Source organism: Carettochelys insculpta, chromosome 6 (genome assembly GCF_033958435.1).
Source record: "Carettochelys insculpta isolate YL-2023 chromosome 6, ASM3395843v1, whole genome shotgun sequence".
NCBI classification, from domain to species: domain Eukaryota; kingdom Metazoa; phylum Chordata; order Testudines; family Carettochelyidae; genus Carettochelys; species Carettochelys insculpta.
The window spans coordinates 111,933,420-112,171,211 of NC_134142.1; the positions used below are offsets into that span (position 1 = coordinate 111,933,420).

Here is a 237,792-nt window from a genome sequence, read left to right on the forward strand (position 1 = left end):
ATGTCTGATCGTTCCTCATGGGGTTAGGGCATTCATTTTTCATGCCCTGGTCCTGACACTGCTGAAGGGATGGTGGAGGCTCCTGCTGGGTCCCTGCGCTGCTGCGGGGCAGTGGAGACTCCTGCCCCAGCCCCCATGCTGCTGCAGAACTGGTGCTTCTCCCAGGGTCAGTGGGGAATCCTGCCCTGGCCCCCACGCTGTTGCAGGACTGGCAGGGGCTCCTGACCCAGTCCCCGTGCTGCTGCGGGACCAGAGGTGCAAATTTTTTTGGTATTCTAACAGAAAAAAGGTGACGGAACTCCGTTCCAGTGCATTCTGCTAGAAAAACGTCAAGGTTGTAAATATGCTTGTCTTCTGTATTATCCTGTTATTTTAAAAGATAACATCAGGCCGGTGACTGATTGCAGAAGCAGTACCTTGTAGAATGAAGTCCTCCCATACATTGTAAGAGGTGAATCATAGTCACAGCATATCTTGCCCCTGGAATGCTCCACAGTGCTCTACTTTACCAAAAGCTGGGAGTTCCAGTTGCTGGTCCCACTTCAAACAGTTTGGAATGCTAGCACCAATGTCCATGGTGGGCTTTGTGTTCTAGACACTTGGCAACAGGAACTGTAGTCAGAACGATAAATCATTTCCATTCTAACAAAGCAGATATTTTTCAGTACAGCATTTAGATGCTCTCACAATCAATTGTCCCCAACACCACAACACTGGAGACAATTTTGTCATGGTGCAATTCTAAGAATTATTTTCCCAGTTGTACTATTACCTTCCTTTTTATGAATGGTAGAGCCTGATATAAAGCCAACTGCAGGGCTTTATTTTTTCATGGGCTTTATATCAAAGCTAAGGAAACTATCTGTGAATTTTCTTATGTAATTGGATTGGATCTGCAGAGCAGAAAAGACCCACAATTCGAGAGACACAGAGAGAGAGAGAGAGAGAGAGAGAGAGAGAGAGAAGCAATTTTTCCATGCATTCATGATCAAACCATAGTCTGATCAAACCTGTATTCTTGTAGAGTTGGTGTCAGTGGATACAAAATCTGCTGATTTTTCCCCCAGGAAGGGAGTATCATTGAGAAGCAGTTTAAACGAATGGGAAAATAAGCGTGTAGTGGGTAAACCTAGAGAGTTCCAATTCAGAATTAAGCCAAAAAGAAATGTTCAGATTCTTTTGGAGTAGACACTAGAAAGAGTTTCTCAGCAGACACTTTTATCTTAGGATCTCTGTAAAAGTTACTGAATGTCCTGTAAAGGATGCCTTGGGACTATTTGTCAGAGATGATAACACTGAAATCCTCAGATGGCAAATTCCATGTAAATACAAAGTACTTTCTGCACATTAATGAATTAGCTGTCCAATAGTCTGTTGAGATGGCTAACTATGCTTATCCTCATTTTACATATGGAAAAAAGTGAAGTCCAAATAATTTAAGTGGTTTGAATAAATCACATAGGAAATGTGTGAAACAGTTGGACAAAGATCCCAGATCTTCTAACTCCTAATTCTGTGCCTTAACCACATGATGCTCATTACTGATATGTTGGCCAGTTTCTTTACTAGTTTAATGCCACTAAAGTCACTTTACTATTTAATATTAAAATAAAATATTTCATGTTTACATTGCAACTTTCTCATTCTAATTGTTAAGCCAATGTTTAAACCGTGCTGAGCCAAAATGGGTGCAGTGTTCTTTTAAACAATTCCTTCTGTATTTACTGGATATTTACAGTCTGCAGCCTTTGTTTGTGGTTCAAGATTATAGATATCAGAACAGATTTATATCAAAACAGCACACTGTAGATAATACTAGAAGTCCCAGAAGCTGATTCTTCAGTAGGCTGACCTACTCAGTGGAAAGCTGTGTAACACAATAGAACCTCTCCCCAGATTTAAAAAAAAATAGATTCAGGGAACTATGTTAATGCAACATTAAGCTAAGATTTTACTGCCACAAAAGATGGGGAAGTTGGCAGTAAGGTTGTCATGGTGATTTCTCTGCAGTGTGCGTAAGTATTCTGATAATGTCTATTAAGACGTGACCACATGTTGCATCATGTTGTTTTCTTGAGCAAATATTTATTTTACTTTTATGGGTTAACCAAAGGGCAGTACTTCCTGGAGTGTCAGCTCAAGGCTCTCTTGTCGGTGGGATCACTTTTAAGATACACAAAGAAAGACTTCTCAATTAAACTAGCTTAGCACAGTTTGCACTAACTTGGATGAAAGGTGCTGAACCTTCAGTGACTTTAGGGAAGCTGACACTTACGGATGCTGAGTGCCCTGATACATCGGATGTATGCAAAATCAGCCTCTGGCATAACTCCACTGGCCTCCAGGGCATGACACCATGGACACTTTTCAGTCACAGTGACTAGTCAGTCATAGTATGGGACAAAGTGGGAGAGTCTGTGAATGTAAAACAGAACAGCCCACACTGTGCGTACATAAGAGTTGGGGATATGTGTGCAGAAGCTGAAAAGTGGCCATGCAGTAGCTAGGTCTCCCAGGAAGATCCTGCCTTCAGGAAGTTAAGAGATCAAGTACAGGAGCTATTTCCAGTCCCTTTCCTAATCTCACCTCACACTGCTCTCATTGTTTTCCTCCCCAGCCACTGTGGTGAACTACCAGTGTTACAAGAGGGGCCCAGCCAGAGCCATTACCACCCCACCCTTAGACCTATACCTGTGCAGAAGAGAATATCTATTTCTCTGAGGACACGAGAACCCGGAAGCTGTTTCCTCTCCCTCCAGCCTACATGTGGCTTGGGAGAGGTAGGGGATATAGCAAGAAGGTGCCAGTGAGAATCTTAAGCAGTGGGAGCACCTGAGGAAGCAACTAAAGCAGAGATTTTCAGACACATTGAGAATGCATCATTAAAGACCTACAACCCATCCTTAATCAGGATGCCACACTCCAGAAGGCCTTAGGTGACAGACCTGTTCTCTCCTACAGACAACCCCCACAACCTTATGCAGATTCTCACCAGCAACCACAGGCTATACCACAATAATACCAATCCTGGAACTTTTCCTTTCAACAAGCCCCGTTGCCAGCTTTGCCCACATATCTATTCTGGAAATACCATCACTGGACCTAACCAGTAACAAAGAGGAAGCTGTGACCTAACCAGGTTATTCACAGAATCATGGGCACATTCTCGTGTTCCTCTGCTAACATCATATATGCCATCATGTGCCAACAATGCCCACATACTTTGTATATAGGACAAATGGTAAACATGCTTGGACAAAGAATGAATGGACACAAAACAGACATCAAAAACCTCTTAACTCACAAGCCTGTCAGCCAGCACTTTAGTGGAGTGGGCCATTCTGTTAATGACCTGAAAGTCTGTGTTTTACTGAAAAGGAACTTTAAGAATCAACTGCAAAGAGAGAGTGTGGAGCTCTCTTTTACACTCAAATTCAACACATTAACACATGGCTTGAATCGGGATGCCAATTACCTGGGTCATTATATGGACTCTTTTACTTACTTAGTTTTATCTGACTCTTGACTTTCTCCCTTCCTACAGCCCCTCTTCTCTTCTCATTTGCCCACCTTGATTACAATTTTTCTGATTTGTCAACCTTGATAACTATGTTTGGCTCTCTGTGCCTTAACTAGTGAGCATGTTCTGGTATGGCTATGGTCTGAAGAAGTGTGTCTATCCCACAAAAGCTCACCACCTAACAAATTACTTTGTTAGTCTTTAAAGTGCGTCTGGACTGCTTTTTGGTTTTCAGAATGTCCTACAATTTTGACCACACTTCCTCTGCCCTGTGCTGATTGGCTGCTTGCTCTGACCTTCTCTCACCTCCCAACTGCTTCACGCATGTTCATAATACAGCTGCAACTCTTAACCTCTTCTCCTCTGTGCCTACCCTATGCCTCTTCCCTTCAGCATTTATATTCTCCTACATTTTCTTTCCACTTAGCTTATCTTCTCCTAATTAAATCTTCCCCCCAAATTATTGTGTACCTTATATAACATTCTCCTCACTCCCTGCCTCTCGCAAAAAAATGCTTTTAGTTTCCCCAACTCCCTATAGGGGTCACAGCTAAGAATCACCAGCAGAGTTAGACATCTTCCTGTAGCTCAGGCCTCAGTGCCTATCTCCGTGAGAGGGGGAGGTCTCAGTACTCACCCCTTTTGTCAGCATCTCCCATTTGCTAGTCCAGCTGACTCCCTGCCTGTGAATTGCTGTCTAGTAGGGCTATTCATTGTATAGAGTCCGGTTGCCTAAACTCAGGCTTTGTGACTTGCAGTGTGTTGCTGTGATTGTCTAGGAAACTGAAAGTCAAATGTATGGGATGATGAGCACCTTAGTGAATCTAGATTTTTCCCCATGCTGTTGCTCCGTATGCTTTTTTAAATAGTAATCATAACCTCCTACTTTAGCCTTCTTTTCTTCTGACAAAATACAACTATTTGTCATAACCTTTGCTCGTGATATTTTGGATGACCGGATCAATTCAAATGGCAGGCAGGCATTTGTCACATTACTTGCATCTGAGTTGATTTTCCCTGCATTTTCCCTGGTCTTGTAACAAGTGTTTTACTCCAGTGCAACTGAACATTTAACCAAATATGCAATTGAAGGCACTACTGAGCTACCGGATATGTTACTTTATGGGAAATTGTGCTGTAAAGTGGTAGTTTAATATGACATTTTGAACCTGGATTGGTTAAATAAAAATATCATACCTACCTGCAGGGGTTTGAAGTCACACGAGACATTCAGAAGGACAACACCTTGCAAACTGGAATTTGCCAGCTCTCCATCTTTAAGCAAAAATCATTTTGTCCAGCTCAAAACCTCTGTACATGCTCAAAATGAATGAAAAAATATATCTTTAAGTAAAAATGTCATTATAAAAATGTTGCATTGTGTGTAAAAGAAACAATGAACCCAGTTTTAAGAGCATGCCTTGTGAGATTAGTGGCTGTTTTTCCCCCTAACACAATGCTGGGATGGTGAGAGTTTTTTTTTACTAATGCCCTTGTCAAGCTCTCCAAATGGGAATGATTGATTTCGAGAGTTCATGTGCATGTGTCTCTGACTGCCAGCAAAATCTATTTGTCCTGCTCAAGTCAAAAATATAGTTCAGTGAAGGATTCCTTGCCAAAGGGAGATAGGCAAATGAAACCAGTCAAAACCAAAAGGGATTGTGAAGAACTACAAAAAGATCTCAGCAAACTGAGTGATTGGGCAGCAAAATGGCAAATGAAATTTAATGTGGGTAAGTATAAGGTAAAGCACATTGGAAAAAATAACCCAAATTACACGTACAACATGATGGGGTCAAATTTAGCTACGACAGATCAGGAAAGGGATCTTGGAGTTATAGTGGATAGTTCTCTGAAGACATCCACACAGTGTGCAGCGGCAGTTAATAAAGCAAATAGGATGTTAGGAATTATTAAAAAAGGGATAGATAATAAGACAAAAGATATCATACTTCCCCTATATAAAACTATGGTACGCCCACATCTGGAGTACTGTGTGCAGATGTGGTCTCCTCACCTCAAAAAAGATATATTGGCATTAGAAAAGGTTCAGAAAAGGGTGACTAAGATGATTTGGGGTTTGGAAAGGGTCCCATATGGGGAGAGGCTAGAGAGACTGGGACTTTTCAGCCTGGAAAAGAGGTGATTGAGGGGCGATATGATAGAGGTATATAAAATCATGAATGGTGTGGAGAAAGTGAAGATAGAAAAATTATTTACCTTTTCCCATAATACAAGAACTAGGGGACACCAAATGAAATTGATGGGTAGTAGGTTCAAAACTAATAAAAGGAAATTTTTCTTCACACAGCGCACAGTCAACCTGTGGAACTCCTTGCCGGCGGAGGCTGTGAAGGCCAGGACTCTATTAGGGTTTAAAAACGAGCTCGATAAATTTTTGCAGGTTAGGTCCATAAATGGCTATTAGCCAGGGGTAAAGTATGGTGCCCTAGCGTTCAGTACAAGGGCAGGAGATGGATGGCAGGAGATAAATCACTGGATCATTGTCTTCTGTTCTCCTTCTCTGGGGCATCTGGCATTGGCCACTGTCGGCAGACGGGATACTGGGCTGGATGGACCTTTGGTCTGACCCAGTATGGCCATTCTTATATTCTTATATTCTTATATTAAACGGGGACTTTTATTGCAAAAAGTTCATGTTATTTGACCAGTACCAGGAGGAACACTTTCTTTGACAATATGAAATTTGCAGAAAAGCTTCATTAATGCAAAATTAGTACCTGCCCTTCATGTGGGTCAAACTTACTGTTACACAAAGAAAGGTATTCTGTATATTTTTTCTTCTTGCGCTTCACACTAATTTTTTAAATCAGTAATGTACCAAACATCATTCTCAACCTGGCTACCAGGTTTATTCAGCCCAAGTGGTTACAGGTGAGTTTTTTTTTTTAATTATAAACTGTGATGGATGAATATAATAAAATGAGAGAATGGTCAGTTCCACCGCTGGGGTAAATTGCCATTGATCCTATTTCGCAGCCCTCACATGTGCCAGTGCATGAAAGCAGCAATCAAATGTGTGATGAATGACTGATGTGTGGAACATCTGTATGTGGTTGCATGCCCTGCAGAGTTCACAGGATATAATGATTTTGACTAGAAAAAAAACATTTTAAATAATGTTTAATTAAATAAAACACTTTTGAAAAAGAAGGTTGAGCTAACAAATTCTATCTCATGCATGCCTAACAATCCTCTCATGAGTCAAGAGCAGGATTTAAATTCCAACCATTGTATCCTCAGTTGACAGACTGTGATTAACTGTGTTAAATAAATGACAGCTCATCTCTCCATGAACCAGTCATTAGAAGAGATTTGAGATATGTGTTGTATGGCACATGTGGAGCTCGACTGTTTGCTATGGTGCAGTAAAACAACAGAGATCAGGAACCCTGGCTGTTATCCGTGAAGTGCGGTATAGTGATTAGAGGAAGGATGGGCAAACTTTTTTGACCTGATGGACACATTGTCACATGAAAATTGTATGGAGGGCCATGAATGCTCGCAATATTGGTGGTTGGGGTGCAAGAGGGCGGGAGGGCTCCAGGTGGGGTGAGGACTCTGGGGTGGGGCCAGAAATGAGCAGTTCAGGAGGAGGGATTGTGTTCTGGGCTGAGACTAAGAGGTTTGAAGGGTGGGAGAGGGCTCTCGACTGGGCCTGGGGATTGGGGGACACAGGGTGGGAAAAGGTACAGCTGGGGACTGCAGGGTCTGAGGTGGGGGCGGGGATGAGGGGCTTGGGGTGTAGGAGGGGCTCCAGGCTCTGATGTAGGGTTTCAGGAGACGGGAGGGAGATCAAGGGTGGGGCAGGGCATTGTGGGGAGCTCAGAAGTGCAGGATTTGGGCATCATTTACCTGAAGTTGCTGCTGGAAGCACCAGCCCATGCCCCTTCTGACTCCCCTCCTGAAGGTGGGGCCATGCCTTTCTGTGTGCTGCTCTGAATCTATATGGGCACTGCCCCAATAGCTCCCTTTGGCCATGTTTCCCGGCCAACGGGAGCTGCAGAACTGGCACTTGGGGTGGGGATAGCATGAGAAGCCCCACGGCTGCCCATGGTGCTGGGAGCCACACACAGCTGCTGCACATGTGTAGTAGGGCAAGGCCACAACCCTGCTGACTGGCTGGAGTACCAGAGCAGGGCAAGCTCCCAACCTGCTCTCCACTGGGATTTTGAAAGCTGATTAAAAGGTCTGTTGTGCCAGATACGGCCCGTGGGCCATACTTTGTCCACCTTTGGGTTAGAGAAATGGGAACCAAAGCACATAGAAAGTCTGAAAGGATGAAACTTGGGTCTGCCATGTGAGAAACCTGGTAGCTATTCCCAACTCTCTCTAGAATGACTTTGAACAAACACACATTACATAATTTATGCAGCACGAAGCTGATACAAGGTGGCCTTTTAGGGCTGGGATAAGAGGCCTTGATCAGTAATGAGAGCTCACAGGTACATAGAAACATAAACACTAGAGATGAGATTGGTGCTCAAGATCTGTTGGCTAACAGCTCAGTATGCTTTTCCCAAAGGCACTTGAAGGGGACTCTCTTCCAGGTGTGTTTGTAATGTCTTTGCGGTGTAGCAAGACAGACAGCCTGATTCGGTCAGAATGTGGGCCAACCTGCATAATCTGCCACCCTTACACCTGTTGTTGCTTTTAATAGGCATACCTTAACGTATACCAGCTCACGTTCTGGTAGGGTTAGCATATCTGACCTTTCAAAAGAGAGGGCACCTATGAGATGGAGTGTATCTGTATTAGTATCTACCAACCCACTCTTTTTTTTTAAGGTTTTATAGTCTACACAGTACATTAATACAACACAAGTTGGCAGATACACTAAGCTCTTTTATACCCCACATTCAGTCATCTGGAACTCTCAGATAACTGGCATTTTAACCATAAGTTAATTTTACTGACGTTTTCCATAAGTACAGTATAGCGAAAGTACATACAAATAAATACAGCAAATATAGTTTAAGTTTACAGTGTACAGTACTACTGTTGTTGGTAAATAAAGCACTCTGCATACATTTTGTTGGTTTCTTTATATCTAATCTTGTTTTTCTTTAATGCTATGTATTGTTAGGTGTACCTCTCCATTATCCAGAATTTGAACATCCGGCAACCTCCTGGTCCTGGGGCTGCCAGATGTGAAAGACTTTACTACACTGATACAGATACACTCCTTCTCAGGTGTGTCCCCTTTTTTGAAAGTTTATATGTGGTAACCCTTGTTCTGGCAAATAGACAATGCAAAGAGTTTCTTCAGCTTTCTTCAGTAACTTCACAAGCTACATAAAGTTTTACAAGCCACATAAAACGTTTTACGAGCTACATAAAAAGCATTAGTAAAACCAATATAAAATAAAATTTCATACATACCAGGACTTTTTTATGCTGCCCTATATACTGTACACTGACATTTAACTATAACATTAATTTTCTATTTATGTGGCAAGCATGAGAAAGAAAGCATTTTTTCAATACAAGTGTGCTGTGATACTTTTGTATTTTCATGTCTGATTTTGTAACAAGTAGTTTTTAAGGGAGGTGAAACTTGGGGGTATGCAAAACAAATTAAACTCCTGAAAGGAGTGCAGTAGTCTATAAAGATTTAGCATCACAGATGTATCTAACTCCAAATTGTTCATTGAATTTGTTCTTTGTGTCACTCAGATACATGACAAACCACTGTATTACTTGGTTGCTGGCTAGTTCCATGTAGAGAAACACATCATTCCAGCCCTTATTGGCAATGTAATCAGAGAGGCCAACGGTTGGCTGGGCATGAGCACCAAATTACCATTACACTCCATGCATAGCAGATGTGGCTCCTCCACAATAGGATGAGATGGGATATAGGTAGAGTTTTACTGGGAAGCTTGCCATAAGGATTGGGCCAGAGAGGAGATTAAGTAGTTCACAATCTCCAAGACCTGTGAGAAAACTGTAGCAGCAAACTCCATGATGTACCATAAGAGTGTACTGAGCTGCTTGGCTTGCATACTTCACATATGTAACAGTGGTGACATCTAGTGGTCAACTTTTGACCAGGGTCAACATAGTTTCATGAACAGCAAGAATTCCTGTGGCACCTTACAGACTAAGAGATATTTTGGAGCATAAGCTTTCATGGGCAAAGATCCACTTCATCAGATGAGAGGGGTCTTTGCCCACGAAAGCTTATGCTTCAAAATATCTGCTAGTCTATAAGGTGCCGCAGTACTTCTTCTTGTTTTCGAAGATACTAACACGGCTACCTTTCTGATACTTGTCACCATAGTTTCATGATTACTCTGCCCCGTGGGAGATTCTAGAATAATAGTGGATTGTTTATACCATAGCTAGTAAGCCCTGAAGAACAGCATGTAATGAACAATTTTTGTGTTGATTTTAGTCTCTCACTGGATACAGATGAAGCCAGTCTGTCAATGCCACTATCCTTTTTGGTGTGTCTGTGTAACTAACAAGCCAGACTAACACAAGGGGGTACAAATAAGATGTGTTTTTAAGGTCTGCATTGGGAACCCCCTATTGTAAATGCTCAGTGTGCAGTAGAGCTGTGGTTTTCAACCAGTGTACCATGGCACACTGACCAAGTGTGCAGTGAAATTTCATCAGTTTCCCCTCTTTGTGGCTCTTTGCAGAGCTGCTGGGAAGGTGGGGAATTGATGTCTCCACACCAGCTGGGGCTCAAGCATCAAGGCTGCCAGAGCTGAGTCCCAGCTAGTATAGGGGTCATCAATTTTCTCTCTCTCACCTCCCCACAGGTGGCTTTTCACAGAGCCACCCTGGAGGGAAATGCAGACCCCGCAGGCCCCATTTGCACTGGGAGGCTGCAGAAATTCTGCTTCCCAGCTGAATGAGCTGGAGGAAAGCTTGTCCCCATTCTCTGCTGTGGCAAGGGGGAGGGAGAGTGGAAGTCTGTTGGAGCTGGGATGTGGTTTAAATGTTGTGTCCTGGTTCCAACAGGCTAGTGGGAAAGGGAGCCGGCTTTCAGTGGTTACTCATTTATTCAACACCCCTAGCATGGCATTGAGCAGATTTTGAAAATGTGTCTGTGTTCTCTGTCTAAGATGGTGTATTCTGTAGTGGATTTCAAACATGAGTGCATTTGATCCTTGTTTAGCTTGTTACATGCACTACTGTATTGCGAACCTCTCTAGTAAGACCATAACCATAATAAATATAAGTAAATGTGATGTTTATGAGACATTGATTCAGCTGAAAAAAATGTGTGTGCCGTAGAATTGTTTGTCTCATTGAAATGTTCTGTGTTATTGAACAGGTTGGGAAGCACTGAAGTAGAAAATGACACCTCACTTCATATCTTTTTGATACAGATCCTTGGCCAAATAGTACATGGCACAGGAGGACAGGCAGAGATGGCTTTAAGCCATTGTGTGCTCCCGATTTAACCCTGTACTAGGTTTGTCTGAACATGTAAGTTAGGGCAGTTGTTAGGTTGAGCTACATCACACCAGCTGCTAATGGTTCGAAGAGTCAGTCACTAACTGCCATGTTGTAGAGAAACTTCATCCATACCCCTTTCTCCCTGGCCATGTCATCTATACTGGTTCCAGGGAGAAGAATGATCTTGGTGCTGTTATACTAGCTTTATGATACACAGAATTCCACTAGGGATGCCTACAACAAAGCAATCTGGACACAGTAACCTGGATGCTAAAGCCAGCTGTGCTGGTGATTTGACAGTTGGCATTCTTCCCTGCAATTTGTCGTGAATGGATCATCATAGGAAAATGATAGGGGATTCTTGGTGCTGCAGTGATTCAGCTCTTGACCACTCATAGCACTAAGAGCTCTCCTTGTAGTTATTCACCATAGCAGAGGTTTCACCATGTTGCAGGCCAGATTACAACCTGTCAATCAACCTGAATTCCTCCTTACTGCTTAAGTTGGTTACAGCATTCATTTCTGCTTTTTTCAGCTGAATGAGTGCAGTGAAAAAGCAACTGTGTTTTCTGGCAAAGGTTAATCAAGTGATCCATTTGCAGAAGGGGTACCTGGATAATTCTGTCAGGCAAGGATGAAGTCTTGTGTTTGCAAAGCACCATTTATCTTAGGAATTCCATATAAAACTCATATAAAGTAATATGAAATGAAAGATTTTAGTGTATACTTCAGATGATCATATAAATGGAACAGCAGAATGTAACAGCTTTGACAGGAAGTTTAGTCTACATTTACAGCATCATCCTTTAGTTAATTTCCACAGTTGCACAGATTGCTGGGAGAAAAAGCAAAGGAGGGGAGAAACCATATGCAAAGGTCTGTGAACACTCACAGCTGTTCTAAACTATTCACAGGTGAAGAATTAAAAATAGATGTTTCTACAGCCCTTTGTTGTTATAGCTTTCTCTTTGGGCATTTTATGTCCACAGTCACACTCATCAACATGAACATAAGTGTATTTGATTCTCTTTCTCTTAGCACAAGCAAGTTCCATGTTCACCATATGGCTCTTTGTTTCATGGCAGCAAGTGCATTTGTGTTACATTTTATTGTCATAGAATGCATACCTGGGGGAACAAAACTAAAAGATCAATCCATTGTTTTATTGGTTGATCCATCAATCTATTGTTTCCCTGTTCTTCTTTATGGAGATACACACATCTCACAGAGCTGGAAGAGACTTCAGGAGGTCATCAGACACAATTTCCTGCCCTCTTGACAGGACCAAGCAGCGCCCCCATTTTTTTAATCTATTTGTCCCAGATCCCTAAATGCCCCCTCAAGGATTGAACTCACAGCTGTGGGTTTAGCAGGCTAATGCTCAGCTTCCCCAGTAACTGTGAGAGAGGAAAGAGAGCTTTAGCATTTCTTCTACCTGTAAACCACTGGGGGGAACAATATCAGTAATAAACTATTCTCTGGACATTAATAGTCCTGAAGCTCTGATGCAAAGACCTTTGAAGTCAATGACGAAACTCTCTCTTGAGCTAAGTGGGAGTTTTACCACAGACTTAAATGAACTGTGGATCAGGCCCAAAGTGACCATACAGAAATGAAGACCCAGCCTGATTCAGCTGAAATGACAAATAAAAAAAATAGCATATTTAAAAATGTGTAAGCTAAAATATGTTAATTTACCTGTTAAACGTGGCCTATTTACCAAGCCTACATAACGCAATTTTACTTAAGTGTTAAGCAAGACACTGCAGCTCTGCTCATACAGCTTCCTTTTCAGAAGCTCAGGGATAAGTTTAATAGAGCTAGTACCTGTGATCCTGCAGCAAACAAGAACATGTGAAGACAAGACATCACATAAGCATGGAGAAGCAGCATCTTAACTTACACAGAGTATGTACTGCAAGACCCTTCACACGAAGGCACTAGGACTGGAGCTACTAATTTGCAGTTCTTGTGAGTGACATACTCTTTTCTCCGCTTCAGTTTGCAGACATGTGACAATGGGATACCTAGGAGTGAAGGGTCCTGTCAGCCTTACTCAAATGAGAGTTCAAGCACTGAGAGATACTCATTAAGCAAACAAGTTTTGTCCCTGTGTCATTAAGAACAATTAGAGTTCAAATGTCCATGGGGAGTTTAAAGACCCCAGTTCACTAAAGCATTTTAATAAGTATTTTGCTGATTAAAGATGGCCTGAAACATGGAGTTGAAAGCACATACTTAACTGCTGTGCTGGATCAGGTCCTAATGCAAACACAGTTGGATTCTTTTTATATAGACTACATTTCTGTAACGACAATTGTTAGCTAATTGTAACTTTTAAGGCTTCATAGTGGTCAGTACAGTTTAGTCTAGGTCCTACAGCAACAGAAACCTGCTTTCTATGCAGTTCCTAGATGCCAGAATCTAGAACACGTTCTCTACCAAGTTACATCATTCTTTTATCAGAAACTTATTCTAAACTACAAATATCTTCCTCCTTTATAAAACTGAGGAAAAGAGAACATGATTTATTCCAGTGGTGTCATTGGAAGAGCTAGTCTGGTTTTGAGACTCGCAAAATGAAGGACTGAGCATCTCCTGGGAAGTGCTAACTGCCCTTCCATGCCACTAATGGTGGGAGTTGAAGATATTCACTGCCTTGTAGGATCAGGGCCATAATGAAAGAAGAGCCTCACAATGTTTGATGAATGAATCACTGGGCTGACCATACTCACATGTCTTACAACATCCATCGGAATTCGTTGCAACAGTTCCCTATAGTGAAAGCAAGCAGAACCAGAATGATTCAGATTCTAATCATAGAGGTTCATGTTGCAGACTGAACAGCAGCAATAAGAGATTTCTAATAATGAGACAACCAACCCAATGATCCACTATTACCAAGCTGTTTGTACCATACACGTACAAAGTTTTCAGATAAATCCGACAAGAAAAGGTGTGTATTTTCACATAAAACAGAGCATTTTTCCCACAATACATTTAAGATGGAAGAGACCTCACTCAGTCTGCTTAGCTCCATGACATATTTAGCATTAAAAACCCTTTTAACATTTTATTAAAGATAGAGAAAAGAATGGCAGTGGGGAGGAATTGAAGCACTTGAAGTGTTGTTGTTAAAGTCCAGTCTTAGAGGAAAAGTCCTTTAGTTGCCATGCTCTTAAATGGTATCAAATATGGCAATAATCATCTCAGGCTGTGTTAGGGACTCAGCTGGAGCCAATAGGGATGGTGATGTCATCTCAGTCACTCTCTCTCTAGCCTAGTCTGGTCAGGATATCTCTGAGAATCAGTATGATGAAGGGCAAGAGTCCCAAGAAAAGGTGGGGGCAGTAGCCACCATGGTGAAGCTTGCACCAGGAGCCTTTTAAAGCACATAGAAGAGATCCATGAAAATTATTTACTTTGATTAAAGGGTAGCCAACCTGAGAAGGTTGTGAAACACACAATAGAACATTCGGAACAGCAAAGACAGGCTCTCAGAACAGTACAAAGGTGAACTAAGAGGATTCCACCTATAAAGTACTCACAGGGACACAGTTTGGTGGATCAAACTCTGCGCAGGATACAGTTGTGCTAGTCAAGACAAACTGGCCTGATGCCTGAGTGCAATTGTACAGAGCACAGTTATCTTCCAGAGCTTTGTAGGTCTTCCCAACCTGAATAAAGAAAGAAAAAAAATAAAATTATCCAGAGACAATATATGATCTAGCATACGGAAGAGATTTTACTTCTAGCTTGAAAGGTATTAGCAACTCCCAGAATCTCATCTAACTCCCTTTGGCCGCTTTGACAATCCCATCTGGGTTGAAATAATCAAAAGCTCACTACAGCAGGGATATTAACAGACATACCAAGGCCCACAGTTATGCACTGACATGTGTATTACTATTTATGGAAGATAAGCAGGATGGAAACTCCTTTTCTTCCTCTAGATTTTCTCCAATTTTCTTTTTTCAACAGGTAGGGGGAAGGAAACAGCAAAAGGAAGAGAAAAAGGAGACCAGCTTTTATAACAATGATCAAAAGATTAATAAAAAAACAAAACATAGCTACCTTTGGACAAAATTAGCTTTTTGGAGTTGTTGAAAGCAATATACAAAATCTGTGACTGGGGAATACAAACAATGAGATGAGTTAGCATCTGATTCCTTGACTCACTCTTCAGGGTTTTCACCTGTTCCAAACAGATGCACTTTGCAAAGCAGCAGAGAGAAACATGCTATTTTAGCTAGAGCGCTAGTCTAAGACTCAGACTTCATGAGGCCTCCGCCAGCGAGGTCTGCAAGTTTCTGTTCCAGCTGCCCATCTGTAAAATGGGAATACTACTTCCTTACCTCACCCCTTGGCAGGCCTGCCAATGGGGGCTAAGGGGAAAGAAGGCAACTGCTCTGGGGCCCAGTGATACAAAGGGGCCTGTAGCTCTTGGCCACAGTTGTTACTACTGTGGTACTAGTGGTGGCTGGAGCCCCGCACCCCTTTGAATTGCTGCTGGAATGCCATGCTGGGTGCTCTGCACAGTTCTGAAGCCTCAGAGGGGACATGACATGCCATGGGCCAGGTGGTGCCAAGGGCTGGCTGTCTCCTGACCTTCCCATTCTGTCCAAAGTCCTGTCTCATCCATGGGTGCAGAGCTGACCCTTCTCACACACACACACACACACACACCTTGCTCCATGGGTTTTCATTTGGGCACAAATTTTTCACACAAACACCTTCCATTCTTTAATTAACATATCATCAATATCACAAAATTAACACGGTACTGTTCTAGAATAACATTGTAACAGAATCCAATATGCAAAACATAACTATTACTTCAACCTCTCACAACTTTCCTATTCCATTTTCTTTTGACCACTTAGATATTGTTAAAATGTCTAATGATACTTAAAATTTGTATTCTAGTATTACAGTCAGCTCCGTTTCTAACTTCTTGGTGCTGATATACAGGTGGATGTTTCTTTCATGAGAGAAACTCTTACAACAGCAATCACTATTCAGTAATTTTTCCAGAAACAAAACATCCCAAAATCCTATGTAGCACTTTTCCATTAGTAACTCTCAAAGCACTTTACAAGGGTGATCCATGTTATTATTATTATCTTCATTATTTATGTCATATTACAGTAGCACTTTGGAATCCCAATCACAGGCCAAGTACCTGTTGTGCTACATAACACTAGAACAAAGGAAACTGAAGCCCAGAATTGTGATGTGACTTGCGCAAGGTCACTCAGTGGGCCAGTAAGAAAGCCAGCACTAGAATGCAGAGTTTCTGAATCCCAGTCCACCACTCACTAGGACACAATGGCTACGTCCACACGTGAAGCCAACATCGAAATAGGCTATTTTGATGAATAACGTCTACACGTCCTCCAGGGCCGGCAACGTCGATGTTCAACTTCGACGTTGCTCAGCCCAACTTCGAAATAGGCGCAGCGAGGGAACGTCTACATGCCCAAGTAGCACACATCGAAATAGGGATGCCAGGCACAGCTGCACACAGGGTCAACGGGCGGACTAGCGCTTCTGGGGCAACAGCTAGCCGCTCCCTTAAAGGGCCCCTCCCACATACACTCAGCCTGCACAGCACGCGGTCTGAGGAGCCATAGGCACACAGACCCCGGGCGCCGCAGTCATGGACCCCCAGCAGCAGCAGCAGCAGCAGCTAGAGGTCCACCCAGCCCTCCCGGCAGGAGCAGGGCTTGCCCTGGCCCATGCCATGTGGGAGGCAGCTGAGTACCTTCTTGCCCCAGGGGAGGAGATGCCCCCAGGGCAGCAGGGCTCAACCCCTACCCCTGCAGCATCCCGCTCCACCCCCCACCTCACACGCCGGCGGCTGTGGAGCTACCCCACCAGCACCGACTGGTGGGAGCGGCTGGTGCTTGGGGAGTGGGACGACGACCACTGGCTCAGGAACTTCAGGATGAGCCGGCAGACATTCCTGGAGCTGTGCCAGTGGCTCACCCCCGCACTCAGGCACCGGGACACTGCCATGCGGCGTGCCCTCCCTGTGGAGAAACGGGTCGGCATCGCTGTCTGGAAGCTGGCCACTCCGGACAGCTACCGATCCGTGGGGCAGCAGTTTGGTGTCGGAAAGGCCACCGTCGGGGCTGTCTTCATGGAGGTAAGAGAACCCACAGGGGGAAGCCAGGGCAGGGCAGGGGGGCCAGGGCAGGGCAGGGCAGAGCAGGGGGGCCAGGGCAGAGCAGGGGGGCCAGGGCAGGGCAGGGCAGGGCCACGCACACCTTGCTCACCCCTCATTGGGGCTGTCCCATGTGCTTTCTCTGCAGGTCGTGCGTGCCATCAACGCCATGCTCCTGCACAGGCTCGTGAGGCTGGGGGACCCACATGCCACTGTCGCCGCCTTTGCCACCCTGGGCTTCCCCAACTGCTTCGGGGCTCTGGATGGGACTCACATCCCCATCCGCGCCCCGCACCACAGTGGAGGACGATACCTCAATCGGAAGGGCTACCATTCAGTCGTCCTGCAGGCCTTGGTGGACAGCCGGGGACGTTTCCAGGACATTTACGTGAGCTGGCCTGGCAGCACCCACGACGCCCGGGTTTTTCGGAACTCGGGCCTGTGCTGCCGGCTGGAGGCGGGGACCTACATCCCCCAGTGGGAGATCCCTCTGGGGGACACCACCATGCCCTTCTGCGTCATCGCAGATGCGGCCTACCCCCTCCGGCCGTGGCTCATGCACCCCTACACGGGCCATCTCTCCGCTAGCCAGGAGCGCTTCAACGAGCGCCTGAACCGTGCGCGCCAGGTGGTGGAGCGCTCATTTGGCCGCCTCAAGGGACGCTGGCGATGTCTCCTGACCCGCCTGGATGCGGGCCCCAACAACATCCCCCAGATTGTGGGTGCCTGCTGCGCCCTGCACAACCTCGTGGAGAGCAAGGGGGAGACCTTTCTGCAGGGCTGGGCCGCGGAGGCCGGCAGGGCACACGTGCAGCCACCTGCTGCCCCCAGTCAGCAGGTGGACCCCGAGGGGACCTGGGTCCGGGAGGCCCTGCGGACCCACTTCGACCAACAGGCCGCGGGGTGAACTCTGCCCAGGCCCCCTACTGCCCGCCCCTTCCTCCCCCACACTCCTGCCCCAACGCCCACACCATGGAGCACCCCACCGCCCACCCCCACTTGTCCTGGACAAATGACAGCACGAACTTGTGGCTGAACGTAAACTTTTTTTTTGTCTTTCAGAAACTTTTTTTTTTTTTTCAATAAATATGTCAAACACAAACCAAAAAGTAGGGACAAATGTTCAACAAAAGCAAGATGTGCACAAATAAAACAATACAACAACAAAGCAAACAAGTGTGCACCATCAACCAAAAAGAAATCCAGGGAGGAGAACAGGGAGAACTATTTACATGGGGGGGGACGGGGCAAACGGGGGCACCAAAAAAAAACAGTCCAACTATATACACAACAACAAGGGGGGGGCCACGTCCCGGGCCCCTCGCCCCTAGAGCCCAGCACTGGGCGTGCCCGGCCGGGAGCCCCGCCGTGCCTGCAGTCTGGTCTGCGGCTGGGTGGGAGCGGGCTGGACCGGAAGGTATCGGTGCCGGCGAGTCTCAGGTGGCTCCAGGGGTCCCTCGGCGCTGTGGCCCTCGCGGGTGGGTGGTGGGGCGATGGCGGACGGCCCGGCGACGGCCGGAGCAGCTGGTGGTGGGGCTGCAGGAGCGGGCAGGGCGGGCAATGGCTGGGCCGGCGCGGCATGGGGGGCCAGGTATTCAACCAGGCAGTTAAATGTCTGGATATAGGCCCCCCATGCCTCCTGGCATCAGGCCAGGGCCCGCTCCTGCAGCTGGAAGTGCTGCTCCGACACCTCCAGCTGCCGGCGGAGGATGGCCAGCAGCTGGGGGTCCGTCGCCGTCGCCGGTAGTAAGCGCGGGGTCCGCCGTCTTGCCCTCCGCGGGGCCGGTGGTTCCTCGGCCGAGGGGCTGCCCTGGAGCGATGGTCCCGGAGGGCTCTCCGGGACAACTGAGGCCTCGCCGGCACTCTCTTCCGGTCCTTCAGATGGTGCAGGTGCAGGTGCAGGACACAGGAGAGGAGGGGGGAAAGAAGAATGGAGACAGGCGTTAGTGTGGTCCCCGAGCCGTGGCCTCTGTCCCCCCCGCCCTGTGCTGCAGGTTCCCCATCCCCATCCCCGGGAGATGCTGCTGTGATGGACGGGGTTCAGGGGTCCCCCAGCCCTGCACCCCGTCCCCTGGTGGGAGCGACTCTCACTTCAGCCCGCAGGGTCTGAGAGCAGGAGAGGTTTCTTAGGCCACAGATGGCCAGTTTCTGGCAGGAGTGACAGCACCAGCTGTAGGGAGAGACAGTCCTTCCAACCCGTCGTGGGGAGAAGACCCCAATGGGGGCCCCTCAGGGATGCAGCTTTCCCCCTCCTCTGGCTGGCTGCCTACCAGCTCTCCCTTCCCCTAGCCTCTACCTGTGGCCCCCGCCCTCGCCCCCCAATTCCAAGCCAGCTCGGCTCCTCCCTCCTGCTTGTTCAGGGCAGAGGTGTCACCTGCCAGCTGTAGCGCCAGGATCCTCCTTTGGCCCTGGGAGCTCTTCGGCTCTTGTGGCTCATATGTAGCCTGAGTCTCCCTTTGGCACTCCCCCCACTCCATCACATGCTGCTGCTGTGGGGTGTCCCACCCCCTCCGCCCGGGGGCCCCTCGAGTTTCCGCTCCCCTCTGGCCCGGGGATGGGGCATGGCACTGTCATGCAGGGTGGGGGGGGGCAGGGGCTGATGGCTGCAGTGCTGTGAGGGCCATGGCCCTGGTCTCCTTGGGGCCATGGCGGCCATGTGAGAGTGTGGGGGGCCCTAGACACATCTCTGTTACCCCCCCCCAAGCCCAGGGGTGTCCACCAGAGAGGGGTACCTACCTGTGGGTCCGCTCCACCGGTCCGGAGATTCCCGGGGGTCGGAGGCCCTGCTGCTGCTCCGGGATGGCAGGAGGAGGATCTGCACACTGGATTCTGCGGAGGAGGAGCCCCCCTCCTCCTCCTCCTCCTCCTCCTCCTTCTGCCGCGATGTCCCGGGGATGGCCTCCGGGGGGGGCCCCCGGGGTGCGGGGCTTGCCTCCGGGGCGGACTCTGGCTTCAGGGCCTGCTGGGCCTCGTCAGCCGAGGTGTCAAGGGTGGCCGGAGGGGAGGAGGTGTGCCGGGAGCCCAGGATGTCCCTGAGCTCCCTGTAAAAGGGGCAAGTGACGGGGGCGGCCCCAGATCGGCTGGCCGCATCCCGGGCCCGGGCGTAACCCTGCCGCAGCTCCTTCACTTTACTCCGGACATGGTCCGGAGTGCGGGCAGGGTGACCCCGGTCAGCCAGGCCCTCGGCCAGCTAAGCGAACGCATCCGCGTTCCGCCTCTTGCTCCCCATTACCTGGAGCACCTCCTCCTCGCTCCAGAGCCCCAGCAGGTCCCGCAGCTCGGCCTCCATCCAGGAGGGGCCCCGCTGCCGCTTCCCAGACTGCCTGGCCCTCTGGCTGGGCTGGCTGCCCTGGCTCCCCTTGGGGGGGGTCCCCTGGGGGCACTGGGGAGGGCTGCTGTGTGGTGGGCTGAGGGCTGTGCAGGCTGCCCACGTGTGCAGGCTGCAGCCTGCACGTTGCCTCAGCTTCCTGCAGAGTCTGGGCGGGGGAGGGGACCTTTAAGGGGCCGCTCCACGCGGCCACCAGTGAGCTGAGGGGCTGGAGAGAGCGTCTCTCAACCCCCCAGCTGATGGCCGCCAGGGAGGACCCGGCAATTTCGACGTTGCGGGATGCGGATCGTCTACACTGTCCCTACTTCGACGTTGAACGTCGAAGTAGGGCGCTATTCCTATCCCCTCATGGGGTTAGCGACTTCGACGTCTCGCCGCCTAACGTCGAAGTTAACTTCGAAATACCGCCCGACGCGTGTAGCCGCGACGGGCGCTATTTCGAAGTTAGTGCCGCTACTTCGAAGTAGCGTGCACGTGTAGACACAGCTAATAAGAAGCAATGGATCCATGGGCTTCATGTTCATTCAAATGAAGTGAAATCTTGAAGCGAATTTTGTTAGCTAGAGGTTAATAATATCTTTAAGTCATGCCATGACAGCACACTGAAAGAAGTCTCACCTTAAATTCAATTCCTTCAGAAACACACACCTTATGTGGTACTGTAAGAAAGGTGGAACAAAAAGGATGCTCTAAGAATGATGTAGCCAAGATGTATTAGTTTTCATTTCTAAATTGTCCATTATACGAGCTGTAGAAAACAATTATCAAAACCTAGTAGCCCTAATACCAACATAGGAAGTGCAGAATGGCTCGGACGTGTTGCTAATTTCCATCCCCATGCCCTTGTTTAGTATATGTGGGGTAATTTCACCAACCAAACTTTCCCATCTTCCAAATATTGTTATTCTGCCTATGTTTTTAAACACCTCTGAAAGGAACAGTGACATGCTTTGTTTGTGACCAACTCAGTTCTGTGACTAAAACCTAGCAGATGGAGTACATTTTAGGACCAAACTGCTAGATGAAGTCCTCTTCAAAATAATGAAAGCCAGTGTATAGTAGGGAAAGTATACTTACTACAGGAAAAATAGGGCAACATCCATCCTCAGAAATAGCTAATACTGGCTGGAAACTGAAATTGCATTGTCTTGGGATGAGAGAACAGGACTTTACATCAAATTCTGTAAATAGAAGATGTAGAATAGCTGAGTCAAAGCCCCTGTGATGGGCTGTATCACCCCTGCTCTGGGCAAGAAGGGATTAACTCTATATTGTGAACAGAAGAAGTCATGCCCCTTCACCACTGTTGGGCGTGCTCCAGCTGGAGCTTCAGTATAAATGGGAGCAGACAGCTCAGCCAGGGCTGACCATTGAAGAGGGAGAATGCATACTGGAGCACTAGATCAGAGAGGTCAGGATGCTTGGCTGCCCTCAGAAGCCTGATAGTGGATGTCATTTCTGGAAGCTTAGCAAGATGACAACCCCAGAGACCCAGTTTCATCGGCCTCTTTGTGGCTATCCCACCAAGAATGGGGATCCTTGCTGTAGACAAGTCAATGTCACTGATCTCTGACCGCCTACTGTCTCTGGGCAGCATGGATCATCTGAATGGGGTTGTGTTTTAGGAAAAAATTCTTCTTTAGTGCAGTTGACTGGCAGAGTATTTGCACAAGAGCGAGGTGAACAAGAGATATTCATCACTGCCTTATCAGGTGCAGTACTGACAGTCATGTTCCTATGTCTCTCCCAGCTATGCAAATAAAACACATGAAAGTTCATTGAATGGAACATAGTAGTAGTAGTAGGCATCCTTCGATCCCGAGGGATCATGGGTTTGCGCCCCAGTTGGACTGATTCAAGCAGCGTCTTCTGTGGCTGTGCAATCCAGTCCAGGAGTGGCAGTCCTTTCCGCACTGTGAGCAGCTGTAAGCAGATGTCGCTGTGGTATCACGGGCACGGATATTCCTGAGGGCTCTCCTGTCTTCCACTTCCTTCACCAAGGTAGTTTCATACATAGCAAGACCTTCCTTCACTCCTTGTTTCCAGGCATGCCTGTCTGAGGTGAGCGAATGCCAGGTGTTCACACTGATAGAGAGAGCGCTGAGGTCATGCTTGCACATGTCCTTGTAGCGCAATTTTGGTCGCCCTTTCGGCCTCTTTCCAGATGCCAGTTCGCCGAAGAGGAGGTCCTTCGGTATTCGGCCATCCGTCATGCGTGAGACATGGCCCAGCCAGCGCATACGCCTCTGTTTCAGAAGGGTGAACATGCAGGTGGTGCCTGCCCTCTCAAGCACTGCGCTATTGGGGACCTTGTCCTGCCATGAGATACCGAGTATGCGCCTATGGCAGCGCATGTGGAATGTGTTGAGCTGCTGCTCTTGTTTTGAGTGCAAAGTCCATGTTTCACTGGCGTACAGCAGTGTGCTCAAAACACAGGCTGTGTAGACCTGCACCTTGGTGTGTACAGTGAGCTTATTGTTAGCCCATACTCTCTCTGTCAGCCTGGAGAACGTTGTGGCGGCTTTTCCAGTGCGCTTGTTGATCTCGCTATCAAGTGACAAGTTGTCCGAGATCGTCGAGCCTAGGTACACGAACTCATGGACGACTTCCAGTTTGTAGTCTAGCATGCTGATAGATGGCTCATTACCCACGTTTTGGCCCATCACCTGGGTCTTCTTTAAGCTGATTGTGAGGCCAAATTCCATGCATGCATCCGGAATGAATGGAACATAGAAATAATAAATTAATGACAAATGTGGGTCTGCTACAAACTTTTATTCTAAAGTCTGGTGTGCCATTTATATGAAACCCTAGGGAGTTCTTAATTCCAAATATCTGCCTGGTAAAACATGCTGTACCCTCTTCTTTTTTCTTTGCAGGCATGCATGTTGGGAGGGACACTTGAAGGGTCTACCAGAAAACAGTGATTTTCACAGGTTGGCAATTTTGTGTCACTATCTCATCTGAGGATTGGAATTAGAGCCAAAGTCAGGAGGTTCATTCCCATCTCTACTGCACATTGTCACTAAGCTTACCAGAAAAAGAATGAAAAATTATTGCAATATTTGATATAGGTGAAGTCATCTGGCTATTGTATAAAATGTTATTCAAAGAGCACATCTTCTTAGGGTATTTTCCTAACCTGTTTCACCAATCCATCAGGTCCAATACAGTCTGAAAAATAGAACAACTGTAGAATTATAAGGGTCACATCAAGAATATAATAGCTCTGGAGAGAACACCAGAGCCAGAGAGGCAGAAAGTCATACATCAGAAACAGGACATGGGTGGCTATGAAAAGGAGACTTGAAAGGAATGAGCCGTGGCTGAAAAGCACAAGTCATCCAGCAAACAAATCTTGAAGATATTTTGCTTATTACCTTCTGACTCAGGGGATTGTCTTTCTGTATAACAAGAGTAGGGCAACTTACCAGAATCATGTCTGAGCTGGCCAGAAGAGGCCTAACCAAAGGCTATGTTAATCACTTCCTTACTTTTCCACAGGGCTAAGCATTGTGTTTCTACAGTATACTCAACCCTTAGAGTCCCTGGGTACAAAAGACCAGTCTGGTGCATTGCATTACAAACCTTAAAGTTGCAGTTTTGAGCTGGTGTTTCATATTGTCCTATATTTTATATTTTTTTACCACAGACAGCAACACAAATGCCATCAAGATTATTCAGCAGGATCTTTTCATCAGGGCACTGGCACCCTTCAATAATCACCAAGCCCTTATCTTGCAAAGGGATGACATAACTGGTGGTGGTGTTCCTCTGTGTACACAGGAAAGGATGAGTGACTGGAGCTATTTTCATCTGCTTTTTAGCACTGATGTAAAACAGAATTTTGAGCAGAATGTTGGTGTAGGGGAGCTGGTTACCCAAATCTCATTGGAATCCTGACTCCTTTCAGCATTTTTTTTTTTTTAAATATCAGTCTTTGCCTTTGATACTTAATAAATAACCAACCTGCTAAAGCAAGTGTTTCTTTCTCTTCCCCCACATGGCTTGTAGATCTGGTCCTGAGAACATTTAGCTTCTGTGGAACATTTACAATGGTCTCATTAGAACACCAGCTCTGTCTAACACTCTTGGATACACTTTATAATGTATTAGATAAAAAATCCCACTCAGATGAAAATGTAAAGAAGGTTGTTTCCTCTGAAGGGTTTTGTTGTTTTTGCAGTCACATAAACTAATTAATTCTAGTAATCTGGACTAAACAGTCTGAAAAAGAGAGGCAAAACAAGCAGAGGGAAACCAAATATCTTAAGCAATATTGCCATCTAGTGATGAAATTGTAATTAATATTTTATTAAGCTAAAACCATTAATCAAACACTGAAATAAATTTCTGATCTCCCCTCACTTCCCCCCACGATACACCACTGAAGAAAACCATTATGGTAGTGCCTAAACCAGAATGTTGTGAATAATGGGGCTGAAGTATTAAATCAAATTCTTCTCTTTTACACTGGCATAAATTGAGATTAACCCCACTTAAATCAGTGGGGTTACTTTTTAATTACATATATGTCACAAATACAGAACCTGGCTTACAGGCTCTTTCAATGCAATGCATTGTCTAGCTCCCTGAAGCTGCTCTGGTAACTGAAAAGAGAGTGAGCGATGTGGCTGACGTGACTGGGGTGATTGCTGAATAGGTCTGCTCAATATTTTTCTGTTGAAATTTTGACAGATTTTTTTTTTCTTTTTAACCAAAGGGGAAAAAAATCACAGGAAGAATCTACTTTCCTCAAGCATATTAAATGTTGTCTGTCAGAAATCCAAATACCTGGAAATAAAAACAAAAATCTGGTTATGGCAGTTTTCAAGCTTTTGACAAAAAGTTTAAATTGTCGGGAGAACAAACATTTTTAAACCTACCCTAGAATCATAGAACAATAGAGCTGGAAGAGACCTAAAAAAGACATCAAGTCCAGCCCCTTGCCCTAGGCAGGACCAAACCCATCAGATCAGCCCAACCAGGGCTTTGTCGAGGCGAGACTTAAACACTTCCAGGGATGAAGACTCCACTACTTCCCTGCGTAGACCATTCCAATGCTTCACCACCTTCCTAGTGAAAGAGTCTTTCCTAATGTTCAACCTGGACCTTCCCAACCACAACTTGAGACCATTGTTCTGTGTTCTGCCACCCGTGACCACTGTGAACAGCCTCTCTCCAGCCTCTTTGCATTCTCCCTTCAGTAAGTTGAAGGCTGTTATCAAATCCCCCTCAGTCTTCTCTTCTGCAGACTAAGCAGTCCCAATTCCCTCAACCTTTCTTCGTAGGTCATAGCTCCAGCCCCCTAAATATTTTGGTCACTCTCCACTGGACCCTCTCCAGTGTGTCCACAACCTTCCTATAACTGGGAGCCCAGAACTGGACACAGTACTCCAGATGCAGCCCCACCAAAGCCGAATAAAGAGGAATAACCACTTCTCTGGACCTACTGGCAATACTCCTCTTGATGCAACCTAATATGCCATTAGCCTCCTTGGCTACAATGGCACTCTCTTGACTTATGTCCAGTTTCTCGCCCACTACAACTCCCAGGTCCTTTTCTGCAAAACTACTACTTAGCCAGTCAGATCCCAGCCTGTGCCAATGCTTGGGATTCTTCTGGCCCAAGTGCAGGACTCTCATCAGATTTCTTGTGGCCGAGTCTTACAATTTGTCTAAGTCACTCTGGACCCTATCCCTACCCTCCAGCTTATCTATCTCTCACCCTAGCTTAGTGTCATCCACAAACTTGCTGAGGGTGCAATCCAACCCCTCATCCGGGTCACTGATAAATATGTTGAACAGAACAGGACCCAGAACTGAACCTTGGGGCACTCCACTAGAACCCGACCGCCATCCTGACATTGAGGTGTTGATCACCACCCGCTGGGCCCGACCTTCTAGCCAGCTTTCTATCCATCTTACCATCCATTTATCCAATCCACATTCCTTTAACTTGCTGACAAGAATATTGTGGGAGACCGTATCAAAAGCTTTGCTAAAGTCAAGATAAATCACATCCATTGATTTTCCCCTATCCACAGAGCCAGTTATATCATCATGGAAACTAATCAGATTGGTCAGCCATGACTTGCTCTTCATGAATCCATGCTGACTATTTCTGATCACTTTCCCTTTCTCCAAGTGCCTCAAAATGACTTCCTGGAGGAGCCTCTCCATGATTTTTCCAGGGACTTATGTAAGACTGACCAGCTTATAGTTCCCTGGATCATCCTTCTTCCCTTTTTTAAAGATGGGCACTACATTTGGCTTTTTCCAGTCATCCGGGATCTCTCCTGATCTCCACGACTTTTCAAAGATAATAGCCAAGGGCTCATCAATGACATATGCCAACTCTCTCAGAACCCTTGGATGAATTAGGTCCGGGCCCATGGATTTATGTACGTTTAGCTTTTTTAGATAGCTCCTAACTTGTTCTTTCTCCAGCAAAGGCTGTCCACCTTCATCCCACAGTGCATCACTTATTGCATTAATCTGGGAGCTGTCCTTGTCCATGAAGACAGAGGCAAAGAAAGCATTAAGTACTTCAGCTTTCCCTACATCACCTGTCATTGGATTACCTCCCTCATCCACTAGGGGCCCCATGCCCTCTCTGATCACCTTCTTCTTGCTAACATGCCTGTAGAAATTTTTCTTTTTATCCTTCACATTCCTCGCAAGTCACGATTCCAGTTGAGCTTTTGCCTTCCTGATAACTGCCCTACATTCTTGAGTTATATATTTATATCACCCCCAGACACCTTTCCAAGGTTCCACTTTTTGTAAACTCCCTTTTTGTGCTTAAGTTTTCCAAGGATTTCCCCAGTAAGCTAGTCTGGTCTCCTACCATATTTACTTCTCTTGCTGCACATTGGGACAGTTTCTTTCTGTGCCTTCAATAGGGCTTCCTTAAAATACTACCAGTTTTCCTCGACTCTTTTTCCCTTCATGGTAGCATCCCAGGGGATTCTGCCCATCAGGATCCTGAAGGAGTCAAAGTCTGCTTTTCTGAAGTCCAAGGTGTGTAATTTACTGCTCTCTTTCCTTCCTTTGGTCAAGATCCTGAAGTCTACCATCTCATGATCACTGCTTCCCAGATTGTCACCCACCTCTACCTTCCCTATTAGTTCTCCACTGTTTGTAAGCAGCAGGTTGAGCTGTGCACGATCTCTGGTCAGCTGCTTCAGCACTTGTACCAAAAAGTGATCCCCAACATTCTCCGGAAACTTCCTGGACTGCTTGTGTACCGCCATATTGGTCTCCCAACAGACATCAGGGTAATTAAAGTCCCTCATGATAACGAGAGCCTGTGATCTGGAAACTTCTCTCAGTTGTCCAAAAAAAAGCCTCATCTACCTCATCATCCTGATTTGGTGGCCTGTAGCAGATACCAGCCACCACATCTCCAGTGCTGCCTACACCACTAAGCTTGACCCATAGATTTTCAACAGGGTTTTCTCCCTCTGTGTACTGGAGTTCCAAGCAATCACAGTGCTCTGTCTTAAGAAGCTTTCTTACATACAGTGCAACTCCTCCTCCTTTTCTCCCTTGCCTGTTTTTCCTGAACAGTTTATACCCTTTCATGACAGCACTCCAGTCATGCGAGTCATCCCACCAAGTCTCTGTTATCCCAATCAAGTCATAGTTCTTGGACCGGGCTAGGGCTTCTAATTCCTCTTGCTTGCTTTCCAGGCTTCCAGCATTGGTGTGCAGCTTCTGGCACTGGTGTACCCTGATGCTGAAAAGTTCAGAACATGGGATGAAGGGCTAGCTCAGTGGTTAAGTATTGGCCTATTTAACCCCCAGGGTTATAAGTTCAGTTTTTAAGGTGGGCCTGGGACAAATAAATGAAAAAAAAATTGTCAGAGATGGTGCTTGATCCTTCCAAGAGGGCAGGGAAGTGGATTTAATGATCTCCTCACGTCCCTTACAGCTCTATGAGATGTGTATCTCTATTTAAGACACTACAGGCCCTCCTTTTCATTAATTCTGCATTAGCATTACTCCACAGATTTCACTGTTGCTAGACCTGATTTGGTGCAGTGTATGTGAAAGAAGATGCCAGCTCTGTGTATGTTCTAGAATGGGAATATACACATTTAAACAGAAAGAATAGAATAAAACAGCTTCCACTCTAGCAAAGTCTTCCCTCAGCTCACCACACTGTCCATTAGTTTGGCTCCTCCATTGAACACAGATCCCACGCAATCCAAACAAGGCAGCATACATCTGAAGGCTTTGGCACTCAGTCTTCTGGCCCAGTGCTGAGCATCCATCCACAACACAAGCCTTATAGTAAGGTTGAGGGGGAGCAGCATTGTGACAGCCTGTCAAATTCCTTATTAAAGAAGGACAAGAGATGTGTTTTTCACCGTGCATGTTGGCAGTTTCATAGCAAGAATTCTACTCAGAAACAAACACCCATCAAGAGGAACAGTCAAGCTGCAGAATCCACTTTAAATTGTTCTGCGCTCAGGTGGCCTAGCCCCAACCATTCCTGAAGCCACAGGGCCCACATTACAATGTTACACTAGCTTAAGCAAAGGCAGTGTGAAACTCACCAGGCCTAGACAGCTCACTCCGAGTGACAGTGAGAAGATACCCCCAGTGAGCTATCTGATACTAACTAAACTGAAAGGAAACATCAAGGTTCCTTGGCAGCCACAGTATTGTAATTCTAAGTACAAATCTTTTTTCATGGGTGTATTGTTTCATTTTGGTTATCTTGTTTTTAATAACAAGATTATTTTTAAAAATAAACTATTTGAACATGCTTTACAGTGCCCATTTATAATCCACAAGTTTCAGCCAAATAATTAAGATATCCAAAAATGCTGGCGTTAAGTTTTCCAGAGACGAGTACTTATGTCCAATGCCAAAGTTTAGAAACCTTAAATCCCTTCCTCAGAAATCAGCTGTGGAGTATCCAGGCTCTGAAAATCAGAGTCCCTAACTAGCCACTGTTTAAAATATTGTCCCTTGATACCTGGCTAAATTTATCATTCACTAATTTCCTTTCAAGACAGTTCACCCAATCCCCTTGAAAAGTGCAGAGCTTCCTTCTTGTAGAATGAAGTATGTACAAAACACACACACGGGAGTGTGTCTTACCAGATGAGTTTACAAAGAGCACTGGAAACACAAGTTTCTAATTTGGATAATGCAATCCCTGTCTGAGCTGGCACCAGGGTACTTAATTCACTATGTTTGTTGGTAGAGTCTGGCACTCTCCAGTCTAAAGCCATCTCCCACAGGGAATCTGCAATCTCTCCATTCTGCTTCATAGTATCATCAGACTTTCGGTTGGTGTATGTACCTGGTAGCAAAGGCAAGTTATGTAATGGCTAAAAAGCACAAAGTGCTCTGATAAGAGAGGGAATGGGGTATCCACACAAAAGGAACAGGGAAAGTTTTAACTTCAGTTAGAAGTATTTTCATAGGAAAAAAGTGCCTAGAAGAGGAGAAGGCTAATACAGCTAGCTTGGTGTTTACTGGTGACAAGTACATTTAAAGTGTCATCTAATGAATTCTTCCAGGTGTCTTAAGCGATTGTGATAGTTCTGTTCAACTCAGTGCTCCCAAGCTATCCTAAAATGGATTTCAGAAACATCCTTGAGCAGATATGATCAGGAGATGCAAGTGAAAGAGTGAAGGAACATATACAAACATGCACATTCTACCGCAACCCCCTCCAGTCTCCACCAAGTGGGAAATAGGTAAAAGGACATGATTTGAGACTCTCTTACCATCCTAATCCCTCAGAATAGGGAGAAATACATTAAACTGTTGTGCCAAATAATGTGATCCTGAGGTTACAGAACTTTTATATAAATAAGGAAGAAAGAGATGGTATATCCATTAAAACTGAATGTAACACTTACGACATTGCCCCAGGGTATTGTTATAAAAGATTCTGAAAGGGAGTTTTATGTAAAACACAAGTCGTCCATAGGAGACATACAGTTCTAGTTCAGGTATTTCAACCACAACTTAGATGCCAGAACTGGTTATCCTGATGCCATTCTTGGAAATATTTGGCACAACCTTCTTATGGTTAAACTGGACCTAAAAAAGCAGCCAAAATCCCTCTCTGAATGTCCTTATTATGCTGCTGATAGTGTATGCATTTTATATTTCTGGAATACATGGGGTGAATTCTGCAGCTCCTCCAGGGTGAGACTACTGGTTGTTTGTTGCCTTTCAAGCATTAATACTTCTGTTATTCACTTCAGGGAAAATATTAGCAGCAAAAACGACAACAAAAACATGGTGGTGATTTGCAATGAGTGTGATTAATTTTCATCAGAGTTTTCTCTGGATCATTCACTGTTTTATTCATAGTCATTTCCTTCGCAACCAGAAATCAAATAGATAATATAAAAATGCATAAGTGAATTACAGTATATGCCGTATGTCATCAAGGGGCTCTTGCTTTCTGGCTGAAGTGCCACTGAAAAGAATCCCACTGACATCAGGGCCTTTGGATCAGTCAAAGCCTAAATGGTATTATTTATTACTGAGGATCAAATATACACACCAAACACAGATATTCACTAATGTATTGAGTAATATCAGGTACTTTTAATAGGCCGGACATTCAGCACTTCACACTGATACCCTGCTGTAAACCACAAAGCAGGTGAAGGCCTGCAGTGCAAACTTCCCTACGTTCCTGTGTCTGCAGACCTTACCTCTAACCTAGAAGGAATATCTCCAGCTGTAAAAGAATAATGTGACTTCCAGCTAGCTTCAAACAGCTCTTCCATTGAAACTTCCAGCTATAAGAAACTGGGTAACCAGGCTGAAGTTTTAATAGGACTTATTTATATTTTGTGATAGGAGAATAGGATCCCACAAAGCTAGGTATTACCAACGTTTTCTGATGTAAGTGCTTCTGACTGGGACCTAGATGGAGAACACCAAACAAGTCAGACAAGGGCCAATGAGCAGCCAGAGAATAGCAAACAATCAAAGGGGAGTAAATTTTAATTAATTTCCCCCCACACACACGTCTCCCATTTGACAGCCTTTCTCTACAGTTGAAATTTTATAATCTGCAATATTTCACATAACTGTTTGTGAACTCTTCCCTTACATGCTCTCCTGCACAATTTTGATCATCTGTGCCCTTCATCCTGATTGGCCCCCTAAGGAGTAGGTTAATAATAATAATAATAATAATAATAATAATAAATATCTAGATAGATATTATAAATACATTACAAAGTTGGTTTCTTTCCCATGGTCTACTGCTTGTGTCAGAATAACCATAGAATTCTTACAAAAAATTATAAAGGACTTCGAGCAAACTGCTCCCTCAATGGTACCACAATAATAGTTGTCCATGTCAGTCCAGAAGCTCTGAGAACCAAGCTGGATTGGCTTCACCAGGAGATAGGTACAATTCCCCTGGAAATTATAATATGTTCCATCGAAAGTCATGTAATGTTCATTTCCCCACCCACTGCAAACACCTAGAAAGTAGAGATGAGCTTAAAGTTTGGTTTACATTTGGCTTTTTGAATGTATGAATGGGTATCCTGTCAGTGACATATCAGCTCTGTGACATCTGAGAGAATTGCATCTTTTCACACACTGTTTCTTTGGCCAGTCTCGTATGACTTTTTCTTTTGACATTTCATGTCCACTGGTGCACTCATTTTAGAGGTCTGGCATCATAGTTCTACCAGGTTGCCCACGTCCTAATAAAGACGGTGTCTCCTGACGGATGGCCACAAGAAAAGTTGTGTAATAAGATATAACATGTTTCAGTCTCGTACACATCCCTGACCTGATACCGATGCTTCCTACATCCTCTTTCTTCCATATTACCTCCCTCAACCCTTCTACTTTCTATTGTCACTTCTCTATTGTGTCATATAGCCCATTGCTATTCCTTTCACACACCATCCTCACTCCCATACACCTTCTCTTTCAATCTCCATACACAAACAGTCCAACACTGCGCCTTGGCAAACCCTGCTCACCTTCAGGCATTTCCCTATCTGCATATCCCCCACCTATTGCACACAAACCTATCTTCTCTTCATCTCATCCTACATCTCTGCTCCCTTATTCTTTTCCATCTCCCTACCTATTGCTTTTACTCCCTAAAATCCTTCCTAATGTTAATTTTATAAATCTACCTAATAATAAAAATGACTAGTTTAAGTACTCAATTTAGTTTGCTTCTGCCACAGTGATGCATAGGTATAGAGCAACCCCATCAAATGGAGTAAAATGCAGAGCACAAACTGAGCAAGTGGATATACATCACTTGAGATGCAATTCAAACACCTTGTGAACTTCAGAATCTCACTGTAATATTACTTACACTGACACTCAAATACTTCGCAGCTGCCACTTTCATGATAGTGTTTTCTGAGTGGGAAACCATTGGCACAGAGGCTTAATCGTTGAGGAAGACAATTCCCATTGGACAGTTTAATATCACTTCCACCTCCCAAGCAAGTGGCAATTTGACAGTTTCCAAAGTTCCATGATTCATTAAACTGTTGACATTTCAAAAGAAAGAGGGGGGGAGAGATATGCATAAGAAATTAGTGTAATTTTTGGAGCTTTGATACATACATGTAAGGTACAGTCAGTTAAGCAAGTAGCATGCCAAATTTATTATTCATTGTATCTTTAACTAAGAGGCTCTTAAAACGCACTAAATACAAAAATCAATGAATATTTTATGCTTATTTCTATGCTATACAATATTTTGAGTAAGAGCCAGTATTGAGATTGTGATTATTTTTGATCTTCAAAGACCAGTTTGAAAGAGTAGCTTCCTAGCTTAGTTTACAGCTGTTGCAAGGAGGGCGCATTGTTGTGATATATCACTAGCTTGGCATGTCATTTTTGTTCACTTACCTTTCCAGGAGGAGTGAGATATGGACAATCTCTCACAAGATTTACATGGGCAGCGGATGCATTTGTTGCATTTGCAGGAGTGTTTTCACAAGGTCCATTCTGTGAAACTGAATCACAGTAGTAGCTGGGTTGTTCGGGGCCTGTGCTCATTTGTGGAGAGGTTGCACATTCTCCCTGGATTAATTCACTCTGGCATGAGGCATTACATATGGAATAAAAACACTGACTCAAACCATCAGTTGTCTGAGACATGATGCTGCCTGTGAGAACAGAAGGGTAATGACTAGAATTAAGCTGCCCATGAGGTTAAAATACTTTTCCAGTAATGTCATGAACTAGATGTCTCTATGGCTTTGTCCATACTAGCCCCAGAACATCAAAAGGGGCATGATAATGAACCTAATCAAAATATGCTAATGTGGCACTGTCATGAATATGCAGTGCCTCATTAGCATAATGGCAGGCGTGGCACTTCAAAAGTGCTGCTTCCAATCGTGCACAGTTCATCTACATGGGGTCCTTTTCGAAAGGATCCCACACATTTCAAAATCCCCTTATTCCTGTAACGAAATAGGAAAAAGGGGATTTCAAAGTTGTGCGGTCCTTTCAAAAAGGACACTGTGTAGATGAGCTGCACATGATTGAAAGCAGCACTTTCGAAGTGCTGCAGCCACCATTATGCTACTGAGGTGCTGCATATTCATGGCAGTGCCTCATTACCATCTTTCAGTTAGGTTCATTATCACGCCCCTTTCGAAGTTCTGGGGCTAGTGTAGACATAGCCTTTGTAGCACAGTAAATTTTATTAGCTTGGGGTGCCTATTCACAGTACATCTGATGGCCATAACCACTTATGCTATTCAGCCTACAGTTCTCAAAAATCCACCATAGCTGGCCACATCCCAATGGCAGAAACTGGGAGAGCCTCTCGTTCATTCAGTATGCAACTCCTTTGCCCATAGTTAAGTACATTAGTCACAGTTGGACATGTATACCAAAAAGAAGCATTTAGCCCTAATACATAATGTTTGTATTCCTACTGTGTGCAGTGTTCACAAAACAAAGGGGATGGATGCCTCAGGATCCTGGCAACAGAAAAACCAGGTCTTTCAGTAAACATCCACGGGAGAAAGTTCATATTCCATTGTGGATTTTGAGCCTTTTGGATCCAGGGTTTATAATGCAATGAAGACTGGATCTGGATGAATGCATCAAATCTGGGTACGGCGCAGTAGACAATGCAAGTGTATAACGTGACAGTGTTTTTGAGAATTACCAGTTTACCGACATTTTAGCCAGTTCAGAGGTGTGACTCATGGAAGACCAACAATTGTTTTATAATTAGAGAACTGACAACTCCTGCAGCAGAAATTTGTATTTACTCAAGAACAGGTATTTTACTGAACAGTCACCCACACAAAAGCACCACCAATAAAATTAGATTGCTACTTACCCTGAGATATCAGCTGCCCATTTACATTGCAGTAGCTTGGTGATGTTCTTGCTCTTGCTGGCATTGATGTTGTGGAAGGTCCTTCTATAAGGGTCCGTACTCCTACAATAAATAAAAGCAGGTGACATTTTAATGCTGTATCATGGACCAGAAAGCGATAACTTTAATTCTCCCTCCCCCACATCATCTATACATTCTGGCTGTGTCCACATTTGCACTCCTCTTTCAAAAGAGGCATGCAAATGAGAGAAATTGAAAATACAAATGAGATGCAGATTTACATATCTGGTGCTGTATTTGCAGATTCTTCTTTTGAAAGAAGAAAAGCAGTGTAGACACAGCTCCTTTGAAAGTAAACCCCATCTTCAAAAGAACCCTTCTTCCCCTTTTTTATGGGAATTCTGAGGAAGAAGGGGCTTCCTTTCAGAAGATCCCTGTGCGCTGCACTTCTGCACATGTATTTTGAAGTCCAAAAGAGCTTCTTCCTGACTCCAAATCACATACCCATATGCTCATGAGGCACAGGAAATTTACATCCACACCTCATTAGCATCTTCCAGACAGCTCATTACCATGCTGCTGCCGGGAGACCCAGCCGTCGTGTTTAACCAGCTCTCTTCATTTTGCCTTTGATTTCTCTTCTTTTATTTATTTATTTATAAATATGGAGGAGCTGCGCTCTGTGTGAGGGATCAGTATGGCTTCTCAGAGGTCCAGTATAGGGAGGGAGAAAAGCCAGTTGAGTGTATTTGGGTTAAGCTTAGAGATGGAAGCAATAGAAGTGATGTTGTAGCTGGTGTCTGCTATAGACCGCCAAATCAGGTAGATGAGGCATTCTTCAGACATCTAAGAGAAGATTCCAACTCACAGGCCCTGATTCTCATGGCAGACTTTAATTATTTAGGGCCTTGTCTACACTAGCCAAAAACTTTGAAATGGCCATGCAAATGGCCATTTCGAAGTTTACTAATGAAACACTGAAATACATATTGAGTGCTTCATTAGCATGCAGGCGGCTGCGGCACTTCGAAATTGACACGGCTCGCCACTGTGCGGCTCGCCCAGACGGGGCGCCTTTTCGAAAGGACCCCGGCTACTTCAAAGTCCCCTTATTCCTATGAGCAGATGGATGAAAGGCTGGATATGAGCAAACACTGTGCCCTTGTATCCAAGAAGGCCAATAGCATATTGACATGCATTAGGAGGAGCATTTCGAGCAGATCTGCTGAAGTTGCTGTTCCCCTCTATTCGGCACTGGTGAGGACACATCTGTAGTATTGCATCCAGTTTTGGGCCACCCAGTATATAAAGAATATGGATATGCTGCAGCAGGTTCAGCGGAGGGCAAAGAAAATGATTAAGGGGCTGGAGCACATGACCTATAAGGAGAGGATGAGGGATTTGGGCTTATTTAGTTTGCAGAAGAGAAGATTGAGGGACCATTTAATAGCAGCCTTCAGCTTCCTGAAGCGGTACTCTAAAGAGGATGGAGAGAAACTGTTCTCAGTGGTGACAGAGAGCAGAACAAGGAGCAATGGTCTGAAGTTACAGAAGGGTAGGAGTAGGTTGGAGAAAAACTATTTCACTAGGAGGGTGGTGAAGCACTGGAATGTATTGCCTAGGGAGGTGGTTTTCACTGGCTTCTCCTACCTTCTTCAATAATAACTATATCATCAGCGAACCTCAAGTTCTTGATTCTCTTGCAAAGCACTCACCCAAGCCTGATGCTCAATTGGTGCAGTGGACCTTGTTTATCCAGGCAACATCCAAGCTGGCATCTTTAATCAGTTAGTCATACTGGTATCTGATTTCATTCATATTGTTTCACGATCAATGCGTTGACATTCATCTGACCAACCCTCCTCCTTTATCCAGGCTTGGGACTGGCATGGAACTTCTAGAGGCTTCATGGTGGAGTTATTATCTGCTTCCCACCCCGCAGCTTAGTTCCATTAGACTGTTTGAGTTTAACTTACATCTCAGATTTGCTCATTTCTACCTTCATGTTCACATTTCCATTAGTCTCCATGCCATGACCACCAAAGTCCTCATTAACCTTATTAAAACTGAGGAAAAATATTTGTTTAGGTAGTCATGCCTAGATTATTTTTAATATCCACTCTCCTCAGTGGTTAATTGTCCTGCTTCTTCTTTCTTTGTTTTATTTTTATTTGTATATCTGTGGAACCTCACAGTATTAATTTTAATCTCTTTTTGCCAGGCCCAGTGCTGCTTGGTTTTTGGAAGCTGTCACATCCCATCCCCTATGGTTTTTGACCTGCAAGAGGTAGCTTTCCTTGCTGATCCATCTTCCATTCCTTGTATGTATTCTGCCTTCCCTGCTTGAGATGCTTGCTCACCCAGCAGGGTCTTCAACACTTCCCTATGATTTTTGCCACTTGCTTTGGAATTCAGGCTTCAGATAGTTCCTGCGACTTTGGTTTAAAGTAATTCAAAGCCTCCTCCACATTCAGATCCTTGAGTTCTTCAATTCAGTTCAGCACCCTGACTACTTCATTTAACTTTTTATGTGGCTGGACCCTGGTAGAAGGATTGGTAAGGACAAGAGCCAACAATAGGCTCACCACTGAATACCTGTGAAATGAGCAGCAACAGTCTCACTTTGAATCAGATAGGGATTTTCATGTTTCATGCTTCGAAAAGGTATATGCATGACCCTTTAACAGAAGAGGTCAAAAGTAATTTAAAGCGAGGGATGATACCAGATTTGTTTTGTATCTATAGGCAGTTCACTTCAGCTCTTTGCATCTGTTTCTCCATGGTACTTAACTATTTAAGCAGGGTCTTGGGATGCTAAATTAATTAGTGTTTAAAAAATACATTGAACTCCTTCTGTAAAGGTGGAGTGGAGTATGTAAGTGTACATTATTATAATTCAGCAATTCCCTGTTATTTGATGCAAGATATTGAGCTGGTTGAAAAATGACAGTTCTTTTTCTTGGAAAAAGAAGATCCTTTCATTGTTTTGTTTTTTGTAAACATCTTAATTATTCAGTGCTGAACATTTTTGTTCTCAAAGACCAATTTTGGCTCCAAAGTATGTTGTTTTTGAAAAGGTAAAAATGTTCCAATTTTCTATTTTTCATATGACTTTTTCAGTGAAAATAAAATTTCTGCACACAGATTTGTAATGCTGAAAAAGTTATTTTCCATCAAATTACATTTTGAAAAAAGAATAAAAATTCAAGCCACCCTAACGCTGCTGGAGTAGGATGGTTGAAGCCAGAACATTCATAAAGTTACCATTCCATCACACATTTGCTTCTACCCATACTATTCTTCTTTCTTTTTCTGCTCGTCATTATTCCTTCCCCACTTGCCATTGTTCTCCTACCTCTCTGTTAATATCACTTCGATGTCACCAATCCTGTAATCTCCTCCCTCTTGACTTCTGATCAGCTCTCCATTTCTTCTCCCTTTCTATGTATTCCACAGCTGCCCACTGTGGCCAATCTCTCCCCTTCCTCCTATCAATTATTGTGGCACTCACTTCCCATGTTATAGCAGTCTCTTCTTCACTTTTAGGGCAGTTGGAACTTATCACCTGACCTGGTATTGTCAAAAAGAAAATTTCATCACTCCTTGGCAGGATATGAATTTGTTCAGAGATTATTACTCACGAGGACTGCAGTAAGTGTTGAAGATGGCAATCCATCTTTCATAAAATTTTCAGTTGACCTGAAACAACTTACCACATGAATTTACCCTCTTGGAACGATTTCCCAGCTTGAACCATCTTGTCCTTGTAGTAACATGTACGGTCTCCTGCAGACACACATTCATCAGCATTTAGGTAAGTCTCCTCAGGACTACCACAGCCCTCTACAGGACTGCTTGGGATACTACACAACAGGTCAAGCTCATTCAAGGAGCGACGGGAGTGGTTACAGACTTCACATCATAGCTGAATACCATTGTTTCTGGACAGTCTTCAGAGACACCTTTGCAAAACAAATAAAGGCTGAAATGATTTCGTGACCTGTGGGTTAAATTACCATCTCTGCTCTGGATGTAGGGGTTAACTACATATACTTTTGCCCCTCACAATGAAGTTTCTTCTGCAAAGGAAAGCGTTGGAACCCTCCTTAACTACAGTATTTAGAATTAATTAATAACAAAACACTATAGGGAAAAATCCATAACAGGGAGGGGATAAATTAGATGATTGAATATAATTGTCATCTCGATTATCTACAATGTTATCACACACCACACCCCAATTATTACATAGTTTGCACATGTACTTGTGTTTAAAAATAAACCTGTGATTTGCATTGCTAATGAGTGTCATAGCTTAGGGTAACTGCATCTGTATTTCCCTTCTGTGGTTCAGCAAGAGCATGCATTCTAGACCCCAGGCAGCTTAGACATTGTCTCTCTGGGGCAAAGACTCACATCTCTCCCTCTCCTGACGAGGGATTTTCCAGGCTGCACAGTTTCCTGTGTTATTCCCCAGAAGGTCAGACTGCCTAAACAGACTTGTTTTGCTTTCTCTCTGGATGTTAGAAACAGCACAATTACCCACAGTTAAGTGACTGCACTTCTCATCCCAATTAAGAATATTTAATCTTTAAGTAAAAGCATTACCAAAAACATTAAAAATAATAGCCGAACCTATACTTGCTAATAAGAGATTGCCCTCCTCTGCCCCACAGCAACGAAGGCTCTTGTACAAGTCAGTCTCTCAAAGCCCAGACAGAGGCTTCTCTGTGGTTACAAGTTCATAACTTCTTTCACTTAGAACAAGAACCCTTGTGAGTAGGTCAAGCCCTTCCCAGGAAAGACTGGGGCCTCCCTTGGAGAGATAGTCCAGTCAGTTTGCTGGATCAGCAAGCAGGCCTTGAGTCAATGTAAACTCAACATTTATCGCAGTCATTTCTTTGTCTGTTGGTAGCGATAGAGTCCAGTTTGAACAAGTATATGCACACCTCTGCAGGTGGTGGCAGCTCTTTGGAGGTGTAACAAGCTGACAGGATTTGTCTAATTATCCCTTCCCTACCCCCCACTGTTCTTTGCTCCCATGAAATTACATGCAGTCCCTGGCCTACAATGATACATAAATTTAGTACAATAAGATCAACCAAAGATATAATGAGACTCCAGTTAAGAGGAATTTGAAAAAAAAAAGAATTAATACTATTATTGTAAGTTCAATGGGTGGCTGCCAGAGAACTCTGCTGTTGACGTTATGTTGCCAAGGAAACCATGTGTAAATTCTAGAAGCTCTTTGGAAAAGAATGGAAGAAGCAGACTCATGCTTGAAGCATCTCTGGAAAACAAAGAGAAGCAAAATCTTTGGGTTTCTCTGAATGGACTGAAAGGCTAAATATCAAGTCTAACATGGCTCATTTATCCCTCTGAGCAAGTGGAAGGCTGAACAACTGCACAGGCTACTGTGGAGTGGCATCTTCAAATCTCTACACTAAGTGTGTGGTAAAATAATCAGGGGTTACACTCAGAGGAGGGTCAATGCCTTGTCTTCTGTGGCTACTGAACAGTCCAACGGCCTCTAAAAGGGAGTGAGATTTGATAGCAGAAGGCAATGCAGGTCAAAATAAGATGGAGGGCTGAGCCAAATTTTGGGGCCATCAGAGGAAAAACTCTGCTCTATCATCCAGCCTTTGCTGTATAGGTAACTAATTCAGACTCTGGATCTCTATTAGTTGTGTATTTGGGGTTTTATGAGATGAGGATGTTTGATTATACTGTTCACTGTTAAAGATGTGCAACCTTTGAGATCCAAACTGTCCCATCTTATTTTAATATCTCTGCAACGTCTGAAGGACCTGTGGAAATCAAAGCAGTGTGAAAGACCAGTGAAATGGAGAACAAGCTGGCCTATTTACTCATTCTTTCATGAATAATGCTGAACAACAGACTATATTCTTAGACCACTTCTGTTCCCCAAAGGGTACTTATTCTTCTTTAAAGTCTGAAGGTGAAGCAGTATTGTAGTGGTTGAACAATCAGTATTTTTCCCAGAGTTAGAGGGTAATTTGGATATTGTTTGAAGGTGATATTACCAACTTCAGCATGAGTGAACAGTCTTTTGTTTTTTAAAACAGAGCTGCAGCCTGCTCCTTTTCATAATGTTGTTCTTAACTTTTGGCACACTCTACAGTGCATCTTGTTCCTCAATTCTTCACCTGTCAGGCAAGCTTTCCATTGACAGACATTCAATATAATACCTAAAGCTGTATGTTTCTACTCTAATCAGCTATCAAATACACTGTGGGCCTGTTGAATTACTGTACCAAATTTTGTTAAATTGCTTGTACTGTAACTTTAAATTCTTTCTACAAGGCTCTAATTACATTGTTTACTTCATCTGGAAACTTCAAGTAGCCTCAAGAGCAAGTAATTAACAAATATATAGACAAACGGAAGTATATCCAAAGGGCAGGTAAGTTGCATTCAGATTGGTTTTTAGTCAAAAAATCATGCGTAGGAGAGGGGAGAGATCTTCCAAAAATGCTGTCAATTGTTACAGAGCTATTCTCATACTAATTACTGGGGAAATAATACAAATCCCCACCCCTTATGATAGCAAGAATTAACCACATATCTGCTGGTCCTCAGTGGGAACAATGGCAACACAGAAATAAAAATAAAGGTCATAGAGTAAACTTAGTCCAAGAGTGCTGATTCCAATCCAGCACTCAGAGTGTTCAGTGGAAGGTGTAGCCAGACATAGTCTCCCCCTTACAAGCCAGCTTGCTCGCTGCCCTCCCCCCCTCCCACTGAGGAGCACACAGGGCACGGAAACGGCTACTGACAGCACAGTCTTTGATGCCCTCATTGAGGCCCAGATGTGCTAGCTTATCATGACCCTGAGATGCAGAAAGTACAGATAGAAGGCTAACAGGCCAAACTGTCAACAAGAGGGGGGGTGACCCTCAAGAAATCACCCCAGCTGGCATTGATGGATATGATGCACACACACAGCCATCCCCGAAGAGGAAATCCCCGCCCACACAAAAAGAATGTCCTGTACTCCTAAATTGCTTATCTCCTGTCTTACAAGTGCAAATTAAGTAAGAATTGCCCTTGTAACAAACTGGCGTCACAAAGACAGACCAGTATGATCTGGCACCATAGATAAGAAAGAGAATACGTAATCTAAAAAGGGGTATAAAAGATGGGTCCAGCAGAACTCTAACTTTGAGTGCATTCCACCAACTTCCTGCTGGTCGGATCAGGTGATTGCCTCCCGAGGTCCACAACTGGGGACACCCAACCTCGTATTCGTCTTTCCGCGGAATTGAGTGACCGATTCGGCTTGGCTACGCTGGTATCGAGAGACGCAGAGAGGGTAAGATATACCCATGCTAGGTCTCCGTTTTTTTTTGTGCACAGCTAAAGAATTAGAGCTCTGTAACTAGACGTTGTTGTATCAAGATATCATTGTGTTAGATGGTAACAGATATCTTTGTATTGGATTGTAACGTAACTTGTTAACACCTGTACTTTGCTAGCATATAAGAAGTAGACAATAGCCTTTTGTAACCACACGCTTATAACTGTAGCTTAATAAACTTGTAACTAGTTAAGATCTAAGCCTGACTGCTGTTAACCCTTTTGTCACTACAACACAGCCAGCACAACAAAAGAACTGTAACCGTTTGGTTACTACAGCCTGGCCGTAGGTGAGAGTGCTAGCAGCTCCCTGTTCTAACAGTAAAAAACTGGGTTGCTTAGGACCCAGGGGAATCCGTCAGCCTGTCTTGGCTGCTTGCAGCGATGAGCTCCCTGCTCTTGCAGTTTTAAACTCGGATGATAACAAGGGCATAGTTGGTACCTTACCGCACATTACCCGGCCACCGGCTAACAGAAGGTTTCCCACTAATTTATCCAGAAGTTGATCAAGCCCTAAAGACAAAACCTATATAGCAAAATGTAGTCTGCGATGCACTGTATACCCAATTATAAGTGTGTTTAGCCATAGATACACAAAAGCCTATGGAAACTGTCTACAGGGGGTACAGAACTCTAGCAAAGATCAGAACACTGAAAACTATAAGCAACCCATTTGCTACTTGGCCTCCGGAGAGTCATTTATTCAACTGTTTTATGTCATGGACTGCCTACCGACACAATGAGGATATTATATTTAAAATAAGGAGAATTTGTGGGCTGAATTTTTTGATACTTATATATTATGTTATAATCCTCAGATATAAATATGCATTATGCAAGAAATCACAATTTTAATGTAACATAAAACACATCAGTTTAGTTAAAATGGTGCAAGTTTGTATACAAGCAAAGTCAGGGTGTGATGGCTGATGTTGTCTGCCAGAAACTGAATCGAAAGGGTTTTTATGGGCATCATCATCATCAATAACTGTGGACTCAGTGCCCGTTGGTGTCTGATGCCTCTCTCACTATTTCCTTCCTTCTTTCCATATCCAGTGCAGAGTGGCTTAGTTTCTGTAGACTAGCTCTGCACCAATCTACTATATCATCTATCCATTCTCTTTGGAGTCTGCCTCTCCTATTCGAAACAACCATTACGCCGAATACTGGAGTCTTGATTTTTCATTTGTCATTCATTCTGCAAATATGTCCAAATAGTTGTAGATTCTGTTTTATAACCTTCTGCAGCAGATTCTTTTTCAGCTGTATCTTCCTGTATAATTCCTCATTGGTGACCTTCTGCATCCATCCTATTCTCAGAATCTTTCTGTAGCAGCTCCTTTCAAATGCCAATATTCTTCTTTCCGAATCTTTCATTATCTCCCATGCCTCACATCCATACAATATGTTGCTGAACACACATGGTTTCAAGATGCCCAGCTTTATTCTTAAGCTAATTCCTTTGCTTTTCCAGATCTTATCCATCGCCTTCAAACTTGCTCTTACTTTCACTATTCTAGTTGATATTTCCTTTTACAGGCTAGATTATATGTTATGTTGCTCGCCAGATAAGTGAACTTCTCTACATTTTCTAGTTCAATACGTTCAACACTGATCTTCCTTCCTAGTTCCTTATCTCCAAATACCATGAAGCCACGGAGAGCTCCATGAAGTCCCAAGCCTGGATGAAGGAGGAGGGTTGGTTAGATGTATGTCGATGACTGTCAAACAACAATACGAATGAAATCTGATCATTGAGAAAAATGAGGAGAAGCTAGCAAAAATGGTGCAGGTGTTAAACGAAGAATGGAAGTGGTATGGACTGATTATGAACATCGATAAAACAAAAACAATGGTTCTTGTGGTAGTCATGACTGAAATATATTGAGAGTCCTTTCCATTCAGAGTTTGCCCAATTCACACCCATACGTTGTGTGGATTTACCTAAGGATATTAATTCCTCATTTTTATAAATGCTGAATTCTAACAGAAAGAAGACAGCAGGTCAGATCCTCATCAGATTCCTCATGGGAATAAGGGGACTCCGAAGTAGGCAGCGTCCTTTCGAAAAGGAGCCCCGTCTGGACGAGACGCACGGCGGCGAGGCGCATCAATTTCGAAGTGCCACAGCCACCCGCATGCTAATGAAGCGCTGAATATGCATTTCAGCGCTTCATTAGTAAACTTCAAAATGGCCATTTGCGCGGCCATTTCGACGTTTGGGGCACGTGTAGACATGGCTAATGACAATCCCATATCAGAAGCAGCGATGAACTTGGCTACACATTCTGATATGTGTCATCCTTGGAATGTTGCTCACACAAGGGCAGAGTCTTTATTAAATCAATACCACATAGGATACCTCCTCCCTATAGCACAGTTTGATATTATCTGGTGTGTGGTGGTGTTAGTAACCTGTGCAGAAGCACTGAAAAATTCAGAGAATTAGAAAAAAATGAGAACCTGAGCCCTACACGATGGTCTTGACAGCTCATATTCACTAGCTTAACTTTGGAGGACAATACTGAACATAAAGCACTTGGAGAAAATTTACATTTTCAGAGAATTGTGCAAACTTCAGGCCTGATTCTATTCCTATTGGAGTCAAAAGGAATTTTCCTATAGGCTGCGGGGGAGAAGGATCTGGCATTTTGAGAATCTTTGGATAATTATGTGTTGTTATGGTAACCGTATTCCACAAGGGAGATTAGTGAGAGTACAGCACAACGTACCAAAGGTTACGTCAGGTCTCAAAGATCTTAATTATCACAAAGGTGTATGTGAGCAGAGCTTCTTTTTATGTATAGGAAAAGAAGGTTTTTTAGTCTAAATTCTCAAAGGAACAAGAAAGCTGATGGAGATAATTTTAGCATTGTGAAAAATGCAAGAGGCAGAATCTCCAAAGTAAGAAAACTAGGGAAAAACAGAGGACTCTGTAGAGCTAATCTGGTAAATACACAGAACAGATCCATAAGTGGTGTAAAGTGGTATAACACCATGAATTTCAACTAGGCCCATTGACAGGGAGTGGGAAAGTGAGGACAGTTGCCCCTGGGCCCAGCATTTCAAAGGGGACCGGAGCTCTCTGGCTGCAGCAGCACTGTTGCACATGACTGGGAGGGTAGGGGATGCCCAGTGCCCTTGGCCAGGCAGCACTGAGGGACGAATGCCCTAGGCCCTGCCTCTTCTGCTCTTGGTCCCGCATTTTCTGGGATGCAGAGCTTGGTCCCCCTCCCACCTTGCCCTGGGGCTCACAGTGCCTCTCATAGCTGCTCACTTCACCCGTTATATTGGTTTATGTGACTAGAGGAGAACTGTCAGATCAAAGGTAATCCCCTTTCCCTGTTCTCTTCAAAACAGGCAAGAAGGAATTATGCAAAATTCATGATACTTTATATCAATTATTGGTGCCCCACCATTGAATATGTGTACAAGAGATTGCCTAGGTTATCTCAGAGGAAGCTCCTGGTAAACATAATTGAAGCAAAAATTACAAATAAATTGAATAGTTTACTAGTGATTTGCTCCTTGAGTAGGCGTGTTTGTAGATGATCAAAAACACGAAGATTAGAGAAAGATAATCTTGTCATCAAGGCATCCAACAGGGACTATGAGATCTATCCTTGGTTCTTGGCTCTGCCACAGTCTTGCTGTGTAGCTTTGGATAACTCAGGCTCTGTGTCCCACACTTATCTATCAAATAGGAATACTAATACATTCCCTCTCCCACCTTTCAACAATCTGACATGTTTAGCTTCCATGATCTCTGGGGGAAAGGCCAGACTCTTATGTGTTTATACAGATCCTTGTACAATGGAACTTGGATCTTATAGGGGACTATTACAAATGTTTAACCAAAAAAGTGTAGGTATGGTGGCAGCCAGATGCTCTTTCCCAGCCCTCACACTTCTTTTTAACCTCAGTCATTACCAGTGACTTACAAGGGCTCTTAATATGACTAAATCATTCTTCAAGCAAGTCATAGTCCTTGATATTCCACACTGAATGATCTCTCCAACAACCACAAACCTGCTGCCAAAGTCCTAAAAAGAAGACAGAAAAACTGGTATATCAACCATCTTCTATCATATAAAAAGAGGAAGCTGTAAGGAAAATAGATCTCTATCGCATTTATAGGCTAATATGAAAGGACCTAGCCATTCCAGCTACAAGTGCAAGATGTTACCTCTCACTCTCACTGGCAAAATCATGCCTTTTATGCTTTTCTTTATGATCCATTCAATCAGAATCTGCTACAGGTTAAACCTGTCTAGTCCGGTACTCTCTCCCCTGGCAACATCTGTAATCCAGTATGATTTTAGTTAGCTGGACAACCACTTATCATATGTGTGACCAAGGTTCCTATGGTCTCACAAAGTTTATTTACAGCCACTAGTCCTGGCTCTCAGTGTTGCTTGCTGTTATTTAGTTCTAATTTACCCCTAAATGTTTTCTAAGAGCCCAGTAATCAGTGGAAGTGTTGACAATGATGATAGAAAATACTGACCTCCCTTGGTCCGGCAAATTCTCTTGTTCAGCATCAGGCAGGTTCCAAGCATGCCAGACTAGAGAGGTTCAACTTGTACTAGTTAATTTTTCAAAGGGCTACTTGGAGGTTGATCTTTCTAGAAGAAAGGGCCAACTCATCCACCTTCCTTGGCAGGACAAGTGAGGGAATCTGTGCTAACAGGTACACTATAAAAGTAAATACATTCTAAAAATGTACCTAAAATCTTGTGGTCTGGTGGAAATGACCCACAGATAAACACAGAGCAGATGAGACACATATGTATGAGACAGCAAATAGGACCACCCATGCTTCGTTGTTAAGCACATGCAGAAGTACTTTGCTAGATTGGGGCCATCTGAACAAAGGAGTTGATAATCTCTAACATAGCTTAAAAAGATATATAAAAGAAGCTGTTTTTCCTACCTTAGCTAGGACAGATGACAATTGCCATGAAAAATGAACTCTTTTTTATCAAAGGTGGTAATGTGGAATCCTCCCTCTACTTTGCAATTTCCAGGAAGGGGTAGAGATACACAAATCCATTGGCCACCAGCGCAAGTACTATAAAAACCAAAAAAGGAGCAGTTATAATAGGAACACAAATGAGAAGACATCATCTGTGTCCAAAATGTAAGATGTTTGCATAAATCTGTCATATCGTCTTCTTGTTAGTGAGGGAGTGGCACAATGTAAGAGGTCCCACTGTAGTGCAGAGGAAGAAAAGAGAGGGGAAAACTGTCAAATGATACTCCAATAGCTACTAACACCTGCCTCTTCTGTGATAAGACCTGCAGTGCCAAAATTGGGCTGATCAGCCATCAACAGACTTGCAAATAGGAGGGAGACATGAAGATACCCTACTTGTTACCGAGTGACCACCAAGAAGAACAAACAGCCAGGTGAAACTCAGAACATAAATTTCATGGGAAATTTTAACATTTTGAAATGTGTTTGCATTCTGAATCGCAAGAAAAACAAATATTTCCTTTTTTTCCCCCCTGCCAAACAGAAATGCCAGAACATTTGGAAAATTTTCATTTTGGAATACTGAAATTTTGCTTTGAACTTTATTATGTTTTTATATTACTTCATGACACGAGCTCTTGCAATTTTGACATGTCATAATGTGACAATATAGTGGTTGAAACATTCTATTATTTTCACTTTATTTCATTTCATTTTTAAAATAATGGCACCTGCTACTTATAAATGACTGATTTATTATAACGCAAATTGGAAACAAATAGTCTGAAAAAAATTCAGAAGTCCCCAGACTAAAACTTTGGAATTCCCCAACCCAAAATTTCAGAAACAACTTTTTAAAAAAATTAGAAATATTATTTTTCCACTGGAATGTCAGCCACTAATGGAACATATTTTAAATATTGTGTCTGTTTCTACTACACTTTCATGTTCAGTTGGAAAAACATTTCAACGCATAATTTTGGACCAGCTTTAGCTTCTAGTTTGTTACTCGGCTACCCATTCAATGCAATTCTTCTCCTACAGCTACAACATTTTGCATCAATACTCCCCGAAATAATAGAAGTTTACTAAAGTTAATGAAAAGAAATTCATCCAAGGGTACTTCTATTTCTAACTGAAGCTATCTTGGAACCGTGCACCATTAGCTTCAAGAGTTCATTGGAGGATGAATGAGGTCCCAGAGGACAGGAAAAGGGCGAAAATAGTATCTTTCTGTATTAAAGTTAGAGCAAAGATGGCCTGGGAAATTAAGGGCTAGACAGCTTAACTTTGACACCTGGAAACATACTGGACTAAATGACAGAACAAATAATTTGTAAGCCCATGAAGGATAATACAGTAAACTCTTCCATAGCCAGCAGCCCTGGGACCAGGAGGTCGCTGGATATTCAAATATTCTGGATAATAGAGAGGTATACCTAGCAATGCATAACTCTAAAGAAAAACAAGATTAGATATTAAGAAACAAACAGAAACATATGCAGAGTACTTGATTTACCAACAACAATAGTATTATACACTGTAAACTTACACTGTATTTGCTGTATTTATTTTCACAATACTGCACTTATGGAAAATGGTAACTAAAATGTACTTATGGTTAAAATGCTGGTTATTTGAGAGTTCCTGATGATACAATGCCAGTTAAGAGAGAGATTACAAAGGCTGTGTCTACACTGAGCCCTAGTGCTGACAGTTTGATGCAAACAAGCAGTCCTGAAAATGCAAAATAGCAGCTTATTTACATATTTGCACAGCCAATGTGCCTATTCATGAAGCTAGCTTGCACATTGCAGCAAAAATCAAGCAGTGTAGACAGGGGGTTTTTGCCAGCTGAACCCCCATCTACGCTGCTTGATTTCAGCTGCAATATGAAAACTAGCCTCAAGAACATGCACATTAGCTGTGTGAATATGCAAACAAGCCACCATTTTGAATTTTTGAGACTGCTTATCTGCATCAAACTGTCAGCACTAGAACACAGTGTAGACACAGCCTGTACATTGAATAAGTACAGCCCACCAAGATTTGTCAAGACCAAAACCTGCCAAACTAATCTAATTTTCCTCTTTGACAGTGTTATTCGGCTAATATATAACAAGGATATGATACCCCTTGCTTTTGACATTCTCTTTCATTACTTCACAAAACAAAAAAGCAGGCCTGCAGCACTTTAAAGACTAACAAAATGATTTATTAGGTGATTAGCTTTTTCAGGACAGACCCACTTCTTCAGATCTGGAAACCCTCATCCCTATCACTACACAACTGCCTGAAAGCCAGCGGCTACCCAGTTTTCCTGTCCTAGTTAGGCCACTGCATGGGACGTAGCATAGCTATCTCTCTGTGACTATTGCTTTATGTCTGTCCTATAAGCAAGCTAAGAAAATACAGCTTCAATGAACCTACTCTATAGCTACCTCTACACCGGGACACTACATCGAAATAGCTTATTTCGACATAGTGAAATTGAAATAAGCTATTTCAACGCGTAGCATCCACACGTGCTTCAGGGCTGGTGCTGTTGACGTTCAATGTTGACGTAGGAAAGCACTAAATCGAAATGGGCCCCCCCAGGGGAGCATCTACACACAAAACTAGTCCCATTCGGAATAAAGGGGCTAGGAAAGCCTGCGGACAGGGTCACAGGGCAGACTAGCCTTTCTGGGGCAACAGCAAGCCACTCCCTTAAAGGGCCCCTCCCAAGCACACTTGGCCTGCACAGCACAGGTCCGCAGAACCGACAACTGCTTGCAGACTCTGTGCACGCAGCATGGACCCCCAGCAGCAGCAGCACCCAGAACTCCACACGGTCACCTACAAGTCAGTGGCCGCCCTGCTTGGCGCTGTCAAGGAGGCCACCCAGCACCTCCTGGAAGATGAGCTGTCCTCCTCGGGGAATGAAGGAACCATCCCAGACCACCATGTATCCCTCCCTTCCTCCCCCCGCTGGGCATGCCACCGGCTATGGAGGTACCCCACCAGCACAGAGTGGTGGGAGTGGCTTGTGCTTGAGGAGTGGGACGACAACTGCTGGCTGCACAATTTCTGGATGTGCCAGCAGAGGTTCCTTGACCTCTGCCAGTGGCTAACCCCTGCCCTGCAGCACCAGGACACCCCCACACGGTGTGTCCTCACCATCGAGAAACTGGTTGTCATCGCTGTCTGGAAGCTGGCCACTCCAGACAGCCACCGATCCATAGGACAGCAGTTCAGTGTGGGCAAGGACAACATTGGGGCTGACATCATGGAGGTAAGGGGACTCTGGAGGGAGGGGAGGAGATGGGGGAGAGGAGGGAATCCTGGGGGGACCCTGGGGGAGGGCCAGGCACACCTTGCATACTCCTCATGGGTGCTCATGTCCTCCCCCCGCAGGTGGTCCACATGCTGAATGCTCTGCTGCTCCACAGGCTTGTGTGGCTCAGGGACCTGCATGCGGCCATCGCAGACTATGCCAGCATGGGGTTCACTAACTTCTTCAGGGCACTGGACAGGACCCATATCCCCATCTGCACCCCGGAGCACAGCATAGGATGCTTTCTGAACAGGAAGGGCTACCACTCGGTGGTCCTCCAGGCCATGGTGGACAGCTGGGACCGCTTCCTGGACATATACGTTGGCTGTCCGGGCAGCACCCATGACACCTGGGTTTTTAGGACCTCGGGCCTGTGCCACCAGCTGGAGGTGGGGACCTACCTCCCCCAGAGTGAGATCCCTCTGGGAGACACCACTGTGCCCCTTTGCCTCATGGTGGATGTGGCCTACCCCCTCCAGCCCTGGTTCATGTGCCCCACACGGGCCACCTCAGCGCCAGACAGAAGCAGTTCAGCTCCTGCCTGAACCACGCCCGCCAGGTGGTGAGCAGACTTTCAGCTACCTCAAAGGCCTCTGGAGGTGTCTCCTCACCTACCTGGATGCAGGGCTCCCCAGCACCCCCCAGGTTGGGGGCGCATGCTGCACACTCCACAACCTGGCGGAGAGCAAGGGGGAGGAATTTGTGCAGGGCTGGGCTGTGGAGGCTGGCATGGCCTATCCCTAGCCAGCTGCCACCCCAAGCCGCCAAGCTGACCACAAGGGGATCCGGGTCTGGGAGGCCCTGAGGACCCATTTCCACCAGGTTGTGGGGTGAGCACCAGCGGAGCCAGACTGGTGGGCCACCCACTGCCCACCCCACCATCCACAACACACTACACTGCCACCACACCCACACAACATGCTCTGAGAGCACACAAGACGTGTTTGCTTTGTTTTAAATAAACCGAACAGTCTTGAAACAACAAAAACGATGAATTTTCTAAACATGAATGGGGAACTATGTACATTGGCGGGGGACAGCTACTAAAAGGGGGTGGGACAAGTCAACTATTTACAAAATGGGGGGACTATGTACAAAAGGGCAGCCTGGATGGCCCAGTCCTTGGTCCTCTTCCCCTCCAGATTCCAGCACCCAGTGTGGGGCGGGGGGCACGACCCATGTCTGGGCCAGAGGCCCCATCAAAGCTTGGTGGGGGCCAGGAGGACTGGAAGGTGTGGCTGGGCTGGCCCCAGAGCCCGATGGTCCTCCTGCTTGGCAGGCTCCAGGGCAGGTGGAGGGCAGCTGGGAGGGACAGTGGCTGCAGCGGCAAGGGGGTGCCCTCTGCTCGGCATTGCACTCAAACGTCCTCATGAAGGACCCCTAAGCCTCCTGGTGCCAGGCCAGCAATCTCTTCTGCAAGTGGAGCTGGCACTCCTCCACTTGCAGGCAGCACTCTGACACCTCCACCTGATGCCGGAGGGTGGCGAGGAGCTGGGGGTTAGCGGCCCCTTGCGGTTGCGTCTGGCAGTGGCAGGCTTGTCCCGGGGCCAGTCCCTGCTCCGCCGCCTGGCTGCCATGGTGCGACATCCCCGCTGGGCTGTCTGGCATGGCAGATGTGATGCCCATGCAGTCGTGGCCCTCAGATGGTGCGGCTGTGGAACAAAGTGGGGAAGAGTGAAGATAGCCATTAGTCTGGGCCTTGACATGTGGCCCACACCTCTCCACTGCTGGGTCGCCATCCTCTGTCTCCCAGGATGATGATGAGTGTGTTGTCCCCCCTGTGGGTGACCCCCTTCAGTGATTCTGCTCCCCCCATCCCCAGGGATGGGGCATGGCACCATCCTGGGGGGCAGGAGCTGATGGCCTCTGAGGGACATGCCACTGCTGTCCCAGGGCCATGGTCTGGCTGGGCCATGGTGGGCCAGGCTCAGCTGGGTGTGTGGAGGACTCTGGTCATGTCCCTTGTCCCCACCCCTTAACCCAGGGGTGTGCACCTCGGGTACATACCTGATGGTCCACTCCCATGGTTGGGGGACACCCAGTGGGTGGACACCCTGCTGGATCTGCGGGAGGGGAGGTCAATCAGGAGCCCCCCCCATCACTGGAGCCCTCCTCCTCCTCCTCTGTCCCGGGGTGGGCTCCTCTGGGGGGCCCTGGGGTGCAGGGCTGGCTTCTGGGCCAAACTCCAGCTCCAGAGCCTGTTGGGGCTCGTCGGCAGAGGTGTCAAGGGTGGCCGGGGAGGAGAAGGTGTACCGGGGGCCCAGGATCTCCCTGAGCTCCCTGTAAAAGGGGCAAGTAGCAGGGGCAGCCCCAGACCGGCTGGCCGTGTCCTGGGTCCAGGCATAACCCTGCTGCAGTTCCTTGACGTTACCCCTGACATGGTCAGGAGCGTGGACAGGGTGACCCCAGGCAGCCAGGCCCTTGGCCAGACAGGTAAACATGTCTGCTTTCTGCTGCTTGCTCCCCATTACCTGGAGCACCTCTTCGTTGCCCTAAAGCCCCAGCAGGTCCCGGATCTTGGTATCCAACCAGGAGGGGCCCCGTTGCCTCTTCCCCCTCTGGCTGGATGTCTGGGAGCCCTGGGTCCCTTTGGGGGGGTGCCCTGGGGGTGCTCAGGGGGCTGGCTGGCTGCCATGGGCGCTGGGTGGGGGATCAGGGCATCTGGAAAGTGTGCAGCCTATGCACACGTCTGTGCTGCTGCCTGCACGCTCTCAGCTTCCTGCCACAGGAAATCAGTGGGTGTGGAGCTTTAAGGGGCTGCTGCACATGGCAACCATAGAGCCCAGTGTCTGGACAGAGTGTCTCTCAACCCCTCAGCTGATGGCTGCCATGGAGGAATCTGCTATTTTGATGTAGCGGGACGCAGATCATCTACACATGCCCTACTTCTGATGGGGATAGCGATTTCGAAGTCTCGTCATCTTACATTGATTTCAACTTCAAAATAGCTCCCGGCACATGTAGACGTGCTGGGCACGATTTCAAAGTTGGGCCGGATATTTCAAAATAGCCAGTTAGTGTAGACGCGGCTTATGAGGTTGATGCAAAATTGTGTGGAAAAACTGTACTCAGAGAATGGTTGTCAATGGTTCCCGGTCAAACTGGAACAAAATATCTCCAGGGTCCTGTTTTCTGTCTGCTTTTATCCAATATTTTCGTAAATGATTTAGGTAGTAACTTAGAGAACACACTTACGATGTTTGCAGACAATAACAATTTGGAATTAATTAACAAAACCATTAACAAGTATTAACAAGTTCATTAACCATTAACAAGTTCATTAACAAGTATAAAGCACTACATTTTTGGGTAAGAAATCAAATGCCCAGACACAAAACGGAAAATAACTCGATAGCTGGCAGTACTGAAGAAAAGGATTCTAGGGATTGCAGTGGCTCACAAACTGAGTATGAGTGAACAATGCAGTGCAGCTGTGGAAAAGGTTAATATTATTCTGGAGTGTCATAGGTAAGACATGGGATGAGGAGCAGAACCACAGCTTCTCCTGAGTGGGCTATCTCTGACCCACTTAGCATCTACACCTACCCTGAATCCACGGGCTGGGACTCCCACCCCCTGCTCTGTGTCCATCAGCTCAGCCACATCTCACACCTGCCAACACTGTATGGTTGTCCTGATCTCCAGCCCAGAGCTAGCCACAGAGAAGGTGTGAAACATGGGGGCAGGTCTGGGAGGGGTCGAGCACTGGGACCAGAGACCAGGGTAGCATTGTGCAGTGCCAGCCGGGGGCGGGGGGGGATGCATCTGGGCTGATGGATGCCAAGTAGGGCTCAGGAGGGATAGTCATGTTCAAGCCCATCTGAGGCCCCACTCTGCCCTATGGTCTTACATTGCAGCTGTGTGCCCCACGTGCCCGATGAGCAGTAAGGTGAGTGTTTGGAGGCAGATCCCTCCCCACCCTCCTGTCCTCCTTTCCAGGGCACTAGATCTCTCCTGCACCCTTCCCTTTGCTGCTCCCCTTTCCAGAGTTCCCCATCCCTTTTGCTCCCTCCCTCATCCCTATCACTACAAATCTACATGAAAGCCGGTGGATACCCCATTTTCCTGTCCTAGTTCGGCCACTTCATGGGGAGCAATTATTCTGCTCTACTTAGTGCTGGTGAGGCCTCCTCTGGAGTATTTTGTCCCATTTTTGGGCACCACACTTTGAGAAAGATGTCGCTACACTGGACACGTTTAATCTTGAGAAAAGAAGCCTGAGGGTGGAACTGATAATAATCTTCAAATATTTTAAGGGCTGTTTTAAAGAGGCCAGTGGTCAATTGTTCTCCAGGGACACTGAACTTAGGAGAAGAAGTAATTGGGTTAATGTGCAGCAAAGTAGATGTAGGTTATATAGTAGGAAAAAACTTTGTAAATGTAAAGATAGTTAAATAGTGGAATAGGTTACCCAGTAGGTTGTGAAATCACTATCATTGGAAGCTTTTAATAAAAGTAGAGACAAACACCTTTCAGGGATGATCTAAATATATATGTCATACCTCTGTGCCCAAGCATGGACTAGAGAACCTCTTGAGGTCTTTTCCAGCCCAACGTTTCTATGCTTGCTTTACTTCAGGGTGTTTTGACTCAAGCTCTTGAAAGGGACAATGGTTAGTGGAGAGATAGATTATAAATGCTAAATGAATAGTTTTCTTTCTCCAGTGTTGCAGAGAATGTAAAAGTCTGTTTAAAGGGCTACACTATTTTGTCCTGCAGATACAACTGTTCTGCAGGCAAGGAGAACTCAAGCTAGCAGGAATGTTCATTCTAGGACCTACGTTGGTTCAGGAATTGCGGGGAGGGTGGGTGTTGCTGCAGAACCTTTTGGCTTGAAGGTGTTTCCTTTGTATACAAGATTTACCATTTGGTTCAGTGGCTCCGAGAACCCCCACTACAAAAATTGTTCCAACATCCAACTGCAGCTGTACACATATAAGGAAAACAACACAACATGGGCAGGCGCTAGGACTTCAGGAGGAGCTAAAAGAGAAATTTACCAAGATGAAAAAGCAAGACCATCAGGAAAAACAAGTAGGTTTGTTGAGCTTCTCTGAGCCGATGCCCAGGTGCCAGCTAAAGGTCTGGTGGGGCAAAGAGGGGTGATGCCACACCAGCAGCTATGCTAAGCAGCCAGGGCAGGCTGGGTTCTTTGGTTTGTTTAGCTCGGGTACAGCAGCAAGAGGAAAATTACACTTAGAGAGACTTTAACAGTTACCTTTTATTTATACAAAGATAGAAACAATTAACTAAGACAAATGATTAAAGTACAAGTTAGTACTTGTGGTTTTTAAAGGGGAAAACACAATTTAACTTAAGAAAAGTTTTAGACAAACTAGCTAGCTTAAGCTAATACAATTAATGTGTACACAAGAAAGGCAAGTTGCAGGTGTGATTTTCACCCCTGCCTCTTAGACTTGGTGGAACCAAAGTCTTTCCCTCAATTCCTATAGGAAAGAAGTGTAATACAGGTGTAATTCTTACCCCTGCCTCCTAGATCCGGTGTGACCCAGAATCTTTCTCTCAGTCCCTCGGGAAGAAGTAGATACGAACCAGGCATCCCCAGTCTCGGGAGTTAATTCCAGACCTGACCAGCAGGTGTAGGTGATTGAAACTCAAAGGGGGGTGGTCTGCCAAGCCCCTTTATACCACTTTTGTCACGTAGGCTTCTTCCTGGTCTTAAGTGGCCAATTGGGAGGAATGTTTTGAACCCCAGGTTTCCCAAGGAAGGTGCAAGGCTCAATTCGCGCCTGTGAATTGTGGACAATTGGGCACCTTTGGAGGTGATGGGTGGGGGTTCCCTGTTCTTCCTGGGGAAGTGATCAAGGCGTGTCAATCACCGAGATCAGCCAGAAGGGCAGCCATTAGCTAGCTCATTCACTGTCTGGTTTTTGTGTATAGTAGAGAGGCTGGGCGAGACAGCACACCTGTGTTCCCAGGACATCAAAGGCTACCTGTCTCCCCTGCTTGTTTCTCTCTCTGTCTCTCCCAGTGGTGGGGAGAGGAAGAAAAGGCCAAGTGGGGGGTTCATGTCTGGCTACATTCCACCCCCTTGACGCACCTTATTATGTCCCAGGAAGCAAGGTGGTGGTGATGCCAGCACCTCTTGCCCTCCTTGGAGGAAGCTAAAATCGCCCTATTGGCAGGGTCTGATTAGGTAATTTTGGATCAAGGGATTGATTAGGATCACTTGCCAATGCCATATACCGGATTTGTGCAGAGGAGACAGCTGTGTACACAAAATGCCTAACAATACATAGAAGTATACAGCAAGCAAGTACAATGAGTAAAATGGTTAATACAGTATTTACAATAGAGTGAAGGAATGGAGTTAATGAAAGTCCTAAGTGTTGGGCTAGCCAATCTAGCCATGAGATTTTCCCATCCTCAGTTACAGCATGTAGTACCTTAATAGCGCCCTTTATAGCGAGTACATCTTGTTTAATTTGTCCTGATTTATTTACATAAAAACAGCAAGACTGGTTAATTACTGCACATACTCCCCCTTGATGGGTTAAAACTGCATCTAAGGCTATTCTGTTTTGCAGGGCATAACGGGCTACTGATTGTATTTGCTCATTAAGCAAGCCTAGGGCATCTGCAGTGCGCTTTAGAGCCTGCTCTATTTGCCCAGATACATTTACTAGTACCTTTTCCAGCTCAGCTACTCCAAGCCAGGGCAGGAATGCACGGGTGAACTGGTGGAAACCTGTAGGGTGTTCTATAAGGGGGTTTGTGGTAAATTTTCTTGGAATTTGGTGCAAGAAACTTCCAAGGTTAGTGACACCTGGAGCCATAATGTGGGGGTGTACAGTAAGTCCCCCAGGGGCAGCGTGCCCTAGTGAGCAGCGCCCTATCCAGTTTAGTGGTAGATACTTGTAGGCTTGCTGCCCACAGATGAAAAACAGTCCTGGCTCTTTCTTTAGGATAGGGGAATAGGGTCCCTTATACCACCCTGTTCCAGTGGGTCCTTTCTTTGGAATATGGTGGGGAGCACAGTGACTATCATTAGCAGTTGTGCAATGCAAGGCAAACAGCAGGTCCTGTAGGACTTGGGCTGCAGCAAAAAGGTCTGCTCTGGCGCACTGGTTTGTCAGTAGGGTATTACTGGTTACCAGTGTGGGGTTGTATATTTGTCCAGTGGTGGGAATTATGAATAGGGAATGATTGTACCAGGCTTTTCCCTCAGGGTATTGACTAAAGTTTAGGGGAATAACAGTGACATCTCTCTGCAATAATGTGCCAGTGTGGGAGATGTTATATCCCCAGCACCTTAAGGGTTTTTGGGGGGTTGTACTGGGATAGATATCCCAGATTTTTAATTTCTTATTAAAACTTACAATGTGGGTGCACTGCTGATTCCTTAACTACCCGAGGTGGGGTCCTGTGCCATTTTTATTCTCAAAGCAGATGGGGTACACTTCCCTGGGGGTTCCTGTTATATATTTCAAAGGTTGACCCCCCACAGTGTAGGTCTCCATTGTTCATGCCACCCCCAAGTTCCCTTCCCAGAGTTATTTAAAAGGTTGTGATCGCTGGGGTTGCTGTCATCAAATCAGGCTGGTCCCCACTGGAAAAAGTTGCTTTTGTTCCACCAGTCATTTAAGTTTAAAGGAACAAATTCAACTCCAAGTCCTGTGGAGGAATTTAGCAGGGTACACATCCAGCAGTTTGTAGCACCGGCAGCAGAGGCAATGGTCTGGATGGCATTTTTGAGGGGGTGCTCAGGTGCAGCTGAGATCACAGTGATCAGGAGGAACATTGCAGCTAATTCAGGCGTCATGCTATTGTGTGCGTTGGGATCGGCTCAGGCTGATAAGTGAAGAGCCCTTAAGGTGTATTTGCAAGTCCTGTGTGGGTTGGTATCTTGTTAACTCCTTTCCTGAAAGAAAGCACAAAGTCAGCAGGTCTTGGATACAATCCAAGCCTCAGAAATGGTTAGTGGCAACTTGTCGGGGTTTGCAATAATCCAAACTCCCTCTCCTTTCTAAGAGTGGAGTATACAAGTGTGTGTGCCCAGGCTGGGGTGTTTAACTACCACGGTATCCCCAGGGGCATATTTGGAGCTTGCTAGTGGTGCTGCTGGAGTCAGAGAGGCTTTTCTTGTAGGGAAGAATCCCTTGCTAATTGGGCTACCTGTGTCTACCAGGAAGGAGACAGTAGTCTTATCATTTACTGTTCCTAGGATCCGGGGGTCATTGCTTTGATTCTCTCTCCCTGCTGGTTTGAGCTCATTTATAGAGAGAGATTTGTTCCCCTGCTAGTCAATTTTCCTGGTCAATTTCAACTAGCGGCTGCAGCTCTTGTATTTGCTGCAGCAGCTGCATGTAAGGGGTATCGGAGCTGGAGGGGTGCACTAGGAGTAATTGCCTCCCTCCCTTGCTTAGCCCCTTTTAAGGCAGCCAGGAGCTTTAGCTTCCCGGTAGCCATTCCGTGTAGCAAATCTCGGGGGTATCCTAGATCTAAACACTGTTTCCACAGTTTAGTTCTTAATTCCTTTTCCTCTGGGGTTATCTCATGCCTAGGCTTAAAGCCTTCTTGCTGTCTTTTATCATTTCCCTTTAAATTTCTTATCTTAACTTTGGCCTGTGGTGCCTCAGTTTCCCCAAACTCTCGGAGGTCTCTTAGCATAAGTTCAAATAGCTCCTGGTAGGAATAGTTATGCTCCTGAGCATGATTTCTGGTGGCTAGCATTACTGCCCTATGAGGTCCAGGAGCCCCTTTAAGCACTGGTCTCAAATCCTCGGTTTTTACCCCCTGTTCCCATGGGCTCTCCTCCTCATCCCCATTCTCTGGACTAGCTCGGTTGAGCAGAGCTGTTATGGACACAGTCTGCAGGGCTCCTTTAAGTTCATCCCCATTTGTCCACAGGGTGACAGTGGGTTCACCTCTATCAGTGCGGTAGATTCCCCTGGCCCATCTACAGGCAAAGGTCCAAATAGACTTTGGACCCTCCTTATTCCTGGGGGTAAGGAATACTCCTGCACCCGGATTTACCCTCCCACATTCCCGGGAGGACAGCTGTGTATGGCCTGCTCCTGTATCCCATATTCTGCCTAGCCATTCTATCACTCCTTCCCCAGGCTTTTTGGCAAACTCATCTTGGATCTTTCTCAATCTGCAGGCTCATAACTGCGGGTAGTGATTCGGGTGGATTGTGGCTCTGCCTTTTTGCTAGACTCATCCTCTCACTGCTCAGTGAGATCTTTTTGGTAGGTGATGATGGGTCTCATGTGGATGGGGGGTTTTCCTAACTCAGGGGAGGAATAGGTGGAATATACCTCATCATCAGAGGAATCCCACATGTCCCCATCCCAATCCTCTGGATCTAGCCAGACAGCAGCCTCTACTTTAGCTTGATTAATTGTTCGGGGCTTGCTCTCTAATCTTGCCTTCTGCTCCACTCCTTCCTTCTTTATTAACGGAGTGAGGTGCTGTTCTAATTGGTGCAAATTATTACTTAGCAGGCGCTGTCGGGAGCCTAGGTTCTGGCAGAGCACCTCTAACTCATCTCTTTCCGTTTTTACTCTCTCTAATTCTGCTTTCAGATTAGCGTGGCTGTTACATGCTGCTTGTAGGGCACTTTTAAATAGCCAGACACAAGCTCCTTTTCCCTTTTTCTGCTTTATTTTACAAGCAGTTCTCCAACTACAGAACTACAACCACAGTTCCTCAGGATTTTCCCATTCCCTTTCTAACATTTCTTTATCCCATTTTGGGTCAGCCCAACCTTCCTGGGCAAAGCTCTTTTTTACCTTGCTGAAATCAGTGACTGGCTTCATGCTGCTGTATTGGAATTAAGAGCACAAACCCTGCTCGCTGCACCAATTCTGTGAGCCGATGCCCAGGTGCCAGCTAAAGGTCTGGTGGGGCAAAGAGGGGTGATGCCACACCAGCAGCTACGCTAAGCAGCCAGGGCAGGCTGGGTTCTTTGGTTTGTGTTTAGCTCGGGTACAGCAGCAAGAGGAAAATTACACTTAGAGAGGCTTTAACAGTTACCTTTTATTTATACAAATATAGAAACAATTTAACTAAGACAAATGATTAAAGTACAAGTTAGTACTCGTGGTTTTTAAAGGGGAAACAACACAATTTAACTTAAGAAAAATTTTAGACAAACTAGCTAGCTTAAACTAATACAATTAATGTGTACACAAGAAAGGCAAGTTGCAGGTGTGATTTTCACCCCTGCCTCTTAGACTTGGTGGAACCAGAGTCTTTCCCTCAATTCCTATAGGAAAGAAGTGCAATACAGGTGTAATTCTTACCCCTGCCTCCTAGATCCGGTGTGACCCAGAATCTTTCTCTCAGTCTCTCGGGAAGAAGTAGATACGAACCAGGAGTCCCCAGTCTCGGGAGTTAATTCCAGACCTGACCAGCAGGTGTAGGTGTTTGAAACTCAAAGCGGGGGTGGTCTGCCAAGCCCCTTTATACCACTTTTGTCATGTAGGCTTCTTCCTGGTCTTAAGTGGCCAATTGGGAGGAATGTTTTGAACCTCAGGTTTCCCAGGGAAGGTGCAAGGCTCAATTCACACCTGTGAATTGTGGACAATTGGGCACCTTTGGAGGTGATGGGTGGGGGTTCCCCATTCTTCCTGGGGAAGTGATCAAGGCATGTCAATCACCGAGATCAGCCAGAAGGGCAGCCATTAGCTAGCCCATTCACTGTCTGGTTTTTGTGTATAGTAGAGAGGCTGGGCGAGACAGCACACTTGTGTTCCCAGGACATCAAAGGCTACCTGTCTCCCCTGCTTGTTTCTCTCTCTGTCTCTCCCAGTGGTGGGGAGAGGAAGAAAAGGCCAAGTGGGGGGTTTATGTCTGGCTACAGCTCCTCAGTGACACTAAAATGAAGAATTAAAAAAAGGTAAAATGGAAGCTGGCAAACAGTGTACATGACAGGTCTAGACAGTGAAAAAACGTATAGGTGAAGAAGATGAGAGATGAACTCAAGCTGCAAAGTTTGGATCCAGATCCACACATTGTCAGCCTGCGGGGTTTGAATTGGACCATTATTTCTATAGGAACTAATTGTGAATGTAACCTAAATACAGTGTTACTATGTATCTCCAATAATGACAAGGCCACATATAGAGTTTTGAGTCAGCTGTCTCCAAGCTCATGGACCTGCTCCTTTATCTCAGACAGGAGAGGCTCATGCTTTCAGTTTCAGAAGTCTCAGGTTCAGTATCTGAAAATGACTCCCAATTAGGTCATAACTACCCAATATTCAGCTGTCACTCTGAAATTCTCTCAAGTGTGCTGACGGTCAGATGCCAGCTTTTGTGTCAGTACCATTTTTAGTTAAGACCAATATTAGGACTTGGGTAGAGCAACTATGACATGTTAATCATCAATTCTTTCTAATAAATGCATCTGCTACATTAATACCCTTAGATTTGCAACCATACCAGTTTTGAGAAGGAGTGAAGTTGGACTTTCCAGTTGCATAAATTTTGCCTTGAAACATGCACAGACAATTGCCACTGGGGATGCATTTGTTGCCATTCACATCATCAAGAACAGTCCCTGTTCAGAAACATTGGCTAATGAATGTTTCTCAAGGGAGGAAAGACATTGTAGAAAGTTCAGAAAAGAAGAAAACACAATACATCACATTTGGACATTTCTGCATGTCTGGCTAGTGGTGAATTATATGTTTCAGAGGACAATCATATGTCTTTTTGCCCATCACTTGCAGCATTCTGAAAGTTCATCTGTTAGCTGATAGGAATTTTCACCATGGCTAATGTCAAGTGCAAATGATTTTAACTGCACTGGGATTTTCTGGTCCAAGGGGCTGTGTATCATTGCACTACTGAAAAGTGACATTATGTGTAGCATTATTGTCAAAGTCCAAATGCAAGATGATGAGCTATTCTCCGTCCATTTCTATGACTGGTTCAGAAATCAGAAAAGAACTTCTGGGTCTCAACTCAGCCTCCTTTTATCTATGTGCAACGCTGCATCTGCACACACATTTTTTGTATTTGACATCAGCAAGAGCAAGTTCCCAGTGATTTGGATACATATTGGCTGTGTCCACACTAGCTCCCAACTTTGAAGGGAGGATGGTAAGTAGGGTATCGGGAGATTATTAATGAAGTGCTGCGGTGCATATGCAGCTGTTCATTAAGCTAATTCTCCCTCACGGCAACTTCGAAGTGTTAAACTTCAGAATGCCAGCTTGCGTGTAGTCATGGCTAACCCATAGGTACTTCGAAGAGCCCAAGCTACTTCGAAGTTTCTTTACTCACTTCGAAATGCCCAAGGGTTAGCCGCAACTACGCACAGGCCAGCACTTTGAAGTTTGACACATCGAAGTTGCCGTGGGGGAGAATTAGCTTAATGAAGTAGTAGTAGTAGTAGTAGTAGGCATCCTTCAGTCTGCATAGACTATGGATCGCGCCCTTTATAGTTTCAACTGAGGACTTCATTTACAGCGTCTACTGTGACTATGAAGACCCACACAAGAGTGACAGTCCTTGCTGCATCTCTTGCAGATGTGGTGGGTGTCTGGCAAGTCCTTAGTGTGCTTTCTGTGCGCTCACTTCTCCTCTGCTAGCTGTCTGATCCTCATCTCACCCTTCTGAAGGCACTTGTGTAACCCCTGCCTCCATCTGCTGCGGTCGTCTGCTAGTTTTTCCCAGTTGTCCAGCTCAATGTCTACCTCTCTGAGGTCTCTCTTACAGACATCTTTGTAGCGCAAGTGGGGGCGTCCGGGAAGTCTTTTGCCAGAGGCTAGCTCACCATACAGGATGTCTTTTGGAATCCTTCCATCATTCATCCTGTGGATGTGGCCAAGCCAGCAGAGCCGACGCTGCCTGAGGAGGGTGTGTATGGTTGGGATTCCAGCTTGCTCGAGGACGGCGGTGTTGGTCACTCTGTCCTTCCATGGTATTCCAAGGATGCGCCTGAGGCAGCGCAAGTGGAAGACGTTCAGCCTCTTTTCCTGGCGGGCATACAGAGTCCAAGTCTCGCTGCCATAAAGGAGGGTGCTGAGGATGCAGGCTCTGTAGACTTGCATTGTGGTGTGAGTGTACAGCTTGTTGAACAGCTTAATGAAGTGCTGCATATGCATTGCAGCACTTCATTGGTAATCTCCCAACACCCAATTTACCATGCTCCTTTCAAAGTTGGGAGCTAGTGTAGAAACAGCCATTGAAACCTTAATTGAAATCATGGCGGTGCCTGGTCACCCATCCAGACTCACATGACATTTCCCAAAATTATACTCTCTCCATCCTGCACCTTCCCCTACCAAACCTGCACCTTTTTTTCTGTTCCTACACCAGTGACCTTCCTGTCTTCTTTTCCATTGTCATAATCCTGACCCTTTAGAGACCTGGCTTCAGACAGGCGAAAGGGATGTGATTAAAACCAGTCCTCTCATAGATCAGTTCTTGTGCTACAAGAAATGGTTAATTGGTCCCTGGTATTGGGTCAATGCTGCTTAATCCATCATCTACACAAACTTGTAAAACATAAACTATCATCTATCTACTTACCAGTTTTCCAAACATTCAAATTCTATCTACAGTTTTATTAAAGTGTATTCACATTTTAATGAACAAGAATGCCATTCACTGAACACTGAGAGGCATCTCCCTGGAAGAGTCTGACCTGTTATGAGAAGGATGCAACTTTACCAGTAGGACAGAAACAACCATCTGTACATGGGGCTTTACAAAGCTTGCTCCTCTCTGGGTTGACGCATGTGTTAGCACAAGTTTCCGCATTCCATATATTCCAGGTTGTTTGGACATTCCTGGACTGCAATCCAAACAAAGTGCTTGTGAAGAATAATGTATTAAATCAATGTTCTAAATGCAGTTTACCAATTCCAAAGGAATCTAATAATCTTGGTTATAAAACATTCTAGCCAGACCATTAGTGTAATTTTATCCAGTGTAGTAACTAAGACATTTTATGGTTAGTTTGATTTTACAACAAACACGTCTCGTCCTCAGAGCAGGAACTGTATAAGCTGGCTGGCATGATATACTACGCTATTTACACTCATGGTTCACCGTTTACTCACTCTCAAACTTAAATCGTCAGTGTTGTACCATGGGCTGTCATGCAGATAATCATCAGACACACTTGGAAGCTCGGATTAAATACCTGCATTATTAATGTTTATTTAACTAATTCCATTCCTGGAGTAATCATTCTAAACAGCAGAGATTATTTTCATAAAAGCACATTACTTCAGAAGCTCTTATAAACCACATTAAAAGGAACACTGCACTTAAACCTTCACTAACAAATACTGATAAGGGTATCTAAATTTCTTCTAGCTGTAAACCAAATTGATTATTGAATTCAAGCTCCATATTCACTTACAGCAAAGCTCTGTGGTTCTCCATTTCCCAGGGATCCTCCCATTCACCACACAGTCTTGAGAATACTGGCTAAGGGAACTGCGTATACTGCTGGACACCAGCACAGAATCAGAAGAATTCTTTGCACAGGCACACATGTCTTCAGTGCAGGTAGCTACATAGTCATCAAAAGCCACCAATTTGGGACAATTCCCAAAATGGGACAGGAATTTCTTGCATTTTGATTTCTGAAACAAAATAAAAAGGAATAATCCACATTTTATTTGGAGCCTGATCCTCAGCCAGTATAAATTGGCATAGCTCCATTGCCTTACAAAGTCTGGGAGTCTGAAGACAGAAGGGACCATCAGACCATCTAGCTTCAGTGAACTTTCTGGAGCTATGCAGAGTTATATCAGATGGGAATCTGTCCCATGATTACTAAGCCTACAGAAAAGCCCTGCCACACATTTGATGTGCTCATTTGCTGCTCTTCTTGGACTGAAGGCTGTAATTCACCCATGAGTATTTTGCTACTATATACCTCTATAACGCTGATAGCAGATTCTTACAACAGGCTTATTTTCAGCTGTGATTCGTGGCTGGATCCCTGAGGAATTCTAATGCTTTGAACATAGTTTATATATTTGTGTCAACATAACCTCTGGAACTGTACTTCATTGTAATTCATGGGAGGTTTATGCTCACTGTGCCACCAGCCACGTATACTTACATATTTGCTACACTTACTTTTTTGTTGATGGGAGTGACCTTGATGGTTTTGGGCATCTCCATCTTCAGCTATATCAGGGAACTTTTGTGTAGGCTCCTCTACTTTGTGAAAGTTTCCAAACTGCCTTGGGAATAGTTTATAACCTGGAAAATTGCCAAGGTCATTCAGAATATCAATCAGATGCAGAGCAAATTGGAGGCTCAGTTTTTGTATTGCAAAGGCATAGTTAACTGCTGTGTTCTAGGGCACTGTGTACTTACCCAAATTATTTAATATAACCACAACCTCTGAAATACAGTGACAAACAGACAAACATACTTCTTACTGAATTAGAATCCTGAAATCTGGAACTCTTTTATTAGGAACGGCTGTTTGACTTTTAACCTTCCTGTCGAAAGGTCATCAGACCTGAATGGGTTTCAACCATTTGAGTGCTATTTGAGCTAGAAGGTAAAGTTGTCAAGAAGATTTAAGTAACTTAGGAACACAAGTACTATTGACTTTCAGTCAGGCTTATGATGAAAATTTCAAAATGCCCCTAAATGACTAAGGCATTTAAGTCCCATTGAAAATTAATGAGATTCAGGTTCTTAAATTGTTTAGATCACATCAAACATTTTTGTCTATAGGATCTTAAGTCAATTCTGAATATAATATTTAGGGACTTTTGAAAGTGTTACCCAGCATCTTCAAGTTTCCTACACTAGCCCCAGAGGGCTATGTAAGAGAGGTCAAGGAGTCAGCTAGTATTCTTTTCATGTGTCCTCGTTGTGTGCAGCTGAAGTTCTCAAACTTCTCACATACCCAAATGCTAGTAGCACAAGTATGTAGCTGATCCAGGCACTGAGCACTGCTGATGTTGACAATGTGCAGTGTGGGCCCAGAATGGATTTCTAATGTAATGTGGACATAACCCTTTTCTTCCTAACTGAAAGTGGTTTGGAGCACAATGCTGTGAAATTAAGCATTTTGTTCATCCACTCTGATTTTTGTGTTTAGACAGCATTCAGTTGCAGCATAGAATTGCCTTTGAATTCCTCCAATGAGGGGCAGAAAGAGTTCTGTTCGCATGGAAGAAGATTGGAGTGTTTTATCTCCAGAACATGCAGATCCCGCAAGAGCCTATGGAGGCACGGTACAACCATAATGAGGCCCCTGGCATCTTCATGGTTGTTCAATCCCATGAGTAGCTTCAAGCCTCTGGAGCTACCTTAGAAGGGGCTTCCACAATCACTGAATGCTCCAGAGCGATGACAAGTTTGAGCTGATGATGCTTCTATTTGCAGTAATGTGTGTAAGTTTTCCCCACAGATATTGGCAGGGAAAAGAATCCTTCTGGCAACTCCACCAGAAACGCCCAAATCTGAGGAACAGCCATGGGAGGAGCATGATACAGTAGGACACTCCTCCTGCTGCTCCCAGCATGGATCCAGGGGTGCAGGTCTCTCACCATCTGCAGAAACAGAGGGAGCATGGGAGCCAGAACTGAGGGTTGCATTGGCCTTTTTCCACCCCAGTGGAATATCTGAAATTGCCAGTACATTGCACTATGTTTTTTATAAACATTATCCTGACTTCACTGAATTTTCAAGAAAGTATGGCTCACTTGTTGATGATTTTTAACAATACGCAAAGGCAAAATCACACTATTTACCTAACTGTAAGAGGTTGAAAATGTGAAGACCTGCCCAGGAGGGAACCCCTACCCACCCCAACTATGAAAGTATAACTATGTTGGAATGTATTACTATAGATGGCAAATACAGCAGTGGTACAATATGGAATCTCTGCATTTAACTTTGGTTCAATGGAATTTTGCAATTTGCAAACACCGGAGGCTCATGAATCAGCCCCAGGTTCTCAAAACTCACCCTAAGTCTGTCAAATTTTGTTTATTAGAGCGCCTTTCAGCAAAATGGATGGAAATAGTTTTGTGTCAAGCTTCATAAAACTCTAAGGAACATATAATAGCCAATTCCTATCATTCAGATGCAAACCATTTTTCTCACCACCATCATAGTTCCCACACAGACCACATGTTTTCCCCTTGTATGTATCTTCCAAGACCAGCTATGGAATTAAAAAAACAATAAAATAAAATCAGGAAATCCAGAGCTTTAAGTGTTTCAGGATGGGACAGGAGAAAGGTCTATAATTTCTTCTGTCACTTGAAATGATACATCTGAATGAAAGGCAACTCTCTAAACAAACATGTGAGGCACATTCCTTTAATGATTGCCTATTTATTTCTTTGGAGGATTGTTATTTAATGTGAACCAATTGCTGCAGTACCTTTAAAGTAAGGCAATTCTGTTTAATATAAAATGCTGATCTCTCCATTATATATTTCTGGTTTTAATAAGTCCTTTCTCATTATGCTCTCTGTAGCCCAAATCCTGAGGTTTTTACTAGAAGGGGTACATTTTGCTCTGAATCACATGGTGTAAATCTGGAGTATAATTGCAATAGATTTGTACTAGGGTCATTGAAAGCAGTATTTGAACCTCAGGGGTTTTTAGAGATATTCCTGCTGATTTCCGTGGAGTGTTGGTTGAGTACAAAGCTGAGTAAGGACTGCAGAATTGACCACATATAATTACAGTTTAATTAGGAAAAAGACTAGACAAATCCCAAGAATTACTGAGCATGAACAATGCTGATGAATGCCTGATGAATGAAGACCTGGAAGGTAGGAAAATAACTGGGAGTACTTTACCAAACCTCCTCCAATTAGAAACTGTTTTGATAAACTCAACTACATCAAAAGAAGGATGGAAAATGATCTAGGTGTGGGGAAGAGAAATCAGATGACCATGTATACATAAAGTTGAAAATACAAATGATCAGATTACACAATTAAATAAATTATATATTTGGCAAATTTGGAACATTACTGTTTGGTTGTAAACCTGCAGTAGAACTTCATGTTAGACAGGCCAATTTCTAAGAGAAAAATAGTTAACAATTGCTATTCCAGCAAAGAAGCCGCTAATTGAAGCATTTTGTGCAGTTAGATCAATGATACAATCATCCTATGGTAAGACATTTTCTTCCCTTCCTTTATAAGGCACCATGCCTTCATTGCAGACATGATGACTCACAGTCTAGACAACAGAACCCTGGTAAGAATGAGCTTCTGTCATGTGGTAGTGACTCCCACTGCCTTAAAAGGAAAACTTCATGGTATTTCTACAATTTGCTGGTTGGGGACAGACCTGCCAATGGTGGGGTGGAAAGGAGAGGAGCAGGCAAAGGGGGCAGTTAACCTGGGGCCTGGTGTTTCAAAGGACCCTGATGCTCTGGCCATTGATCCTTTGGCCGCAGCAGCAGCAGCTGGAGCTCCTGGCCCCTTTGAAGTGACAACAGCGCTGCTCCAACTCTCTGTACCATATGGTGGGGCAGCAATGCTGACTGGCCTAGGCCCCTTCCCCTCTGCCCTTGGCCTTGCCCCTTCCAGGTCTTGGAGCTCAGCTCCCCCTCCCATCTTGCCCTAGAGCCCATGATAGCCATCAGCCCCATTGGTTGTGGCTCATAACAGACTAAATCAGAATTTGAACTACCTTGTGGCTGCGGAACCCTCTGCTATATGGATACCAAGCTGGCCTTCAATCCACATAACCAACTTTCTAGCTTCTCTGTTCTTTTCTTTAATGCTGTGAATTGTGACACAAGGAATAAAAATCTCTGAAGCACCCCTTAAGTGCATGCTTAGAGAACCACAGTCTCCCGTCTCCCATTACCCTGATTAACATTCCCCTTTTGAAGATGGGGGCAGATGTAGACCCAGCCTCAATGTATTTAGCAGTCATTTGTACATGGACCACACTTATCCCATGTGCCACAGAGCACTACCAGTACATTTCAGGTTGCAATACAAGGTGAAATCCCACAGGTATAGTTAAGTTGTACCTCAGAGTTGCCACCGTATTTGTGAAATTTCTAGTTAGAGAAGAGTTTCTGGAAGTTGTAGAAGATTCTGCCAGCTCTTATTTTGATCATCACCTAATTGTGAGTCTGATTAGGGCCACTGCCAGCGTGTGGAAAATAGAGGAGGCAGCTGTCCTGGGGCTCAGTGATTCAAAGGGCTCCCAAATGCCAATGCCGCTACTGCAGCAGTGGTGGTGGCTGGAACCAGCAGCCCTTTAAATTGACACCGGTGCCCCATGTGTCACAATGCTGATCCCCCAGCAGCACACTCCAGACAGCGTGGGAGGGGGCAGCATGATCTGAGAGTCAGTTACCCTGGCTCCACCCCTTCTGCCTGAGGTCCCACCCTTCCTAGAGCACAGAACTAGGCCTCTCCCACCTTGTCCAGGGGCCCAGTGAGGCTGTAGCTTACCAGGGTCTAATCTGGAGTCACCAGACAGTATTAAAATTGGGATGGAGCAGGTCATTAGATCCCTATATAAGGAAAAGCTCTGAATATCAGGACTATCCTTATACCACTGGGACATCTGGTCACCCAAGCCCAATCCTACAATACAGGAATCACTGGATGGAAATGAGTATGCATTATATAGAAAATCAATATGGATCACCCTGTGGGTCCCTTTTGTCTGTATGAACCCTCTGGAACACTGACCTCATCTCGTACCAGTGGCAGTGGTAGCTGCAGTGCTCTTACACTTGCACAGAGGCAGTGGGAGTTCAGTGCTTCAGAGCATCCATCTGTGTTTCATTTTCTGAGCGCTTTCAGTGCTAGAAGAGCTTTAGTGTGCACTAACTAGGGCCAGGTCTACACTAGACATTAAAGTTAATTGTAGCTATGCAATTCCAGCTATGGCAATTGTACATCTAGAATCAATTTTTCTGCAATTGACTTACTTGGCCATCCTCACAGAGGAAGGTCAATGGGAGAAACGCTCCCACACACCACCCTTATTCCTCATGAGACTGAGGAGTACAGGGGTTGACTGCTGTCCCCAGATAGTTCAATTTCACGCATTCCTATGAAGTGCATGAAATCGAACCTTGGAAGATTGACCCTGACCAGTCAATCTTCCATGTAGTGAAGACATACTCTGAGATACAAGCTTCAGTACAAGTACTGTCAAACCTCACCCTTTTTGGCACACTTGGATGCAGTCTGAAACCTCTCTCACTGATCTATAGTAGCACCTGCATAATTTGGGGCATTTTCATTGACACTACCTTTGATGACACTGCCAAGTCTAGAAAGCCCTTTAATGGACTGCTAATATGCAAGGATGTATTTAAAATGGAGAACAAACAGCACAGGTCAAAGAGAATAATAAATGTTCACTCACTCCTTTCCATTCACCGTGATGCCTGACTCTTTCATCTCTAGAAGCACACCAATGGTTGCAGTGAAGCAGGCTGGAAAGCCAATCTTGTTGCTGTGCCTGATCTGGATGTTGAAGTCCTGGTAGGTGTCGTTGCAGTAAGAGGCAAGTTTCACTCATTTGCTGGTACAAAGCTGTAGAATTACTACCACTTCAGCAGCCATCACATGAATTCAAACTCAAGTGTTTTGTGCAATAAATCAACTCAGAGAGCTATGAGACATTCAGAACTCAGAATCAGTAAGTAACAGTGGAGTAGGGGAACAAATTGATTTCTACTAGAGTGGGAGTACTAGGTAATTAGCTCTAGCAGACATATATATGTCAAACAATTAAAAAGGACATTGCCTTTTCTGTATTAGAAATTATATTCAGCAAACCTGTTCATTAAACAACAAATTGTGGAACAGTAGAATGGTTGAGGAATTGCTTTTTAATGCAAAGAGAAACAATGAATTACTCAAACCAGGTTTGTTTGTAGTGTACATACACTGTGCTAAGCTATTTACACCATACACATATATCTCAATCTAACAGAGTACATTTTAATTTGACATTTGTTACTTAATGTCAGTAAATAGCTAAGCCAACAACTTCAAAATGAGATTTTTCTTACCTATCTGCACTGGTGTGTTGCCCTCGCAATAACTTCAAATTAGGCAGAAGAGCCTTCTCCTTTTCTCCCCCATCACACCTATGAAGAGATAACTTGAAAATCCGCCCAGGGAAATGTTTTTTTTTCTTGGTTTATCAGCACAGTTTTATAGTCCAGGAATTTGGTGCGAGAACAAAACATTGATGGCAGGTCCCTGAGAGGTGGAGCTTCACCGATTGTTCCCTCACTGATTCAAACTGGAAAGACTGAGCAGACACATTTCCTTCTGAAATGACAGCCATGTGTTTTTGTGCCATTTAATTTTTTTAAGTGGGGCGGGGAGCAAAGAAGGGATTCCCTGCAACTTTTTCCAGTCCCCTTTTAAGTGGAGTTTCTTTCTTCCATTCCAGTTTTTTCTATACTTTCATAGCAAACATTTTCCTTTTTATTGTGGCTCATGGGACACAAGGAGTTGAGGTCCTGATTCTGTCCATTATGCCTATATTCATACCCTAGTGGAATTGTTGCTGAGGAACAGTTTGTTGGTTATAATTCCATGCTCCTTCTGATAGCTGATGATGACTTCTGAGCACGAGTTAAAACATACTGCAGGTCCAATATAACAAGCAGTTCATTTCAGGAAAATATTACTGTAATCTGATTGGAGGGTTTTAAAAATCAAAAGGGCTCATGAAAGGTGCCAGGTTAACTGAACTGGACATATACATCATGATCAATGTTCCACCAAATAGGTGTAGTGGTAATAAAGATAATGCATACTTTTTCTTATCCCTTCCATATAACTGAGGCTCAACCATGCTTTTCATGGATAAGAAGATGATTTAGTCTTCATTCGCATACAGATGGGATTCACTGACTTGCTGGAGTTAGTTTTCAATGTGGGGATCTGAGATTTCAAACGCCCAATTCACAAAAGTCCACAAAAAAACACAATTAGCATGCAATCGTGAGCTGTTCTATGCATTTTTCTAGGGTGTTTCTTTGAGGGACAGAGATACAACATATCTACATTGCCACTTGCCTTAAATCAAGGCCCATTACTTAGGTTGCAGAGGAGTTTGCTGGATTCAGTAGGACTAGTAATTGAGTAAGGCGCTTCACAATGTGGGTATGAGCATCAGGGTATGGTCCAAAAACATTTAGTCAATGGGAGAGTCATTCTTGTATTTTTGTGAACATCCATGGATAGTGCTATCTCTCGCAGCAGTTCTCCCCACTGTTCCAGCATTACTCATGTCTGAGTCACTTAGCATCAATGAATTCAAGACTGAAGACACTTGACTATATGTACAAATGGAAGTGCCCTTGTGCTAATGAGGATAGCTGAGCAAATTTGTTTGACAGAAACTTTTTTCAACCAAAAATGCAGGTTTAATGACACTCACCTATTTACTGATTGACTGTTAAATTATCTGAATCAAAAATGTCTTGAAAGAAACATGTACCATTTAATTTCAACACTTTTGAAGCAAAAACTTTTAATTTGAAATGATTGTTCATTTTTGAAATCGCCTTTAATTTTATAAATTTTAAAAAAATTAAACCTCGAAACTGAAAAGAAACTACAGATCATACAAAATGTTTTGTTCAGCCTACAAATGCATTTGTCTACTTGTGATTTGCTGAACATTTTGAAAAATTTGGCTTTGGTTTGACCCAAAACAGATTTACTATTTATCAAAATGGCAGCCAATTGAGAAATCCATGATTTGTTCAGCATTGTTACGGAGTCTCACAGACTTTAAGATCAAAAGAGACCATCCTGAAAACACTAGTCTGCTCGCCTTGCACATCTCAGGCTAGGAAACCTCAACCCTCTTCTGCTGTAATAGACACATAACCTCTGGCTGAGTTACTGAAGTCCTCAAACCAAGATTTAATGACTTCAATTTACAGAGAATCCATTTGCTCTAGTTTAAACTGGCAAGTGACCTGTGCCCCTGTTGCAGAATCTTCAGCAAATCCTTTTGGAGCTCAAAATCTGACATTTTCATCCGAAAAATAAATGTGGGTTCAGCGGTTTTAAATTAGATTTTTCCCCCAGCTTTCATTCTGTTTATCTGAATACGGTATATTGAGGAGCCTACCATATTCACATCCATGAAAAACACTGAACAGATTGTGAAATCTGGTCTTGTGTGTGCTTTTACCCTATATTATACAGATTTCCTGGGGAAAACCAGTGTTTCTTAAACTGGGGATCCTGACCCAAAAGGCAGCTGCAGAGGGGTTGCAAGATCATTTTAGGGAGATGATGATTTTGTCACCTTATTTCTATACTGCCTTCAGGGCAGGGCAGCTGGATAGTGTCACTTTTTATCTGGGTGCACAGCTCTGAAGGCAGCAACCTGCTAGCAGTAGTGCAGAAATAAGTGTGGCAGTACCATACCCTGTCTTCCTTATTTCTGCACTGCTGTTGGCAGTGGTTCAGCTTTCAGACCTGGGATCCTGGCCAGCAGCTGCTGCTCTCCTGATGCCCATTTCTGAGGCAGCACCCCAGCAGCAGCTGCACAGAATTGTAGTACCACAACCTCCCTTCAATAACCTTGCAACTCCCACCTCCAACTCCTCTTTTGGATCAAGATCTCTACAAATACGACCCAGTGAAATTTCTGATTTAAATAGCTGAAATCATGCCACTTATTATTTTTAAAACCCTGTGAACGTGAAATTCACCAAAGGCCCCAAATTATCTACATAGCTGGATGAATCATTTATCTTTTGACAATATTTCCACTTTTTCCCTTCACTAATTTTCCATAGAATGCAAATTTCTTATCACACTTACTTGTGCAAGGTCACTTCCAGTCAATAACTCTTGGGCTTCATTTCTTGGTGGCAGGGCTGATTCACCCTGCTCTTCCAGTACAAAATTCCCATGCCGACTGGCTTGCCTGCAAACTGGAGGATGTCCTCAGCCACCGCAATAGCACTTATGTTAGCTGCCCTCCCCGTGGCCTGGATTCCCTTAGAGATGGCTGCTAGAATGTCCTTTTGGCCCTAGGCTGGAGCCAGAATGACATTAGTGGTGGGAGAGGGGAGTTTCAAAGGTAGTTTAAAACTAATTTTGACCTCAAGCTCATTTTATGCCTCTTGGCTGCAGCTCAAGATAAGGGCTTATTGATAACCATGATTAACCTTGCAATGAGCAAGTCCTTACGTACTAAGTTATTGATGCTATTCTTGACTCCTTGCAAAATTTTCTGGCATATACAAAGTTAAGCATCTTAGTTCTGTCTCTTTGATTTCTTATGGCAGTTGCCTTGAGAGGTTTATGGGCAGTCAGTGAGTAATTCATGGACATGCAGGCGCAAGTCTCTGCCAGATGAAGATTTGCAGCTGCTGCTGTTGCTCTTAAGGAAATCCTGCATCAGCAGGTGAGCACATTGTGCGGGACATGACACATGGGTTCATGTTACCCCTTTCTCACTGTCTGTGCCTCATTAACTCCATTGTCTGTCAGTCACAGTTGAACTTGGGCCCTTTGAGGGGGGTAAAATCTGTTTTGACCCTATGCCATTTTGGCTGCTACACAAAGTCAGCCTTAGACTTTATGGCTCCAAGGATGGAGCTACTCGGTTTCTACCCTTTTCCCTTTGAATCAGAGCTCTTTATTCTGCTCTGTTCCCAGAAGCACACTTAGGATGTCAAACAGCAGAATTCCTGATAGGGAACTCAGAGCAACGGATGTTCAGCTGATCCTAGTTCCCCTGTGTTTGGCTGGACACTATTGCAATAATTATCAGGTTAAGACTTTGGTCAGACAATGCACTGACAGAGGCAGTAATTGGTACCCCATACTGGTGAAGGCCATGCAGCTACTACAGGTTGCACCTCTGACAACTGTCAGTCTCTGATCTGGCAACACCCCTTGGCTGGCAGGATTTCAGTTGGCAGGATGCAAACTGGAATCCTTGCGTCAGCAGGGCTGAATCTGAAGGCAGTGTCTCCTGGAAGCCCCATGGAGGCCAGGGCCAGGGCCAGGGTGCCAGTGTCTCCATATAAAGCTGGGGACAAGGTGCCAGCATCTCCACATGCAGCCAGGACTGGGGATCCTGCAGTCACACGTGGAGCCATGGCTGCAGTGCCAGTGTCCCCCAACATCATGGTACAGAGCCAGGGAGCCTGCTACCCTGCTACCAGCAGGGGCAGCCAGGGACCAGGTAAGAATTCACCTTTGCTGGTACAGCAAAATGTCTCACCCAGGACCAATGAGGTCCTGAGGGTGCCAGACTAGGGAGGTGCAACCCGTGGTGGTGATGACATTCAGGAGAGGTGATAAAACCAAGAAGAGACAGTTCAAGAACCAGTGGCTCACACAGACTGGTAATTCAAAGGTATGTTTGGTCATGGGTGAGGAGGGACGTTGAACTCTGCAAAACCCTCCCCAATAAGCCCCAGTGGCAAAGTCCTGGCACTGTGTGCTAGGCAGGTATAGACTCCTGCTTGTGTTTAGCTACACTGCACTGAGGTGAAAGAGGAAGCAGGAGGCCCCAGGGGGACAAACTCTCAGCCCTGCTCCTATCCCTTTAAAATGCTCAGGCAGTGCAATGGTAGCAGCAACCTCCTTCAACACTCCTTGCTGAGGGTACCTCTAATGTGGAGGAGCCCATTGCATATTTAGTGCTTGCAGATCTCATTACTGCACCCTCCTCACTGTCGCCCCCATGCCTGGGGCATTTAGGGGCAAGTCAGAGAGGGCAGGAGTAGATAGCATGACTTGCTCCAGTAATCCCCATTTGATAAATATTGCCAGCTGGAGCAAGTTAAGTAACCTCCACCCTGCTTCTAGGGAACAGGGCTGGGTAGAAAATCAGAGAACCAGGAGCACAGCCAAACACATTCACTGCATTCAGGAAAAAAGTTGGCTTATGTTAGTTAGCATCCTTTCCTGGGAACAGAAGAGAGCCAATTTGGAAGGCTTTTACTCCCCACAGATAAAGGAAGCCCTCCCCTTTTGTATCTCTATCTTGTCCGTTTTCTAATCTGTGCCCCTCTGTCTTCTGGCAGCAACATTTGCTGCCAGTAACTGACCTGAATGAGCCATTTCATTTCCAGCTTTTCTCCAGAGAGGTGCTCCACCACTCACTCAATAATCGTTAGAAGCCTCCACAGACTGAGCAGTGATGCTGAGATGAGAGCGATATTTGCAGTAGAAATATGGGAGGTCGAGAAGCTTGCTGTAAGCCATCACATACCTACAAGTATGTTGAACCCACAGCATTGAACCAATGCCACTGCAGGTTTCCAGCATGTAACATCTGCTTAAGTAACGATCTTAGAAATGAATCACTTTTCCTTTTATTGGGCCCCCAGCCTAAAAGGAAGCTGGTGTAAGATTGTTGCTTTCCACAGATGTGCTAGTAAATGCACAATTCATGTTGGACTTTTTACAGCATATTTCATGGGTCATTTGACATTGAGGACTAATTGTATTTTAGTTGATCCAGTAGCTAAATATTAACTCTGTTTTTATCATGTATAGAGGGAATGCTTTTACAGACCAGGTTCACCCTGCATTCTTGGAGATTCATGGACATCAAATAAAATATGAGTAAAGAAAGAATAAATTACACTCAGACTACCTTTCTCACACCTGATGGAGAGCTCTTTGTAGCCTGAAAGATTGTCTCTCTCAGAAACAGAAGCTCGCCTAATAAAAGATATTACCTCACCCAACCTGTCTCTCTGATATTCTTTTTGTATAATAAATCAAAGCAGGGTGGAGTTACTTCATGTAATGGGTATCTGAATAGAAATAAAGTGGATAATGATATCTTGCCTACATGAAATCCTATCAAGAATGGGATGAAGGTGAATGTACTTATTTATGTTTGCCTAGATAGAAAAAATTGCAAGAAGTCATTTTAAATATTTTAATGCCTACAACCATGGAAGCAACTCACCATTTCTATAGTTTAAATTATATAACCATAGGGTTGGAAGAGACCTCATAAGGTCATGGAGTCCAATCCCTGCTGAAAGCAAGAACAATTTCCAACTAAATCTTCCCAGCCAGGGCTTTGTCAAGCTGGGACTTAAAGACCTCTAGAGAGTGAGAGTCTACCACTGCCACAGGTAACCTACTCCAGCGCTTCACCACCCGCCTACCAAAATAGCTTTTCATAACATCCAACCTAGACCTACACTACCCCAAACTGAGAATATTGCTACTCTTTCTGTCATCTATCACCACTGAGAACAGCCTCTATTCTCTCTGGAATTCCCCTTGAGGCAGTTGAAGGCTGCTATCAAATCCTGCCTCACTCTTCTCTTCTCTTAGCCAGTTGGTTCCCAGCCTGCAGCAGTGCTTGGTATTCCTCCATCCTAAGTGTTTTGTGCTTGTCCTTTTTGAACCTCTTCAGATTTATTTTGGCCCAAGCCTCCAATTTGTCTAGACCTCCCGAGACCCTATCTCTACCCTCCAGTATATCAACCTCGCCCCCTAATTTAGTATCATCTGCAAATTTGCGATCAAAACCAGCACCAGAACCGACCCCATGTTTTGCTTGATAATGGTGGCCAACCAGACAAAGAGCCATAGATCACTACCAGTTGAGTCTCATGATCTAGCCAGCTTGTTATCCTCCTTACAGTTCATTTATTGAAGCCATATTTCTTTAACTTGCTGGCAAGGATACTGTGGGAGACCATATCCAAAGCTTTGTTAAAGTCAAGGTATATTATGTTTCCTGCCTTCTCCATATCCACAGAGCCAGTTACCTTTTCCTAACCTGACAAGCCTCTTTTTTTTTTTTATAATAGCTATCACAGAAATTGCATAGTCTGTTGTAGAGTGGTCAGAGAAAGCAATGTACAAATGGTGTTTTTTGTGGATTTTTTACTCCATATAACACTTTGTTTGGCATGGTATGAAACCCAAAAGGTGGATGAATTTAATGCTCAATGATTGACATGTACCAGTGGCCTGACATAGAGCCCTATCTCTCAGTGAAACTGTTCTGATGATATAAAGCTTCTATCTTGTGTTTCACTTATTATACTATGTACCCTTGGCGATGAATACCTACTTTGTTGACATGTATATGGGCAGGTCAAAAGAGCAGATGAATGGATGCTATATAATAGGATGAAGCTTATGGGAGTTGAAACTTTTCACATACAATCACCATAACTACAGTTTCACTTGTGTGACAGTAACTCTTCTGCCTTATTTGGCATGGATTCTTGTATGTACACTATGCCCATAGCTGGTATATACATTTAGATTTATTCCAAATTGCTCTATTGTCCGCTACAATGAGAGTGCAAATATCTCCACAGATTTCTGTTAGATACACTTTTCGCTCCCTGTGTAGCTACATGATCCAATAGATACCGGAAGTAGGGGAGAGGGGGAAGCTCCCACAACCCCTGTTTTGAAGCATTTTCCATCAGACACAGGGCTTACTGTTTGGTTCTATGATACTTAGCATTCTCACTATAAAATGGGTCAAATGCCCCAGTATGACTCTGAGTTTTTACTTTCAGTGAACAAGTGTAGCTATTTTTGGTTGATCATATAATCAAAGGGTTGGAAGAGACCCAATCAGGGCTTTATGAAGCTGGGATTAAAAACCTGAAGGATGGAGATTACTGCCACCTCTCTATGTAACCTATTCCAGTGCTTCACCACCCTCATGGTTAAACAGTTTTTGCTAATATCCAACTTAGATCTCTCCAAATGCAACTTAAGACTATAGCTCCTCATTCTGTCATATGTCACCTCAGAAAGCGGCCTCCCTCCATCCTCTTTGTCATCTCCCTGCGGGTAGTTGAAGGCTGCTATTAAATCCTGCCACACTCTTCTCTTTGTAGAATAACTAAGCCTAAATCCCTCAGCCTCTCCTCATAAGTAACATGCTCCGACCCCCTAGTCATTTTTGTTGCCCTGCTCTGGACTCTCACAAATGCATCCACATCATATCAGGACGATGAGTGGTCTACTGGATCATTATTACAGAAAGCAGTTCATCATTTCTAATGCTTAGAGAACAAAGTTGAAAACAGAGAGGCCCTGATGACAGCCTACAGTGAATATGTCTTAAAATAGCCCCAAAATGTCTGCTTTTTATTAAATTAAACCTGATCTTTCCATTGTTGTGTTGTTGTAGCAGACACAATGCTGGTACAGAAGAGTCTAACCTTTCTGGTTCCAGAATGGAGATCTCTGTAGATTTTAGCACTATGGCTACGTCTACACGTGCCCCAAACTTCGAAATGGCCATGCAAATGGCCATTTCGAAGTTTACTAATGAAGCGCTGACATGCATATTCAGCGCTTCATTAGCATGCGGGCGGCAGCGGCGCTTCGAAATTGATGAGCCTTGCCGCCGCGCGGCGCGTCCAGACGGGGCTCCTTTTCGAAAGCACGCCACCTACTTCGAAGTCCCCTTATTCCCGTGAGCTCATGGGAATAAGGGGACTTTGAAGAAGGTGGCGTCCTTTCGAAAAGGAGCCCCGTCTGGACGCGCCGCGCGGCGGCAAGGCTCGTCAATTTCGAAGTGCCGCTGCCGCCCGCATGCTAATGAAGCGCTGAATACGCATGTCAGCGCTTCATTAGTAAACTTCGAAATGGCCATTTGCATTGCCATTTCGAAGTTTGGGGCACGTGTAGACACAGCCTTAGAGAGCCAAAAATAGTTATTTAGTGAAGTTCCAGCTATTCTAAGTTAATTGCTTAGGCTTGGGACAGATGTTGTTTCCCTTTCAAACTCTGAAAACTCACATGTGCAAATGAATAAACACAAAGAGCTCTCACTTCTGAAATATGTCTTTAATCATTTAAAGCAAAAGAAACTAATTTAAAACCAATTGAAAGAGACTTTGTGACTAAAAGAAACATTTCTCTTTTTGTACACAAATAAATAGAACGCAGTTAAAAATAATCAGAGAGGACACAGCAGAGGAAGAAGTGGGAAAAAGGCAAAGAACTGAATTATTCTTGGAAGATGAAATTGGTGCATAAAGTCTCCTTGTACTTTTTTCCATGTGCCATTACTTTTCTCCCCCTTCATTTCAATATTCTCTGAATGGCCCGCTTAACACGCTGGATGGCACCATCTTCTTCGCTCTTGGTCTCTTCCGAACTCTTGGAGGTTTCTGTGGAGCTGGGTGCTTGGCACTCAGTGTTGAGACATTCACAGCGGTCCACGTGCAGGTATGTGTACGTCAGAGATTTCCCGTTGGGGCACTGCAGTTGAATTGTCTTCTTTGTAGTTGCTGCATCCCTGCAGCAGGTACACTTGTGCTCCATGGAGTTGGCTTCAGCCGAGTATCTGTTTGATAGCACAGATAAAAGCACTGTTACACTATTCTGTAAGCAGGCATGCAGGATTGGACTCACAATCCTGGGTTTGGCAGGCCATTGCTCAAACCACTGAGCTACCCCTCCCCAACTGTGATGTAACCAGCTGTAGTATAAGCCTCCTGGAACCATCCTGGAACAAAACCAGCCCTGAGCAGCCTGTAAGGATCAGTCTAGCTTATACTGCGAACTCTTTGAGTTGAGGCCATCTTTTCATCATGTTTATATTCATGGGGCCAGATTAAAGCCATTGCCCAAGCTAGAACCAGATGGAGGAGCTTTGTGGATGACCTATGCCTCACTTGGGGTTCACAGGTTTAACTAACTATATACTGTGGCTACCCCAAAGGGACTCTGATATGGGCCAGTTAGCAGTGTACCATGCAAGCTGAGTGCTTGAGCAGCCGCCCAGAAGAGATTTAAATGCTGCCCAGATGATTAGCAAAGCACCTACAGCCAGCAGCATGTGTTTCAATTGGTGGAGTACTTCTGCAGATGTCTTGGTGCACATAACAAAATTTACTCTGCAACATGTATGGGAAAAATAGAGGGAGTACTGCCAGTTGGTACTGCAACAAACCAAATAAATAGCCCCCATGAGGAATGTATGATTTGCTTTCCATGTTGAGAAAAAATGGCTTTTCCTCCAGAGCATTGTTTTCCATGAGAGGCTGCAAATGATCTTTTCACAGGAAAATTAGAGATAGGTTTAATTTGTCAGATGGTGTTCAGCACCTATATTCGTATTTTCACATTTAAGCAGCTGTACCCTCTGGTTTCTTCAAAGTTCTCTGATGATTCCAGGGCAATGATAGCGACTTCATTACCTTGGGCATCACAAACAGCCCTTGAACACACACTTTTTCCAGTTCTTTGCCACACAAGAGTCTCCCTCTGAATCCTTTTTACAAAGTGGATTTAAATAAGGTGCATCTCTCTTTTTCCTCCTCCCTTTATATTTGCACCATTAGAATGTAGTCTCTCTGCTTGTGAAGTTCAGAAGTGGCTACTGCTTGGGTATTTCCTGTAATAGGAACGAACTCAGTGCAGCTTACCCAAGTTGCTCTAATGTCAGTGACAAGCAAGGCAGCTCTTGCTTTGTCAGCACTAAGGAATCAGTGCAACTCTTTGGAACCAAAGATACAGACCCAGGCGTCCCTTTTGTTTTGACTTTATTACTAAGATGAATCAGCCTTCAGCCACTCTCACCAAACCAATTACAAATGTCAGTGCTTGTGAGACTGGGAGGTGAGCCATTTCTAGGTTTTGCACCATTCTTCAGGCTGGCTACTCTCCCTTTTCTAGAAACAGTCTACATGCCAAATAAATTAAGTGTCTCCTGATCTGAGTCACTTTACTTACATTGAGAAGGTTCCGCATGATCCTTCACATTGAGTCTGAATGACCTTATCCACTGAACGGCAGCCCTGGTGGGTGACATAGTCCACGATGTGGGTGACAGAACATGGTGATGGGGTATCCTGAGTTATGCCTGTGAGCAAAATGAATGGCAAAGCCCTTCAATCAGATAACTTCAAAAGCAACATGCTGCTTCATCACAGGCCGTGAATCACTGATGCTTTGAAATAACCTCAGTTCAAAACACAAAGTAGTCAGAAAGGTCCAGCCCTTTAGTGCTCAGCTTTACCATCAGTTTTAGCTTTCTGTTGATGGCCTGGAGAGCAAACTATATACTGGACACATCCCTTACGGGAGTGCTGAATGGCAAAGGAAGTTAAACAAGTGAGGAAGAAAGAGAATGGCTCAGCTGGCATATATTATTTAGCTTTATACAGAATCAAATCGTCTAAGAATGTTTGAGGGGCTGTGGAGGGAAAAGTGAAAGACTTACTACATCAAAACAATTAGTTGCTATCAATGCTACTCCTGTCCAAATCACTGCTAAAGTATCTGTTTTACCGCACTACAAATAGTAGCCAATTATTAGAAACATTTCAAATAAACTGGGGGAGAGAATTTAACATACCCTTCAAACTCAAACTCCAGGCCCAAAAAAAACTCAAAAAACCCTCTTGTTATTTTTATTTATATACTTCTATGGCCTATTTCTTTGTGTTTATGCACAAAGCACAGCAATTCAGAAGGAACTTGCAGAAATATATATATATATATATTTCTGCATTTCTGCAAGTTCCTTCTGAATATATATACAAGTGACATGTCTTTCAATGCCAGAGGCTTAGCTCTTTCACATCTCTAAACGCACTTGTGTGACAAAACACCCACCACAGCAGTGTCGACTGACTAATAAAACCAAACTTTGCTATGTGGCCACATGCTCAGCCAAGGCTTTTTCTGCATTAATATTTACTCCTTGGATTAGAGTGAAAGAAGCTTGAGGCAGAATCAGTGTCTGACTTTATTCTGAGCCTGGTTTACGCACTCCACAAAATAGTATGAATATATCTGCATCTTTTTAAATTAATATATTTTAGCAATATTCTTTAGAGAGGAAAATTCCTCATTTTTTAAAAAAAGTACTTTGTTTTGTGGTCAGTATATGAACACTTGTTAATTATACTCACATGTTTTACAGCAACCATTAGGTAGCAGTGTGATAGTGCCCTGCAAAAAATCAGAAAAAATTTACTATCTGTATTTTGAAATTTTATTATTTGCATGCATAGTGGAGGAAAATAATTTGTTCCACAGCAGAACTCCTGGTTGAAATTGTGTGGCCTGTATTATGCAGGTTGTCACACTGGATGATCGTGATGGTCCTTTCTACCCTTAATATCCATAAATGCACAATGGATTCTGTTATTGTGACATATAATGGTCACCACTTACAAATTACTGTTCAACATGAATTTCACAATGTTGTATCTGACAAAACTGCAATATTTTTTGATACTTTCATTAGGACATAGTAGCCATGTCCACACATGCACACTACTTCGAAGTAGCGGCACTAACTTCGAAATAGCGCCCGTCACGGCTACACGTGTTGGGCGCTATTTCGATGTTAACATCAACGTTAGGCGGTGAGACGTTGAAGCCGCTAACCCCATGAGGGGATGGGAATAGCGCCCTACTTCGAAGTTGAACGTCAAAGTAGGGCACGTGTAGACGATACGCGTCCCGCAACATCGAAATAGCAGGGTCCGCCATGGTGGCCATCAGCCGAGGGGTTGAGAGACGCTCTCTTTCTCCAGCCCCTGCAGGGCTTTATGGTCACCATGTGCAGCAGCCCTTAGCCCAGGGCTTCTGGCTGCTGCTGCTGCAGCTGGGGATCCATGCTGCATGCACAGGGTCTGCAACCAGTTGTCGGCTCTGTGGATCTTGTGTTGTTTAGTGCAACTGTGTCTGAGAGGGGCCCTTTAAGGGAGCGGCTTGCTGTTGAGTCCGCCCTGTGACCCTGTCTGCAGCTGTGCCTGGCACCCTTATTTCGATGTGTGCTACTTTGGCGTGTAGATGTTCCCTCGCAGGGCCTATTTCGATGTGGTGCTGCGCAACGTCGATGTTGAATGTCGACGTTGCCAGCCCTGGAGGACGTGTAGACGTTATTCATCGAAATAGCCTATTTCGATGTCGCTACATCGAAATAAGCTACTTCGATGTAGGCTTCACGTGTAGACGTAGCTAGTGTGATGTAACCCTTTTTTTACTGCAGCTACTGTATCTACAGGACATTCATGAAAATATTCTGGCTCTTACAAAAAGTATCCTGCAGATTACATTGTGTCAGGACATTATAGCTCACTACTAGTCATGGGACACTAATTACCCACTACAAACCTCAGAACCCATGTACAAATATGTCGTGCAGTTGAACGTCTGTGTTCTGGGACAGCAACATCTGTGGTCTGGTAGGACTATGGATATTGCTGGACCAGAATGCCAACAGGGCTGGGAGTCAGGGCTGGCTGAGAATTCAACAAGAGAGGGGCTGGTGGCCAGGACAGCAGCTGGGAGCCAGCAGCCAGCTGTGGGGCTCAGCCAGTCGCCAGGAGCCTGGCCAGAACTGGGAGCACAGCTGTGCTGCGAGCACAGGTGAGCTAGCAAGCCAGTGGCAGGACAGCCAGCAGCTAGGAGACTGGCCAGGGCTGGCAGAGGTGTTGGCAGCTGAGAGGGGAATCTGGCCAAGTGGCTAATGACCCCCCAGGAATGCCCAGAGGCCAGCTGCAGAGGGGCCAGCATTGATGTCCTGTCATCCAGCAAATTCCTTTGTTCAAAGGTGCCAGACCAGAGAAGTCCAACTGGATATGCACCATATGTCCCTTTTGTCAGCTGGAAGAGTGCTGCAAGAAAATTAGTACAAACAAAAAATATCATAACAAGGGCTTAAATTCTTATATTCTATTTCCTAGAGCCCCTCCATGGCCCTCCCCTTTTGGGGATCTGGGGTTCAGCCCCACAGGACACACCAAGGCATGTCCCACAGGTATAAGAATATTTACTAGAGTTCTACTCCAGACATCTCCGGCTGAATTTGAGCCCAAATAATAACCGTCATAGCAAGACCTCTGCCCAGGACCTCTTTTGATAATAAGATAGCTGGACCAAACTAACATGCACTGTGAAAAGGAATGAGGGTGAATGTCCAAAATCTACTTACAGGTTTACAATTATGCTCATTGAAGGCTGGGCAGCTGATCTGTGAGGTAGAGGAGATGAGCTGTCCTTTGATTGACACACAGCTGTAAATGGTGCAGTTGTCGTTTGGATCATTTTCCATTTGATTAGGCTGAATACAGAAAGGAAATGTCACATACACAAAAACATTCAGAAGGGGCTTAGATAGAAGTCCTCCTATTCACTGACAAGGACTCTTCTCACTTCCCAGCATAAATATATTAAACTAGTAACTGCTTTGGTGAGAAGGGTAGTAACTATACTGGGAGGGTCCTCTGGGGGAAGGGTATCTTTTGAATTTCCATGGGAAATAAAACTCCCTCTGTGGGACCAAGTGATCCCAAGTCAAGGACAAATAACTGGGTGACATTTTGATTAGGAATGGGAAAACTGGTAGATATTAAATAGGAACAGCCTTTAACTCAAAAAGAGCAAAATAACTGAATTATGTCCAAGTTTTTTCTGCCACCTTTCCACTTCTTGGTGAGAAAACTTCAAGAAAACTCTTCTCTTGTTTATCAGATACTAGAAAGAACCTTGTGTGAAACCCTGATATCATAAAAGCTCCTGCCTATCAGAACCCCAGATCAGAGAAATTCAAATATTTTCTTTTGAATGAGCAGCTGAATTTTCAAATGCACACTTGAACTTCAGCACCAAAATTTTCCTTTCCCCCATCATTAACTGCCAGGTATTCTCTCCCAGAGAACACTTAGAAGAATACAGTAGGAATGCTACAAGTCTGATACACTGCTAAGAATAGCAGGACACTTACACTCAAGATGAGGATAGCGCTGTGTTCCCTATTGATAATACATTTGGTCTGCACACATTTTGGACAGCATTCTCCTTTCACATCTTTAGGTTCATATCCCTGTGAATTAAAGAAAAGCAGTAGGTTAAAAGTGTCCTTCAGACAAAAATGAAAATGTAGTAATCAGATTGTAATCAAACGTAAACAGATTAAGGCTTTCTGTGAAAACTCAGCTACATAGCAGCACTCCTTATGGTTTTAATGATACTCTAAATCCGTTTCTTTTTGTAGTAGAGGGAGATCACCAGGTGAAGAGAAAAGGTGATAATGAAAGCAGACAATAAATGGAGGCAACAAAGGTATTCTAATAATGACATAGTGCTCAGATATGACTTTCTCTACAAAGCATTTTTAAAGACTCATTAGTTAATCCTCACAATGTAACTGTGATGCTCATAAGTATTTCTATTGTCATTGTTATGATGAAGAAAATGGATTGCCCAAGATGATCCAGTGTCAGAGCTGAACTTAGGACGTACAGATTCATGGCTCCCACTCTTTTGCTTAGAATCTCTCTCTCTCTCAGGGCTACTTTTCAAGAAAATGTGCATGAACAGATTTGTTTAAAAATCTGAGTACTTACTGGAGGGCAATTCGTATTGCATGGAATGCGCTGACATGAGATGGCATTCAGACCAGAACTGTCTGAATTCTTAGTGCATGTACAATTCTGGCACTTTTCACCAAGGACCGGGGAACCAGGCTAGATTTAAAAATAATAGTTCTAGCATTAGCAAGGCATGAAGTGCATGAGAGACATATTACTAATATCCATTACTCCCTCCCCATTCCCCAGCTGACAGCCTAACATCCACTAGGGAAAAATGTCACAGATATCTAGAGGACAAATATTCATCTCATGTATTACTATGCATATGAAGCTGGTGATTTAATACCTGCCTGTATTAAATAAATAAAATAATTACTGGAGCCAATAGAATTAGGGTGTGTAAGTCAGTACTGAACGTGGCCCTGACCCACTCCTTTTCATTTGTGATAGTGAAGCTTCAACACAGTACAGCAAAGTGCTGAGAATAAATGTACATTGACTTTTTAGGGATATGTACATTGGATATCCAAAACAAATCTTTACAGTCACAATGCTGCTGCTTAGGGTGCTTCATTCTCTCTCACATGCAGGAACTTTGTCGGAAAAGTATAAGACATGGTGTAACAACTAAACCCCTGGCTGCAGTTTGGTGAGTGTCTAAAGGTGAATTGTACCAAATACAAAAAGCCTCAAAGCCCTTAGTTGAAGGATGCTCTTGGGACTCACATTTCATTCACAAGCCCTTCTGATGAAGAAACAGAAACTTACCAAGTATTCAGCATTCTGGTGCACACAGACCTTCTTGGGAACTGTGAAATAAGGCAGAAGTGGTGTGGTTATACATGCACAGAAAGTGCCAGATTTTATTATCCCAGTCATACAAATTTCTTTGACAAATAACCACAACACAAATGTTCAAAAGTGTTACCCAGATTCTCTTTTTTGCAATGGAAATTGTGCGATATGCAGACACAAATGTTGCAAAGTACAATCTGCACCCATAAAAGAGCATGCCTATCTGGTCTAAATACCTGTATTCCAGATTTTATAGCCCAGGATGTCCACTGCTCAGTTGCAAACTGTTTCCTGCTGTGTTTATGGGGAATGATCCAGGAATCATCTGCCTTTGCTATCACTAAAGTCCATAGGGATAATTTCTTATGGGAGGACTGGAGTCCTGGTCAACAATTCTATTAGTCTCGCACAGTCATATAACTAGCCATATTTGACCTGACCAGGGTGAGCTTAGACCTCATCCACCTTACACCACCATTTTCTCAGTTACTACCTGGGCTTGCCCATGATAGCATCCTAGAAGCTAAGCCTGGTTTTGTTGTTTTCTCCTTCAAATGAGCAGCCTACCAACTTAAACACTCTAGCATGTAAAATGTAATACTGACTATTCTTATATATTTAAAATTGACTCACCGCATTTATACTCAGGGCAGCACTTGCCAAGAGGAATGTTGGAAATGAGTTCGTAACCCAGTGCACATTTTGGAGGGATGGTTGTGCAAAAGCTCACATTGCACCCTGCAAATGGAAAAAGCCAAGAGAAATGTAAAGTAACTGTTACAGAGAGCAATATGCCACTTAGCAGGGTTCGGCCTAAGCTCTTAGCAAGCCTGGGTTTCCTCAAGTAATCTCAATCAATTCAGCACAAATGAGTAATTCAACTGCTATAGCAAAAGAAAGTTTGAGGGGCGGTGATGTGCTGTAAATGAAGAAAAGGGGGAACTTACTGCAGGAAGTTGTGTTGCAGCAGATGTTGTCAGGACTGACTTCAATAACCTCGTAAAAGCCTTCATCAGAGCAGCTTGGCTTAGTTGTTTGGTTTGAACATTGGAGGGGCTCACATTTAATGCCACTTCCACCCTCCAGGCATATGCAGTTCTTACAATCAAACTCAAAACGTTCCCCAAACTGTCATTAAAGAAAGAGAAGAAAGCAACTGAATGAATAGCGTAAGCAGCTGAACATGTTTGTGTGTTAAGAGGGAGAAGAGTGGAATTATAAATTAACTATTTTGTAGTCTGGAGGCTGATTATCAGGAGCTGTCTAAAGATAAAATCTCCCACTAACGTGTAACTCAAACTAAGATAAATATAAATCAATTGTTTTCAAAATTCCACTCGCCTACCAAATAAGTGTGTGCATGAAAACCTGGAATTCTCTACAAGACAAGGCTGTTTTGGAAGAGACACAAAATATTTACAATAGGACAAAAAAGTATCATACCTCTCTGGGTTTATTATCTGGTCCAACGCACCCTGTAAATCAAGCAAAATAAATCTGTCTTTTATCACTGATACCATCACAGGTAGCCAGATTCAGAACTATATCATATACATGATCTGGCAACAACAAAAAGGAAATGCACATGCATTTCAAGAGGGCAACCCAACCTACCACAGATTTCCACACAGACATCCACACCACCACCATATGGCATTGTTCCATCTGGACAGAAGCAACCTTCCACGTAACTGGTTTGGTTTTGTGCAATTTCACTATAGAAAAAAAAATCAAAGACCACCATCTTCAATTACAGACACGTAGGGGCAGATTGACAAAATATATTTAACCCAAAAAGATATGGGGAAAAGAAATTGCATATTTCCTAATAAAAGGAAATTTTTCTTCACACAGCGCACAGTCAACCTGTGGAACTCCTTGCCCGAGGAGGCTGTGAAGGCCAGGACTCTATTAGGGTTTAAAAAAGAGCTTGATAAATTTTTGCAGGTCAGGTCCATAAATGGCTATTAGCCAGGGATAAAGTATGGTGCCCTAGCCTTCATAACAAGGGCAGGAGATGGATGGCAGGAGATAAATCACTTGTCTTCTGTTCTCCTTCTCTGGGGCACCTGGCATTGGCCACCGTCGGCAGATGGGATGCTGGGCTTGATGGACCTTTGGTCTGACCCAGTATGGCCATTCTTATGTTCTTATGTTCTTATGTGAAATTTACAGATATAAATCATTCTGATTCTAATCTGAGTTTATTTCACTATATAGTGTTTGATTCAACGTATGAGAGGTGCAGTAACAGAACACTAGGCCAGATACAATGGCAATCAGTTAAGCACTGTCTCACAGATTTCTATTTTAAATCAAGATTGTTAAATCTGATGTTCCTTATTTCTCTGTGGATTATATATCACTGGCTAGTTGCACTGGACCTGGCTGCCAGGAAAGTAACTATTTACCTTGACTTGCAGGTCACCTCTTCAGCAGGACCACATGCTTTGTACACTTTGTGTGATGGGCACGTGATATCTTGAATGGAAAAGATACAAAGAAAGAAATATTTCAGCCACATCATAATAAGCAGCTCATTAAGTTTATACCTTTGGCCATCTTCAGACAAACATTGGAAAAAGTACATTTTAAAATGTGCCAGACTCATGCAGTAACATTGAAGATATGACCGAGAACCATAAGTCCCAGGAAACTCAGACTTAAAAGGGAAAAAAACTGTCTTTTGACCCTTTCCCCAAGTACAGAGGCATTGCAGGGTCTCTTCCTTGTAGCTGATTTTACATAAAGTAACATACAAAGCAACATCCCATCCTGTTGTGCAGGTAAGGGCAGGATTTGAACGTCTGAATACAAATACTTCTACTTGCTGGGGTTTCTTAGGGCCAAATGTTCAAAGATGGGAATGTCCCTCACTGCACCAGCAAAAACAAATTTGTATCCCACTAAATAAATAGGTGTACTTGCAGATACAGAGTGTTTCAGGCACTATGAGTACACATGCATTTTTACAGGCTCATCTATTTCCCCCACTTTTGAAGTCCAGCCTGTAAGATTATGTCAATAAAACTTTTCAGGTTTATTACAGTCCTTGGAGTCTTGGAGAGCCAAGTAGCTCACAAACAGAAGGGGAAGTGAAATAGACCTTACAGCTAATTGTTTAAATTAAATGGCAGAAAAATGTTTCTACGTACTGCAGGTACCACGGGTCTGGCCTCTCCAATCAACACAGACACCCTGGTCAGCACAGACAGAAGCATAGCTTTGCAAACTTGCGCACTCCAGTGAAGAGCTGGGAACATAGCAGCTGTCGAAAATGCAGGCTTCATAGTAGTGTCGATAGTCAACAACACTGTGGCACTTCTCAAAGACTCTAGGAGCAAAAACATGTATCATTAATAGTGGCTGGATGATTTGTGCTCAGTTTGTGGAGCTGTGTGCCATATTTTAGCATGATGTTTCACAGGGAGAACTGAATGGGACTCATCAATGATAGATCAACAGTTCACAGGCATACAGCCTTCCAACACAGAGAGACCTTAACCTTTAGACTACTTCTCTCTCCAAAATAGTGTCCCATCTAGTAGCTGGAGGAACATAATTGAATGACACCATGAATTAGAGTTGTTAATAAAAACTTGGCTTGAAATTTCCCCTCTTTGAAGCCACACTGTGAAACACAAGCATGAGATCTTTCCAGGATTGTTAGGGGACCTATGTCTACTCCTGAGAGAGCAGAGTAGAAGAGTGAAGTGAAAAGAACCAGAGAAGGTCAACAGAGCCCAGAAGAGTCCGAGAGGGCCAAAGAACCTTTAAGGAGCCTGAAAGGCTGTGAAGAAGTTGCAAAGAGTAAGGTAGAACAGGAGGGAAGCTAGAGAGAATGGAAGAGAGGGAAGGAGCAGAAGCAGCTACAAGGAATGATGAAGCCACACCAAACTTGCATTTCAGATTGCCACTGAATTCCAGACTTAAAAGTCTGTACAGCTCCTGGTGTATTTACCTTCCTTTAATGAGCTCACAGAGATAAGATGGCTTGCAGTTTGGTGGAGGGACAGTAGGGGGCTTTGCATTAGGCCCAGGTAGAGAGCAGTGTGGCTTGCTGGGGTCATTTATCACCCAATGATCTGCCATGCTTTCACAGTTATCGATGATCTTTCCATCTGGTAACAGGCAGTCATCTGCTGTGGTGTTGGTACAAGTCCCTAAAATTGGCAAGAGGAAGAATTCACACACGAATCTTTACTATCATGTAACTGCATCCATCACAAAGAAACAGCAACAAGTCTCTCTTACTGCCACAGCATTCATGTAACTTTTTGCATTTCATTCTGAAAGTAGAAAAATGGATTCTCACCGCACTGTCCTTGCGTGTTGTTGCCAAACAGCCGGTAGGGCAATCTAATTGAGAAAGCCAACCCATTGTAGGTTACATTTACGTCAAGTCTATTAATTTCCACTATGTGATTTATGCCTGACTTATGGACTTTCACGCCGTATTTTTCATAAGGTGTAGCCACTTCCTGATCGTTTACCGTCACCTAATGAGTAAAGGAAAATGGAAAAGGGACATACATTTTGAATGATGTTTACAAAAACAATCGATTAATCATTAACTTGCATTTGAGATACAGTATAAAGAAAAGAAGAAAAATAATAATGTTTTTATGTCTGTAAGCTTCCTGGCTTACTATTTATGATATGCTGTATTTTTCTAGGCAAGTGACTGAAATGCTGAACTCCCTCTCTAAGGAGCAGCAAACTGGCACTTCAGCTTGGGGCTGCATTTTCAAAATTTTGGAGAAATGACGATGGAACTCTGAATACAGCCCCTGCTAAATGCAACAGGAAATGCATGTCTCATTTCCAGTGCCCCTGAGCTGAAATTCTCTTTCTATCCACAAAATACATCAGAGAAAGTGAATCCTTTGAGCTATATTTACTTTTACCAAGTCATTGCCTAGCTGAGAATATATTTTAGAAACCTATTGGTCTACCACTTCGATTCCCGTCTCTAATTCAAATGTAGTTAAAGTGGTCTGCGTACCACTACGTGGGACCGTTAACCACACATAGGTCTGTGGGTTACATAGTCTCTTGTGCAACCCCTAAAATGATCTCCTGCCATCCCTCAATCACTCATTCAATCCTGCTTTACAAGGGCTTTGGAAACCATGTGGTATACTACAACATTTATTTCTTTAGGCTGTTATCCGCATTAAACTCCTTAAAATTCATACTATAAGATTGCATTTTCTACTGTCAGCTAAGATGGACTGTTCCATAGGCCATGTTTTAGAGGGTCAGGGGATTGTAAAGATCTGAGGGGAAGGTCTCTTTCTATGTGCAGGTGAAGTGCTGTTCTGATAAAACCCCTTTATAGCAACCCACAGGACAATTATTCCATGTAGCTAACATTGCAGCCCAAGTTATCAGGTTTGAATGCCATTGGCTTACACGGACATTAATCTGATTAAGTGAGGGCAAGTATCGCTGCATATTGTTACCATTCTGAGCAAATACATTTGCTTGATTAGTCACTTTCCGATACCTTCACTTGGAGAGGAAGCATTCTCAGCGTCTGTATGCGCACTTCCTGGGTCTCGTGTTTCACAATGAGTGTGCGTGGACAGGACACTCTGTCCCGTGCATCACAGTGATAGTTGTCAATGTAGACCCCAAAGTTGTCAATCTTTTTGTGAATTTCTTCCACCAGGACATATGTACAATTTCCTTGGTAGCTATAGTACTGTCCATCAAATGTCACATAATGTGGGTCTCCCCAGCCAGTGCAATAGCCTGTCAAGAGATTGAGAGTTAGTTTAGCTGCATGTGGTAACTTATATAAGCAGAGCTAGACAATGACTAAGGGTTTTAGTAAATGGAAGATGAATTTACCCTATTAGAATTGTCATAAAATAAAACTGAGAGAACCTGAATGAACTACATGTAAGGCTCACAGAACCAGGAGAAATTGAACCTGCAAGCATAGATGGTAAAGGCCTGTGCTCTACCACATGAGCTAAAGGCTCTCTGCCTCTCAGCCAAGGCTGCAAAGCAGAGACTTCACTCTGCCTAGTACAGGGTCTCAGTGCCTCTGGGATTACATATAGATAAGTAAAGAGAATTAATCTAAAATCTTAATTGGACCCAGACAGAAATTCTTGTCATATTTAGAAGCACTTGTTTCTAAGTTTCTATGTTCCATTTCCTGGCTCTTCAAATTTCAGCTGGGACATCAAACAGAAATACCAAAAATTCTCTGAAAAAGGCTGTTCTTGTGCTATCTATGAGTTAAAACCAAGTAAATGCCATTAGTCTCATAAATAGGCCTGTGCTTGTGAGAGCTCCAGCCAAGTTTCTGGGTCAAAGAGTTCAAGATCATTTCATGCAGCTGCCTCAGAATCCAAATTTAGCAGCTTAGGCCCATCTTTAATGCAATCATATAGGGCCACATTCCATCACTCTTCTTCTGCCATGTGTAGGGTGATCATCCATCCCACATTAGGTGGGACAGTTCAGTATTTGGGATGCCAAAAAGGTCTCTGTACTTATTTTTAAAAAGGGACTAATTGTCCCATATTTGGGCTGTCCTCCTCCCCCACCTCCTGCTGACCTTTTCTACCAGCTGCTGGCGGAAGTCACTTCCCTGAGCCTTGGAGAATCAGGGGGAGCACAGGTGGCTGCTGCTTCCCTGGTACTGTGGGAGAGGGCCAGCAGCTTCCACTTCCCTGGGGCTCCCAGGACAGGATGGCAGCTGCTGCTTCCCCAGGCTCCCAGGGAGCGCCAGCAGCTGCCACCTCCTTCCAAGCTCCTGGGGGCTTGGCAGAGGCAGGAGGAGACACCCCTCTCTCCTGTAATTCCCTGTTCTGTATTTGGGACAGGGAGATATGGTCGCCCTAGCCATGTAGTACTTTACTATGGCCGTGTCTACATAAGTCCAAAACTTCGAAATGGCCATGCAAATGGCCATTTTGAAGTTTACTAATGAAGCGCTGAAATGCATATTCAGTGCCTCACTAGAATGCCGGCAGCCACGGCACCTCGAAATTGATGAGGTTCACCACTGTGCGGCTTGTCCAGATGGGGCTCCTTTGCGAAGGACCCCGGCAACTTCGAAATCCCCTTATTCCTATCTGCTGTTAGGAATAAGGGGATTTCAAAGTTGCTGGGGTCCTTTCAAAAAGGAGCCCTGTCTGGATGAGACGCGCAGCAGCGAGCTGTGTCGATTTTGAGGTGCCGCGGCAGCTGGCATTCTAATGAGGCGCTGAATATGTATGTCAGCACTTCATTAGTAAACTTCGAAATGGCCATTTGCATGTGTATGGCCATTTCGAAGTTTTGGGCTAGTGTAGACGTAGCCTATGAATGACTGCAAAGGGATTACTTGTTCACTGAGCTGCCAGTTGACACAAGTACCTAAGTGGAAGGCCTGTACAGATTGTATCAGGCCTGTATAGATTACATCATACAGAAGAAAAATGCCAGAACCAAACAATTGGAAGAATACACATGAATTCTTTTCATTGTTAACCAAAATTCATTTCAAGGGTTCACTCATACTAACTTATAAGGCTGCATCTATACTACCTCTCCCTTTCAGAAAGGGCATGTAAATACAGCCAAACTAAAATGCAAATAGTCCTAATCTGCATATTCAGTACCTCGTTTGCATAATGTGGCCACTCGCTGTTCCAAAAGAACTGCTTTTGAAATGCAAAATGGACATGTACACGGGGTTCCTTTAAAAGGAAGCCCAGACTTTGAAAGCTCCCTTCTTCCTGAAAAAAAATTAGGAAGAAGCGTGCTTTTGAAAGTGTGGCTTCCTTTTGAAGGAACCCATCTACACATCTGTTTTGCATTTCAAAAGCAACTCTTCTGGAATGGCAAGTGGCCATTACTATGCAAATGAGTTACTGAATATGCAAATTAGCACCTCTTTTGCATTTTCAATTGGCTGCTTTTACATGCCTCTTCCAAAAGGAGGGGGTAAGTGAATAATTCAAATAAATGAATAAAATAAAAGCTAAAATGAAAGATTGAAGAATACAGCATCCTGCAACATACTGTTAAAAGCAAGTTTTGTTACAAAGCTAGGTTGAAACCCATGACTAAGCTAATAAGCGGTGCTACAGTTAAGATTGTATTACATAGTTAGTGATATGAGGGGTTAAACTTGCACAGCACTTGTCCTTATGACAACACTGATGAAGTGGGTCTGTCCCATGAAAGCTCATCACTGTATAAATCATTTTGTTAGTCGTTAAAGCACTACATTTCTGCTGCTTTGTTTTACTGAAGCTCTTGTTACTCTTATTGGTGGAAATAAGAATACCCCTCAAAGTATACACTCACAGTCACACTCCCAGTGCCAACAGCATTCACCCTGCACCAGTACAGGAGCGAGCCCATTGGTACAATTGGGCTTTGGCGGAAGTTCGCATACTGTTGTGACCAACTCCCATCTGTTGTTCGAAACGCATATTAAATGTGTGCAGTTACATGGCCAGTAGCTTTCACCTGGCTGGATTTAAGACAGAAGGAGGGGAAAAAAAAGTCAGGTCTCCAGTGAAGCAATAAAACTAATAAAGCAAATAGTGGATTTCTGGAGATTTTACACAGCTTTACATTGCCAACATCTTTATTCCAAAGAAGTATTTGAAAGTGAAAATAAAGCACTACATTCAGCACTGTCATCAGTCAGGGTCTGTAAAAAGAGATCTTTGTGTTGATAATTATTAACTTTAAAGGATTTATTATAAGCATGATGCCAGTCACCATGGACTTGTTCTGATTTTCGTTCATTGGTCACGGTGTAAAATGGCAGCTGCAGCAGAGCTGTTGATTACTAATAGGCTTTTTGGAAATTTTATTACCATTCAGACAATAGATGGGTCCAAATTTATTTCCTATGACACATTTCCAATGGAAAAAAATAAAGATGCAGGTGAATATGTCAGGCTGGGATAAACTATGTGCACTTTAATAAGTGTTTAGTTCCTTAATTCCAACCCTGTACTGTAAGAAGTAAATGCACCTTTTCAGAGCATTTCAAGAGATGCTGACAAAGTTAGTTTGATTTCAGCTCCGCTTGCTATCCCTGGCTTCAGAAGTCTGCTCATCAGAGAAGTATTCCCCATGCAATCTGACGCATGTAAGGCAGAGCAGAGTACCCAGATCCCTCTTAAGTTCCATAAATGTCCCAAGTTCCTTTCCAGCTGCAACTGGTAGAGCTTACACTAGAAACATCTGTCGACAGACGTTTCTATCAGAAGAGGTTTTCTGACCAAACTTCTGTCAACAGAGTTTGGCCACGCACAAAAGCCAATTGGAAGAGCACTCCAATCTGGCAACAGAGCAGCTGGACTGACGGACGGCTCTGTGAACAAAACAGGCACCCAGAAGCACAGCAGACAGGGTCGCTCTTTGTTTTGGAGGCCCTGTCTGTCGACAAAAGACCTCACAGAGCGTCCTCATGGCTATGTTGTCAAGAAAATCTGTTGACAGCAGCCATATGCTTCATGGAGGAGAGGAAGAATGCTGCTGGTGAAAGTGATGAGTTTTGTCAGTAAACGTTGACAAAATGCATTTTATGTGTGAATGTTCCAGCAGTTTGTTCGAAGAAACCAGAATTTTGTTGGCAAAATCCACTAGTGTAATTGTAGCCAAGGGGAAAAGATTCGGGGGGGGGGGTAAGAAAACCGTTCCCAGAACAAACAGTCAAAATAGACAGGAGATCTGATCATGTAAAATGGAATCACAGTGAGACACAAAATAATTATGGCGCAACATCCTAAGATTTAATTTCCATGCATCATGATGCTTCACTGTCTGTTGCTCTCCCTGCAGACCATTTGGTGATGGTGGGGATCTCCGTCTCTCAAAGGCAGAGCGCCACTGTTTTGTAGTAAGATATTTTCAACTAGTTAGCAGAGAGCAGCCATGTGCTACAAATGGAAAAGTTATTAAGCCAAATCCAGAGAGGAGCTGAGCTATTGACTCCAGAGAGAGTTGCAGCGTTTCAGCACATTATCTATGTTCTTCAGGATAGGTACTATTAATTCTAATCAGGAATGCGGTTCATGACTGATTTGCATTTGCAGATGAGTTAATCCTTTGACACAATAATTCTGGAAAAACACTAGAAAGATCAATAGAAAGGCACAGAAGTTGGAATTTGCTGCTGGTAAGGGACTTGTTTGGTAACATTCTCACAAAACCTCCCTCACAATATGACAAAGTTCTTCACTCTGTGAAATTCCCTTGAAGAAATGCCACTTGTGAGTTTAAGTTCAGAGAATGTTATGAATGACTGAGGTACCATAATAAAGGAAAGGGCCACTGAGTGCCATGACAATTGACAAGAAATTAATATGACATAGAATGAAAAATCTTTATACACCCAGATAACAGAGGACCATTATGTTAAAGAATGAATTAAAACATCATCCAGATAGTGCATATCATAGCACAGCATGGTCTGCCTTAATAGATTTAAAAATATAAAATCAACTTACTTGAATCACAGAGTTATTAGGTAACAAACATCCAGAAGATGTAGTTGTGCTGGGGGTGGTGGTTGTGGTGGTAGGTGTTGGAGTGGTGGTGGTAGTTGTCGTCACCTCTGTGGTAGTTGTTGTTGTCTCTGTAGTAGTCGTTGTCTCTGGGGTGGTTGTCGCTGTCATGGTGATAGTGGTAGGTGTTGTTGTCTCTGGGGTGGGTGTTGGTGTGGTGGTGGTGGGGGAGATGGTAGTAGTAGTTGTCACCTCTGTGGTAGTTGTTTCTGTGGTGGTAGTCATGGTAGAAGGCGTTGTCGTCTCTGTAGTAGTCGTTGTCTCTGGGGTCGGTGTTGGTGTGGTGGTGGCAGTAGTAGTTGTCGTCAGCTCTGTGGTAGTTGTTTCTGTGGTGGTGGTGGGAGACGTTGTTGTCTCTGTAGTAGTCGTTGTCTCTGGCGTGGTTGTTGCTGTGGTGGTCGTACTAGTAGGTGGTGGTGTGGGGGTGGCAGTAGTAGTTGTCGTCAGCTCTGTGGTAGTTGTTTCTGTGGTGGTGGTGGGAGACGTTGTTGTCTCTGTAGTAGTCGTTGTCCCTGGGGTGGTTGTTGCTGTGGTGGTCGTACTAGTAGGTGGTGGTGTGGGGGTGGCAGTAGTAGTTGTCGTCAGCTCTGTGGTAGTTGTTTCTGTGGTGGTGGTGGGAGACGTTGTTGTCTCTGTAGTAGTCGTTGTCTCTGGCGTGGTTGTTGCTGTGGTGGTCGTACTAGTAGGTGGTGGTGTGGGGGTGGCAGTAGTAGTTGTCGTCAGCTCTGTGGTAGTTGTTTCTGTGGTGGTGGTGGGAGACGTTGTTGTCTCTGTAGTAGTCGTTGTCTCTGGCGTGGTTGTTGCTGTGGTGGTCGTACTAGTAGGTGGTGGTGTGGGGGTGGCAGTAGTAGTTGTCGTCAGCTCTGTGGTAGTTGTTTCTGTGGTGGTGGTGGGAGACGTTGTTGTCTCTGTAGTAGTCGTTGTCCCTGGGGTGGTTGTTGCTGTGGTGGTCGTACTAGTAGGTGGTGGTGTGGGGGTGGCAGTAGTAGTTGTCGTCAGCTCTGTGGTAGTTGTTTCTGTGGTGGTGGTGGGAGACGTTGTTGTCTCTGTAGTAGTCGTTGTCTCTGGGGTGGTTGTTGCTGTGGTGGTCGTACTAGTAGGTGGTGGTGTGGGGGTGGCAGTAGTAGTTGTCGTCAGCTCTGTGGAAGTTGTTTCTGTGGTGGTGGTGGGAGACGTTGTTGTCTCTGTAGTAGTCGTTGTCCCTGGGGTGGTTGTTGCTGTGGTGGTCGTACTAGTAGGTGGTGGTGTGGGGGTGGCAGTAGTAGTTGTCGTCAGCTCTGTGGTAGTTGTTTCTGTGGTGGTGGTGGGAGACGTTGTTGTCTCTGTAGTAGTCGTTGTCTCTGGCGTGGTTGTTGCTGTGGTGGTCGTACTAGTAGGTGGTGGTGTGGGGGTGGCAGTAGTAGTTGTCGTCAGCTCTGTGGTAGTTGTTTCTGTGGTGGTGGTGGGAGACGTTGTTGTCTCTGTAGTAGTCGTTGTCCCTGGGGTGGTTGTTGCTGTGGTGGTCGTACTAGTAGGTGGTGGTGTGGGGGTGGCAGTAGTAGTTGTCGTCAGCTCTGTGGTAGTTGTTTCTGTGGTGGTGGTGGGAGACGTTGTTGTCTCTGTAGTAGTCGTTGTCTCTGGGGTGGTTGTTGCTGTGGTGGTCGTACTAGTAGGTGGTGGTGTGGGGGTGGCAGTAGTAGTTGTCGTCAGCTCTGTGGAAGTTGTTTCTGTGGTGGTGGTGGGAGACGTTGTTGTCTCTGTAGTAGTCGTTGTCCCTGGGGTGGTTGTTGCTGTGGTGGTCGTACTAGTAGGTGGTGGTGTGGGGGTGGCAGTAGTAGTTGTCGTCAGCTCTGTGGTAGTTGTTTCTGTGGTGGTGGTGGGAGACGTTGTTGTCTCTGTAGTAGTCGTTGTCTCTGGGGTGGTTGTTGCTGTGGTGGTCGTACTAGTAGGTGGTGGTGTGGGGGTGGCAGTAGTAGTTGTCGTCAGCTCTGTGGTAGTTGTTTCTGTGGTGGTGGTGGGAGACGTTGTTGTCTCTGTAGTAGTCGTTGTCTCTGGGGTGGTTGTTGCTGGGGTGGTCGTACTAGTAGGTGGTGGTGTGGGGGTGGCAGTAGTAGTTGTCGTCAGCTCTGTGGTAGTTGTTTCTGTGGTGGTGGTGGGAGACGTTGTTGTCTCTGTAGTAGTCGTTCTCTCTGGCGTGGTTGTTACTGTGGTGGTCGTACTAGTAGGTGGTGGTGTGGGGATGGCAGTAGTAGTTGTCGTCAGCTCTGTGGTAGTTGTTTCTGTGGTGGTGGTGGGAGACGTTGTTGTCTCTGTAGTAGTCGTTGTCTCTGGGGTGGTTGTTGCTGTGGTGGTCGTACTAGTAGGTGGTGGTGTGGGGGTGGCAGTAGTAGTTGTCGTCAGCTCTGTGGTAGTTGCTTCTGTGGTGGTGGTGGGAGACGTTGTTGTCTCTGTAGTAGTCGTTGTCTCTGGCGTGGTTGTTGCTGTGGTGGTCGTACTAGTAGGTGGTGGTGTGGGGGTGGCAGTAGTAGTTGTCGTCAGCTCTGTCGTAGTTGTTTCTGTGGTGGTGGTCGGAGACGTTGTTGTCTCTGTAGTAGTCGTTGTCTCTGGGGTGGTTGTTGCTGTGGTGGTCGTAGTAGTAGGTGTTGATGTGGGGGTGGCAGTAGTAGTTGTCGTCAGCTCTGTGGTAGTTGTTTCTGTGGTGGTGGTGGGAGACGTTGTTGTCTCTGTAGTAGTCGTTGTCTCTGGGGTGGTCGTGGTAGTGGTAGGTGTTGTTGTCACTGGGGTAGTGGTCTGGGTGGTGGTGGAAGGTGTCGTTGGGGGACAATTTGGGTCGCAGCAGTAAACACGGATCTTATAATTGAGGCACACAGGCATTGGAATCATGCCTCCTGGGACTTGGTCTCTATTATTACAGATTAGCCCATTGGGAAGACTACATTGCACTTTTTGTCCTAACTCTTCAATGGTGAAATCAGGGTATTTCTCAGCTCTGCATTCAATCTCTATTGAATTGTTACATTGTGGTGGGATCTCATAATCACCATCGTCTGGGCCATATTTTGGGTAATGGTCATCAACCCAAGGTGTCCAAAAGCATGGTATGCATGTAGCTGCAAGACAACAATGGAACACAGAATTTAGAAAAAACAGCAACATGCATACTATAGTAATGACATAAAAAATGCTGAGAGTGACACACTGGATGAGCATTGGTCAAAAAAATAATTAGTGCAACCCGTAATGATTTCACAGGAGCACAACATTACGATTTCATCTATACCAGTTCATGTCACAAGTGCTTCAGTTCAAGTTAATGCCTAAAAATACAGCACAAGCTGGATCAGGCTAGAAGTGTGCTAAATAGGTGTTTCTTAGCCATAGAAAAGAGTGTAGTAGCAACAGGCACATGGAAGAAGAAAATGGAAAATGGAGCAAGATCAAATAGGCACTCTGTTCTTTATTTCACACTTTCCTGATAGGGCAAGTGGCTGGAAAAAAGCAGCTATGTCATTTTATTGCTACAATGAACTAACTATAGGATAAAGACCCAAAACTAAGTACTCCCATAAACAGTGTTGTATTCCCCAAAGTAGGCCTGTGGTGACTCATTGGCAAAGAGACTGTATCCTTCAGTAATGTGAAGGACCATGAGGCACAATGAGATATTCCAGTCTCCAGCCTCAGTCTCCAGTTGCTGTTCCAAGCATATACTGCAAATGAAGGCATTAAGTCCTACTTCACAGAGTCAAGTAGTATATATTCAAGCTCTTGTTAATTTATACTTCTTTGTGGTTGCCAGTGATGTAAATGATATGGGGGAGAGAATAGGTGATGTAATCAGAGGTGGAAAAATACCCCCAAAAAGTGACTTGAGTAAAAGTACAGCAGTTTGGGGGGTGCACTTAAGTCAATAATGTCTTTCTGGAAAACTACTTGAGTAAAAGTACACACACGTGCAAGCACACATGCGTGTACACATCACATCTTGTTTGTACTCTAGTACCCAGAAGTGAAAGCAGCTGCACTTCTACTCAAGTAATTTGGGGTACTTTTCACACCTCTGGATGTAATTATTCAATTCATTATAAAACAAATGTAATTGTAGAACCTATGTACACTACCTCCCCCCCACACATTTTCTTCTGTGGCAATAAACTGTCTGAAATGAGTATATAATTCTTTACTGCCTAGCTTTTCTCTTTTTCTTCCTTTTCCTTTGTTTTCTTCCTATTATCATGGAATCACAGAACACTAAAACTGGAAGGGACCTCGAGAGGTCATTGAGTCCAGTCCTCAGTCCTCATGGCAGGACCAAGCACTGTCTATAGCATCTCTTAGACATGTCTTGTCTAACCTACTCAAAATGTCTCCAGTGATGGGAATCTCACAACCCCTACAGGCTATTTATTCACGTGTTTAACCATCCTGACAGGAAGTTTTTTCTTATGTCCAACCTAAACCTGCTTGGCTACGTCTTAAGCCCATTGATTCTCGGCCTATCCTCAGAGTCCAAGGACAGCAATTTTTCTCCCTCTTCCTTGTAACACTCTTTTATGTACTTGAAAACCACTATCATGTGTCCTTTAAGTCTTCTCTTCTCTAAACTAAATAAGCCCAGTTCTTTCAGTCTTCCCCAACAGCTAATGTTCTCTCGACCCTTAATTATTCTTTTTCCCCTCCTCTGGACTCTATCCAATCTCTCCACATGTTTTATAAAATATGGTGTCCAGAATGGGAGACAATACTCTAATTGAGACCTAATCAACACAAAGTAGGGTGGAAGAATTACTTCTTGTGTCTTGCTCACAACACTCCTGGTAATGCATCCCAGAATCACATTTGGGTTTTTTTCTTTTGTTTTGTTTTGTTTTTGCAACAGTGTCACACTGTTGAATCATGTTTAGCTTGTGGTCCACTATGACCCCTAAACCCCTTTCTGCATAATCCTTCCTAGACAGTCACTTCCCATTATAGTCACAATGAGAGGTTTCCTTATTAAGAAACTTACTTGTTGAGCTTGAAGGCGTTGTGGTGAGAACTGCAATGGAAAAATAGTAAGCATCACTATACAGTCATAAGAGTCCCGGAGTATCAGAAAGGTAGCCGAGTTAGTCTGTATCTTCAAAAATAACAACAGGAAGTCTTGTGGCACCTTATGAGACTGACAGATATTTTGGAGCATAAGCTTTCTTGGGCAAAGACCCACTTCATCAGATGCCCCAATCATGCATCTGACAAAGTGCATCTTTGCCCATGAAAGCTTATCCTCCAAAATATCTGTTAGTCTGTAAGGTGCCACAGGACTTCCTGTTGTTTTTGAAGAGTTCCAGAGAAACTTTCTTAGTTCTGCATAATAAAGCCATTCGCAAACATACTTTCAAACAGCTGTGAGGAGTCAAATATCTAGAAATCTATCTGTAAAATTCTTTCCTTTAGGAGAAGAGTATTAGAAGTGCACCCAAATATTATTTATATTCAGGGAGGCAGCAATCACTCTTTTGACACGAATTAATTGTGGGAAGGAGAGCCAACAGCCTCCACAGGCCCTGGATAAGATATGGGTGGTGGGGCCTCAAGCAGAAGGGGTGGAGGTAGACGCTGCAAGCACTCAGTGTCACCCAGACCATGGTGCACCCATCTCCTCCGCCCTCAGAGCCACATGGAGTTTGTGGTACTGTCGTGGTGATTTAAGAGTTTAGGGCTCCAGGCAACACCTCTGCTACAAAAGTAGTGGCTGGGAGCCCCGGGTCTCTTTGTATCACTGGATCCTGAGGCAACTGCCCCCTTTGTCCCCTCCAACACCCTCTATCAGCAGACTTGACTGTGGAAGAGATGCAGTAGGAATGATAGCTACATGGCCAACCTGGGGCAGGAACTCTGGTTGTGTATATATGCCCCTTACTCCCATGCAAATGAGAGTCAGGGTATGCTCCACACAATAATATATGCTTTTATTTTTATTGTCAAATCTAAAAAAAAAAAAACATGTTCAAAGTCAATTGGCATTCAGTATAGTGAATGTAAAGTGAATATAAATAAGGAGGTGGAAGTGTAGCCGAACAAAGTGGATAATGTCTTAGAAAAGAGTGATTTTGTTCAGATATGCCATATTCCACAGAATTTTGTGACAGAAGGCTAAGAAAAGTTGAACTTGATCAATGAATCTCTGCTTTGAAGGAAATTCTATCCATAGCTTACAGTTATTATTAAATTCTTACCTGTTGTGGTAGTTGATGTCGGCACAGTGGTTGGTGTGGTGGTGGTGGTAGGTGTTGTCGTCTCTGTAGTAGTCGTTGTCTCTGGGGTGGTGGTGATAGTGGTAGGACTTGTTGTCTCTGCGGTGGGTGTTGGTGTGGGGGTGGTGGTAGTAGTTGTTGTCACCTCTGTGGTAGTTGTTTCTGTGGTGGTGGTGGTGGGAGACGTTGTTGTCTCTGTAGCAGTTGTTGTCTCTGAGGTGGTCGTTGGTGTGGTAGTGATAGTAGTAGGTGTTGGTGTGGTGGTGGCAGTAGTAGTTGTCGTCACCTCGGTGGTAGTTGTTTCTGTGGTGGTGGTGGGAGACGTTGTTGTCTCTGTAGTAGTTGTTGTCTCTGGGGTGGTCGTTGGTGTGGTAGTGACAGTAGTAGGTGTTGGTGTGGTGGTTGCAGTAGTAGTTGTCGTCAGCTCTGTGGTAGTTGTTTCTGTGGTGGTGGTGGGAGACGTTGTTGTCTCTGTAGTAGTCGTTGTCTCTGGAGTGGTTGTTGCTCTGGTGGTCGTACTAGTAGGTGTTGATGTGGTGGTGGCAGTAGTAGTTGTCGTCAGCTCTGTGGTAGTTGTTTCTGTGGTGGTGGTGGGAGACGTTGTCTCCGTAGTAGTTGTCTCTGGGGTGGTTGTTGCTGTGGTAGTGATAGTAGTAGGTGTTGATGTGGTGGTTGCAGTAGTAGTTGTCGTCACCACTGTGGTAGTTGTTTCTGTGGTGGTGGTTGGAGACGTTGTCGTCTCTCTAGTAGTTGTTGTCTCTGGGGTGGTCGTGGTAGTGGTAGTGGTAGGTGTTGTTGTCACTGGGGTAGTGGTCTGGGTGGTGGTGGAAGGTGTCGTTGGGGGACAATTTGGGTCGCAGCAGTAAACACGGATCTTATAATTGAGGCACATACGCATTGGAATCATGCCTCCTGGGACTTGGTCTCTATTATTACAGATTAGCCCATTGGGAAGACTACATTGCACTTTTTGTCCTAACTCTTCAATGGTGAAATCAGGGTATTTCTCAGCTCTGCATTCAATCTCTATTGAATTGTTACATTGTGGTGGGATCTCATAATCACCATCGTCTGGGCCATATTTTGGGTCATGGTCATCAACCCAAGGTGTCCAAAAGCATGGTATGCATGTAGCTGCAAGACAACAATGGAACACAGAATTTAGAAAAAACAGCAACATGCATACCATAGTAATGACATAAAAAATGCTGAGAGTGACACACTGGATGAGCATTGGTCAAAAAAATAATTAGTGCAACCCGTAATGATTTCACAGGAGCACAACATTACGATTTCATCTATACCAGTTCATGTCACAAGTGCTTCAGTTCAAGTCAATGCCTAAAAATACAGCACGAGCTGGATCAGGCTAGAAGTGTGCTAAATAGGTGTTTCTTAGCCATAGAAAAGAGTGTAGTAGGAATAGGCACATGGAAGAAGAAAATGGAACAAGATCAAATAGGCACTCTGTTCTTTATTTCACACTTCCCTGATAGGCCAAGTGGCTGGAAAAAAGCAGCTGTGTCATTTTATTGCTACAATGAACTAACTATAGGATAAAGACCCAAAACTAAGTATTCCCATAAACAGTGTTGCGTTCCCCAAAGTAGGCCTGTGGTGACTCATTGGCAAAGAGACTGTATCCTTCGCTAATGTGAAGGACCATGAGGCACAAAGAGATATTCCAGTCTCCAGCCTCAGTCTCCAGTTGCTGTTCCAAGCATATACTGCAAATAAAGGCATTAAGTCCTATTTCACAGAGTCCACAAGTATATATTCGAGCTCTTGTTAATTTATACTTCTTTGTGGTTGCCAGTGATGTAAATGATATGGGGGAGAGAATAGGTGATGTAATCAGAGGTGGAAAAAGTACCCCCAAAACGTGACTTGAGTAAAAGTACAGCAGTTTGGGGGATGCACTTAAGTACAAGTCAATTATGTCTTTCTGGAAAACTACTTGAGTAAAAGTACACACACGTGCAAGCACACATACATGTACACATGTCACATCTTGTTTGTACTCCAGTACCCAGAAGTGAAAGCAGCTGCACTTTTACTCAAGTAATTTGGGGTACTTTTCACACCTCTGGATGTAATTATTCAATTCATTATAAAACAAATGTAATTGTAGAACCTATGTACACTACCTCCCCCACACACATTTTCTTCTGTGGCAATAAACTGTCTGAAATGTGTACATAATTCTTTACTGCCTAGCTTTTCTCTTTTTCTTCCTTTTCCTTTGTTTTCTTCCTATTATCATGGAATCACAGAACACTAAAACTGGAAGGGGCCTCGAGAGGTCATTGAGTCCAGTCCTCAATCCTCATGGCAGGCCCAAGCACTGTCTATAGCATCTCTTAGACATGTCTTGTCTAACCTGCTCAAAGTGTCTCCAGTGATGGGAATCTCACAACCCCTACAGGCTATTTATTCACGTGTTTAACCATCCTGACAGGAAGTTTTTTCTTATGTCCAACCTAAACCTGCTTGACTACGTCTTAAGCCCATTGATTCTCGTCCTATCCTCAGAGTCCAAGGACAGCAATTTTTCTCCCTCTTCCTTGTAACACTCTTTTATGTACTTAAAAACCACTATCACGTGTCCTTTAAGTCTTCTCTTCTCTAAACTAAACAAGCCCAGTTCTTTCAGTCTTCCCCAACAGCTAATGTTCTCTCGACCCTTAATTATTCTTTTTCCTCTCCTCTGGACTTTATCCAATCTCTCCACATGTTTTATAAAATATGGTGTCCAGAATGGGAGACAATACTCTAATTGACACCTAATCAACACAAAGTAGGGCGGAAGAATTACTTCTTGTGTCTTGCTCACAACACTCCTGGTAATGCATCCCAGAATCACATTTGGGTTTTTTTCTTTTGTTTTGTTTTGTTTTTGCAACAGTGTCACACTGTTGACTCATATTTAGCTTGTGGTCCACTATGACCCCTAAACCCCTTTCTGCATAATCCTTCCTAGACAGTCACTTCCCATTATAGTCACAATGAGAGGTTTCCTTATTAAGAAACTTACTTGTTGGGCTTGAAGAGGTCACGGTGGAAACTGTAATGGAAAAATAGTAAGCATCACTATACAGTCATAAGCATCCCAGAGTATCAGAAAGGTAGCCGAGTTAGTCTGTATCTTCAAAAATAACAACAAGTCTTGTGGCACCTTATGAGACTGACAGATATTTTGGAGCATAAGCTTTCTTGGGCAAAGACGCACTTCATCAGATGCCCCAATCATGCATCTGATGAAGTGGGTCTTTGCCCATGAAAGCTTATCCTCCAAAATATCTGTTAATATATAAGGTGCCACAGGACTTCCTGTTGTTTTTGAAGTGTTCCAGAGAAACTTTCTTAGTTCAGCATGATAAAGCCATTCGCAAACCTACTTTTAAACAGCTGTGTGGAGCCAAATATCTAGAAATCTATCTATAAAATTCTTTCCTATGAGAAGAGTATTAGAAGTGCATCCAAATATTATTTATATTCAGGGGGGCAGCAATCACCCTTTCGACACGACTTAATTGTGGGAAGGAGAGCCAACAGCCTCCAGAGGACCCTGGATAGTATATGGGTAGGGGTGCCTCAAGCAGAAGGGGTGGAGGTGGAGGCTGCCAGCCCTCAGTGCTACCCAGACCATGGTGCACCCATCTCCTCCGCCCTCAGAGCCACATGGAGTTTGTGGTACTGTTGTGGTGATTTGAGAGTCTACGGCTCCAGGCAACACCTCTGCTACAAAAGTAGTGGCTGGGAGCCCCGGGTCTCTTTGTATCACTGGACCCTGGGGCAACTGCCCCCTTTGTCCCCTCCAACACCCTCTATCAGCAGACTTGACTGTGGAAGAGATGCAGTAGGAATGATAGCTACATGGCCAACCTGGGGCAGGAACTCTGGTTGTGTATATATGCCCCTTACTCCCATGCAAATGACAGTCAAGATTGCTCCAAATAATAATATATGCATCTATTTTTATTGTCAAATCTAAGAAAAACGTGTTCAAAATCAATTGGCATTCAGTATAGTGAATGTAAAGTGAATATAAATAAGGAGGTGGGAGTGTATCGGAACAAAGTGCGTAATGTCTCAGAAAAGAGTGATTTTGTTCAGATATGCCATATTCCATAGAATTTTGTGACAGAAGGCTAAGAAAAGTTGAACATGTTCAATGAATCTCTGCTTTGAAGGAAATTCTGTCCATAGCTTATAGTTATTATTAAATTCTTACCTGTTGTGGTAGTTGATGTCGGCACAGTGGTTGGTGTGGTGGTGGTGGTGCTGGTGGTGGTACTAGTGCTGATGGTGGTGGTTGATGTGGGTGTCGTGGAGCTACATCCTGAAAGAAAGAGCTTCTTTGTGAAATTGTTATTTTAAGAAATGATCAAGGACAACTTCATGCCAAGATATTTGTGAAAGTGTATATGGTATATAAATATTGGCTTAACCTCTCTCATCCAGCATCATTGGGACTTTACTGGTGTTGGGTGAGAAAATTTGCCATACGATGGGAGGTCAATATTTTCTAGCATATTCCAAACACTTCCACAGCTTACTGTGCTCTCAGAAGACTTTTAGGGGTAAATTACCGCTAAATAACAGCACAAAAAAACTGACAGCCAGGACTAGTGGCTGCAAACAAAGTTTATGGGACCGTGGGAAACTTGGCCACTCAAAGCATAAGTGGTCATTCAGCTAACTAAAATCATATCAGATTATGTGATTTGCCAGAGGAGACAGCTCCGAATTAGAGAAGTTCAACCTATATCAGTGCTTGAATGGTTAAGAGGTGCATCTTTAAGATCTGTATCTGTATCTAAACAATGAAAATCTCTTTCACACTTATGTTTAGGCAGAAATTAAGTCATACCTAATGAAGCATTATGTATATGAGCTAGGTGGTCTCATACTACCAACACCAAGCCTGCGTCTGCACTACATTTCTCTTTCAGAGGAGGAAGGGAAGCGAGGGCAATCGAAAATGCAAATGCAGTATTGATTTACATGTCATATGCCTCATTTGTATAATGGAGGCCGCTCACTGTTCTGGAAGTGCTGTTTTCACAAAAATAACAATCAATGTAGACAAGGGTCCTTTGGGGGAAAAAATCCTGTTTTCAAAAGAACTCTTCTTCCTAGTTTGTTTCAGGACGAAGGGTTCTTTCTAAAATGAGGTTTTTTTCTGAAGGAACTCTGGCTACACTGATTGTTTTGTTTTGTTTTTTTGTTTTTTTAATGAAAACAGCTCTTCTGAAACAGCAAGTGGTAGCTCTTATGCAAATGAGGTGTGCAATATGTAAATCAGAACTTCATTTGCATTTTAGATCACCCTTATTTCCATTCCTCCTCTGAAAGAGAATATAGTGTAGATGTAGCCCAAAAGAAAAGGGAAGTTTTTACTTTTATTGTTAAATCACACGGATTCAAATTTTTTCTAATATCCTTTTGTTAGTGATGTGTGTGAGTTCACAAAGTGTTATAGAATTTTGCTTTTGTGTGAACCTGAAGAGAGCCTCCAAGAATCATTGAAAATCATGACTAAATCTCCTGTGGCAACAGACAGAAATGATTGGAAATAATCCTTTTCTTTCCTTTTAAGTTTGCAGAAAGAATAAATGCAGTTTACCTGGGTCAGGTCTACAGTCTATATTTCCTGATGAGATGCAGTAACTGAAAGAAAAAACATAGTAAAAATGAACATTTGGTGAGCCAACAGCAGCTGCTGCAGTAATTTCTCTTGAATCCCTGCAAATTATTTCATAGCACACTATTTGCAAGGACTAAGAGTCTGGAAACTTAAAAACAATTTTTTTCACTCAAACTGCACTTCATGAGACTGGTTAGTCTTTGTGAGTTGTTTGCTCCAATATTGATAATTATTTTTTCTGAACTCAACTACCAGCTCTCCATCTTCTAAATATTCTTCTAGTGATAATTCATTACCCTCCGTCATGAGCTGCAAAAATATAATTTGAATAACAACCACTGCTCCTTTAAACCATTTTGCTCCCTGTCTGTGGCACAGCATCCTTAGATCTGGACAAATTACTGATGAGGGCTATATTGAGGAGGGCAGTAGTTATGCAGGAACATACCCAGAGATATTTGTGCTCCATTGATCCCCCAGCTGATTCCATCTGGCTCAACTCAGAACAGTGTAAGGGCTGCTTTAATTCTAATTTCCAGATATTATATTTTAAAATCAACATTTAATGCCACTATCAAAATATGTATTATTGGGCCATTATCAACGTGAAATATGGCCCATTTCGAACCATTGGTTAAAAATAGTTTCAAACACTGCATCTGTTCTTGAGCATTCCTGTCATTGTTTACAGTTTTACAGCCCCATGTTCTTATTAAAAAAAATATCCTCTGCTGTTCCACAAAAGACACATGAATAAAAGATGCAGCTGATTAGTGAATAATTTAAAATGACTGCACACAGTGTCATGTTAAATTTACAATGTGAATAAACTGAAAAATATAGATATGTTTATTTCTCTAAGCTCTTCCACGTATAGCAATCTTTGGAATTACTTCTAACAATTGTAGTTTAAAGAAATACAAAGAGAGAAATGAGAGTTGAAATGGATCATGTCCCTCTTAAATCCAACTGTACCCTGACCATGGTATTCCCCTACTGTGTAAGGCTATCTTCATCTGGGGTAAATAAGCATTCCACAACTCATTTATAAAAAGAAGGGCCAATTGATACCAAGGTACCTGCCAATAATCTTTAATATCACAGCCTTCATTCAGGAAAACATAAGAACATGGTTTGTATACAAGAGCAATTAAGCATGTACTAAAATCCCATTCAGGTCAAATATGGTCTAAATATGTATTGCTCCAGCTGCATTAAATTTCCACATACCATTTGTGACATCCCATATATAAAGGTACTTCTGAGCCGATTTCATAATGAATGTCTTTATAGTAACAGCCACATTTATCTTCAGTTACACATTTTCTGAGGTCTTCATCAAAAATGGGGTTTTCTTCAGGGCATCTGGGGTAACAGCCTGTTGACCACAAATGGTGCATTGTGGAGTGTTAATAAACGAACTGTTAAATTTAACTTAGTGATAACAGTCCCACTGGGAGCCCAATAGAAGTCTCATTAAGGTATGAAAAGTCTGCTTTTAACTGTAGATCAGACACTGGATGATTAGCACTTTCAGAATTGGTGAGTTATTCATTGTAAATCCTGAATATTTCCATCTGATTCATCCGTTGAAAAGCCAGTATTTACTAGCACTACAACATGTCAGCTAGCCATTATTTCTTTTTTGCAAGGATGCACAAAAACACTGCAGTATCTCAGGCTGCGTCTATATTATGAGATAAATTTGAATGTAAAGCAGTTAGCTCGATTGTACCAAGTGACTGTGTTCACTATAAATACCATTAGTTTGATTTAGCGAGCACTAATATTGATATAACATCAAAATCATAAAATTGTTGGAACCAGGTGGGTGTACTGTCAAGTTCAGATTTAACAATCTGAATGAAGGGTAGTGTGGAAGCATCATGTCTTTAATTCAAATTCATTAGCCTCCAGAGGTGTCCCATATGTGCTCCAAAATGTCGCACAGCGCTCCGCTCTGGCCACTTCCATCTCCACTGCTGTCCAGTTGAGTAGTAATTAGGTAACAGGAAGACCATTTCAACTCGGCACCAGTAATCCCATGGCTGCGGGGTCATGCTTGCATGAGAGTCTGTGAAACTTCTTTCTTTGCTATCCTCGCTGTGAGTGGATCTACCCATTACAATTATCCCCAACAGGGATTTCATGGTTCTGTGTCTACGTCTGCTAGCAGGTTTTTTTTTTTTCCTGCACTTTCTGGTGCCAGACACTGCCCCACAGCAACACATGGCTGCTGGGCTGTGGGTGGTGGTCGTGCTTGTATGAGAGGCCAGTAAACTTCTTTTCAGTCATTTACATTTGGTGGAGACCCCTCCCAGATTTCCCTCCCACAAAGGCGCCACGCAGCCTGGAACTTTCCCATGCCCAGCCGCGTCAAGTGGTTTGCCTCTTAGCCAATAGAAGGATGTTCCTGCTGATCAATGCTGACCATGCTTTCATGCAGCTCGCATGTGGTGTGGGGCTGGCACCTGCCGGGGGAAAGTCTCCCTCAGCGACTAAAATACTAATGGGCTGGCAGCCGCACAGTGTAAGTCTGCCTGGTAACTGAGGGCTAGCTGTCACTAGGTGAAAGTTGGCTTTAGTTGTTAAAGTTTGCACTTTCCTCAACTTTGCCAAAATACTCTTTCAAAACCTGCACTATCTTCTCTCTCTTCATGCTTTACATTGTCTTGCCCACAAAAATCCCTCCCACACAAATCCCGGTGGCTAAGATTTTCAGTGGCTGGAGAACATTTCAACTGGGTCTGCAGCCACAGACTTCAGGCCTAAAATCTTTCCGGGGGGCTTGATGTCCATTGCAGACACCTCCTGCTTTTTGAAAATCTTTGATATTTCATTTATAACATCTTTTTCCTAACCTCTTCTATCCTCTTCCTTCATGCTTTTACCCTTTGGTGGAGGGCCAGTTGAGAATACAGACTGTGTCATTTTCAGGGATCAGATGCAATCAAGAAAGGGAGGACAGTCTGTGAATGGCCAGTTGAGAACACAGACTGTACACACAAGCTGTATGGTGCACAGGGAAGCCAAAATCCTCAACAACCCTTTTTCCAAATCTTTACTATCAACTATTCATGCTTCTCATTGTCCCTGTGTTATTTTCAGGGATGAAATGCAATTGAGGGAGGTGGGACAGTCAGTGGATGGCCAGTTGAGGAGACACACACTTGCTGATTTTTGTAAAATCCTAGATAACTCAGTTACAGAAGAAAGATTACTGTTAACTTTGCCATCTTAGTTGATGCCCTACTTTTCCTTCCTTCTGACTGGAAAAATGGATGTTTGCTTAACACAGGAGTGGAATGAGGGCAACGCAGTGTGGGAAGATCATGTCAAAGACCAGTGAACATACCCAGAATGCTACAGGGATGAGGGAACTGTGGGAAAATGTCCCACACTACACTACTGCAAGTCAATGTTTGCAGATTTGAGTGTGGCAGCAATATGTTGACTTTGTGAGAAACACATGGGGAGGTGAGGAGAGTCAAATTAGAAGTTATGAAATCCAGCATCTTAAAATCGATATTAATAAATTTAAATTTATCTTGTAGTATAGACACAGGCTCAGTTACAGCAATGTACAGCTGACATATCAAAAATAATTAAAAAGTTAAAAAGAAACAATTAAGTAATAAATTCTAGTTTTCTTTACCACACTAAGGATATTCTTCCCCCTTGAGGTAGTCTTAAAATGGTACTAGTCAATGCAGATGGTGGATCAATCTTATACCACAATTCAGGAAAACTACGCAGGCATGTTCATAATTTTATCATGTGACTATCACCCTATGACCCCACTGATTTCAATAAGCAGTAAGTTACACCATACCAACTACTTGTATATAATTATAGACTGGGGGTTGACAGGCAACCATTAGATCTCATTAGTTAATATCTTCAGCTCCATCAAGTATAATTTTAACTACATCTTTATGATATGAAATACAAAAATAATTAGGAGTTTCTTACCCTCCAGATATGGCACTGAGAAATTGCTGTGGAGATTGTTAGTGAGTCTGCAAGTCTTAATTTCACGGCCACAAGGCTCATAGTGCCATTCGCATATATTACGAGGGTTGTAGTAATCACAGAATATCGCTGATAGAAAATAGAAAGTGATCAATAAAATATATGATAGAAGAGAATCCCTCTTCCACCTCTAACAATGTGAGCAAAATGACCCCATGCAGTTTGCTGACAGTCATATTTCCCTTAATACAAGGGACCTGGATTTTTTTTTTTTCTTTTTCTCACTCTGAATACAGTACACACAAAACTCTGGATTTCAGCACTTTCACTTTTAACACCATTGCTGCAGAAAAAATGTTTGAAATCACACAACTACTCAAAATCACTGTGGAATTCAAGGTGATTGTTGAAGTGTTATGATTTATTTATATTTTACCTTCTCTGAACATCTGCAAACTCTTAGGGCTAATGATTCATGTAAGCTAAAGTCAATTTGATCCAGATATATTCCATGGATCAAGTCACATGGCGCTCCTCCATGAAAATCACCTGGACGTGTGCAAACTTACGAAAGCTCACCTAATAAACTATTTTGCTAGTCTTTAAAGTGCTACTTGACTGCTTGTGTATAGGTACAAAATACAATGTGAACAGGGAAAAAGGTAGCTCAATGAAAACCAAATTCCTCAAACTGTAAAGCCTATGTACCAGTATGAAATGCTTCTGATTGGAAAAAATAGCAAACCTATTGCAAACTGAATTTGGAAGAGATCATTGTTGGACTATTTAACATATTGCTACAGAATAAAATTTGCAATATTTCTGAGATGGTAATTGATGTATAGTGTGTACGAACAAGTGAAAAGTTGAGAAGTGTTTCCTATAACTCATTTCATACATTCTTTGCAATGATCACCATTCCTGTTTGACTTTCGGTGTCAGTGCTGTCTAAATAAAGGCATATAGAACAGCCTAAAATAAAGTCAAAGGGATTTTTTTGAATGTGATTTCAATACTATTTGGCCTAATGTACTAATCACAGGCTACTGTGCTATATACATACTGTAAAAAAAAAAATGACTACGGGTTGCACCTCCAAAAACTGGCATTCTCCAGTCTAGCAAAATCCCTTGTCTGGGACTACAGAAGTCCTGAGGGTGCTGGACCAGGGAAGTGCAACCTGTAGTAACAGTTCTGGCTGGGAGATTTTGCCAATTATATAAATATCATTTATGAGTCTGTCCATAGTAACCATTTAAATACACTGAACTCACTAGTACAATAATGAACATCTACTTATACTTAAATGGTAAACCATTTCCAGTGCATGCCACAGCATACAACCCCATGTTAACACATCGTTGCAGTGACTGAAGACTTTCTGATACTGTTCGGGTAGGTTCCATTGCATTCAGTGGGGAATACTGAATGATTACTCACGGCATGTATCAGGAGTTCTCCAGAAGACACAAGCTCCGATCTTTATACACTCTTGGGCATAAGCAGCAACAGCAGAACAGAAGCATTCACAGTCTCCACCACTGTCACAGGAGCAGGCATCATGAACACAATTTTCATAGAATGGTTTTGGATCCACCTATTGGGGAAACACACAGGGCAATTGCTAACACTGAGCTCTGCTTCCAATTTGAAGTCTCTAATGGACTGTCTGTCAGGAAACAGATCTAGGTGAGCTATTTTCTTTACTTTATCTTAAATTCTTGAAACATTTTTTGGGGGAAAAGGTAACCAAAAGAAGTGTCTTATTCATTGGTCATATCCTATGATGTGCATCATTTTAGATGAGTGACAAAATATGTATTATTCCCAACACAGGATCATTGTACCAATGTTCAGGCAAACTTTTATTCTACTCTCCCTCCTACATCATCAACAAAATTATCACCTGAGTTTTGAATCCAGAATCTTTATCAACAAATAGGATGCACACAGTAGAAGGAAACACTTAATGGAATTTACAAAGCTGGTGATTAGAAAAAACTGTGTTTTGATGGGCAATCTGAACTAACTGGATATGGGAGTTGCTGACAGAAAATAAAATTGAGACAAATAGATGTTAATTTTAAACTGCTCCTCTAACTGTGATCAGTCTGAAAATAATTTTGTAAAGCCCCACTGCTAAAAGTACCTGCTATGAGGATGGAACACCTCAGCTTTAAAAAGAATCCCTGCATTTTGTTTCTGCTCATACTGTTGCTTATCTAAAAGAACATTTGATTGAAATCAATGAAATTTTCTCTTCAGTTAGTTAACCAGCTATGCGGTGTAAATATTTTAGAATACCATCCAGTAACAGGGAAGAAGAGGCAGTTCTATACCTGCCTCGTGTTGATGCATCCCTATCATAAATTATCAAAAGCTTTCCTCCCCCCCCGCAACTTTGGCTGACGAGAAGGAGAATGCATATTGGGTTTTATGCAACCACTGAAACAGGCTTAAAAGCATAGGCAAGAACGGCAAGAATTATAACTCTTGGTGATTCTTCCTCTATTTATAATGTGCATGAAGGGCTACGTCTACACTAGCCCCTTCTTTTTGAAAGGGGTATGGGAATGAGTGAGGTTGGAAGATGCTAATGAGGCGCTGCCAAGAATATGCAGTGCCTCATTAGCATAATGGCAGCTGCAGCAATTCAAAAGTGCTGCTTTCGAATCACATGTTGCCCATGTAGATGGGGTCCTTTTGAAAGGACCCCCCAGTCTTCAAAAACCCCTTATTCCTATTTGGTTTTAGGAATAAGAGGCTTTCAAAGACTGGGGAGTTCTTTCAAAAGGACCCCATCTACAGGGGTGGCACACAATTCGAAAGCAGCACTTTTGAACAGCTGCAGAAGCCATTATGCTAATGAGGTGATGCATGTTCATGGAAGTACCTCATTAGCATCTTCTGACCTCGCTCATTACCATGCTCCTTTTGAAAAGAAGGGGCTAGTGTAGACATAAGCAAGCAGTTTGAAATGCTCTGGTAAGTTCAAACTGTTATTATAATTAAATTATTATTATGCTTCAATTGAGAGACAAGGCTTCTATAAAACCATAACATTACATATACCTTGAACCTAGAAAACTCTGTTGTTATTATGATTTGGATCATTTTAACATGAGTTAGGGTGACATAAGCATGTTTAAAGTATGAGCTGATTGATACCAGTTCTCTTACCACAAGAGGAATGCAATGCAACAGATGAAAACATCTCAAGTCTGTCCACAGTCAGCACCACCCTTTGAGATTTGGGAGGGGGTCATCCTTAAAAACCCAGAGATGTACTGGATAGGGACTCCAGCATGCACACGGGAAAATAACTTCAGTTCTCAATAGCTGCGTCTACACGTGCACGCTACTTCGAAGTAGCGGCACCAACTTCGAAATAGCGCCCGTCGCGTCTACACGCGTCGGGCGCTATTTCGAAGTTAACTTCGACGTTAGGCGGCGAGACGTCGAAGTCGCTAACCTCATGAGGAGATAGGAATAGCGCCCTACTTCGACGTTCAACGTCGAAGTAGGGACCGTGTAGACGATCCGCGTCCCGCAACGTCGAAATTGCTGGGTCCTCCATGGCGGCCATCAGCTGGGGGGTTGAGAGATGCTCTCTCTCCAGCCCCTGCGGGGCTCTATGGTCACCGTGGGCAGCAGCCCTTAGCCCAGGGCTTCTGGCTGCTGCTGCTGCAGCTGGGGATCTATGCTGCAGGCACAGGGTCTGCAACCAGTTGTCAGCTCTGTGTATCTTGTGTTGTTTAGTGCAACTGTGTCTGGGAGGGGCCCTTTAAGGGAGCGGCTGGCTGTTGAGTCCGCCCTGTGACCCTGTCTGCAGCTGTGCCTCGCATCCCTATTTCGATGTGTGCTACTTTGACGTGTAGACGTTCCCTCGCTGCGCCTATTTCGATGTTGGGCTGAGCAACGTCGAAGTTGAACATCGACGTTGCCGGCCCTGGAGGACGTGTAGACGTTATTCATCGAAATAGACTATTTTGATGTCGCAACATCGAAATAAGCTATTTCGATGTTGGCTGCACGTGTAGACGTAGCCAATATGAACAGAACATTATTTCTGTGCAATTCACAAACTATTCCATGATAGTTCCATAATTCTCCCAAACTAGAACAAATGGACACTTCAGTTCAATCTATGAAAACATACCACATCCCCAGTTTGAGTATCCCAAAGAATAGCATTCTAAACACCTACCCTTCAAGTATAGTACCTATTTTTAACTGGGGGATGGACCTGATGACCACAAAGTTCTTTTCCAGATCCTAAATTCTGAGGCAACTATGATTAATCATTCACTTTTAACCACAACTTTCTCTACTAACCTTGTTGTGACAACTTTTAAAGACATCACTTTGGATGATGTTGCACTCCTTCTCTGCCCAAGACTTGCGGTGTGGTTTCAGATTGCAGGGCAGGATCTCTTCTTTCACATCAGGGCAGGAGCTGGACAGTTTCCAGGAATTCCCAAACTCCAGAGCATCGGACACCTGCAGCCCACCTCTTGTTGTGAAGTCATTGCTGGATTTGTCATCAAAGTTGCCACACAAACCACAGACTTTGCCCTGAAAAAAACCAAAAGATGCTTGATTTTGGAACATGTCCTCCGATTTTCAGTTTACCCAAAAAGTGAGAACTAGTAGATTTAGAACCAAATCAAAACACACAAAGTGGCAGAACAATTTCTCCCTGTAACTGACTTATTTTCATCCTTACGTCAAAATAATGTGCATAAGAGGAACCTATTTCTCTCTATTTATCTGCCTTATTAGGAAGCTACCAGGTAGGCCATGCAAGGAACTTGTGTTCTCTCTTCTTGCTGTATTCAATACTTAGTAATTTAAAAAAAAAAAAGAAAAAAACAGTCCTGTGGCACCTTTTTGACTAGCAGACTTTTTGGAGCATAATCTTGTGTAGGCAAAAGTGACATGCATCTGACGAAGTGGGCCTTTGCCCATGCCAGCTTCTGATCCAAAAATCTGTTCGTCTATAAGGTGCCACAGGACTCATTGTTTTCGTGGATACAGATTAACATGGCTACCCTGTTACAGAGCTCTGTGGTATGCAATAATGTTACTGCATGATTCCTGTTGCCATTAATAGGAGTCATAACTAAATTCTCCAGTACACAGTGCACTGACATTTTAGTCCTTAGTATCTTTTTCTGCTAAAAGTTAACTTTGAAGAGTTGGGTGCTCATCTTTAAGCAGGTGTCCATCATGTGCAAAGAGTATGATAGAAGGAGGACTAAATAAACAAGCATGAGTAAAACTTCACAGCTAGGATAGGGGCTTCAGTGGATTTTTGTTGGCTGGTGTCCTTCTTTCCAAGAATGGTGCAATAAAAACTAGGAATTCATTTGCCTCACTTTTGCTCCTTCTTCCATTTGTTTATTCCTACTGAAGCGACTTCAAGGTTGCCAGCAAAGTTTCATGGAAACATTTACCTTCTTAGGAAAACAAACTAAGCAGTGTTAAAAATGGGCAGCATGGGGTCATAAAATGTTTGCACAGGCACTAACATAACAAAAGACTGCTCGAGTTTCTTCCTAAACAAGTTAAATATTGTATAAGAGTAGATGTCAGGGTTGGAGGCAGTTCATCAAGAAATAATTTTTACTTTCCTTCTGTACAGGTCTTTCATACAGAGACTGTGAGCTGTTGCCACACTTTGCACTACTTGACCCACAACTGCATCTCCCCCAGAAAAAATATCGTTATAGGAGGACAAGGTTAAGTTGTGGTAATCTTATGATTTTTTTGTTCCATCTTCTATTGGGGGATTACAATATTGTAGCCTTTTCCTTGGTATTAAAGGTCTTACATATATAAAATACACACACACACACACTATACTAGTGTATGCAATGAATACATTGTGATTTAATAGTGAAATGCCTCCAAATACAAGTTGGCCCCCACTAGGGCTGGAGGGATCAAGTCTAGCAATATAGCTCACAATACTTGTAGAGACCATCAGGCAAACATATGTAAAGACTGTCTGACAAGGAGGGATAGCTCAGTGGTTTGAGTATTAGCCTGCTAAACCCAGGGTTGTGAACTCAATCCTTGAGCAGGCTTTTTAGGAATTAGGGCAAATAAATGTCAGGGATGGTGCTTGGCCCTACCAGCGACAGGACTAGATGACCTCCCAAGGCCCTTCCAGTTCTAAGAGATATGTATTTCCAAATACATATGAACAGGGACCCTGTTCCATTTTTAATATAGAGCACCATTTTGTTCTATTATGATGAGAAAATTATGTCTGAGATCCCAAGACTTTAATCTTTTTGGGCCTGATCCTAAAGCCTATTTAAAATAACATGCATATTTTAATGAACTTCAGTGGGCTTTGTATTCAAGCATTCATGTTTACAAGTACAGGAACTGAAAATGGACTGCTCATCCATATAGCATTAATGCATAATGCACCCAACAGTATTGTTGCATGGGACCATGCCATAAGAAGGAACAGACAATGTAATTTACCATCATGGGAAATGCAAGGTATTTATGAATCATCAACATAAACACAATTTAGGGAAACTATTAAGATTAACAATAAAGCATCATCCACATTTATTTGCTTCAATTATTCATAATCACATCAGCAGGTTCCACCTTAGTTTCAAAAAAGGCCTGGAGTTGCTCACCTTATAATCAGGAGTCAGCTTTATGAAAATAGTAGTCTTCTTATCCCAGATGAGCATCACACCATTGCTGGCTTCAATAACCAGATAGAGACCCACAGTACGAGTCCAATACTGTATGTGGTGGACAGGCTCATGCTGAATTTCTTCATACTTCTTGTCCTCCAATTTCAGTTCAGTTTTCTGAAGGACAGGATAAGAAGAGATATAACAGCACAGGCTTTATAGTGAGGCAAGCTATTTGAAAGATTCTGCTGATGGACTTTATTTCAAGGCTAAGATTTCCAACCCACTGCCCATATTGTTAGGAAATGGAAATCACTGTAATGGAGCTATGCCAACTTTCAGTTTCAAGAAACATGGCTACAAGCAAAGGGTGGTTTTGATTAGCTGTATTCTAGGGCTGAACCCATCCAGAACTTCCACTCACCCCTAGAAATATTTTGATCGCCTTTGAGCAGGTGACTCCGGTGGATCCACATGGAACGTTCACTGTGATGATACTAAATGTACCATTGCGATCCTGACAATAATCCTGTTGAGAGTGGTATAAAGAAATATGTCAATGAAAAGAACCATATTATTTATTTTGATTTCAATCTAAAATAAGTTAATTGTTTTTCTTCAAATTCCATCATGTGCATGTACATGCATTATTTAATGTTCACCAAATACTGAGAAATAAGTGGGATGATCAAATTAAACAATACTTTGTGTCCCAAAAGATATGGATATTTGTTTTCCACTTTCAGAATCAACTACTTGTTTTGGATTAGTGTTGATGAGTGGACAATTTTCATTGTCGAGCTAGCCCAGTTGTGTACAATCTGCAAGAACATCAGCAGAAATATTCACCTGAGTGCCATTAATTTCCTTGAACATCTCGGATTTGTTGCAAATACAAAATTTAATTTAGTAGACGCTGCTGTTACCATTGGAACAGTGATCTTAAAGAAAAAGGGTCTAAAAGAGGTGGTCCAAGAACCAAACTGATAGCTATGTTTTTGTAGAACTTGTAATTAATTTCAGAAGATCTATCTGCTTACTGATTCCATCGCACATTACCTGGGCAGCCACATATTCACAGTGGCCATCAAAGTCATAGTGTTTTCCATCAAAGGTCAGATAATGGCCACTTCCATATACAGTACAAGTTTCGTAACACACTTCATCCGTGCAAGACCACATTCCTTCCTGGCAGGTACTAAGGAAAGCATAAGAATTGGGTGAAATCTGAAAAGTCCTATTGCTGAGGTATGCTGCTTTAGGAAGCTGCAGGATAAACCAAATAGCAGGCTGAAAGAATATGGGATAAATCACACACATAATATGCAATATTCTCTTACTGGGTATTGTAAGTCACCATCTCATCAACAGTCCCCACGTGGAATTGGTCCATTGAGACATTTATAGCATGGCTGTTAGCTCTAGACTACTTTATTTTTGATTCCCTTATCCAGCAATAGATTAATTCTTCTGGGGGCTGAGGCCTAGTAGATTTTGTGGGGCCTCAATAAGATGCAGGGTGGAACCAAAATGAGAAATTCAGCATACAGGAGGGGGCTGCTGTGGAGTGGGTGGATGTGCAGGGCTGTACAGCTGGTAGGGTGCACAAGCAGGATGGGGGTATGGGGTCTGGATGAGAGATAGGCTGCAGGGGGCAGCAGGAGATTGGAGTTGCTTACCTGGTGCAGCTCTGGAAGATGGGAGAGGTTTGGGTGGAAGGTGGCTCCATGCATCCATATATTTGCAGGCGGCATCCTCCACTACTCCCATTGGTCACCCTTCTTGGCCAATGAGAGCACTGGGGGTGGAGTCTACATGTGAGCACTTCTAGCAGTGATGCACATGGCTCCAGCTGGAGGCAGAAGGGAACAACAGCATAGAGCCCCTTCCCCACCCCTGGCCAGACAGAGCCACATCACCCAGGGGCATTAGAGACTGCATTCCAGGGCCCCAGGCTTAGGGGTACCACATTAGCCTGGCCCCCTAGACAGCAGCATCTAAAGCCTCTTTCATAATCTGGCTCAAAAGTGACACTGCTACACTATCAGAGGTGCCCCAGCAGAGAGAGGAATTCTGAGCTCAGTTGCAGGAACCACTTTACAGACTTGTCAATTTTGCCTGCAATAAACAGAGATGATTACCTTTATGCTTTTAGTTTTACCTACATTCACCCAAAGGGAGGCATCCCTGATGAAAAAGAAGGCAGAGTGGGCCTGAGAATTGAGGCTTGTACACGCATTTCCTGCTCACCACCATGGTATTTAAACCATTTCATTTACATTCATTCTTTACAAGAAAGATGCTCCAAAAGGAAAGAGGATAACTTCATAGCATCTTACCATTTGTTGCAGCCCACTGTTATGGTGCCTCCAGAGGGATAAAACTCCTTGTTATGAAAACATGGACAGCTCTCCTTCTTCACACAGCCCCCTCTGCCATCATCCATCAGTCCCTCAGGACATATGCAGCCTGAAACACACTCTCTCAGGAACTAAGGAAACAAGAAGAAAAATTATATTATTTTATAAGAAAACACAACTTCTCTGTTATTCCCCTCTTCTACAAACATTGAACCCATATGCTTTTTTCTCTGATTTATAACTAAAACTTTTTATGTCATTCTATCCATCTCATGTCTCTGAGAATTTCCTTCATATTTTACAGGGCTTGTCTACACTACCACCTTCCTTTGAAGGAAGGATGGTAATTAGGGTGTTGGGAGTTGGCAGCACTTCATTAAGCAAATTCCTCCCCCACCCGCGGCAACTCCAAAGGTTTAAACTTCAAAGTACCAGCATGTGTCTAGCTGCGGCTCACCCACCAGCACTTCAATGTGCCGGGGCAACTTCCAAGTCCACTTACTCCTCAAAACTTCATTAGTAAGCTCCCAACACCCTAATTACCATCCTTCCTTCAAAGGAAGGTGGTAGTGTAGACAAGCCTACGGAGACATTAAGTTCACACTATCTTACTTTAGTTCCACACAGAAAACTGCACTCATGTATTATAAACAAAATGTGTAGTCATCTAACTCATGATTTTTGTACTGAGAAAAGGGAAGACAAATCAGTGAAAAGGGAAAGGATGGCTTAAAATAGTGTAAGAGAACTGGAAAAGAACATGATGATAAACAATGATGAACAACAAGACAAAAATGAGAGGAAAGAAGAGAGAGAAGACTAAAAGACCATGCCAGCCAGAGTTGCACTGCTTTGTTCAAGGATTAATGGAAAGAAGAAGCCATGCCATAGTCAGAGATAAGATGAAAACATACAAAGCTGTCATTCGGAGCATGGCAGCTTAGCTGAGGAAGGGCTGGAGAATACTTGACACTGTTGCAATCAAGGAAAATCTTGTGGGGTGGACAACCTGTAAAACAAAGATACCATGTTAAATGGGTGAATTTTGTAGATCAAGGGAGTTTTTAGATACAGAGACAGAAACAGGAGTGTGTACACCTTAAATATAAATGAAAATATATTTTCTAATATAAGGTAAATCCTCGGTCAAAAGGCTATGTCTACATGAGAAGACACTGTCAACAAAAGTCACTGTTGGAAGGGATTTCTCAGCAAAACTTCTGTCGACAGATTGCATCTACACATGAAAGCAGATTGAAAGAGCAATCTGTTTTGTCAACAGAGAGCAGCCAGACTACCCAGCCCTCTCTTGACAGAACGGCTGACCAGAAGCTCTGCAGATAGGGCTGCTGGGTGAACTGGAAGTCCCTTCTGTCAACAAAAGGACCCCAGAATGTCTACACGTCTGTTTTGTTGAAAGAATACTGCTGAGAGAGGTGCTATACCTGAATGGGGAGAGGAATAACATTGCCAGCAAGTGTTCCGGGTTTTATTGACAAACTGTAGACAAAGCACATTTTGGGTGCACAAAAGTCCAGTTTTGCCAGAAAAAGATTTTCATGTAGATGTAAGCAAAGTGTTTTACAGAAAAGAAAAAGAAACAAGTGGAAAATTCAAATGAGAAACTGAGCTGTTTCTTTCTAAAGTATTTAACTTACTCTCTTCTATTTTCACTTGAGTGCAATGGAGAACTGCATCTTGGCAAACACTGAAAAGGACGAGAAGATAGAAATTCATAGGACGTAAGCCTGATGCTTTCAACTGATAAATATCTCAGAACAACTTGCAGAGGCATAAATGAACAATTGAGATGATTACTTCTGCCAGACAATTATTCTTTTGGACTGGCAAATGTTCCCTTTTTCCCTGATATGTTTTCAGGGAACAATGTAATAATAAGTCCAATTGACCTATTAGTCCAATAATACCTAGTAGTGACCGTCATGTAATGTGCATCTTGAGGGAGAAGTCCCACATGACTTCAACAAGGATTTCACAGTCAGTTTGTGGAAAAGGCTGCAGGACTTGCAAATGTTACTTTATAAACAAATCAACAGTAACAGAGAGATAGCCGTGTTAGTCTGTATCCTAACAAAACAAAACAAAAAAACTGTCATGTAGCACTTTAAAGACTAACAAAATAATTTATTAGGTGATGAGCTTTCATGGAGCAGACCCACTTCATCAGATCTGGAGATAGTGGCCTTTCCGGTACAACACTATCTCCAGATCTGAAGAAGTGGGTCTGCTCCATGAAAGCTCATCACCTAATAAATTATTTTGTTAGTCTTTGAAGTGCTATGTGACTTTTTTTTCATTTCGTAAACAATGGTAAACTCATGATTGTCAAACAATGGACACAAATTATCTTTCAAATCCTCAAAATTGTACTTTTAAAGCAATCAAGAGCACATATGATCATACCCATTCGGAGCATGCCCTTAGCCTACAATGAATATATACCAGCATTATCTGCCAATTCCAGTCAAATGCAATAGCCTCATGGGCTTGTACTCTTATCTTCTAGTTCTGTCCTCCTGGAAATGTGAGGAAATGTTTCATCTTTGACAGCAGGAATCACTGGTATTCATGCAAAAGACTGTTGCTGCTGGGAACCTGCATATTCCATTTTAGAGTTCCACAGTCTTGATTAAATGGATATCATTAGTAGCAGTTGCAATGCAAAAGGAGGGGGAATAATCTGTTTTCAGTGATAAATTAATTTACAGCAGAATGGCACTTTGTTCCACGAGGGTGGTGGTGGTGAGTAATACCTTGTTTTACTTTAAAGCACCTAGATATCAGTGCATGTTTATAATAGTTTATAAGCACAGATAAGAAACTGGGCTTTCATCTCTACAATCCACAAATGACAAGCCATAATATAACCTACCAGCGGTCTTCTTGTTTCATGACAACATCCCCAGGTTCCAAGTAAGTTCCTTTGTCGTAGCATGAACATTGGGAGATGCGCACGCAGCTGCCCTTCTCATTCATGTAGGTGTTATCAGGGCAGCCACAGCCATCCACTGGAGCAAAGCCCTTCACGCAGTGATTTGGGCCATCAGCAAGGGATCGACAGCTATGCTGACAGGTGGTCAGATTGTAACGGAACACCTGAGATGCTGGGCAAGAGGACACTTCTTTGTCTGCAGAGGGGGTGTAAAAACAGTGTTTGCTATACTGGCAAATTAGAACTGCCTGGCCTAGCATTACAGAATTTTAAGTTTTCTTTCTGATCACTCTGCCCAGAGTGTATGTAGCAGTAAATAAGAAGGGACTCCCTGTCTTTGTAGTATAAAATAAACTATTGTCATTAATAAATAGTGTTGTCTTAACTTTGTCCCACCTTTTAAATTACAATATAGGAGATAATATTATTCCCGTTCTAAAGGGTATATTCTCCCTTTAATGAACATGCATAATTTCTATTATTATAGAGAGAAGTTGAGCATATAGTGAAAGGAATAGAAAGATCCATTAAACACATATGTATTGTTGTTTCTTTTTTTCCCCTTTAGTTAACTGATCTTTCAATTTTGGAATTTACTTTCTAATAATAAACACTATTATTACTGTAGTATCTTTTTCTCTGTTGCTGCATTGTCCCACCACACTCTAGAAATACAAATTAACAAAGCCCTGATAGTACTGGTATACAACCAAGAAAATAAATAAAGTGGAAGCTCCATGCTGGTTTGTATGACATAGGAAGAAGAGGAGACATGGCAGGGTTTGTGAACTGATAGAGGAGATGACAAAAAGAAACAATTACTTTGCAGCTTGTAAAGTTGTCCTATAAACAAAGGTAAATTAAAGAATAGGGGATTAACTATTCAACAGTCTCAACACTGTCCCCTTAAATCATATTGGGCTTCTCCCTGACCCTGATAAATGCTTAACGCTGAGGTTAATAAAAATGTGTTCAGGTGCACTCTATTCATTCCTATGACTGATATCAGTGGCATCAGGTGTCATCACTTACTGCAGACAGTCTCTCTCCAGCCCCCCAGGATGACCCCTTTGAAGGCACAGGCCCTTGCGTAAGAGGAGAGGGCAGCACACAAGCACTGTTCATTGTTTGAGCAGCTGCAGGTGTCATATTTACATCTCTGAGAAAAATAAGAAGCAAATTGTTAATGAGTCTGCCAGAGGAGAAGTATAAAAGAAAGACTGAAAACTGAGGCTCTGGTTCAGTAACTGTAGAACAGCCACTATAGGTTGAACCTTTCTCATCCCGCACCCTCGGGACCAAACAGGTGCCAAATGAGAGAATTTGCCGGACCACAAAAGGTCAATATTGTCTAGCAGCATTATCAATATTTCCACTAGTTGTTGGGCTCTTAGGAGATATAGGCTATGTCTACACTACAGAGATCTTTCAAAAGAAGATCTTCTGGAAGATCTCTTCTGAAAGAACTTCTTTCGAAAGAGAGCATCCATACGCATAAAGCGGATCAAAAAAGCGATCTGCTCTTTCGAAATACACTGTCCACACAGCCCTCATTTCGAAAGAATGAGCTAGGGATCGAAAATAAGAACTGTTCTTTCAAAAAAAGGGCCCTGTGGAGCATCTACACATGTTCTTTCAAAGGAAGCTTTTGAAAGAGAGCGCTCTTCCTGAAATGGGAAGGGAATAGTGATTTCAAAAGAAGAGCCACTTTCTTTCGATTTACTTTCAAAAGAATGCTTTCTGTGTGTAGATGCTTTATGGGCGCCTTTGAAAGAGCCCCCTTCTTTCGAAAAATCTTTCAAAAGAACTTGCTAGTGTAGATGCAGCCATTTAGGGGTAAATTACAGCTAATAACAGAACAGAGCATTCAGAGCCAGGACTGGTGTCTGTAAACAAAACTTATGGGACCACAGGAAACTTGGCCACACCCATGATAAGTGGTCATCTGGCTAACTAAAATCATGCCAGATTATGAATGTTAACTCATGAGAGAATTCCAGATTAGAGAGGTTCAATCTGTACCTTCTTTCCCTCATGGTTATCACTCATTGGCTATGTCTACACTAGCCCCAAACTTCGAAATGAGCTCATGGGAATAAGGGGACTTCGAAGTAGGTGGGGTCCTTTCGAAAAGGAGCCCCGTCAGGACGAGCCGCGCGGCGGTGAGGCACGTCAATTTCGAAGTGCCGCAGCTGCCCGCATGCTAATGAAGCGCTGAATATGCATTTCAGCGCTTCATTAGTAAACTTCGAAATGGCCATTTGTGTGGCTGTTTCAAAGTTTGGGGCAAGTGTAGACACGGCCATTCTGACAATCAGAGAGTTCACTAGATGAGCAGAGAACTACGAACCCAAAAAATGCTCAGGGGGTACTGGAGGAAGCATGGAAAATTTGGATCGTTCGTCAAACCTTATCTGAATGCCAAACTTTTTGAAACTCCAATGTTTAGCCAACTTCCTAACAGCACTTTTTGAGGAAATTTTGACACATTTAGTTTCTCATCTGTCACAACTCAGAAATGTATAAACCCACAGAAATTAAAAATACCAAAAAAATTGATGAAATGGATAAGATTTTCCCAAAGCTTCAGCTCACATTGAATCATAGAAATGAGCAAAGGCTATGGGGTTTCTTTCTTTTCTCCCCAGGCTGGTTGTTTATCTCTCCTCAGTGGAACTGAAAACAGCTAAATAGACCGGGAATACGACGATACATAAATGGGTTATTGTTTATCTCCTGATCATCTAAACTCAATGTATTGTTTATTAAGAACAAAATAGATGACATTAATATTTAAGGGCTGATTTAACATCAGATCACCATGGCTCAGCTTTCCTGCCTCTCTTGAACTATCATATGAACACACCCAGCCAAAGAGTTTGTGAGGGTCAAGGCAGAATGCTGACAGCAGGGCCCAGCTGGTGGGCAGTGCCCAAGGCAGCATGCTGACAGTGGGGCCCAACCCAGGTGCACCAGATGTTATCTTCATTTAGAGCACAAAGCCCTGAAAGCATGGGGCCCAGAGCAACTGTCTTGTTCACTTTGCCCTCAGGCCAAGCCTATGTACAAAAATGAGAATGTATAGTGCTCTTTCCTTCCCCTGAAGCTCCGCCCCCTCAGAGAACTGCAATGATTTCCATCTTCTAAATGAGCATTCTATGAGAAAACCTATTATAGGAGATCAGGGATGCACTTGATGCCATTGGGCAGGTAATTGTTACAGAATTTGACCTAATTTTTATGGTCAGACTACTATAATGCCATGAAAATATGTATGCAGTTAAAACACCTATTAAACCAATGCCAAAATGTGACAGTATAATATAAAAGACGCACCTTATAGTATTCCAAAGGATCAATGACTGAGTGACATCTGGCAAAAGGAGATTCTGCATTTTTCAGTTGAGAACACCAATACTCAGCATAATTTTCTGCAGCAAAAGAAAATGTATGATCATATTTGCACATTGCAGTATGCAAAATAATATAACCCAAGCAACAGAACACAATGATATAATATAAATTTTTGTAGCATAGAGAGACCACACCAAATCACTATAAATTTGTCACCTAGTTAGTGTTCCCTATAAGCTGTGCACTTGTGTGGCTACTCAGGAGATATTAAAATGCCACCCCCCTCCCCACCAGCTGATTTGCAGAGTGCCACAGCTTCACTTTTTTTCTTTGTACTGGTGGTGCACACTCACACTGCCTCAGTGCACATTATTCTCCACATAAATGAAAAAATCTGCACGAGTGGAAAAGATTAGAGGGAACATTGTCCCCAGTCTCTGAGTCAAATACCTAGGGATCAAACACACAGTGAAAATCACAGCCTACTAACACCGCCTATCTACACAGAATCGTCTTCCTCCAGAGAACTCACAATCAGAGGATCATGACTCCGAGCTGAACACAAAAAGAGGCAATAATGCTAAGGAAGATGCAGCTCTCACTACTCCAGATGTAAATTGTAATATATTGATGACCTTTTTTCTGTGTTTTTCAACACAGTGGCCACTGCAATTTCCCTCTGAACTTTCCATCTCTTTTATAGAATCGAAGATTCAAACACAAGAGGATGCCATTGTGATGATCTAGTTGCCAGTATAACAAAGGCATAGAACATCCACAGAATAATTCCAAGGGCAGATATTTTAGAAAAGCATCCAATATTGTTTTTAAAATGGTCAGTGATACAGACTCTATCATGAGCGTTGGGAAGATGCTCCAATGGTTAATTAGTATCAGCCTTTAAAAATATTCTTATTTCTATCTTCCACTTCCAGACATTGGATCAAAACCTGCTGCCTGAACAGGAAGTGGAAAACTGGACCCTCAAATTAAGAGTCTGATTCATTGTCAAGTACGTTGTCCAGTCTCCAAGAAATGACTAATGGTATGTGAATCAGCTCACTTATTTGTCTGTATTACCATTTGAACCAGACAGATCAGGGGCTTGAACCCAGGCTGTTGACAGCCCAAGGCACAGGGTACCTTAAGCACAGGCCAATCAACAACTCCAAAGAGAAGCAACGGTTGGCTGGTGTGTGCAAGCCTACTGTACTTCCAACAAGCACACACGTTAATTAACCTCTCAGTCTTCTAAATAAAGATCATCATCATTTTGAGATGGCTATTTGACTGATTGTTATGAGATACAGGACCAAAAAGAAAGAGGCCCTATGAAAATTTATACTTGTTACCGTTTTCAAAGCTGAGAGTACAAGGGTCTTCCAGCCTCTCCACTTGGTCATGACAGGTGGGTTGTGCTTTCCACGTGTTAGCAAAGGCAGATCCTGTAGCTTCTACCAGCCCACCGGCTGTTTTGAAATCATCACCTTCAATACCATTAAAATTCCCACAAAGACCTGGTGAGAAAAAATGCATTTTTTAAAAATTATTATCCTTCACCTACAAGAGCAATAAAAGGGGGAAAGTGGTGATTTACTACATACATGTCAAGCTGTGAGAACTTCAAGCAGAGGGCTACTCCATTTTCATACTAAAACTGCAATCATTGGGGGATTTCCCTTTCAAAATCCAAGTTCTGAGCAGGTGTTTTTCATCTGCAGTTCTAAGTTTCAGGGGATTCCCCCTATTATTTTATTTATGATCTTTTGTGGAATAGTTTCTCTAGGCTGGCCACTGAAGTAATTTGAAACTAGACTGAACAAAGCAGTGAGGAATATATATTCCAAGAATCAATCCCATACTAACATGGGAGTGATCACTATTTCATGTATAGTATCAATAATTTATCTGTAAAATGTATGAGCCGTGGGACCATTCTCTCATGAAACTTTGGATTCTGCTCTTATTCTTCCTGTATTCAACTAGCTAAGCAGCTCTAGCTGTAGAGCTGGTGCCTTTAAAAATATGTATCACTACATATGAAAAAGTATTTATTAATTGTGTCTCTATTAATATCTTACAATGATACTCTTCCCTTTGTACCTTAGTTATCATGGAAGAGTTAATTGAAGCAATACCAGTCATGGACACAGGTCACCACCAATGTTAAGAACACACAGCACTTCAGATGTAAATATTTTAGGTTGCATCATTTCTCCTTTAGAACCAGGCGTAAGTGAATGCTTACCCTGCAGTGTTCCTTCAGCAGATTGGCCTATCGTCACAAATAGCTGCATGATTGGAAGCAGTTGGATTTGTAGCTTGAGATCAAAATAGGTATGCACAATGAGATGGTATGAAGATGGCTGGAAAACTGAGAAGCTTGCTAGAAAACAAAAGGAAAGAAAAAATATGCTTACCCTATATTTAATTTGTTTTATTCACCTCTTTCTATCATCAGCCTGAAATGCCACTGCTAAATGAGAGATGTGTCCCACTATGAAAAAGAGTGGCACAGCATGGAAAAGTCTGAGAACTGTCACTGATCATGGCTATGGCTATTTATCCCCAAGAACTGAAATGGGTGAATGCTAGAGGAGTAGTTATTCCTCTTTATTCGGCACTGGTGAGGCCACATCTGGAATATTGTGTCCAGTTTTGGGCCCCCCAGTATAAAAAGGATGTGGCTTTGCTGAGGCAGGTTCAGCAAAGGGCAACAAAAATGATTAAGGGTCTGGAGCAGAAGACCTATGAGGATAGGCTGAGGGATTTGGGCTTGTTTAGTTTACAGAAGAGAAGACTTAGAGGTGATTTAATAGCAGCCTTCAACTTCCTGAAGGGGAGCTCTAAAAAGGAGGGTTAGAAACTGTTCTCAGTGGTGTCAGATGGCAGAACAAGGAGTAATGGTCAGAAGTTGAAGAGAGAAAGGTGTAGGTTAGATATTAGGAAAAACTTCTTCACCAGGTGGGTGGTGAAGCATTGGAATGCATTGCCTAGAGAGGTGGTGGATTCTCCACCCCTTGAGGTTGTTATGTCCCGGCTGGACAAGGTCCTGGCTGGGATGACTTAGTGGAGTTGATCCTGCTTGAAGCAGGGGGCTGAACTAGATGACCTCCTGAGGTCCCTTCCAGCCCTGTGATTCTGTAAACCAGCTCTCAGCATGGACCTCAGCTGTTCATAAAACACTCAAAACAGCTGGGTGATATATTTACGCAAGCAAGAACAATGCTACAAAATAAATAAACAGGAGAAACCAGGCCATCTGATGAGTCTGTGATGGAACCTGGGAGGAGCTTTACGCAAAGGTGAGGCTATTTAATATGTAACTGGTAAATTATATTGCATCTTCTATTGAGTACTTTAATCTGGATCCTTCTCCTTCCACGTGGAGTCTCTCCTCCCTCCCCTCTTTTTATGCAACTGCAAAGTTATGGTAGAGTTGTCAGCAACTGGGAAGTGCTGATCATTGAGCTGGTGTCCCTGCAGCTTGAACATCCACAATAAGCAATGCTAAAAGGATCTCCACATTTCTGGGGAGTTTATTCAGAATTCTCTGTTCTCTGGTTATGGATATCCCACAAGCCTCAGAGAATCTGCCCCTGATAGGCAAACTTCTTTCTCTGGGAAGAAGGCTAGCTGTGGCTGCCTGTAAGCACCATCAGTACTGCTCTGTGCATCATCACAGGGTGTGGTTTGACACAAATATGAGGTAACTGCCCCACTGAAGCTTCATACCCCAAATGTGAGCCAACGCCCCCATTGCGCTTTCTACCTTGTTAGCTCAGACACAAAGAGACATGAAGTATTTAATGGAAAAAAGGTATCAAGAGGAAAAAGATCCTCTTCTTGGAATTTAAGTGATAGATATAAAGGAGGAAACTGTTTTCTCTCTCCTAACCACAGTAAATGGGTAAAAATTATCCCTATGACTTAAATGCAGCATACTTGGTTCCAAGCAGCATACATGGGGCCAGTGAAGTTCACTTCTCTCTATTTATGTGAGGTACATGCAGAGTAAGCCATCTGCCCAACCTCACACAGGAAGTCTGTGCCAATCTGATTATTGAAACACGATCTCCTGGGGCTCAGGCCAATGCCTGAACCACAACATCATCCTTCTCACCTTCCTGATTAGTCTCTGTACACAGAGGCAGCAACTGGTGGTTAGGTCACAAATTCCTCAATGTATTTTCTCATATCTCCTTCAAGTTCTTTACACAGTACCCCAGTCCACTCTAACACAAACATTTAGGAAATGCCTCTCTGCCTTTCCTTCATCAAAGGCTCTAACCCATAAAGAGCTTGTTTTTCCCTTAACATCAGATGTGTATTGGAGAGATAGATACATTCCTCACCTGTCACATGTGGCAAGTGAACTTCCATTTCATTCAGCAGCACTGTGCCATCGGATTTGAAAGCCAAGATCTGTGTGCAGACAAAAAGAGCATGTTTAAATTATCATGACTTCCTTATGCAGAGGGAAATTAGTCTTAAAACAGAGGAGACAAGCAGGGATCACACTATGTTGTGCAGATGAACTTGATGTTCTAGTCACAGCTTTTAAAAGGAGCAAACTAATTAGCCAATGAAGATTATCTCCACCTGACCATCCAGTACATGAACAAAGGTTTGGGCTTGTTAGAGTATTTTTAACAGACACTAAATGGCTACTAAAACAGTTTCTACCAGACAAAACATTTTTCAAGAAAGTCACTTATTCTGCCAATTTGCTGAAAGCATTTTGTGCTTGACACCAGTTATGTGTGGGGATTTTCTATAATCACACACTTTGCCATGAGTTAATTTTTATATAATTGTACAGCATTGATAGAATGATAAGGAAGTGCTTCAGGAAATTCTTGATGCAAACTGTAGTACTGTATGTACTTTTGGGAACAAAACTGGTTTCAGAAATGTTACTGTCAAGAGCCAAGAAGACCAGAAATATACAGCAGGAAAGGACAAGAAAAAGATCACAGAGGTCTAGATACAATGGCAATGGCAGATTTAGAGATAAATTAGAAAGACAGAAGAGAAAAGTTGTGTTAGACAGGAGGGCAGATTGAATACGAGTGACAAGTTCTTTTTCCCCTGACTCCCTATTTATCATTAGTGAAATTCAAACAGTTCAAAAGCTTGACTTGATTACTATTCAACAGGTTTAATCCTAACCAGAACATCTCAGGTCTGCAAAATTGGGATTTAATCTCAATTAAATTAACTACCGAGGCCTTCTTATTACCAATCAGACTGTAATACCACGAGAACAGATTCACAATGCTTCCAACACTGGGCAGAACCAGGAAGAGAGAAAAGAAAAAGAGAAGAAAAAAAAAAAGTCAAGCAAAAATTTGTACCTCTGAACTCATTCAGACTGCACAACATAGGTCTGATTGGGGATTTTTACAAATATATAGAGTGGTTTTTATTTTTCCTGTATTCATCCATCCTTACTCAGGATCCCCAGAGAAAGATTATTAAAATTAACCAGGGAAAGATGAATCTGAGAATACACTGAGAGAACCCACTCACTCAGCCAATCCACACACATCACTTACATTTTTCTTGTGGTCTAGTAGCAGCACAACAGTCTTCAGACAGGTCTGTTTTTCTGTGGCGCCACAGGGAGTCAGTTCTGCCAGAAGGACGTGAGTGTCATTTTCACCCCCCTGCAAGCCAAGTGGAAAAAACTTCAATTAGAACAGTTTGGTGTGTTATATAAACTCCACACTGGCAGAAAAGGGGTTATACAGAGCCTGCGAGTTCTATTACCACCACATTATTACACCTGGAGAATGTGTCAGGCTCAGGGATAAGCAGGAGTTGGATTTAGGGACAGGCTACCCGGGCACCTGCCTGTGGTGCTAGGCTCCGGGCACTGTTTTTGTTGTATACTTTCTAGCATGACAATTTGTTCTCTTATATAACAGAAATAAATCACATATGAAAATTGTGCAAAGTCCCAAAGTGGGCTACAAATGCAATAAAATTAGTATTCAAAAGTTTAATGAATAGAGGGGGGGCACAAAAGACACTCCTTCCCTGTAAAGCCATTTGGTCTAGGGCCCTGTTAAAATGAAAGAGTTCAGTGTAGCTGGAAAAAGGAGAGAGATGGTCTGGATGTCCATCTTTGTGGGCAGGGCTGATGGGATCCAGGCAGAGAGAACCAGCAGAAGGCTAAATATATGCAATTAACTTCAAGGATGGGCCTTGAAAAAGGAGTAAGACTGCAAGGCGACAGCCACGTGGATAACATTTATACAGTAGAGTGGAAAACTAAAAGATTAAAGTCTGTGATGGACAGTAGTTGCTTAGTTTCTGTTTTATCCGCTTTTAGGGTTTTACTGAAGGCTTCCATGGAGATGCCCTGAGACGTTCTGCTCTGGAAGTAGAGGCTAAAGAGCCCTGGTCATGTGGGAAGCATTATATTTGCTACCCCTGTTTTCTCAGGATTTGTTTAGAGCCCTGATAATTCAGAAGAGATGGAACTATAGTGCAACCTATCTACAGGGCTAAGCCACCACCAGACTAGACCCCTGACATTCCAGGGAAGAGAGCAAGGGGGAGTTTCTGGCAAGCTTTTCATGCAACACAGGAGGACTCTATGGGACACTATTAGTCCTTTCATATCTTGTGCTGATTTCCATAACTCTACCACCAGAACTAAAACTTCTTTTCAAAGCTCAAGCGCAACCATTCACGTTTTGGTACATCAGATTCTTATTCTCTGGAAAAATGGAAACTGGGTACGTCAGGGACAAAAGGATGACAAAATTTGCTGTGGTTTCACCCAACCCCAAATTGTCTCTATCACCTGAGCACAGACAAAGGTGTATTATAGATTAAGTTGGACACTTCGAGCTCTCTTTTCAAATCTGTGTGGCAGAGCTGAGTTCTGCAAGTTGCAGGTCCAGCCAACAACATGCTCCTCTGGACTCATGAGTGATACTGGGGCACACACCACATATCCTTTCCATAATCTTTGTGAAATTGAAAACTACTCAGGGAGGCAGAGTGTCATTGATGAGCACAATCTCTCACTGACACATCCATGAACACTGGGGATCATGACTCACTTTGAATTCTCTGGTACAGACTCTAGGGTTCTCCTCCCCAACCTCTAAAAGTATACCAAAACCACAATTTCCAGTCTTTAAATTAGAAGGCAGATATACCTTTGTTTACTATCAGAGAGAAGAGATCTTTAATACATGATACCTTGGACAGCACATAGTAACAGTTTCCGTGGAAGGTGTATTTCTTCTCATCAAAGGTGGTGATGTGAGCACCTCCTTCCACTGAGCATGAGCCTGGACAAGGTAAGTCATTGCACAGCCACCTGCCTGACTCACAGGTGCTATAAATAAAAATAAATAAGGAATCAAACATGGGGTTGGGTGTCAGAGGGACTGAAAGACTGAAAAAGTTCTGTATGCAGAGCATCATAGGAGCAGGATGAAATATCTGTAGTTGTTTCTAAAATAGATCATTGCCTACATACTTAAAACCCTCCTCTTCCACATTTTGCAGATTCAAGATGCCATAAAATAGACTCACCATTGCATTTTGACACTGTGATGCATGTAAAAGACATGTACAAATAGCTAGCAAGTCAACAGACAGACCCAAGCACAGTCTTTCTGAGAGCGGCTCACAGCAAATTGTAACCCTTACCATTCTTCACATTCATTGGTGATTGTATGCCCAGGTGAATACCGGGCTCCATGTCGTTTGCAGTGACATTGGTCCACAGACACACAGCCTTTCCCACTGACGTCATCATATACAGTTCCTACAAAACACAACCATAGGCTCTCACCCTCCATATTAAAATAAGAACCCCAGCCAACTTAGGATGAACTCTTGGAGCAGACACATTCTCTACCAAGCCAACATTACTGGTAATTGAAGGCATCACAGGAAGATTAAGCCACCCAGCTTCCATTATTTTTAATGTTTAATTTAATATTTTAATGGAATCTGTGAGGCTAACTCACTTGTTGCTAAATCTCAGCTTATTCTAAATGTTTGGATTTACAATCTACCAAAACCATTATCATTGTGAAGGTATTTTTCAAGGTTGGCAACAGGGTCTTAAAATTTTACACCTGAGCTCATTGATATTCACACCTCCCCCAGCTTTGCCTGCTGGAGCGTCAACGGCCATGAAGAGGCACATATTACCTGGCCCCGAGTGGTTGCTATGAGAGAAGGCTGGGGTAGTCCTCTCTCCCTGGGGCAGCCTGCAATATGAACCCCTCATCCTCAGCCCCACCCCAGAACAATGATTCGAATAAAGCATGTACATTTTCATCTGACTTTAAAAAATGAATTGAGTTAGGGAACTGAGCAGTACTCGGTAAATCTTCTAGTATTGAATATGTTGGTCCTGATCCCATGCTGGCTTTTTAGTAAAGGCAAATTATAGATGATACAGCCTTTTTCAGCTACATTTTAGAGTATATGAAGAGACTTGAATCCATGCCAATTGTTTCATTTAGGACCAAGAGAGAGACACCCACCTTCAGGGCAAAAGCAGCCATCCATGTGGTGTTCCTCACAAAGGCTGCTGACTTCCAAATGGGAGCAGCTGTTAATGCACGGTGAGCTGCTTTCCTGGTAAATCATGTTTCCAGGGCATGTCATAGCTGAAATAATGAAAGAAAAAGATCAGTGACCTGAATACAAGCTCTTCAGTCCACAGAAACCAATAATATCAGTGGAACTGACTCAGTTGGCTACATAATGTGTTTAAATCCCGTTACTTGCTCAAAGAGCAGGATCAGTCTGTTTTTTGGCTGGAATATAATCTTGACTTCCAGTAAATGTCCTTAATAACAAAAGCAAAGTCTTGAAATTCTATTTCCAGTACAGGTGCTTAATACCAAAGTCAAAGGAAATACACAAAATGAGCAGTTTTCAATATTTTGCCTAGTATGAACTGATAAGTGCCAAGTTTGTGAAGATGCTTACGGCAAAACTCTGCTGTCCTCCAGTTTCCAGGCCGGCCACCAGCATGGGAACATTGGCGAGAGTACTCGGAGATGGTGCTGCAGAGGCAGAAGTTATCCTGATCTTCCTTGCAGGCACACTTATCTTGCATGCAGGCCTCAACATACATTTCCAGATTCACACGGGACACACAGTCAATGAATGCTGAAGATGTCAGCAGGCTCAGACACTCATCTCGCTAAGGAAGTGTGAGGAAAAAAGAAAAGTTTAAAAGGCATCCCTGCACTTGAGTTTCCAGAGAGGTTCCTTTGCTCTAAAATGGCACTTGGCTTTCAGACATCAGTAATGGTTGCAAAAGAGGGATGGGTCCAAGTCTTAGGTTATCTGCATGTCCCTGCAAGGCTACAAAATTATGTACCTTCGTCCACATCCATAGTCACAAAAATGAGCCACAAACAGCCCCATCGTATCCACGGATGTGGATCTCCATGGATATAAAGCAGACATCCACAAATTTGCAGAGTTCTAGATGCAAAATTGTATCTGTGTCTGCATTCATAGCAACAGAAATGAGCCACAGATATCTGCATCCTTATCCATGGATGCAGATACTTGAAGATATAAAGCAAATATCTGCAGTTTGCAGGGCTCTAGTTATTTGTGTCAGAGAAAGCACACATGCAAATAAGATCTTTCATCAGGTCTACAGGTCCTTTGAAAAATCATAACGTAATGTCTTTGGAGTCAGTTAGAGACATCGTATCTGCCATGGAAAGTTCCAGGTTCTTACCCATCTCCACACTCAATGGTCTTCCCACACTGCAGGCATGTTTCTACGTCAGCTAAGTAAAATGGATCACTATGATTACTCACATGTTGCTTGCATATTGTGATAGGCTGTGTTTCATCAGGGTCCTCACATACTGTGTTGGGTTTGTTAACCTTCTGCAGGTTGCCAAATGTGATTGGATTGAAGGTCATCACTGTGAGGAAGATGTAAAAATGCCTTGATAAACAAAGCAAACTTAACACTATACAACCAACTCCGGGCACTCTGGCGATCAAGCAAACTGTTTATTATATAGCAGGCATTGTACTGATTATTTTAATACTATTAAGGAACTCCATTTCATATGGATATGAAAAGCTCACTAGTATTCCCACAAGTGAGAATGCCTACACCAGCAAAGACTCCACAGAGTTAGCTGAATCACTTGGAAGACACTACAACATTAATAACAATCTCTGTACCTCTTTGCATTCGATTGTGAGGCCACATCTACATGGAGCTGTATTCCCAGCAGCTCCATGCTAATGAGCAGTCTTGCAATTGCAGATGGCTGTTCATTAGCATAATCACATGGCTAATTAGCATAGCTGTGAGAGATCTGGTGACAGAGGGGGTTTGAGGTGGCAGAGGCACATCTACATGGCTTGTTTACTGCCAGCAGCAGCCTCTGCCATGTGATTATGCTAATGAGCAGCCATTTGCAATTGCGAGACTGCTCATTAGCATGGAGCTGCCAGGAGTACAGCTCCATGTAGATGTGCCCTTAATGTGCTGTAAATTCTTCTTCTGCTCTCTTTGATGCTTCCACATGCAATATCTATAAGCCTGCCTTCTGAAGTATTCATATATACTCTCAGACCACTTACTATTTGATATAAATTCATTGTAGAGCTGCTGTCCATTGTAATCCCCACAAAGACCACATGTATGGTTGTTATATTTGGCATCCAGCTCCAACTAAAGAAGGAAAACAAAACAAATCCAAAAAGAAACAGAGAGAACATCAGGTGTAGCACTAACCAAAACTTCTTGTGAATAAATTCACTAGGACAGGAAGTTAATAGAGAAGAACTAGTGAATGCTTCTCTACCATAAATTTGGTTCTAGTGCATCTACCATACTATTAACACAGTCCAAGGCAAATAGATACCACAAAAATAACAAAAACATATCATGGAAGAATGTGAGAAGTTACTACACCATGATAGTGCTTCTCATCAACATTATGTCAAAAGTTAGAAGGAAACAATGCTCTAAATAAAGATCTTTAAACCCTCTGAGGGTGAATTTATGCCTTGCTAGGACGCTTAACAGCAGAGCACAACCTTCCAAAGGACAAAAAATAGTTTGCAGATCACAATTTGTTAGAATTTTCATACAAAATATTAGCTGCTTCTCATTCTCTTCTCATCTTCCCCTGAGGGTGAAGAAAACTTCATTTCTACACTCAATCCACTCACCTAATGGACAAAAGAACCCTCTGAACTGAGAATAAGCTATCTCCACTCCCAGTTGGACGAGGCTGGCTAACACAGTGCTTCTGTTCAGCCTAGGTTAAATTTGTTAAAACGGAATAGTAGTGTATGTAAAATTCAATACCATACATACCATCAGTGAATCTTTATGGTTCCACATTAGAATCAGGCCTTCTCTTGAATAGACTTTAGTGTAGACTTCACTGTTCTCAATCAGCAAACCAGAACTATAGTATGGTGTTTGTACACTAAGAAGAAAGTCAGAGATTTCACATTAGATCTACTGTAGAAAGCAGAAAGGAACAGGAAGGACTAAATTGAATGTCTTAGGTGCTGCAACAGAAACATCAGAGTACCTGGAGAAACCAGACTCTGTCAGTTATACTTTCGTGGCCTCCATCTCTGAGTACCACATAGGCTGTTCTCTGTTATATTTTGTTTAGTGATTAATTAAATCCCCTTCCTCTGGGATATTTCCAGAGGGAAGTTGCATTTTTTTACCTGGTTTAAATTGTTATAATCAATATTCATTCCAATGGCTCACAGAAATCCCATTCAGATTCCTTCTATTTCAAGGCAACTGCATGTAAAATTTCAGACTTGACATTTTGGTGTCATCTCTAATTTACCTTAACATGACAAGACAATCTCAGAGCCACAGGCTCCTTAAAGGGATAAATTCTTTATCTCAAGTTAGCAAAGAAGGCAAAAAGCCAATGAAGAAATGTGATTCACACAATAAAAGGAAAAAACAAAGGGTCTGAACTTGTGAAAGAGAGCAGTCACTGCTTACCCAACACTAAGCTTCACTCAGTAAATGGGCACAAGAAACAGAATAGTGTCTTTCATTTTACAAAAACCCTATACTGTTTCAGAACAATGGACATCCCCTTTAAATAACCTTTCTGTTTTTGGAGAGAATGGCCTAATAATCTGGGATGGGCTCTGACAGTCAACAGAAGTTGACGAAAAACATGGAGAGAAAAGAGCTTGTTAAAAACAGCAAAACTCAATAATCTATTTAGAAGAAACAGATCATTAATAGAGTCCGCATAGGGTATTAATTCAACCCAAGTATCTCAGATGGGATTGAGCAAATCTGTGGCTGACTGATAAGAAGCTATTTAAGTGAATATCCACCCGTGTTTTGTGTCTCTGTTACGTTGATTAATACACAAGCCACAACACAGAACTAGATGTAGTGATAAAACTGTTCCCACAAACAGCTGTAGACACCAACTAGAAACTCACAAACTAACATTCCTACCATGAGCAACAGGTCACATTATGAACACATACACAAAACTTATTTTTTAAAGAGAATGGTAAAATGCAAGGCATCTCTTTCAGACCAGGGAATCTACTGGGATAGAGTTTTGAAATTGACAAGGCTGGACAGCTCCCAAGTGGGGGTGCCACGGCTTCTCCCAGTGATTCCAAACTGAGAGAGAGTCCAAAGTGTAGTGTAGGATCAGCCCTTACGGAATCCTTTTTTTCCTGCACTCTACTGATTGATATCTCAGGACCCTTTTGAAGCTGCAGAAGTACTAGCAACAGTGAAGGACTAAGGACCAGATCTATTTCCTCTATGCAGAACATGATGGCCAAATCCTTCAATATTACATTGCAACTTGGAAAAAAGGAATCATCACCAAATGACCATCTGAAGATCTATCCGATTTCCACAATATCCAGAATTAATTTGAGCTTGGTAGTCAATGTCTTGGGTATTCCCAAGGCACTTCTTAAAATTCAACTGTATGATAGCTTTCATTGCATGGCATGCAGTGATATTTTATATGGCCAAGAATCATGTGACAAGGATATGGTTTAAAGAGTATGAAAGTCTATAGAACCATAAATCCTACACTCAGGAAAAACCTGTTCCACAAATCTTCTTTTATGAAAAATACATAGGGAAATAGGTTTAGTACACTGGAAAGCAATCTTTAAAGGACCCGTAAAAAGCTGCTTGTGAATTTCTTTATAAGACTTAGGGGTACAATTAAACAATGTCTCGGTTATGACAGTAATATATGGCAAAAGACTTCATGATATTTCTGGATATATTCTGGCTTGGTGCCCAGAAAACTGAACACTTTTTCTGTTCCTTTAGTGGAGTGGGTCTGTTGAGTTTTAGGAAAACCCGGGTTCTATTTAAAGGTAGCAATGACAACTAAAAGTACACATTCAGTGGATCATGTTAAAATCTGTTAAACCTGATCAAGGTTCTGACAACTTTACTCCAGTGGCAGTATCTTACTTTGTAAAATGTCTCATTCATTTCATTGGGTCTGTTCACAATATTGTGTCCCTTCTTGCTTGGTGAAAGGCTTACAAAAGCTACTTTAATGCTACATATTGTACAGTTCTATTTGTATATGGAAGCATCTTACCATAGATTTCTTTGGAGAATTATAAAACTAGAGTAACTTACATTTGCTCATCCACCACAACTGTACTTTGGGTGAGGTAGATTACTACATCCCTTATGGTGATCAGGATGTATTGCATGTCAGGGTTTCCATTTTTACTGATAGCACGCTGGATGTGGACCGAGAACTCCTTGTAAGCCTCTCGGCAGTCAGAAGCAAAGTTGTAATCACACAGGCCGGGAAACTGGTAGAAGTCTCCATCAAAAGTTTTGAAATGATTGTTCCCCCAGGTGCTGCAGACATAATGGGCATGGTTTTGAGTTCTTCCTGTTAAGAGAGAAAAAAGGGATGAAGAAAGTGAAATAAACTAGTTAGCAACCATTCATGTAATGCAACATTACACAGCAAGATAGCTAAGTAATGATAATTCAGCTATGGCATACAGCTAGGTTTCCAAAATAGTCTGTTATGTATACCAGACAAGATACTTATAAATATATATGCAACAATTTGACAATACACCACATCCTCAGTATTTGTATAATAAACAGATGATATGTGCAACTCTCTGGCTGAGAGTGTTGCATTTTTAAATTCATAGGGGGCCTTTTGAAGGTCCGACTCCATGTGCCATGGTGAGAGCACTTGCCTGTTGAGACTGGGCACAATTGATTGTACAAATAGTTTATTCACTGAAAAAAAATGGTTTCAGTAAACCCAAAACTACTTGTGAATTTGACACAAAGTTGCCAAGCAGTTTTGTCTCAAATAATTTTAGGGGAGCTTTATTCACAAAGGGACCCAGACTCTATTCCCAGAAGATGACATGGTGGCCGGCTCTTTATAGCTTAGAATTCTAAGTGGTCAGGATACTCTCTTGATAGCTAGGAAACTTGAGTTCAGTCTCTCCTCTCTGCCTGATGTAGTGCAGGGACCTGAATTTAGGTATCCCACATTGCCAGAGGCTGCCGTAACCAGGCTACAGAGTCCTTGGCATCTACTCTCTCCATCCCAATGACTAATCAAGTATTTCATATTACGTAGAAGAGCAGTAACAGGAGATACTGAGAGACACCCCTCCCAGATTACCTGAAAGCACACTGGTATAGCATAGCCCTTGTGAGTACTCTAACACCTGAGCTAAAGGAGGCTCCTCCTTTCACCATTGTATGAATCTAACCCCTTAATTGCTCTTGCTCATTATTGTTCAAATGTCCAGAAATGGAACACAATGTTTGGTTCAACTTAAAGGAAAATTGTATTAACTATTTAGAGTCACCATTTTTATTCAGAATTTGCAGTTTGATTTGACCCAGAGCAATTCTGTTATTTATTTATTCATTTTATTTTTCAGAATTGCTAATAACTAAAATAAATCAGTTATTTTCCCATCTCTTTAAAACTCTTATCATATGACACTTCCATACCATTAACAAGCCAGGATGTCAAGAATATTGATTTGGTCTAAAAAATTTTTCATTTCTTCAATTTTTCTGCAAGATACTTTCATTATAGGAATTAATCCTTTCTGTGTCCCAAGTGTGAATTCATTATTTTCATTAGAAATAGTGACCCAGAGTACCATCAATATTCACAAAAACTCAAGATGAAACAGACATCCACCAATCTATGCCAGGAAGATAATGTTTGTAGGTCTCATTCTCACTCCACCACCATTTGTCTGCAACAGTAACTGACACAAACTCGGCACAACCAACAAACTAGTCTCAGAAGTGGAACAGCAATGATTGTTGTAGGTTAGGTTCATTGTCAGAGCTGAGCACGGTAAGGGAAGCTAGCCAAGAAAGCATCAACACCTCTTACACTCATAAACATGAGATTAACTGAGAATTTTTAAACAAACCATAGGTCCCTTAGAAAAATGTATATTTAAAGGGATCAGGACAAGGTCTACTTTGATGCCCATTTTCTCCAGAGATCCATAGACATGGTTGGCTTCAAGAATGTCAGGAATACTTTAGGATCTCCCAACTGCTGTACTTTCTACTCCATCCAAACAGCTCCTTACGTTGCAGCATCCCCTTTTTCATGTAAGGAAGGGTGCACAACAATCCCAACAAAGTCTGTCAAGCCTGACTCCTGCATACACTAGAGAGTGGGATTGGAAAGCAATGCAGTGCATTCCTTTCTTCCCAATTGCTAACATCAGCTGCTCTCATAACCAGAGCATCTTAATGAAGGGACCGATTTCAGTATCCATACCCTTGAAACCGACAGAGGAATGCATCCACTGGGTATCCCAAAATATTTGCTATTTTCAATAATACACATTCATCCTAAAACCTCTAGCAAATTAAGCTGGAAACACATTCTTTTAGAAAGAAAGATTAAAAGAGTGTGAACTAGCATGGCTGAAGTAAAGGGTTTTAAAATCATCTAGTCAAAGGGGGAATAATATATATGTCTTTTGGACAAAAAAGCATATAAATCTGAAGAGCCAAATGCACAGTTGTCCTTATGACACTCATCCCCCTTTCTCCATTGCTATTACTTGGTACTTGCCAAACTCCTGCCAGCCTTCATGCTGGGCAGTTGTTATTTCCTCACATATATTAAGCTGGAGATCAACATAATGGACTCAGCCAGCCACAGAATTCAGAAAGAAAAATATAGAAAAGTATAGAATCCACCTCCGAAAAGAGCAACGTCTATTTCAGTTCATCCATTTTCTCAGAGCATTTGAATGGTTAAAAATGAAGGAAGACTATTTGATGTCATAATATTGCCTGTGATTATTTTGATGCATGTTTAGCTTTTTCCTCATTGCATTAGTTAGATCATTCTAGCAGGAAAGTCCTCATCCTCCCATTTCTAGCGCTTACCTTTTTTAATTTCATTTGCACAGGAAAGTGCCAGCCCCAGTGCAAGAAGGCTGGCAAGTTTTAGCCCCATGGTGGTGAGGCTGGGTGCACTGAGAACACTTTCAGAAAGCCTCTGCTTATATAAGGTCCTTTAGTATAATTAACACCATCACAGGGGAGGACCCGCAAAGTGAGAAAGAGGAGAAGGAGGAAAGCAAATGGGTGCAATGTTTACAGAGATAAGAAAGCAAACAGACATAGTCTTTTTTTATAGTAAAATTAGGACTCTGGCATAAAGGATGCAGTACAATGTTGGTTAAGTTTTCATGCAAGTAGAGTTTTATTGTCTTTTGTTATATTTTACCTCACCTAAACTTAATCTGCAATAATCCTTGGCCACAAAGAGTGAACATTTTGCAGGTCGTCGAACAACAAGGGAACCCCTTGAAAGAAGTTTAATTTGGAATAGCCTCAACTGTCTTCTTTGAAACAAGCAGCTTTGAATTTTGCATTATTACTCAGACGTATTTATGTATAGATTAAATTATGTTTGTAAACCTCCTTGAAGATGAAGTTGGCACTTAGGGTCTAAGTGTTACTATTATATGTTAGTTACGGCAAAATTGCAGTGCAATTATCTTTTGCTATTTCATTTTCCTTGTAAAGTTCTGGGACTCATGGCATCAGCATTATGCTAATGATGGTTCTAGAAATTGCAAATGGAGGTCCATTTGCAAACTCACATGGCTAATTTTCAGGGATAAGGGACTGGCAACAGACAGGGGTTTGGCCAGCAGAGTCACACCCACTCTGTACTGCCAGCAACCCCCTCTGCCAACAGCAAAATCTCACATGGCTATGCTAATCAACCACGCGAGTTTGAAAATGGACCTCTATTTACAATTTCTAGAACTGTCATTAGCATAGTGCTGCCAGCAGCAGCACTGTGCTAAGGGACCATGTAGACATGGCTAATACCGTGCTAAATCCTTACAGGGGATAAATCAATGAAATATACGTACTGAAGATATAGTCCATAAAGCATATTGTACTGAAAAGTATTTAAAATCTGGGGGGATGATCTCACACAACCTCAGGTACTCCAAAACACAGGCAGGGTCCACAAATACCTCTGCAGTATTGCAAAGTCCCGCAAAAGCTAAAGGCAAGTTTCCCAAAGCAAACCCCACCATTTCAGGCTTTAAGTGTAGAAGGAAGAAACGGAGAGCTCCTCTTTGCAGTTTTTTTTTTCTACATAAACCTCTAATTCTTTCCATTGTTCATTTTGCATTGTCTCATTTTGGTTCAAATTACAGGTAATTAGAACTTTCAATCTTTGAAAACAGCCACAGAAACCAGACTGTCTTTAAAAAAGGTGAGTCAACATCCTAAGAAAAGAGAAGGTATAAATGATTAAAGGTTAAAGTAAAGATGATATGGAAGCTTAGGGTAAGTGTTCCATTTCTAGTGTTTCCCCTGGTTACACCAGAACAGGGCAAAATTGTTTGGTTCCTCAGCAATCTAAGCATACCACCATCTTATATAGCCATTAGCCCTATTGACACTAACTGGGTTTCCTTCTTCCCACTTTCATCTAAACTCTCATCTGGTTGATATTTATATACACTAAACAAATTCTTTTCTTTGTCTTCACAACTCTTATGACTCTAGTGATCTTTCGGATGTTTTCATGGCTGAGCTTTTCTTAACAGCAAGTGGGCACCTTCACACATCCAAGCCTTCACTGACTTATCTTTTTCCATTAAGGTGAAAATATTCTCCCTGTTACAAAGTCTGAAATAAAAGGCTTTGCAATGAGAACACTGGAAGTGCTGGAGGGATAAAGTGTTACCCCACAACCCAGACACAGGGTCTCATACGTCTGGGCAACCGGGTTGTGGTCACCGATACAACTGCCTGTTGCTGAGCCATGGGTCAGTGGAGTTGTGTAAGTCATTTTTCCATGGGTCATGTTCTTACAGCTCCACTAGGCAGTTTGCAATCCATTCTTTCTCCAGTGAATCTGTCCAAAGAGACAGCAATGGAAGGCAGAATGCATCTGCACACCTTCTCTATAACCTATGTAATATTACCTCTGCTGGTTTGAGCCTTCATATTTCCATAGGCAAAGGATGTAGATGTTGATCTGCTTAGAAGAATGCTTGTTCTGTTATTACTGAACCCGGGATGCTTGCATTAGAGCAGCAGGAGAGACTTGCAACCACTGAAAAACAAAGTTAGGTGACAATGGTTGGTAGCTCAGGAGCAAGGCAGGCTAGCAGCAAGGGTATCATTTGCTATGGGGAAAAGCAATTTTCTCTGTGCAGCCCATGATTTACCACCTTCTGATTTTTAGAACTCCTCACCAGCGGGCATTGTGATTTCTTCCCTTGGCCTAATGGGCCAGCTGTGGGTCAGTTGCCAGGGGCTTGTGGTTCTGGAAAACACGGCTTTGTAACTGAAGTGGGTCAAAGGAAAAAAGAGTTTACAAATAGAAATATAGTCCACGTGGAACTCTTTATTTTAATGAATGCTTATTTTATTTTATGGAGAGGAGGCAGCTGGGTGCACCATGGCTAAATTTAGAAGTGTCAATGGAAACACATGGCTTGGACACATAGAAAGCCATAGAGGGTATGTTCTTAGGTACATATCCACACCTTTCACATACATTCACACCTTTCAGGAGTGTCTCTACTTGCTTAAGTCATGCCTCATCTCTCCAGTGTGCTAGGGAGCTACACAGTGTGTATACTACTTACCAACAAAGGAACCACGTAGTGTTACCACACCCTAACAGAAGGGAACCAAGAATGATCCAGGATCTGACTGCTAATGGAAGGATCGCATTAAGGAGAAAAATCGCAACCAGTGTCTTCGATGCTTCACTGACTAACTCAGCTCACAGTAGACTGCTGATACTGAAAATACCATAAAGTGGTGGAAGACAGGTGTATTTTATTGGAGGTTGCTTTTTTTTTGTGTGTGCGTGTCACCATGACGTGTTCTATGATAGACTTTAAGCACTTCGAAAAACTTCAGTTTTGGCCTTTATTTTCATATTAATATTAGATTGTCCCAGTGGTTATACTGCCAACCCATCTTATGCTCCTTGCCATGGTTTGATCTAGGTAGCATTTGATCTGCAGGGACACTACATCCCTTTGGAATTTGCCATGATGGTATGTGGTGTGACAGAACCCCTCCCAGGCTTTATGGAAAATGGGTTATGACTATAAATATGCATAACTCAGAGATGCGTTGGTCAAGACGTTGCTTGTAACCTATCATTTTCACTGGTATAATCTGCTGGATCTCTATGTTTTGTGTATGTGTCATTTTTGTAGCTGAAGTTGAAAGTATCTTATACACATTTGTATTCCAAATGTTTGCTTCTGTGAGGACCTCAGTGGGGGTGGTTGGGGTGGCGCTCACTGGGGCCCCTGTCCAAAATACCGCCACAGGGCATCCTGGACGTGGACCCCTTCCTGGTTTGCCTGGCAGCTGGCTGGGGGGTAGCCCATGCCAGCCTCGACCGCCCACCCCTGCACAAAGGCCTCCCCCCTACTCTCCACAATGTTGTGGAGCATGCAGCAGGCATCCACAAGCTGTGGGATGCTCTGGACACCCACATCCAGGCATGCAAGGAGGCAGCACCACCATCCCTTCAGGAGGCCAAAGGTGCACTCAAACACCTGGTGGGAGTGGATGAGCTGTTGTTGAACCGCTCCAGGATGGCGTTGAGGAGCACACGAGCCAGGGCTGGAGTGGGTAGGCTGTACTGGCCATCAGGGATGTAGGTCCCTGCCTCCAGCTGGCAGCACAGGCCCAAGTTGCAGAAAACCCACACATCGTAGATGGAGCCAGGCCAGCCCATATATATGTCCTAGAACTGGCCCCGGCTGTCCACCATGGCCTGCAGGTCCACTGAGCGTTAGCTGTTCCAGTTTATGTACTGTCCCCAGCTGTGCTCTGGAGTACGGATGGGGATGTGGGTACCATCCAGGGCCCCAAAACAATTTGGAAACCCCGGTGTGGCAAAGCCGCCAATGGCTGCATCCAGGTCCCCGGTGCAGATGACCCTCTGCAGGACCAGGGCATTCAGGCTGAGGATCACCTGTGGGGAAGGGACATAGGCACCCGTGAGAGTGTGCAGGGTATGCCTGGCCCACCCAAGCCCCCCTCTCCCAGTCTCCCTCCCCAGTTCCAACCCTCTCTTTCGATGACCCATCCCCGTATTTCAAAAGGGAGCATCCGCATGTATATGAGTGCCCTTTCGAAAGACAGGGGGCAGAGATGCCATGGAGGGGGTCGCATGGCTGCCAAGCTCTTCTGGGGCCTGCAGCCAGCCACCGCCTTAAAGGGCCCCCCCCTCCAGTTCCCTCGCCCTGCACTAGCCGAGGACCACCGAGCTGCCAGCAGTGACGCAGACCCAAGAGCAGCAGCACCATGGCTGATGACACCTTGCTCCTCACATTGGATGCGGACATCGTGGGCACTGTTGCCCACCTCGTCTGCACAGTCCCTGCAGCTGCCCCTCCTAATAGCTAACCTACACCTCTCCCTCTTCAACTTCAGACCATTACTCCTTGTTCTGCCACCTGATACCACTGAGAACAGTTTCTCACCCTCCTATTTAGAGCTTCCCTTCAGTAAGTTGAAGGCTGCTATTAAATCACCCCTCAGTCTTCTCTTCTGTAAACTGAACAAACCCAAGTCTCTTAGCCTAACCTTGTAGGTCTCGTGCTCCAGCCCCTTCATCATTTTTGTTGCCTTCCGCTGAAACTGCTCCAGCACATCCACATCCTTTTTATACTGGGGGCCCAAAACTGGACACAATATTCCAGATGTGGTCTCACCAGTGCTGAATAGAGGGGAACAACTACTTCTCTAGATCTGCTCGAAATCCTCCTCCTAATGCACCCTAGTATGCCATTAGCCTTCTTAGCTACAAGGGCACACTGTTTACTCATATCCAGCCTTTCATCCACCATAACCCCTAGGACCCTTTTCATCGTACTGCTGCTGAGCCAGTCAGTCTCCAGCCTGTAACAATGCTTGGGATTCTTCCGCCCCAGGTTGAGGACTCTACACTTCTCCTTGTTGAACCACATCAGATTTCTTTTGGCCCAGTCCTCCAATTTATCCAGGTCACTCTGGACTCTCTCTACCCTCCAATGTATCTACCTCTTCCACTACCTTTGTGTCATCCGCAAACTTGCTAAGGGTGCAATCCAGTCCCTCATCCAGGTTATTAATAAAGACGTTGAATAACACCAGCCCCAGAACCGAGCCTTGCGGCACTCCGCTTGAAACCAACCACCATCCAGATATTGAGCCATTGACTGTTACCCGTTGGGCCCGACCATCAAGCCAGCTTTCTATCCATCTTATAGTCCAAGGATCCAATCCATACTTCCTTAACTTATGGACAAGAATGTTGTGGGAGACCGTATCAAAAGCCTTGCTGAAGTCAAGGTATATCACATCCACAACTACTCTGTAAGGTAGGAAAAAAATTTTAACCCCATTTTCACAAATAGGGAGTTCCACAAGGCAAAAGCCCGCATTCACTAGAGAAGAAACGGTGCAGTCAAGAGACAAAGCAAGACAAAGAGGTGGAGGAAAGGCCCCTGATTAATACTATTATGACTGCTGCTTTTCCAAGTAACTACTTCTCACTTTTCACTGTTATTACTAGCTTACTTTTGTTTATATTCTATCAAAACAAAAAGCAGTCAAGTAGCACTTTAAAGGCAAGTAAAATAGTTTATTAGGTGACCTTTCGTGGGACAGACCCACTTCTTCAGACCATAGCGGTACCAGAACAGACTCAATATTTAAGGCACAGAGAACCAAAAACAGTAATCAAGGAGGATAAATCAGAAAAAAAATGATCAAGGTGAGAAAATCAGAGAGTGGGGGGGTGCTGGGGGAAGGTCAAGAATTAGATTAAGCCAAGTATGCAGACGAGCCCCGATAGTGACTCAGAAAGTTCCCATCCCAGTTTAAACCATGTGTTAATGTGCTGAATTTGAATATAAAAGCCAGCTGGGCCGTTTCCCTTTCCAGAACGGTGCGAAAGTTTTTTTAAAGTTTAATCTTTAGTCAATATTAAAACAATTCCAGCATATTCTGCTTCATGGTTTCCTATAATTTACTTTATACATTGCTTCTCACGTAAGTAAACAGAGTTACACAACTACATGTGTTCAGTGTGTCACCTAAGTATACAGGACTGCACAAATAGACCCTGGCCTTTTAAAAGTAAGGGTGCATACCAGTGTTACATAAATCTACTTCCTTTACCTGAATAAATAGCTTTTTGCATTCCTGTAAACTGTTTCCTTTTCTCTTGCTCTTGTTTACTATACTCCTTATGGCTGTGGATTGCAAGTGGCTTTCATATAAGAAACCTAAACATTAAAAGGTCAAAGTCAAAATGACATTTGTCTGAAAGATTTCTGCCTCAAATATTTACAGGTAACTTCTAAGATGATGAGAACGGAAATAAGTTACCACAAAAAAAAAGACCAAAATAGTTCCAAGTCTCTTGCTTTTCGTGTATTTGACAATTTTTGTGAGTTCTCAGTTTCATTATTCCCCTTCACAGTTGTCACTGAATTAAGTTCAGATTCAAAACCTATTAAAGTGAATGGAAGTCTTCTACACCTGAAGTTCTAAAACTGTGCATCAAGACCCCAAAGGGGGGTCATGATCCCATTTAAATAGGGTTGGCAAGTCTGACTTAGACTTGCTGGCACTCTGGGCTAAAGCCAAAACCCAAGGTCTTTAGCCCTGAGCAGCAGGGCTCAGGTTACAGGCCCTCTACCTGAAGGTGAACCTCTTGGGCTTTGCTGCTGGTGAGGCTTGAACTTTGGCACCCTGGGCCAGATCTACACTACAGAGTTATTTCAGAATAACTTTGCTAGGGCCTATGCTAAAATTGAAATAGCAGGTATGTTATTTCAAAATTGGTCAGCTTAATTGCAGGAGGAATAATGCCTATTCCAAAATAGGTATTTTGAAACAGGCTCTATTAAGACATGGAATAGCACTATTTCAAAATAAGCCATAATACCATTCCAATGCTGCTATTTCAAAATAGCTGGGTGCCTAAGAGGGAGCCCCCCTCTCACCTTAAGTCTTCACATCTGTGTAGGGGCAAGTTAGCCAAACCTGGAGGGGGTAGGCCACATCAGCAAATATGCATGGGAGCATAGCTGTCTCCCCCACCGGGAGCTCCCATGGAGGGGATGTAGATCCTGTCAGCCAGTCTGTGCCCCAGCCAGAAGTTGTGCACTATGTGGTCATTGTGGACCTGCCCAACCACCCCATGCAAACATCCATGAATCAGCTGCTGGTATCCACAAGGGCCTGGAGGATGCTTGAATGGTATCCTTTGTGGTTGATGTACTGTCCATGGCTGTGTGATAGTGCCTGGATGGTGATATGGCTCCTGTCCAAGGCACAGAAACAGTTGAGGAGCTCCAGCTGCTGGAACCTGGCCAGGGCAGCATCCACATGCCCCACACAGATGAGCCAGCGCAGGAAGGTGCTGTTGACGGCTTTGATGACCTGCATGGAGCGGAGAGTAAAAGTGCCCATGAGCATGTGGCAGGATGCATGGGGACACCCGTCCCCTTCACCAGGGCCCATCCCTGCCCCATCCCAGTCCCCCCCCCGAAGGCCCTTTCCCATCCCCCTCCCTGGGATCCTTCATGGGTACATGACCCCGGCTGACTTACTTCAGAAAGGATGATCCCAGTGGTGGCCTTCCCCACCCCAAATTGGTGGCTGACCGAATGGTTGCTGTCTGTGGTGGCCATCTTCCATATGGCGATAGCCACCCTTTTCTCCAGGGACAGCACAGGCTGCATACACATGTCCTGGTAGCATAATGCCAGTGCCAGCCACTGGCAGAGCTCCATAAAGGGGGCATTGGTCATCTGAAAGTTTCAGAGCCACTGCTCGTTGTCCCACTCCTGCAGCATTATGTGGTCCCACCATTCCATGCTGGTGGGGTACTGCCAGAGGCAACAGTGAACCCAGGGAATGGGGTGCTCCGGTTGCACTCTGGGGGGGGCCTGAAGGAAGCCGGCCACATGGTGGGCCATCTACAGCCTGAGCTGGACTGCCGGAAGGACTGCCATCAGGCTGGCCATGATGTGCAGGATGTCCTCATCCTGGAGGTGCTTCATGTCTATGCCTCATTGTGGTGTTGGGGCTGAGCAAGCCTTCATAGGTGCTGTGCTGGAGGATGCATGCTGCATGTAGCCTGAGACCTCAGCATGTGCATGGGGGAAAGGTGGCTGTGTTTGGGGAGGTCCCCTTAAGGGGGCAGCTGGCCCATGCTCCAGGAAGTGCTTGTTGATCATTCGACCCTTCCCATGGCATTTCCTGCCCCATTGTTTTGGGAGAAGGCCCTGTGCTGGGTAGCCACTCCCTTTCAAAAGGACAGGGGTACCTTTCAACCTTGAGGATTGCAACATTGATCCACACTTCGTGTGTAGTCACTCCGTATCAAAACAACTCACTTTGAAATTACTTATCGGAGTTTCCCCCTCCAAAATTCCTTGCTGGTGTGGCCACAGCCTCTAGGTTATAAAAATTATTTTCCTTACTCTTACATTGTGAATTTACGTATTGCTTTTCCTGAAAACATAATGTTTTACTGTGTTCCTTTAGAACAGTGAAAGCAAAGGTGTTCTGCCATCATAAATCTACTATAACGTAAATAAAGTAATGGGCAAAACTCATACTGAAGAAGAAGAAGAAATAGGGATGACTGGAATGTTGTGTTTTAATTTGCTATTATATTATGTTTTCTTTATGCTACTAAAATTAGAAGTCACAAATAAAGCTAGCGAATGAAATGCCTGGAAGTTGTTAGTGGTAATATCCTTAAGCCTTTAGAGCCAGATTCTCAGTGACTATATATTATCATAGCTCCTCATCCTCTCTCCCCTATCCATTTCCATGTTGTCTATATCCTGCGGTTGATAAGTAATGTAATATTAGTCCAATATCTGGAGAATTCTGGGATTCCAGGAAACTGGGGTCAGGTACTTCAGCAGGCTATAATGCATTTTGATAGACATACCTTTATACGTGTTGTAATCAAAATCGTACAGCTGACAGAAGGAAAAGACTTACTAGGTTATTTAATCTGTTCCTCCTTTCCCCCATCAGGGCCAGACTCTTCTCGATCTGTAGTGTGTTTTCTAATGCTTGCTCGCCACTGTTTAATCCAATATGTATACTACTATTTTCATAGAATGATTATTAAAACAAGAAAAGCTACAGTTCTGTTTTGGTTCAGTGTTTATATGTGATATATTGACTAACGACTGAAGGATTAATGATAAGATTATAATATCCTGGAAAATGTAGTTGTGGCAGCTGCAGGACTCAGATGTAAGATTGGCTAAGTTTTGTCTTTGATGTCCTTCTCCCCACCCATTTGTGCAAGTACTGTAAATTATACATCCGGATATGTACGCAATGGCTGAAAAGATAAACTCTATTTACTGTAAGTTCTGGTAGATAGAGTCCTGCCAAATTCACAGTCCATTTTGGTCAATTCCTTGCTAACAGGATTTTTTAAATGGTCAGTTTTACTATTTAGATATTTGAGCCTGACATTTTCTCCGACTGTAACTGTGGAAGTCCTAACTGGAAAAAAAAGTTGTGCGGGGGGTCACAAGGTTATTGCATGAGGATTGCAGTATTGCTATCCTGCTACACAGCTGCTGGCAGCAGCATGGACTTCACAGTTGGCCAGCTAGAGAGTGGCAGCTGCTGGCCAGGCACTGAGCTCTGAAAGCAGAGTTATCAGCAGAGCAGAGGTAAGAATGGCATGGCATGGCCACCCTTATTTCTGCATTGCTCCCTGCAGAGCTGGGCCCTTAGTCAGCAGCTGCCACTCTCTGGCCACCCAACTCGGAAAGCTGCAGTACCAAAGTAAGGGCAACATGGATACGGTACTACCACCCTTACTTCTGTGGTGCCCTTGGTAGGGTGATGCCTTCAAACCCAGGTACATGGTCAAAACTACGACCACTGTTCTCCAGCTCTGAAGGCAGCACAGAAGTAAGGGTGGCAATACCATGATCCTCCTGAAATAACCATATGATTGCACTGCAACTCCCTTTTGGATCAGGAACTCAATTTGAGAAATACTGGTCACTCCTTTGAAATTGGTATAGTATAACATAAAAGTACACAAGACACATTTTGCTTGGCTTCGAATTTGATAGAGCTCTACAGCTCACACAGTTTAGGGGTAAAAAAGAGAAAAATTGCATGTTTTGCTTCAAAGTGTTATGCATAACTGGGGTTCCATGATCTCTTGCCAGGAGTTCACATAATTCTGCTGACAACTGAGATAGGCATGGCTTGATACACTAAATATTGTTCTGTGTCAATTAAGTAGAACAGTTCTCCATACACAAGAAAAAGGAGCCATAAAAGAAGATTGGCTACATCAAGAATTTACTGAAGTCGGAGTGTAATATATAACAATTTCTGCCTATAGCATAGTTGCACAGGCTAAAAGCTCATATGGGACAAGGGCCTTAAACCTGAGAAAACAAAACTTTCCCAGCCAGAGCCACTCCCTCGGGGTGTGAAGAGAGCTCTTAATATGCAAATCTAGAACTATACACCTGTGGTTGCTGACCCGGAACCTGTGTTAAAAGTAGATATGTAAACTCAGTTGTGGTGGAACTGGACAGGAACAGAAAGAACAGGCAGAAAGCAGTCAAATGCCTATAGCAATTTTCCTCTGACTAGCAGAAGTATTACTCATCCTTCCTGACAATGTACTGATAAATATATTGACAGAAAAATTGCAGAGAAGCAGTAAGGGAGGTCTGTATAACTACGACGTCATGCAGTATAGCTGAGTACTGTCGTGTGGCAGAAAGTTCAGGTGAGAATTGATTACAATATTTGGCAATAAATAAGCTTTCCCTTAACCCACGGAGAATGGGAGGGGCTGTGGGCTGAGGCAGGCTGCTGGCATGCTGGTAGGGTGAGAGCTCTGGCTGGAGTGTGGGCTTGGGTGTGGCAACGGGTCTGGACATGAGGGGTGAGGTGCATGAGGGTGCTATGGGCTGGGACTGAGGGGTTCAGTGGGTGGGAGGGGGATCAGGGCTGAAACAGGGAGTTGCGATATGGGCAAAGGCTATCTGGGATGCAGAGTCTGGGCTGTGCTTACCTCCTCATGCAGCTCCTGGATGCACTGGCATATACCCCTTCTGACCACCTCCCATGTGGATGCATGGGCTAAGCAGATCTGTGTGCTGCCCCCCCACCCATCTTCAGGCATCACCCCAGCATCTCCTATTGGCCACAGTTCCAAGCCAATGAGAGCTGTGGGGGCAATGCTCGGGGTGAGAACAGAATGTGGAACTCCCTGTCTGCCCTTGTATAACAGCCACCCAGAAAGGGGACAGGCTGCTGCTTCGGGGAGCTGCACAGAGCAGGAAAAGCCCCAGACCCCACTTCCAAGCAGGAGCGCCAAGGCAGGATTAAAATGTCTGACGAGCAGGACGTGGCCTGTAGGCCAGAGTTTTTTCTCCCCCTTATCTAGTCTGAACAACATAAGCAACTAATTCCTGTTTCTACAATTAAATGATTTGGTTCAAAAACATCCATTTCTGATTTACAAATTTCTACTGAGAGAGAATATACCAGAACCCTGGGTAAACTATTCCGCAAGTTAACTGTCCTCACTGTTTAAAATGAGTCTTATTTCCAGCCACTGGACACTGTTATACCTTTGAAGTACTCTTGGGCTACGTCTACACGTGCACGCTACATCGAAATAGCTTATTTCGATGTAGCGACATCAAAATAGTCTATTTCGATGAATAACGTCTACACGTCCTCCAGGGCTGGCAACGTCGATGTTCAACTTCGACGTTGGGCAGCACCACATCGAAATAGGTGCTGCGAGGGAACGTCTACATGCCAAAGTAGCACACATCGAAATAAGGGTGCCAGGAACAGCTGCAGACAGGGTCACAGGGCGGACTCAACAGCAAGCCACTCCCTTAAAGGGCCCCTCCCAGACACAGTTGCACTAAACACCACAAGATCCACAGAGCCGACAACTGGTTGCAGACCCTGTGCATGCAGCATGGATCCCCAGCTGCAGCAGCAGCAGCCAGAAGCCCTGGACTAAGGGCTGCTGCACACGGTGACCATAGAGCCCCGCAGGGGCTGGAGAGAGAGCGCGTCTCTCAACCCCTCAGCTGATGGCCACCATGGCAGACCCCACTATTTCGATGTTGCGGGATTTGGATCGTCTACACGTGCCCTACTTCAACGTTCAACTTCGAAGTAGGGTGCTATTCCCATCCCCTCATGGGGTTAGCGACTTCGACGTCTCACCGCCTAACGTCGATTTCAACTTCGAAATAGCACCCAACACGTGTAGCCGTGATGGGCACTATTTTGAAGTTGGTGCTGCTACTTTGAAGTAGTGTGCACGTGTAGATGCGGCCTTGGTTATCAAAAGTTTGCTCCCTAAATGGCTGTTTATAGGCTGAACTACTTACCCCTTAAGCAGGGAGCTTAAATTGAATTTAGGCTGCACATCAGGAAAAACTTCCTAACTGTCAGAGTGGTTAAACATGGGAATACATTGCCTAGGGAGGTTGTAGAATCTCCATCATTGGAGATATTTAAGAGCAGGTTAGATGGACATCTATCAGGGATGGTCTAGAGACAGTACTTGTTGCTGCCATGAGGTCAGGGGACTGGATTCGATGACCTCTCAAGGCCCCTTCCAGTTCTAGTATTCTATGATGCTGTGAGTCTCTGCTAAAATAAATAGATTAAGTTTAATTCTTCCTTTAGGAGATAGGGTTTCCAATCCTTTAATCGGTCACTGAACCCTCTCCAATGTTCAATATTCTTCCTGAATTAGAACTTTGGACTCTAGAACTAGACCCGGTATTCTGGTTGTGGTCACAACAGTGCCAAGTACATGGTCAGATATCAACTTCCTTCCCTTTTGATATTTCCCTTGCTTAGAAATTATAGGCTCATACTAGCCATTTTGACCCCAGTGTCACACGGGGAATTTATGTTCAGCTGACTACAAACTGCGTACTCTGAGTTTAGCAGAGTGAGTGTTTCCCAGAGAAGAGGCTACATTCTTTGTTTTTAGTTGTTCATTTAAACATAGCCAATAAGTGCTAAATTATTTAAATACTTTCCCAAATCACAGGCCTTACTTCTTGACCTGCTCAGCCACATTTCAATGGGTTTCTTCTACCTACATCAAGAATGTAGATAATTTTATTTAAGATAGACTTCACATTCACCCATTTAAACTCCATACATTGAAGACAACTACTCACACTTGCCCAAACAGCTTATGTTCTGATGGCAAAGGGAGGGACTTTTACACTTCAGCATTGCATTCATCTGCAAAAATGAGGCTAACTGGTCAGGCTATGATACAGGATTATCACAAAGGGCTCGAGGTTGGACAATATGAAAAAGGAGAGATTGAATGAGAAAGACGATCACCTGTTGAAGAAAGTGCTTGTCACAACCCCTTATTTCCTACTCCCAGGGCTATTAACAACCTTCAGATTTGGTTATTTTCCTCTTCTGTCACCTGTCATTCTGCTGCCTTATTCCAAAGACACTGTATACAGGGATAGTAAGTGGGTCTGTCCCATGAAAGCTCACCTAATAAACTATTTTGCTAGTCTTTAAAGTGCTACTTGACTGCTTTTTGTTTTGTACACAGGGATGTTTCTGATAAATTCATCAGGTGTTCTGCAGGAAAACTCCGTTATCACAGCGCCACTTACAAAGTCTTACATTCATAGAATCATAGGGCCAGAAGGGACTTCAGGAGGTCATATAGTCCAGCCCCCTGCTTCAAGCAGGATCAACCCCATCTAAGTCATCCCAGCCAGGACCTTGTCAAGCTAGGACTTAAAAACCTCTAGGGATAGAGAATCCACCACCTCTCTAGGCAGCGTATGCCAGTACTTGACCACCCTCCTGGGGAAGTAGATTTTCCTAACGTCCAACCTGATCCGATCATTCTGTAACTTCAGACCATTGCTCCTTGTTCTGGCATCTGTCACCACTGAGAACAATTTATCTCCATTATCTTTAGAGCCCTCCTTCAGGAAGTTGAAGGCTGCTATTAAATCACCCCCTCAGTCTTCTCTTCTGTAAACTAAAGAAGCCCATCTCCTTCAGCTTCTCCTCATGGGTCATGTGCTCCAGTCCCTTAATCATTTTGTTGCCCTCCACTGAACTTGCTCTAGCACATACACATCCTTTTTATACTAGGGGGGGCCCAAAACTGGGCACAATATTCCAGATGTGGCCTCATCAGTGCCAAATAGAGGGGAATAACCACTTCTCCAGATCTGCTCACAATGCTCCACCTAATGCATCCTAATATGCCATTAGCCTTCTTGGCTACAAGGGCACATTGTTTACTCATATCCAGCCTTTCATCCACCATAACCCCTAGGTCCCTTTCCGCTGCGTAGCCAGTCAGACTCCAGCCTATAACAATGCAAACATACAAGCAAATCCATGAATTAACTCAGTTACTCTTTATCCATGTGTGCTCTCTTTACCATCTCAAACACAGGATCTGTTCAGATTTCCTTTTCAGTAGATAATGGGTCTTTTATCCTCCAGATTTAGCCTCAAAACCATAGTCCCAGTCGCTTGTATGTCATTTATGAAAAGGCTACTCTTTGGTGTCTTTAGGACACATTTTGTAACCTTCAGAGAATAAAATCCACCCCTAATCAGCAAACCTGAACTATTCCTTCCACCAGTTCTTGCCCAAATGGTGTTTGAATGAAAGTTTCAGGGTGTCTCCAAACAATCAAATGGACCTTTACACAGGCCTCAGATGTTAAATCACTGTGTCATGTTCAGACATGGGTTCTAATTCCTCCAGACCCATACCTAAAATAACAGTAACTCAGATTTTCTAATGTTTTCCATAACCCTAAATTAAATTTTAGTAAACTGAAAAATGCTAGGAAGCCAAACTAAAGTTACTGTCTACACATTTTCTAAATCATTACGAAGAAGCTCTCTCTCTCTCTTCCTATTCCATAGGTTTGTGGAAATTCAGATGTGCGAATTCACAGATTGGCTGAAAAGACACATCTTCCTCTTAAATACAGGCAGTAAAAGAAAAACTTGAGTTGCTTTTTAATTGCCTAATTTCCACAAATTCCAGAATCTGACAATATATTTTCAACAATATCAGCTGATTTTTTTTTATTCTTATATTTTTAATTTCACAAGAATCTTTTCAGCAAGCTAGAGGCTATTAGGAAACCTTTTCCAAAGTCTATTAAAACCAGTGTGAAAGATCCCAATTCACTTCAGTGGCTGTTAGTTCAGCACTTCTGGCTGACAAACATACATGGGAAGTTTTATGTTAACTTCCTTTCATCTGGAATAATCTTAGACATTAATTGTACACTATGTAGAAATTTTGCTGTGAGTATCATATTCAAGAGGAGTATGATCCAAGAGTTTCCTGGTCACTAACATGCCAGCCATTAAAATTAATCAGAAGAAAAGTAAGGAATATAGCAAATATAAACAAGAGATAAAGAACTGGTTGTTAACTACCCCAACAGGTTACATATCTTTTCACCAGGAAGGGATTTATCAACAGCAGAATGCCCTCTCACTTGTTATAGATGTACCAAACTTAGTTTTAAAAGGGTAATATCAATTTATTTGAGTAATGCTGTGTACTTAGGCGACACCTATTGTGTACTTTCATTTATGCAATAGTGTATGCTTAGGCGACACCCAACACACAAAGTGAAGTTATAAAAATTATAAAAGAGCACCCTAGAATCAATTTTCTCTTGTATTGGCTTATTAATATGATCAATGGAATTATCAAACTTACTAAGGAGAATCATCTCTGTGGCTATATCTACACAGCATCCTGCTGCTGGCAGGGTCATGAAAATAGGGCAATTGACAATGCAAATGAGGCACTCATTTACAAATCACATGCCTCATTTGCATACTCTCATGTGATTGCTGTCCCAGCAGAGGCTTCAGTCATGTAGATGGGGTTCTGTCAAATAAAAACTCCCCGTGTTGACAGTCCTTTATCCCTCATTTTTGTCAGGGATAAGGGGCTGTCAACAAGGGGGGGTTGGTCCACAGAACCCCATCTACACAGCTTGCTCTCTGGCAACTGAAGCCTCTGTAGGGACAGTGATCACACAAAAGTATGCACATGAGGCATGTGATTTGTAAATGAGTGCCTCATTTTCAAGTACCCTCATTTGCATGTCCCTTCTGGTAGCAACATGCTGGGTAGATGTAGCCTGTATAATTATTATTCATGGTGTGACAGTTTCCCCTGTCAGCCCCCTATGGGCCACTGCCTGGAGGTTCCCTGTGGTGGCTCAGAGACTCACGGTGGCCCCATAACTGCCCAGATCTTTCCAGAGGCAGGGGTCTCTGCTCAGCGAGACATTCTCATCAAGTCCAGAATGGGCATAAAGGCGGCCCCCTGGCAGGCCTTTGCCTGCTCCAGAAAGGTAGCTCTCTGGGGAAGGTTCAGGGGAGTCTAGACCCACACTCTACCCTCGACTCCAGTCCAGGGTTCCTAAGAGGACAAAAGGCAGCTGGTGGGGCTCTTGCCCCTGGCCACTTCACTCACCACTTCCCCATGGTACCTTTTCGTGCTGCTGCTGCTCTTGCTCCAGCTCCAGCCCTCTCCCCTGTGCACCTTCCAACTCCTTCCCCCTGCTGCCTGGTGGGGGTCTCTTCATAGGAAGTCCAGGGGCCTCAGCTGGCCAGGGGTGCTGATTAGACTCAGTTGTAGCTGACTCCTAATGAAGCCCCAGGTGCCTGCCCTAATTGAGCTTACCCAGAGAACAGAAAAACATTAGCCCATCATCCAGTATATCTGCCTTCTATCAGGTCCTGGCAGCCTACAGGCAGCAGTCTGCCACAACGGTAAGTAGCTGTTTTCTCTTCAGAGCATACAGGGACAGATTATTTATCTAAAAGTGCTTATTTCCCTAAGATTCAATCATGATATAAGGATGGAAATAGAGAAGAGTAAAATACAAAGTAATGAAAATAAAGACCAAAGACCTATTTTCCAAATTATCTACACAGTCCAAAGTTAATAAAATATTTGTTTCAGGTGCAGAAATAACAATGGGCCCCCAATACATCTGTTCACCAAGTTCATCTCATTAAATTGATATACATCTGAAACTACCTAGAATACAAACAAAATTAAATAAATAATAGCTGTGTAAAACAACGATTATTTATTAGCAACAGTAGCAGCAACAAAAAAGTCTATGTGCAGGCTTGTTAAATGCAACCAAACATACAAGATCTTACTCAAAGCTCACTGAAGTCACTGTGAGTGTTTCCATTGACTTCAGAGGGCTGTGTACCATGCTCATTCAAAGCATGAACTCTACAACCAAGAGTGAAGCAACACTTGCAAAAGCAGGCAGCCTGTCTCTGTCACTGGAAACAGGTTCACAATTAAAGCCAGTTTCAGGGTAACTGTTAAGTACGGGTCCTTCCTTTACTTCTTTCTTTTGCATGATCGCTTGTTAATTCTTCTGTTGAGTTTACCTTGTGCAATTCAGCTTTCACTGGAAAATGACTCTTTCTTCCTTGACCTTGTTCTGACATAGAAATAATGCACTCTGGCTATGTCTACATTACACTGTTACTGTCAGAAGATATCTTCCAACAAAACTTCTGTCAGAAGATTATAGCCAGACAGCAAAAAGGATCAAAAAAGCGATCTGCTGTCTTGACAGAATGGCCAACCAGAAGCACAGCAGCCAGGGCTGTGAGGCCATCCCTCTGTGAGGACAGCCTGATAACTCAGTCTTAGATATATCGATTCCAGCTACATAGTTGTCATAGCTGGAATTGCATATCTAGGATAGACTTTCAGATCTACTGTAGAACTGTGCTATGCTTGCTCTTCAGAGACAGAACTAAAGTGGAGGTGTTTAGAAAATGTTTTATTCATCCCTCATCAGCAATGGAAAATGTTGCTGATAACATACATTTGAACTTTTTAATAAAAATATGAAAATCAAACTTTTCCCTGTTCAGGTTTTTAGTTTCTTGATTAAAAGTCAAAACAGGCATGTAATAAAAAATCAGACAGTGGAAAAACCATTTTGACAGAAAACTTTCAAGCATCACTGCTGTGTAAGGTTCCAAATCTATAACAAAATTCCCTTACAAGATAGGATGCGTTTTTTTTAAAAAAGATAAAAATACTTTCAACAAACATAAATTATTGCCTCATCATTTCACGATTCATTTCTCCCAATTGCTAGTTTAAATTAAATTACAGAAATATGGTCAAAAGTAATTCCCTACATACAGCAAATATATGAGTAAATACAAACAGCAATTAAGAGTTCTTCCCTCTCCTCAAAAGTCAACTTCCTCCTCTTTTACCTCCTGGCAAGCAGCTACTTTAATAGGAGTGTCTGCTCCTTTAAAAAAATCATATTTCCATTACTGGCAGACCTGGCTCAGCTCTCCTAATGGTTGGTCAGCAGCCTGTAATAATTAGACTCAACTAGCCCATGTGTGCACAAGCCAGCAGTGCCAAGGTAGAGTCCAGACACTGTTTCTAGCTCTGGCCTGCAACATATACTGCGAAGGCGGACTTCCTGTCTTGCTCCCTATCTTGTTTTGTGGGATTCAGCAACCTAAGTGCCCTAGTTTCTGAAATCAGTGCTGCAACTCCAAGCATCCCCGGTTGCTTGTGCATTATCCCCTGAGAGTCACTTCCATGACCATGTGGTTTATAAGTTTAAATCTTTGGGGACACATGACAAATAAAATAGGATACAATGGCACGCAGAGAAACTTCTTAAATGCAACTCTTTACCACCAGACAGCACAGGAGAATTACAGATCCAAGGAGAACAACAAATGCCTGAAGAAAATCTACCTGTGAGAGACATTCTTGAGAATGCCTTTGGGTTTGGTCACTGTCAGGGGTCAGTGTCAGTGAATGAAGGCGAACTTCCTCCTGTCCCTACTTCTTCAGCTGTGTCTTCTGCTTCTGGTAATTAACTGCCTTTTGTTTAGAGAGCATGTCACTTTTAAAAGCAGCATCTGACACATTTTTTGATTTTCTGTGTTCCCAACCATCACTAAAATATAATGGCTCTACCAATATCGACACCATCCTCATACCAGGTATTGACCTAATCACACCTAATGCCTTGGTTGTATGCCTAAATTGCTAAGGGTTGTCAGAATAACATATAAAAGAGGTTCTTGATAAGTTTAAAGTGGGAAGACCCCACGGGACAACTCCATGGGAAATCTCAGCAGAACCGTCTTTCTATTAATTATCATCTGTTGAAAGATGCCAAAGCGAACTAATTGGCTACACAAGATAGAATGATTGCATGTTGACTGCCTCTTGATATACCCTTTTCAATTTCTCCAACATAGTCAGTGTCTGCTAACAAAATGGATATTCTAATTCAAACTAAAAATTGCATTCATAAATAATACAGTGCAAAACAGAAAGGAACTCATAAGCTGACAGAGATGTATTTCCCAATGTCACTCTTTCATGACACCCCAGCAAGAATCTATTACCATAATTGCAATGATGTATTCTTCAATGACATATTTCCACCTCATTCTCCCTACCCCAGTCCAGTTTTATCAGTAGTTAGTTTGCATAGCTACTTGTAAACTCTACTCTTGTGACATTTGGACTCAGTAGTCACAGATGGTATCAAGTATTCAGGTATTTATTCAGACTATGATGGCCTCAATTCTGTGAGATGTATTGAACATGTCTGCGAATGTTTTATTTCCTCAAGGAAATTTAAGTCTCCTATCTATCCAACATGTGTTACTAGGATACATTAAAGTTATGGGCAGAGTCACACATCTAACATAATTGCTGTCATTAACATATTGAAAAGTGAGAAGTCAGCTATGCGTAGCTTTGTGAAACCCTGGCCTGTACTTAACTTATTTTAGTATGTAACATGATCTTAAGTGCTAATGAGGGCACTGTGAATGATCTAAAATATAGTTCTGTTCTGAAAGGTGATTCTCATAACATTCTTACCCAACAGGTGTGTTTTAGTGCTAGCTTTGGTATACAAACAAAGGTTTTACTGCTTTTTTTATTTCCATTAGCCACGTAGAACCAAAAACACAAATGTATGTATGACTGCAGAATGAATTCTGTCAACTGACTCAAAAACAGGATTGCCAAGTAAGTCCTTCTCAGTCATACTTGTGCAGTCCTAATAATGAAAATAAGTTTGCACAGGTGCTGGTGAAAGTCTAACTCATTGCTTCTCATGATGGATGCAAAAATTGGTGAAAAAAACATGATTCTCAGAATCCAAAATTAATTTGCATGGCTGAGTTAGAAGCTACATCTATTTGTAAACTAAGCGCATCTGATGCAGAAACTCTGAGTTGGTAATGGCTCCTCTGTTTAGATAAACAGATCCAGATATTTGCCACTGGTAATCTTGTTCAGACATAGAATACCACTGTAGTCATGAAAATTGTGCTTCTTTCTCACTACTCCATGTTACTTTTTTCTTTTAATCTTTTAGTAGTTTCTCCTTGTCCATTCTCTGTCCGTGGTGCTGCAAATAAAACCTTTTCTGATCTCAGGCAGACATTTTCTGATAACCTGGTTCATTTGCATACCAAATACCCACCCCAATTACCTGCTCAGCCCATGGAAATTTGAAGAGCAATCTGTGTAAACATCACTGTGATTAATAGAATGACACCAATTTATAAAAGTCTTTCCGTCTCTTTAAGATCAATGTTACTGGTTTTGAGTCTCTGGTCCAGATTTTCCAAGAAGGACATTCTGACAATAAGAATGGCATTTTGCATATGCAAAATTTCAGGTTATGGGTATAAGAGTTCTTCAAGAAGCTCGTGGTACGTGTACCAGATATTCTCCCTTATTTGAATGCAACCAAGAGCATTGCTTTAGAGACTTTTAAACATACACCATGATATTTAATATTTCATGAGCCAATGGTATGTTAAATAATATTCAAGTACTCCCTTTGCTAAAGCACTGTCCTACATTAGTGAGAATGAACAAAGGTCACATTGCCAATCTGAATGTCATCTTTATATATGGGAGGTTGAAAGCATTGAGTGGGGACATCAGATAAACTTGTCTGGGAGGAAAGTAAACAAGATGACCATTCCTCTCTCTCTCTCTCTCCCTCTCTCTCTCTCTGCAGCTAAGCAACCTTTCCCATAGTCTTCCTTCCCAGGGCACTCTGTATTTGTAAGAGGGGTTTGTCTCAAGGACTTAAGCAGCAGATTTAAGCTCCGTGGAAGGATGGTCAAATATTTTCTGTCCTAAACTGCTTTTTTGAAGGAAAACTGCAGTGAGATTAACTGAAAAAGATGCAAAAAAGTCTGCTTGCCCTGTGAATTTTCTTTTTTTAGCAAAAGAATTAGAGAAAACATCAATTTACCAGGGATTTTTTTATCAGCTCCACTAGAAGTCCAGAGTAGAGAAACAGGGATGCAAACTGGTGACACGTCTGGTGGAGCGGTGGTCCTGCAAGCACACATTCCTAGCATGCTATTAATTTCAGAAGCTCAGCTGGCTGATGGAGCATTTTCAAGAGATGAGTCTTCAATGGTTAATATAAAAATGGATACAAAGCTAACTTTGGGGACAATCTGGGTGTTCCTGGACTCACGGTCACTCCTTGTTAATTTTCTCCCTCCCTCCTATTTCTTCCCACTTCTACACCATATTGTCGATCTCATTCCTTTTCTTGCACACCCCTCCCTGTTGGCTTCCTGTTGTCTGACCCATTGCCTTTCCTTACAAAATTGTCCTCCCTTGCATCCCCTATTTCTCAACTCAAGACATAGCATCAGCCCTTTAAAAATGGATCCAGGTCAGTAGATTTAATATAATGATTCATCCTGCACTGCAGGAAATAGAAACTGCAGGGAAAATCACCAATCCCACTTCAAGTAAATGTATGAGAAGTGGCATTATAGGAGATGGGATAGGCATCCCATGTTCGGCACCCACACTTGAGCATGGCTCTGTAGTTAATCCACCTTTATATAGAAACTGAGTAAAGTAATTTGACAGCATCACAAATGGGACAGCCTCTCTCTTCATGTCAGTTTTGTAGTGAACTGGAATGTATGCAGTTTGTGGGCACTCACCTGATTTCCTTTATACTATTCATTTTCTGATTAAAGGATTTGCCTTTCACCTCCATTTCCTTGCTACTTTAAACATAACCTTTCTCTGAACTCATCTGCCTATGTACACATTATCGTTGTAGATACTAGCAATATTCAGTTCTCAGGTAAAAGTTATTTGAGCTTATAGGTTGAAAGCAAATAAATGTCACCACTGGCATACACCAAGAAATAAGAATAGTTATACATATGATCCCTGGGGGATCCAAGCACTGATTGCGATGAATATAAACAAACAAATGTGATTCAAATAATTAATTTGCAATCACAAAATCAGAAGAAGTCATTTATGCCATTTTTCTATTTCCTCTGCAATTGCAGGATTTCTTCCTACAGCACATTTTCTGCTTTTTCAGGTCTATTTGTAGTGACTGAAGGTCCTTTCCAGTTCTCTGAGAGACGCAAATGATGGGGCTTCCACTGGGTGATTTTTCCACGGAATACTTCCATTAACAGCCATAATTTTCCTTCCTGCAATTTCATTCCATTGCTCCTGGACCCTTAAAATAGTTGATTGTCAAATCCACTTTAGTTGTCATCCATTTAAGCTACATATATGTACCTAGTTTTGATTTTTAAGTAAGCCCTATAGCACCTGAATTATTCTGCTCTTCTCTTAATTTCCTCCATTTCATGGACCTCTTTCCTATCTTGAGGTGCCCAGGAGTGACATCCATAGAGTGGTCTCTATTGCGAAGTGTAACAACACATTCAGTAAGCACACTGTGAGTGCCCTTAAAAAAACAGGTATAATCACTGTCCTGTAATTGTAGCTGTGTGGGGAATGAAATAGTACAGGCCATGTAACTATAGGTGCATTTTCATTTTTAAAATAGACAATCACTGTACCCACCTATTCTGTGTTGTGACAGACTCGAGGCAGCTGGCTAAAATAGCTTGGTCTTATTGAGGAACCAAGAAGTGGGCAGGCTACCATAGTTTGGTGGAGGACAGACCGGGAGCTGGGTGAATAGTTTTCTGTTTTCTGAATAAACTTCTACCATGTAATTAAGGCACCTCAGGATAATTAAGAGCCTGAAGCGTCAGACTTATTATGTACCCACAGCCAATTACATCCTGCTGGGCTACTTTAAAAGATCTCTCCTCAGGTAAGGGGAAGGAGGAGGAGGAAATGTGTTGATGGAGAGTTGAGAGCTAGAAAAGGACAGAGTCATTCGGGTACCATGGGAGTGTTTGGGGGAGTGGCCCAGGGAATAGACATCTGTATTGGGGCAAGGGGAAGAACCCAGAGCTGGAAAAAGCACACGCACACATGCACATCACATCTAGATTGTACTCAAGTATCCAGAAGTGAAAGCAGCTGCACTTTGGGGTGTTTTTTCCACCACTGGAAAAACCCTGTCAGCTGCTACGTAGGGTCCCTGGGCCAGAAACCTGGAGTAGTGGATAGACTTGTGTTTCTCCCCACCACCACTCCCCACACAACAAAGAGGCTGCCCCTGGAAAGGGGGTTTTAGGAGTACAGAGGGATTTCACCCCAGTCCTTTGACTTTGCCAGTGATGAGAAAGGCTCAGTAAGCTGTGACCCTGACCTCCAGAAAAAGTTAAGAGGCAGCATGAAGGGCCACAGCAAGTCTCTGAGACCCACAATAACTGCGTGAGCATAAGATCTTTGCCACAGTATGTGCAAGCAATAGATTATACATTAACTTTGAACGTCATATGTTCTGGATTCTACAATCTAGAGTTTAATGTACTCTACAGAATATAAAAAATTAGACTACCACAACAAGGGTGGGAGTAGAGGGTGCAGTGGAGGAAAAAAAAAGAGGATGTTAAAGCAGCTAAGCCTCCTGCTCTTATACCATCTAAAAGATGGGTGAAAGAATATTAATCCACATGCACACAGCATAGAAAGAGGCTCAGTAAATTTGTTTACCTTTCAAATGATTGCACATAAAAGTAATGAAAGTTTTGCACATAACTGGAGGAAAGGCTAAAAGGAGAGATGGCTCAGAAGGTAGCACATAAGAACTACATGGATTAAATGGATTCCAATGCATTTATACTGGAAAAACTAGATTTCTAAAGGACTATTAATGTGCCCTGGAGACTTTTTTATACCTAGGTTACCAGATCAAACTGAACACAGATCATGACAATGATGAAAAGTCATCACTGTATGCTGATGTTTCAGTGGCCTACAGGACATCTGTGTTTTCTGTACAAACCCTTGTAGACAAGTATCCATTCCTGTAAAATCATAATCATGGATAGCATTAATTGATACCCTGGTATTTGTGTTAGTGATATCTCAGATTGAATGGGTATGGAGATTTCCCCTTTGATTTCTAAAAGTGGTTTCACGAAATCAAGGCTGAGGTACAATGGTGAAGTGGGGAGGAGAAGCTTGAACTGCCACTGCTGGTACTCTACCTGTTCTGTGGATATAGCAGCACTTCAAACATACAGTTCCCATTACGTGCTGTGTTTCAGAAGGCAGTCCTCCAAAGATCTCTGTGCACCTTAACACCAGGAGCATTTTCAGAACAGTGTTACAAATTAGTAGAGAATCACATACTGTATATGCAGCAATCATGTATAGGCAGAGCTCATGATTTCCATTCCTGGGCTTAACTTCTTTATCACCAAACAAAATTTCTATATTAAAACATGATCTTTGAAGTGAAACAATTAAGAGCAATATACACACAACAAACCAGATACATATCCATAAAAGAAAGATATAAAAAGTTGCACCATTTAAAAGTATTTAACTTCAGTTCACCCATTCACAGGCACTTGCCACTATTACAACTTTCATACTACCTAGCCTTCACCCCACAACCTTAATTCTGTCTTCCCCTGGGGATGACAGCTTATAAGAACCACCTTTATTAAAATACTCTCAAACACAATCAAAAAGGTTATTTATCAAATTTACTTAAAATTTTCATCTTTCTGCTAAGAATAATAAGCATGACAAAATTTAAACCTAAGCAGACATCTTTGGAAAGCTAAAAGCAATAACAAATGCTCATACACTGAGCCCTTACTCAAAACATTTTGACAAAATTGCAGGACAGAAGTGAGGGCCCTTTTCTTGATCCCGAAAGCAACTTTGAAATCTGGTGACCTCAGCCAAAGGAGGTGAGGCCTGTTTTGGGAATGGACACAGAAAGGAACAAAAGGTCTTTGAAAAGGAATATTAGAGGAACTATAATTTCACTAAATCTCAAATGGTTCACATAAGCATCCATATTTTCTGATGTATCACTCAGCTGTGATACTGGTTTAGTTTTGTATCTGGTTAGCTTAAATATTGTAAAATCTCTCCATCTCCTCTCAGATCTGGAAAATGGCTGATCTTTGTGTGATAGTGTTAAGTATGCTCATCTTATTTAAAAGAATTTATGACCCACGGTAAACAGGTGAGGTAAGAAATTCCGTGTGTCAGTCTCTCCACCTAGTTTCTTAAAGGAACAAACAATACATGTTTCAGTCTGAGCTGAAGGAATTGACGACAGCTGTTTGTCACAAACTGATAAAACTTAGCTACATTTATGACGTGACAAAGGTGTGTTCTCCACCTAATTTCCCTGGAGCTTTTTTAATTTATGGTGAGTTCCTGTTGTAGACAAAGCAAGGTCCGGTTTGCAAGCCATTTCCTTATTGCAGCTCTATGAACGTAGGGGAACATCACAGAAGGTGACTAATTTTTATTTATTAATTATTCTTAAAATTTAGTGTAAGGTTTTTTTAAGAGAAAGATGTTTAACACTGGTCTAATTCAATCCCACAATGAAATCCATGGGAATTTTCCCAAAACTACAACAGGAACAGAGCTCAGAGACTATAAAACCAGAAGGGATCACTGTGATCACCTAGCCTGACCCTCTGCATAATATGGGCTACAGAACTTCCCTGAGTTAATGCTTATTGGAATTAGAGCATATATTTCAGAAAAAAATGCCCAGTCTTGATTTTAAAATGGTCAGTGATGGAGAATCCACCAAAACAATTTGTTGCAATGGTTATTATCTTTATTGTTAAAAATTTGTACCTTATTTCAGTTTGAATTTGTCTAGCTTCCACATCCAGCAATCAGATTTTGCTACACCTTCATCTGCTAAAACAAAGAGCTTATGATCTAATTCTTCATCTCACCTGCAACTGATGAAGTGGGTCTTTGCCCACGAAAGCTTACACTCATACATTTCTGTTAGTCTATAAGGTACCACAGGACACCTTGTTGCTTTTGCATCTCTTTGTAGGCACTTATAAAGTATGATCATGTCAAATCTGTAAGCTTCTTTTAAATAAGCTAAATAGAATTAGCTATGCGTCTCTCTCACTGTAAGACATAGATTCCAATCCTTTATTCATTCTTGGGACTCTTTCCTGAACCCTCTCCAATTTTAACAGCAACCTTCCCAAATGTTGGACCCAAGAACTGGACAAATTATTGCAGGATCATAGTGACTGTACCATTGCCAAATGCAGCAGCAGTGTAATTTCCATACCCAATTCCCCCTTACCTCTCCAAGGTCCTGTCCAAGGTTTGCATAGCGCCTGGACCTCGTGTTCATCTGATGATGATCCACCATGACACCCAGGCTATGTCTAGACTTCTGAGAACTATTGGTAAAAGATACGCAACTTGTGCAACACATTTGCATATCTCCTGCCAACAGTTCTGTCCGGAGAGGCTTTCCCAACATTTGGACTGGCCCCCTGGGGCCAAATGTCAGTAAAACCCCCTCGGTCGAGACATCCCTTCTTCCTCATTCCAGGAGAAAGAAGAGATGTTGGCAGAGTGCTCCCAAAGTGGCAGACTTCTGTTGGAGATCTCCAGGCTTCCGAGAGAACCCAGCAGTTCAGATATAGCCTCATTGTCATTGCTTTCCAGGATCTAGTCTCCCCCACTTTTCCTCTTCCCTACATTCTTCATTCCTCGATTTATTATGTTACATTTAACCATATTAAAATGTACATTTTTCTTTGTATCTAAATTACCAAGCAATCCAGATCACTCTGTTTCAGCGACCTGTCGTCCTCATTATTTACCATCCCCCTCAATAAAACTTTACTAGTAGTGATTCATATTTTCTTTCAGGTCATTCATAAGAATGTTAAATACCATAGGCCCTACAACTAATCCCCATGGACCCATCAGAAACACACCCACTCAATGATGATTTCAATTTACAGTTTTTAAATCAAAATATTGTGCTTTATGAGTCATTATCATGTTCCACCATTGTCTCCCTATTACCAATCTCCATTCACCCCACTTGCCCTTTTTTAGAATTGGTATAACACTAGCCTTCTTACAGTCTTCTAGAACCACCACAGTGTTCCAAGACATATTGAAAATCAACATCAATAGCTCACCAAATTCTTTGGCTGATTCACCTCACCTCTTAGACACAAGTTAGGTGGACATGCTTCTCAATACCAAGAACTCTTGGAAATCTCTCCCTTCCTAGAAGTCTGTCCACAAATTTGGGGGCCCATTGAGCTAAACATTATATAAACATAATAAGTTGCCATTCATTTCAAAGAATGTATAAACAAATGTTGCAGAAGGAACAGTATACTTAGAGTTGAGATAATATTTTCATTCTGCAGCTCTGATATTTTAATCATATTTATAGTGTCCAATGCCACTGAATAGTACATTTCTATAGATTATCTATATAATCTGTGAATTCCTGATCTGTTATAAGATTTGTCTTCTAGCAAGAATGAGCTTTGTCCTTTTCAAAGATAACCATTACATCTCAGGTATTGATGCCTCAGTTATGTAGCCTGTTCCATAATATATTAGATGTTTTATTTACAAAGCACACACTCTTCTCACCTACACTTCGGTTTCAGTGTTGCTGTTAAGGTACAAGAGAGGTGCCACATCTGAGAAAGACCACAGTGGAGCCCTAGGTTAAATGTGATGGCAGGGCTGAGAAGATAAAAGTTTGGGTCTCAGGAGCCATTGCAAAAAAACAAACAAACAAAATGCCTCCCTATCAGAAACATGGGTTATTAGAGAATCTATGCAGGAAGAGATTTTTCTTTACAACCTTAAAAATATGGAAGAAATATAAAGCAATAATGGTTAATGGCTACAGAAAATCTTTCAGTAAGAACTAGCTTTTATCTCAAAACAACCACGAAACCAATTTTTCTACTATGTAAACCATTTTGCTTGATACCTTGAGCAAATATTTAAATAGATTTCACTCCAATACCATTAAATAAAACAAGGCACAAGAGGGTGAGTTATATTGTAGTACACCTGTAACCTTCTGTGTACTGAATTCCATGAGGTTGAACAGCAACTCTCAATAAGGATCCACAAAGTTCAACTGCAAACACAACTTGAAAGCATTTTATTGTGATTATAAAATGGAGTGGGGTTGCTATGGAAATAGACAAAGTTTAATTTTGTATGCAGTAGTGTTGTAGTATCCATGTTCATCCCTGGCTATTAGATTGTTTTATTATTTCTAAATAAGGTTACAACTTTAGGACAATATAGCACATCCGCTTGTGTCCCTCTTTACTTAATTGCAGTACAGGGAACCCTGCTTAAGCATCTGCTTAAGGTATCAACAAAAATTATTTGCCTGATAGAAGATGTCCACAGAGAAACAGCTAACTACATATTCTGATAGGTTCCATTGGGTAGTTCACCTATGTAATTGCAGTGCCATAAAGTCACAGCTATGAGTCACACCGTTCATAAGTCAAGTCATAATGGACTCCAGTACAGGATGTCCGTGAGGGAGTGTCTACACTTTGAGCTGGAGGTATAAATCTCAGCTCAGGGACATACAATTGCACTATCCCTGGCTTGCTAAAAGTGGGGAGCATAAAATATTAGCCATCCCAAATATGCACCCATCCAGGAAGCTAGACACACACTTGGGGAAGCCCCTCCTGCTGCCAAAGCTACACTCTATTTTTAACACACTTAGGGTGCGTCTACACTAGCCAGCTACTTCAAAATAGCTGGAGCAACATCAAAATAGCATGCGTTGCGCCTACACGTTCCGTGCACTATTTCGACGTTGAAATTGACATTAGGCAGCGAGACATCGAAATTGCTATTCCTATCCGAAGATGGGAATAGTGCCCTATTTTGATGTTGAACATTGAAGCAGGGCATATGTAGACGATCCACATCCCACTACATCGAAATAGCGGGATCCTCCATGGTGGCCATCAGCTGAGGGGTTGAGAGATGCTCTGTCCAGCCCCTGCAAGGCTCTATGGTCACCACCTGCAGCAGCCCTTAGCCCAGGGCTTCTGGCTGCTGCTGCTGCTGGGGGCCCATGCTGTGTGCACAGGGTCTGCAACCGGTTGTTGGCTCTGTGGACCTCGTGCTGTGCAGGCTGAGTGTGTCTGAAAGGGGCCCTTTAAGGGAGCGGCTTGCTTTTGCCCCAGAAGGGCTAGTCCAGCCTATGACCCCATCCACAGGCTTTGCTGGCCCCTTATTTCAACAGAGAGTGCTTGTGTGTGTGGACGCTCTGCATTTCCTTCGGGGGCAGCTCCTTTCGACATTCCCCATTGCTACTTCAACGTTGAACATCGACAGCAGCAGCCCCGGAGGACGTGTAGACGATACGCATCGAAGTAACCTATTTTGATGTTCTTACTTCGAAATAGGCTACTTCGACGTAGTGTGCTAGTGTAGACGTAGCCTTAGAGAGCTAGCACACCTCCTCAAGCTGTGACTTATACCCCAAGTTCCTTAGTGTAGATGTATTCTGAGAGCTGTGGCATGCCAGTTACTTGTATGGTATTTGACAGCATGCTATGTGTAGTACAAACTCAAAGACAAGAACTCTACCCATTCCAAACTACAGGTGCTACATTCCAGTCACACACAAATTTGTAGTGAATAGATGAAGTGTCTTTACTGGATATGGCAGGGACTAAAGACTGCAAATACATTAGGCAAAAGGAATTCTCAGTAGCACTTTGCATCATCAAGTGGCCTAACTCTTATCACAACAAATTAATTAGGGCCCCATTTTCCCATTTGCTCAAGACCATATTCAGTGACTGTGAGATGAGAATATGAAGGTGCTGTAATAAACAGGTTTCTGAAGGTACTGCAGGGTGAATTGCTTAGAGACTGAGCTTCTTACAGCCCAAGAATCAGGGGGTGGGGATCCTCCAATACATGGCACACCAAACCAGCCACAAAGAGCACTTCTGCTCACCACACTTGCTAGTAAGAAACTAGGCAAACAATTTCCTAAGACAGTCCAGTTCTCCTGGGCCACCACCAGTACCAACCCTTATATAGATGAGAAGGCAGAAGGGGCAGGCCAAGGGCAGTGACACTTAGCCTTAGCATTGCCCAGACTGTAGCTCAGGGCCCTGTCTTCCTTACAGCCATGTGGACCAGCATAGCAGTGTTGCCACAGTGCTGCAAAGGGGTCTGGAGCTCCAGCTGCCACCCTTGCTACTTTGGCAGCAGCACAGACCGAGCTCTGAGCCCTTTGAAATGCTGGGCTACAGGGTACCACTGCCCTTTTTGTGTCCCTTTCCCGCCCTCCCACAATCAGCAGGCCTGAAAATAGGCTTGCCAAACTAGCTATTGATGTCTCCCAGAAGCAAACATCTAAAATACAAATAAATAGACAATATACAATTTCAAATACAAAAACTATACATGCATACTAATAGCACAAATATAACCAGGAAATCATCATAAGCTCTTCACAGACCTCTCACTTGGCATAGTTTGTACATGATTTGGTGTGAATACATAATAGTGGATACAACAATGCTCTTTGTCAACCTTACAAGCCAGTAACATCACAGTGGTATAGTTATTATAGCGTATGCTTATCCTGACACAGTCCAGTGTGATGGAGGAATTGCCTCCTGGAAGCAGAAAGTGTGTCCAAATTGGATAGAATGACCCAGAAAAAAAAATGGAGAATGACCTGCAAATTTCTATGGGATTCACAGGGGCTCAAGTAGGAAGTGGCTTGTGGCGCAGAACAAGATAACAGGTGTTCCAGGGGATTCCTCATACCTCTAGTCTCTTCATCCTTTTTCCCCGGTCTCCTCTATTTGACCATCTCAGCCCCTGCCAGCACGGTTTTGAGCAATCCATCTGTGTTCTCCTCCTCTTTTTCATGGCCGTATAGATTGCACCTCTCAAATCCAGTATTCTCTCCCTTGGCAACATCTGCTGTCCATCACAGGTGTTATCAGATGAGAGTAGCAGGCCTGGTGGAGGAGCCCCAGAGGGGCAGGGAGTAGGGGGCAGGTGACAGAGTCCCTGCCTATGCCATGGCAGCAGGGGATCAGAGGCTACCACAGGGCTGGGATTCAGAGTCCCAGGGAGCCTTTGGGATCCTAGGCTGGGACTAAAATCTCAGGGAGAAAGGCTGGGGCTGGAGCAGTCCCAGAGCACCGGGGTGTCTGCATGCAGAAGCCCTACACGTCCCCTCCTCCAGTAAGTTCTCTTTTCAGGCCTCTCAAGTCCCAAGCACACTGAATAAGAGATGTGTTACCTATATCATGATAGACTGATTATCTACAGCTGTGGAGAGCACAGGAAGAGAAAAAAACCCAGTTTTCCTGCTGCTCTCAGTGCTGGTACCACAGCACCCTCCAGGAGCAAGGCAGGCTCACTGTAAGAGAAATTCTGCTGGGTACTGACAGCCCTGCTGGTTGTGAGAGAAAATGAAGGCGGAGCAGGAACAAGGGAATCTGACAGAAAATTAGAGCTCACTAGAAAATGGAACTAACTGAAAAATGGGAATTTCAACGTTTTGACATTGGTTTTCATTCTGAAATGGAATAAAAAACTGACATTTCTAAGTTTGCCAGGACTAGAAATTCTGAAAAAAAAATCAGTTTAGAACCATTGAAACAATGGCAAAATGTTTCATTTCAATGGTATAAAAACATTTTGTTTCAATGTTGAAATACAGATATGCAATATAAAATATTAATAGAACATTAAGATATTATAATATAAAGTCGAAATCAGACATTTTGACATCAAAATCAAAGAAGCTGAAACATTGATCTGAGATTACTGAAACAGTGATAAATTTGAAATGCACTGTTTTAACTTTCATCAAAAACTATCAAAATAACATTTCTGCAAAATTTTTCACTTTTTTGACAATTCCACATTTTCCAGCAGAAAATCGTCACTTCTCTTTATCTTCTGTACATGAAACCCAGGCCAGCCCTTCTTATTTTCAAGAGTTTAAATAGCAAGTATGACAACAGTTAAGGCCCTGTCACTTGAAAAGCTGCAAGAGCACAGCAATATAATATTTCTTCACTCATTCCCCTCCTCACAGACAGTTCAAAGGTTACTTATGATGCTCCTCAGGCCTAGGTTGTGGTGTGCTACACTCCCATGCTGGTTTCAAATGTCCTGTCAATCAGATTTTAATTCTGTTGTCCCATAAGGAACCCCACTGTGGTACTTCCATCTTCCAGCCATAGTCGTTTCCTCCTTCTTGCAAGCTACCCCTGGGTTTCCACCTGCAACTACCTTCCAAGTGGCTTTCCACAACCCACTGCTCACATGCACATTCTCCCATTGCTCTGCCTGTAACTGATTCTATTGCCATCCTCCTCTTATTGGCTACTACAAATTAGCAATTTTTTTCACTGTAGTTCTCAAGCTGTGGGTCAGGACCCCAAAGTAGGTCACGACTCTGTTTTAATGCGATTACCAGAGCTGGTGTGAGACTTGCTGAGACATGGGGCTGAAGCCCTTGGACTTTTACTTTAGCTTTTGTGCACAGGCAGTGGAGCTCAGGCTTCTGCTTTGTAGTCCTCCCACCCAGGCTGGTGGGACTTGGACAGGCTCAGACTTCAATGCCCCCTCTCCAGCAGGTGATGCATAAATTCTTGTTGGAATGGGGGAGGTAGGCACAAACCACAGTCCCACTGCAATGAAGTTTGACAGTCACTAGATGTTTACCAACTAGATATTGAACTGGGTCCTTCTGTTCTTCACAATGGTTTGTGACTCAACCTTTAGAAGAGAAAGTATCACTAATGAACTAGAATAATAAGGAGTCCAGTGGCACCTTATAGACTACCAGACACTTTGGAGCATAAGCTTTCATGGGCAAAGACCAGCTTTGTCAGATGTATGAGTGGAGGGGGGTGGGTTAGAGGACAACTTAAAGAGGGGGGTCTCAGTAAAGGGGAGGGCCAGAGCTGACAAAGTATTTTCAGTCAAGGCGGATGTGGCCCATTATTGGCACTTAATGTAGAGTTGTGAACACCAAGAGAGGATCAATCAAGTCAGTTCAGTCAGGGGGGATATAGTCCATTGTCAGTTGCTAATGTGGAAGTGTGAACATCAAGAGTGGAGAAACTGCTTTTGTAATGGGCCAACCACTCCCACTCTCTGTTCAATCCTTGGTGGATAGAGTCAAATTTGCAAATGAATTGTGGTTCTGAAATTTCTCTTTACATTTTATTTTTGAAATTTTTTTGTTGTAGGACTTCTACTTTTAAACAGTATCTGGGTCCTCCTACTTTTATACAGTCTTACAACAAAAAAAAATGTAAAGAGAAAGTTCAGAGCCACAATTCATTTGCAAATTTGACTCTATCCACCAAGGATTGAACAGAGACTTCTTCTTGTTTTTGAAGATACAGACTAACTCGGCTATCTCTCTGATACTAATAAGCTAGTGCATTAATTTTGAAGTCACTCTGTTTCTCTCCTGCTCCTATGTGTATGCAACAGTTATATTGCCAACTCCCGCTGAAACACAGAGTAAGGTGATTTTTGCCCACACTTCAGGAGTTCTCACATGAAGATCAATGATCATGATTTGAATAAAATGTACCCTGATGGCATGGAGCTTCCCAGCTTACCCTGTTCCCCAGAACTCTAATTGTGTATGTTCCCCAGTCACACTTCAGCTCAGATCCCCCACCCTACATCTTTCCTTGCCCCTCAGTGCACCTTTGCACCTCCCCCAGATTCATGGATTTTTGCAGCAGAATCTCTACTTTTCACCTTCTGAGGCCTCAGAAGGCGGGATAGCTTAAGGGGCTCTTCAAATCTGCCCCCCATCACAGTCTGTTTCAGGCATGGAAAAGGAAAAGGGGGGCAGGGAGCAGACTGACCTATTTGTCACAGACAGAGGTACAGAATGGAGCAGCCCCACGGCTTCTTTCTCAGTCCTTTTCCTCTCCACTGAGAATGGTGGCTCTTCCCTAGCAGGCACCACATCAGCACAGAGCTGAAAACTGTGTGTGATGTTTCTTGAGTTTTGATCCAATTATCTCCAGTGGGGGTGCAGGGGGTGAGGGGAGTGTCAAAATCATGTTACCTGTGATTCAATTGTGAGAGCTGACAACATGAGCTGCATGTGATGAGAAGAGCTTTTTGCCTCTGCCCCGCCACACCATTTCTCCCTAACCCTTGTGCACTTAATTAGAGTTGGCCATAATCTCGCTTCTTAGTTATCACAACCAGCACAAGTTGGTCTCTTTCACCTTGAAAGCCTGTGCCATTTGCAGATACCATTGTCACTCTGAAATACATTTTTGTCACACAAGAGCATTGGTATGAGAACCCTTCTTTTTTCCCTAGCACAACAAAAAGACCATTATCTGCTTACTCCTGTGGCTAGTGTAGATTCTTCCATTCTCTGATGCCTAAAACAACAAAAACAAAGATTCCACCATATAAATGTGTTTCCTGCTTATCACAAAAGAAAACTATATTCACTTACAGATTCCCCGCATCTGATGTCAGGCACGAATCACTTTTTAATCCTCTTAGTTTATCTTACTCTATTTGCTTAACTAGGAGAAAAGGCTTACAACGTTCTACCAACAAACCAAGCAAAGCACTAAATTTAGAGTGGTTGATAATGACATCAGAAACAGTTGCCAGTTTTGAGGAGAGAGATGTAATATTTAGTATTCTGTCTTCTGTTGCCTTTTATGGAACAATATTTACATAGCTTCCAGAGAAGCAGTGTTTTCAACACTCAGCCCTGTATGACCTACATAAAATGTGTAGTATATAAGCAAAATGTAAACAGGAAACATATTCTGAATTTGGCTGCTCAGGACCATCCATTTTCTGAAAAGAGGAAACATAGAACCATTTATCTTATGCTTAAAAATTAACCAAGTCCTGAAGCCAAGTGGGTTTTACAGGGAAAATGCATTTTGACAAATCTAAAACAAAAAAGGAAGTGATGGTTTACATTAATTTAGTTTACATTTGCTGAAAATTTAAATTAATTTTTATGAACATCTCCTTCTGGTATTTTCCCTTAAATTTCAGCTGTGTGTCTCTGAGTGCAATACAATGTATTAACAATATTTCAGATGTGCTCATATAACTGCTGACAGGCAGACTTAAACCTGGAACTTAATGTATGAACCTCAGTCTAAAGTCTGAACTAAAAGCTAGCTGATGCTCAACTAAGGCTGTAGAGGAAACTCATTCTTTCTTGTTGTAAGTGATCTAAGGCTGTCTACAATACGAGATAATCTCGATTTTTAATAAATTTGATTTTTAACCTCGTTCTTATGGATTCAAATTTAAGTGTCCACAAACCTTCTTAAAGTCAACCCATCTATTTTCTGTGTCAAGTTTCCACATCCCAGTGGAAATGACAGTGTGAGCAGTGCATTGTGGGTACCTATCCCACAGTGCCTTAGCCCCGGGTGCTTGTGGGTGTTTCATGTCAGAATCCCAGAATACAAAGCACTGTCCCAGAATTCAGAGCACCCAGTAACAGAATTCAGACCTTCCGCAAACTTGTCTGGGTTCCCTGTATCATGCATCCTCTGCAGATGTGGGAGGAGCAATGGGCAGCTGTGCTATCAGCCCTGTCCACCTGTGCCTGGTTCCATCAGCCGCACGTCCAGACCTTTATATTTGCAGGCCTGGGCACGGCAGAATTCATATTCTAATTCTAATTCAGTCAAAAATTTGCAGGCTTCCTGTGACCTTCTTCCTGCACTTGGATGGAAAGCAGCAGAGAAGGAAGCAGCCATACATGTAGGGTAACCACACAGCTTTGTGGGATACATACAGGACACTTCTGGAGGCTAATAAATTTGAATTAAAGACATGGTGCTTCCACACTAGCCTGTATTAACATTTTACATTCAAAATTGATACTATATCCATCTCATAATATCAACATTTTGTTATCGGTATTAGTGCTCACTAATACAATACGGAGTGGAACATGAACTTCATTTCTCTGTCAGTCTAAAAAGAACTCTATGTATTATCCCGGCAGCTACAGTGTGAGGAAACTAAGAGTGAAAGACACAATGCCTTATTAGCCAATCCCTTCAAGAGCATCATGGTAGAACAAACAGAATCAGAGCAACTAGTATTTCTATAGCTAAAGAGACTACAACACTGATCACAGATCTCATGCTACAGTGACTGAGAGTTCAATTGTGTTCACGCCTTATAGTAGAATATGTTTCATCACTCAACAGAAACCCACCAAACAATTAAAAAGAGACATGCACTGAGATGAGTAGTAATTTTAGCTAAAATGATGAAGGTACCAACTCTACATCTGCAGAGTGAAAATTAAAAGTTAGGAAATTCAGACCTCCACCTGAGGTGAAAAAGACACCCTGTGCCAGAAACAGGAATAGTAACAGATAAAATGTGCTCAGCTATTTCCATAGGAGACATTGTACAAACATTAGACTCGTTGATTAACAAGATGTTAATAATTAATGATTCCCATTATGATTCAATTAAAGGTCTTTATTAAAGCATTAGCACTAGGTATTTGACAAGATGTATATCCATCTATGTCCTTTATTGACTTAAATCTTCATGATCCATGGACAGCACACATACTTAATCACCTCAGTGTGACATTCATGCCTCTGATCAGTGTAGTAAACTTGAATAAAAGCATTTGTAACACCATAGCAGATCATACATTAATTATAAGTCTTTTTATGAGGCCATTTAGTTGCAGCAAAGGTTATCTACTCTGACAGCAGATGGCACCAGGGTTTCTGTTTAGGGAAAGGTAATAAATAGAAAGTCTGTGTAAGCAGTGATATTTATATCCTCTCTCTTTGACTTCTGCAAACCTCTTTCATAAAAGGCTGCAAACCAAACCCTCTGACCGTTTCTACACAGGCCACTTTTTTTGAAATCGGCATGATAATACACGGCCCGAAATATGCTAATGAGGCGTGGATGCAAATTCCCTGTGTCTCATTAGCATATAGTCACATGATTAGGAGTCCGGAAGACCATTCTTCTGGTCTCCAAAACGCCGTTTAGAAGTGTGGCCCACTGGAGGTCTTCCAGAAGGAAGTCCTTCTTCCGGAGGCCCCTCCCTCCGCAATGGAACTGGAGTGTGAGGGGAAGGCTGGTACTCTGAGTTGCATGACTAAGGTGTCTCTGATTTCTGTTTATCAGTTAGGGGATCTAGCCCTGAGGATTTAATGGGGTGGCCTGGCCTGGCTTTGCCTGACATGGCATGGCAGCAGCAGTCAGACTCCCTGCACTCCCTACCAGGCTTCCCCCTGTAATCCCTGAGGCCACATCACTGGGAGATGGGATGCCATGGGGCAGAGAGGGCAGGACTGTGTCAAGAAGGGATGAGACTTGGAGAGCTGGAACAGACAGGTTCTCACCCCCAGCCTGCTGGGACTCCCAGGCCAGATTGCACAGCTGCTCCAGCCAGGGATGTTTGGGACCCCTGGTTCAAAGGGACAAGTGGATTTCAATATTCCTGTGAATATTCCCTAACCAGGATGGACTTTGCAGGACACAAAGGTTTAGGAAAGTTCAGGATCAGAGATATGTTGAGATCACCAGCTAACATTAACCAGGTCTAGTAAGACAAGCACTTGTCTGTGATAACTGGAAGGCTGCTTACTTCAAAGTGGCTAAGGCAGAGTTCTACAGCATACACACAAAATCCCGGCTTGTTACTGCTGCTGTGTGTGTCCCAGACAGGGAGCCATAACTAGCAGGAGAATTTTGGGATGCTCAGGGTTATAAGACAAGCAAAGTCCATAAGGTGCCACAGGACTTCTTATTGTTCTTGAAGACAAGCAATGGCACACCTTCCCACTGATCTGAATTGCAGCCCAGAAAGGGGAACAGTAGGAAACGGGATATAGCTAAGGGAAGATCTGCAATCCAAACTTGCTATTTTTCAAGTTAAGTCATTTCATGCTCTCCAATACTCATTACAGTATAATGGTACAAAGTCATTATGCTGACCCACAGGGTGAGTCCACATTTTTTGCAATGTTGCAAAATCACTAGTAAGACATTTCCTTCTTCTGTCATTGCAAAGAACAGAGGAAATTTAAGAAACAGTTTGCGCAACAGAATAACAACTACATTCCTCCTATAATGGATAATCAGGGAAGTGTAAGAAAATTATTCTATTTTGAAAGGTAATGGCATTTTTATTCAAATTAGACCTATACCAAAACAAATTAATACTTTAAATAGTAATGACTCACCAGGGCTTTTACCAGATATTCACCCAAAGGAAAGCAGCCTCATTTCTAGCTCAGCTATTAGCAATTAAAATTTTGTCTTAGCCCCCTAACCCAGTGTCTGTATTTCCTCATTTAACTTCAAGCAAATATCACCTCTGCTGAACTTATGCATTGGCATTCAAAATTGAGGTTTAAGAATGGCTGTGTATTATCTTACATTATAATAATGATCACATAGAATGGACAATTCACATATCTACTTCTATTGTATTGATGTTTACATTTGTCAAGGAACTAGCTCATTAGTTATTGTTTGTATTGCTCACGAACTATTCCTCAGCACTTTTTAAATATGTGCCCTGGGCTGTAAATTGTAGCCAACATACATACCCTGCATTCACATTTAGTAGTTTTAACAAAGCCAGTACATTTTTAACTATCTCATTTGTCATATAATTAGACCTCCCTATTCCAATAAATAAATTAATAAATATTAGGATGGTGCCCATCAAATGAGGTACAATGAGTATAATAAAATGACTGCTTATGGGTGTCTTAGTCTAGCATTAAAGTTATTCAAGCCTGCTCTTTCAGGACAGACAAATCTTTTGGGCTGCCAAATTGTCTGAAAGGTGGCAAACAAATCCCACCAATACAGAATCCTAAGCAGAGGAGAAGGGTCAAATCCAGTATTCCCTGTAAGCTGAGTGCTTGGGCAGCTGCCATGAGAAATTCAGATGCTACCCAGCTTATTAACAGTTTCCACAGCTAGCAGCATGTGTTACTATTGAAGGTGCACATCTGCACATGCCTTCATGTACTTAATAAAATTTATTCTGCTCATGGATGGAAAAATTAAAGGGAACATTGGTCAGGTCACCCCGCTAAATCTTCCCCACCCAAACACACATATGCACACTTATACTACATTCTCCTAGCTATACAACATAGAAACAATGTTTGTTCCAATGCTGCAGCTGGAAATACAACAAAGGTATATTACTTCCAAGCTCCCAACTCCAGTGGTTTTCTTTGCCACTAATGGCTTGGCTAGCACACCACTGGATGCAGCCATTGAACAGAGGTAAGCTATGAATGAGGAGCCACAAGTTAGCTTTATGCTAGCTCCTAGAACTTTCTTTTACTAATACAGCATAAACTTTTGCATAGACTGTAAAAATACCATTACACAGCATCTTTCATTCAAATATTGTGAAGTCCTCCACTAACTTTACAGGCTTTCATTATTTATAATTAAACACTAGGAAAAGTAATAGGGCCTTTAAACTAAACATTCTTAAAGTTATAAAACCCCAGATAATGCCCTTGCTTGCTGAGAATAACTTCTATCATATATAGTAATAACTTCACCAGTGAAATGTGAACAACAAGAAGTCTTGTGGCACCTTATAGACTAACAGATATTTTGGAACATAAGCTTTAGTGGGCAAAGACCCGCTTCATCAGATGCATGAGTGGGGGGAGGGGTGATTTCAGAGGGGTATTTAAAGAACGGGGTCCCAGAAGAAGGGAGGGCCAGAGCTGACAAGGTCTGTTCAGCAAGGTGGCAAGGTTTATTCAGCATTCTTTAAAAACCCCTCTGGATGAAGCAGATCGTTGCCCACGAAAGGTTATGCTCCAAAATATCTGTTAGTCTACAAGGTGCCACAAGACTTCTTGTTGTTCTTGAAGCTACAGACTAACACGGCTACCTCTCTGATACTTGTCACAGTGAAATGTGGCTACTTCACTGGGATGAAGTGTAGTAGCTACTTAAATATGCGCAGCAACAATACACAATTCAGAGAGAAAATGAAGACACATTCAATTTAAAGTACTTGATTAATTTTAAAAAAGGAGGATGATTGGCCTGGAGACAGGGGCTAACAGTTCTACATTGTGCCATGTTGCATCATCACTTCAATACCTAATCAGAGGAAAGAGTGCCACCTACTGAGTTACAGAAATATCCCTTCCTGCAGCGTTTTGCATTTTTCTTGGAGCTGTATTTTTTTTTTCTTGGAGCGTCTGAGCGGCTGCAAATGTGGGTAGCCACTTGCCACCACTGCTAAAATCAAAGGCAGCCTTATCTCACCTCCTGCAGCTGGCTGGAGGACCACTCACAACCCATGCTCAAATCCAGTCCATACACACACGATAACACACTGCCCAGAGAGGCTCTTTCTGCAATGGCCCCATATCTGCTGTCATGGTGCTTCCTTAACAGGTCACTTGTCTGCCTACACTCTTGCTGCTGCCCTCTTGGCTGACAGCTACCTTGGACCAGGAGCCCGTGCAGACAATTATGCCACGAACCAAACATACTAGAAGCCCATCTGCCATCCCCAGTACACATCCTTCATGTTGAAGCAAAATAACATAATTGGAAATGGGGAGATGGATAGGAAGGCCTCTAAAAAGATGGAAATGCTAACAGAAGCCCTGGCAAGAGTGACAGACTCAAGGAGGAAAGGAACAGGTAAGCCTTGGTCTTCATCCTAATCATAGAACCAGTAGCAAGGGGAGATGGGAATAGGAGAGCCCTTCCAGGGAATGCATAGCAGGTACAGTGGCCATGGAGTAGAGAGGGTTGAATTGCTTATGAGACCCTCAACTCATATAACACTTTTGGTGGGTGAAGACCCACCCCCTCTCTCTTTCTGCATTTGACCTGCTGGAGTGGGACTCAGCCAGTGGACACATGGGTCCCTCCAGAGCCTCACTGTCAGCAGGAGGGAGGCCACAGCATTTTAGACCACTGAAAGGTGACAGTCCATGAATCACAACCCTCTCCTACATTGCCCTGGGGGAACCCAAGAGTTCAAGTTGTTTAAGGTATTGTGATACCTAACTCCATGCCCAGTGCAGGGCCATGCAAGCTGCTCTGCTTAGAAGTATGATGTCTTGAGAGTTGCAGAGTGAATCTAAGAGATTTCAATCCACTCTGCCTCTTACCTTGAAATTGTCCATATGAAAAGAAAATCTGGCCCTTATACAAATACTAATATTATCTCCAATTAGAACCCTGCAAATCTTCCAATATCCACTTTTATCCACCAGTATCCACAGCTGCAGATATGGATTCAGCTATCTGAGAATCATTCTTGCAGAGGCAGCTGGGGATACAGATACCAATTTTGCATGTGCACAGGGCTCTATCTACACTTACTCTTGTTCAGAGAAAAATCATAGAAATGTCTAAATCGTCAGGCTTATCACTATCTGAGATGAGGAAGAAGTTTCACTGTTATTGCGCTGATATGTAAACAAGTGAGGTATGAAGGGGTCACTCCAGGGAATCTCTTTCAACAGGTTCTCTCCTGTTAGTGTGTCATGAAAACAAACTCTGTTCTGTCCTTGTATTCTCTCTCTCTCTCTCTCTCTCTCTCTCCCCCCCGCACCCCCAACCCTTTGCTGTATATAAGTGGTGCATAGTCCTGAAGAGCCTCCTTGCAATAAAAATCCCTTGGGGCTTCTAGCAGCAGAGTGCAAAGAAAAGTGGGTAGCTCTTGCTAAAGAAAAAAATGTCTATAAGCCAGCCTACCTGTGCTGAATAATTCCTGCTCTTGCTCAGACATTTTAAGAGTCCTTTGTTTTGATAGTCTAGGCCAGTGTTTCTTAAACTATGTTCCACGGCACACTTGTGTTCCCTCAACAACTCGCAGGTGTGCTGTGAGCATCTGATGCTTTTTTGGTATCACACACTGATAGTGTAAATTTTCTGTTACTAAAACCCAATATAATGTTATTTGTTTATTGGTATGATACCTTATTAAATTACTTCATTTTGTTTTTGCTGCATATGTTGCTGTTTGGGGTATTTGTTTTCTCTCTCTCTCTCTCTCTCTTTTTTTATTTTTTAGTCTGACAACAATTTTTTGAAGAATATTTTCATAGGTTTTCCACATAAAAATATTCCTGTTTGATGTTCTGTGGTCTCGAAGAGTTTAAGAAACACTGGTCAAGATTCTAGAGTTCTCTCCTTAAGTTTTTCAGAAGAACTTTTTGTCCTCTGATTGCCTGGTGCTGGGACTGGAAAACAGGAGAATGATCACTCAATAACTATCCTATTCTATTCATTCTTTCTAAAACATCCAGCATTGACCACCGTCATAAAGGAGGATATGGGGTTGGATGGACCGTTGATATGACTCACTATGGCCATTTTTATGTTGCTGTGTTCCACTCACAGTCTATAGCTGGGTCTACACGTGAGCGCCCTGTCAAAAGGGTGAAAATCAAAGTTCAGTGGTCGAAATAGCGACCGTCGAAAGGGAGCACACCCACTGCCATTTTTCAGATCGGCATTTCGATCTGCTCTTTCAAGGTGCTGCTGCAGGTCTTTCGAAAGACAGCGTCCACACGGCTCCAAGCCCTCTTTCGAAAGAAGGGAGGCAGGAAACACCGGATTTTGACCCAGAATGTCTGTCACTGTCTATCCTAACAGGGGACTGTTTTCCAGTAGAAGGTGAGTACCACAGAACATTTGTTATTTAGTTTAACTCTCCAGGAGTTATTAATACACTTTTCATTTCTTTCTGTCTTTTCCAACCCCGGAGTGTTGTGAAAAGGACACCATCCATCTTAATAAGTGTCAGCTGGCTGCAAAATCTACAGGGATAGTGAAGACAAGGTTGGTTAGCTTTGCAAATAAGTCACTTTTAAAGGAGACTCACTACTTTAAATTTAATCCCTATAAAGTAAGTTGACGTGAAGGCACACCTTCATTGCACCCTGTGTGCTAGGAAAAGGAGACTACCAGCCTGCCTGCAGTCTCAAAAATTAGGGATACCAGCCTAACAGTCTTTGAAGTCTGTTCTGAGAGCATTATATTCAGAGTGTCTATAACTATTCCATCTCCAAGTTAGATCACCCTCTCTGTCTGAACTATCTGTTTTGGTATCCACAAAACCTTACCATAAGGACACTTTAGATTTACAGAATCAAGCACTTAAAAACAAGGAAATGCCAGAACTGCAATTGCCTGTGCAAGCTTAATTTGCCTCAGTGCCTTATGTGAATGTTTTATGATATAGTCTTTAATTACATGACCATGTACTTTTTTTTTTCAGGTCCCCTCATTCAGTGCAGGGGATGAACGACTTTCAGGGAAAGAGACAACCTGGGGTACTGAGTTAGACTGTATTGTGAGGACTCCCACTTCATTTATTGAAGGATTTTGCTGTGTAGCAAAGGAGGCTGAGATGAGCAGAAGATAAAGAATGGTCTCATGATTAAGAACGTTGACGGCTGCACTGAAAAAGGGGGTTCTATTCCTGCTGCTGCTGCTACAGACTTCCTGTATGATTCTTGGCAAGTCACTCAAAATGTTATTAGCCACTCATTGTGCCTTCCTCATGTTCTAGGACCCACCTAGACACAGGGCCCTGATTTTCAGACGTGTTGAGCACACAGAGCTGCAATTTGTCTTAAAAGGGCGTTGTAACGACACCTTTATTGATATTTGTAAAGTAGGCAGCTATTATAGCAAAAGTACCATAAATGCCCATGAGTACATTACTAATTTTATACTTAGGGCAGGGTTTGGATGGTGTGCACACAATAAAGTTTGTGGTCATACTCTGAATGAGGAAGAGAAAAATAAGTATTGAAAAACTAGCCAGCAGAAGTAGGCTTGCCAGCTTTCTATTTACACAAAACCAAACACCCATGCCCTGCCCCATATCCCAGCCTTTCCTCAAGGCTTTGCCTTACCCCTACCTCTCCTCTGGAACCCGCCCTCCCACTTATTAAATTGTACCCTGTAACTCACTGTGGCAGGGGATTGTAGTGCTGGTGGGGGTAAGGGCTCTGGTTGGGAATGTAGGCTTTGGGTTGAGGATGTGGATGAAGGTTTGGGGTGCAGGAAGGGGCTCAGGTCTGGGACAATGGTTTGGGGCTGAATGCAGGCTTCAGTGGGGAGTCTGGTTGCAGAAGGGGAATCCAGAATAGGAAAGAGGGTTGGGGTTTGGGGTCCCAGTGTCACATACTGCACCTCCCATGAAGCTGCCACCAGATCTCTGAGGCCCAAGGACTATAGTGGGCATCCAGGTTGGCTCCACGTGCTGCCTTCATGCCTGCAAGTGCCACCGCCATAGCACCCATTGTTCATGGTGCTGGCCGATAGGAACGGAGATGGTAGTGCCTGAACATACAAGGACAATCCACAGAGGATCCCTGGCTGTTCCTGACCCTAAGTGCTGCAGGGACCTGGTGGCCACTCCAGGAGCCATGTGGAACCAGGAAAGGAGCAAACCTGCCTTAGCCACAGGTCCTCAGTGCCCTGCCAACCAGACTTTAAACAGTCAAAAACCAGAGCTTCACAACCCTAGGCAGGAGTCCTGTGATTGTGTAGTTTAAAGATTGTATTATAATACATAAATGGAGAGATGGATTGAACAGTAGCCGATAAATCGTGTCCAGAAAAAACAGACAACTTTATCTGACCTTCATTCACCAACAGTAAATCCCTGGAAACATTAAAGTCTTAACTACCTACATACATATGCTTCCCCATTTGTCTTACATTGGCCAAATTTGGATCATAGTGGAAAAATTAGCCAAAGTAAATTTCAGAGAAGAAAGTCCTCAGGAGAGAATTCTCTACCAGTCTCTTGCTGGAGTTCAACTCTGAAGACACACAATAAGAGCATCTCCACTGAATGTAGTTATAGTAATGGAGAAAGGTGAACTGGAATCCAGTATATTTAGATCTTTATAGAAATCATTGAAATGTAAGACTCAAAGGCTACGTCTACACGTGAAGCCAACATCGAAATAGCTTATTTTGATGTAGCAACATCGAAATAGACTATTTCGATGAATAACGTCTACACGTCCTCCAGGGCTGGCAATGTCGATGTTCAACTTCGACGTTGCGCAGCACCACATCGAAATAGGCGCTGCGAGGGTACGTCTACACGCCAAAGTAGCACACATCGAAATAAGGGTGCCAGGCACAGCTGCAGACAGGGTCACAGGGCGGACTCAACAGCAAGCCGCTCCCTTAAAGGGCCCCTCCCAGACACAGTTGCACTAAACAACACAAGATCCACAGAGCTGACAACTGGTTGCAGACCCTGTGCCTTCAGCATGGATCCCCAGCTGCTGCAGCAGCAGCCAGAAGCCCTGGGCTAAGGGCTGCTGCCCACGGTGACCATAGAGCCCCGCAGGGGCTGGAGAGAGAGCATCTCTCAACCCCACAGCTGATGGCCGCCATGGAGGACCCGGCAATTTCGACATTGCGGGACGCGGATCGTCTACACGGTCCCTACTTCGACGTTGAACGTCGAAGTAGGGCGCTATTCCGATCCCCTCATGGGGTTAGCGACTTCGACGTCTCGCCGCCTAACGTCGAAGTTAACTTCGAAATAGCGCCCGATGCGTGTAGCCGCGACGGGCGCTATTTCGAAGTTAGTGCCCCTACTTCGAAGTAGCATGCACGTGTAGACACAGCTAAAAGGACCTGGATAGCTCATCTTGTCCAGCCCCATACCCTGAGGCCAAACTAAATATTATTTAAACCATCCCTAACAGATGTTTATCTATTCTTAAAAACTCCAGTTATAGAGACTCCAATTTCTTCACTGCTGCTGTTTTTGGTGAAAACCAAAACAAAAATTACATTTAACACTTAAGCCATTGCTGTGTTTTCTGTTATTGTCTTCATGCCACATTGACTATTAGGCCTATCCTGTCCTTGGTTGTCTTCTTGCTTCTGATGAATTTAAGAAATATTTTCTTGTTATTCTTTATGTCCCTAGCTAATTTAATCTCATGTTGTGTCTTGACCTCTCTAATTTTGTCCTTAGATGCTTTTGTTTTTGTTTTTGTTTTTTAGTCATCCCTGATCATTTGACTTAGTTTCCAACCTATATGACTCTTTTATGAGTTACAGGTTGCTGACACTCTCCTGATTGAGGCAGGATGATCTCTTACAATACCTGCTATCTTTCCTACATAATGCAATAGTTTTCTCATGTGACCCTAATAACATCTCTTTTTAAAAACTGCCAAATCTTCTGAAATTTTGTTTTCCCTTAGACCTGTTTCCCATGGTCTCTGACACATTGGTTCTCTGAGTTTGCTAAATTCTGTCTTCTTGAAGTCCATTTTCTTTATGCTGCTGTTTTCCCTCCTGCCATTCCTTAGGATCGAGAACTTTACCATTTCATGATCACTTTCACACATTCTGCCGTCCACCTTCAAATTGTCAATCAGCTCCTCTCTATTTGTCAGAACCAAAGCAAGAACAGCCTCTCCCTTAGTTGCTTTCTTCTCCTGCTTTAATAAGAAGTTATCTAAAATGCATTCCAAGAATGTGTTGGATTATCTGTTCCCTGCTGCACTATTCTCCCATCAGAGGTCTGGGTAGTTGAAGTCCCCATTATCACCAAGTCCTGTGCTCAGGATGATTTTGTTAATTGTATGATAATTATCAAAAACTGCAAAAAGGTCCAATAGATCTGCAACTTTTTAATTGCTTCTAATCAGCAATCCTTAAAAGCAGAAGAGACTTCTTTTGAAGTTTCATTTAAAAGCTAGGCACCGTATTTAAGGATTGTCAGAGCAGTGAGGCAAGCTTTTAAAATATTTAGAACAAACATATGTCCAATCCCCACTTATAAAGCAACCTGGGCCACTGACAGGGAGGGACAAAGGGGACACTTGTTCCAGGTCCTGGCATTTCACAGTGGCCTGGCGCACTGGCTGCCGGCACTGCTACTTCAGCAGCTGCAACAGCCAGAGCTCCAGGCCCCTTTGAAGTGCTGCAGCAGCACTGCTGCACCACTCTGTGCAGATCAGAGGGAAGAGGGACCAGTTCCTTAGTTCGAGTGGTGTTAAGGGCTTCCAGCCCTTGGCCCTGCACTTTCAACCCTGGGCCCCACTGAAAATAGTTTTCATCCAGGGATCTCAAAGCACTTTGCAAAAGATAAATATCTGAAGATGGGAAACTGAAGATCCAGGAGGTGAAACTATTTGCCTAAAATCACATTGGAACTTACTTTGCTATTTATATTTTAAAATGTAAAGATACCTTAGTTATTCTTTGGATTAATCGTCACATAGTCAGGGAAATAAAGCACATGCCAAAACTCAGAGATTTTATTTCACACTGATCTCCCCATAAAGTGGGAGAGTGGAACTAAAGCTCAGGTTGAAAATAAATGTCAAGTGTTTCAGAGTAATCTGCTGATTTAAGGGGGATTGTATTCTGATATTTGAACTCATGGTGATAACAGTATTGCTGGCAGGACATTAGAAGACTACACAGTTGATTTTGATAATTGTCATTTCATGTCTCTATATCATGTCACAACATGATGCCACATCAGTATAACATTTTGCATGAAGATGCAAATATCTCAGGGTTAAAAATCTGGTTGATTATGGAGAGTACCCTCCCCAGGTTGAACCTTAAAGGGGGATTTTTAGGTGATGCTGATTATAAGGTATCAATTTCCCATTAAAAAGGTGAACTAATTTAATATGACTATCATTTATGTGAGGCAGTAGGGTTTTGTGTACTTAGTTCTAATTCTAGCTCTAATACTGACCCGTCTGTGACCTCAGGCAAGTGACTTAATTGCGCATTCACTCCATTTCCCCATCTACAAAATGAGAATCATGATCCTTGTTTGCCTAGCTCAGAGAAGTCGTGATTCTTTCACAATTTTTGGGTAATGCTTTGATGACATGAAGATTGGAAGAAATGGTAGGTAGCTGTATTCTTTTAGGTGCACATCTGTCCTAGAAATGTTGAAGCTCTGTAAATACAGGCAGTGGATGGAAAAGAAAAAGCAATAAAAGCAACTGCTCCCATTTACATGACACCATGGGCTCTGGGAAAGGTACTCTTGTAGAAAACCACTGTAGAGGGAAGGGGAAAGCACAGGCTTTTCCTCATTCTGTAGACATGTTACATCACACTTTCCGCATGATTGCGTTGTGGCAAGGTCACAAAATACAAATTAATCAAATTCTGTGCAATTAAGTGTCCATGCCAAGCTCTGGATAGACTATTATCAGCCCTTCTCTCAGCCAGGTGCACTGCACAAACTCCAGAATCCAGTAACAAAAAAATAGGTGACCTTTGAGACTTTGACATTTGCTTCACTGTGGGACTGTACAAGAGCTGCTGGTTTCCTCTTGGCTTATTTGTTTCTATATATTCCAAAGTACTTCAAAGAGTACTCAGAATAAGACATTGCGAACTACTGCATTGTACAGCAATTACCCCAATCCAGGTCACTCACAATAAACAGGCTGGAGGGCTTTGTAACTTATTAACCAACTTTTTCTCTAGGCATTGTTCACAGTTCCGTGCTCACAGCCAATGAGCTTGCTGCAAGCACTAGCAATGGTATGCTGTTAAAAGTTACTCTATTGTGCCATCCCTAGCAAGGCTGGTTTATGGGAAGCAAATTTTCTCAGCCTAAGAGTTGTCACTTCCTCCAGTAGAGATAGGTCCAGTAAGAGATCTACCTCAGCCACCTTGTTCCTTTCAAATATGGCACTTTATGTGTCCCACACTAAGCTTTAATAGCTCTAGTTTGTGACCGCTTCTCTAATAGACTCTCTGCAGTGGTAGAATGCAGTGGTGTTCTCTGAGAAAAAATGGTTACTCACCTTTGTAACTTGTTCTTCGAGATGTGTTGCTCATGTCCATTCCATGCTGTGTGCACAGTCATCAGAAAGATTTTTCTCCCAGAAACATCCATAGGTTGGCTGTGGAGACCCTTACTTTGGCACTGAGATAACAGTGCATATATACCACAGCTGATCTTCCCCCACACTCTGTTCTTTCTTGACAGAACTACTCCAGTGAAGGATAACTCCAACTCCTCCACCATATAGCAGGTTGGGAGTCATCTACTTGGAATGAATATGACCAACACATCTCAAAGAACAACAGTTAGTAGACTAACCATTTTTTCTTCTTTGAGTGCTTGTTCCTGTCCATTCCAAGTAGGTGACTCCCAAGCCACTGTCCGCTGGAGGGATTGGAGTTATCCATCAGCCATCAGTAATGCCACCCTGCTAAAGGCTGCTTCATCTCTGGACTGCAGATGGATTCCATAGTTAGATGTGAAAGTATGTACCAAGGATCAAGTGGCTGTTTTACAGATTTCTTGGATAGGGACATGAGCTAGTAATGCCACAGAAGAAGTCTGTGTCTAAGTGGAGTAGGGACATTATGGAGGTGCCAGAATGTTAACTAGCTCATAACAAATATGGATGCAGGTAGCAATCCTGAAAGAATTTCTCTGAGAGAAAACCAGCAGAACTTTCATCCTGTCCACTACAGTTATGAACAGCTGCGCAGATTTCCTAAAGGGCTTAGTTCATTCTAGGTAAAAAGCCAGGGTCCTGCAAATGTTTACTGTGTGCAGGGACTGATCCCTCTGGGATGCATGAGGTTTCAGGTAGAACACCACTAAGGGCAAGCATATGTCCTGGCTCAGGTGAAACTGATAAACTACCTTGGGAAGGAAGGCTGGGTACAGGCATAGCTGAACCTTATCTTTAAAGAAAATAGCATATGGAAGCTCAGAGGTTACAGCCCTAAGTGTAAAGACCTGCCTAGCTGAAGTAATGCTACCAGGAAGGTGACCTTCATAGACATATACAGAAAGGAGCATGTAACAAAGGGCTGGAAGGGTGGGGCCATTAGCCAGGAAAGAACAAGGTTGAGGTCCCATTGTGGGACTGGTTCCTGCTCCTGCGGGTAGAGTCTGTCCATGCCCTGTAACAAATGGGTCATAAGCCAATTCCCAAAAACCAACTGGGCTTTCTTCCAACCCTGGTGGAAAGCTGAAATCACTGCCAGATGAACTCTCAAGAAAAGTACTGACAGGCCTTGCTGCTTTAAGTGCAGCAATGAGTCCAAAATAATGAGTACTGGGGACTTCATGGGCAGAGTGTTTCTCTGCTGGGTTCAGACAAAAATCCTCTTCTACTTGGCAGTATATGTCACATGCGTAGATGGCTTTCTACTGCCTAACAGAACATTTTGGACATCCTCTGAACACTGGAGAGCCACTGGATTTAGCCATGGAAGAGCCACACTGTAAAGGGGAGGGGTTGCAGGTCGGGACTGAGGAGGTGTGAGTGGTCTTGGGTGAACAGGTCCAGAACCACCAGTAGGGGAAGGGTGTGACCACGGACGTGTCCAGGAGCATTGTGAACCCATATTGCGTAGGCCAGGCAGGAGCCACCAGGCTCACACTATGCATGCTTTGTCCAGCTTTATTTTGAACAGGACTTTGTGGATAAGCAGGAATGGAGGAAAGACATACAGCAGACTAACAGAGGTTCCGTGGGACAAGCAAGGCATCTGCCAATGAGCCCCAGCTGAGGTTGTGAAATGAGCAAAAGACCTGGCACTTCTTATTCTAGTGGGTAGCAAAGTCGTCCATTTGGGGAAAGCGCCTTCTGCAGAAGATCAACTGGACTATATCTGAACTGAGTGATGAATCCTAAATGTGAAACGATTGACTGAAGCTGTCTGCTAGCACATTCTGGGACCCAAGCAGCTAAGAGGCTTCCAGATATATTTCATTTTATACACACATTTTCCACAGCTTGACTGCTTCTCAACACAGGAAAGAGGAGCAAACCCCACCCTGTCTTTTTATGTAAAACATTGTTATGGTGGTGTCTGGAAAAAAATGTATTTGCTTTCCAGGTGACCCTGCCATGTCTGACTCACAAGGCAAACTAACTGCAGCTCCTTGAAACTGATATGAAGCTGGAGGTCAAGCAGCAACCAATGGTCTTGTGTCCTGAGGTCATCCAGGTGGGCTCCCCTGCCAAAATCTGAAGAATCCATGATGAACTGCATTGACAGCTGGAGCGGCTGGAAAGGAGCCCCCACACAAACAGTGCCCAGTGCCCTGGTCCAACCACCACTGGAGGGAAACTAACAACAGAGGAGTGAAGGTGACCATCCTGTGCAGCCAGGGATGGCTCAGGCTGTATATCTGTCCTAACCAAATTTGCAGGGTCCTCATGTGGAAACTAGTGAACAGCATCATGTAGATGCAAGTCACCACATGGCCCAGGAACCAGAGGCCCATTCTCATCATGGTGGTTGGGAAATGCAAGAGGCCAAGGATGAGATTGGACATGTTGCAGCAACTTCACTGGGAAGGGATGTCCTTGCCACAATCGAGTCCAGACAGGCACCAATGAAGTCTGTTGATTGCACTGGGACCAGAGTAAATTTCTCCATGTTGAGGATCAGGCCCAATTGCTGAAAGGTTTGACAGACCTGAGACATGTGCTACTGCACCACAGACTCGGAGGCCCCTTTACTAGCCAATTGTCCAAGTAAGAGTAGACCTGGATGCCACTGAGGCAGAGAAAAGCGGCTATGACTACCACGCATTTTGTGACCCCTCTGGGTGCTGCTGACAGGCTGACCAGGAGCGCTGGAAACTGGTAGTTGACTCATTCCCAGAGTGAAGCAGAGGAACCTTCTGTGTTGTGGGATTATAGCTATATGAAAATAGGCATCCTTTAAGTGAAGGGTGGCACACCAGTTGCCTGGATCAGAGAGGTAATAATGATTGCTAGGGAGACCATGCGGAACTTTAGCTTCTTGAGGTGCCTGTTTAAGTCACACAGGTCCAAAACAGGCCAAAGCCTCCCTTTGGATTTGGGAATAAGGAAATAGCCAGACTTAAAGCCCAAACCCTGTAACTCCTGACAGACCTCTTTTATCATGCCCAGATCTAGAACCGAGAGTGCCTCCTGATGAAGTTGCTACTTGTGAGGGGGGTCCCTGAAGGGGGACTGGGAATGGGATGGGAAAAGGGCATAGAAAAGAACTGGAGAGCATCCCCCATTTCTTTGTGTCTAAGACCCACTTGTTGGTGGTAGTTTGCGATCAGGACAGGTAAAACTGAGACAAATGGTGTCCAAATTTGGAGACGGCAGCCAGGAAAGAGACTGGAGTGACATCCTTGAGCGCACCTTCAAAAGCTTTTCTTGGTGCTATGGGATGAGCACGAATAGGAGTGACCCTGGTTACTACTGTTACTAGAGGTGCTTGGGACCTGCATTCAATTTTGGTGATTTCCCTATGAGAAAAGTCCTGCATCTGCCAGGAAGGATAATTGCATGGAGGTGTAGAAGGCTTAAAATGCTTCCATCGGGTGGCTGGAGTGTGCAGGCCCAGGGACTTCATTTTGGCTCTGATGTCTTTAAGGCAATGAAGCCTGGAATCAGTCTGTTCTGCAAACAATCCTGAGCCATCAATGGTCAGGTCCTGGATTGTCTGCTGGACCTCCAGGGGTATGCCAGAGACCTGAAGCCCGGAAGAATAACGCATCATGACTATTCCCCCAATCTGACTATTCTTCATGGGAGAGTCCAGCAGCACCAGACTGGATGGTCCTGGTTGCAGGGCTGGACTTGACAAGGCCAGCTCATCCCTGTCTGTAGATGAGTGTCCTAACATGGGACACACCTCTTTTAACACTCAGTGATTTGCACCACTCAGAGGAGCAGGGGGGGAGGGGGCGTGGGAATGGTGCCATGACACTGGTACCAAAGTCTTCGGTGCCAATGAGGTATGGTACAGGGTCTTTGTGGAAGCCTCTTTCTTGCCCATATGGGGCTTCCATGCCGATAGAGATGCACTGTGCACCAAAGCCTACTTCAGTGCTGGAGCAGGCTGCACCAGTTGGAGGTTCAGAGAGGACTGCATAAGGATTTCAGTTTGTACTCTATGGCCGTGTGAGTTCTTGGATAGAAAGCCTTACAAATCTTACACTTATGTGCAAGGTGAGCCTCCCCCAGACACTTTAAACAGAAGGGATGGTGGTTCCCTCTTGGCACAAACTTCTGGCAAGAGATGTGGTGCCTAAACCTGTGGGCCTGATGCATGCTCTGGCCCAGGGAGGGAGAGGAAGAAAAAACATACTCCCTCCTAACAGCTAACTATTAACACCCAATTTCCAACTACCTGCTAACAAAGAACTATTTATAAGTAACTATCTACAGATGAAAACAGGGGGCAGGGGGGAAATACTTGCTCAAGGCAAGAGAAGAAAACTTTCCAATGATGGTCACATGCAGTAATGCTGCTTCTACACTCACCCCCTCCAGTCAGAGGTGGCATGGTAATGAGGCAGTTTGAAGCAGGCTAATGAGGTGCTAATGTGCCTATTCAGCACCTCATTAGCATAATGGTGGCCGCACAAATTTCAAACGGCAGACTTCAACTTCCAGATTCACAGTGTAAATGGGGGCAGCTTCGAAATAAGTGCCCCACTTTGACATTCCTTTCATCATCTTACTGCCATGAAACTAGATCAGAGTAAGGGAATGTCAAAGTGGGGCATTTATTTCGAAGCTGCCCTCATCTACAATGTCAATCTGCAATTCAAAGTCTGCTCTTTGACATTTGTACGGCTGCCATTATGCTAATGAGACACTGAATATGCACATTAGCGCCTCATTAGCCTGCTTTGAATTGTCTCATTATCATGCCACCTCTGACAGGAGGGAGGGAGTGTAGAAGCAGCCTACAAAAGAACTCAGCAGGTGGGAGGGTCAAATGTGGTAAAAATGCACTGTTATCATGGCGCCACTCTAGGGATCTTCACAGCCAACCTACAGATGCTGCTGGGAGAAAAACTTTCCAACAACAGTGCATGTGGCATGCACATACCTATTTGTAATAGACATGAGCAAACACTCAAAGAACTATTGGTAGAAGTAGCTTGTGTTTTTGATGAGTGATACTATTCCACCAGAATTTCAGCCCCTTAGTGGTGACCTGCTAGCTCTATGAGACAAAAAAAATTGATATTTCAGGTGTGCTTATAAAAACCATGACATCTCTATGCCCCTATTCATGAAAGAACTTTTATCCAAGGCAACACTTGTTCACAAGTTTAATTACTTTCCTTCGGCTTATGCCTTAACAGAAATGCAGTCCTTCTACTGAAAAGATAGGAGCACTAGTACCACCTAATGAAATTAGGATTTTAAAACAAGGAACATGTAGAAGCAATTTGGACACCCAATCAGATGAAAGGAACAAGCACATAGTGAACTGTAGGTAGGTATTAGCACTGCAGCTAATACATTATGGAATAAGAGGGAAAACTGTTTTTTTATCACATTTACTTTAGATAAAAGGACCTGACTCTCTAGAGGCAGAAGACACAGGCAGGAAACCAGGACCTTTTCAATAAAAGAGAGAGATCATAGTATCACAGCCAACTTCCTCAATTAGACATTGCTGTGCTGCCCTCATGCTGCTCAAGAAAAATCTGCCTGTGAGTGAAAGGCCACAAAGATCTGTGCTATGGGTTCAGTTGCACAGTCAGTCCTCGTACATATACTTTGTAAGAGATCAGAAATATCAGCCCCATATGTTACATTGAGATCAGTGCAGATGAGGAACAGACAGATGAAGATACAAAGAAATGGAATCTTGTTTCTAGTCAGGATCTGAGTCAGCAGAATGTTTCTAATTGAGCAAAAGTCTACAGAGCAAATAATACAAGAGTTTTTCCCTTGGGCTGCTAGACAATGGCAGCTACATTAAGTGGCATGCTAAAAATTTATGCTGCTCCTCCACAGTATTCAAACTAAACACATGGCAGAATACAGAGTGGTGGGCAACCTTCACAACCAATCAGAGCACCTACATACATTTTCTTTTGCAATAAGCTTTTAAAATGGGGCACTCTTCTGAAACTGCAAAGGAAGACCGATTTCGAAAGCAGCACCACATTCTTTTGATTTACTTTTGAAAGAACTCTTTTGTAGACGCTCCACTGGATCTTCTGAAAGAGCCCCCTTCTTCTGAAAAAGTCTTTCGAAAGAACTTGCTAGTGTAGACACAGACATACTGAAAGTGATCCATGACTGTTGTTTTTGATGCTTAAGGCTTTAGATCCATGTGTGTTAGATTTCTTGTTTGGGATATATTTGCAAAGGACTGCAAGGAAGGCAGGGTTGGAAATATTTGTTGAGTGTGCACCTGGACCTATTTGGCAGGTGTGGGTGAAAACAATCAGGGCATGTTGTTTAAGCAGGATTACATTGTCTATAGTACAAGTGTACAGCAGTAATAATGGGACTGGTTTAGTAAGACATTTATGCTGTGATTGTCACACTTATTTGAGGAGACAGTAAATTCAAATACTGAAATTTCTCCATTATCTTGGCATGGGATGTTTTACACCAGACTTCAGGAAGTAAATTATTCATGCCTTTGAACATATAATGAGACATGGGGCACATTCTGTAACTGTAATGTCAGCTTCCACCACTGGTAGGAAAGAAGGGTCTCAGATTCACTATTATTATTCAGTCTATCAAAGAACAACATCAATTATTTTGAGATGTTACCAGATGCCAATATATATAATTTGGGAGTTGCAAATGCCAGGTACAAACTATTATTTCTTATTAATGAACATAATGGGGAATTATTCCCCGCCCAAGAATAACAGAACACTTGACAACATGAACTAATAATTCTGTTTGGTTTATGGGAATAATTATAGGAATCAGCAAATTAGGTCATCCTTCCCTGATCTACGCAAGATAGCTAGGTCCTGGGCATACAGCAAAGAGCTACAACAGGATCTCTCAAAACCGGGAAACTGGGCAACAAAATGTCAATTGAAATTCAACATTGATAAATGCAAAGTAATGCATACTGGCACGCATTATCCCATCTATATATGTAAAACAATGGGATCTAAATTAGCCTTTACAACTCACGAGAGAGATCTTGGAGTCATTGTGGGTAATTCTCTGACAACATTCGCTCAATATGCAGGAGCAGTCAAAAAAGCAAACAGAATGTTGGAAATCATTAAGAAAGGGATAGCTAATAAGACAGATAACATCAGGTTACACCTACATAAATACATTGTATGCCCCTGCCTTGAACACTGCATTCAGATGTGGTTGCCCTACCTCAGAAAAGAAATATTGAGATTGGGAAAAGGTTTAGAAAAAGGCAACAAAAATCAGTAGGGACATGGAATAGCCACCATATGAAGGGAGCTTCGGTAAACCGGGACTTAACTTGAAAAAGATATGACTAAGGGGAGGTATTCTACAGGCCTATAAAATCATGACAGGTATGGAGAAACTGAATAAAGAAGAGTTATTTACTCCTTTCCATAACACTGTACATCATGAAGTCAATTTAATAGGCAGTTGGTTTAGAATAAACAAAAGGAAATATTTGTTCACACAACACTGAACCTGTTGAACTCCCTGCCAGAGGATGTTGTATAGGGCCAGGACTTTAACATGGTTCAAAAAAAGAACTATATAAATTTAGGGAGGGTAGATCCATTAATGGCTATTAGCAGTGATGGTATCCCAAGTCTATGTTTGTCAGAAAACTGAATGCGTGACACAGTGTGGATCACTCAGTGATTACCTGTTCTGTCTATTTCCTCTGAGGAACCTGGTATTGGCCACTGTTGGAAGACTGGATGCTGGCTAAATGAACCTTTGTTCTAACCCAGTATGGTCATTCTTATGATCTTGGTTTTCTTTTACTTATTCCCAAGATTGCTCTACATGGAAACTTTAGACCCGTAGGCCTTAATGCCCTCCCCGCCCCATACCCCAAAGTTATCCCTGGAATGAACCCAGTTTGAATTCATCTTTCCTCAAAATAAGTGACCATAATTATATACAGTATTCCAGGAAAGGTCTTATACTAAGTCCCATCTCCAGATCAACTACTAATTTCCCATGTGATACCTTATAAAATGCTTTACTGAAATCCAGATACATTAGAACATATTTCCCTGGTCTAAGAAACTGGTTACTTTTCAAAGAAGATATTTAGCCCAGCACGATTTGCCTTTGGTAACTCACATTGTGTTTCATTTCATTTGCCATTTATCTCCAAGTATGCAATTATTCTTTCATTTAAAATTTGTGCTAAAGACTTGCATTCTACTGAGATCAGACTAACGAGTCTTAATTGCTTAGATCATTTTTTCCTCTTCTTAAATATAGATACAATGTTAATTTTTCTTCAGTCACACAATTCTACTACCCATAATGAGGCAGGTTGACTCCCCTCTCACCCAAAAGAGGAAGGCTGCCCCTCATCCCCTGGTTGGCCAGGCCAGATCAATCTGACCCTGACCCCAGGAAGCAGAGGGGCAGGGCCAGAGTATAAAGGCTCGAGCTGACCACTCAGGTGGGGCCCAGCTGCTGAACGAGCCAGATACCTTTCCCAACCTCCTGAGGTTGGCACATACCTCCAGGAAGCAGAGGACTGGCCAAGACTGCCAGGACCACTGACAATCCCTGATGTTGTGAACTGCAAACCGCACCAGAGGTTTCATTCCCCAAAGACCCAGAGGAGCTGGTACCAAGCCAGATATGCCCAAAGCAGGGCCTGGGCCAGACTATCAACCTGCTCTGCCTGTGTGGGGTAAAGCGGTAGCTTCCTTCTGACCCAGGACTGGACTAGGACTGTGGCCAGAACTAGTACATACCCAATTTGACAGATTTGTTAAAATCTTGCAACTGGACTTGAAATTTCATGTGTCAATACTTTCAGAATTCTCTGATGGAAAGTTGTGGTCTTACCCATTTGAACACATTAATCTCCTTACAATTTTGCTTCTACTCTGAATACGGCAATTTCCATTTCTATCTGCTCATTTCCATCAGCCATCTTGCCTTCATGCTCATGTTCTATATTTAATTTAAATGGAATCAACTTATGATCAATCCAAAGTTATTTCATGCGACCTGTTCTTCTATAACATTGTCACTACTCAGCAAAACCAAATCTAAAATTACATCAGCCCTTCCAGATGACTAATAAGAGCTCTAACATAAACAATTGAACAGTACTGGACAGCCGACCTTAAAGAATGCTAAAATTTAATCATATTTTTATTACTTAAAAGTGCAATTAAAGTGAAATCACATGAAGCACTATATTTCAAGCTCATGTACAGAAATAGGGATAGATACTTGTCTACTGTAAATTGATGTGGTTTTTACCAAATGGCCCAAATTCAACATTTTAAAAAGCATCATACATGATGTTTCAGGTTTCCTAAATAATGATGATAATTTTGCATGGTAATGGCAATATTTATTTTCTTCCTTTCATACTTCAGATTGAACCTGTCTAGTCCAACACTCTCTTGTCTGGAAACATCCATGGTCCAGCATGATTTAGTTGGATTGCCACTTATCATGGTTGTGGCCAAGAAGTCCCATAAAGTTTGCTTACAGCCAGCACTCCTGGTTCTCAGTATTCTGTGCTGTTATTTAGCTCTGATTTACTCCTAAATGTCTTATAAGAGCCCAGTAAGAAGTGGAAATGTTGGCAACATGCTAGACAATACTGACCTTCTGTGCTTTGGCAAATTCTCCAGTTCAGCTCCAGTCAGGTCCCGAGGGTGCTGGACTAGACAGGCTCAACCTGTATGTGGGCACAAGCAGGCAAACAACAAAAATGTTAATGCACATCACCAGCCATATGTATTTTCATGGTCCAACTGGACTGCTAAGTCTCTCACATCTGATGGCCTGTCCACATCCTTTCACCACGGAGATCTTTCCATTCACATCTACAGCTTTGAAAAATGAACTGCATACTTCTTTATCTGCTTCACCCCTTGGTAGGGTGGATTCAATCCATTTTCCCAACAGAAACCCCAACACAAAACTTGTTCACTCAGAGCTTGCACACAAATGAGAATTTGGTTCATGAAACTTAGATTGTGAAAACAACTTATTTCCTGTATTATTGCTTATTTCTTTTTAATGTACATATCAGTTTACTATCTAAAAGGCTGGCAGGGTCAGGGAAAGGAAAACAATCCTGTGAAGGTAGACTCAAGTTAAGAAGAAGAAGAAGAAGCAAGCTCTTATCAGTTTAACCAATGGAAATAAAAAACCCATGGAAAAAAGGTTAAACCACGATTTGAAACTAGATATAAATAAGTTTTTGTTCTTAGGGAGGTCCTGAAATGATTAAAATAAATGTTATGCACAAGACATTATCAGCATATCCTTAATGTAAGGGCCAAACAATGTCACTGTTGACATTCTTAATGCAGCTTACATTACCTCAGCAAAAGTCTTAATTGCCCAAACATTTACAAACCCATAAAAGAGCAGCCACTAATGCCTTAAGAAGTAGATTTAAAACTAGCCAATTAGCTCGAAAATTTGTTCAAGGCTGTGTCTGCACTACAAAAATAACTTTGAAGTTGCTTACTTCAAAGTACAAGTTTGAACTAAGCAACTTCTAAGCTGAGTGTCTACGCACACCCTACTTCAAAGTTAATCTTCAAAGTAGGGCTCTACTCCATTCCTGGGAATGGAGTAAGGACTTCAAAGTTGGGCTCCCTACTTCAAAGTTAACTTCGAAGTAAGGGAAAATGTGTGTAGACTCTCTGCTGGCTACTTCGAAGTAGTGCCTTACTTCAAAGTTAACTTTGAAATTAGTACCTAGTGTAAACACACCCACATGGAGTAAAAATCAGAGTACAGAAACTACATACTGCCTACAATGCCACTTTACAGAAATTACACTGTGGAACAGAGTTCACTACGTGGGCTATAACCTTACACAACACTATATCCTATGCAGATTTGTGTACATGGGCACAGTTCATACACACAATGACCTGTTATGCTAGTGAATCAGCTATATATTGCACACATGAGCTGCGTCTACACGTGCACGCTACTTCGAAGTAGCGGCACCAACTTCGACGTTAGGCGGCGAGACGTCGAAGTCGCTAACCTCATGAGGAGATAGGAATAGCGCCCTACTTCGACGTTCAACGTCGAAGTAGGGACCGTGTAGACGATCTGCGTCCCGCAACGTCGAAATTGCTGGGTCCTCCATGGCGGCCATCAGCTGGGGGGTTGAGAGATGCTCTCTCTCCAGCCCCTGCGGGGCTCTATGGTCACCGTGGGCAGCAGCCCTTAGCCCAGGGCTTCTGGCTGCTTCTGCGGCAGCTGGGGATCTATGCTGCAGGCACAGGGTCTGCAACCAGTTGTCAGCTCTGTGTATCTTGTGTTGTTTAGTGCAACTGTGTCTGGGAGGGGCCCTTTAAGGGAGCGGCTGGCTGTTGAGTCCGCCCTGTGACCCTGTCTGCAGCTGTGCCTCGCATCCCTATTTCGATGTGTGCTACTTTGACGTGTAGACATTCCCTCGCTGCGCCTATTTCGATGTTGGGCTGAGCAACGTCGAAGTTGAACATCGACGTTGCTGGCCCTGGAGGACGTGTAGACGTTATTCATCGAAATAGACTATTTCGATGTTGGCTGCACGTGTAGACGTAGCCATGGATTGCCAAACACAATCCAAATGTATGACATAGCCTTCATTTGACCTAAAACTGTTTCAACACCACTGTCCTCCTAGACAACTAGTGACCAAGAAGCTAACAAATTCACCACTACAGCTTGCCTACCAACCCAAGATATGTTTTGAATTAAAAACTCTTTAATTAAGGGCACTGACTTTGATAAATACGATGGTGGTTTTCCGACTGATTTCTGTGACAAACCAATGTTCTGTCGTAGCCTTCTTGGTGGTTAGCAGAAAGACATTTTCTGGACATTAAAGACATTTTAGACTCTAGTTAAGCTTTCTTAACAGGATTATAACTTTTCTACAACATTATTTAACTGCAATGTGAGTGATGCTTTTTGCTCTGTTTGCTACAACCTGCATGATGAGTGGTTCCCTCTAAATGCCCTATAGCAGTTGAAATCACACCAAGCATTGGGTGGCTTATAACATCCTTACCACAGAGCAGCCACCCCATTACAGGCCACATTCCCTCCACATCTGCAGGAAGGAAGCCGGGTTTGGTTATAAATCCCCAGAGCACAGCAGTCACTGTACCAAGAAGGCATTGTCTTTCTACCCCACAGGAAGTAAAACTGGGGAGTAAATGTAATTGGTAGGCTCCTCTCCCCATCACTGGGCCAAGTACTACTCTGAGAAGGCCTTCACCATTTACCGTCCCTGCACAATTGACATCAGAGAGTGGGAAGTTTCACTGAGTAACTACCAACCTCAAGAGGGCACAAAGTATCAAGAGACTCATTTATAAGTAAGCTGAGATATAGAAACACCTTCCTAGTATTTGGGATTATTTTCCCTCAGGCTATGTTTACTATACTGCAGGCTTCTGTCAGGAGCCCTCCAGCTTTGGGAGTGTTCTGCTGACATTCCGGTCACCCTTGTTGCATGAAGAAGAAGGGATGGGCCAAATATCAGGGAAGCCTCTCCCAACAGAACCGTTGGCAAGAGATATGCAAATGTGTTGCACAATTTCCATATCTTTTGCAGACGGTTCTTGGCAATCTAGACATAGCCCCAAGGAATGTGAAGAGAAGGCTTTCATCCATTCTGTAATCAATTTTTTAAAAATTTATTATGGATTCCAACCTAAGCCTGAAAACATCTAAACAATTCACTCCATGCAATTTATTGCTACAGAAAATGTAAGTTGGGAATGGTAAGTGAATGGTAAGTGAGCTATTCAGATAATTGGCAACTCATTTTGATTGATCTGAATTGATCAATAATGCTAAAAAATCAGCCATATGAATTTTTGTGACAGTCAATCTGGTATTGTTCATGAATAGACCACTCATTGCTATTGTTAGACATCAAACAATAAAATTGTTTCCTCATAGTTTAGATTCCTCTTTAATTTTCTGTTGTTTAATTCTTGTTCCAAAGATTTGATTATTTATTATAGGACCATGGGCAGGGAGAGAGATTTCCATGGTTTCTTGAATCTCCAATTATTTTAAATTTACCTTTTAAATATTACTTTTAAAAGATTTTTTAACTATTTTTGAAAATACCCTTATAAAGTGGAAAATAATTCATAATGTGAGTAAAGGCTTAAATGTTTGGGGAAAGGGTAAGTTTTCCTACCGTTTATTTTAAAAAAAATCACATAAAGCTGTTTCTTCTCATTCGCATCCTGTATCATCAATATCAACATCATCTTTCCCCATAAGCCATTTTGAAAGCAGCCACTTGTGAAGTTCTATTAGAGACATAAGTATCATCTGGGCTGGGGTATTTCACCATTCACTGTTTCTAAAATCACTTCTCAAATATCTTTAGTTCCACTTGGGACAGCCAAACCATATATTATTTCTATAGTTCTATAACCACAGTCCCCACTGTAGCTGGTGGGAAATGAGGATGCAAATCTGAGAATATAACTTGGCTATAAATCAAAAGTAATTCATTGTTTCGATACTGCTTTTTGAAACAGAAGAAGTTAAACAAATAGTGTAGCAAGAAAGTGTTGGTAGAAATAACAAAAATAGAAGGTAATCTCAAAGATCTAAAACACTGACAAAGATAATTTTGTCTAAATTGCCTATTTACTTTCAAAAGTAATTATTAAAATGAGGTAGAAAAATTGCTTACTATTTTCCCAGCCATTTGTTTTTATACCTCTGATTTATAATTGGCCTATGAATATTCATTATGTAAATATAATGATCTGTCAATTAGACTTGTGAGAGCATATCCCATATCATAGGAAATTTAACTATCTTATTACTACAAAACCCAACCATCTACTGACAAGGTCATTCTAGGAGACTTGTGACCAAAACCTCAATACATAATTCAGAATTAGACAACCATATTTGCTGCTCAAGGCAATTTTTGCTTGTATAGCCATATTTATGAAGATTTACTCACAGATGAACAAATTTTGCTTTGATGAATCAGCATAAATCTAGACAGCACATAATAGAGTTTCTTCTAACATACATCATTAATATAACTGAGATCAGTTTTTGCCTATTATTTTCTTAGACAGAAGAGGGACACATGTATCTTATTTATTAAATAATTGATTTGTAAATGGCTCAGAGGAGAATTTTGTGCCTTTCAAATTCAATATACCCATAGCATTCTGTACAACTACAAGTAAGATATGGGTATTGCAGTGACTGTGTAGTCAAACACGTCAGCTATTATTTATTCAGTAATAGCTCAAACACAGTCCAAATAAAACCATAGAAATGTCACTCCTGCCTTTGGAGCTTTATAAATGAAGCAATCAAGGGGACAGCAGAGTGCAAGCAGAAGCAGCCAAATTTCCTTAAGGATTACAATGGGGAGTTCTATGTGGGCAATCAAGTTTAAACAGCAAATCTGCCAAGGCACACGGATTCTCTGTGGGATAAAACGGATTTCCGGTCCCACACTGAGGAGGTGCTAAATGGGAAAATGTTGCCTATAGCAAGGCAAGAAAACATTTGCCATGTCTAGTACTGCATTTTTTTTTCAGGACAACAATCAGTGGTTGTATTGTTATTGTTGACCACCGAATTTGAGACTATGTGGCTAGTTAAAGCGGGCTGTTAATTGTCTACAATGATGTGTTAAGTCTCTACCTATATGACTATTTCTCATCCTGAGTGCTGAGGATAGCATTTTCAGAAATGCCAGTAAGATATAGCCCATGATAGGCTGGTTAGGAAAAGACACAGAAGAACCATTCCAGCAGACATGAAGCGCCCGAGTATAAAGTTAGTGGTGGTTAAATATTATAGAGATTATATATTTATAGTGTATTAGATAGGCAAAATGGTAAGTATGATAAAATGGGTCACTGCTCCTTTAAATTCTAGAGACTAACTGTTCTGAGTAAACGGCAAAAAAAAAAACTTTCAAATTACCTTGTTTGCCAGCAAGATCGGGTCCCACTTTCCTGTCATTATTGTGTCCTGGTTTGATACAGAGCAACTAGATGAGTGACATCATAATGGTTTAGAGAGGACAATGTTATACCAAAAACATTATGACAGCACCAGTTTGGTTTTTCTCCCCTCAGCTGATTTATTTGTTTTTTCTGACTACAAGCCAGGTCTGGCTCTATTTTTCTGCAAAGCTGGCGTAAGGTAGCAAGCACAGGCCCTTTCTTTAGTTTTCTTTTTGACTTCCTACGGAGAGCCTAGTGAACATGGGGACACAGACCATTTGTGGCAAATAGAGCAACAATCACATAATGTTTAGCAGGACAAATTTGGTCAGACAAGGCAAGTGTGCATACCTGGTACCATGCACTTTGTCAGAATTATATGAAATCTGTGGTGTATAGGAACTGGGTAGTATCAAGAGCATTATCCATTCACATCACTTCAATAGTGAATGTCTCCTATCTAGAAAATGCATATTAACTTGATATTCCACAATAGCTTGCTCCATATACTCCCTTTGAAGAGTTAGTGAACCTTCTAGTAGCCCTCACTGTCCTCTGCATTGGAAAAATCACCAGGACGCTACAGAGCAGAAGCATATACAACACACATACAGCCAGTCCTAGCCTGCTGTAGACCGTGTGCATAGTTATAGATTCATAGAATACTAGAACTGGAAGGGACCTCAGGACGCATCATGTCCAGTTCCCTGCCCTCATGTCAGGACCAAGCACCATCTATCATTCCTGTTAGATATTTATCTAACCTGATCTTAATTATTTCCAATGATGGAGATTCTACAACCACTCTAGGCAATTTATTCCAGTAACTAACAACGCTAACAAGAATTTTTTCCTAAATCGTCATTGGTGCAATTTAAACCCAGTACTTCTTGTTCTTTCTTTTCTTTTTTTTCCAGGAGGGATAGCTCAGTGGTTAGTGCATTGCCCTAGTAAGCCGAGGGTTGTGAGCTCAGTCCTTGAGGAGGGCCGCTTAAGGCTCTGTGAGTGCAGGTGACGGGGTTCAATGACCTCTTGAGGCCCCTTCCAGCTCTACAAGATATGTATATCTCCAATATTAAAGGGCTAAGGAGAATAATTTTTCTCCCCTCTCCTTGTAACACCTTTTTAGGTACTGGAAAGCTTCTATCATGCCTCCTCCCAGTCTTCTCTTTTCCAAACTAAACAACCCCAGTTCTTTTAATCTTTTCTAATAGGTCATATTTTCTAGACATTTAGTCATTTTATCAGCTCTTCTCTGAACCCCTTCTAATTTCTCCTTATCTTTCCTAAAATGTGGGAGTGGGAAGTGAACAGAGTACTGCATCTGAGGCCTAATCAGCTGGAAGTAGAGCAGAAGAATGACTTTTCATGTTTTACTCACAACACTCCTGTTAATGCATCCCAGAATCATGTTTGCTTTTTTTTGTGGGGGGGGCCTTTTTATTTGAATCCCCCTCTGTCCCAATGTGGTTTCTTCATTTAACTATTTTGTATAAAAATCAAAAGACACAACAGAAATCCATAGGCAGCTTAGTCGTAAGACAACCAGTACTGCTACCAAGTTTATGGAGAAGAATTTAATAAATCATCTCCATGATGTATTATTTCTACCTTCCCTTACATGAGGAATAGTGAGAGTTGCTTGAATTAAATTTACAGTTCATGAATCCCCTTGCTTCAAAAATCAGCCAATTCAATCCAATGGTATTCCAGGCAACGCATCACAGGCATTCCAAAACAGAGAGGCAGATACTAAATTAGGATCCAAAAAGATTTCTCTCCCCTAAGATTACAAGGAATATAGTTGTTTTAGGATTTGGATTAAAAACAAAAGGATGAAGACTTCTGTGAAGATACATCGCTTCAGAATAATCTCACCAAACAGATATGAGAATTATTGGTAGGTATAGGGAAGAAATGGATAACACTAATTTTAATTAGGTTTTTCAATTACAGTTAACTAATTACAGTAAAGTCTCTCCTGGATATCACTTTTAGGGAACTATTATTGGATAAGGATACCCCTATACAAAGGAGTGATTCATTACTGAATTCTGAATTTTGAAAGAAAGTGACTAAGGAAAGTAAGTTTGCAAATATGCTCAGACAGAAAACAAGCTACTTCCAACCACAGAGGTTTTTTTTACAGAATTTAAACAACTAAATACTGAAAATGTTCTTAGGCTAGCAAATATAAGGTATTTAGTGAAAATGTCATGTTTTTGTTAGCCAGACTAAACAGAAAATAACATAAAAAAGCAAAAAGGGAGTGCTAGGCCTGTCTGCATCCAAAGTCAACACACTGTAGCTGAGCTGGGATTGAGAGTAATAAAAATGCTAACATACAACTTCCTTTTGTAACTATTTAGCTCAAATAAACCTAATCTCCTGTTACTCTGAGAAGCTCCCTGTGTTTTAAGAAAACACCCAAAGTAAAGCTACAATAGATAAACTGAACTCTGCTTCAAAACCATGAGATACCAACCAGCTGCTTCCCCTATCTGGCTGCTATGCTTCAAAAGGCTCAGGAGGATGCCTCTGAATGAAGATAAGCTATAGTAGACATGTAGTGAAAATGCCTCTAGAGAAAATTATACAAAATATGACAGATTTGGCTCTCAAGTCATTATTTTAAAGTAACCTACAGATCGTGTGGAGATTCTCACCTCAAGATCTAATATTAATATCAAAGAAGTTGAAAATAAATTTGAAAACCTGACTTAATGTTAACAATATGCAAAGCGGCTGCTTCTACTGATGGAGTGACTAGTTAATTTAGGTCCTGGAAACTCAAGTGAGAGTAAGCCATTTATGAAGTGTCTGATAACAGTGACCCTGGTGACTTGGCATTCTTCAAATCCTGGATTCTAAAGCTGTTACAAATTGAGATTGAAAATTTTCCTCTCTGTGTCATAACCATATTTTGTGACTTGTAAAACTTCAAATAAAGTGATCCTTGCAAAATCATGTTCATTATTGCTGTTTTGGATCTTGAAGGTAACACATAAAAGGTGCGTCTACACATGCAAAAAACTTCAAAAAAAGAGGCCTTTTTTCGAAAGAACAGGAGGACCGTCTACACGCATAAACCCATCTTTCGAAAGAAAATCGAAAGTATGGGGCTCGGAAATCAAAATTCGAACCCCGACCCCATATCAGAAAGATCTCTCTCTTTCGAAATAATAAATCAAAAGAGTACAAGTGTAGACACTCCACAGACCACTCTTTCAAATAGAGGTCCGTCATGGGGCCGATCAGCTGGAGGACGGGCCACTCCAGCCGGCAGCAGTAGGACTCTATGATTCCTGCGTTCGTCTGCCTTAAAGCTGCACGCACACAGAAAACCCGTGGCAGGAAGCCGAGAGCGTGCTACAAGCAGCATGCGCACAAGCTCCAGCCACACGCTCCAGCCATAGCCAGCAGCCAGATCCCCCGCTAGCCCCACGGCCCCCCCTCCAAGCCCTCTCCAGCCTCCCAGGGCTCCCAGGGGGAGAAAAAAAAATGAGCCCCCTCCTGGACAGAGCAGAAGCTCTGGGACCTCCTCAGCCTCTGGCAGGATGAGGAGGTCCTCTGCCACATGGGGGTCAAGCAGCAGAATGCCGCAGCCTTTGGCCGCCTGGCAATGGGCCTCCACACCAGGAGCCACCCAGAGCATACCTCAGACCAGGTACGCTCCAAGGTGAAGGAGCTGAGCCAGGATATGCCCGGGCCAGGGACCAGGCCGGACATCCCAGGGCAGGTCCAGCGACCTTCCCCTTCTACCAGGAGCTCTGGAGCATCCTGAGGCCCCAGGAGAGTTACCCCCCTGTGGCCTTCCTGGACACCTCCAGGGAGGAGCTGCAGGCAGAGGAGGTGGAGGAGCAGCCCGCATCGGGGACCCAGGAGGGCGAGGGGACCACCAACTGGTCAAGCGAGGAGGGGGAGCTGACCATCCTCATCCCCTCCCACTCCTCCAGCCGGGCGACCGAGGGCTGGCCATCCCTGGACATTGCTGAGGGACCCTCTGGTACATACAGGGAGGGGTGCACACCTACTCCAAGGGTGGGGGCGATGCAAGGGCTAGGTGCCCGCACATGGGACCGGTGGTCCCAGACCATACACAGGCCAGACCCCCACATGGGATGCAGCACCCCGCAGTGGCACATCAGCGACGCCCAGCACCCGCCCTCAGTGGACAGTGCCATAAGCCACGCAGGGGTGGCAGCTGGTCAGTGCCGGATGGCACCCGGGGCCCGTATACCACAGGCTGGGAAGGGCCACCTGCAGGCAAGACCCCTGGAATCACACCCAGGCTGGGAGGCCTGGTCCTGGGGTAGGGAGCAGGTCAGTGCTCTCTGGGGGGGGTCAGTGTCCCTTGTGGGGGTGAGGGCCCCATGGGGTGGGCTCAGGCAGGTAGGCCACAGCTGGATCCCCTCTGTCTGTGGCACACTACTGACATGCTCTCCTCGTCTCCACATAGCCACACCATCCAGCGGCTGGGAGAGCCCCGCACCATCCCTTGGGCCGGACAGCCCACCAGCTGCAGCCATCCGAACGCCACCCCAGGCAGGGCACAGTCGGGGCCGTGACCACAGGGCCGTATGCCGGACCGAGGAAGACCAGGCCAGCCAGCATCAGGCCGAGGTGGCTGAGGAGGACCTCCAGCTCGCCCAGGCAGATAGTGGGAGTGGCAGAGGGCGGCCTGGGACAGGGTGCTGGACATGCTCCAGGGCATTGGCCAGGCTGTGCGGGAGCACACAGCCACTATGGCCCACCTCCTGGCTCCCCTGGAGACTCCTCCTGCTGGCCCTGCCCCCCCCGCCCCCACTGAGCCTGCCCCCCTCTCCTCCAACCAGGCCCACCACCCCTGCCCCGCAATGAGCGCCTCCCCCCACTCCAAGTTGGTTCCCTCTGCCCCCCTCCAAGTTAGGTTCCTCTCTCCGAGTTAGGTTCCCCCCGTACATATTATTCCAAACACCCAAGTTATATAAACATTTCTCTATTATTCATCACTCCATGCTGTGCTCCTCGGTGGCTGGTGGGTGGTGGATGTGCAGGTGCGGTGCTGGTGGGGGTTGGGGTGGCAGGAATGGTGGGTGATGGATGTGCATGGGATGTGGGTGTGCGTGCGGGTCAGAGGTGGCCATCGGCAAAGGCCTGCCTGAGGGCCTCCCGGATGTGGTGGCCATCCCGGTGGGCCTGGTGGATGGGGGCAGCGACCGGCTGCTCATAGACAGCGCCAGCCAGAGGGCCCCCCCGGGGACATAAGTGTCCCCCTTTCCCTCCACAATGTTGTGGAGGACGCAACAGGCACACACCACCTGGGGCACGATGGGGACCCCGATCTCCAACCGGGTGAGGAGACACCTCCATCGCCCCTTTAGATGCCCGAAGGCCTTTTCCGCTACATTGCGGGCATGGTTGAGGCACTCATTGAATGCCTCCCAGGTGGGGTTGAGGTGTCCCGTGTAGGGCCTCATGAGCCATGGCTGCAGGGGGTACACCGCATCTGCCACCATGCAGAGCAGCATGGTGACGTCCTCTGCCATGGTGATCTCCCGCTGGGAGACGAAGGTGCCGGCCCACATGTGGCGGCAGAGGCTGGAGTTCTGGAAGACCCAGGCATCACGGGTGCGGCCAGCCCAGCCCACGTAGAGGTCAGTGAACCGGCCCCTTGCGTCCACTAGGGCCTGCAGCACCACTGAATGGTAGCCCTTCCGGTTGATGTACTGGCCGGCGCTGTGTGGCGGGATGCGAATGGGGATGTGTGTGCCGTCCAAAGCGGCAAAGCAGTTAAGGAAGCCCAGGTCCTGGACGCCAGCAATGGTGTTGTTCACATACCCCCGGGCGGATGACCCTATGGAGCAGCATCACGTTGATGGCCCTGACAATATGCAGAGGGGGAAGGGGGACACGTGTTCTAGTGCAGGTGTAGCGGCCGTGGCCCCCTGCCTTAGGCCCATTCTGCCCCGCCTCCCGTCCGGCCCCTGGCCCATCCAGCCCCTTGCAGGGGAGGGTTCCCCTTGCCCCAGCCCCTCCGCCCCCCCGGTCCCCTCTTACCTCCATAAGGACAGCCCCAATGGTGGCCTTGCCCACCCCGAACTGCTGTCCCACAGAGCAATAGGAGTCCGGGGTGGCCAGCTTCCAGATGGCAACTGCGACCCATTTCTCCAGGCTGAGGGCTGGCCGCATGCAGGTGTCCTGGTGCCAGAGTGCGGGGGCGAGCCAGTGGCAGATCTCCTCGAAGGTCTGCCCCGACATGCAGAAGTTCTGCAGCCACATTTCCTCACCCCACTCCCCCAGCACCATGCGCTCCCACCAGTTGGTGCTGCTGGGGTGGGTCCAGAGGCATTGGGGCACCTGGGGGGGTGCAAGCCCCAAGGCCCCGGGGGGGACCTTGCAGCCACCCGATGAGCTCGGGTGCAGCTGCAGTGAGGGTGCACAGCACTGCCAGCAGGGCATCCATAATGAGGGCGTCCGCCTGCAAGAGGTGTCGCTGGGCTTCCACGGGCACAAGTGGGCTCTGCTGGGCACGAACAGGCTGGGCAGCACTCGGCTCATGCGGAGCGGAGGGAGGAGGGAGGTGCCCTTTAAAGGAGGCGGCTGGCTGTGGCCCCGGAACGGCTTGTCGGGCATGGGACCCCGTCCGCGGCATTTCCTGCCTCCCTTCTTTCGAAAGAGAGCTTGGAGCCGTGTGGACGCTCTCTTTCGAAAGACCAGGGCGGCACTTCAGAAGAGCAGATCGGAACGCCGATCTGAAAAATGGCAGTGGGCGCTCTCTTTCGATGGCCGCTTTTTCAAAAGGCGAACTTTGATTTTTGCCCTTTCGAAAGGGTGCCTACGTGCAGACTCAGCTAAAATGTTTTGATTAGCCCAAGAATGAAATATATTTTATAAAGGTGTAGGGTTAACTGGGGAAGAACTTTGTATGTCCCAGTGTAGGGGTGGTGAGGCATGAATGCTCTCCCTGCACCCTCATCTGATGAGCCAGAAACAGGCCTATGAAAACATACTACATGAGATAGGCGGTGGCACCATTGTAGTAAGAATAAGTTATAGATAAGGGTGAGAGAACATGCAACAATCTTGTATGATGAGATGTGGTAAACTCTTAAGCAGGGTTAAGGAACAAGTAGTAACAGAACCAATAATAGACCAATAACTGATGGCTAAGGAAATACTGTAAATGGTAATGAGTGACCTAACGGAATTGTATAATAAGGTAGAAAAACTGTACACAACCATCACAAAAACCAGTGCAATTTGAACCTCACCAATGAGCCATGGCGCTGGTGCCTCAGAAGACTAGAGAACTCCCACTCATCTGCAGCTGACCCAGGTTCCCAGCTTGCCAAAGGGACATAAGATGCCATTTTCCTATCATGCTTTTGTTTTTTAATTAAGGATTTATTGCCAAAGCCGTAGAGCAGTAAACTGCGTGTGGTCAACAGATATCTTGTCAGTGTGCTTTGTACGCAGAGAACACAGTGTCAAACCTGAGATAACTTTTGACGACAACAATTGGAGCAGTGAGCAGGGTTCTCTTAGTATGTCTCACTCAGCATGTGGAAAAAAGGGAAGCAGAAGAGCCAGGGAGAAGATAGGGCAAAGTGCCAAATTCCAGGTTGGCCATGCACATCAGCTTGGGGTTTGGTTGCTCAGCTTTGGCATGATGTAACTCCTGCCATGCAGTTCAAGGGGGAGTTAGCTGATGGGGTTAGTCCCGCTGGTATCTAAGAGGAGCTGGCGGCATTAGAAGTGCAAAAGAACAATAAAGGGGGTGTACCACGCTGGATGGCTGTTCTTAAGTGCACTCTGCTGTGTATGTGAAGAAAAAGAAGGATTACAGCAGGGCACAGCTTAAGGAGGTAACATAGTCAATAAATCCATGGAAAGTGGTAACCCTGCAGGCAAGGCAGCAAACATTCTGAACAGATAACATTTTCCTCCTTTAACTGATTGAAACCCACTGTTAAGAACTCGCAAAGAAGAGAAAAAATTAAAACAAAAAGCAATCAAGTAGCACTTTAAAGACTAGCAAAATAGTTTATTAGGTGAGCTTTCGTGGGACAGACCCACTTCTTCAGACCATAGCCAGACCGGAACAGACTCAATATTTAAGGCACAGAGAACGAAAAACAGTAGGCAAGGAGGACAAATCAGAAAAAGATAATCAAGGTGAGCAAATCAGAGAGTGGAGGGGTGGGGGGGAGGTCAAGAATTAGATTAAGCCAAGTATGCAGACGAGCCCCTATAGTGACTCAGAAAGTTCCCGTCCTGGTTTAAACCATGTGTTAATGTGCCGAATTTGAATATAAAAGCCAGCTTGGCTGCTTCCCTTTGAAGAACGGTGCGAAAATTCTTTTTCAGTAACACACATACCTTTAGGTCATTAATAGAATGCCCCAATCCATTAAAATGTTGACTAACTGGTTTGTGGATCTGGAGTGTTTTGATGTCAGTTTTGTGCCCATTAACCCTTTGTCTAAGGGAGTTAGAAGTCTGTCCAATATACAAAGCATCTGGGCATTGTTGGCACATGATGGCATATATGATGTTAGTAGAGGAGCATGAGAAAGTGCCCGTGATTCTGTGAGTCACCTGGTTAGGTCCAGTGATGGTATTTCCAGAGAAAATACGTGGACAAAGCTGGCAGCGGGCTTTGTTGCAGGGAAAGGTTCCAGGACTAGTATTCCTGGGGTATAGACTGTGGCTGTTAGTGAGGATCCTCATAAGGTTGTGAGGTTTCCATTTTTCCATTACTTGATGCCAGTGCAGAAACTCAAATGAAAAGAAAAGCACTCCCTCCCATTAAGCAAAGCTTACTAATATCCTAGCAAATGCTGCCTTTTTTCTATCCCAGCCAAGTTTAGTTAATATTGGTATTACCACAGCATAATGTGAACGAACTCTAGTATGTTTATGGAATCTTTCTTTTGTTCTCATTTGGCTATTACTGAAAAATCAACTAAAAAGAACAAAAAACCAATGCTTTACACTTAGACTCCTCTTTCTGAGACTCATTTAGAAGCAGAATACACTAATTAAACAAATGAGGAATGCTTTCATAATAGCTGCTTTTTTAATATAAATGGAGCTGCCTGATACTTTTCATTGTAGAAGATCCTTGCAACCTTTTTTGACATGTTGCCAACTCCATTATTCACAGAGAGAACACACTTTGGATAGGGAGGTGCATTTTCTTCATTCCATGAAGTTCTGTTCAAGTTTAGCTAAATTATAAACTGTCATAGATTACCATTTCCCTTCTCTTACTTGAGTTCCTCATTTTTCTGGCACGTTTGCCATCATGACTCTATAAACAACCTTTTAAACAGGAAGGTCCACACCACCACTTTCAAAGCAACAGTGGTAGAAGCAAACAATGCACTAGGAATACCTGGGCATTGCCAGAACAGCTGTCACAGGTGGAACAATGTTGGGTTTCCTTTCTCAACCTATCCTGTTCTAATACATGGCCCCAATTTCCTTTCCACTTCTTCTCCATGGGGACAGGTCATAAACCCAGAAATCCCGCAATTCTCAGAGTGCAGGGAGCGAGAACACTGGTCTTGACCCTTTCATAAACTTCCTGGACCTGAGCTTCCCATTCATCCTGTCAACATTTTTGCTGGCTGTCTGGAGCTCCAGTGGTAGAAGTCAATGTTGAAAGTTCAGAGTTCAAACTTTGATCATGTTCCATCATGGGAGGTATATCTCCTAAGGTTTGGTTTTCACCAATTCTCTTTAAAAAAACAAATAGAAAATTATGTACAAAACTTCTGTATTATAAGAACACTATTCAAATTGAAAAGTCAAGCACCTGAAAGTTAGGAATGCAACTTTAAATTTGTAAATGCAACCTTGATTCTAGTAATTTCAGGGCAAACTAAACTTGCTTTGTCAGGAAGTAGACAGAAGAGAGATAATTATTAGGGTCCACCAAATTCCTGGCAATGAAAAACATATGAACCATGAAATTTAGTCTTCCTCCACAAAATGATGGGGAAGAAGGGGCTTCCGGAAGGAGGGTTTTCTTCCAGAAGATCCCTGTGGGCCACGTGTCTCCACGTGTACTTCAGAGTCCAGAAGAGCTTCTTCTGGACTCTGAACCACGTGCCCCTATGCTAATGAGGTATGGAAAATTTGCATCTGCACCTCATTAGCTTGCCACTTCTGGATGAAGCGGCACATGGAGACACAGCCTATGTGTTTGCCCTACTTTATATGGATTTCCTAGGGGAAAATAGCATTTCTTAAACTAGGGGTCTTGACACAAACCAGAGCAGAGGAATCACAAGGTGGGGTGGAGGAGTTGTGGTATTGCTACCCTTTATTTCTGTACTGCCTTCAGAGCTCGGTGGCCAGAGAGCAGTGGTTGTTGCCTGAGTGGCCAGCTGTGAAGTCAGCACCCCACCAGCCGCAGAGCAGAAATAAGAGTGATAATACCATATCATGCCATCCTTCCTCTGCATTGCTGCCTTCAGAACTGCGTGGCTAGAGAGTGGCAGCTTCCGACTGAGGGTCCAGCTCTGCAGGCAGATGGGCATAAAAACAAACAAGCAGTCATGCAGCACTTTAAAGACTAACAAAAACACTTAACAGGTGAAGAGCACATCACCTAATAAATTATTTTGTTAGTCTTTAACGTGCTACATGGCTGCTTTTTTGTTTTGATAGAATACAGACTAACACAGCTGTTTCTCTTACTATTCAGCAGGGCATAAGTAAGGGTGGAAATACTACACCATGCCATCCTTACTTCTCTACTGCTGCTGGAAGCAGCTCTGCCTTCAGGGGTGGGCTCCCAGCCAGCAGCCGCTGTTCTCCAGCTTTCCAGTTCATAACACAGTGCTGCCAACACCACCAGCTGAGAAGTAAGGGTAACAACACCACAATAGTCCCCCAGTGACTTTGTGACCCCCCAACTCCTTTTTGCATTCAGGCCCCTCCAATTACAACACAGGAGTTTTCAAATTTTAATAGCTGAAATAATGAAATTTACAAGTTTTAAAATCCTATGGATGCGAAATTACCAAAATGGACCATGAATTTGGTTGGACTCTAATAATGATGCTATGAAGAAACATAATGCTGAAGTTCACTTTAATGTTAATAGATGTTTTAGTTACATTTTTACAATTTGTGTTTGCACTTAACATGTCTTTCATAGATGTAAGGGTGAAAGACGTGGTAAGTGCAAACCCAATTTTGCATTACAGACTTTGGACTTAATCCTGCTCCCATTGCAGTCAAGGGGAGTTTTATCATGGACTTCAAAAGGAACCTGATTAGGTCTATTAATTTTTTTGCAATGAAAGAACAGAACATTAAACCCTTGAAATATGCAGCTTGAAGTTGTTCATAACTCTCTTTAATGCGAGTTAAGCACAACTTGAAGCTGCTCTGCAGCTGTCAGCCTGCCTAACTGCCCACAGCTGCAGGCAGCTAGGCAGGCTAAGAGCCCCTTCTCCCTGCCTCCCTCAGCAATGCCCTGGTCAGTTTCCCAGGCCTTGCAAGCAGCAGGGAGATGGGAGCCAGGCTGCCACCTCTACCACTGGGGGAGTCAGGAAACTGATCAGCCCTGGTCAGTTTGCTGGCTCCCCCCGCCCTCCCGACTTGTGCAAAAATTTGAGTTACATGGGGTTTGCAGGACTGCAACCCCCACAAAACTCAAGGGTTTACTGCAGTCTCATGAGCAGTGCACACTACAGATCTCCTCTGAAAATAGGCTACCACATACATCAGCATCCCCAGATGCACGCCACTGTAGCAGCAATCATCTCATGAAACCATAAGTGAAATTAGGATAGGATATTAGAGCAAATTCTGCTGTCAGTTACACTAGAGTAACTGTGGAGTACTGCCAGTGACATTACTGGCTTTACTTCAGAATTACCCAGCTATGCTGAAAAGCAGATTCTGGCCCATGTTGGGCTTTTTTAAGCTGACTTGAATTGCGATAATGTCCTTGAGCAGTCAAGAGTTTGTTGTTTGTAAATCTGCCAACTAAATCAAAGCTGCAGCTGCAATATAGGTTTCCATGATTGTCACAAAAATACAACCTACAAATATGTCTAGAGTGACACGAGACTTGTAATTTCCAGCTCAGGGAAACATGTTCACACTTGCTCTGGTGAAGGTAGCATGCAAAAAATAGCAGCATAATTGTGGCTGCACAGGTGGCATGATGGGCTAGTCATCTAAATATATATCTAGGTTTTAGAACAGGATTGTACGCCAGGAGGCCAGCCCATCCCACTCCCTGGGCAACACAGCTATGCTGATATTTTTAGAGAACCAGCTAGATCAGAGCAAGCACAAGTATGTCTACTCAACCCGAAAATTACACCTCCAGCTCCACCATCCATGTATTCTAAATGACATATGGACAACTGGGGAATATTATGCTTTATAAGAAAGATATTAATAACAGAAAGATCTTACAGGGGAAGGGAGACTGTCAGCTATGAAACTCTTCTGGATCAAACAAGAACCAATGGATACAAAATAATTTCTCCCATCAGAGACAATCTAGATGGTGGTTGGTCCTGCTGTGAGTGCAGGGGACTGGACTTGATGACCTCTGAAGGTTCCTTCCAGTTCTAGTATTCTATGATTCTATATTCTATTGTTCTCATGGCACACTCTGTAACTTCCAAGCAGACTGTTTAGCGTTAATCATTAAATACCATCCGAAAAGAACAGATATAGGTCTGGCATCCTGAGGTGAAAGGCCCATCATGGGGAAACTGCTGCAGAATAGAACTCGGGACTTCTGTCAACAGCCTTCTGCCTCTCCCCCGTGAGGCAGAACACCGTTCTCACCAGAATCTGTCAACAAAAAAGCTGCATGGATGCTCCAGGGGGGCCTTCTGTCAATAGACAGGGCTTCCAGGTCTCCAGGCAGCCCTGTGTGCTGTGCTTCCAGCTGGCCATTCTGTCAAGAGAGGGGCCGGGCAGCACAAAAGCTGCCTCTGTAATCCTTGCCATACAGAGGCTGCAACATGGTTCTTAGGAGGCAGGGTTACATAGGAAATTCACTCTAATCTCTCAGGGATAGTGCAGAGTGAGATGCAATAGTACTGTAAACTTCAAATATTCAAAAATCATGAGTTTTTTTTAAAAATAGTCAAATTCATGGATTTTTAAATTTTCTTTTACTTTCTGAATTTTTAAGAAGCATTCACTTCACATTTCCAAGCTATTCTCTGCATCATAATGGCCAGAAACAAACTACGTTTTTCTAAATGAAACTCATAATCCTCTGTTGATGTGATATGTAGGTACGTAATAGGTACATTTCACATCTGGATTTTGTTGAAAATTTGGGGGCAGGAAATTTTACTGAAACAGTTTTATAGGAAAATGTCAGTTCCAGCAAACAATTTTCTCTTACAGGAAAATCAGCATTTTGGCATGAAGCAAATGTTTGGTTTGTATTGTTTTAAAAATATTATTTTGGTGTAAATGTACTTTATTTTAAGTTTCATTTCTAAATGTCTGTACAAATGTAAAAGTTTGTATTAAAATGTTTTGAAACTTCCTTGAAAATGAAAACATTTCAACTGAAAAATTATGAAACTTCTGATAGGAAAAAAAATCACTTTCTGATCTGCCCTAATCCTAACCAGCATTTGCATACTCAAGTCAGCAGGTAAATTTCAAACCTGAACAGTCTGCATTCTGATTTAAACATCCAAATGGAAGATTTGAGCATCCTTTACGAGGTTTCAACACCACTGTCATGTTAGAAAACTAGTTTCCATATTTCATATTTAATTCTTTCTTAAATAACTTTCTCCCTTTCCAAAATACCCTTGTCTCTTCTTATTCTGCCTTTTTCCTTTGCTATTTTCCATCCTTCTTTGTTTCCTTTTCTGGACATCTTCTTCTTTTTGGTTACTCCTTTACAACTGTGTATGGGGGATGAGGCTGTTCGTTTGTTTATGTATAATAGTTATCTTTCTTCAGGCTACAGCAACGCTTCCAATTTGTGATTTTAATAGTTAATGATGGTTTCATTTATTTAATTTATTTCAATTATGTTCTTTTACTTCAGAGTGTACATAAACTCTGAATTCTATGGAACTTTCTTCCATTGTTATGATTATTGTCCTTTTGTCTTGTAATGGCTCTAGACCCAACCCTGTTTCTCCTACCTGTTAAAAGCAAGAAATTATTTAAAAAAAATACTTCTCTGAAGTGGCAAAGATATCACCATTTTGTGCCTGTGTTTTAATCATAATTACCTGAGGACAATGGCCTCAGACCTCCCTGTGTTGGCTTTGTGCCTTGGCACTTACCATGACCAAAATCTCAGATACCGCAGGTATAGGGACCTCTGTTGGTATCGGTCACCCTTTGCATTCTCCTAAAGCCAGGATTAGAGAAACTGAGAGAACTTGTCACTCCTATGGTGCTCTGAAGCATGTCCTCTGGCCTTAAGTCAGGAACTCAGCCAAAACCTTTTTAAGGTTTCTGGAACAAGCAGTCTGAAGTTTAAAAAAAAAAGGCAGCCATTTAGGAGACAGCTGTCAACAGATGTGCAAAACTGTTATCCTCCCAGGAGTAAGGACAGACTCTAAACCCATTTCTCTAAAGCTCCAGCACTAGGTTCCTCTGCCACCTAGTTTTTTCAAAACAACTCCCTCCAGTCACTAACCTTAAATGAAAATAATGATGCACTTAATCCTGAACTTTTCCTACGTAAGGAGCACCTCTATTTCCTAAGATAGGAACTAAAGTGAAGACTAGCACCAATGTATTCCCAGCACCTTACTTTGGGTTTCTCTTTGGTGTCTTAGCATGGAAGAGAGACACTGCAGTGCCAAACTTGCACAGAAACAAGTTTATTTAATAATTATTCTTTAACTACATTCTCCATTTCCTTACTGATGGTAAAAATGGAGCCATCACCCTGAACTGCGTATAAGGAAAAATATTGGGCACATCTTTCCACTGCATACAGGAAGTGGAAAAAGGGAAGAGCAAATCTAGGCTCCAATAATTCTTTTTCATGAGCATGCCTAAAAGGAGAGTTTAATCAGAACTGCTTCATTGGGTCACAGAAGAAAAATCACATGAAGCTTCTGTTAGCATGCACTGCCACGCTGCAAAATGCTTACCAGCCCACAATGCAAAGCCCTGGTTTGTAATTAATGTCCTTGTTGGAGTCAGGCAAAACTAACCATTTTTTTGTCATTTACTGTGACACAACCAGTCTATTAGTTTCATAGCTGTACAAGGTCCGATTATTACCAGATGTGGAATGAAAAGCAAACAGGAAATATGAATTGGCAATCCCTTAAGTACAATTACAAGATCTATGCTGCTGATGAAGGAAACTAAAAAGGTTATTGACACAAATGTTAAGAGCTGGCAACAAGAAGCCAGTGGTAAATGTTTACGTTGCCTTTTTATGTGTGTGTGTATTTTCCCATACAGTTTCATGTCTAAATGCTCTAATTTGCTAAGAATCACTGCATCCACTTTCAGGCATGCACTGTTGCTCACTCTTTAATTGCTTCATTTCCTTTTTCCTTCATTACTATATTTATTGTTTGACTTGGTTAAAATAAGAAACAGCAGTTCCCCTTTCAAAGCTGCTTGATTTGTGGGGAGGGTAGAAAAGATTTGAAAATGAGACTTATCCCCTGTTATTCAGAAGATGGGAAGCCCCCTTTCAACCCTTCCTGCTGACTGCCTCTTCCTCTGGGAAAGTTAAGATCATAACAATGATCATATAAATATAACAAAAGTGTAACAGAGCAGAAGAATGCAGGAGGATGCATTAGTGATGGTGATCCTTACAAATGCAGTTTAAAGAACAGAGGCTTTTGGCTGACAGGGTGGCTGAGTAATAGCGTAGTCCCTTACTGCATAGGCTAGCAGCCCCTTGGAGAACTATGGTCCCTGGGCCCCTGGACTAGGTGTGGGTGGGGACTGGTTTGTGCCCCTGAAAGGGGCAGGGACTCAGGCAGAAGGCGTGGTGCTGGGGCTAGGCAGCCCTCAGAGCTGCCCCAAGTGAAGTGTGCAGCACTCCAGGAGCAACTTAAAGGGGCTGGAGACCCAGCCATTGCTCTTTCTGCAGTAGCTTTGGCAGCAGCTGGGAGCTCTTGTCCCTTTTATAGTGCCAGACACTGCAGTGACTGCACCTTTGGTCCCTCGATACCCTCTCTGTCAGCAGGCCTAACGAGAGTGGTAGTGAACTGAGCCCCTGTACCCAGGGCTGGACTTGGGGAAAATGGTGCCCTGCTAATTTTTTTTTTCCATGGCATTGTAGGAGTCCTGGGACGCCCAGCCCTTGGCCTAGGGCCGGCGGCAACCAAAAGAGGGTTATAACACCAGCCCAGCCCTCAGTTCGGGGCGGGGCAGCAGTTCACAATAGTAATACAGTACAGGCCCAGCCCTCAGTCCAGGGCGGGGCAGCAGTTCACAATTGCAACACAGTGCAGGCCCAGCCCTCAGTTTGGGGTGGGGCAACAGCACAAGTGTTTGAGCACAGGCCCAGTGCGGGCTGGCCCTGTCAAGGAGGGGGTAGGGGGTCGCAGGCCCTCCCACTCCACTGCGACCCGGCCCGGGGCCCTGGGGGGTCGCTCACACACAACCACGGCAGTGGGGATCCAGGTCACAACACACTGCCATGGGTTTGGGAGCATCGTTCCCCGGGCCACTTCCTACCTCTACCTCCACTGGCCGAAGCTCCCAGTCCATCTGGTCAGGGGATCCTGTGGGGTCGGTCTCCTCCAAATTGTCCACCTTCGGGGGCTCCGGCCAGTCGCTCATGTCAATGTCATTGGGATAGTCTGGCAGCGGTAGCGCGGTGGGCCCGAGGTGATCCTGGGCCTGGGGGCTGCAGCGGTCCGCCAGGACTCTGGGGCAGGCCACTCCTGGGGCCTCGGAGTCGCTCACCCTCGCCGGTCTGGCCGCGTCCGGGGCTTCCTCCAAGGCGGGGGGTCTCCGCCGGCGTGACGGTCCTGGCAGGTCTGGGAAGTCTGGGTAGTCCCCCTGGGGCATCTGGATCCAGGGTTGTTCGGGGCCACTGGGGGCTTGCTCCTCCGGCCCAGCCGGGTGGCGAAAGGCCCTCTGCCCTTGGCGCTGGGGACCTCGTGCAGGCGCCTCCTCCCTGCCTGGAGGCCCAGGCTTTAATGGGTCCCGAGCCCTGCCCTTGGCCCTTCTAGCCCTGGGCCCCGCCCTCTGAGGGGCGGGCCACTGGTGTTCTGGCTCCAGGCCCATCCACCAGGGCCTCCGCGCAGCCTCCTCTGCCTCTGAGTCAGCAGGAGGCCATACTGACTCACTACACTCCCCCCCCGCCAAGTCCATCTCCCATGCCATGGGGGCAGACTCCTCCATCTCCCCCAGGCGGGAAAGGAAGTCGGCATTTGTATGGTCCTTACCTGCCTGATGACGTACGTCGAAGGCATATGGCTATAATGCCAAATACCAGCGCATAATTCGGGCGTTGGTATCCTTCATTCGGGACAGCCACTGTAAAGGAGCATGGTCCGTAACTAGGGTGAAGGGGGCGCCCAACAGGTAATATCTAAGGGCGTCACAGGCCCACTTCACAGCCAGGGCCTCCCCTTCTATTACGGTGTAGCGCTGTTCCCTCGGGAAACGCTTCCGGCTTATATAGACTACCGGATGGTCTTCTCCATTGATCTCCTGGAATAGGACAGCCCCTAGGCCTACCCCTGAGGCATCGGTTTGCAGAATAAACGGACGGCTGAAGTCGGGACTATAGAGGACGGGTTCCTGCATCAGGCACTGTTTCAATGTTCGGAATGCCCTGTCCGTAGCTGCGGTCCATACCACCCTTTGCGGCTGGGCTTTTGTCAAAAGCTGCGTCGGGGGGCGGCAATTGAGGCAAGCTGTGGGATGAAGCGTCGATAGTACCCTGCCAGTCCCAAGAACCGTCGTACCTGCCGTTTGGTACTGGGGGGAGGGCAGGCCGCTAGGGCCTGCACCTTGTCCACGAGGGGCTTTACCTGGCCCCCTCCTATAGTGTACTCAAGATAAGTCGTCTCCTGCCAGCCAATGCGGCACTTCTTCGGGTTCATCGTTAGGCCTGCTGCCCTCAGGGACCTAAGGACCGCTGCCACCCAGTCCAGGTGTTCCTCGCAATGGCGACTATATATGACCATGTCGTCGAGGTAGGCCGCGGCGTAGTCCCGGTGGGGCTGAAGGAGACGGTCCATAAGCCGCTGGAAGGTCGCCGGGGCGCCGTGGAGGCCAAAGGGCATTCAGGTGAACTGGTACAGGCTTGATGGAGTTGCAAAGGCCGTCTTCTCCCATGAAGAAGGTGCCAAGGGGATCTGCCAGTACCCCTTACTGAGGTCAAGGGTACTGAAATAGCGGGCCGCCCCCAGACGTCCCAACAATTTGTTGACCCGGGGCATTGGATACGCATCGAATTTGGAGATTGCGTTCACCCGTCTAAAGTCAATGCAAAATCTCTGAGTGCCGTCGGGCTTAGGGACGAGTACCACGGGGCTGTGCCACTTACTTTGGGACGGTTCTATCACTCCCAGGGCCAGCATCGCCCGTACCTCCTCTTCCACTACTTCCCGCATCCGGAAGGGTAGTGGGCGCATGGCGTCGCGAACCACCTTCCCAGGCTCTGTACAGATGACATGGCAGACCAGGGAGGTGTGTCCAGGGAGGGTGGTGAAGTTCTCCTGGAATGCCTGGAGGAGGCACTGGGCCTGCTTCTGTTGCTCATCGGTCAGCGTTGCCCCAAGGGCCGGTTGTGCAGGTTCCTCCCCGTGAGGCACCTGGGGTCCCAATTCAGGGTCGGGGGGGCAGGGGTTTATCATGAAGCCCTCCCGGTCCCGCCACAGTTTTAGGAGGTTGATGTGATATCGCTGCGTCTTCTTACGGAGGTCAGGTTGGTAAACTTCATAGGTGACAGGTCCCATGGCTTGAATAATCTCGTAAGGTCCCTGCCACCTAGCCAGCAACTTAGATTCGCTGGAGGGTAGCAGGACCAGGACCCAATCACCTGGCTTGAAACTGCAGCTCCACGCCTCCTGGTTGTAGGTTTGGGCTTGGGACGCCTGTGCAGCTCTCAGGTTTTCCTCTGCAAGGGCCCCTACCTGTTCCAGGTGCTTCTGGAGCTGGAAGACGTATTGCAGCAGTCCCTTTGAGGGGGACGCGGTTTGTTCCCAGACCTCCTGCATAAGGTCGAGTACTCCCCGGGGGCAGCATCCGTACAGTAGCTTGAACGGCGAGAAACACGTGGAGGACTTGGGGACCTCCCGGATGGCCAAAAGCAAGGGAGGTAGCAGCTGATTCCACCGGCGCAGGTCCTCTGGGGGGAATTTGCGCATCATCTCCTTCAGCGTGCAGTTAAAGCGCTATACCAGGCCATCCGTCTGGGGGTGGTACACAGAGGTGCGTAGTTGTTTAATCCCCAGGAGTGCACAGACCTGCTTCATCAGGCGGGATGTAAAATTGGTGCCCTGATCGGTGAGAAGTTCCCATGGCAGCCCTACTCGGGCGAAGATCTTCATTAGCTCTCCCGCGATGGTGCGGGCCGTGATGTTGCGCAGTGGGATAGCCTCCGGGAAGTGGGTGGCATAGTCCACGAGGACCAACACAAACTGATACCCGGCCATGCTCTTAGGGAGTGGGCCCACCAGATCCATGGCCACCCGCTCGAACGTGGTCCCCACCACTGGCATCGGGATTAACTGGGCCTTAGGGACCTGCGGGGGAGTAGCAAGCTGGCACATGGGGCAGGAACTACAATAGTTTTTGACCTCCTGATGGATCCCTGGCCAAAAGAACCGGGAAAGTATCCGGGCTAGTGTCTTTTCTTGGCCTAGGTGGCCGGCGGCAGGGATATCATGGGCCAACTTCATTACGGCCCGTCGGTGGCATTTCGGCGCCAGTAGCTGTGCTCGTTGCTCCTGGGTCTGGGGGTCCCAGTCCACTCGGTACAGCCGCTCCTGGCACAGCTTGAAGTGGGGCCACTGTGCCATGAGCTAGGGGTCCGTGGCCACTCTGTCGACTGCCACAACCTGGGCATAGGCCCGGCTTAGCGTGGGGTCATCTCTCTGGTCCCGGCAGAAATCGGAGGTTACCCCGTCGTCAAGGCTGGTCCCCTTTGAGTCTTTGGCGGGTCCTTCAGTTAGGGGTCCCAGGCCCGGCCCCACCCTCTCCTTGGGTGGGTCCTCTGGCGTATTCCCCTCCAGGACAGGGGCCGCCTCCCCCTTGAGTCCAGTGGCCGGGCGGAAGATACCCACAAAGCCTGGCCAGTTCCAGCCTAACACCACTGGGTACGCCAGTCGGGGTGCTAGGCCGACCACCAAATCCAATCCCCAGAGGGGCATGGCCCTTCTGTAGCCTCTTGACCATACAGCCTGGCCCCTGACCACTGCATCTTGGGTGCTCTTCCATGTCACCAGCCCATAAGGCCAGGCCCACCTGAATGCCTTGCATTGCTGCTAAATATATACTACCATGGGACTGCAGGATAGATATAACTTTTATCCTTCTACCTATAATTGTTTGTTCTTGTGTCTATAGCTATGCAACTGTTATGATTCTGCATACTGAAACATAAATCACTGAGAACTTTTCTGTTTACTTCAGTTCTCCCTTGTTGCTTTTACTTAACCTGAAATAAACATTTAGCCCAGCACTATCTCTCTGCTCTTTCAGTCTGCTGGAACTAAATCATCCTGTATAATATTTACCAACCAGTTACTGTGACAATTCCTCTTTCTCCTGATGAAACAAAGGATACAGTTTGAAAGTCCTGCACAAACCAGTGTGAATAAGTGATTGTTAATATGCCTTTGAAAAACTTAGATAACTAAGGCTACGTCTACACGTGAAGCCAACATCGAATAGCTATTTCGATGAATAACGTCTACACGTCCTCCAGGGCTGGCAACGTCGACGTTCAACTTCGACGTTGCGCGGCACCACATCGAAATAGGTGCTGCGAGGGTACGTCTACACGCCAAAGTAGCACACATCGAAATAAGGGTGCTAGGCACAGCTGCAGACAGGGTCACAGGGTGGACTCAACAGCAAGCCGCTCCCTTAAAGGGCCCCTCCCAGACACACTTGCACTAAACAACACAAGATACACAGAGCTGACAACTGGTTGCAGACCCTGTGCCTGCAGCATGGATCCCCAGCTGCCGCAGCAGCAGCCAGAAGCCCTGGGCTAAGGGCTGCTGCCCACGGTGACCATAGAGCCCCGCAGGGGCTGGAGAGAGAGCGTCTCTCAACCTCCCAGCTGATGGCCGCCATGGAGGACCCAGCAATTTCGACGTTGCGGGACGCAGATCGTCTACACGGTCCCTACTTCGACGTTGAACGTCGAAGTAGGGCGCTATTCCGATCCCCTCATAAGGTTAGCGACTTCGACGTCTCGCTGCCTAACGTCGAAGTTAACTTCGAAATAGCGCCCGACGCGTGTAGCCGCGACGGGTGCTATTTCGAAGTTAGTGCTGCTACTTCGAAGTAGCGTGCACGTGTAGACACAGCTTAAGAGACGTTAAACTTCATAAAAGTCTAGTTCAGCAGGGCGAAAGCTGAAATGTCAAATGTAACTACAAATTGTCTTGATTTTGCCCCTTTTTAAATTTCATTTTTAATACTCCTAAAACATATTATTGAAACAATTGTAAACAATAAGGCATATCTGTGCTATTGTATACAAAGTCATGAATATTGTCTGCTAACACAGGAACCCCACCTATATGGCAACTTTTGCTTCTGGAAGGGAGATCTTCCAGAAAGTGACATCTAGCAGGAATATGTGAATGAGGTGCAAGACAGTTTAATCTGTGCCGCATTTGCATCTTCTGCTCCACTCATTACCATGGCCTTTCCAGAAGTAGGGGAGAGGCAAGTGTAGACATGGTCAAGATGTATATTAAATGAGGCCGTTCTTAGATTCTTAGTGTATGAAGTTGTGATTTACTACCTGACCAACCAACAGTCTATCAAACATCAAGGTGTAGACAGTTCTCATGACTTTATTGGGAGTATCATAGGTTTTGTTATATTGCTTAGACACTCAGCTTCTAGAATCAAGATATTCAAGAATCTTCCATTCAGATATCACAGATGTTCTTACATAAATTTAAGTCAGTGTACATTTTTGAGGCGCACAGGTGTGAGAGCAACCAAGCACAGCATAACTAAATGAGTGATGTAAATGTTACATGTGAGGCTTCTGAAATGAGAATGCATATTTTTGACCTGACAGGATAAATTTTACATCATGGCCATATGAAGACTGAAATCAAGCTGGTCAGAAAAGTTGTTGTTTCCCTGCAGAAAACACTGACTCTTACATGAAAAAAAGGCAGAACTTGAAAATTTCCAGTCCACTACTAATTTAAAACCAAAAGTTTTGATTTAGAAATGCCTTCATAGTGCCTCATCGGAACTATACTTCCAATGATTCATATCCCATGTGCCTCTGTCGTTCTGACTGGCTAGAATTCCCCTGCTCTTCCTCCCCTTTCAAAAGTGCTGATTCATCAAAATTGATATTATGCAAGTTGACCAGCCGGCCAGCTTACCTACCTACCTGGGTTCTTGTCAGTTAACCAACAGGAGCCCCTGGAGTTTGTGAAATGAGCTTGGCCTTATTTAAGCAACGAAGCATGCAACCATCTCATTAAGATACATAGACAATGCTGGTGAGAAGCAAAAAGGAAAAGAAAGTTGTTCTTTCAGCATTTTGTTGAGAAACACTAGGCTTTTTTTAAATTTGAAATTATGTTCTAATTGTTATTATATAAGGTAGGCAGAGCACATATTTACACACTTATCTCTATCTTACCAGAGATTTTTGTCGAGTTTCACTCTTCTTTTTTTCCAATCCCCATCAAGCATTGGTGTTGCTGAAGTTGTTGGCTCTTCTTCAAAGCATTCATCCAAATCACTGAACTCTGACTGAACACTTTCTTTCTTTTTATTCCTCACCTAAGGTGTTAGTGTGAGAACAGAAGTCAGGGACAGAGCCTAATTCTAGAAACTGGATATGAATTGTACAATGTGTTTGCAGACTAAGAATGCCTCTTGAGAACTTTCTTTCTCTGGACCTTGGCCTATACTAAAATCCCTGTGCAAAATGTTTGCAAAATATAAGTTCTTCCTGAGTCTGAGGTTTGTCTATTCTGATGCCAAAATTCTTGTACACTACAGCTACATCTACACTAGAGAGTCCTGCATGAGTTTTGTTGACAAAACTCACAGACCATCCACACTAAAAATGCATTCTCTTGATGTACTGTTGACAGAAATCAACACTTTTGTCAACAGCCTTCTGCCTCTCCCCACGAGGCAGAACACCTTTCTCAACAGAATTTGTCAACAAAGAAGCTGCATGGATGCATCAGGGGGCCCTCTGTTGACAGACAGGGCTTCCTGGTCTCCAGGCAGCCTGTCTGCTGTGCTTCCAGTTGGCCATTCTGTCAAGAGAGGGGCTGGGCAGTCTGGCTGCTCTCTGTCAACAGAGTGGATCTACAGAGTGATCCACTTTTGTGTGTGGCTGCAATCTGTCAACAAAAGTTTTGTTGGCAGATATTTTCCAATGGTAAGTCCTGTTGACAGATTGCTGTAGTGTAGATGTAGCCAATGAGGGACACTTCACACAGGGGCCAAATTCTGCTGTTAACAAGTACAGAATTTTGCTTTGGAGAATCATTCACTGTTCTTTTGTTGTCACAACAAGACTTTAGCAAGATTCAGTGAGGGATCAGATGCTAACAAAAATAGCCAGACTATCCAAAGTTATTCTTGTTAATGAAAACAAGAAGCTACTGAAAGGATGAAAAGCCCAAGGTTCAGCAATTAAAGCGATCTCCAACTTTTAGAGAGTAGATTTGGGACTTTTATGGAGGAAACAAAATATATCATATCTGCCTCCTATGGGGATCTTGTGTCTTTCTCTGGGTATCTAGTTTTGGTCATTGCCAGAAAGAATATATTGGATAAGATGGAACTCAAATATAGGCAACAAAACAGAAATATAGGAATTGCAAAAGATTTTAAAAATTGCATCTGACACTCTTTTTCAAGTGTGGATTTAGTTCAAGTACATCAAGAGAAAGTAAAAAACTATTCCTTTGAAACAGTCTGTACCAAGGAAATCAAGATGTTATCATAAACAAATCATATCCTTCTAATCTACCTGGCACACAGAAGAATGGTTTGTCATGCTAGCTACAAAATGCTGTAGATATTAAAACCTTCCCTGAAATAGCAAACACTAACAAAGATTCATACTCAGTCTACTTGATCGCAGGTAGAACCTAGAATGTCTAAGCATCTCAGTCATGAAAAATAGAGATAACTGCAACTGTATAACCACCCTAAAGCTACATCTACACTGGGATGCTACATTGAAATAGCTTATTTCGATGTAGCGAAATCGAAATAAGCTATTTCGATAAATAGCGTCCACACCTCCTCCAGGGCTGGGCTGTGGAGGCTCGCAGGGCCAATGTCCAGCCACCCGCTGCCCCCAGCCGCCAGGTCGACCCTGAGGGGATCTGGGTCCGGGAGGCCTTCCGGGCCCATTTTGACCAGGCTGTGGGGTGAACACTGGCAGGGCCAGCTGCAGGTGAGCCACCCACTGCACCCCCCCATCCTCCACAACACTCCCTGCACCCACGCCCACACCACAGAGAACCCGAGAGCACACACCCCCCCCATTTCTGTGCAATAAATGGAATTTTTTTTAAACAAAAACGTGCAACCTGTATTAATTATTAACAGAAAAGGGAGAACTATGTACATGGGGGGGGCAGGTACAAAACGGGGGTAGAACAAAAACTATTTACAAAGATGGGGGGAATATGTCCAAAGGAGGGGGCCGGAGGGGGCCTTCAGGGGCAACGTCCTCGGCCACACACCCCCTATTGTCCTGTGCCTGGTGTTGGGGAGCATGACCCACGTCTCGGCCGGAGGCCCGGTCAAGGCTGCGTGGGGGCCGGGAGAACTGGCAGATAGGGCTGGGCAGAGTCCGGAGGCCCATGGTCCCTCTCGGTGGCAGGCCCCAGGATGGCTGATGGTGGAGGGACAGCAGGCGGAGCGGCGGGCAGAGCGGCGGAGGGGCCAAATACCGCGCGATGTCCTCGAAGGTGTGCATGAAGGCCCCCCATGCCTCTTGGCACCAGGCTAGCGCTCGCTCCTGGAGATGGAGCCGCCACTCCTCCACCTGCAGGCGCCGCTCGGACACCTCCAGCTGACGCCGGAGGGTGGCGAGCAGCTGGGGGTCCGTGGACACCTGCAGATGGCTCCGCCGCTGTCGGGCTCGTCCTGGGGCGGTCCGTGCTCCGCTGAGGGACTGGCCTGGTGGGATGGCCCCGGTGGGCTGTCCAGGACCACAGACACCACGCTGGTGCTCTCCGGGCCCTCCGATGGTGCAGCTCCAGGACAGAGGGGGAAAGAAGAGTGGAGACAGCCGTTAGTCTGGGCCCTGACCCGTGGCCCTTGTTCCCCCACCCCTCTGCTGCTGGTTCCCCATCCCTGTCCCCCGGAGATGCTGATGATGATGATGATGGGTGTCCAACCCCCCGCCCCCCCGGGGAACCCTAGGTTCCACTCCCCCCGTCCCCAGGGATGGAGCATGGCGCTGTCCTGCTGGGGGGCAGGGGCTGATGGACTCTTCTGAGGGACATGCCACTGCTGTCCTTGAGGCCATGGTCATCTGAGTGTGTGGAGGGCCCTGGTCATGTCTCTTGTCCCCGCCCCTTAACCCCAGGGGTGTGCACCGGGGGGTACATACCTGACGGTCTGCTCCCACGGTCGGGGGACACCCATCAGGTGGATGCCCTGCTGGAGCTGCGGGAAGGGAGGTCGATTTGGAGCCCCCCGTCACTGGAGGACTCCGACTCCTCCTCCGGTGTCCCGTGGGCTCCTGAGGGGGCCCCTGGGGTGCAGGGCTGGCCTCCGGGGCAGACTCCATCTCCAGGGCCTGCTGGGGCTCATTGCCCGATGTGTCAAGGGTGGCCAGGGTGGGAGGAGGTGTACCGGGGGCCCAGGATGGCCCTGAGCTCCCTGTAAAAGGGGCAAGTGGTGGGGGCAGCCCCAGATCGGCTGGCCATGTTCCGGGCCCAGGCGTAACCCTACCGCAGCTCCTTTAGCTTACTCCTGATGTGGTCAGGAGTGTGGGCAGGGTGACCCCGGGCAGCCAGACCCTCGGCCAGCTGAGCGAACGCATTAGCATTCCACCTCTTGCTTCCCATTACCTGGAGCACGTCCTCCTCACCCCAGAGCCCCAGCAGGTCCTGGATCTCAGCCTCTGTCCAGGAGGGGCCCTACTGCCTCTTCCCCCACTGGCTGGCAGGCTGGGAGCCCTGGGTCCTCTTGGAGGGGGGGTGCCCTGTGGGTGCTTGGGAGGCTGGCTGGATGCCATGGGGTCATTCAGGGTGCAGGGTGGTGGGTTGGGGCTGCTGAGGGACGTGCAGGCTGTGCACATGGCTGTGCTGCTGCCTGCACGAGCTCTCATCTTCCTGCACAGGAAATAAGGGGGCGGGGAGCTTTCAGGGGCTGCTGCACGCGGCAACCATAGAGCTCAGGGGCTGGAGAGAGCGTCCCTCAACCCCTCAGCTGATGGCTGTCATGGAGGGCCCCGCTATTTCGATGTTGCGGGATGCAGATCGTCTACATGTGCCCTACTTCGACGTTCATCGTCGAAGTAGGGTGCTATTCCCATCTCCTGATGAGGATAGCAACTTCAACGTCTCGCCGCCTTATGTCGATTTCAACTTCGAAATAGCACTTGGCACGTGTGGACGCAGTGGGCGCTATTTCGAAGTTGTCACGGCTACTTCGAAATAGCCGGCTAGTATAGACGCGGCTTAAGTGGTATAGACTCTGGCTACATCTACACTACAAGATGGCCACCACATGGCAGATAGGAATAAGGGGATTTCAAAGTTGCCAGGGTCCTTTTGAAAAGGAGCCCCGTCTGGATAAGCCGCATGGTGATGAGCCGCGTGGCAGCAAGCTGCGTCAACTTTGAAGTGCCGTGGCTGCCGGCTTTCTATTGAGGCACTGAATATGTATTTCAGTGCTTCTTTAGTAAACTTCTAAATGGCTATTTGCATGGCCATTTCTAAGTGTTGGGCTAGTGTAGACGTAGCTGATAAATTTGAATTTATGGCAGTGAGCTCGATATTACAACATCACTGTCTTCACTGTGAGTATCATTAGCTCAATTTAGGGAGCACATATCGATCTTGTAACATCATTGAAACTGGCTGGTTGTAGTGTCAAGTTAGAATTTAAAAGTCCAAATGAAGGCCAGTGTGGAAGCACCACGTCTTAAAATCAAATTCATTAGCTTCCAGAGATGTCCTATATGTATTCCACAATGTCCCACACTGCTTCACTCTGGCCACTTCCATCTCCCCTGCTTTCCAGGTGTGCAGGAATTAGGTGACAGAAAGCCCATGGCTGTGGGTTCATGTTTGTATGAGAGGCTAACAAATGTCTTTCTTTGCTATCAGCACTGTGAGTGCATCTAGACATTTAAAATAGCCCAACATGGAGTTCATGGTTCTGTCTCTACTTCTGCAAGCTGAGAACTTGTTTTTTTTTTCTACTCTGGTGCCAGTAACTGTCCAGACTTGTGGGGGCTTGCTGCCACTGGGAGCATGTCCCCTCCAGCAGCAAAGATTTTTGGAGGCTTGCTGCCACCCAGGGGGCCATTTCAACTGACGCTGCAGCCACAGACCCACATCCCCCCAAGTGAAAAATATTTT

The 237,792-nt window shown here is 43.8% G+C and overlaps 2 protein-coding genes across 2 annotated transcripts; both read right to left on the minus strand.

The window, feature by feature from the left end:
• Nucleotides 1-12,525: 12,525 nt before the first annotated feature.
• LOC142015129 (mucin-5B-like) lies at nt 12,526-71,705 on the minus strand. Its single transcript, XM_074998548.1, is given in 23 exon segments — nt 12,526-12,588; nt 14,503-14,631; nt 23,591-23,622; nt 24,096-24,277; nt 24,418-24,487; nt 28,611-28,789; nt 29,563-29,767; nt 30,333-30,516; nt 31,675-31,925; nt 32,786-32,963; nt 33,331-33,590; nt 34,784-34,885; nt 37,379-37,461; nt 38,497-38,646; nt 47,106-47,231; nt 61,860-61,977; nt 64,098-64,177; nt 64,179-64,221; nt 64,795-65,020; nt 65,506-65,648; nt 66,854-66,868; nt 67,503-67,575; nt 71,637-71,705. Coding segments are annotated over 23 exon segments (2,961 nt in total).
• An 8,732-nt stretch (nt 71,706-80,437) lies between these two features.
• On the minus strand, nt 80,438-145,692 carry MUC2 (mucin 2, oligomeric mucus/gel-forming). The gene is made up of 49 exons (XM_074998549.1): nt 145,623-145,692; nt 142,842-143,106; nt 140,538-140,652; nt 139,796-139,886; nt 139,013-139,122; nt 138,161-138,377; nt 137,710-137,835; nt 136,862-136,979; nt 136,406-136,544; nt 134,746-134,856; nt 133,543-133,612; nt 131,436-131,573; nt 130,540-130,704; nt 129,170-129,264; nt 126,866-126,992; nt 125,774-126,029; nt 124,539-124,588; nt 123,795-123,889; nt 122,860-123,011; nt 121,580-121,718; nt 120,945-121,049; nt 120,518-120,697; nt 118,191-118,430; nt 115,296-115,452; nt 113,856-113,984; nt 111,114-111,261; nt 109,863-109,906; nt 108,468-108,575; nt 107,268-107,297; nt 104,216-105,367; nt 103,006-103,035; nt 97,962-101,107; nt 95,800-95,968; nt 92,996-93,243; nt 91,802-91,985; nt 91,448-91,649; nt 90,642-90,820; nt 89,898-89,967; nt 89,101-89,201; nt 88,930-88,961; nt 88,434-88,614; nt 88,120-88,224; nt 87,460-87,500; nt 86,725-86,844; nt 86,103-86,201; nt 85,311-85,439; nt 83,278-83,317; nt 82,094-82,223; nt 80,438-80,702 (listed from the first exon to the last, which is right to left on the minus strand). Exons 1-49 carry the CDS (start codon nt 145,690-145,692, stop codon nt 80,438-80,440), a joined length of 10,413 nt encoding a protein of 3,470 aa, XP_074854650.1.
• Nucleotides 145,693-237,792: the final 92,100 nt, after the last annotated feature.

Bases quoted from the DNA above. Each gene is read 5' to 3' on its own strand.
- MUC2 (XM_074998549.1), bottom strand. From the start codon at position 145,692: ATGGGGCTAAAACTTGCCAGCCTTCTTGCACTGGGGCTGGCACTTTCC. The intron at 91,650-91,801 runs GTGAGAATCCAT...TGCCAATTTTAG, and splicing joins CAACACGCAAGGACAGTGCG to GGACTTGTACCAACACCACA. The intron at 82,224-83,277 runs GTGAGTATAATT...TTTTGCTCACAG, and splicing joins TAATGGTTGCTGTAAAACAT to GCATAACTCAGGATACCCCA.